Raw genomic sequence first — 273,623 nt, 5'->3', positions numbered from 1 at the left:
CAGCGCAGAGCCACAGGCTCACAGGGAGAAGGGTGCCTTTGCAGCCACCCTCCATGACTCAGAGCCGCAGCCCTCAGGCGGAGAAAGGGCCATTCGGGGACCCATCCCTCTTCCTGCGTCCCCACACTCTCCTCCTTTACCCTCCTCCCCCTCCTGCGTCCACACCTGCCCTCACGTCTGCACCCATCCACTCTCCCTGCAGCCGGGCCCTCGCCCACCCACCCCTCCCTCTATCGGTACCCCCATCCGTCTGTCTGTCCGCTCACCCATCCGCCCATCTATTCATCCGTCCATCTGCCATCCACACATCACGATCTTGTAACATCTTGGTTTGATAATTGGAAATTTGCTACCAAAAGGAACTGCTTGAATAAATTCCTCAGCCAAGAAAACAAAAATGCTCCTTCATTTCAGGGGCTTGTAGATTTTGAATCATCACGGCTGACACCAGGGCCAGGACACGGGACTGTCCCGTCGAGGCTTTCCATCTTCCACGATGCAGATGCCAGAAACACTCGTGGGACACCCAGGAGGCTGGGGTCCCCGTGGGGAGGGTCTCTCCTGGCTCCACGTGACCTTGGGAAAGCATGTCACTCCCTGGTCTCAACCTGCCCCTCTGTACAATGGGTCGTGGAGGTCGTTGTGAAGGTCAGTGGGGAGCGGGCATCTGTCGGATTCAGCATTTCCTGCTCCTTGTCGCCAGCTTCCGTGGCCGGTACCCCCAGCCTCTACTTGGTGGCCCCAGGCATCAGAAGGACATCTGCCCTGCAGCCCAAGGCCTATTGCCGCCGCCGCCCCCCCCCCCCCCCACCAAACCTAGACTCTGGAGCTCAGCAGAGCCCGCAGGGCGAGCAGCTGTCCCAGGGCCATGACTTGGCCTGTGGGTGGGGGGGAGGTGGAGGGGAGCCAGGCAGGTGGGACCTGCTGTGCCACGGGACTCACTGTCCTGAGGGGCCTGGGAGATGAGCCTGGGGCCCCTCCCTCCGGGCGCTGGGCGGGCTTCCTGTCTGGCCGCCCCCAGCAGACGGTGACATCAGCAGGCCACCTTGGCTCGGGGAGGGCTGTTCTCCAATCAGGAAGACAAGTTTGTAGGCGCTGGGTGGGGTGGGCTGCTTGGGTCCCTTGGCTCCGGGTCAGGACAGAGCTGCCATGAGAGCACGGGACCTGGAGCCCGGCACACAGCAGGTGCCCGATAAGTGTGTGGATGAGTCATTGCAGCCTGACCAAATTCAGCGGGTCCTGATTTACGGAGAAGCAGGACGCTTTAGAGGCTGGGATGGGCAAGAAGGGAATCTGGGGTCTGGGCCTCTCTGCCGAGGGCAGGCTGGTGACACCCCAGGACACCGGGGCCCGGGGAATGAGCACCCCGAGGGGGAGGCAGGCTGCCTCTCACCCCCCGTCAGGCCAGCATCGGGCAGGTGTTCCAGGTGTGGCCAGTGCCGCAGACTGTCCTGTGGCCCAGACCCTCCTGCCCCGGGGGCCCCCCCTCCCCCTTCAAGTTGCCCACCACCCACTCCGGCACTGGCTGGGAGCAGGGGCAGAGGCGAGCGGGGGCAGGCACCTGCCGGTGCTGGAGACAAGCAGGCCGTCTGGCACCAGCCTCGGGTAAGGTCGCGTGTGGTTCCGGGCCGGCGCTGCGTCCAGGTGCTGTGGTGAGGGGCGTGGCCGGCAGGTGGGAGGGCACAGGAGCAGGCCGGGGGTGCGCCCAGACGTCAGCCTGGTGCCAGAGGACAGGCCACGCCCCACGAGGGAGCCCTGTGCCAGCGGGCAGGGGCAGCGAGGGATGGTGTCATTACATTTGGCAACGAAAGCAGCCGGTATGGGAGCCATTCTGGAGGGCCAACTCCAGGCAGAGGGCAGGGCCCCCCCTGGCGGTGCCCCCAGGTGAGCGGGTGCAGAGCGGGGGCTGGGCGGGCGGGCAGAGGTTTGGCTCTGAGAAGGGTGGGCCAGGCCTAGCCGAACCGCTTCCCAGGCTCTGGGGAGCTCATAAAGAGTGGGGCTCGTCTGATACGTTAGACAGCAAACCGGGCACGGACAGCAAGGCTGGGGATACAGCAGATTGAGGCCCAGGGCTGTGGGTGGGGTGGGACAGGGGACAATGGGGAGCTGGGAGGGTGTCTGGGCTCACGGGGGTGGGGCGCTCTGGGTTCAGGTAAACCTCGTGGGATGGGAGGGGAGGGGAGGGGAGGGGTCCCTGCCACCAGCGGGGTCTGGATGTCTGGCTGGTGTGTCCACACGCCCTGCGGTCCGTCCGCCTCTGTCGTCCCCGGGCGGGAGGCTCAGATGCCCCGTCATTGACACCAGTGGTCCTGAACTGAGTTTACTTGGCCCTGCCCAAGAGATGCTCAGTCCAGAAAGGAGAAGAGACAGAGACAGGCAAGGGCCCAGGCAAACACAACCGTGCGAGGAGAGGGCAGCTGGGGGCACAGGGGAGGCGCCCCTGTCTGGGAGATGGAGAGCTTCTTGGGGGACCCCGCTGGCACATGGGGTCCTGCCCGATGTGAATGCTCACATGTCACAGGGGGGTGTGGGAGGGACAGGAGACCTAAAGGAGGTGACCGTGAGGTGAGCAGGGACCCTCCCCAGCTTGGCTGGTAAGGCACCCACTGGGGCGGGGTGGGGGGTGGGACGTCCCAGGCCCCGAGCCTTCTGCCCCAGGCTTTGGCACTGAGCTGTTCTAAGCACTCTCGTCTGATGGTTGATTAATTCCCAACGTGAGCGTCCGGCCGTGCAGGGGCCTCCCCACTTCCCAGACGGGGAGCAGCCTTCCCAGGGACCCCCATCCCCCACCGTGGTCTGGCTGGGCCTGCTTCCTGACCCTCCACCCTGAGGCTGTGTAGGAGGCAGGCTTACCTGGGAGAAGGTGGCATTTAGGCTGAGCCGGGGAGGGGGCTGATGGTGGTGCCCCGGAAGGACCAGGACAGGGGCTTCCGAGGGGGGAGGGTGGCGGTGGAGAACCCGGGGGCAGAGCAGCCGAGCCCCGAGTGAGATTCGGCTCTGGATGAGCCGGGGGGCCAGCTGAAGGTGTGCGGCAGGTGAGGGGGGAGTTCACGTCTGCGGGTCTTGGCGGCTTCCGGGAGGAGACCTGATTGGAAGGGCGGGGCATGTCCACATGAGGGTCAGATCCGCTCCAGGAGGACGAGGGGCCGGCTAAGCTCTGGGGACCCGGGCGGGGGTGGAACTGGGCATTGGGCAGGGGGTGGGGGGGGCAGGCAGCAGGCGGGGCAGGGGCAGGGCCCGTGCAAGGGGGCGGTCACTCAACAGGAAGACATAAGAGGGGCCCTGTGCTCTCACTGAGGACAAGCCCCTTTGGCCAACCACGGAGACCCGTGTGAATCCACGTGTGGCCTTGCCACGGGTGTGTGACGTGGGCCGGGCTTGCGGGGCAGGCGTATCCCACCGGCATTGCCCCCTTCCTTCGCTGGCGAATGACTCTCTAGGCATCCAGATGTTTCATGGGGCTGCCCAGGCTGGCCTGCCCCACATCTGGGCCCTGGGCCCGTGGAGGCAGTGGACAGGGCTGTGGCCACTGTCCGGGGCTTTGGAACGTGTCTGGATCTTGTGGTTGCTTCCTGAGCTGCCTGAGCAGAGTGGGGGAGGCTCGGGCTGTCTGGAGGGCTTGGCCGAGCTGGCTGCGGGGCCAGAAGAGCAGGAAGCCACAGGGCCAAGGGGAGGGAAGGGGTGTCTGGCCGGGGCATGCGCGTAAGATCCGGCGGGGGCCGCTGGGCTGTGGCCTGGAGCCAGCCTCGGGCAGCAGCTTCACACAACAGCTCGGACCCCCGGCCACTTGCTCACATGGCTCAGCCCCGTGGGGTCACAGCTGGGTGCAGCCACACACAGGCACAGGCGAGGGCAGAGCCGTCTGCCCCGTGGGTGCCTCCCGCTCAGCCGGCGGGGCCCGGCCCAGTGCTCTGCTCTCCGATAGCCGAGTCTACCCTGAGGGCTAATTCCTCCTCAGCATCGAGCGCAAGCCACCTCCACTCTCCAGAAGCCAGGACAGGGCGGCATAGGAGCCAGCAGGGCAGGGCTCGGCGGGCCAGTCGCTGGTGCAGGCACGGGGCTGGGCTGTCCTCCATGCTGAGGTGAACTGGAGCCCGAGAGGGGACCGACAGCCCACCGCTCGCCAGCTGAGGGGGGCCACTCCGGCCAGCACTCGAACGTAGCAGGATCCCGTACCTGGCTGGCAGGATGGAGAACTTGGGGACGGGGGGGTCTCTCTTGGGAAAGCTAATGCCCCTGTGTACTCCAGGGAGGCGTGAGTACCCCCCAAGTGTCCCTGAGCCTTCGGGGCCCGGACCAGACACCTGCCCCTCTCCACCCAGCCTTGAGCCTTTGGCGTGTGGTTTCTTTCCACCACGGCTGGCTGGGCGTGACCGCGGTGGGCAGGACCGATGCCAGCTGGCTGGCCTGCCCTGTGCACCCACGGCCAGCACGATCCTGTCTCTGTCGCTGTCCTGCTGTGAACACAGCAGGGACCCCTCCCATCAGCTCAGCGCTGGTCCTTCCCCGCCGGCCCTGAGCACCTCTTGGGGCTATGACGGGCAAGGCCAGGGCCGTGCCGAACCCAGGCCTAGAGCCGTGCACGTTCCCCAATGACGGTACCTGCGTCCACACTAAGACCCCAAGGACTCGATGCCCGCAGCGTGGGGAGGGCACCTCTCTGGCGTCCACAGCAGGTCTGTGCTGGCCGAGCAGATGGTGTGAGTGGTCTCTGCCCCGGGGCTCACAGTTTAGGGGAGAAGAGGGACCTGAGAGGGGCAGCGCCTGGCGGTGGGGACATGGGGAAGCCCCCGAGGCCAGCTGTCAGCAGGGAGGGGTCACGATGGGCACAGTTCTTCAGAGAGCTGGTGCTGCTGGACGTGGGGAGGGGTCTCGGGGAGCATGGGAGGTAGGCTCCTGAATGAGGGTGTGGGGCAGGGGGGGAGAGCAGGGTGTGGCCAGACGGGGGTGGGGTGGGGGTGGGGGCTGGGGGGGAAACAGGGGCGTGGCCCGAACCGGCAGGCGGCTGGGCATCTCCAGCTGCAGACCTTCGGGAGTGAATTGTCCTCTCCGCGCCTTGGCGTCCCCACCTGCATGGCGGCATCCCCCCGTCTGTCCTTCTCAGGCTGCCGCAAGCATGTGGAACACGGACCCCAAGGCCCTGGGAACGTTGTGCCCGAGGAGGCAGCCAGGGGCTGGGTGGGAAGGGCGTGCGTGAAGGCGGGAACCGCGTGCGTGCAGGCACGGGGGACAGGCAGGGGGCACGGAGGGGTCCGGTGCCAGGACGGCGGGAGAGAAGACGAGGGCCGAGGTCTTGCTCTGAGCGGTCCTGGCAGCCCCAGCAGGTGGTGTGAGGTTATCCCATTTTACAGATGAGCAGCTGACTGGGGCCCTGCCAGAGGCGGAGGCGGGCGCTCTGATGGCGGCCGCTGGGGGCAGAAGGGAGGCCGCGCTGCCCTTCCCTCGGTGCGTCTCCCCTTTATCCGCACTGCCCTTTGGCTCAGGGCCCCCTTCGGGGCCCTGCCTCGAACCTCTGCCCCATCAGCACCCACGCCCCGGCTCCTGGGCCGGTTCAGGGCCCGCCTGGGCCGGGCCGGGGCGAGAGCGGGTACCCCGGACGCCGGGTACCGCTGGCTCGCCCTGGCCGGCCGTGCGCCTCCAGCGGGGCTGGCCTGTCCCTGCAGCGGCCGCCCCATCCCCCAGGCTCCGTACGGGCACATTCCTGAGCCTGCGGGTCAGCGGCCCCCCTTGGTGGGGCATTAATGAAGAAATAGTCTGGGGTTGTGTAATGGTGACAGCTCTGAGCAGGCGGGTGGCTCCGGTGGGGGCCGGGCCCTGGAGGGCGGGGTGGGCCGAGGCCCTGCCCTCGGCCCCCGCCCGACCCCCAGCTCGTGGTCTGTGACCGTGGCGGGCCCGAGCCCTCCCACCCGCCCTGGCTAGGCAGAGGCTGAGCCTGGGCTCAATTTGTCCCAAGTGAGTGTGTGTGTGTGTGTGTGTGTGTGTGTGTGTGTTTATTCTTCGTCACCAAAGCCCGTGCGTAGTGAATTAATTTCCTGATGTAGAAACATTTCGGAAGGCCAAGATCCTCTCCTTCCTGTCTCAGTGCCAGCAAAACCCCAGGACCGGCCTGTCTTGGGCCGAGCCACGCTGCTCATCCTTCCCGAGGTGCGGCCTCAGGCCTGAGACCCTCTGTCGGCCCCCAAAGTCTCCCCCGTACCGCAACCCCCCACCTGGTGCTGCTTCCTTTGGGCTGAGTGGTACCATAGTCCAGGGGGCAGGAGGACTCCCAGGATGCCCCTCGGAGCACGGACTTGTGGGGGCTGGTTGTCCGGCCTGCAGGGCAGTGACCGGGGACGTTGTGGGGCAGGAAGGCCCGGGTTAGAGTACCAGCTTTAAACCTGTGCGTCCTCCCCCAAAGGAACTGGACGTCTCTGGGGAGGCCCCTGGCTATTGAGGCCGGTGGGACCAGCTAACTGTGGCAGGATGGGGAAGCTCCTGGGGGCAGCTGGGGCCTTCTCAGTGATGCACGCTCTGACGCTGTAGCCTGAAAGGGGGTGCAGCCTGTGGGGGGTACAGACTCAGGGGGTGCAGCCTGTGGGGGGTACAGGCTCAGGGGGTGCAGCCTGTGGGGGGTACAGACTCAGGGGGTGCAGCCTGTGGGGGGTACAGGCTCAGGGGGTGCAGCCTGTGGGGGGGTACAGACTCAGGGGGTGCAGCCTGTGGGGGGTACAGGCTCAGGGGGTGCAGCCTGTGGGGGGTACAGACTCAGGGGGTGCAGCCTGTGGGGGGTACAGGCTCAGGGGGTGCAGCCTGTGGGGGGTACAGGCTCAGGGGGTGCAGCCTGGGGATGCAGCCCATACGACTCTAAAGGCAGGCTGTGTGGCCAGTCCTTGGAGTCGTCCCCCACCGCCATCCCCTCCCAACACTGTGAGTCCCAGCGGCTGGGTGGGACTCCATCAGGGTGGGACTGCTGTGGCCGAGGGGTGCCCACCTTACCCTGGAGCGGCCCCGGAGCCTCGGCTGTCAGCAACCCTGGGGGACAAATATCACGTGGCTGTACCTGCTGAGTTGCAGAGCCTGCCATGCCTGGCCCCCTGGATTCTGCAAAGGACCTTGGAAGGTGTGGGGGGAGGTGAAGCGGAAACTGAGGCACAGGGGACGAAGGACTGCTGGCAGGGACGGTGGGGGTGGACTGGACCCAGCAGACCCAGCAGACTGACCATCACCCCAAGGTACTTGGCAGCCAAGACTGCCTGGGGTACGGGTGACCCTGCAGCGGTGGGTGTGTTCGCATGTGTGTGCTGTGCGTGCCTGGGCGTGCGTGTGTGTGCATGTGCTCACTTGTGTGCTGTGCGGGCGTGTGTGCACGTTGTGTCTGTGTGCACGTTTGCTTATCTGTGGGTGTGAGTGGGTGTGCACGCAGGCCTGCTTATGTGTGTGCACGTGTGGGGGCACGGGTGCGAGTGCACACGTGCGCGTGTGTGCAGGCGTGCCTGTCTGTGTGCACATGTGCTCGCGGGTGCACGTGCTGGTTTGTGTGCACGTGTGTGTGTGCGTGGGCACCCCCAGCGCTGCCTGCAGTCCTATCTGTGTTCTTGCACATGTTTGGCATTTTTTGCTGCTGAGTTGGGGGGCAGTGGTTTGGGGGGAGGCTGGGCAGTGGGGGAGGGGTTGTTTATGCCAGTCGTCCACCCAGGCTACACATTCTTGTGGTTGTGTCTTTAGCTTGGTAAAAATTTGGGAAATTTCTAAATAAAACAAGACAAAGGGAAAACACGTCCGAAAGGCTTGCAAAATTGGGGCTGCCACTGCCCCCGGTAACTGGGCCCGTGGGGCTTGGGAGACGCCCCTGAGGGGCAGGCAGCGGCCCCCCCTGAGGAGCACTTTCTAACAATCGATAAGAGTCATGCTGTGAAGGAATGAGCTTCCCATCAGGAGGAGAACACCAGCTGTCCTGAGACCCCAGCCTTCTCTGGCAGGAGTGTGAAATGCAGGACTTGGGGGGGTGGGGCTGGAAGTCTCCGAGGATGGTCGCCAGGCGCGGGGGGGGTCCCGGACCCCGGTCCCTCCGAGGCCAGGCCGGTGGGGGCAGCTGGGCGTGGGGCCCCTCGGGGAGATCGGCTGTGGGTCAGGGCAGCTGAGAGGGGAGACTAGGGGACGAGAGAGGGGGGCCGTCGGTGGAGCGAGGTCCCCAGGGGCGGACGTGTGCTCAGCAAGGACGGCAGCCGAAGGGGGGTCTTTGCTGACTGGGGAGGTACAGGGAGGTGTTGGGTGTGGCCCAGGGACATGGGGCCCCTGGCTTCCCTCTGGTGGGTCCAAGGTCAGGAGAAGTGGCTGGGGCCGGGGGCTGAGGCTGTCTCCAGGGGGGCGGCAGGGACAGCCACTCAGAACCAAGAAAAGCAGCAGCCTCGGGGCTCCATCGAGCAGCCGGGCCGGCTCAGCGCACAGTAAGGCCCCCACAGACGGCAGCCAGCTGGAAGCTTGGTGGATGCGTGGCGGCCGGGGGGCTGGGGAGCCGAAGGCAGAGTTTGGGGGCTGCAGAGGGGACTGGGGGCAGCGGGAAGGCAGGTCGGTGAGGCCAGTCGCGGTCTTGCAGTGTAACAGTCGTGGGGTTCAGACGAGGGACTCCTGTAGGACCCGAAATCTTGGGCTGGGGGAAAGGAGGTGGTCAAGGAAGTTGGGGGGCCTCCCGGGGGTGACGGCACCCACGCTGGAGAACACTGCTCAGTGACGTGCTCTGCGGACATCCCCACGGTCCCAGGACGGGCTGGCTGGGCAGGGCTGGGGACCATGTCCCTTTAGGGACGTCCGTCCACACCAGGGACCACAGGAAGCAGGTGGACCTCCTGGCCGTGTGGACCACCTGTTTGCAGAGACAGCATCTACAACCGGGCTGGAATCTGTACCTGATCTCTACCTCCTGCACCCGGGCCCTGCCCTTGGCCGACCCTCGCCCTGGGCCAGTCCTGCTGTTCCCTGAAGCGGTCGGGGGTCCCCCCAGAGTTTTGGCTTCCCATTTCACAATCAATCACACCCCCTACTTTGTTTACCGGTGGAGTTTTTAGCTCATGGCCGGCTCCCGGCCTCCCTCCGGGAGCAATGAGCAGGTGCTTGGTGAGGACCTGGCAACCCTGAGACCCCCACCCCGCACCCCGCTCTGGTCCAGCTGGCAGCTCAGAGGCTGGGATCCGAGGCCGCCCCCGGGCCGCCTGTCTGGGAGCCGTGTGGGCCGGAAGCCACGAGAACCCCACGGGCCTGCGGCCAGCCGCGTCGGGCCGTCCCCACTGTTCTGGACATCCAGGGCCCAGCCAAGTTTGACGGCTCCGCCCCATCCTGAGTACACACCCTGCCCGTTCCTGTCTCTGCCCTTCGCAGGGGCAGTGCCCCCTCCCCCGCCGCGCACCCACCCTCCGGCCGGCTCCCCCCTCTTCTCCAGCTGCGGGCCAGCCCACGGGCTCTGTCACTCCAGGAAGGCGATTCCCATGCTGTGGTCCCCAGGAGCTCCTGAGACGAGGCGCCTTGTCCCGCCCCACGGGGGGGATCCCAGTGGGTGCTTGCCGATTGCTGGTTCGAGGCCAGGCAGGTTCTGCCCTCTCTGTGGCTCCCCAGCACCGTGGGCTGTAGTCCAAGCCCCTGGCCTCCTGCTCTGGGCACTCACAGCTGCTCCCCTCTGCCGTCCACACACCCCAGACTCCCGTCACCTGGGCCCCTGCCTGGCCCGGACCTTCTGTGGAACGCCCAGCTCCTTTCCTTCCTGGTGCTCCCACGTGCTTTCCATCCCTAGTTCAAGTGTCCGCCCCCCGCCCGCCCTCCGGGACCAGGGACTGGGTTTTCCTTCCTCCGTGGCAACAGCCTGTCCGCAGCACCCCCCACCACGGGCCTGGTTCAGCAGCCACCATGGGATGCTTCTCCCACTGTGGGAGGGACTGTCGTCCGCAGAGGTTAAGGGACCCAGGAAGGGACCTGGAACGGGGCTCACTGTGGAGGGGCCAGGAGGGACCATAACCAAACACCCCTCCCTCTCGTCTTGGGAGGGCGCCAGCCTGGAAGCGGAGGAAGTATCTGGAGCGGGCACTTGGCCGGACGGGGCTGCTCCAGGCACCTCCTGTCCAGCCTCCCGGGGCGGCCTCCTCCCGGGGCCCAGGCACCTGCCCACCTGCCCCGGGGAGGCCCCAGTGCACCCTTCCCAACCGGCCCTGGGAGGAGCTGCTCAGGACCCACGTCGAGCAGCCACCCCTCCCTCCAGACCCACCAGAAGGTTCCCTGGCTCATGCATCGGTAGATGTGGACCCTGTGCTTGCCTGGTGCTACGCGTCTACACAGAGGATGTCCACAGGCAGGACAGACTCAGCCCAGACCCCTAGGAGCTCCGTGCAGTGGGGGAGGGCCCATGGGAACTGAGGGGGGGTGCACGGCTCAGGCGAGGAGCACGTGAGGGGCCGGGGGAGCTGAAGGAGAGGCCCCCGGGGCTGGGCCACATTGTCTCCTTCCAGCAGCCTGGCCACTGCCCTCCCACCTCCTCTCCAGGAGCTCCCCAGGCAGGAGCAGAGCCCCAAGGGACTGAGCATCTTTGGGACAGGGCCGCTGGACTGGCCGGGACCTTGAGGCCCCTCAGCAAGCTAGGAGGGGGCAGCTGGGTGGGCACTGGGCGTGGCTGCTTCCTGTTTGTCACTTCACTGCCCCCATACTTTTCTCCCTAAGTCAATTGTTTCGGGCTGGTGGCCTCAGGGCCTTCACACTGACTTTATGAGCCAAGTAAGGCTCCATTTCCAGGTCACCCCTAGCAGCGCCATCTGGGGGAACTGGGGCAGAAGTGTGGCACGGCCGGGACAGCAGGCCAGCTGGTCAGCCGGCGGAGGGGCTTGGGACAGGCAGCTGCCGGCTTCCAGGGCCCTATCGCCCCTGTCCTGGCAGGCAGGAGGCCCGAGGCCCAGCGCACATGCACTGACTCAGTCACCCAGGCGGCAGCACCCTTGGGACCCTGCAGTCACTCCTGCTTGGATCCGAGTCCCAGATGTAGGGGACCTGAGCTGTCAGCTGGGAAAATGCGGGTCATAATAGTGCCTGGCTCCAGAAATGCCAGAGACTTCGGTAAAGGCAGGCAGGACACAGCCCAGCAGCTGGCCAGAGCGAGAGCCGGGAGCGTTCCTTCCACCACTCTGGCCACCGTCGCGCCCTTCCTCGTGATGGTCACGGCTGTCCTGGCCCCCACGCCCAGCCTGGGCTCCCGGTCCCTGCCATCAGCTTAGACGCCGGTCTCTCCACCGCGCTGGCCGGCTGAAGCTGCCCTCTGTCCCCTCGACTGACTGTCCTATAGCCGTCGGTGCCTTGGGCTCCCGGCCCGGGCTGTGGTCTGGTCTGTGGTCTGGGCTGTGGCCGGCCGATGTCCGGGTGGGCGTGTGGGCTGACTGTCCTGGGGGTGCCGGTGGCTTGGCGCCCAGTCTGGGAGGCGGCTGTCCCGCAAGGGCAGGAGGCAGGGGAGCCCAGCTCATGGTCCCGCAGTCCGCTGGCCCCAGCGCGTGCAGCCCTCCCGGTCCTGAGGCTGAGAATCCTGACTCGTACCAGTGGTGCTGGCCAGGCAGGCGAGGCTGCTCCGGGGGCTGTGGCCCCAACGCCCTAAACCTCTTTCCAGGCTTTTGCCAGCTGCGGGGGGCTCTGGGGAGAGGGGCTCCCGGGAAGGTAGCCAAGTGGAGCCTTGGATGATGCAAGCTCGGGGGTGGCGGGGGCAGTGAACTGGGGGGACGTGGTGGCCGGACGGTCGTTGGGACCGGGGCACGTTGGCACCACTTTGTGCTGTGATGCATCCGGCAACTCAGGTGCATCGTCTGGGTCCCTCACCCAGGGGGCCTCTGCTGCCCCCGCTCAGTGCTGGCGGCGGGGGGTGGGGGGTGGGGGGTGCGCACGATGGCTGGAGTCTGCAACCGTGCCCCCGTCTCCTGCAGGCCCATCCGGGAGCGTAGGGGATTTCCTCCTCTTGCTACCCCCCGGACAGCGCTTGGGCACAGAGCAGATGCAGAAAAACACCGTGGGAGGGACGACCGTGCCCGTCGTCTCTGTCACTAGCTTTGGCCACTCTGAAAACGGCGCTTAGGAAAGCCATCTGGCTGAACCCTATCCCACTGCAGCCCACGCTGCCGGGGGGCCTGCCTCGGCCGCCCAGCGTCCAGAAAGGACGGCACAGGACCAGTAGGGGGTGGGGGTCTGAGAGCCGGGAGCTGGCGGGCGAGGGGCTCAGGCTGCAGCCGCTACAACGTGCACGGATGGCCCTCGCCCACCTCTGCCTGCACGCACCCTGGCTGCCCGAGAGAGGCACCCAGGACGGGATCACAGGACACAGAAGGGGGTGAGCTCCAGATGCCGTGTGCTGTTAGCAGAAGGAGATCCCCACACATAGGTGCCGATATCAGGTACGGAGGGGCAGGTGGGGCTCTCACGCTGGACGTGGGTGGGCGTGCCCAGGACTTCTCCGGGTTTCAAAGTAAAGTTTCCGGTATTCTTTAAAAAAAAAAAAAAGTCCTTTTAATTTGCTTCAAAATAGCGCAGGGTGGGGGTGGGGAGGCCTGAGGACACGCGTGCGATCGAGCGTCCCAGTGTCCGGGGGGCTCACTGTTCTTGTCTCTGTTGGTTCACGTTTAACATTTTCCACCAAAAATTTTGGGGAAAAGCCCAATATTCAAATATCTCTCTACAGACTGAAAAATGTACGTTTGCTTATCAACAAGCCTGGGAGAGTGGGGGGTGCACAGGGCACCTGCCGAGCGACAGGGACAAGGGGACATGGTCTCTGGGCACGGGGGCCGCCTCGAACCCTGCTCTGTGCGCTGCGGAGGCCCCGCTGTGGAGGACGCTGGGGCGGGCGGGCCCTGACCACCGCACGCGAGCGAACCGTCTGGTTCCCGACGGCCCCAGCCAGACAGCATTTCCCCAGCGGGCCGGGAAGCTGATTAGATCTTGCCTGGCCTAAAATTAGTCCTAATTCAATTTCTCCCCCAAATAACCGAGCCGTTTGTCCCCGGAGAGCGGGACTCCGGTGCCACATCCGGACGGGCCGCTCGGCCCTCGGGGCACGTAGGCTCTCAGAACAGACCCACACACGCTTTTCTGAATTAAATGCCCTCTGTGTTGTCAGCAACAGACCAGCCACGGCCGTGAGGACAGGAGCGGTCCAGCCTGCGGCCACGCCAGAGGACCCCCCTTCCCGAGGGGCAGGGACCGAGCCGGGAGCCGGTGGACTTCCTCGCCCTGCCCTACCGGCTCTCCCTCACTTCCCAGCCACCCTGCCGCTCGGGGCCTTGAGTCCCAAGGCAGTCCCCGTTGTTGGGGTCAGGGTTGGGGGCACGTGGGGGCTGCCTGATGCACGGGCCGATGGCCCAAACCTCGTTCCCAAGCAAGATGGGGGCCTGGGGCACTGCCTCCCCGCTGCTGAGGCCGCCAGCGTGGGAAGGATCTCTTCCTCGCTCGGCTGGGGCGACACCCGAGGTGCCATCAGAGGGAGGGTCCCCAGCCACGGGCCTTCCGGCTGCAGCAGAAAAGGGGCTCCTTGTTCGGGCAGTGGGGGAGCCTGGCCTGGGCCTCAGGAGGGAGACTGACTGCTCCTGGCGGTGGGAGGGTCCCTGCAGGGGGAGCTGTGTGACGGGGGTCCCCACTCCTTCTCCTCGCCGTCCTCCAGGGGAGGGGGCCCTGTGGCCCACGTGATGCCACCACCTTGACTGACCTATGTCAGAGGCTCCAGGACAGTCAGTCCCTACAGACAGCGGGTTCCTGCTCCCTGGGATTCCGGTACCTTCCACCGGGCCCTGAAGCCGGGGAGACCCCAAGTTCTCCCTTGCAGACCGTGGAGCCTCCTGGGCAAGGGAGTGTACATAGCACAGGACACCCCCAGCAGATGCCACAAAGCCGGTGATAGGCTGGGGTGTCCTGACCCCCCCCTCCCCCCCCGCACCGTGTTCTGATGTTCCTTGTGGGCATTGCCCTTGGCCGCGGGAGGGACCAGGCAGACAGCACCCCGGGGACCACTCGCCCAAGGCCACCTCCCAGAGCCTGTGCAGCCTTGTCCCACTCGTCCCAAACCTCCTCTGCCCTGAAACGCTGACTGGGCCCACAGACAGGGGTCTGGTCTGGAGGCAGAGGGGCCGCAGCAGGGTTGGGGCACTCCAGGGAAGGCCCCTGCCCACCTCCCTCCTGTCCCATGGATCAGGCCCTTCTCTCACCTCTGCCCTCCTGCCTCTAGCTCCTGGACCCTGGGGATGGAGGTCAAAGCCCAGGTGTGGTGGCCTGATGGCAGGGGGCCCCGGAGGCCATACGGCGCCCCAGGCCTAGAACCCAGGGGCCCCCGCAGCCTGGGGGACCGGGGCCACGGAGAGGGGGGTGGTGGGGAAGGGTACAAGGGGGATGCAGACAGCCGTGGGGGAAGAGAAGGGAGATGACCTTTTGGGTCCAAGGTCGTCACGGGCTGTCCCAGGAGCCCAGGACCCTGGTCCCAGCCCCCACCTCCCCCGCCCACCCGCCCTTGGTGGAAGGAGGTGCCCGCAAGGCTCCGAGCTCTCGGGTCCCGTGCCTCATGGCTGCAGAGGACCATGGAGCCCGGCGATACCGGGCTCCGGTATCGGATCAGCAACTCCATCTGGGAACCGTCGGCACTCAAGGAAGCTCTTCCGGGGTCAGGATGTGGCCGGATTTCAGGGTCAGCTGCTGTCTGACAGCAGCCATGCAGCTCCCAGGCAACCAGGACCGAGGATATCCCTTCCCCAGCACCCCGGATGGTGTTTGTCTCGCTTCCCAGCGCGGCCGAGGGTGTCCCCATGGCACTCTTGGCTGGCCTTTGCTTGATTGCTCCCAGCCACGGGCAGCTTACTACTCCTGCTCTCAGTGCATGTTCCTGCATGGAGTAGCCATCTCTCTTGGCCCATCTTTCCCCCCGCGGAGCTGAAATCTTCGCTCACCCAGCCTGCCCAGGCCCCTGCCATCATGGGTCTTTCATCCGGACAGCTCCACCGCCTCACCTTTCTCTGGGCACCCCCCTAGTGGCTGGGTGGGCCCGGCTCCTCAGGCCCTGTCCCTGCCCCAGGCTCCAGGTGTAGACCAGGCCAGCGGAGTGCTGGACCTCCCTGTGCTTCGGAGAGTGGCCAGAGTCCCCGAGGGAGGGTCCCGGTGGTGACCCCTCGCAGAGCCTTTGTCTCCCTCCTCACCTCTGTCCTGGGGGCTGCTTTTCCCCCTGGCCTGGAAGTGGTGGTTGGGGACTGGGAGGCCTGATGGCAGGGCCTGGCCCCTTTCTCCGCCCCCCACATCACCCCTTCCCAGGGTCTGGCCCGGGGCAGCAAGGACAGGTGGCTGTCCTGCGCATTGGCCAAGGACATGGAGGGCCCCAAGCCACAGAGAGAGGCCCCACGGTGGACCGGTGGCTTGGCCGTGGCCACCTGGGACTCGGCACCCGCCGCACCCCGCAGATGGCACTGGGCCGACAGCAAGAGCCGGGCCCGGGGCTCCGGGACCACGTTCTCCATCTGGACCCGAGCACCAGCCGACCCCTGCGGACAGAAACCCGGGCCGGATGTGAATGCGGGTGTGCGGGTACGAGAGGCCTCCGGCCACCTTGCGTCCCTCCGTGGGGGCTGGCCGCCGGCCACAGTCAATGTGGTGCCTCCCAAAGGAACCACGCCAACCCACGAAGTCACGGGCAGCACAGAGATGCACGCCCACGTGTCTCAGATCGAGGTCAGCACAATATTTGCTCTGCGTCCAAACCTTTGAGACCCCGCTGGCCGCGTCCTCCTGCTGCTGCACACGGAGCAGGATGGGGTGGTCCCCAGAGCACCCCTCCTTCCCCTTTGTGCACACAAGCTCGCACGAAGAGCCTGCCCCTGGACCCTCTGTGTGCACCCGGCACAGACAGGACCCTGGACCCAGAAGCCCTTGAACGTGAAAAGGAAGCCGGCCCCTCTGGGGCCCAGGGGGACCCCCGAGACCTGTGGCCATCTGGGCACAAAGAGGAAGCAATGGCTCCACGCTGGAAGGTCCCAGCCCCTGCCTCAGTGCCTGCTGTCCCCAGGAGAGCCACCCCAAGAGGAGGCGGGTCTGGCCGCAAGCAGCCCCCTGACTTGCGGGGATCTGGGCAGAGGGAGTTTCGGCACGATGGGCTGTGTTGCTTTCCTCCTGCTCCGAGCCACACGGGTCCAGCCCCTGCTGGGTCTGACCTCAGAGGGCCTCACCGGGCCCGAAGCAAAGGAAGGTTCTGGATCTTTGTGGGGGTCAGAGAGCCCTGGGGGAGGCTGGCTCACTCCAGCTGCTCAGACATGGGAGACCCCTGCAGCTGCCCCGGGACCACCCTCTCACTGCACTCCACGAGCCTCTGCTCCCCGGCAGGGCCAGAAGGGACAGAGAAGGCCCCCGATCCGCTGAGCTCAACTGCCGCTTGTGGGAAGGAGTGTCCGGTGGGTCGGCACGTGTCTCAACGCCGAGTCCTCAAGTGCTCCAGGCAGGGCCCCGTGGCCCCGTCAGGAAGAGAGAGCCCAGGGGCCCAGAGGAACGTGCTGTGCTCGCCAGACCCTGTCCCCTTCTCCGGGGCCCGTCCTCACAGGGAGACGTGCTCTCCCGGCGGCGGCCTTGACAGCCCTGGGCTCTGCCTGACGAGCAAGCAGCCCGGGGCTGTCCCCGGCATGTGTCAGAAAGGGCTGCTGAGCCCAGGTGGGTGTGTTCGGACCCAGCTCTGTCACCTGGGGCCGCTGGGTGAGGGCGAGGCCCAACCCAGAGCGTGTCTGTGAGGCCGATGGGCCGGGAGGGCTCGGCCTGAGCAAGGGTGCTGAGTCAAGCACCCAGGTGGGGAAACTGGCAACAGCCGGGTGGTCGGGCCCGCGGTGACACGCCAGAGTCCTGGCACCGCAGCAAGGAGTTGGTGCTCAGGACAGACTTGGGCAGTGGTGTGGGAGACCACACCCCACACCCTCCACTCTGGTCACTGGCAGAAACAGGGAGGGCTGGCCAACCAAGCAGCACACAGGCTCGCTCGTCTCCTCGCTCATCCCTCCCTCCCTCCCTCCCTCCCTCCCTCCCTCTCTCCCTCCCTCCCTCCCTCCATCCCTCCATCCATCCCTCCCTTGCTCCCTCCATCCCTCCCTCCATCCCTCCCTCCATCCCTCCCTCCCTCCCTCCATCCTTCCATCCACCATCCCTCCCTCCCTCCCTCCCTCCCTCCATCCCTCCCTCCCTCCCTCCCTTGCTCCCTCCATCCCTCCATCCATCCCTCCCTTGCTCCCTCCCTCCATCCCTCCATCCCTCCCTCCCTCCCTCCCTCCATCCCTCCCTCCCTCCCTCCCTCCATCCCTCCCTCCCTCCCTCCCTCGCTCCCTCCATCCCTCCATCCATCCCTCCCTTGCTCCCTCCCTCCTTCCCTCCCTCCATCCCTCCCTCCCTCCCTCCATCCCTCCCTCCCTCCCTCCCTCCCTCCCTCCATCCCTCCATCCATCCCTCCCTTGCTCCCTCCCTCCCTCCCTCCCTCCATCCCTCCCTCCCTCCCTCCCTTGCTCCCTCCCTCCCTCCATCCCTCCCTCCCTCCCTCCCTCCATCCCTCCCTCCCTCCCTCCATCCCTCCATCCCTCCCTCCCTCCCTCCATCCCTCCCTCCCTCCATCCCTCCATCCATCCCTCCCTTGCTCCCTCCCTCCCTCCCTCCATCCCTCCCTCCCTCCCTCCATCCCTCCCTCCCTCCCTCCATCCCTCCCTCCCTCCCTCCCTCCATCCCTCCATCCATCCCTCCCTCTCTCCCTCCCTCCCTCCCTCCATCACTCCCTTGCTCCCTCTATCCATCCACCATTCATTCATTCATTCAGTCATCCATTCATTCATTCATTCATCCATTCACTCACTCATCCACTCATTCTCATCCATTCACTCATTCACTTACTCATTCATGCCTTTACCCACCGTTTACCTAGTCTATGCAGGTGCCAGGCACTGTTCTAGATACTGAGATACAGCTGTGATCAAAACAAATCCCTCCTGCAAGGAGCTAGTGTTCCAGGAACAGGACGCTGGGACGCCCACCCACCCACCCGCAGGGCACTTGGGTTGCACTTTGGGGCTGGTCTTCCCCCCACCCAGTGAGGGCAGCTCTCTCCCCGGCTTCACCCAGGGAGCAGAGAGCGATGGTCCTCACAGGGGAGACTCCAGAATAATGGGAAGACACTGGCATTTTGTGCTGCTCAGGGCCTCACTGGCTTGCCCTGGGCCCCTGGCCTCTAGGGCCTCTGTTGAAGATGAAGCACTGAGCTGCCTCCAGTGACCCTCTGCTTCCCCGCCTCGGCCCCGACCATGTGGCCCAGCCCCACCTGGAGAAGGGGTGGCAAAGCCAGGCCTCCAGCCCCTGCCCAGCAGCTCTGCTCTGCTCTGTCTGGGGCCAGGGGAGGACAGGGTGACCTCTGGGGGCCCCAGCCTCAGGCTCCAGCAACAACCCCCCCCCCCCCTCAGGGCAGGCATGCACAGGAAGAAGGAGACAGACTCAGGATGAATGGAGCGGATCAAAGGGACAGATAAGGCCACACCGGGCAGGATCTGGAAGCGTTTAGTACCTGGAGGAGGAGAGCTCCATCATCTGGGCCGGCCCTCTGCTGACCGCCTCAGCCCCCGGGGACCACGACACATGAGGCTGTGCCGGGGTCTGTGCAGCTGTCCTCAGGGTGTGGGGTTCGGGGCCAGACATCTAGCTCGGGGCCAAATCCAACTCTCCAAGACCCGAGGAAACCCCTTCCCCCTCAGCCTCAGTTTCCGAAACTGTGCCACCCCTTGGCCCGCTGCTGGGGCTCTAGCAGGAACCGTGAAAGAGCCAGTAAGAGGGGTGTGCGAATGTGTCTGTGTGTGTGGGGGTGGGGCTGTGCATGTGTTGGGAGCGTGGGGCACAGGGTTACCAACATCCCTGGCTCAGTCCCCTGGGCACCTGCGGGCGCTGCTGTGGTCCCCATCCCCCGTGCCCACTTCTCCTGTAGGTGTCCATTCAGGCCGAGCCCTGCCCCCGCATTACAGACTCAGCTGTGCTCTCGCTCGGCGTGCAAGCCACTGCCACTGCCAGGTTCCCTCCCCAGGACCCATCCAGGGGTCTCCCCGCATGAGGGAAAGTGGGGCCGCTCCTCATGCCTCTCTCTCCCCAGCGCCCCGTGTCAAATCCCCCTCCCTCTCTACACCTGTCACCCTGTCCAGCTGCCTCCCCCTTCTCCTTTCTTTCTGGAACATACTCCTAAACACCCTCTCATGGTCTCCATGGGCCTGGTGGCCCAAGCCCGTTGCATGCCCCAGTCTGTCTCTCACGGTCTATCTCCCCCAGCCCTCAAACGTTGTGTCTTCTTCTGTATCTGGACCTGGGTCCTCCTCCCATCCTCTCTGGGTGGGCATTATGAACCCTCAGACCGCTGGGCCTCTCTGATGGTCTCGCCCGGCCAATCCCCGGCCTTGAACACAGCCCAGGGCACCACCGAAGCACGTCCCTTGGGACAGCCCACAAGCACCTCAAATCCCAGCCGTCAGAGTAAGACGGGAGGATGGTGCCTGGGAGGGTGGCAGAGCGGTGAGGGGGAAACTGGGTCTCTGAGTCACCACGTGAAGGGCCCCTGTGCACACCCACCCTGAGCTGTTCGGTGAGCTGGGCATGAAGCGTGGTGCTGTGCAGTGTGGCAGCCGGCTATCCCAGCCGGTTGCTGCCCCCCCAGAACCGGCGCCTGGCAGCCCAGCGGGGTGTTGGCACGGATGCCGAGGGCCCCAGTGGGCCCGGGCGTGCTGAGCCACAGATACTCCGTCTGGTGCTGGCAGTTTGGCAGCCCCTTGGGTCTGGGAGGCCTCACATTGTCACCAGTACATAGTATTGATACTTGTTCTTTCTTACGTGACTTTTCCCTGTGTTTTTTAAGTAGAGATTTTTCTTCCCCAGATTATACAAAGAACACACTACCTTCGGGGAATGAAGCCTGGACGGAGGAGAAGGAAGTCACAGGAAGAGCGAATGTCCCTTCGCATCATGTAACCTTGACAGGCCCTACACCTCCTTCCAGTCTCTTCTTTGTTGGTGGGGATGCCCTGTACAGAGCCACGATCCCAACGTCTGAAACGTCGAGAGGCAGAACCTGGCACGATGGCATGAATGTTACAGAATTCCTCGGTCTTAACTAAGTCACTCTGTGAAAAGATATGGAAGGACATGAATGCCATTAATAAACTATTGAGCCCTGAGTGTGAGAACCCGTCTCTCGCAGCTCATAAATAAGCCTCTATCCCAGACAGTGATTGAGCAGACCGAGAGGAAGAAAAGCCCCACTATGAGAGTCAGAGTGTCTGAAATTTGGCTGTTAGGCCAGAGTTGTGGCCCTGGTTGAGGGGATGGCTGGATGTCAACTTCCAGACAACTCTGATCTTTCAAAGCCTGCAGACATGCCCCGCCCCCCTCCACCCCCCTCCACGAGGAGCCATGGCTTCCAGGCCAAAAACAAACATGAGTCAGCATAACCGAACCAGGAACATGGAGAGCCTTACAAAGGAGGAGGGAGACAGAGAGACAGAGAGACACAAGCTCAGGTATCAGAAATGGGAGAGGTGACATCACTACAGAGTCTACAGATATTGAAAAGATAGTAAAGGAATATTATAAACGATTGCAAGCCAGTAGCTCCCACAACATAGATGAAATGGATAAATATTTAGGACAAACAAGCAGAAACTGAAACAGGAAATAACATTTACAATAGCATCAAGAATATGAAAAAATTAGGGATAAACCCAACAAGAGATACAAAAGACCTATTCACTGAAAATTCCAATATATTTCCAAGAGGAATGAGGGACTTAAATAAGGGGAGAGACCGACTTTTCTCACGGGTCAGAAGACCCAGCAATGTTGAGATGCCAGTTCTCCTCAAGTTGGCCCACGGGCTCAAGGTGGACCCAACCCTGCGGCCCTGGGCTCCACCACAGAAACAGACAAGTTGATTCCAAGGTCCGTGAGGAAATGCAACGTTGTAAAAAAAGATTCTAACAACTCTGAAAAAGAAGAAACAAACTGAAGGACCCATACTCCCCCATAGTGAGGGTCTTTACAGTGTGCTATCAACATGAGGGTGGACAAAGAGGTCAATGGAACAGAATGGTGGATCCAGGAACAAATCCGCACATACACGTACCTTTTGTTTACTCTTTATTTTTTTACTTTTCGAAGATGCAGACCTCTTAATTTTTTTTTAAGTGAGGCATAATTGACATAAAATTTTATTATGCACCATTTAGGTTTTTTTTTAATTTTTAAATCTTTTTATTTATTTTTGAGAGATAGAGACAGGGAGGGGGGGACAAAGATAGAGGCAGACACAGAATCCAAAGCAGGCTCCAGGCTCCAAGCTGTCAGCACAGAGCCCGATGCGGGGCTTGAACCCACAAACTGTGAGATCGTGACCTGAGCCGAAGTCAGATGCTTAACCGACAGAACCACCCAGGTGCCCCTCATTTAGTTCTGACCTAAGTACAAAGGCAATGCAATGAAAAAAGGGTAGACTTTTCAACAACAAATGTTCCTGGAACAACTGCATACTGTATACAAAAAAATAAATATCAAACCCTACCTCACACCGTACACAAAACCAAACTTAAAAAAAAAAACACAAAAAACAAAACAAGCAAACAAACAAACCCAAAGGAAAACCTAACTCAAAATGGATCAAAGATCTAAATGTAAAACTTAAAAGTTAAAGTTTCCAGAAGGAAATATAAGAGAACGTCTTGTGACCTTGTGTTAGGCAGATTCTTGGATATGATAACAAAATTTATGATCCATAAAGACATTAATGGCTACATTGGCTTTTATCAAAATTAAAAACTTTTGCTTTACACAAGATACTGTTCAGAGACTGAACAGACAGCCACATGCAAAAGAATGAAACTGAACCTCTGTCTCACATCGCACACAAAAATCAACTCAAAATGGGTTAAAGATGCGAATGTGGAATCTGAAACCATGAACCTTCTAGAACAAAACATAGGGGGTAAGTTCCCTGACATTGGTCTTGGTGATGATTTTTTGGATTTTACACCCAATGCAGAGGCAGCAAAACCAAGCGGGACCACATCAAACCAGAAAGCTTCTGCAGTCCAAGGAAACCACTGACAAATGAAAAGGCAACCTACTGAATGGGAGAAAAGACTTGCAAATCATATATCTGATCAGGGGTTAATACCCAAAATGTGTAAAGAACTCATAAAACACAATGGCAAGAAAATGAACAATCTCATTGAAGACTGGGCAGAAGATCTGAAAAAGACATTTTCCCAAAAAACATACACAATGGCCAACAGACATGAAAAGATGCTCACCATCACTCATCATCAAGGAAACATCAATCAAAGCCACAGTGAGACGTCACCTCAAACCTGTCAGAATGACTACTGTCAGAAAGACAAGACACAACAGGTGTTGGCGAGGACGTGGAGGAAAAGGAACCCTCTTGCACTGTTGGTGGGGATGCAAACTGGTGCAGCCGCTCGGGACAACAGCGTGGAGGTTCCTCAAAAAGTTAAAAATAGACCTACCCTGTGACTCAGCGATTGCACTTCTGGGTATTTATCTGAAAGAAAAAATATCGATTCGGAAAGGTATCCGACACCCCAGTGCTCAGTGCAGCATTATTTAAACTTAATGTCTCATGTTAAGTGAAATAAGTCAGATGGAGAAAAACAGATACTATATGATCTCACTTATATGGAGAATCTTTTAAAAAGTCTGCAAGCCGGGGCGCCTGGGTGGCTCGGTCGGTTAAGCGTCCGACTTCGGCTCAGGTCATGATCTCGCGGTCCGTGAGTTCGAGCCCCGCGTCGGGCTCTGTGCTGACAGCTCAGAGCCTGGAGCCTGTTTCAGATTCTGTGTCTCCCTCTCTCTCTGCTCCTCCCCTGTTCATGCTCTGTCTCTCTCTGTCTCAAAAATAAATAAACGTTAAAAAAAAAAAAAAAAGTCCGCAAGCCAAACTCACGGATGCAGAGAACAGAGGGGGTCCTAGAGGTGTGGGGGAGGGGTCGGCAGAATGTGCCAAGGGTGTCAATTTGTATAAACTTTCAGTTATAAATAACTCCTGGGGCTCTACCGTGTGGCGCGGTGAGTATGGTTAACGATACTGTATAGTGTATTTGAAAGTTGCTAAGAGAGTGGGTCTTAAAAGTTCACCTAAGAAGAAAGAATTGTGACTGTGTAAGCTGATGGATGTCAGCTGGCCATAGCGCGGTGATCCGTCCACGATACACGCAAATAACGAGTCGTTGGGTTGTGCGCCTGGAGCTCACGTAGCATTATAGGTCCATTAGACCTCAACTTTTAAAAAGAGAGAAACTGAGCAGTCAGGACACAGACTGAAAGAAAATCCTTGCCAGCCGTGCCCGGTAAAGGATTTGTACCCAGAAGATATAAGGAACTCCCCAAGGCTCAACAAGAAAACGAATGATTGCATACAAAAACGAGTAAAGGATTTGAACACTTCACCGAAGAAGGCATACGAATGGGAAATAATGGGAGTCAAGAAGGCTGTCCATACCCCGTGCAGGGGGGGAGGTGGTGTGGCCGCTCTGGAAAACAGCGGACCGCGTTCTCAAGGAGTCCCGCATACACCTAGCGTGTGACCCAGCAGTCCACACCCAGGCGCCTACCCAAGAGGAAAAGAACGTGCACGGAACGACTTGCAGGTGGAGGTTCAGAGTACCTTTTATTGGTGACAACCCCAAACTGCAAACGACCTAAATGTCCACCAACAAACGAGCAGATACAAATAAACGGGAAGCGGGGCGTCTGGGTGGCTCAGTCAGTTAAGCGTCGGACTTCAGCTCGGGTCATGATTTCACGGTTCATGAGTTTGAGCCCCATGTTGGGCTCTGTGCTGACAGCTCAGAGCCTGGAACCTTCTTTGGATTCAGTGTCTCCCTGCATCCCTGCCCCTCCCCCGCTTGCGCTCTGTCTCTCTCTCTCTCTCTCTCAAATATAAATAAACATTTAAAAAATTAAAAAAGAAATAAATAAAGAGGAGGTCTTATGGGGCCAAGAAATAAACGGGGTCCTGGCCAAACCCCAGCTTACAGTGGGCCTGCCAGTTTCATGGACACACCCAGTGGTCATCTTTGTGGGTCCCTGAATGTATCGTTGGCATTGGGATACTTGGCAGTTATGATAATCCCAACAATTGAGTCCCGTGGGGTAAAAACTATCATAGGTCGGGCGGGAAGATTGAAGCGGGAGTCCCCCAAGCTTCCCTCGGTCAAGATAGTAAATCCAAGGCATATGGCGCCCTGGCAGGAAGGCAGAGCTCAGCACCACCAACAACACCAAGACCCATGGCAATGCCCACCACACCTCCGCTCTGTTCACTGGTCCAGCCCCTTTGGGAAACTGGGTGGGTCCCGGATAACGCCTCGACTCGGTCCCGCGTCTCTGGGCCCAGTTGACGCGCCAGGCGTGGCATGATCGCGTGTGGCTCCGACGTGTGGGGCGAGCGTGGATTTGGTGAAGGCCTTCGTGTCAGGACGGATCCGAGCGGGACGCGGCCATACCTCATGTTCCCATGGGGTGGACAGGATACACTCTGTTTTGTGTCAGCGTTTCTGGGGTATCTTCTGCCACCTGCTGAAAGGCAGTCAGGAGGAAAGAGAACGCGCTGGGAGAGAATATTTTCCAACCACCCGTCTGGTAAGGTGCGACTATCCAAAGCATGTAAAGATCTCCTACGGTTCAACAACAACCCTCCCCCACCTGGGCCTTCCCCCCTACCTGAGCCTCTCCCCAACCTGAGCCTCTCCCTTACCTGGGCCTCTCCCCCACCTGGGCCTCTCCCCAACCTGGGCCTCTCCCCCCCACCTGGGCCCTCCCCCCTACCTGAGCCTCTCCCTTACCTAGGCCTCTCCCCCACCTGGGCCTCTCCCCCCCACCTGGGCCCTCCCCCCTACCTGAGCCTCTCCCTTACCTAGGCCTCTCCCCCACCTGGGCCTCTCCCCCCCACCTGAGCCTCTCCCTTACCTGGGCCTCTCCCCCACCTGGGCCTCTCCCCCACATGGACCTTCCCCCCACCTGAGGCTCTCCCTTACCTAGGCCTTCCCCGACCTGGGGTTCTCCCCCACCTGGGCCTCTCCCCGACCTGGGCCTCTCCCCCACCTGGGCCTCTCCCCCACCTGGGCCTTCCCCCCTACCTGAGCCTCTCCCTTACCTGGGCCTCTCCCCCACCTGAGCCTCTTCCCCACCTGGTCCTCTCCCCCACCTGGGCATCTCCCTATCTGGGTCTCTGTCCCCTACCTGGGCCTCTCCCCCACCTGGGCCTCTCCCCCTACCTGGGCCTCTCCCCAACCTGGGCCTTCCCCCCTACCTGGGCCTCTCCCCAACCTGAGCCTCTCCCCCACCTGGGCCTCTCCCCCACCTGGGCGTTCCCCCCTACCTGAGTCTCTCCCTTACCTGGGCCTCTCCCCAACCTAGGCCTCTCCCCCACCTGGGCCTCTCCCCCACCTGGGCCTTCCCCCCTACCTGAGCCTCTCCCTTACCTGGGCCTCTCCCCCACCTGAGCCTCTTCCCCACCTGGTCCTCTCCCCCACCTGGGCCTCTCCCCCTACGTGGGCCTCTCCCCCCCCCGGGCCTCTCCCCCACCTGGGCCTCCCCATATCTGGCTTCCGGAGCCTCTGGGCCACTTCCACAAGCCAAATCCTGTCTAGAAGGATGAAGATCTGCTGATTTAGGAAGAGTCAGGAGCTCCTGTGTTAGCAAACAAATGGAGGGCCCTCACCAGCCCCTCCTAAAACCGCCCCAAACACGCTCAGACTTGTGCCTCCACCTGCCTGTGCCCTCGGGGTGTGCCTCCCCCCCCCCCCCCCCCAACAAACCATAGAGATCCATCAGAAGGCCCAGCCACCAGCCCGGGCTGGGGAGGCAAGCTGACTGACGAGCAAGTGGCCCCTGGCCTCTCTCCCCCGGACCCCCAGGGGCTCGGAGCGCCCCTCAAGCTGCCAGGGCCGGCCCGGTGCCAGGGGGCTCCAGGAGCGGTCACTCCACGCAGAGGTGAAGGCCGCGGAGAGGGGCGCGTTGCATAAGCAAGGAAGCAAAGGTTAGAGAAAAAACAAATGTGATAAGGCAGCTTTTGATCCCTTTTCCACGAAAAGGCCCTCCTGGTCCCCACCGCGTGGCCAGCAGGGAAGCCTGCCAAGGCTGCTCGCCCTCACCCAGCGGCAGCCCTGTCCTGCAGGGAAGGGGACGGGACCCCACCGGGACTTCCTGTCTTTGCTGTTGAGCGGCCGGGCTGGCTTTGCTCTCAGAGCTGGGTGGCAGTGTGGGGCGGGGTGCCCCCAGGGCCCCCGTGTCAGGGGCAGGCTCTTGTCCCCATCCCAGGGCCCTCTGCCCAGGGCCACCCTCCCGGGGGCTTCTCAGTTCCCTGAGTCCCTTTGGCCACAGGGAGCTGAAAGCAAATGGGGAAAGCAGCCTGGGTGAGGAAGGGTGGGGAGCGGTGGGAAGAGGCCCGTGGTCTGCAGATCCAAGTGGGGGCCCTCCAGGCCTCAGCTTCCCTCTCGGGTGGTGGAGAGCTGGCGGTGGGCAGCGTGATTCCCCTCTGCCCAGGTCTGTAGAGTTTGGCTGGGACCACTGGGTACATCTGCTCCGGGACTGACCTTGGAGGGGTGGGGGTGGGAGGGTGAGCCCTCCAACGGACCCTGAAGTTCCTCCAGCCAGCCTCCTGGTCTCTGGTCTGGCCCTGCCCACACTGTATAGCCCTCTATGGCTGCCCAGTACCTAGAGGAGAACGGTCTGCTTGTGTCCCTGCTCTCGTACCTGTCAGCCACAGACCCTAGAGAGTGCGTGTCTCCCGCATTCCCGGCTGCTCTGGCCTCCCTGGCGTCCCTATTTTCAGCTGTTCCTGGACACCCCCCTTTTGCCTCCTCTGAAGGGCCCTGCGCTGGACGGCCCTGCTGACACCCCCCTCCGCTGCCCCAGGACTCCTGCCCTTCCCTCCCCATTCCACCTCCTAAACATCCTTGGGATCCCTTCCCCCACCTGGCTCCAGGGCGGCCACCTTCCCTGTCCCTGCCCCATTTGCCCCTGGATTCTGCCACCACCGGCCTTCCGTCCCATTCCCCACCCTGGGCCTCCGCCCAGCTCTGGGGCCCAGCTTGCCCAGCCTCACCCCTGCAGCCTCTCCCAGGCCCCTGGCAGCAGCCACACCCCCTCCCTCCCAGGCCTATCCCAGAGCTGCCCGGTCTCCTCCTTCTGGCCTCCCAAACTCCACCCCAGGCACCCCCTCCCTAAAAGGTCTCAGTCCCCAGCTGGGCCCAGGGTGGGGCTCCCAGCTTCCTTCTCCCCAGGGGCCGGCCAGGGGAGGGGGGGTTGGCGGGGGGGGGGGGTGCGGAGAGCTCAGAGGCAAGCTCCTGCAGGGTCAGGTGGGGAGATACTTACCAGGAAGACACAGTTTTGGGGAGCAGGTGGGGGTGGGCACGGTTCCCATCTTGGGGACAGAGCTGGGGGACCATCATAAGCCAGCTCAGCCCTGGAGGTTCCAGACACAAATGGCCTTCCCTGGGATCTGCTGAAATTTTGTTGTCTCCTGCGCCCCCGTGAGGTCAGTGGCCATCATGACATCCTCTGTGGCCACTGAGGTGGGGCTTTTGGGGGGTACCGGCCGCAAGCACCCCCAGCCCCCTCCCCCCACGAAGCTGGGCCCTTCCTCTGGTCCCTCCACTGGGCTGCGTCTGGGCCAGGAGAGACCCTGCCTCCTTTGTCTACCCTGAGACCAGGACCCTCATCACACAGAGGCCCCTCGGTTCCTGGGCCCAGCGGACCTGCCGTCAGGCCCAAAGGGAGCCCCAGACCTGGCCTCGGCAGAACCGAACTCCAGCCCGGGCTGAACCCCAGCAGCCCCCAGCCCTGCCTGTGGTTCTCACATTTGCTAAAGGTTTCAGGGGACACAGCGCTACTCCAGGCAGCGCTGGAGGCAGGGCCCTTGGGGCAGGCCCAAGGGGGGGGGGTCTCCTTAAGAGGCGGGTCCCTCCAAGGACCCCCACGCGGTAGCAGCAGCCCCCACAGGGCTGGCTGGCAGAACTGAGTCTAGAGTCAACACCGATAAGAGGAGACGTAGCCAGGAGACACAGGCCTGTCCGCCACCCACCTCCCTGCGGCCTCGCCAGCACCCCTGGCATCCAGGCCCCGACTCCCCAGGGAGGGGCTCTTAGGGTGCGGGCGGGCGGGGCTGTTCCCCGACCCCCATCTCTTCGCTCCACAGGCCCTGGAACGTGAGGTGCAGCTCAGAGGTCTGCAGGCCAGGCCCTGGTTCTTGGGGCTCACTGGGGAGGGCCATGGGGGGCATGTGTCCCAGACTCTGACAAGCTGCTGGAAGCAGCCTGTGAGCTCAGGGGACAGACACGCTGCGGGCCACAGGGCCAGGGGGCTTCTGAGAAGCCAGAGGCCAGAGGTGGCCTCACAGGATAGCTGACGGCTCTCTGTGAGGCGGGAAGGGGGGCTGGCTAGGGTGCTGGTCATGGACGTCCCGCTCACCCCCAGGCAGGACGTCAGCGAATACGCAGTCTACCCTTGGCTGAGGGGTAGGAGGTCCTGGGAGCCCGGAGGAGCCCTGCACGCCCCTTGCCCGCTTGGGCTCTGGCCTCGCTCACCAGAAGACCAAGGGGTAGATGTCCCTCCCATCGAGCCCCCTTCTAGCTCACACTGTGCTGTTGGAGGTGACGACGGTTGATGGATTCTGGGAAGGAGTGTGAGTCCCCCAGAGGACAGGAGGTGGGGGGCCCCCACCTCCCCAGCCGGCCCTCCCACCACAGTGGCTTTCCTCTCCGTCCCCAGGCCTGGTTGCAGGACAGACTGCTCAGATCTGGGACTAGGGCAGGGACAGAGGAGGGGCCGCGGAGAGATCTGGCTGGGACAGCAGATCGGCCTGGGGTCTCTCCTTTCCCTCGTCTGCCCACTTCAGGGGTTGGCACTGGCTGGCTGGGGAGGCCTCGGTGCGCCTGTGTCTGTAGCCGGAGGACGCCCAAAGACTCGAGGGCTCGGGCTGGGGCTTGTGAGGGCAGGGCGGGGTCAGGAGGGGGCACCGATGAAGGAGAGGAGGCTGGCAGTGACTCCGAGCCGTGGGGTCCCCATGGAGGCGGAGGGCTACGGGCTGTGCAGGTGTTCGAAGGTACGGGTGCTGGCTTCCAGATGCTTCTGGCAGGAAGGGGGCCTAGGAGACCCGGGCCCTCTGCCCTCAGTGTCAAGTGGGAACAGCAGACCAGCCACACAGGCCAAGACCCCACCTGCCGCCCAGCGGGCAGAGGGACACTCGGGCCTGGGGACGCTCGGGCGGAGGGACACTTGGGCCTGGGGACGCTCGGGCGGAGGGACACTTGGGCCTGGGGACACTCGGGCGGAGGGACACTTGGGCCTGGGGACACTCGGGCAGAGGGACACTCGGGCCTGGGGACACTCGGGCAGAGGGACACTCGGGCCTGGGGACGCTCGGGCGGAGGGACACTCGGGCCTGGGGACGCTCGGGCAGAGGGATACTCGGGCCTGGGGACGCTCGGGTGGAGGGACACTCGGGCCATTGCCCCAGGACGTGCAGGGAGACCATCATTGCCAAGTGCAGCCATGAAGGGACCAGAGTCTGCTCACCGCCCCCTCCTTGGCTCCGTGAGACCCTGGGGCCGTGCACAGCAAAGCCCAAAGCCCATCCGGCTGGTGCCACTGCCCCTCCAGGAACCGCAGGGGAACCGCACGTCCCCATCTGTGAGCGAGCTGGGCTCCCCACATGGTGCGCTGTCCCCCGTGGGCCCGGCCCTGAGTGCTTTGGGCCTCGGCCGCCCCGTGGGCCAGGGAGTGGGAATGCGTGCCCGCTGACCATAGGGGTTTGGAAAGGCTTTGGACAAATGGCTGGTCTCCCGCCCTCTGGTGCGTGCAGGAGGGCAGGGAGCGGGGGTCGCCTTTACCAGCAGGGTCCAGGCGGCTCACCCGGCCGCGGGGCCAAGTCCTGGTGTTCATTTCTGGGGCCGCAGCGTCTTGCTCCCTGACCCTCCTGCTTCCCCCTCGCTGGACGTCTGGGAGGAAGGGGGGCTGGGAGGTGGGACCGTGGCCCCGCAGGTGTGAGGACGGCCCCGCTCAGGACAGATGGGGCGGAGGGTGGGGGGTCTGGAAATGTAGTCTTCACCGGGGAGAGGGTCCCAGCACCTCTCCCCGTCTCCCCGTTGTAGCCCACCCTCTGCTGCCCGCCTCCCGCTCCTGGCCCAGCTCGGCTCGGTCACCCAGCCGTGGCCCCTGGGCAAGGCCAGGGCAGGCTGTGGACTCCGTGTGCCTTCCTCTTGGCCTCTCCCCACCCTCCAGGATGGTGGGCGTGGCCCGCTCTGCGTGGGTGGCCTCCCGTGTCCTCCTAAACCTCCCTCCCCATCTCGGCCAGGGTCCCTGGGAAGGCCCCCTGATGCAGGGCCAGCGAAGCTCTCTGCCTGCCGGTCCCCCTGGCAGGACAGGGAGGAAGGCCAGAGCCGGTCTCTCTAGCACCGGCCCGCCCGCGATGGCCGGATCTTGGCGGTGGCACCCTGGGTGGTCAGTTACGGCCCCCTTCACCGGCAGGGAGGCATCCAAGACCCTTGCTGTGGAATCCTGAGTGGCCTGCCGGAGGACTCCGACTTTCCTGGGCAGCCGAGGCCAGACGTGGCAGGCGAGGCTGCCTCCCGGTCGGCACAACCGGGCTCCCAACAGGCAGAGGCCGTGGACACTCCGGTGGCCCCGGGGGCCCGGGGTCCGGCCTCTGCCCCTTACCTCCAGGGCCTGGCCGTGGCCCGTCCCCCAGACACTCAGGATCCACTCCCAGGTCTGGGTGCCTGTGTCCAGCCAAGCCTGGGGGCAGGGCTGTCCCCCTCCGATGCCCAGACTCTCTCTCTCTCTCGGCAGAGTCCCCGGGGAGGAGCAGTGGCCTCAGGAGGACACGCCCCTCCAGCCCAGGTTCCAGGCATCCCCCAGCGGGTGAGCTCCAAATCGCCCGATGGTGAAAGGGCCCAGCTCGGGCGCTCAGCACCCCAGCCCCTCCGGTCACCTTCAGGGCGGCCTGCCTTACACTTGTCTGTGGCTCTTGGAGCCGCCCGAGTGCCCTTCCCCACCAGCGCTGGGCCTCCTCTGGGCGCACAGGGTCTGTGCCCTGCTCTGGACATCAGGACCAGGAAGGAGCAGCGTGCCTGCCCACCTGGGTCACATCTCCAGGGTCACATCTGGGGACTTGCTCAGCTCGCTCAGGCCCAGAGCTGGCCTGGGCTCACAGGGCTGCGGCCACAGCCTCAGGCCTTATCTGGACCTCCAGGCCTCCCTCCGGAACCCTAGCGCCCCGGGGCTGCTTCCCTGCCAGACCTGCGTTTCCACGCCAAGGCCAAAGCTAATTTGGGCTTCAACTGCACAATAAGCTGTTATCTGACTGAGGGCCCCAGCGGCCCGGCCCTCTGGCTCTGCGTGAGGAACCCCCAGGGGCTGCGGGCTGGCAGTGACCACCCACAGCCCTGAGCTTGAACCCTGGTGAGGAAGGGCCCCACCTGGTGTCTGCCCAGCCCCTCTCGGTCAGCATTTCAGGTCCCTCACACTCCTTGACCTACCCCTTTGGTGACCCTAGAATCCTTGGAGCAGGGACCCCCAGGGCTCTGAGGGGAGAGCGGGGGCCTCTGGGCAGCATTTGGAGGGAGGCCCTGAGGGGGACCCTGGACTGGACCCCTGATTAGGGTGCGTGAGAACCCCCAGGGTCCCTGCTTCATGCGCATCCGGCAGGGGTTCTGCAGCCCAAAGGCCGTGGGGTCGGAGCAGGCCCCTGGGGCCTCAGGAGTAACTCAGAGCAGAGTCCCTGATGTGCAGGCTCGGGCGCCCGGCCTGGGACCCCCAGCAACACTGCACCCACCGAGGCCGGAGCCCCGGCACTCGGCTGACCACCCACCTGCTCGGCGCGTTGTCGGGGCCCGCGGGCTCTGGCAAGGGCCTGGCCCCCTCCCTGCCTTGCCCTACAGGGCCTCTGCCCCTCCCCTGCCACCCCAGCCTGGCAGGGGTCTCCTCGGCGGGGGTCTGCCCGCTGTCCTGCCCTGTCCACGTCCCCTTGTTGCAGGCTCCGGGCCTGTTGGTGGCTTCGGGTCCCTCCTGTCCCACCAGCCCCTCCCCGAGATCCCCGATGGCCCCCCGAGGAAGTGGGCCCGCTCCACTGTGGCCCCCGACCCTGCGGGACCCTCCCTCCCTCGGCTTGAGGCAGCTTCCTTCTCAGCGCAGCGGGATAAACACAGGAAACAGGATTAGTGAGGAAGGGGAAGCTGGGCCCCCTGAGAAGGTCGGAAATACCTGTCCCTGAGAAAGCTTGTGGCCGGACCCGTGACACCCTGGCCTGGGACGGCACCGACGGGAGGGAGCGGGGCGCAGGGAGGTGGGGCCTGGCGGGGCAGAGTGGAGCCCCCTTGGAAGCCGGACCCAACCTAAGCCTGGGGAGTACACACCCCAGCCGGGGCCAAGGCCGCACAGGAGTCAGAGAAGGGCAAGGTCCCACAGCAGGACAGATGGCCACCCCTGGGGTGCAGAGAGCACTGGGGGAGACCTGCGGCTGGGGTTTGGGAAGGAGGGAGCCCCCCTCCCCAGGGGGAGTCTCCAAAGGTGGCCAAGTCCTCTTGTGGCCCTTCTGCCCCCACCCAGCTCCCACCGGGGACAGCACCCGGGGCTGTGAGCGTCCACCCCCATGGCCCCAGTCCCCAAGGATTGGGGCCCTTCGTGTGGCTGGGCACACTAGGCCACCCTCCTTCTGTGGGGCGGATGGGGGCCCTCTGCCTCCGGTGGCAGCCACGCTTTTTTGCCTGGGGCCACAGGCCTGGGAGCCCCTTGCCTGGCTCTCCCATCTGGGGCATGGTGCTGGTCGCCCCGCTGGCCTGCTGAGAGGGTATTTGCTGAAGCCCTCACGCTCTCCGAGAGGACAGCTGGTCTCCAATGCAGAGACCTTGGTGGCCCTTAGCAGGAGGAGGCGGGGGCCGTTTAGGGGGACCCCGATTGGGTTAGGGAAGGTGGAGGCCAAGCGTACTGACTGGCAATAGGGCTTGGAGAAAGCAGCCGGGCCAGGGCCAGTGGGCCGGGTGGGGGCCAATAGGGCGGGAGGGTTCTCCACTTAGCCAGCAGGAGGCCGAGCCCAGGCGTGGGGGCCCAGGCCGGGGGCACCGATGCAGCCCCAGGATTGGGGAGTGGGTGGGGTACCGCTCAGATATCTGGGGCTCTCAGAGCATCCACCCCAGCCCTTCCTGCCCTGGTTTCCCTGGGGTCTGGTCCTGGCGCTCCGGGCTGCACGGGCCGAGCCCAAGTGGGGTGGGGTGGGGGTGCTTCTGCTCAGACCCGCTCACCGTTTCCACCCGTCCTATGGGCCGGCCCGAGGCTGAGGGGCAGACACTTACGTGTAGGCACGGGGGGCAGGCTTGGCCTTAGGGCTGCCCAGCCAGGGAAGGGGCAGCAGGGTGGGGGTGGGGAGGACGGCGTAGTGTAGGGGTGCCCCGGTGAGGGGCAGACCGGGGCCTGGAGCCTGAGTGTGGCGTCCGGGAAAGTCATTTCTGGGTCTGGCTCGGAGCTGAACAATCCTACCTCCCTCCGAGCCACCTGCTTCTACCGAAGGCCCACTCCTCCCTGGCCTTTTCTCCCCGAAAAAGATTTTGAGGGATTTCTTAGAAAGCAATTAGAGAGAGCCGCAGGCCCATGAGGGCCAGGAGACTCCGAGGCCAGCCCAGCCTGCTTCCTCCCCGCCAGGAACGCGGGGTCCCAGGGAGCCAAGGACGCAGGAGGCCAGCCTACCCAAACTCCAGCCGTCGCCCAGGAGAAAGGAGCCTTTCCTCTCCAGCTTCACGGGCCCCGCGCGGGGGGACCCACGGACCCCTCCGATGGTCCAGACCGCGAGGCCCTGGTATACTAGCGAGCCCAGACTAAAGGGGGCTTCACGGCGGCCCACACCCCATGGCCCCAGGTCTTCAGGTCCCCATGTGGCTTTGGGCCCAGACAGCCGACCAGGGGGTGGGTCCTCCTTGGGACAGGCCACCGTGAGCTGCTGACTTCGGCAGTGGCAACCAAGGCCACCTATCTCGGGGCTTCTCCTGGGTGGCAGAGGGACCAGGGGGGCTTCCTGGAGGAGGGACAACAGGTACACAGAGAAGCCCCCTGAGAGCTCGTGTGGGTGCAAATTCTCTAAGCGCGGCAGGGTGGGCCGTGAAGGGAGGACTGGGGGTGAGGCCAGTGAGCTTGTGGGGACCGGGGCCACTCCCCGAAAGCTTCCCAGGTATAGGTTCTCTTGGGGTGGTGGGGGGTGGGCAGGAAGCACCCGGGGGTCACCACACTGCTGCTCTGTATGCTGCAGGGTCTGCAGCCTGACGAGGTCGGGCCGCCCGCTTGTACCCAAGTCCGTGGGCACCAAGAGCCCCTGCCCGCTGCCGAGTTCACGGGGCAGTGAACACTGAGCCGGCACAGACACAGCCCCTCTGAGCGCAGGACCCACGGGGCACAGGACCCCCAGGGCCTCCTACCCGAGGCCGGCAGAGCCCCCGGGACATCCCGGGTCCCCCTCAATGCCAGCCCCGCTCGTCCAGTCCCCACCTGAAGCACCACCTCGTAAATCGCGGCCGTGTCCACAAAGCTGCCCTGTGCAACAAGACTGAATTCAGAGGCCCCGGGGAAATGCTACCAGACCCGCCTGGCTCCCGGGGAAGCCACTTACAACTCCGGGGCTGCAGTGCTGCTGTCGGTGGCCCCGCGGCCACGGCCACGGCCCCTGTCATCATCCACCCTCCGTGCTTTCTGCACCCCCCTCCCCCGCCTAGCTGCGCGCTGAGCCCCAAGAGGTGAGGTGGCCACTTTAAGAAAACCTGGCGGGTGGCGCCCGTGCCCGCAGCACGCAGGGCACTCGGATGGGTTCCCTCACAGACGGGACCCCGGGCCTCGGCACGGCCCCCCTGCCTCTGGGGCGTTTCCAGTGTGGACACCAGGCAGGGTGCCCTGTGTTTGGGTACAGCTGCTGACACAGAGGGCCGTTTCAGCCACCAGACACCCCGGCCCAGGCACCTTTGGCCAGGCGGCCACTTCCCGGGGGGGACGTGTCCGGGCACCACGCAATCCGGGACTTCTGGGGCCGGAGGGCGTTCCAGCAGCCAGGTGGCCCTGCTGAGACGTCAGACTCCAGGCAGGGTGCTGGGGAGAGACCCCCATCCTAACACCCCCACCCACCTCTCTGGGCCTTCTGTGCCCACCGTGGGCGGCCAAGGGTTCACCTTCTGCCCCTACAGACTGAGGAGTGGAGACCCAGAAGAGCTGGCCCAGCCTGACATCTCCCGGGGACCCTCTCTGGGGCAGAGACCCAGGAGTAGGGCTCCTAGGGAGGGATCCGTCTTTGCCCAGCTCTGCCCCAAAGCCATCTCCTGGGGCCCAGCCACCCCCCAACCCCCGCCCACCGCCTGCCCCATATGCAGCCTGGGTCTCACCTGCTGTGTCCTGTGCCCCTTCCCCGCTTAAGCCTCATGGGGTGCTTCACCCCTCCTTGCACCCCACTGGCCCCTCGATGGGCCCAGCATCTGCCCCCGCTGGGCCTGGAATATGGGCAGAGGAAGGGGAAGGGCAGAGGGAAGGGCAGAGGGCGCCTCGGGGGCTGAAGGGGCCCCTGGGAGGTTTGGAAAAGCGAGGGGTAAACCCAAGCCTCCAGCTTGTCCTGGAGAAGAGGGTGGAGGCCAGGAAGCTCTGTAACCCCAGCCTTAGAGAATTTGCCCTTGTGCTGGGGCCAGGCCCGGGATCTGCAGGCTCAGAGACCCCCGGCCTGCTGTCCCCGCTTCATCTGAGGGAAGTGTGGTCACCCGAAGGCCCCAGCCTGGAGGCAGCGCTGGCCCCCAGACCCAGGCAAGAAGGCCACACTTCCTGTCTGCCGGCACCGGGCTGCTTGCTCGGTTGTCCGTGTCCCAGAGGCCTGGCGTCTCCCAGAGAGGCCGCAAGCTCCCTGCGGGCAGAGCTACCCCTGGTCCTGAATGGGAGACTCCCCGAAGCCTGCTGGGGCTCCTGCCCGGCTTCGGCTGTCAGCTCCAAGGGCCCTCGAAGCCTCTCGAAACCAACCTCCCAAGCCTACTGCCCGGGCTAAAGGTCCCCCAAGAGCTGCTGGTGGGTGGGGAAGCTTCTTGCCCCCAGCTCCAAGGCATGTAGTCAGATAGAAAGTGCCAGACCCTGTGGGCTGAGCCGAAACTTAGCTCTGCTGTGCTGGGCACCCCCACAGCCCCCACCCCTCCCCCCCACGCAGCTCTTGGAGGGCCACTGGTCCCCGGTCCCCATCACCTAAGGTGGGGAAGCGGCAGGTAGGCATGGCCAGGAAGGGCCGTGGGCTGGGGCAGCTCCTCCCGGACGTGGCCTGGTGACCCCAGATCTGTTTTTGGGGGGCTCGAGCTAGGGCCTGGGTAGCCTCCTCTGGAGCATTCGCGCTCCCTGCTGCCTGATGCCCTGGGGCAGGAGTGGGTTGGCTCCCTCTGCAAACCTTATGCCCACACTTCCCTGGAAGGAGAGCGGGCCGCCTGCAAGCATGTTCTCGGGCATTTCCAGCCCCAGGAAGTACTGTGCGGGGAGTGTCCCCGGAGGACAGGGACGGTCAGGGGAAGGTGGCCAAGTGGCTATTATCATTCTGCTCTCCCCTGGCCTTCCACACATCACTTCCCCCACAGCCGCCACCCCTGCCCTCTGGGGTGATGTGCTCACTGCTGCCCTCCTCGGCCAGGGGCACCTGCTCCCTGACGGGAGCCAGGGGCATGCCGGCCGCCCAGCCACGTGCGGATGGCCAAGCTCCCCGGGGACTGGCCTAGGGCTGGCTGGAGGCCCTTGTGGCCGGCCTGCTCGGGCTGGCTCCGGTTCCCCGGGCGCAGAGGGCAAGTAAAGAGGGCAGAGGGCGGCGTGTCTATCGTCTGTCAGCCCCTTGGGAAGGCTGCCCTGCTCTCAGGACAGAGGTAGCCTGGTGAGCCCAGCCCCTCCCTAGGACGCTGCATAGCTCCCATATCCTAGGACTGGCGGCTGCCGCAGTAGTGGGGTCCTGAGACGCGGTGACCCAGCCCTAAAGCTGGACCATGACAGGGCACCTGGAGCCCGGTGGGCTGCCGGGTCTGGGGAGCACGAGGGCAGTGTCAGAGGGCCCAGGTCTACTGGGCACCCCCAGCCCTGTGGCAGGGAGAAGGTGCAACCTCCTTGAGAGAGGCCGACCCCCAAACCCTCCCAGAACGTGAGTTTAGGGAGGCAGTGACGCTGGGACCTTGAAACCGCCGGGGCTGAAGCCTGTGAGCTCGAGTGGAAAGGATGGCCGGGTGGCCCGAGCTGGCCTCTCCGCCCTGGCCCCACTGCCCTTTTCGGGTCTCAGAGCACACGGCTGGTGCCAGCAGGCAGGGCGTCCACATTCCCTTCCCTTTTGGGGAGAGGTGGGGGAGGCCAACGGCAGGCCTGAAATAGTGGCTAGCCCGTGGCCCTCTTGTCCGCGAGGATGGCCATGAGGACAGGCCTCCCTTCGGTGGCTCCAGCGCCCGAGGGCCCTGCACGAGCAGGAGAAGCAGTGCCTGGTGGCGGGTGGGGGCCAGGCCGGCCGCGGCAGCTGGGGCTGCCACTCACAGTCGGTGGGGATGGGAGGGGACAGCTGGCAAGAAGGGTCTGTCAGGACGTCCCCGGGTGCGGGCGGGACTCGGGGTGGGGAGGGGACTGCCAGGTCCAGACTGGAACCCCAGGGCGCGCCGGGACCCACACGCCCTCTGTGAACAGCGCACCCCTCCTCTGAGCCCCGGCCCAGGGGCCCCCGTGGAAACCCGAGCAGGCCGCTGCCCCTAATTTCCACTTGTCACCTCAGCAGCGCATGCCCTTTTTGGGGCCTCGGGGCGCCTGACGGTCTCAACTGTCCCCAGTGCCCACATTCCCTGCCTCTTTGGGAAGAGGAGAAGTGAGCGTGAGGCCGGAAATAGCCGTGCCCTGAGGTGGCCCTCGAGGACACCTGTGCCATCGGGAGCTGGCTGTCCCCACCACAGGCTCAGCTGGGCACTCCGATATCCCATCCACCACCCCCCCCCCACCCCGACCTGGGGGTCTGCAGCCTAGGCCAGTGTGGACCTTGGGACCAGGGAGCCGGTGCCCGGTTCCGTGGGCGACGTGTTTCTCCCTGAGGCTGTGGCCTCGCAAGATCTCGACGCTCACTTTTAACTGCTTTCTGCTCCCGTGTCTGCTGTCCTCTCCCGGGGGCAGTGCTCTGCAGCTTGGCTTCTCAGAGAAGCACTTCCTGGGACGCTTGGCATTGTCCCGCCTGGCCTCTCCCGCCCCCACGCTCGCCCCCACTGGGCAGCAGCCGGGGGGGCCCTCGGGGACCGACCGACCACCGTACCAGCCCTTTGCCCAGAGACCCGTGTCAAGAGAAACAAAAGCAGACAACCCCCCCTTCCCTGGGGGGGAAGCAGAGACAGGTGGCTTCGCTGGGGGGATTTTTCTGGGTGCTGTTCACTAGCTCTGTAGCCCCAGCAGACCCAGCGCCTCTCTGGCCTCAGTTTCCCCATCTGTCATTTGGGCCTCTAGAGTGCAGGTGCAGGGACCGGCCACCCCTCCTCTTCCCTCCAGCCCCTGCACATGGGGACCCGACTCCACACCATCAGCTCGTCCCCACCCCCGTAGCTGGTGGCCCTCCCGACCTGTGCGTGCACACCAGCACCCACCTCTGCCCCATTCTCTTTCACTGGCACCCTCAGGGCACCCCCTGGGGCAGGTACACAGCAGATATTCCGCAGGGACCTGGGCCACAATCGGCCGACCTCCCCCTGCCCACAGGCACTGAGCAGACAGGCATCTAGCCCTCGGCTGGAGACCTGGGCCAGGGCGTGGCTTTCCCATTGGAGCCCCAGCTCGTGCTCCCCAGGGCAGCTGTCCCCAGGAGAGGGCAGGGGCCCTGTCAGCCAGCAGCATGTGGGGATAGGAAGTGGTCCTGAAGAAGCCAGGGATCAGGGCATCGGAGTGGGAGGGGGAGGGAGCTTTAGAGGCCTCTCACGGGGCCCCCATGGGGCATTTGTGCCCATCGGGTGGGACAGGAGGCAGAGGCTGGGTGGTGCCCACTCTGGAACATCGGTCCATCCCAGGGCTTCCCACAGTGGGAGAGCTGGCGCCCTCTCACCGACTCTGGGTAGCAAGTAGGTGGAGACCAGGTAGGGGTGGAACTTGGTGAGATCTCAGGACAGCAGCACAGATGCACAGACTTGGTGGGTGGGGAGGGTGGGCCCAGGCTACCCCCACCCCCCGTCTGGACGGCTTGTCCATGGGGACACCCAGGTTTCGTGGCCTCTGCTGCTGTCCTCTTGAGCCTCTGTCCCGGAGGCTCCTGGGCTCCCCCCTCAGGGTCTGCAGGGCCCCCAGAAACATGCCCGTTGGCTGAAGAGGGGAGTCTGGGGAGATTGGGCCCCCTGGGGTTCAGGGGGCCACCAACAGCCTGCACAGGTACCGACCCCACGTGCGGCCGGTGCCCAGGAAGAGCCGGTGCCGGATGATGGGGCCCCCACGCGAGCCCCCTGTGCACTTGGTCACGCTGGCCTTGTCGGCCGGGAGGGGCCTTCTAGGTCTGCGCAGGCACAGCTCACGGGGCCTTCACCACCCTTGTGCCGCTTGCCAGGAGGCTCCAGCTCTGAGGCAGCTGAAGGTGGGGACAGCCTGGGGAGTGGGGGGCCAGGAAGGCAGAGGGGGTGTCCAGGGGCTCCTTGTCCACGTGCCCCAGGCGCAGGCTCCTGCACGTGGCCTCCCCGGACGTCGGGAGCGGGTTTTGGGGAGCAGCTTCAAGGCACGGCCTCGTAGGGAACGCGGGACAGAGCGGGGTGGGTGGAGGGCAGGAGGCCTGGTCCGCCTGCCAGTTGCTGGGGGCCGCGGCCCTGGGAGGGTCCCTGTCTGGGAGGCACATAAGGAAAAATGGAGCCTGGAATTTTCTCTTTGAAAAAAAATGAAAAAGAAAACTTGTTTTAAAAGGAGAAAGATTGATGTCCTCCCTGCTTTCCTCCACTTGGTCTGGGGCCAACGAGGTGGTTTCAGAAGAAACTTCCCTCTCCTTCTATTCAGTGTAACCAAACACGATCCGATCCACTTTGGCAAATCACACCGGGACCTTCAGACGGCAGAGTCGGGAGCCCCCCACCGCCCGCACCCCGCCGCCCCCCCCCCCCCCCCCACCGCCAGGCCAGAACAGACGGGCCTCTCACCCTCTGGCCAGGGGTTGGGGGCCGTGCCGGGGGCTGGGCGGCGGGCCCTCCAGGGCCCAAGTGTTAGGAGGATCTGACTAACACTAACGAGGGCCCCGCAGGACCTCAAGGGGAGGATGGCAACCGGGCAGCCCGGTGGGGTCAGCCGGCCTTGACATCGTGGGCCATGGCGGCCTGTCTCGGGGCCCCTCAGCACCCTGAGTTCTCGAGCTGCCCACCAGCTCGGGACAGCTGAGAAGCCAGAATGGGAGGCATGGTTCTGGGGCCCTTGTGGAGTCCCCCCCTGTCCCCAGGCCAGGTGGGAAAGCCCCGGCTGTCTCTTGGCCTCTGCCTGGCCCCGGGCTAGCGCCCCGCCCCCTGCGAGCACCACCATCTTCCAATGTCCCAGCACCCTAGCACCCCTGCTTCCTGGGAGGTGACGGGAGAGGCCATCGCGTCCCGCCGGGGAGCCAAGGCCCGTCCCTCGTGCTCTTCCCACGGCTCAGAGCGGTGGCACCTGGGGACAAGGATCCTGCTTGCTGGAGGGGTGGCTCCGTCCTGCCCTGTCCACTGAGCCCCCGGGTGCTGCCTGCTGGTCGCACATGAATGCACACACACGTGCACACAGACACACAGTGTGTGCACAAGCACATTTGCACACGAATGTGCACACAGGCACACTTGTGCGCGCGCACACATTTGCACACGGACGCACACATGCATGCACACAGGCACTCTTACGTGCACACGCGCATTTGCACACACGAATGCATAGGGCACACTTGTACGCACTCGCATGCACAAGGCACACTTGTGTGCACACACAGTTGCACGCGGATGCACACACGAATGCATACAGGCACACTTGTGTGTACACACGCACCCACGTTTGCACACGGATGCCCACCGGCACACGTGTGTGCACACATGCACGTTTGCACACAGATGCACACAGGCGCCCTTGTGTGCACGCACGCACATTTGCACACGGACGCACACATATACAGAGGCTGGCTCTTCTTTCCAGATGTGTGGCCCTCGCAAACAGTCAGGAAGGATACATCTTCCAGGCTTATGACCCCCCTGAACCTCTTCTCTCCACTGCTCTGCACACCCCTGAGGGCTCTTGGATAAATGGAGGGGAGAGGGTGGGGGGAGCCTCGGACAGAGTGCAGAGAGGGGACAGCGTCCTCCCAGGACGCACAACAGACCCATCAGGGGAGAGAGGACGGAACCTGGATCTGCCAAGAAGGGGCTTGCCAGAGCTGGGCCGCGGGGCTGCAGCCGCACGGCCGCAAGGCCGGCTGCTCCAGCCCCTCGGGAGGGCTTGCAGGGTTGGGCTGCTCTGCATATGCCAGCCCACCCCAGGAGGGACATTCTTGGAGGCCGGGGGCCGGGACCCCTGAGCAGGCCTGCCCTGTGGCCTCCTGACGTGGACGCCTCAGGTGCCTGCTCCTGCCTTGAGACGGCCGCCCGGACACCGGCCAGTCACACGGGGCCCGACGGGGAGGGCGGAAACCAAGGTGGAGATGGGGTGCCCGGGGGGACACGGGCCAAGCAGGCAGCAGGGTTCCCCCGTTACTTGTGGGGAAATGCAGGGTGCGAGCGGGAGGCCCGGGCCCCAGACCCTGCCACGCGTGCCCGCGGTGCAGCCAGCAGAGGCCACATGAGGCGACGCGGGCCTGAGCTGCCGGGCTCTGGATCCCTGGAGCCCACCCCACGGTGCCGCCCCGGGGAAGGGTGGGCACAGCAGAGGATGTTGGGAGTGTCGACTCCCAGGGCGATTGCCTTCGGTGCTCTGGTTCATTCATTCCATCCGATTCCTGTCCGCCTCCTGGGGGAGCAGGGCCCTCGGAGCAGACCCACTCGGCAAGGGGGTCCGGGTGGGAGAGGGAGGCAGAGAACAAACCCAGGGCGCTCTGGGCGTGGGGAGGGGAGCAGGCGAGTGACAGGGGACAAATACTGCCCCCGGAGAATTGAGGCCCCGAGAGGCCCCACTGAGAACTTTCTCCACTTTCGGGTTCACCGGTGTAGGGGTGCCGGCCACCTGTGGCCCCTGGTGGCTGGGTCTCTCCCCTTCTCTGCGTTCAGCGTGGTCTGCGGGTGGCTTGAAAACCTGGCGTGGGGGCACTATGCACAGGGCAGGCTGCAAATCCGGGCCTCGCTCCCTCTGGGGAGCCCGCGCCCGCACTCAGAGCCACATTCCCGTGGCCCTGCCCGGTTCCGCCGAGTGGCTCAGGACCACGTCCGTGACAGGTGATGTTCCTGAAAACCAGAAACTGGCAGATCTTCCCGAGAACTTTACGAAGGGGAGAATATTCACTTCTGGTTAAACCAGGACAGGAGACCTGACCCTCGAGAGGCCATCTGTCCCCTCGGCTGACACAGGAGGAGCCGGAACACTCCAGAAAAGTGGCTCAGGGTTCCCAACCCCAGGGCGTCCCTGGGACCTGCCACTCTCCGGCAGGCGCCTGCTGGCCCGCTGGATGGGATTAGGCAACAGCGCATTCCATCAGACATTCTCTCCACAGAGGAATCTTAATAGGAAATTCACCTTAAAAGGTGATCCACGTCCTCCCGGGGCCACCTTCAGCGAGACGGAGCAGGTCGGAGCAGGGAAAACAAGGTTTAATCCCCAGAGCTTTCCTGTGGGGCTTTGTGGAGGAGACTGCACGGCTCGTGACCCAGCCCCAGCCCGGGCCTCCTGCCTCCCACGCCTTCCCCCTCCCCTGCCCCAGCACGTCTGCCCTGGGGGCGCTCGGGGCCACGGCCCCCCCCCACGCTGGGGGCCAGGTGGAGGCCAAGGGCACAGGCTGGAGCGCAGGGGTCCCCTCTGGCACCCACAGGCCTGACATCCTTGCCCACGATCACACAGGGAAACTGAGGCTTGAAGTTAGGGCACGTGCCGTGCAGAGGGGAGAGGCGAGAGATCGCCCGTCCCACCGCCCCTCTGCTCAGGAAGGTGGCCACAGGAGCTGCGGGGAAGCCAGAGGGAGGCCCTGTTCTCTCCTCTCCCCCTGCCCCACCTGGGTCCCTGGCCCGGGGCGCATGGGGTGCAGTCCCCGCCGGTCCCTGAGAGTCGTGCTGGCGGGGGGTGGGGTGCTGTGCCTGACCGTCTGTCCCTGGGTGTCTGGGCAGCCCCCTCCCCTGGCCGCTCCCGCCACGGTGGGGACGACACCGCTGCAAATGTCATTACCAGGAGCCATTTATAGGGTGCACTTTGTACACATACAGGGTTTACAACCCCTTTTATTAGCCATAAAAAGGCAAGGGGAGAAGGCTGCAGCTCTGTGGGAAGAGTCGCGGCCGCCTCCTCCCCCTCCACACGACCCCCTGGCCCCAGGGTCCCGCGCGCTCACCCGGGGCGCTGCTCCTGGGGGCCGGGGGGGGGGGGAGGGGGAGCTTGTACCTGCGTGGAGGGGGGCAAGGGGCTGAGGAGAGCCCCACGTGCTTCAGTGTTCCGGGAGAGACTGGGACCCAGAGGCTGGGTTTTGCCCCGAGGAGTCCCCCCTTTCTGATCCTCCTGCCCAGCACCCGGGGCTCCGTGCTGCCCAGGCCCCCATGTCACCGTCTCCCCTCCCTGCGCCTGCCCCTGACGGCACCCCTGTCCCCAGGGAGAACCCCAAAAGAGAGGCACAACCAGCGCTGTCTGCAGCCAGTTCTCGGCCTGGCCCCCCGGCTCCTGGTCTGCTGTGCCCTGAGTCTGCACCCCAGATGGAAGCAGAGGAAGGAACGTGCCTCCCCAGCCCCTCCCCCGATGCTGTGTGTAGCCCCCAACCTCTGCAGAGGCTGACTTGGAAACCAGAGCTGGAGTCAGATCCCTGGGGTTTCTTGTGTTCTGTCCTTGTCGTAGAAGGAACGCGGCTTTCCCCCTCCTGAGTCCTGGCCCAGCCTGGAGGGGCCCTAGGAGGGCAGGTCTGGGCTGGTGGAGGCGGCACGCCGCAGGCACCCGCAGGGGGACTCGGGTAGAGGGCAACGGCCTCTGTGGCCAGAGGCCGTCCAGGCCCCAGGCCCCTGGCTTATTTGGGCTCAAGAGGCCATGGGGAGGCTGGGGGGCACAGGGGTCCCAAGGGGGTTGGAGGCTGGGGGACACCCAGGTGACCTCTCCTGGGCGTGGAAGGGACAGGAGCCCCATCTTGGTAGCTGGCTGAGGCCTTGATGTCCCACAGGTGGCTGGTGGCCCCTGGTGGGGACTCCTCGGGGGTCCGTGATCCAGGGGGGACCCGCGGTTAGCACTACCTTGAACAGTTGCCTGGCTTTTCACTGGAGGAGAAGAGGGGTGGCTGGTAGGGCTCTGGGGAGCTTCGGGCAGGCACAGGCCTCCTGCCCACACAAAGCGGAGATCACAGGTCACAAAGCCGGTGTGAAAATGGCTGGTGCAGGGAAGGCTGGAGGGGTTTCTGGTCTAGCCCAAGCCCCTCACCCACAGGGGCGCTGAGCAGACGCCTCCGGGGCTCCAGGACTGCTCCTGGGGGTCTTCACAGGCCCCCCATGTAGAGGATAGAAGAGCCCTCCCAGACCCAGCCCCGCCGGCCTCCTGCATGGCTCTAGCCACAGGTCACAGACGCATGGCCGCCTTTCCTGCACATGCCTGCTGAGTCTCAAGGCTCAGCGGCCTGCTCTGGCCTCAGCTCAGGTCTCCCAGGCCTCCTCTCGCAGACTGGGACCTTTTCTCAGCAGGGGGATGCCTCCCCCATCAGACTAGGCCCTCCCTGGGAAAGAGACTGCTTCTTCCCTCAGATTGGGGCATCTCCTAGGGTGGAGGCCGCCTCCTTGGGGTGAGCGTTTCCTCTCTCCTCAGACTGGGGCCTCTCTGGGGCAGGGGCAAGGAGGGAGGAGCCAAGACTCCAGCGTCTGCCCAGAGGCGCCCGGCGGGCGGCCCCCCCGCCCCAGACCAGAGATTCCAGGGGCCCAGGCGCTGCCGTCCCCGGCACCGTGGAAAGTTGGCCTAATCAATACGGCCGCACGCTAAATAAATCACTCGAGGGGCTTAGTGCAGTGTTTTTGCAGCGGCTGTAATAATAATGTTAATAACAATGCCCCTCAGAAAACTGGCAGAGGCTGGACTTACGGGGGCGAGGAGGGGGGGCCGCGATGGCGCCCCTGCCCCCAGCCTCTGCCCACCCACCAGGCCCCGAGGCCACCCAGAGCCTCCTGCGGGGCTTCTACCCAGCCCAAGGAGATACCCTGGCCAGAGGGGGCCGGAGGGGCCAGGAGGCAGCAGGAGGGGGGAGGGGAGGGGAGGGGAGGGCGTGGGGAAGAGTGGGGATGGGAGCCAGGGAAAATCAGTGTTTGTCCAGGTACAGCCCCTCACTCCTGGGACCTGGGACCCACGTCCCCCACTCCAGTCCCGGCCCCCCAGCTGACTCAGGGGAGGAACCTGTCACACCCAGGGCCAGGGAGAGGGCCTTCCTTCCTCGGCCTTTGGAGCGCCAGGAGGGCTGAGCGTGACCCCCTTTCCGGGTAGTGGGGGGTGGGGAGGGGCGGAGAGGCCAGCTAGCCCTGGGGGCGCACGGACGGCTCCAGGCCCGTGGCAGGGCTGAGGTGCGGAGGTGGGCTCTATCCCCTTTGCGGGGGCTCGAGGATAGGACACTCGGTCTCAGCTGGCCCCTCTCTCCCTGGGGCCCCTTCCTCTCGGCAGCCGCCCCTTCCCAGCGGGGGTCTCTGCCCTCTTTCTCCCCGTCTCCTCACCTGGCCTCTGTCCACCATCACTCTCTTTTTAAGGACATGACTCCTCTGCAGACCGATTCCCAGGCCACTCACCCGCCGCTGGGGTCCCCCCCACAACGAGGGGGTCCCGCCCATACTCAGATCTTGAGGCCCCAGAGTCAGGCCATGTTTGGGGTCCCCGGGGAGGGAGCGGGGTTCTCCAACCACGACACTCTCCCAGACCCCACGAGCCGGCTGGGTCCAACCCTCGTTGCCAGGCAGGCAGAGCAAGGCCTGCTGGGTGGGGTGCAGGGGAAAACGTGCCCTGGACAGCCCGGTGGTGGGGACGGGGGCAGGGGGTGGGGACGGGCTCCCGAGGGCTGGGGGGGTGGTCCTTGTTGCCACGCTGTCCGGAGCGTCCTCAGAAAGGATGTGCCATCTTCCTAGGCCTTCGAGGAGGGAGGAGGGACCTCTGTGTTGGGCATTGGAGCAAAGGACAGAGGAGACAGGGGTCCTGGTGTCTCTCACGACCGGCCCAGGATGGCCCAGAGGGTGTCTCACGGGGGCCTCCAGGGGCAGGTAGGAGCCAGGTCCTCAGCTTGAGCCCTGCCTGGTGGCCGGCTCTGCTCCCTGGAGCTGCTGACGATGAGGCCGGGGGCTGGTCCACGCCTGAAGGCGCAGACTGGCCCTGGCGGCTTCTTGGCCTTTGGGGTCTCCCGGGGGAGCCCCTCGGCCCACTCAGCACCTGAGAGAGCCCTATGGCTTCTGGCCACGGGGGGCAGCACGGGGCACCTGCCACGTTGACCATCGGGCTAAAGGGCAGAGGAAGACTGGATGGTGGGCTGAGGTCACTGGGGGGCCAGGTGTGGGCAGGAGGGACAATGTGCAGGGGGCCTGGGGGGCAGGGAGGAGGACTGGCCGACTGAGCCAGATGGTCCCTCGCTTGGCTTTATTCATGAGGCCGATTTCTGGGGGCGTGAGGGGTCCCCAAAGGGCGACTGCTGAGGACCCGCTCCCGGGGGGAGGGGTGTCTGCCCAGAGCGCTGTTTTGGGAGAGGGTGACGGGTAGCTGGGGTTGCCGGTTAAGACTTCAAAGCGTCTCCTGAGTTCAAAGATGTCACAGAGTAAAGTTCGTGGGCCCCGTTGCCCTCTGCTTCACCTCAGCCCCCAAAAGGGAAAAGGGGGGTGAAGGAGGGAAATAAGGCCCCCCACCCTCTGTCTTCCGAGTGGGGGGAGGGAGAGGTCCCCGCGGGGCCTCTCTACGTGGGGTCTTTGCACCAACTCTGCCCCCTCCCTCTTGTGCGACAGCGACAGAAGACACACAACACCCCCAGATAAACAGCAGACGTGGGTCCACGTGAAAACGAAATTCCTCGCTTTATGATGAGAGGGAGGGAGGTGGGGGGTGGGCAGAGAAGGGGTGGATGGAGGGGGCGGGGAGGGGGTCTGGGAGAGGGGAGAGAAGAGCGTATGTTATCATTCTCCCTTCCCTGCCTGGGCAAAGCCGCCCCCCCCACCGGCCCCAGTCTGCATGCCCACCCTGGGCCTGGGGCCCAGCCAGGCAGGAAGGAGGGGGTGGGGGGGAGGGGCAAGGGGTGAGTATAAACTGGCTGCGGGCCCAACCAGCAGTCAAAGGTTAGAGTGGAGGAAATCCATAAGGAGAACCAGGGCTGGGGGGCGGGCGGCCGGGGTCCGAGCTGTCCTGTGGGGAAGGGGCCACCCCGTTCCGGGGGGCATATGGAGCCAGAGAGCAGGGGGAGGTATGGGGTCTCCTGGCTGGAGCAGAGCAGACAGTACCACGCCCTAAAACGGACCCCCAAAGGGAGCCGGGGGCGGGGGGTGACCAGCTGTGGCCAGCTTGGGCAAGGAGCTCCAGGCCCGAAGACCTTCCTTTCTCGGTACAAGGGCCACAGACGGGCCCGGTGGGTGGGCAGGAAGGCCGTCTGAGGCGGAGCTGCTCCCCACAGACCCTCACCCCGTGCGTGTCTCCGGCCCTGAGGAGCCAGGCAGGACCCGAGTGCCCCCCCACAGATGCCCCACAAGGGGGTCCACGCCAGAGCCTTCACCCAGCACCCTGGAGCCCTAGGCCACGTGGGCCCCCAGAGCTGCGCCCGCACAGACCCGGCTGCTGCCCGCTGGCCTTCGGTCCAGGCCTGAGCAGGGGCCTGGCCGGCCCTCCCAGGCCAGAGCCCGCAGCCCGCCTGCGGTGCCCAGGGGCTCCCTGCATCTGGGGAGACTTCCCAGACAGCGCTGGGCCTCACGTTGCAGCCAAACTCTGGCCAAGCTGCTTGCACCCAGGGCCGGGCTCCCCAGGGCACAAGCAGGTCGTGCCGCTCAAGGCCCCAGGCCCTTCCTTCTGGCCTGGCCGCTCCTAGCCGAGAAGATGCGTCCGCAGTGTGTGCTCAGAGCGGGGTGGGCGGTGCTGCCCGAGTGCTCACGGAGGCGGCCTGGCTCCAGACCCGGGAAGGAGCCGTGCGCCCTCCAGCACAGCCCCGCCTCGCCTGGGACAGAGGTGCGCCGGTTGAGAAGGCCCTCGAGGGCCGCTGCCCTGTGGGCATGGCTGGAACAGCCCAGACCGGGAGGGTGTCCTGAGGAGAGGTGGGCTCCACGCTGGGAGGGCTGACTTTCATCTCCACCTCTTCAGAGGGTGCGGGGCCCCACGGGGGGTTTCTGGTGCCTTGAAGACATAAGGAGGGCGCCCCCAGGGCCTGGCCTGGTTCCCGTGAGCCCTGAGAAGGGTGCAGCCTCTGCCACACCCTGAAGCAGGTGTGGAGTGAGTCGGGCACAAGGGTGGGTGGTGGAGGGGAGCCGGCACCCCTGGGCTCCCCGTACATTCATCGGCTTGTCAGCACAGGGTGGGGACCCCGGCCCTCCGGCCCCCCGGCGGCCGGCCCCTCTGCTGGAAGGAGAGAGAAGGCGGCAGACAGGGCAGAGCACAGGCGTGGGCAGAGGGGCCTCCCGGGGCCAGAGCCCAGCTCCCTCCTCTGCCAGGAGCCCCCAGGCCCGTTTGGCCAGCGGATGCCCTCCAGGACCTCCCGGGGATTCAGTCGGCCCTGCGGGGTGCACGATCTTGCAAGCTGAGAGCCAAGAGGTTCTCCCGGAGAGCAAGCTTCTCTCAGAAAACAGCTCCGCGCTCTGGGCCTGGCCGCCATGGTGCCCTTGAGGGTGGGAGGCTGGGGCCCCGGGGTGGCAGGAGGTGTCGGTGGGAGGCACGGGGAGGAACTCCCTGGGGCCCAGCTGAGTGAGGCAGGCCCAGGGCACTGGGAGGGCAAACCTGGTTCAAAAACACACCACACGGTGGTGGGTGGGTGCCCATGACCCGGACCCGGGACAACAGTCTCCTGAGCCCCATCACAGTCTCAGGCACTGGACCCCTCAGTGCCCCTGCAAAGCAGCCCCAGGCTTGGCCCTGCTCGGGCCTCCCCGAAGAGACGGCCCAGGTTCTGGAAGAACCGTGGGCCCAGGTCTCCCTGTTGGAGCCTGGCCACAGGCCAGAGGGGGGTGAGGGGGCAAGAGGCCTCACTCTTCCCACTGACCCCTTCCGCCAGCAAGGTTTACTGGGTGGCTGCCACTGCAGGGCCCACGGAGGTGCCCCGGGGCGGGGGGGCATTGGGGTGAGGGCAGCCTGGCTTCCCTCTGACAGAGCCACGGGAAAGGACTGGAGGGCCGGTCTGGGGCCCCGGAGGACAGGGTGGGAGAGGCTGTGGGGAGGGGGGCCCACGGTGCCTCACGGGGCTCAAGGAAGCAGAGCCAAAGCTGGGGAGCCCTCAACCCGCCAGTCGTGCAGGGGCTGTGGCGCCTTGACTGAAGCCCGGTGTGGATCCAGGGCTCGCTGTGTGCACGGGCACGGGGACCGGGGCCCCAGACCCCATCCGCTCCGCCCCCTCTGCCCGGGCACCTGTGCTCCGGGCTGTGTCTGGGGAGGAGCCCCACATGGAACCCGTGTGGCCAGCTCCTTGGGTGCTCATGGGAAACTGAGGCCGGAGGGGAGGGGGCCAGGGGGCAGTGACCAGACCCCAGGAATGGCGGGCAGGGCTTGGGGAGACACATCCCGAGGAGGACGCGCTGTCCCCGCTGCGAGGCAGCAAAGCTGACGCCTGGGCTCGGTGCTGATTGCGGCCTGGCCCCAGCAGTCAGGTCCAGGGGACGGCCGAGGGCAGGACACGTGCTCGCTCGGTGGCCCCAAAGGCCACGTCCATCCAGGTCCAGCAGGCCACACGACAGGGTGCCCGATGACGTGGCCCCGAGGCGCCTGGCTTCCCAGAGCAGGGGGAGCGTGGCCGGCAGGCCTGCGGGTGCCGCCTGGACGGTCTGCAGAGGTGAGTCCTGCAAAGGGGGCCTTTTCAACTTGCTGGGAAGGAGGCCAAGAGACGGTAGGGAAACTGAGGCAGGGAAGGCATGTTGCCATGTCGGTCAGCTCAGGCCTCCATAACAGATGACACAGACCAGGCAATGTCAACCAGAAATTTATCCTCCCCCAGTCCCGGAGGCCGCAGCCCGAGGTCCAGGCGTGGGCGGGGTCGTCCCTCCGTGCCTGTCCGTGTCCTGATCCCCTTTTCTTACAAGGACCCCGTCTCACGGGATCAAGGCCCAGCCCGGTGACCCTATGTTACCTTAATCACCTCTGTAAAGGCCCCGTCTCCAGATACGGTCACGTTCTGGGGTGCTGGGGGTCAGGACTCCGGCATAGGAATCTGGGGGACACAATCCAGGCCCTGACAGTCACCGTTCCAAGGAGAGTCACCATAAAAGTCAGGCGAGGCTGCTGCTGGGAAGGGGAAGGGAGGCAGACACATTTGCTTTGGGAAGTGGGGGGCTCGGAAGTACCGTGAAGAGAGAGGGGGTGAGCCATCTGCCTCGGGGCCGGGGGAAGGCGGCTTCCCGGAGCCAGGTCACTGGCCACACTGGCCCAGGTGTTCAGGCCATGGGGGGCCGGGTGGACGGGCAGCGGGTGAGGGCTCCATCCTGCCCAGGGGCTCACGTGGAGGCAATCAAGCCAGAGAGAGGCTCCCGGATGGGGGTGGAGGGCCCTGGGGCCTGGGGGGGGAGGTGACAAGGAGCATTTCCTCAGACAGGGTGACGGATGAGAGGGGGAGCGCGCGGTTGGAAGCACTGTGTGGGAAGCGGCTTAGCCAGAGCCGGATGTGTGAGAGTCGGGGAGGACGCTGCACGTGCAGGGATGGGGCCCCATCCCCCGCCCCCGCCCCCACCCCCGCCGACCCCGGACTCACAATCACGCAGGCGGGGCCCACCCAGGGTCGGGGCAGGACGGAGCTCGTGCCCAAGCCCAGCGTCCCCCCGGCGGTCCCCATGCTGGCCGTCTCTCTGCCTCCCCTAATGGTCCCCGTGCGAGCTCGGACAAGGGAAGTGAGTGAAGGCAGAAGTTCTCTCCAAAATAGCTCATCAACAAAGCCCAGATGGAAAATTCTGCCTCCATGGAGCGCCTTGGAATTGGAAATTATTTCTTTCTGGAAATATGCAGTGTGAGGGGTGAGATAAAGGACAGACCCTGCATGTTCCTTAAGACAGAAACTATTGAGCCCACATGCCACCACCAGCCCCCTCCTCCTCGGGACCCCCACCTACGTACCTGCCTCCCCCGCCCCTCCGCCTGGCGGCCCTAACTCGGGGGCACGGGACAGGGGGTCTGAGCCCCGTCAAGGTCTCAGGTGGGCCGCCCCAGATCAACAGAGATGCAGGGGCCAGTGACCTCCGACGGCTGCCTTCCGGAGTGCCCCACGCACCCCCCGCCCACTCTGCCCAGATGCTGCGCACACACCCCTGCTGTGTCACCGCTCGGAGGTGGCGCAGGGGGGGAGCTCGACTCCAGGTGGCTGCGGGGCCCGGGTTCCCGCCATCTTGTGGCTCTGCACTCCAGAGCATGCCCACTCCGTGGCTGGGTCCTTATGGAAACTCACAAGGGTCAGACCAGAAGGGGCATGTGTCCTGGTCCCCTCCGTCCTGTGACTGAATCTGCTCGGGGGCTGGAAGACGTGTCCCCGGGCCTGGCCCTCGCTGGCCCCGTCGGCAGCACCCCCCCCCTTCCACCCGCGAGCCCTCGTCCCTCTGCACCCCCGCCAGCCCCTCTCCCCCGCCCGCCAGGTAGCTGCCCGGCCTGTGGGTGGGAACTCGGGAACATACTTGCCCCGCTGCGGTGGGGGCCTCCACAGGCTTCGAGCTCCAGACGGGGAGCCCTCCGTCCTTGAGTCTGAGGGCAGACCGCTAGGTGCCCAGGGCAGCCCAGCCCCAGGACCTGGGAGAGGGAAGAGGTAACCCCCAGCTCAGGAGGCCACTTTGAAGGGGCCCTGTGCGTGGTAGGCACTGGGCAGAGAGGGACCTTGCTTGGGTTAAGGCCAGAGCAGGCAGGCCTGGTATGGATTTCGGGAAGGGAACCAGGGTGAGGGCCCCATCTCCTGGGTCAGCCTCGGGGGGCTAGGAAGAGGCGGGGGCGGGAGGGACAGAAGCGACTCTCGGCCACGAGATGACCGTGGACCTTCCCTGGCCTTCCCAGCTCTGAACCCCCGACACGCAGCCTCAGCCTTCAGGAATGTCCTGTCCGTGGCGGGAGCTGCCAAGGAGGATGGACAAGGGCCCAGGAGCGGGGGCCCAGGCAGGTGGCCGGCTGCTCTGACACTTTCCTGGCTGAGGTCTGCGTCCCCCATGGACGTGGCTGTGAGGCTTTGGTGGGCTTGCATCTGGGGGCGCGGGAGAGCATCCAGGCCCCTGGCCCGTGCGCTCAGGCTCCCACTCGGAGGGCCTGCGCTGAGGTGTCTGAAATATTTGTTTTCTAAGGGATTAGCTTCCAGATGACTCTCCAAAAGGCCAGGAGCCATCACTGTGGCTGCAGCAGGAGGGCCCCTCTTCCCTCTTGGACGCTGACCCAGGGAGACGTCATCTGTTCCCTGAAAACCTCAGGCCACGTCCCTTTCCTTCCCTTGCAAGTTGGCCCGTCCATCCATCGATCTGTCCATCCACCACTCATGCATTCATTCACTCGTTCATTCACTCAGCAAGCACCTCTACCATGACCAGACCCATGGCCAAGGGCTCAAGACCCCCTCTGGTCGTCAAGCACTCCTTCCTCCCCAAGCCAACGGCAAGGCGGCCACCTTCCCGGGGTTCTGTGTCCTCGGCCCTGGCCTTCAGGGCTCTCTCCTCATCCTGCAACCTCTCTCACATACCCCCCTGCCTCCAGTACCGGTCCCGATGAAAGTGTCAGCCCCAGACTGGGGCGGGGCCATTCCCCCCACCTGCCCTCTCTTCCCATTGCCCCTTAGGAGTCCAGTGAGGAGGGAGTGGGGCCACCTGTTTCTCCCACCTGGGTGGAGTAGCTTGGGGCGGGTTCTCTGTCCTTCCTTGGTCTGTCCCCCTGGATGCTGTTGTCCCTCCCTGAGATTCAAGATGGCGGTGGTCCCTGTGGGTGGAGGGTGGGTGTCACGGAGAGAGCTGCCCGAGCCCGGCAGGTCTGCGGGGGGAGGTCCTGAGAAGGGCTTGTGTTGGGCCAGGTCCGGCCGTGGAGGACTATGCACATTTGCAGTGAGCCGTCTGGGGCCCAGGGGTCCCCAAGTCCCCAACTTGCAGGCGGGAATGGTGGCTGTGGGGCACCCCGACAGACACCCCACAAACCCAGCTTCGCCGGGTTCCCAAGGCGAAGGTCCAGGGCTCGTGGCAGATGTTGACTGTCCTCGGCCCGGGAGCAACGGTTGAAGCCACAGGCCGTGGACCCACTTTGCACGGGGGTGCCAGAGCCGGGTGGACTGTGGGATGTGGCCTGCAGAAGGGCCCAGGGGTCAGGAGTCAGAGGGGCAGTCGGGGGTCAGTGCAGGCTGGGCAGAGGGGCCACAGGGTACAGACTGGTTGTGCACCATCAGGACGAGGTAGATGTGGAGCATGGATGTCCTCAAAGGGGCTGGCAGCAGGAGGGACTTCACGAGCCTCCCAGGGCCTCAGACACACTCCTCGCCCCGCAAGGCCAGCACCCGGGCCTGGGGACGCAGGTGGGCGAAGCCCTGGGTCAGCTGGCTCCTCGGGGAGCCCCGCTGGGCTGGCCACACGGGCCCTGCTTGCACTGCTCTGTTCTCCTCCTTCTGAGCTCTGAACCCCCAGGTGTGCTTACGCTCACAGCTTGGGCCACATGAGCCGTCTCATGGCCACCAGGGGCCCCGGCCGTCTCCCACCGGCTGCCCCACGCCCAGCCCAGCACCATGACCGCCAATGGCAGAGGGCCCCCGCTTCTGTTCTCTAGGCCATTTCCAGTAGGGTCTGCTGGCTTTCCTCTTCTCCGCATCGCGGAAGAGTGGGGCCCAAAGACGAGACCGGGAAGCTTCCTGGGAGCAGAGCCGGTGAGCGGCCTGGCTCGGAGGCCCAGCGTGGCCTGAGTGTTCCCGGGGACGGTGCCCGTGAGCCACCTCGTCCACGCGCCAGGGAGCTGGCCTCGGGGCCACCGCCGATTCCCTCTCCCGGCTCGGCTTCTGCTCTGCGGCCGAGGGGGTGAGCCGATGCGTCAGGACCCCCATCATCCCCGTGAGGAACCCGGGAGAGCCACACCTGTCAGACCCCTGCCCCTGAGGCTCGGCGGGACTGGCCCTCCCCCGTATCTGCTGGGCATCAGGCGCCAACCCCGCGAGCAGGTCTGGTTAGTGCGTTACTGCCGCCTCGACTGCTGTGCCCTGCAGGAATCGAAGAGCACCTCCTGGAGGAGGAGGCCGCCTCGGGGAGGCGGACAGACGGTGCTCGCCCCGGGGCCTCTCTTCCCCACCGCAGGAGGGTGAGGCTTTCCTCATGATGGCTGAGGGCCACTTCCCAACACCCTGCCTTGGAGGTCTCAGGGCCGCAAGCTGGCACACCTTCCCGGTCACAGCACCCCCAGACTGGAGGGCAGGGCTGGCGAGGGCACAGAGACCAGGGGGCCGCGCACAGCAGAGGTGGGGGCTGCCGGGAAGTCCGCGCGCCACGGAGGAATGGTGCGAGGGAGTCACGTGGAAAACCGCCAGTCCGGCGACACGCAAGGCAGCCTGTCCACGCCGTCCGCTCGTGGGACTGAGTGTGTGGTCTGATCTCTGTTTTCTAACCATGAGATGACGTAAGGATCCGGTCAGAAAACAGAACCACCCAACAGACAAGAGGGTTCTAAGGGGTCAGACCCTGTGCTGCAATGGGGCTCTTGTGGCCACCTCTGCTCTGGGGCTGGGCTGGGGCCGGCGGGGCAGACGCTCAGGGAAGCAGACAAACAGGAAGCGAGAGGGGACAAGAGACACCAGGGCGCCACCAAGACACATGGGGCCCGATTGGACATCTGGAGCCTCCCTGCCTCCTGCCGTATTGAATGGGTTAGAGCCCAAACACACTCACATCCACCCAGAACCTGTGAACCTGGCTTGTTTCAGACAAAGGGCTCTTGCCTGCGGGGCCACGCGGGAGGAGGGCGGCCCTGGTGCAATGACTGTGTCCTTATAGGGGACACGGAAGGGTCCTTCCTGCCTCTTCCAGCTCCTGGGGGCTCCAGGCGTCCCTGGGCTTATAGCCGCGTCCCTCCAGCCTCTGTCTCTGTGGTCACGTGGCCTTGGCCTCTCTCTTATAAGGACGCCTGTCATAGAGTTAGGGTCCACCTACGAAACCCTTGATCTCGTCTCGGGATCCTTAACTTAGACTCACCGCTGTGAGGCCCTTTATCCCAACAAGGTCACGCTCACAGCTTCGGGGCACTGGCACACGGACAGGTCTTTTGGGGGCGACCGTCGGCTCACTGCAGATGCTACCCACAGGGGTTGGAAGCCTGGATCTGTTCACGGCTGTTCTGCCAGGGCCGCGCGAGAGACAGCCTTCTGTAAACGAGGGCGAATGAGCATCGGGCACAGAACCGCAGAGAGGCATCTAGGGGACACAACTCTGGGCTCCAGCCTGTTTGTGAAGCCAATTGGAGCTGAGTCCCGCTCCATGGATCTCGGAGTCGGTCACAGAGGGAGGAAGGGAAGGACCCGGAGCCGCCTGGCTGCCCGGAGAGGGTCCCCGAGCGACTGCCCAACGCCTGAGCAGACCACCCCATCCGCAGGACAGATGTCCATCAGCTGAGCCGGCCGGCCTAGTTTAGCTGGGGTGTCGTCCTCCCAAGCATTAGCACAAGTGGCTTTTTCTGTCCACGAAGTGCCAGCCTGCTAGATGGACCAGCCTCAGTCCAACAAGGGGAGCGGATTCCAGATAGCTGGCCTACCCTGCAGCTCCCAGGCCTCGGGGAGCCCCACCAGGCACCAAGTCGCTCCTTCCAGTCCCTATCTGGACACGCTGTCCTAGGCCCCTCTGGGCAGCTGCCCCCAGGTTCTGTCCCTCTTATCCCGCAGCCAAGGTCCCAGCCACCACTGGGCACCCCCGGTGCCTGGTCTGGAGCAGCACTGAGTTCAGACCAAAGTGCAGACCCCGCCATGGGAAGCCCTGAGCTGGGCCTCGGACAGGCTGGGTTGACTCCTCCCAGCTGTCGAGTCGTGAGCAGCACAGGCCTGGACTCCCGTCTCGCGGCCCCGCACCCCCACGCAGTTTCCATCCTGGGGTCTGTCATGGGCTGAATCGTGCCTCCCTCCCCAGATTCCTACACTGGAGTCCCAACCCCCAGTACCTCAGAATGGGACTTTATTTGGAGACAGGGCCATGAGAGATCACTGATGAGGTCCTGGTGGAGGAGAGACGGTCCTCATCCAGCGTGACCGCGTCCTTACAAGCGGGGGAGGTGCACGGACAGAAAACCCAGATGCACGGGAGGAACATCACGGGAAGACAGGGCAGAGACGGAGGGGTGCATCTGCAGGCTCAGGAATGCCACGGACTGTCACCACCGCCAGCTGCCGGGACGGAGCCGTGGGACAGATGCCTCCGGCAGCGCCTCCAGGAGGAAGCAGTCCCGGGACACCCTGATACCTGGCTTGTGGCCTCCAGAACTGTGAGGGCACCGCCCAGTCTGTGGGGCTTCCTTACGGCAGCCCTAGGACACTAACACGGGGCCCGGACGGGCTGCCCCAGCCCAGCATCATGTGCGCCCCCCCCCAACCCCGCCAGGGGCGAGAGGAAGCAGAGGTGTTCTCCTCTGCACACACACAGCGCCTGTGTTCACGTCCCCTGGGTCAGAAATCAGTCACGTGGCCTCACCTAGCTGCAAGGGAGGCTGATAAATGTAGCACTATACCAATATAGCATCCAGAAGCTTCTAGGCGGGACGGTTGGCAGTCTGTGGCATAGAGGCTACAACAAACGTCTTGGGGTCCCCCCAAACAACCACCCGCCCCTCATCCCCGCTGCCTGTCACTCGGCACCGATGCCCTAGGAAGGCAGCAGGGCTGTGGCTCTGGGGGCACCTGCCCCCTCCCCCTGGGGAAGGCAGAGGACCGAGCTGAGGGTTCTGGGCACCGGGTTTTGAGCGTCAGGCAAGAAAGTTTGGGTTTCCCCGAAGGAAGCTCTTGCGTTTCCATGTGAAGTGTGCGGGCTCCAGGAGGCACGCAGAAAGCTGAGTTAGGGGTACGGCCAGGATGCAGGGGGAGTGACTGAGGCGGCTGTACGGGCACCAGGGAGCAGGGAGTGTCCGGGCGGCAGCTGAGGCCAAGGAGGGAAGGGTTACAAGCAGGAGCAGCAGGAGGCAAGAAGAAGCCGGGAGAAGGCACGCAGCGTCCCGGGGGCCCCGAGGCCCAGGCGGGCAGGGGTGTGTGCCCTTAGCGGACGGACTCTGCTTTGCGCCACTGCGTTGGCCCCTTCCTCCTGCCCGCTGCGGCATTCGGTGTGGCTTCCTCAGGGGTCTCCTGGGGGAAGAAGCTCGGACTGGCATCACACGGCCACGCAGGGGCCGACGTGAACAGCTGTGCTGTTCAGGGGCTGTTTAGGTGCTGGGGTGGGGGGGTCTCCCTAGGGAAATCGGGGTCTGAGCGGGATGGGACTGGAGGAGGCACAGTCAGGCCTCCTCAATGGGGGAGGCCACAGTGGCCAGGGGCAGATCCGGGAGCCTCGGCCAACCACAGTGAGAGGGAGGGACATATTTATGGAAACGTGTATGTATCTGGGAGGTTAGTACCTCAAGGGGGGTTAGCACCCAGGAGGGAGGCTGGCACCCAGGAGGGAGGTTGGCACCCAGGAGGGAAGCTAGTACCTGGGATGGAGGCTAGCACCCAGTTGGGAAGCTGGTACCCAGGAGGGAGGCTAGTACCCAGGAGGGAAGCTCATATCCAGGAAGGAAGCTAGTACCCAGGAGGGAGGCTGGCACCCAGATGGGAAGCTGGTACCCAGGAGGGAGGCTGGCACCCAGGTGGGAGGGTGGCACCCAAGAGGGAGGCTGGCACCCAGGAGGGAAGCTAGTACCCAGGAGGGAAGCTCGTATCCAGGAGGGAAGCTGGTACCCAGGAGGGAAGCTAGCACCCAGGAGGGAAGCTAGTACCCAGGAGGGAAGCTGGTACCCAGGAGGGAAGCTTGTATCCAGGAAGGAAGCTAGTACCCAGGAGGGATGTTGGCACCCAAGAGGGAGGCTGGCACCCCGGAGGGAAGCTAGTACCCAGGAGGGAGGCTGGCACCCAGGAGGGAAGCTCGCATCCAGGAGGGAAGCTAGTACCCAGGAGGGAGGCTGGCACCCAGGAGGGAGGCTGGCACCCAGATGGGAAGCTGGTACCCAGGAGGGAGGCTCGTATCCAGGAGGGAGGCTGGCACCCAGATGGGAAGCTGGTACCCAGATGGGAAGCTGGTACCCAGGAGGGAGGCTGGCACCCAGGTGGGAGGGTTCCTAGGGATAGGCTCTCACTGAGTCCTGCTAATGGATGTGGCCCTGGGGTTGGCAGGATGGAGGGAGAGGGTAAGAAGATGGCCCAGCTCATGGAGGTAAAGTGATTGCTTCGCTACTGACAGAATTTGGGAGGTGAAGGAGTGTAAGTGTCAGGGTGATGAGGCTAGAATATTTTAATATTTTAATATTAATTTAAAATATTTAATATTAATTTTAAATATTTTAATATTTTACCTTCTAAGTAATTTCTACACCCAACGTGGGGCTCGAACTCACAACCTCAAGATCAAGAGTCACATGTTCTGCCAACTGAGCCACCCGGGCGCCTGAGGAGACGCTTTTCTAAGAAAGGAACTCGGAGGGAAGCCAGGTGGGCGGAAATGACTGCTGGGTTTGGGGCCCTGGAGCCACAGATGCAGGGGACCCTGCCAGCCCACTCGCCGGGGGTCCGTTAGTCCTTTGGCGAGAGTGTCCGAGGGTCTCCTGGGGTGGGAGTGGGGGACACAGGCGCTGGGAGCGGCCGAGCGCGGGCAGAGGAGCGCGATTTAGGCTGTGCCCCTGCCCCCCGGGGTCCCGCACCCTCCACGGGCCTGCAGCCTGTGCCAGGCGCCACGGCCTCGGACGTCCCACGGCACATGACGCGAGTTCATGGCCCCCTCTTGCAACTGCCATTCCTCTGCACACACACTGTGCCACACCTGCCTCTCCTGGAGGACACACGCTTTCACCTCCCCTCCTGGCTCGGGTGATGCTCCTTAAGCTGTTACCCTGACTTATGCCAGCCCCGGGGCAGGGCTTTCTACGTGTTTCCTTCCGGGCAGGGTGGCACATCTCCGACCCTTCCGTGGCCCAGGGTACCCTGCGGGATCATGGCCTTATTTCCTACTGAGCCTAAATGCAACCCTAAGCCCCTCACCCAGAGCCCCCGGAGCCATTCCCAGCTTATCAGGAAGTCTGCAACATGAGCCACATTGCCAGCCCTGTACCTGCCAAGCCTCGTCAAATGTGTCCCCTGTGAGCTCTGCTCGCCCCCAGACCCCCGCATCCAACACCCCATCCAATCACTGGCTCATAACCCACCCCTAAGCCTCTAGGCCCCCAATGTCACCAGCTAGCACTTCCCGCATGGGCTCCAGTGAGCACGGGCCTGGAAGGTGAACTTGCTCTGTGCAGGAGGATCCCTGGGGCTCTCCATCTTGCTCCCAGGGAGGCAGCGGTGAAGCAGACAGAGGCAGCCATGAGGTACCTACCGGTCAAGCCTAGGAGGGTGGAGATGCCCACAGTGCGGGGGGCAAGGGGGTCGGGGGTGGGACGAGGTCTGTCCGCGGCAATCTGCCTCCTGGCCCAGCCACGTCTGCGGACTCTGGGCACCTGAGAGGGGACTCCAGGCCGTCCCGGTCCTGTTCCATGCGTGGGTCACAGCACCCAGCGACCCGTTGTCACTCTGGCCAGCAGGGATCAGATTGGCCCCAGGGTCCCCAAAGCTCAGCCCACAAAACTGAATGAATCCTGGTGGTTCCTCCACTAGGAGATCCTCTCTGGCTGGTGAGACCAGAGGCTGGTGTCAGGCTTCCCTCCCAACATTCTATTGATTTGCAAATGCACCATTGGCATGCAAATGGCCTGAGGTCATCAGCAAAGCTCCAAGTCCTCCCTGGGGAGCCAGTGAACAAAAGAGGTGCCTATAGACCCCAAGAAAGCGCAGTCGGTACCTGAAGGGCCTCCAGACCCTGGAACCATGGCAAGTGGCCAGAGGAGCGGTCACGACGGCAGGACCCTGGGTCTGTCCGAGAGCCCATGTGCTGCTGGGACCCGGTTCCCGAGTCACCTGGGCCAAAGGGAAGGTGACAGCAAATGCTTGGAGGCACAGGGCCCCTGCCCTTGGGGAGGACATGGCTGGGAGCCCAGGAGACGGAAGTCCAGGGATAGGAGCCCAGGCCAGAAGGGTAACGCCTCTCTGGGAGCCTCCAGACACGCAGAGGTCCTGGGGGCTGCCTTGCTGAACACAGGATTTCTGGGTCTTCCTCCTGGGTCTTGGGCTGACCCCTGTAGCCCCATCACATGCCGATGGGTGTTGAGTTGGTTGTGGGTGACAGAAGCGGCCGCGAGGTGGCAGTGCTGACTCACACTTCACCGCCCGAGGCGCCTGAGGCTGGGGTCCGCCCTCGCCACGTCCCGGGTCCCGGGTCCGCAGTGGTCCACGGGGGTCATCAAGGAGACGGGCACATGTCTGAGCCACGCCCGGCCACATCATCTGAGTTGCCCAAGGCCGAAAAGAAATTGGGGCGACAAGAAGGAGTACTTGGGGGCAGTGAGGGATCCCCATGCCTGGGATGCCGCGGTGTCGGCTTCAGAAGGTGACCCTTCCTCCAGGTGCCTCCGGCAACACGGGGCCCTGGGGGCTGCCTTGCCAGGAACAGGTGGATTTTAGGGTTCTCCCCCTTGCATCGGGTGCCACCCCCAAGCTGATCGCATGCCCTGAACGGTGCCCAGCCCGCTTGTGGGTGTTGGAGTCAGCGGTGACCGCGAGGTGGCGGCACCAACGCGCACATTACAGCAGTCGCGGCAGAGGCTGTGGTCCACCCGCGATATGTCCCGGGTCCGCCCAGGCTGGATTCCGCAGGGGTCCATGAGGGTCATCAGGGAGATGGGGTGCTTGTCTGGGCTACCCCAGGTCAGGCCACGTCCGCGGTCCCCTAGCCACGGGTCCCCTCGAAGCCACCAGTGCCGTGGAGTGGGACTCACATCACATCTCCCAGACACGGTGGCGACAGCACCTGCCGCCACCTTTGGCGCACCGGACCCCGCACACCGACGCCACCAAAGACAGCCCCCCACCCCCTGGCTTTTTAATTGAGCTGGCTTCCGAGGAAACTCTCCCAGTCCGTCAGACCCCAGGCAACCAGGCATTAACATCCATTCAATTCCGGTGTTCAGATGCTAATGATCTGGGCTCGAGGCTGCCTCCCACCCGCTGGGGAGGTCCTCCTGCGGAAGGTCCTGCTTCGGGAGGTCCTACCAGTCTCCCGAGCACAGCCACCAAAGTGGGGTGCGGCAGACACCCCAGTGTCCCGGAGGGGGTCGTTAAAAGGTGGGGATACTGACGTGGCGACCGCGCTCTGGGGCCAGGGTGCAGGTCCCCACAAATGCGCCCTGGGATCGCGGCGGGTGCGGGGAGGCGCGTGTCCCGACCAGAGCGCACTTGGTCTGTCCTAGAGCCCACGTGCTGCTGAGAGCGGAATCCGAACCGCACCCTAGGACCTGGTCCCGTATCAGCAAAGAGGGGATACTTGGGAATCAAAGGGTCCCTGCCCTCGGGTGACAAGGACTTGACGGGAAGCCCAAACTCTAGAGGGAAATGTACCACCCTAGACCCGAGGCGGCACGGGATCCTGGGGCCCGAACGCAGGGGGATTTGGGGATCCCTCCTCGCACGGGGTGCCGACCTCCAGGCTGGGTGCACTCTCTGGGTGGCCCTGAGCCCGTGGGGGCATGGAAACAGCAGTGACCGCGAGGGTGGCGGCACAGACTCACATATCACTGCCCGCAGCGAGGCTGGGGTCCGCCCGCAGGGCGTCCCGGGTCCGCTCAGGCCTGATGCCGCGGCGGTCCACGAGGGTCATCAGGAAGACGGAGTGCTCGGCTGAGCCACTCCATCTGTCACCCCCACCCGCGTGGCTGAATCTGGGGAGACGGGAGAGAATACGTGGGGGCCGTGAGGGATCGCCTCACCCGGGATGCCGTGGAGTCCATCTCAGAGAGAGAGAGAGACCCTTCCCACCGGTGCCGCGGGCAGCAGGGGGTCCTGGGGGCTGGCTGCCTCGCGGAGTGCAGGAGGATTTCGGGGCCCTCTCGCCTTGTCTTGAGCCAAGCCCCACCGTCCCATCGCTCGCCCCTGCACCCCTGCACCCCTGCACGGCGCGGAGTCGGTTGTGGGTGTGGATACCGCAATGGCCGCGAGGTGGCGGTGAGGACTCACATCTCCGCCCGGAGGCTGCCGAGGCTGGGGTCTGCTCGTGGCGAAATGTGGGGGTCTGCCCCATCCTAACTTGGGCGTCCATCCACGGCTAAGCCTGGCTTTCTCCCCCACAGAAAAGCTGGGGGTTCGCTCATGACAAAGGCCCGGGTGTCAGGTTTGGAGGCGAGCATCCAGCGCTTTACGGCGGCTCTGCCAGAGGACCGCCCTGAAGTGCGTGGACTCCAGCTTCTTTGCCTACGTGTGCTGCATCCCCGGCGCCAACCCCGTAGACTTGGCGGGCGGACCCGGTGCGCCGCGGGGCCCCGGTACCCCCGGCAAGGCCAGAGTGGTCACCCCAGGGACAGGACGGACAAGGGTGTCGAGGGATCTTAAAGCTCTCAGGTCTTTGTTCGGTCCGCACCCGCAGTGCCGCAGGCGGGCGGTGGTGCGCAGGGTGCCGGGGCAGGACTAGGAGGCTACCCAGCTGGTCACCAGAGCGCGCCTGTGAGCCACAAGACGGGAACGCGGGGCACCCCGACCGCAAAGGGAAGCCTTCCTTGCGGGAGACGCTATCCCCCCAGTGTCAGATGGTACTGGGGCTGGGAATCGGCCACCCACCCTGGCCACTGAGACCCCCGGGGTGAGCCCCTGTCCCCCCCCCCACCCGCCCCCCCGCGACACACACACACACGCCTCATGTGACTGCTCCCCGTGGACTCCCAGGACCCCAGGGGGAGCGTGCGGTCTCAGCCATGGTGGCGACTGAGGGTGACTCAGTCCTGCCCCAGCCTCCCCGAGCCCCCAGCCGGAGCCCCCGTCGGGAGCAGAGTGCGAGCCCAGCGGTGGCTGGGCGGGAGCAGCGTGCTTGGTCTGCCCCGAGGGGACCCGAGTGCTCCGACCCAAGGGGAGGGGGACGTTTGGGGACAATGCCAGTCCCTGTGTAGGCGCTGCCAACAGAGGGGTGCGGAGAATGCCCTCTTTGGAGAATTCCGGGACGGGTGTGCTGGACCGGTCTGGGGCGGAGGCGGGCCTTGCGGCGGCCCCGAACACGGTCGCTGCTCCCATTGGCTGGCGGGGCAGGGGCGGGAATTCGGGGCGGGGCCACCCCAGTTAGAAAAAGCCCGGGCTAGGGCCGGCGAGCAGGGTGCGGGAGGGGGTGGTGGGTGGGGTGGGATGGGGGGGTTCGGGGGAAACTGGGGAAGCGGGGGAGCCGAGGGGTAACCAGGGAAGCGTGGGGTACTGGGGGCAACCAGGGGAAGATGGGGACGGGGTACAGGGAGGCTTGAGTGGGCCAAGGATCACCTTGGAAATCTGGGGTCTGGCAGGAGCGGCAGAAGGTTGGGGGGCTGGCTTGGGCAGGGCTGGAGGGCACCTGGCGGGAGTGTGGCGTGGGGTCCCAGGTGTCTTGGAGTACGGGTGACATCGGCATGGGATGGGCCCAAGCTGGGGGTGTAGAGGAAAGAGGGGGGAGCCAGACATTCATCCCGGTCAGTTTTGGTTTCAGGACGTGGCGGCTGGTGGACGAGGGGAGCTGGAGAGAGATTCGCCCGGGACCCGGGGCAGTGGGGCTGTATAGCTGGCAGCCGTGGGTAAGTGAGGACAGCGGTCTGTCGGCCAGGTGAGTCCCCTCCCCTCCCTGGGCCTTGCTCTGCTGGCCTTCTGCAAGAAGGGGGCTTCGGGGAGCAAGGGCCAGCGAGGAGAAGCGGCTGACCTCCCGGCAGAGCGGCAGGACGAAGGAGAGCGGTCAGCACAGGTGACATTGTCTCGGGGGGAGCTGAGACCGTGCGGGCTGGGGGGGCCGCGTGCCCTTCCCAGGTAGAAAGAGCATTTCGAGAGAGCAGGCAGGAGATGAGGCAGGGCTGCCGGCAGGAGAGGTGACAGGTGGCTGTGGGGATCCAGCACGTGCGGGGTCGGGGGGGGCACCAGGCCCGGGTCGGACAGGATGAGGTGGGGACTCAGGACGCAGCAGGGGTCCCCAGCCGCCACCACATCTCACCCACTGAAATTCATTTAGTAGCAGGTACAGGAGCGGCTCTGGCCAGGCCAGAGCTTCGAGGGCTGGGGAGCGGGAAAGAAGGAGCAGTGCGCGGGGTGTCCCGCAACAGGACGTCACCGGAGGGAGCGGCGGCCGCAGGTACCGGCTCCGGAGAGATTTCTGCAGCGAGGAGGCTGCTGCGGGCCCAGCCTGCGGACGCGCCGTTCCCACGTGGCACTGCGGCCCAGGGTCTGGCGCGGAGAGGGCCCACAGCGTACTTGGTGACACTGTATGCCTTCACCGCTCAGCCCCTGGGTCTGGCATGACAGACAGGACAGCACCAGGGGAGTCAAGGGCACTGGCGAGACCCGACTAGGCGAGGCGGGTGGGGTGGAGTGAATGAGAACTCTGGTGGGGGGCCGGGGCGCAGGCAGGGGTGAAGGGCGGGAGCCTGGCGGCGAGTCCGCCGGGGCACTGGCCTCCAGAGCCCGTGGCCAAGGTGGGCCTCTGCGGGCGACGACGGAGCAGGGATCGGTGCCTCTGGACTCGGGACTGGAGACGAGGGTGAGTGCCCGCTGGCGTGCCCGACACCCCACCGTCCCCCCGCCCGCCCGCCGCCTCTGCCCGCGGCTCAGCTGGCACCCCCTCCCCTCGCCCACAGCCAGGTCTCCAGATCGGGTGATGTGCTGCTAGCCTCCGAAGGCCGGGCGCGAGGCTGCGCTCAGAGAGGCATGACATGGTCCGGTGTGACGGCGAGGACAGATGTGACGCCGTCCGGCCTTCCTGGTGAGCGCGGCTGTGAGGCTTGGCCCCCGCAGGCCGACCCACCCGCAGGGCGTCCCCCCTGAGCGCTCTTGCTTCCCTAGACCATTCTAGGCTGGCGCCGCGGGGACCCGGAACACCCAAGGGCTCGTTCCTCTGCGCTCCTGAAGGAGCCGACACATGACTGCTGCTCTCTGGACCCCTAGAACCCTCAAAACGACAAGGTGAGGAGTCCCCGGCCAGCCGCGGGCAGCGGGCACGGGCCAAGGAGCAGGGAACTCACCGTGTCCTGCCCCGCAGAAATGGTGCTACCCAGCTCACGCCTGGGCCTTGGAACTGGGACTTCTTCAAGTCCCCTCTAGCTCTGACTCAAGAATATGCTGCATTCTGGAACCACTACACTCCTTGACTCAGGAATCGGCTCTGGAAGGTGAGTGCGGGCACCCTTCCGGAAGCTTCCGGGGCCGCCCTGCCCGGTCCCCGCTCACACGTCCTGTCGCTCTCTGCAGGTCAAGCTACAGGAACGAGACCAGCCCGACAGCGAGACCGTCGGAAGCGAGCAGCACCCGCGGCGGCCGCCACCCCGCCTGGCGCCTCCATCTCCGTGGCCACCCTGCCGTGGACAGGCGACCACCAACCAGCCTCCACGCCCCCACGCCCCTCACCCTCCTTCTCTTCTTCCTTTCCTCTGTGCTTTCATTTCCTTTCTTTCCTTTCCCCTTTGCTCGGGACTCAAAGCCACCGTGACTCCGTTTCCCCGTCCCTCCCGAATTCAATTTGCACTAAGTCGTTTGCACTGGTTTGGAGTTCTGGGTCTGGCCTCGAGTCCCCGAGCGCGTGTGCAAGCAAGCTGCTGAATGCCCGCACCGTGCCCAGCGCCCACCTGCCGTCCATCTCTGCCTGGGGGTGCCTGGGTGCGGCCGAGTGTGTGGGGCCCCACCCTCCCCTTGCCTAGTCTGGGAGCTCCAAACACCGAGCAAACCTTGAAGCATTCCTTTGCAGAGCAGCTCGCTCTGTGCCCCTCCCCGCCAGGGTTTCACCAGAAGCCCTGGACTCATCAATAAACTCAGTTACAGCAATTTGTCTCAGGGACTCTGGAATCCGAGCTGTTTGCCTGGGTGGGGGTGGGGGTGGCTCCGGCTGGGGGAGGTGGGCACGGAGAGGGTGGGGCACAGGATGGGGGGCATGAAAAAGCCATGGAGGGGGGCACAAGGAATGGGAAGGTCACACATGAGCAGGGGCACAGGGAGGGGGGTGTCACAGGGCAGGAGGGGCCACCGGGACGGGGGGGGGGGCATCACAGGGCAGGAAGGGACACAGGGATGGGGTGAGGCACACAGAAGGGGGGGCATAAGGGAGGCACACGGCCAGGAAGCAGTTATGGCCCAGGAGGAATGGGGGGGGGGTGGATGAGGAGGGAGGGCAGGGAAGGGCATAGGACACAGGGAGGGGCCTGTGGGATGGGGTGACAGGGAATGGAGACGTGGGGTGGGGCCCAGAGGGGAGAGGTGGGGGGGCAAGGGAGCCCTCAGCACGAGGGACAGGACGGCACAGAATCTCCCTAAGCCCCTGTCCCGCCACACAAACTGCCTGAGGGACGACACCCCTGGGCCTCCCTGGGCCCCTCTCCCCCCAACCATCCGAGGAGAGCAGGCCTGACACGTGGGAGGGCAGAACTGGGGCCAGGCAGCTGCCCCAGGGAGGGAGGGCGGGGGAGCTGAGGCAGCCGAAAGGGGGAGAGGCAGAGGGGAGGTGACAGGTGAGGGACGAGACTGGGGACGTGTCCCACCGGGATCCATGGATCTGTGCCCTATTTGCAAGTGCAGCCCCCATGAGCTTGTGGCTGGCGTCCCTGCCCAAGACAGCCACTGGGTCGGGGACCCCCGGGCTGATACCCCTCTGCAGATGCTGGGAGCATGGGGGCGCAGCTGTGGGAAATGAGGCTGGGGTCCTCGGCCCCTTCCCCCTGCCCTCTCCAGCTGGCAGACCAGAGGCCAGAAGCCCCAGAACCCCGCCCGGGCGCCTGGGCCCTTCCCCACGGGCTCACCTCGCAGCTTCCCCATTGTCCTCACGTGTGTGTGTCCCCCTCTGGGGCCCCCGCCCCTCCCACCACACCAGTACTGGGGACGAAGAGCCGGGCCCTTGGGACTCCCAGGCAGGTGGTCGCCAGGGAGCAAGGGTGACCTAGGGCCTCACACGGGGCCCCTTGGGTGTCCCCTGTCATTCCCCAGGGCCGCGGGCAGCGGCAGCGACAGACCGTCTGTCTCAGGCCCCCGGGCCGGTGAGATGAAGGAATCTTAGGTGTCAAGGGTTAGGTCTAAAACTGGCCTTTATTATCAGCGTGTTTCTCAGCTAGTGCTTCGAGAACCGGGGCCAGCTTCCTGGGGTGCTGGCCGGAGGGGCCCTGGAGATGGGAGAGGGCAGGGGTGCTCTGGAGAACACAGGGATCGTGGGTCCCAGCAAAGGGTAGGCAATCCTCTGGTCCCCCAAGTTGGTGGGGCCGGTGGCCTCAGCCTGTCACTCGGGGCGGTGAGTCACAGCCACACTCTCACCCTGAGGCCTGCTTGGGAAATGGAGAGCATCTGGTCCGGAATGCGGGAGGGTGGGGTGGCCCCTTTCCACACCCTTCTGGGGGCCCCTAGTGCACAGACCTGACTCTGTCCCCCCAGGCCTGCCCCGCGGTGTGCCCGTGCCCCTGTGCCCTCTGAACCCACGGGGCAGGGGCGACCCCAGGGCCGAGCAACCGGGAGGAGACCTGAGCGCGGGGAGGGCCGGGGGTCGGCAAGCACGGGAAAGGTGAGGGGCAGCCGGTCCCCCGAGGACTGGACGGAGGCCGCTGGGGCAGAAGCCACAGGCCAAGGCTCTGCAAACAGGTCATGAGCCCCAGCCTCGCCCAGGGACTGGGAAAACAGAGGTGGCCTCCCCCGCCCTGACAGAGCCCCTCCAGGGAACAGGGACGGCCAGGTTGGAATGTGTTTACCTTCGGCCCAACCCGATTTCCTGCTTTTTAGAGAAGGGGCTCACAGAGGCTGTCAGACAGGCTCCTGGCGCCCCCCACCACCCAGAGGCGCTTTCAAAATGCCCCCGCGCCCCGAGTTAAGTGAGTTAAGTGTCTCGCAGCAAACAGGGGCTTGAATTTCACTCCCAAGCCCGGCTCAGGGTGGGGGGCGGTGGGGGTGGGGGCCAGCCGGCTGCAGAGTTCCGGGAGGGGTCTCCGGGAAGACTGAGGCCCGTCTCTCGGGCCGGTCCCCACCCCCGCCGGGCACCCAGCTCAAAGCAGCCGGGGGTCTTTACCCTGGACCCTCCCCCAGCTGCCCTCTGTGGAGGGGTCTAGGCTAGCGAATCATCCGGCCTGGGGGAGATGGGACTTAACAAGAGTGTGTCCCCACATGTCCCTGCGTACCACGTCCCCGTGTCCACGCGTGTGGGTCTGTGTGTCTACGTCTCTCGTGTCCCGTGTGGCCCTGCGTGCACCCAGTCCGGCGTCAAGCTGTGAGCTCTCGGGGTAGGCAGCCCGAAACGCCTCCCTGTCCTGGGCCGTGAACGAGAGCCCCTGCGTGGGGCGCTGAAGGTAGGCCTGTCCTACTTGGGGCGCTCTGTGGGGTCTGCCGGCCTCTGTGTGGCCTAGCCCCGTGTGGGGGCCAGCGTCCCTGGAGGGTGGACATCTGAGCCCGGCTGTGTGTGTCCTGTGCCTTTGTGTGAGTTTGCGTCTCGGCCTGGATTTAATGACCCAAGAGCCCACTTTCAGGCGGGGATTACGGACAGCTGGGGGGCGGGGTGGAGTCAGGACACTTGTTAGACCACTGAATGGGGACAGAAAAAATTCCAACAATACAAAGGAAATGAACTCCCTTGAACAGGCCTAACACGACACTTGGGGTCTCACTACAATACACCCTGGGAAGTCAAAAAAAAAAAAACCCCACACACAGAGTTGGGCCCCGTGGAGGCTGCTCCCTTGCCCTCACCCCAGGCTCCAGGGAAGACAAGTGTTTTCCCTGTCCCCAGGGCTGGGTGGTGTCTAAGCACAGGGGCAGGGGGCTTCGGCCCCGGCAGGAGACCCCACGCGGCCTGGCCGACAAAGGGGCCAGGGGCCTCCTCAGACACCGGTCATCGCAGAGACCCCGACTGGAGCGGTGTCCTCCTGCCTGCTCTCTACCCCCTCCTGTTTTCAGGGTGTGTGTGTGTGTGTGTGTGCGCGTGCGGGCGTGTACCTGAGACCTGCAAGGTTGGGGTGGAAGGTTCTGGAAGGAGCACGGCCCGTCCGGCCTCCCCCGAGGCTTCGGTCTCCACACGGCCAGCGCCGTCCCCGCCTCTCCTCCTCTCCCTCGCTTGCTCCTTCCCTCCCTTCTCTGCACCTGGTGACGCCGTTGGCCCCTTTCCAGGGGTGAGGGGAACGAGCGGGGGCCCCTTCCTGGAAGTCCACCTGCATGCAGGCCGGCCTGCTGGGAAGGGGCCTGCTCCTCGGCGGCCCCCGCCGCCCCGGAGCCATTTCCTGGAAGCGGTCACTGTGGATATTCTGTTCCTTGTCAGCACTGTGCTAGCATAAAGCAGACAGCGAGCTCCTTGTCCTCCGGGAGCCCGTGCTCCCTCACCGAACACCTGGCCGGACACAGGCGGGCAGCCGGGTCCTTGGGGGGCGGCGCGGGCCTGGGGCCGGACCAGTAAACAAACATGGGCGCCAGGCGCGGGGGGGCCCCTCGTCCCTGCCCCTGGCCAGAGCTCGCACACGCCAGCTCGTGCCAAGGCCCGTCGGGTGCCCGTCCTGCGGGGCCGGGAGGCAGCTGAGAAGGGCTGGGGGGCACGTGCAGACCCTCAGGTGGCCCACGCTCTGCAGAGACCCATCCACTGGGGTGGGAGTCTCAGCGGGAGAGGCCGAGGGGCAGGCGCCCCACGGGGAGATGGGGAGGGCCCGGGGGATGGGGGAATAAGGGGGACGGGGCATTTGCCTTGAGCCGGGTGGGAAGACAGGCTCCCAGGGGCTTTGAGGGTGGGGGTGACAGGTGGGCAGCAGTGTCTGGAGCCCGTGGGTCTGGTCTGCAGCCCAGGGGGCGGGGAGGAGGAAGGCAGGGACTTTCTGAAGTCAGGGATGGGAGAGATAAGGACAGACCGCCTTCTGCACTGACGGAGCCCTGACGCGGGGGCACGGGGACCAGCCCGGGCCCCGGGGATCTGTGCACAGGGCAGGGCCGCAGCTCCGATGCTCCCAGGAGCTGGCCCAGGGCCTGGCCTTGGGGAACCATGGCCGCTAGGGGCCGCGGAGGAGGAAGGCATGGCTCTGGAGTAAAGGGGGGGGGGGGCGGGACTTTGGGGGCCACATGTCCGGGGGGAGAGCACAGCCCAGGCACGAGGCCTCCTTCCACCCCTGCCCTCCTCTCCCTGTCCCTGCCTTTCACGTGCAGGCAGTGGTTTGGGTGGGACGTGCAGTAGGGGCCCAGGGGGAAGGCAGGGGCCCCTTGGGTTTATTCAGGTGGCTTTCAGATCACGCCCCGTGCGTGGCGGGGCCCACGGCACGCAGAGCAGCACACACAGGGCCCCCCCCCCACCAGGGGCTCCCCATTGGTCGGCAGTGACATCACCCCTGTGTCAACAGCGTCCGGCCTTTGGGGTTTATGGAGCAGGACCGACCTGCTGGGCCTCCGCCCTGCGCCCCACCCCCGGCCCACACACTGGCCCACTGTTCTGGGGTCTGGGGGGGGGGGGGAGGTCGGGCCACAGCGTCCTGGCACGGTTTGCTCCTCCACCCGCCCTGGAGTCTCCGCGTCCCCCCCAGAAAGCGTGGGGGGCCATGGGCCTGGCCTCCACCTCCTGGTCCCTCCGGGAGAGGTCTGGAGGCCCTGGGGTGCAGGCGTGTGGCTTTGAGGGGCACAGCACAGCCTCTGTGGAGCCTCTCAGGCTGAGCGCTGTGGAGGGGCCGCTAGTGGGGCCAGCCCCCAAGACCTCGGCAAAGGCAGAGGGGCTCCCCGTACTGCCCCTAAGCTCGGGCTGACTGCCATCCCGGGACCGCGGGGCAGGACGGGAAGAGCCCCCTGGAGCAGGGCCGCCCTTGCCAGGTCTCCTGTGTCCTGCTCCCGGAGCAGACCCCCACAAACCTCCATCTCCAGGAGGGCGGTGGGAGGTCCCAGACGAGGCCAGGGCAGGGCTTCGGGATAAACAGCGTGGGCTCCCCTCCACACCCCTGCTGCCACACCGCCACGGGGCCTGTTGCCACCCTGAGGTCACTGCCTCTTTCCAAGAGGTTTCTGGGGCCCAGTTGGGGGATGTGTCAGCCTAGAACAGCAAAGGAAGCCCGGCAGGAGTGTCTGGGGGCAGGGGGTGTCCCCAGGGGGGAATGGAGACCCTCCGAGGGGCCTGGCAGCCCTCAGGGCGTCTGGAGAGGCCTCAGTCCTGGAGCTCTGGTGGGTGGGAAGATAGAGGGTGGGGAGGGGAGAAGGAAGAAGGGGGAGGGGTCCACTGCCCTTTGCCCTGTTTTCCATTGCTAGCTTCCTGTTCATCGAGCTCTGTTACCAAGGAAGGGGGGGGGCGGTGACAGAGGAGGGTCCCTGTTGGCTGTCCCCTTAGCTGCTTGTATCCTGCCCCCTCCCCACGGCCCTTTGGGGGCTGACCCCTTGCTCAGGCCTTGCACCCCAGCCCCTGCCGGTCTGTTCATCCCATCACCGGCCCCCACGGGTGGTCTCGCTGGTCCGAGCTGCAGCCTAGGTCTGCCCCCGCCCCCGGAGGGTGAAGTTTCCTTCCTGGAGCCACAGGCCTGGAGCCTCCAGTCCCCATTGCCCCCCATCCGAGGGTGAATGACCTCACCCTAGGACGTGGGGCAGAGGGCATGTGTGCCAAGAGTGGCCCCCAAGGGACACGTGGCTATTTGCAGTTCGGGAGGCGGCAGAGATAAAGCCACTGTTTTCCCAGCGGGCACAGAGCCAGAGGGGGCCGAGGGGCAGCCTGGGGTCAAGGTCAGGCTGCTGCCTCGGGCCCCCCTCCCAGGCTATTGTCTGCCCCCCATCCCCTCTGCGTGGAGCACGGGAGGAAGGGCGGAGATGGTTGCACGGCGGCCCCCACCCCCACGGACCCTGTGCTGCGGAGGCACGGGCTCAGCAGCCCCCTCCCTGAGAGGGTCCCACATGTGCGATCCCGCCATAAGACAACCTAATTAAGGCCAAATTTCACGGGCCCTGTGAGTTGGGTGGGCATGGCCCCCTCGGAGGGGCTGCCAGCTGAAGACAGTGCGCGGATGTCAGTGACAGGCGGAAGGAGGGTGGCAGGCGCTGGAACAATGGGCTTAAGGGCTCACATTATACGCATGTCACGGGCAAGTGCTTGCGGGGACTGTGGGGGCTGGGTGGGAAGGGAAGGACATCTGGACGGGATCCGGAGGAAATGGAGCTCAGACGTCCCACGCCTGCCCACCCCGAGCCACCGTGGGCACGGCGGGGGCGGCCCAAGGGGCCCCCAGACTTCCTGTTCTGAGCTGGGTGCCGAGCCCCACGTCCAGCCCGGGCTGGGTCTTCCCTGGGGTCAGATAGGAAGAGGCTGGCTGGAGAGCCATGGCCGCCCAGCTCAGAGTGATCCCACGGGTCAGCACGGGGCCCCAGACATCCCCGCTCCCCCGCCATCCTTCATGAAGCTGTCACCCAAGAACGCGCTCCAGACGTGCACTCCTTCTGGCTCAGGCCCCAAGCAGGCTCCAGGCTCCCCCTGCCCCCAACGCCCCTTGTGCACACCCTCGGCCCATCTGCAAAGGCTGGCCCGGGGTCCCCAATTCCTTCTGCCCACACCACCCTGCTGTGTCCTCCTCTCTGGCCCGGGGCCGTGGCCGCACCCTAAGGAGGCACGCAGGCGTGCGCGCGACCGTCCTGACCTTTCCCCAAACACCCAGGCAGCCCCCCTCCGTGCGCCCAGGGCGTCTCGGAAAGGGTGCCCCACAGATCCGGCCAGCCAGCCCTCTCTGGGTTCTGCTATCCGTGCTCCAGAGAAGGCGGCCCGATCCGTCATGGCCGACAGCAAATGGCCCATCACTTCCAAGGTGACAGCAGGGTCTCCACGGATGGCCAGGGCTCCCACGACTCTGGGGGCAGGCATGCATCTCAAAAGGGCCTGGAAGCCCTACCTCCCCACAAAGAGCAGTGGAGCGGGGCTGGCCAGCCTGGCCGCCTCCCCAAGAACGCTTCGCGCAAAGAGAAAACGGGGAGGGGGCTGAAGGAAGGAGACGCCTTCAGGGGCCAAGCGGAAGGTCCTGGAAAGAGTGATTCCCCCGGAAAGGCCTTGCAGCTGACCCCGGCCCCGTGGGCCCAGCTCCTGGAAGACCGAAGCTGACCGCCTGCTGGCCAGTCTGGGTGCAAGTGCTGATGTGGCCTGTCATCCTCCCCGCCACGGCTCCCCTGTCATTCCCCGCCCCCCACCACTCCCCTGGCCCCCAGCCCCTGTGACCCACCACACGCAGATCCCCGCTGGGGTTCGTTTGGACACTAGGCTGACCACCGTCCCAGGGAGCAGGAGTGGCCAGCCTGCCCCTGGGGGGAGCGACTATCTGGCCCAGTCCGGAGCCTCTAGTCCTCCTGGCTTCTGGTCATTCCAGACTGGAGGAGCCCCAGGAGACACTGCCAAGCGGCCCTGGACGTGAGAGGGCGTGAGCGGGGTGCTCTGGCCTCCAGGTGCCGGGAGCGGGGTGTGTTGTGCCCTCGGGGTCCCCTCCACCAGAACTACCGGGGCTGTGACAGCAGGGAGGACTCAGAGAGACATGTCTCTAATACAATTGATGTTTTGGTGACAACCGTGGTCCTCTCAGCCACCCGCTTGCTTGGGGGCTCCAGGCACCTGGCCCGAATGGGTCCTTTGTCCTCATGATGACGCACGAGGGGGGTGCCCTCAACACATGCATTCTGCAGATGAGGGGACCGAGGCAGATAGGTGGCGGGGTATCCCTGAGCTCCTGTAGCCGCTAACGGGCCACTCCAGGATGCTGGCTCCCACCCCACGTGACACCCTCTGTGTGTGCTCGCGCATAAGGCCACACAACCCACCCGCCACAGGGGGGTCGTGCACCGGTGAGAAGACAGCCCTAGAGTGTGAGGGTCAGGCTGTGGGGCAGGCACAAAACAGCAGAAGGAACTTTCTGGAAGGCGAAAGGCTTCTCCAGCTGAACCTGCCGAGGAGGGCAGGCCTAGCTGTCTAATCCCACCTCCCGCCACCCCACTCCCCAGCCCAGGCAGAGAGGGGCCTCGTGTGTGGGCTCTGGGCTGCACCCCTTGGGCAAAGTCCTGGGACACTGACCTCGGAGCTCAAACAAGGCCGGTGGGGCTGGGCCCCCCTGAGGGCCCGGGGGTCAGGGTCAGCGAACACTGAGTGGGGAAAAGGGCACTGTGCCTGCCCCGGGGGTGAGTCCTTCGTGCCGTGTCTGGCCGCAAGGGTCCCCTTGGTTGGGGAGAGGGCCCCTCCTACTGTCTGCTCCCCACAGCACCTACCAGTCTTTACAATGTGGTGGCGTAGACGTCCTGTGTGGGGACAGGGGTCCTCTGTCCCGTGCCACACACCCCCAGGGAGACTCTTTCTCTCTGAAGGGGACCCAGCCCTTGAAGGCATCTCAGGGATGTGGATAAGCAGGCTGTGCGTGCAAGCCCTTCCTTCTAAGCGGGGTGGGGGGGCGTGCTCCCAGGTTCCTGTCCCCCACAGGGGTGGGGGTTCCCGCGAGGCCTCAGGTGGAGGGCAGGCCGAGGCAGGACACAAAGTGTCAGGTATTCTGTCTCCACGTGGCCCCCCGGGGCCGCGGACTCCACCATGAAAAATGCCGCTGTGGGCGCCTCCCCAGGGTGGAGTCTGGCGGCAGGGAAGAGCCTCAAAGCCAGCTGCGGCCAGGTCAAGAGAAGGGGTGTGTGGGGCCGGTGGGACAACCTCATCCCGGGTTCTGAACGCTTCTCAGGGCCACCACCGGAGCGCTAAGCCTCTGGTCCCTGCCTGCGGCTCGCCTGCGAGCAGGGCTCCGTGTGCAGGCGGGACCGAGCTCCTCTCTGTCCACATCGTCGCCCCCGCAGTGGCCATGGGCATGGATGCCCCGTGGGAAGGATGCGGCTGCGTTTTGTTCCAAGAGGAGACAGAGGCCTCAGCCCAAGGGCTGTAGGGGTGCGAGGCCCTGAAGCCCAGTTCCAGGCCTCCAGCAGGGCCAGGGAGGGGGTTGCCCCCGTCCCCTTCATTGCAAAGAGCAGAGGTGGGAGGAGGAGGGGCCTTGGCCCCCGCAGAGCCCCAGGCGCGCAGGAGAAATACCAGGGAGAGGTGGGACCAGGAACCCCCAGACACCCCCAGACATCCCTGGGGGGTGAGGCCCCTCTGGACCTGGTGCTGCGCTGGGGACAGGGCCACCTGCTGAAGGAAGGCCACCTCTCAGACCTCAAGCCACCCAGGCTGCAATTTGCCCGGCTCGGCGTGGCAAGGGGGCTGCCGGGCCTCCAGAGCTGAGTGGCCGGGTGGCTGCGCTGAGCCTGCTCGGGGAGGTCAGAGGCCGCTGGGGCTGTGAGACCCCGGGCGCTGCCTGCCCACCGCTCCCTGGGGATCCAGGGCAATCAGAAAAGCGCCAGCAACAGTGTTTATGTTCAAATGACATTTTTTAAGAAAAACAGCCTCCCCCAAATGCTTGACCCTGAGTCTGGAATGTGGAGCTGCAAACAGCTGTCCCCTCCCCAGACCCTGCACAGCTCCCTGGTTGTGGGTAGGGGGCTGGGGGGTGGATCCTGGGGGACACTGGCCATTCGCGCTCAGGGCACGGAACCTGGATCTGGGCTCTGTTCCTGGTCTCGCCGTGTCCCCCGCGGGACGCTGACACCCCCTCGCAGCAGGCGGGACCTGTCACCCCAGGCTTGGGGTCCTCGGACATTTGCTCCCGTGTGGCTCCTGCGTGGCTCCTGCGTGGCAGCCCCGTGCTTCTGCTCCCACTGGGGTCCCAGCCTGTGTCCCCCCTCGGCCTGCAGCCTGCCCATACGTCTCCACCCTCCTCGGAGCCCCCACCTCCGGGAAGCCCTCCAAGGAGCTCAGCAGGGTCTCCTCCTGCAGGGTGGCGGGCAAGCCCCCACCCCCACCCTGCCCACAGTGAGGGGCCGTGCCTTCTTGCCCACAGGCAGAGGCTGGATCGGTGGGTGGTGTCACTGGAGAGTCCCTGGGGGAACTCTGGGGCCCCCGCCCCAGATGATTTCCGGAGCCTGTCCCCTGCCACGTGCCCATTGGCCCTTGATCCTCCCCTGTGGCCCCTGCCCACAGCTGGGTGGCTGGTCAGAAGGCTGACTGGGCCGCAGGGAGTCCGCAAGACGACCTGGGGCCGACCCGGCCCAGGAGCCTGCTTTCCAAATGTCACCTCAACTTTCCTCTCCTGCCCCTGGGGTGTCCCTGCCCTTCCTGGAGGAGGCTCTCGTGTGCCCACCGCCAGGGGAGGTGCAGGGACCCCCTACTCAGGCCCTCTCGCCCGCCTGTCAGCCCCTCGCTGCCGTGCACCTGGTGCCTGGTGCAGAAGAGCTTCCCCTTCCCCCTCCCTCTGAGGGGACAGGCCTGGGGTCCCTGACGGCCTGCTGCAGAGGGGAGGAGGCGCCACGGCTCTGCCCCCGAAACCCTGTGGCTTCCTGTTTCGCAGCCCACAAAGCACTAAAGGCCGGCAGGTCCTGGGACATCAAAGGCCCGGGGAAGCTCATTGTATTGAATTAAGTGTAAATGAACCAGAGGCATGTGGCTTACATTTCCCACAATTAGGCCTGTTCTGGGAGGGTTCCCAAGATGAGGATAGGCAGGAAGGGAACGGCCCCCACCTCTGCCCCTTGCCCCTGAGGGGCCAGCGGAAAGCCCAGGTTGGGGCCTAAAGAAGTCCCTGGAAGAGGACCCCACTTGGATCCCCAAAGAGAGCGGACCAAGGGCCAGAACTTGGGTTGGGCCGGCGCTGCCCACACTCTGGGCCCCTCTGCCTGCCAGGCGGGCAGCCCTAAATGCTCGCCGGGCCCAGTGCCCTTGGGGTCCGGGGTGGCCTCCAGGACCCTCTCGTGTTGAGTTTCGCTACCCTGCGTCGAAGGGCAGTGGCCGTGCCGAAGGGCACCCAGCCTCCCGTGCGCCCAGCACCCGCGGACCGCCCCGGGCACGTCTGGGGACAAAGCCAGGAGCCCCAGCCTCCTGGGCCCTCAGCCCCCAAAGAGTCTTGTTAGGTGGGAGTGGGGGGCGGGGTGTAAGGCACCTACAAACAGACCCTCTGCCCGCCATCCCCCGCCCCCGCCCGTGGGTGCCGACTGCTTCTCGGTGGTGGGAGTGCCGGGTGTCACCACATCCCCAGGCCCCACTGAGGAGGCTCCAGGATGGAGTGAGCCCGGGGGTGGGGGGGAGGTGGGGGAGAGTGAGGAGGCCCAGAAGTCAATGACCCAGGGGATTATCTTCTTGGGTCTCTGCACACAGTGTCTCATCTGCAAAGTTGGCTGAGCAGACGCCAGGACCCAAGGGTCGAGGAGATGTGATAGGCGCCCCCCCCGCCCCCCCACGGCCCCCTGGCTCCCCATGTCTGCCAAGCCTTGCTTTCCAGGTCAAAATCCAGCTCTTTGGGGCCCGATGTCCAGGGGGCCTCGTGGTCCCTGCACCCTGCCCACGCCCCCCCCGAGCACCCTAGCTCGGCCGAGGGCCGCTCCCTGTCCCCCCGGGGACAGCTCCCCTCACAGTGTCCCTGAGTCCTGGGGACACCTCTCTCCCCTTGGATCAGAGCCCCCCTGTGTGGGCAAAAGGATTTTCTGCTTCTTTCTGCTGAGGATCAGCCTGGTCCTGGTGGGGACAGCTGTAATCTCGTCATCCTGAAGTTACGCCTCGGCTGGGCCGGGCATGACTTGGTCTACCTTAGGTCACCAAAGCCCTGGGAGCCTTGCTCGGTCCACTTGGGGGAGGGACGCCTCCCTCGGGAAGGCCCTGAGACACCAGAGAGGGGGCGGGGAGGGGGGTTGGGGCCGGAAGGCGAAGCCGTGCAGGGCAGGCTGGGGTGGGAGGGAGGGGCGGCGTAGGGGAGGAGGCGCCCCGAGCCCCCCTCGGCCCCTCCGAGCAGCTGCTCGGCTTATCCGGGCCCATTCCCCCTGGTGTGAGTGTCCACCATAATCAATCATGGAGGGCTTAGCCCAGGGGGCCGGGGCAGACCTGTCAACCAGCTCCAAGCGGCAGGGACAGCTGCTGTTCCAGAGGGTTCCCAGGGGCCAGACCCACCAGACAGCAGCCTCGGCCCCCTCCTCCAAGGGGCGCCCCCTCAGAGGACCCAGACTGCAGGGACAGAGGGATGAGGCCCCGGTGCCCCGGGTGAGACGGGAGACGGGGGCCGTGTAAAGAGGCCGCGGGCTCCTGCCTTGGGCTCCAGAGGGGCCGCCAACCGATGAGCTCGGTACATCGTGGACCCCCAGCCTCCTGCCTGGTGCAGCGAGGGCTGGAGCCTGGACCCCCAGCAGCCTGGGGTCGAAGGTCTTTGCCTACGTGTGGAAGGAGGGTGGGCTGACTGATGGGGACAGCTGCCGGCCGGCCTCTCCACCGGACAGGGCTCCCTTGTCACGCTGGGCCCCCGGCGGCCCCATCCGTCACGGCCCACCCAGGCCCCCAAGTCCATCCTGCTATTCCGCTAATCCTCCCGCCGGCTTCTTCCCAACACTCGGGGCGGTTGGATGCATTTTCCAAATTCCCGGGCACCGCTCCTTCCTCCTCAAATTCCTCACCCCTCGCCCCATCCCCGCCATGGGAAAAGGCCGCCACAGCCCGGACACAGGCTCTGTCTTGGGCCGCACGGGGGAGGAGCAGCTGGCCGGCCGGCAGCTGTGAGGTGTGGGGGTGCCAAGGAGAAGAGCCCAGATTAGGGGGGCGTCATGGGAAAGCTGCAAGGGAATGCTACCCAGAGCCCCTCCCGCTGGCAGCCCCATTCCGCCCCCTCTGTGGAGAGAGGCAGATGGGGCTCCCAGCCGGGGCCACTGCATCCCGCTAGCCGCGGGCTCTGCCCGGAACGTGCACCTGCCTGGGCTGTGTACCTGGCTCCAAGCACGGGTACCAGCTCACCCAGCCCTGGCACCTGCTCACTGGGACGGGGGACAGGCCGGGCCAATCCCCAGACCCTGGCCGGCGGGCTCCACAGAGGGGGAGGGGCTTCCCGCAGGGCACGGCTTCCTGCTGGAAGGGGCCCGAGGGTGGGCTGCCGGCGGGAGAGGGGCTGGGTGGCGCCAGCCAGGTGTGCACAGGGCAGGCGCCTGTCAGTGCAATCTGGGATCCCCGGGTCCTTGACGTGCCCAGGAGGCTCAGAGGACGGATTGTCCCCGGGCTCGGCCGGGGTGTAGCCACACGGCCACAGGGTGACGGGCCCTGCAGACAAAGGGCAGGTTTCCTGTGGGGGATACTGACTGTCCACCCTGGGCCTCCTCTTGAATATCCCTGGGGCTCCTCTGGTCTCTGTCTGTTCAGAATGGTACAAGCAGCCCTTTGTCGCTGGACGGCAGCCGGCGTGGGCTGCACCGATGCTCACATGGTCGGGGGGTGGGGGCTGTGGGCCCCCTGCGGGTCTTGAGCTGGGCCTCCCCGAGGCTGGCGGGCCTGCCCTTGTGTGGTGCCGGCCCTTCCTTCTCCTGTCCACTGGACATTCTTCAGCAGGCAAGTTCTCTTCCAATTTTTCCATCCCCTTTTCATGATAAAAATCAGAATTCTTTCTCTTGTCGGCTGAGATGGAATCCCAATGCGCTGAGGCCCCAGGCGTCCACCTGAGTTGATTGAAGCTGGCCGCGGCCTCCTTCCTGGGCCTCGTTGCCCTGAGCGTCCATCTCATGCTTGCCAGGCTGTCTCCAGGCTGTGTGCACAGAGGGCCTTCTCCCCCTGCCCTGATTCCTTCTGTGGGCCACCCACCCCCCAGGCCGGCCCGGCCAGTTCTGGTGCTTCCCCGTGACACGTGCCCCGAGGCTCACCCACAGCCACAGCCCGGGCCAAAGCTCACCGGGACAAAGCAGAGTGGAGCGGGGCAGCACTGGAGGGCATGGGCTGGGACAGCGAGGGGTCAGGGTGGGAGGACAGGAGGGATGGGGCTGGGCAGGCAGCTGAGGGACCACAGGCAGGTGCTGAGGTTCTGGAACCCAGCCGGCAGGACACCGTCCCAACTGGGGATGCTGCCTGGGGGTGTGAGTGGAAGATTGGACACCCCATCCCTATGACTGCTGGTGCTCCCATCCCCATGACTGTAGGTGTTCCCCATCCCTGTGACTGCTGGTGCTCCCATCCCCGTGACTGCTGGTTCTCCCATCCCTGTGACTGTAGGTGCTCCTCATCCCGTGACTGCAGCTCCTCCTCATCCCGTGACTGCTGGTGCTCCCCATCTCATGACTGTAGATGCTCCCCATCCCCGTGACTGCTGGTGCTCCCATCCCCGTGACTGCAGCTGCTCCCCATCCCTGTGACCATAGGTGCTCCCCAGTCAACCCCTTCCTAGAGCACCTGGTTTATTGTAAAATTTCACGTGGCAGAATCAGCCACGCTCACTGCTATAAGGGGGCAGTGCCGTGGCACCCAGCACATTCACGTGGCTGGGCGGCGCCTCCCGCCTCCCCAGAGCCCTTTGTCTTCCCAAGCGGAAGCTCCTAGGACACGCCTGGCCTGCTCAACCCTCACCCCGGGGGGCAGACAAGCAAGGAGGCAGTTCCGTGTCATAGAGGAGCCATCCGAGACACAGAGATGTCGGCCAGTCTCCCCGAGGTCCCACAGAAAGTGGGTGGCAGAAGGGCACCCGCTGCGTGGACAGACGGGGGACACGGCAGACCACCAAGCCGACCGTCGGCTGGACGAGGCCCTGGCCCGGCCACCTCCCTGCCGGCCAGAGGGTTGGCCGAGCAGCCCTGACAGCAAAGGGGGGCTCACCTTCCAGCCTCCGGTTGTCGTTAGCTGCTCCTGGGTGCGAGGGGGCCCTGCCCCCAGCAAGGGTCCGGGCTAGACCGGGGCACCTGGGCCTCATTATCCTCAAGCTGGGGTCTGAGCACCGTGCAGGGGGGCAAAGGGCTGCCCGCCCCCCACCCCCCCAAGCCAGCACTTTGGGGCCTTTGCCGGAGTGGAGCTGAGCCAGGCTCCCCCCCGAGCCCGAAGGGGCATTTGTGGGAGGCTCGGCCCGACAGGAGGGTAGGCTGCAAGGATGGGGGTGGAGGCCACGTCCGGGTCCTGTCTCGACACTGTGGGGTCTCTCTGTCCTCCCCTGCTGTGACCTGGCCACCGTCAGTGCCCTGTTGCTGACAGGTGGGAGAGATCAGACCACCTTTCCCACCGGCCCCATCCTGGGAAGGACCCTCCTGGCTGCCTCCCCCCACCATCTCCCCGAACCCCAGGAAGCCTCCAGCACGCGATGGAGCCGGCAGGTTGCCGAGGGGACCCTGGAGAAGGCAGCCATGGCCTGGCATCCCCAAGGTGCCCCAGATCCCAGCTCTGCAGCAGCAGGAGGCTCGGGGGTCCCCAGGGACCCCCTCAAAGTGCATTCCAGCAAACACCTTCAGGTTACAGGGGGCCCACTGGGCCAGTGCAGGAAGGGGTCACCATCTGGGGTTGGGCCCCTAGCATGGGCCAGAGCGAGCCTCGGGGCTCCTGCCGCACATGGAGCAGAGGTCTTGAGGGAGGATGCTCAGCGCTGGGCTTGGGGACAGAAGCCGGGGGCCCTGGACCGGCTCGAGCGCCAGTGCAGAGGGCTACCCGTGCACCCCCATCCACTAGTCCTGGAGCTGGGGAAGGATCCCAGTCCCTCCTGGGCGACCACAGGAATGTGCAAGATGGCTGCTGGGCGGGGCGGGCGGGTGGGGCGGCCTCCGCGGCTGACCTGAGTGATGGGAGCACATCCCGACCTCGGCGTCGTCACCTCCGTGTTTATACCCACTGAGCAAATATACACTAAATGAGGCACAAATGAGCACGGCCAAAGGAACGGCCGATTCTGTCCTTTCTTCTTAATCCCTTTGGCTTAGGGTTTCCCCGGCCTGGACAGCTTGTCCGAGGGGAACGCTGCCCAAGGGCACACGGGCATCCGTCCGGGGACATTCAGGCAGTGACCAATCCCTGGCCGCCCTGGCGTGCACCCTGCACCGTGGGCCTTTTCCCAGCCGGCCGGTGTGGAAGCAGCCACTGTGGGCCCTCGAGTTTTGGTGAGGTGGTCAGGGATGGGCTGTGATGGAGACCGGTGCACGGCCACGTCCGTGGGTGAAGGAAGAGCCCGGGCCAGGACGGAAGACATCTTTGCTGTCCCCTCGGCCACAAAAGCAACTCTCTCCCCCAAAATCCCAGCACCAACCAACCTGGAGACCACCCTGGGCCGGAGCCCAGCACGGCCGCCGTCGCGCCTTGGCCGTCCAGCTCAGGACAGGTCAGTTCCCGGATGTCTGAGGCTGGGCCTCAGGGTCCAGCCGGGGCGCAGGAGGGCCAGGTGAGGGCCCTCTGTGTGCTCGGAGAAGGCCACCCGGGCCGGCTGGGGCACCTCCCCTCGGCAACCGTCACCAGTGGAGAGTTCCAGACCCCAGCTCCGGGCTGCAGGGTACCCCAGCCCTGCCTGGACACGGCTGCCCTGCCCTCCAGCCCCTGCAGGCTCTGGAGCCCCGGCCCGGGAAGGAGCTCACCCCCGACCTTAAGCAGGAAATGGCCCGTTTCTTCCCATCCTGGCTTCCCAGGAGGCAGAGAGCAGGGCCCTGCCCCTCCTGGAGGCTCCCGGAGTCCCAGAAGGGTGCCCTCCGAGCAGACGAGCGCGCAAACCCCCAGCCCCCACTGGACGAGGAAGTTTGTGGGTCCCGCTCACAGCCTGGCCAGCCTTGGGAAAAGCAGACCTCATCGGGAAAGAGCCCTCGTGCCCCTCACCCTAATCCCTGGCCCCGAGCCCCATTGGGCTGCAAGCTTTGACTTGAGCAAACAATCAGCATGGGTTGACTAGCTGGGAAACCTGGTCCCCACCTCTCCACCATGTCCTGCCCCCCAACCGGGTCCTGAACTCCATGATGCATTTTCCCGGGGGGCTTTCTCCAGACGCCATCGCGCTCCAACCCAGGGGAAGGGTGACAGGGCTGCTGTCCCCTCCCATAAGAGGGCAGAAGCCCAGAGAGGAGAGGGGCCAGCGGGTTGGGGTCCACGCTGGCCTGGATGGGGTCCTGCTCTCCTCACCCCGAAGGGAGTGATGGGCAACACCACCGTCAAGTGGAGGGTCCTGGGGATGGAGCCGGTCCCGGTCTGGTTTTCACGAAGGTGCTTCCATATGTCTTCTGGTTGAGTGTCAATGCCACTTAGCCTGGCTGGGCTGCCCCTCGGCCAAGTGAAATGAGGGCCCCTGCACTGGGGCACCCACCTCTGGCCACGAGCAGAGTACCTGACCTGTCCCCAACTCCAGGGAGGAGGGCACTCAGCCCGTCCTGGGGACAACCGTCTGTGCAGACCCCTTCCCCTCCCTCCTCCCCGTATGGCCTGAAGACGCCCCAGCCTTGTGGTGGGGACAGCCACAACACTGCTTGCCCTCCCATCCCACCAACCTCCGAAATACGGACATTTGTGCGTTCAAGGTCCACATCTGCTACTGGAGGGAACCCCTGCCTGCCCCCCTGCCCGCCGCATGGCCCACGCCTGCTCCGGGCTGCGGGGTTCCGGAGTGTGCCCACTGGCACACGTGGGGGTTACAAAATGGCGGTCCGTCTTGCTTCCCTTGGCAAGAAAGACACGCCGTTTGGCCAAACGGATGCCGCTCGACCTGTCTGCAGCCCCCTGCCCAGCTTCCGTGGCTCTCTCCCCCAGAGACTGGCCCCCGACCTCCTTCCTGGGCCCTCGCTCCCGGCCCCCCGCCACGGGGACACGCTGGTGATACAGCCACCCCCCAGGACCAATCGTCTGTCCTCCGTGCTCACCCCCGTACCCTCCTCTTTTTCCAAATGTACACGTGGCCCCCCTGAGGGCCTTCCCTCCTTCCCCAGCTCTCCCACCTGCCCTGCCCGCCTCATCCAACCGACAGCTTCTCTCTGTCCCGTGCGTGTTCTCCATTCTGGGAACCCTGTGTCTCCTTCCTGGTCCCATCTCCCACCGCAGCCAGAGGGTTGGCGGGTGAGATCAGGCTCGGATGAATGTTGGGCCACGCAGGTCGTGGCCTGGGGACCTTGCTGACCAGTTCCCGAAGAGGTCCCAGGAGGGGGTGGCCGTGCAGGTAGGTGGGTGGGTCGGGCTGGGGGGCCAGGGGAGGAGGGTGTTTCTCTGTGGAAACGGTGGCAGGAAGGCCCGCACCCGGGGGCTGCCAGAGCCCGCCCTGGGCCCTGGGGGGGCCGTCTCCTTTGGAACCGGGCAGGGCTCTGTCTGGCCGGGGCAAGGAAGCGGCTGCCCCATCTGGGCGTCAGCTTCCTGCTGTGACACAGAACAGCTGAGCGCCATAGGCCCCACGTCGCGGTGCCGGGCACGTGTCCATCGTTCCCCTGTTACGGTATCACCGTGGGGTCCCCGCTGTGGCCTGAGGACCGCCCTGGAGCCTCATCCCAGGCCTCAAGGAAGCCCAATGGGACTGGACCCGGGGGCCCAGAGAAATGTGGGGGGACTGGGGATCCAGAAACAACCCGACACGAGCCAGGATGGCCAAGGCCTTACTTGAACAGGGCTTCCCATCCCAAGAGACATGCTGGCCAGTCGTCCGGATCCAGCCCCGGGGGCCCGCGGCCGCCCAGCGGTTTCCAGGTGGCTCTGGGACGCCCCTCTCCTGGGGGGCCCTCTCTCTGTAGCGGGACCAGGGCTGGGCGGCCATGTGGGGAGGCTACCTTGGCGACTTTGCTTCCCTGCTGGAAGGCGGGAGGATCTCGAGGAGGGTAGGAAGGGCCGGCAGGGGGGAAAGGTCCGAGAGGAGGGTTCTCAAGAGGGCAGGCGGTGTGGCGGAGCACGAGCGCGAGGGAAAATGGCCGTGCCCCTGGCACGCGGTGGGTCCCGGCCCGTGGTCGCTCCGGAGGCGTGCCCCACACCGTGGCCTTGCCAGGCTGCTGCGTGTGGAGTCTGGAGAAAGTGCTGACCCGCCGAGCCCAGAGGCCAGGCTCAGAGGGGACAGGAAGGAGCTTGCTGCCCACATGGGCCTTGCACTTCCAGGGCTCCTGGGGACGGGCTTGCCCGGTCACTCAGGCCGGGCTGACGGCCGTCACCGGAGAGAGGGTTGAACGTCACCCTAGTCTGGTCTCCCCGTCCCGATCCCTCCCGCCGCCTCCCCGTCGCCTCCTCCGAAACCCTGCCCAGCGGCAGCACCCCTCCCTTGGGACCAGGGGGAGGTAGAAAGCACAGAAGACCCCCCTGACCCACCGGCCCCCGGGGCACCTTCCCAGACACCCCCACCCACCCTGCATTGCCTCTGCCCCCCGGTTTCCAGGGCCCCACTCCTAAGGGAGGAAGGCTTGACCTCAGGGCTCACGAGCTCCCGCCAGCCCCCCGGACAACAAGGGTCACGCTGGGCAGTCCTGGGTGGCGCAAGGCTACAGGGAGGGGTCTCCGAGGGGCCAGGAGAGCGGTCCAGAAGCAAACCGCACAGATAACGTCCAGGAAGAGGGGGTTGGTGGGCGGCAGGCAGAGCTCGGAGTGCCCCTGCTGCCCTCTCTGGCCCCGCCCCCGGCCGGTCCCTCTCTGGGGGTCACAGGCAAGTGAGTGGGCAGCAGGGATGTGAGGTGAAGGGCCACAGGGCCAGGCCGGAGGGTGTGCTGGGGCTCCTGAGAGAGGAGAGGGGAAGGGCTTGGGAGGGGTCATGGGCCAGAGGCGGGCTGGGTCGTCCCAGGATTCGGCGTGAGGCGGAGAGCTGGACCTTGGGGTACTGCGTCGTCGTGTGGGCCTGGAGGGGGGGACCCAAGCCTAATGATCCCCCAAGGGAAGTGGGATGGGAGTCCGAGAGCCCTAGAAGGACAGGGCTGTGGAGGAGGAGGACACGGGCGCACAGAGGTGCCGACCAGGGTCCCGCTCCTTCCTGCCAGGATGGGGACAGACCAAGAGGGGGCAGAGTCACGCGGGGCTGGGGGGTGGAGTGGAGCTGGGGGGCTGTGCGCGCAGGTGGTGGGACGTACGGTGGGGGTGGCCACCATGCGTGGGGGGCGCGTCCAGCGTGGGTGAGGACACATAGCCTGGCTGGCGTTGAGGAACAGAGCCAGTAGGACCCTGAGCCCGACTGGCTTTGGGGTGTAGGGTCCCTGCCCGAGCAGCTCTCCTGGTGTGGGTGCGGCCAGGGTGAGTTGAGCCTGCCGTAGGCAGCCCCCCGGGCTAGCCGCCCCACCCCCACCTCCGGCCCGCCGCCCGCCCGCTTGGGGCCTTCTGGATTGCATCAGATGTCACAGCAGTCTGGCTGTGACATAATGAGGCAGGCCGGGGTCAGCGGGGTCACCTCTCGTGGCCCCGATGTTTGGAAGTCCCCAAATCAAAATGACCCAACAGACGAGCTCGAGACTGGATTTTCCAAGCGGGCTCCTTCAATTACCCGGAGACAGGAGTAGGAGTGGCCAGGCCCCCAGGCCCTTTCCATTCCTGCTTCCCCCAGATGGCCAGGCTGCGGGACCCCGGGACCACCTGGGGTCCAGAGTGGGGGTGGGGGGCCCAGCCCGAGGCTCCCTGAGGCTCACCTCTCCTCGGGCGGGGCCCACCTCACTGCAGTGGATGTGAGCGGGGCCTCCTGGAGCCGGCCTTGCACACGAGACAAAGAACACTAGGCACAGCATGAGCCCGTGCCAGCCCTGGGCACCCGCCACGCGGTCAAGGGGCCGGGGCAGCTCAAGGAAGCTGTTGGGAAGGCATTCACGGCACCGTGGGGAGGGGGTGCGGGTCGCACAGCTGGCCCCCCGGCCCTCATTCAGCCTTGCGTGAGTAGGACCTGACGGCCGTCCCGAACCATCCCTCCAGGTGCTGCTTGGGGGAAAAAAAAAATACTTTTCAAACCACGCGCTGAAGACTTCAGCATGAAAATTTAATGTCAGAAACCCGTAATCTCTTTCCCAGAGATAAGACACAGCCCCGAGAGGAGGGGCAGACCAGATCCCTCTAACCCAGAGAGCAGACGCTGGCCGCTGGCGGGGGAGGGGCAGGCTGACAGTGGGCTCAGCAAGGCTTGGCCTTGACTAAGGGGCCGGGCGGGGGTGCTCCAGCAGAGGTGTCCACACGATGGGCATCCTAGAACTTTCTGGAAGTGCTTGTCTCCTACCCGCCCTTGGGGTGGACTGGCCTCTCCGACGCTGGGACCGGACATTTCTGCAGCCGTGGAGGCTCAGGTGTCCCGGTGATGCCCGTGGCTTCCCCGCTCGGGCTCTAACTTAGGCCTCGAGGCTCCCGGCCTACGTGCACGGCTCAGGTTGCCGACAGCTGATCCGGGAGGGACAGCTTGGCCATCACCACACACACGACCTCTGCAAAGCAGCGTCCGCCTCCCTCCGGGCCAACAGCGCCGCCCTTGGGGAGCCCACGCACGCACATTTGTGCTTCCAGCCACGTCCTTGAGGGACATGGTCTCCTGCTGGAGGGAGACCCTGCTGCGGGTTCCATATCAGCTCTCAGCCCCCCGGGGGCCAAACCGGGCCTCGGGGTCTCTGAAGTGCCAGCCTCAGCAGGGGAGACGTGGAGGAGCAGAGGGCCCAATCCAGGCTGGCCTGGCTTCCCCAGTGGTGCAGATAACACACTTCTAGGTGGTCCCCAGCAATCCCCACCAGGAATACAGCCTCCGCCTCAGCCCTTCGAGAACGCCCAGGCCCTGGGTCCCGGGCCTCCCCTGACCCGGTCACTGAACGGGCTGCGCAGGCAACCCTGGAAGGTGGGTGCCCCTTGGGTGCGTGGGTGCCAGACCCCGAGCTCTGGGCCGCATTCCAGGGGAGGGAGTGGTGGGAGGAGCCGCCTGGTGTGGGGGCAGGGGCTCCCTGGGCGGCAGAGCGCCACCGGCCGCCTTCGGTCACAGTGTGTGACACGACTGCCCTCGCCAGGCAGCTGCCCCTGGGACTCTGTCCTAGTGAGCCTCCACAGCCCTTTTCTGCGTGACATCCGAAGGCGGGGCGGGGGGGGGTAGCTGTGACAGGGTCTCTGGGTCCTCCTCTTAACGGAAGGAGACCTGGACGGGGGCGTCATCTGTCCTGTGAACCTATGGCCCCAGAGCCTCCAGAACTTGGGTTTCCAGTGGCCCAAGCCCCACTCTTGACAAACTCTCACATCCCGGGGCACCTTGACCCCTGGGGGTACGTGGCCACCTCGCCCCAGCTCCCAGCTCCCACCCCCCGCCCCCCCCCCCCCACCCCCGGGGCACGTGCCCCTGCGAGGCGCCCTGGCAGGGACAGGACAGGGGCACACATGTCCCAAGGTGGGGCTGGGGCAAAGCCAGCCTGAGAGCTTCTTCTCCCAAACTTGGCGGTGTCTCGGAGGCTGCCCCCCTCCCACCCCGAGGGGACGACCAGGAGTCCGGGGGCCACTCTGTTGTGGGCTGTTTGCCGGCCCCTCCCGGCGTTGCCGTGGCGACGACACGGGGCGCGGCCAGGAGCCATACCTCAGAGGTGACTAAATGTGCCATGCCGCCCGCCCGTTATAGCGCCCGGCGCCCTCCCGGGCCTCTCACACCTCGGCCCCCGGCCCCCGGCCCCCAGCAAGAATGTTCCATGAGCCCCGTGGGCAAGCATGTGGCCCGGCATGCCAGGCCAAGCGCGCCGGGCCGGCGCCTGCACCCCTCCCGCCCGGGCGTCACCCGCCCGGCCCGGAGCCTGCCGTCTGTGCTGTCTTCCTCACTGCTGTCAGGCCCCAGCTTCCTGGGGTGAGAGGCTTCCTGTGTTTCCTGCGTTTCTATCTGGTCTGTACAACCGGACCCTCTTCCTGCCCTGCACCCCAGCAGCCCCGCACTGCACCCCACACTCCGTGGGCCACGCTATGGGCTCTGCTCAGGGGGCAGGGGGCGTGACTGACTGCGGGCGTCCACCCGGGACCCACACTCCGCACGCCAGCCCGCGGGGGTCCCCAGGGCAGGGAGGAGAGTGCAGGAGAAAGTAGCCTATGTCAGGAACCGGGGCTGGCTCGCGTGCAGCCAGGGTCTTTGAGTGACCACAGTGTCCCCTTCCTGCCCGCCCCCTCCCAGGGACTCTAGGGGCCTGGCAGCCTCCCCAGCCTGGGGTCTGGAGAGCCCCGCTCAGCAGTCCCTGGGGAAGCCCGAGGTCAGGGGGCTCAGAAACGGCCATTTCGGCAGGACCCATCTTGACCGATGTGGACAGCTGCGCCCACCCCCCCCCCCCCCCAAAGCTATTCCGGTCTTAGCAGGAGTCAGGGAGGGCCGGCATCCAGGCGGGCAATACGATCTTTCCAGATAAAGGGCATTCCTGGCGCCCTTCATCACTCTCCTCGGGCAGCTGTCGGCTCTGCTAACCCCCTAAGCCCCACAGGAGACTCGGAGCACAGTTTTCCCATTTCGGACCAGCCAAGGGGCCAAGGCGGATTTAGGAGGGGGTGAGGCGGGGGGGACAGGGCAGGCAGGGGATGTTCTGGGAGGTGAAGACAGGCAGGACCGGAACAGCAGCTGGTCCTAATCCCACGGGGGCCTCCTTCAGGACCGGCCCCACAGGGCCCCTTGCCTGTTTTTTTTATTTTTTATTTTTAGGAGGTACCTTCTAGAACTCGTGGTGCCCAGTCCCAGTCCTGGGGGCACACGGGAGCAAGCTTAGCACGGTCACGTGCCAGGTCGTTCAGGGTTGCAGGGGAGACCTGGTTGTGTGTGCGTGTGTGTGTGTGGGGGGGGTCCCAGGTCCTGGTGTCAGAGCCCTGGGGACACGGGACCCGGAACCTCAGTGCTGCAGTTCTGTGTACGTGTGTCCACAAGACACAGCCGTGCCTGCACCCTGGCTGGGGCCGGGGTCCCTTCCCTGCTGGGCAAGGTGGCTGGGCTGCCCCTTCCTTCACACACCTCTCGGTGGGGGCTCCAGGAGCACGAAAGGGTGGGAGGGGGAGGTTCACCGGCTGAGACAAGGGACGTGCCCCCTCTGGGGGCTGAGGGGGGCACGGAAAGGAATCAGGTAACTGCGGCTTGTTTTCCTTAAATGGAAGAAAACCCAGCAGCGGCATCAAGCCCTCATTTGGTCCGTCGGCCTCTTGAAATCGGGCAGGGGGTCGGGGTGGTCCCCCAAAGCCGGGGAGCGGAGCAGGGAGGGGGCGCCGCGGATGCCAGGGCCCGGCCAGGAGACAGGAGGCAGCACTGGGGGCGGGGGCACGGGGACCGTCCTTAAGGGTGAGATTGCTCAAGGCCCGAGCCAGACCCTGACGCCCTGCGAGCCCGGAATCATTGGAATTCTTCGTGAACCGGCTGGCTCCGGAGTCACAAGCAGCTCGGGGCGGGTCGACCTCAGGGCCTCCTGTGCTCCCCCAGGGTCAGGGGCCAGCACGAAGGGAGGTTTCTGTCCTCGGCCAGCAGGACCAATGGCATTTGCAAGGACATGGCGTGATTTGGGGCCTCACGGGGCAGTGACTGCGGGTTCGCTGTAGGGTACGTGGCGCCCGCTTCTGGCACCGCCTCCTGAGCCTGGACAATCTCACGCGGGGTTAGACACCCCACGAGCCTGCCCACAATATGACCGTTGGTGAGCCCCAGCCTTGTGAGCTCTGCCACACCGTGGCCGTGCGAGGGAGCTCACCCCCCCCACCGCACGCCATGCCCAGCAGGGACACGGGATGTGGCAAGCCACCCCGGTGGGCGGGGCATAGAGACCGACAGCCATGGGGACAGAGCCCCGGGCTGGCACTCCAGGCCAGGGCACACCCGGGTGGAGAGGAGGGCCTGACGCCAGGGGCCAGGGGTCCTGGGAGCAGAGCCCTCTGGCCCCTTCGTGGTCCGTGTTTCAGACAAAGAGAGAGGAGGCCACGGCCAAAGGCCTCACAGGCTCGAGGTGGAGACCAGGAGCCCGGCCCCAGCAGCCCTGCAGCAGGCGTCCCTCCTGCAAGCCCCCAAGCCTGCTCTGGGTCCCGGCATGCTGTCCATGTGCCTGGGAGTGGCTGTTGTCTGTCTGCCCGCCGTCAGGAGCTAGGTGGCAACAACAGGAACCCCTCACCCCCGGGGCCGCCCCACGTGACCCCCTGACCACGATGGGCCCCTCGCACCCAAGGTCTCCATCGCCTGCCGTCAGTCGGTGCTGTGGCCTCGGAAGCAGGGTGCTCTTGGAAGGCCACAAGGGCAGGAACGTTCCCAGCTGCCCTGCCACCTGGGCCACCACCCCCGGGGCCCCATGGGGCCTTTACGGCAGACCCCAGCACACCTCTTGCCCCTGCCCTGGCTGGCTTCCCTAGCCAGCCGGCATGTGTTCTGGGGGCCTTCGATCTGGCCTTTAATGACCACCCCCCACAGCGGTCCCCCCTCGTGCCCTGTGGGGGCCTCATCACCCAGACTCCCGCACCGGTGGTCCTGAGCTGGGTGCTTCTTTCCGAGCTCTCACTCCACTCAGGGGACAAGAGGACGTTCTTGGTGGTACTCTGGGCCCAGGGTCACCTGGGACCTCCCAGGCCTGATGGGAGAGAGGAAGCCCGGTCATCATCACTCAGGGTTGGTTCCAGGTTGAGAGAAGCCCAGGATGTGGCCCCAACTTTAAGGGCCGGGGGCTACACCTGACCTTGCCGGCTCGGCCCGGGGAGCGGGATGCTCTCTGAGCATGGCTGGGGGCTGCGTGCTCCTCCGGGCACCCTTGCCTTCTCTGAACCGGCCAGCAGCTCCTGGCCACCTAGCGTCCAGGCCCACTCCCCAAGGCTGTCCAGCGGGAAGGGGCCGGCCTCTGTCTGGCCAGGATGTCTGGCCACACCAGCCATAGCTGCGGTGAATAAGGCAGGCACCTCCACCCGGCACGCCCTGGGGCTCAGGGGAGCCCGGGAGCGAGGCAGGAGCCCCAGGAGCTTGGGGCCCTCCCCCAGGGCTCCCCTCACTCACTCACACAGGCGTGCATGCACGTGCACACACACACACACACACACACACACGTGCACACACGTGCACACGCACTGGCTGAAAACAAGGTCTCTGCAGCGCCGGGCTCACACGGCCCCCCCTCTGGCAGCAGACGTGGGGTTTTATTAGTGCTACAAATCAGATATCACACAGTTTGGGGCTGACATGGTTTTTATAAGAATTATTTAGGGCCCTGGCCGCCGGTGAAGTCCCAGGGAGAGCCTGGGAGGGACATCCAGCTGTTCGGGCCGCCGGAACCCCCGACACTTCGTAAAGGGAAGGTATGAAAGGCCGGCACCTTGTTCTGTTTAAGGGGGCGCGTCACCCCTGCCCCGGGCCCGCCGCAAAGGCTTCTGGGAGGCACCTCCCCCACGGCAGGGAGTGGAGGCCTGCAGCGGCCAGGGGAGGGGGCCGGGGGGCCCCGGGAACACCCACCCAGGGGCACTGAGGCTCAGCCCCTCTCGGCGGTCTCCCCAGCTCCCTCTGGAGGGTTTCCGGGGTTCCCCTCCCCGCTGCCCCGGGCCTGTCGCCAGCCAGAGCATCACCCAGGCCCAGGTCGCCGGCTTGGGGGCTGCCCCAGCATCGTAGGGAACATCACCTCGGGGACGCTCGCAGGGGCTGAGATGGCACTCTGTGGAGGGAAGATCTGCCTGGATGGGGGGGGGGGGGTGTCCTGCTGGAAGCCGTGGGCAACCATCTCCCAGCCTCAAGTTGCCCTGAGGAGTGAGGGTGGCTTGGCCCCACCTCTGACCTGTAGGCCCCTGTGCTGGCCGGGGGCGGGCAGACAGGGGCCCCTCCTGGCTGGGCCTCCTCTGAGTTTCATCTGAGTTTCCCGCAGAAGGGCCCCCGGGGGCCTTGGGGATCTTGCCTGTCTTGTGTCCCTCAAGGAGGGAAGGATGCTCACTTGGTCCCTGGGGTGTGAGAGACACCAAGGCCTGTGCCAGGGACCCTGTGCAGGGAGGGTGAGCATCTAGCCATGGTGGGGGGGAGGCGGACCCCACTCGGAGAGGGCACAGCCAGGCCCAGGCAGGGAGAGGCCTGGGGTCTCCCGCCCACCCCTCCCCCGACTGGCCTTGAGCGGGGAAGGGAAGCAGGCCGGCCTCTCCTCCCTCATGGTAACGTCAGGGCTCCAGCATCCTTCCGAGGAGGCCGGGGCCAATCAAAGCCAGATGTGGGGCAACAAAACGATGCTGATGATTTCGACTAGGAAAAGCCCTATTTACCAAGAAATAATGAAGTGATTCGGGGCGTTGGTGCTGAGGTGACCTCAGCCGGGAAGGAGTAAACGCAGATGCCGAACGGGTCTCCCAGGGCCACGCGGGGAGCAGTTCTGGTGTCCCCACCGGCAGTGGCGACGGGGTTGCCGTGGAGGGGGCCCAGGCTCGGCTCAGGGGCGGTGGGGAGGTGTGCAGGGGAGGGTTCGCTCTCTGCCCCGAAGGGACACAGTCAGTTGCAAAGGTGGGACAGGCACACGCACGCACGACGAGCGGGGCTCGGCCCGGGGCCCCCGGATGTGGAAGGAGCAGCCCACACTCCGCGGCAGCCACACCTGGACAGACACGGATTCCTGAGGGTGAGGCCTGGGAGGGGTGTGAGGGGAGGGAGGCCCCGGGCGTGGCCTTGAGGGGAGGAGTAAGGCAAGGGCTGGGGTCCCCGGGGCTGCAACCCCCTCCCGCTGCCGGCCTGCTGGAGCCCCGGGAGCCCCCGGCCCCGGCCGTCCAGGCCTCAGCGGTGTGGACACTGGAGTCTGCAGCCGCCACAGACCTTCGGGGGCAGAGAAACACCCTCATCCCCGCCTCCCGTGAAACACCCCAGGAGAAGTCCCCAGTCCTGCCCGGAGCCACGCAAACGTGTGCACACAACCATGGGCCCAGAGGCATGAGCGGCCCGGGGCAGACATCGCGGTGCCCGCACGCAGAATGGCACCCAGACCCCCGCGGGAGTCCCCGGCCCTCGTCACAGCACGGATGGGCCCGGAGGGCGGTGCCCAGGCCTCCCTCCCGTGACATGCCCACCACAGGCAAACCCACGGACACGGAGGGTGGGCTTGGGGTTGGCGGGGGCGACGGCACAGGAAGGAGTTAAACCTGGTGACAAGAGATAGATGCACAGCTCCACACTGGGACACCTCACGACGTGCTTGTGACGGGCGGGTTGTAGGGTATGTGAACTATGTCTCAATGAAGCTGTTTGAAGATACAGAACGTGGTGCCCGGCTCGTCCTGCCCCGAGTGCCGGGAGGGAGGCCCCGGGAAAGTGGGAACGGTGACCCCGGGGCACGCAGCTCAGCATCCGCACCTCACCCGCCAGGACCCACCCAGGCCTAACCCAGCTCTGAACTCCAACGGCCGGACGCAGGGCCGGCACGTCTGGCTCGGGGGACTCTCTGGGTTTGGCGGTTCCCCAGTTACACTCGTGTACCCGCGTCCGCACGCACAGACTAGCAGAATTTGGGGTCACACGAAAGCCAGGAGGTGGGAGGGGAATGCTAAGATCACAGTCACTCCAGAGGAACCTTCCAGGAGGCCTGGGGGGTGGGGGACGAGAGGCAGTGCTGTGTCCCTGGGCCTGGGTCCCCTGCGAGGGGCTGGGGGCTCCCGGGGAGGGGGCGCACACACAGGCCGGGAAGCAGGGAGCCCACGTGACCTGGGGCCCCAGGCTGCAGGAGGGCTGTGTGGGTGCCTTCTCGGCACCGGGGTCTGGCCGGGCAGGTGGGTGAGGAGGGGGTCCGCGCTGTCATCTGCAGTCAGTTACTCAAGCCCTGTCTTCGTGATGCAGCCCCAGGGGGGGCTCGGCCGGCCCTCGAAGAGGAAAACCAGCCGCTGCCGGAGAGACCGTGGCCAGATGGGTTTCTGCTCCTTCCCGGCAGCCCTGGGTGGCTGGGCCTCACCTGGAACTTCTGGGGCGGAGGGGGGGGGGGGAGGGGGAGGGGGAGGGGGTTCCTGAGATGTGTCCCTGTGGGCCTGGGGCCCGCCTGCTGCGGGCTGTGGGAATTAAGCAGAGCCCCCGCTCGGTCCCAAGGGCCCTTCCCGGCCCCCTCAGCCCTTCCCCGGCGGCCTGGGCCTGCCGTAACCTGGCGTCACGGGGATCTCTCATAGCTTCTCACAAAGTAAACAGACCTCCCACATGGCGACAAATGGACATCTCAGGAGCCTGGAGACTTGGGTGCGGGGGGGGGGGGTGGTGGTTACTGGGGGCTGTCACTCTCTCCCTCTGTCCATTTACTTCCCCCGGGAGCTGGCGCCCTGGGTGCTCCCAGAAGGACCGTCCACAGGGGAAGGGACACCCAGGCCCTTTGGGTCGGCTTCCCAGCCCCACGTGAGGTGTCCAGTCAAGGCTGGGGGGCCCACTGGGGTCGTTCCCCGTGTGGGAGACCCTCCTCTGGTCCCCACGCGGAAACCTGGACCGTGTCTCCCAGCCGTGCAGGGACAAAGGACGCTGCGTCGCGGCGAAGACGACCGTGGGGCGGTTATCTTGGGGGCAGAGACGACCGTGCAAGGGCTCTCCCTCCCCAGCCCCCAGCCGGGAGCCGCAGAGCGGAAGGGGTGTCCAGCCAGCTCCTCAAGCCCGCCTAGGGGTGGGGGTGGAGCAGTCCCCCCTCGAGCAGCCCCTCCCAAGCTGCAGGCCCCGCTTCCTGGATTCCTGAGGCTCTGAAGGCAGCCCCCACTGCTGCCCGCCCCCCCCATCCAGCCTTCCCTCCTCCCTCCTCCCTAGGCAGGGAGCAGGCTCTGCCGGCCCCAGGGGTGCCGGGGAGACCGGGGACGGGATGCTGCTGCTCTGCTCGCCAGCCCCTTCCTCCTCCCTGCAGAAAGACGCGCAGGCTGCAGGGGGGGTAGGGGACACTGGGGTCTCGGCGAGGCCGAAGAGCGGGGCGGTGACGGGGGGCCGTGCCGGGTTATGCAGGGCGGCCGGCGCTGGACCTGCTTGGATGAAGGATGGGATTCCTCTCCCAGCCTTGAGTTGGGGTCCTCAGGGCCATGGGGCCCCATGAATTATTTCTCTAAGGAGAATACCGTTGACTCTGCTCTCCGGTCGCCTTCCGGACCTTCCCCATCACTTTAAATCAATGCTGAAGGGCGGCGTTTGCCCGGACCTTCACCCTCCAAGTGGAGGGAGCTGCGAGGCCCACGTGATGCAGCCGTCCCCCGTCTGGGTGTCCCTCTGGGCAGGGGGGGTTGCTGAGCCAGTCCTCACTTCCACCTGCCCTGCGAGGCCCCCAGAAGAGGGGAGCGCAGGAGGGCAGCACTCGAGGACGGGGACCCAGGGGGTGATGTGGCCCCCCAATGATTTCTGGCTTGCTCCCAAATCCCCAGGCCCAACCTGTCTGCGCGAAACCCACGCAGACACGCTCGTGCCGATGGCCCCAGCTGGGTTCGCCCGGGACCCTCAGCAGGAGGGCTCCCCGCCCCCACCCCCCGGCTGCAATGGGGTTCCCCCCCCTTAACTCGGGGGACCAGAATGGGTCACGCCATCACCCAGGCCCTGCTCCATCCGTGCAGCCAGGCGCCCGTGTGTGCCCGTGGGGTGCAGCCCTGCACGGGGACACCGGGTACAGAGAACGGAGTCGGGGGTCTTTACTCCACACGCAGGACTTTATTGGGGCCGTCACAGGCCGAACCAGCCGGGGACACCACCACGCCGCGGGTCCCGGCTCTGCCTCCGCCGCTGCTCATCCAGGAGCCTGTCCTGGATGTCTTCGTCGCTAGGGCTGCCGTCAGGGCTCTGCTTTTTCTCGGGAAACAGATCGGGGAACGTGAAGGTCTGTCCGTGCGCCTACGGAGAAAAGGCAAGGCCTCCAGCACCGTGCCGAGGACAGGGACACTGGGCCCTCCTGCGCGGAGCCGACACGCGGCCAGCGTCTCGGGGGCGAAGGTCCTCGCCTGGAAAATAAACATCTCGGCCTGCTGCTGGCTTTTATCTAACAGCGGGAAGCCATTACCCCGGACAATGCCCCTTTTCATCGACATTATCTCTCCGAGGCCTGGTGTCTGCATTGGCTGGGACCTCATTAAAAGCAGCCCAGCAAAGCGCCCATTCACCGGGCGCGGGGGCAGCCCGGCCGGACTGGGGGGCAGGAGCGAGGGGCAGGAAAACCCGGCACAAACAGCGTCTGGTGCCACACTGAAACTTTTTCCATCCAAAATACCTAAAGGCCTTTACCCACATTAAAGACTACCCCTCCTCCCGGCTCGGAGCTTGGCAAATAAGACGCGTGTAACGTACAAAGAAATGTACATATGCAGCAGTCTATAAATCAAGACCGGCTTTGCAAATTAACTGGTTTTACGTCTTTCACTAAAAGTTCAGAATGTGCCAGTGTCGGCCAAGCCCCAACCCAGACCCCCAAGCATGTGTGCGGGGGCACCGGCCGGGCCCGCTGGTGCGGAGGCGGGCGCTCTGCCCGCTCCCCGGGGACCCGGGCAACCGTGAGGTGCTGTTTCAATTTGCTAAATACCCCGGAGCAGCTCCCCGGATCGGGGGCGCGGGAGGGGACGCGCCAGGGCAGCGCCGTCTGCTTCCAGACGGGCGAAGAAGGATGCAGGGCGGCCTCCGTATCTGGAAAATTTTAATAAGTAAAATCAGTCAAGTGCGCTGGTTCTTGGAGACCCTTGTTTTGTAAAGAAACTTGGCTTTGGGCAGGCGGCCAAGTATGATATGAAACAGCCCACCCCCACCCCGAGAAGAGGAGGTTTATAAATTCGGATCACACGGCGTGGGGCGCAGGCCCCAGCAAGAAAGCAGGGCTGTGTGCACGCGGTAGCCAGCCTGCTGCAGGATTAGCTTACACAGCTCAAAACTGCTTTTTTTTCTTTTTTAAAATACCAAAGGGCAATAGTTTACATGCAGGGCTGACTGCCCAGAACGGGGGTTTATGTGTAATATATCGAGGTGATTTTGCTAGCTTTCTGAGGTGGGGGAAAACCCAAAATGACATTTTAAAATATAAATACAAAGATGGCAATTTGCAACAGCTCAGGAAAAAACGGAGGGAGCTGCCGCGAGAAATTCTCCCTCTCTTATCCGAGACAACGGCCACTTGTGGGTGCCGACTGGGCCCCCCGGGGCGCCCCTCTGGAGGGAAATTCGCCTTGTACTTCCAAAAGTAAGCCCTCGCTTACTGCCTGCGAAGGGGAGAGTGTGAGCTGCTCGGTGGCAGAAAGGACCGGGACAGGAGACTGTCAGTCCCAAGCGCCCCTCGGGCCATCGGCCGTCCCCCACGGGCTCCCGCCGGCCAGCGACCGCGGTGGGAACGGCAGGCTTCCGCGCGCAGGGTGACGTTCCCCTGGCTGCGTGGGCCACAGGGCCACAGAGATGTTTATCAGGGCGTCGGGGGAAACGTGGGGCCCCCACCCCGCCGGACGGGCTTTTCCGCAGCAGTCAACTCAAAATAGATTCGGAAACTTAATTTGTGTTCGTGATTGACCCTCGTGCGCTTTACAATTCGCTCTGTTTTTGAAAGCCCCAGAGCGGGGCCCACGGGGACACACGGGGAGGGAGAGGTCGGGCTCGGCACGGGGGTGGGGGCAGAGAAGGGACCCTTTCGGAGGGGAAGGGCCCGAGCTTCCTGCCGGTTTCCAGGCTGGGGGGCGGGGGTCCGTCACAAATGCCACTCTGGGCCGGCAGGAACCATGCCCAGCAGGGACTCTGTCCCCAGTTGTGCTGCCCGATTTCACAGAGGAAGAAAGGCACGTCGAGCGGCAGCTGCACGCACCAGATCTAAGCAGGCTCCGCTGAGTGAGGTGGGGCCCGGGGAAGAATGTGGGGGCTCGGGTGACTCAGGAGCCGCTTGTAACCGTAGCTGGCCTGCTGGAGCCCTGGTGGCGAATGCCGGCACGCGGGTGTGGGCCCGCACGCCGTGACAGAGACAGATGGCCCGATTTCACACACAGGACACAGGCGCCTTTATAAGGCCAACGGCCGCTCGCTCCACCTGGATAGGCTGGTTTTGTGCACGGCAAATATTAGGCCAAATAATTACGGGGGCCCCTGTTTAAAACAGCAACTGCAGTCAGAAACGCTGCCGTGCTCACCCGGTCCTGCAAGCAACGGCCTCCTAGCGCCTAAAACGGGGCCGTGGGCCCAGGGGGTTTGCAATAGCGCTACTGCCATCTAGTGGCCACGGCCGGCCGCCTCCCACCGTGAGCTCCTGACACGGAGGAGGCCCCTGCCCCCAGCTCCCCGCCGCGTGTTTCCAACAGCGGGGGGTGGGGGGCAGCCAACGGACCCTGCAAGGAGGGCCCTCGCTGGCAGGTCCTCACGGAGACCAAGGGGAGGCCCTGCTGGGGGTCCTGGAGGGCTCGTCCGAGGAGGCTCCAGCGGGGTCACCTCACGCTGGACAGGAGGGCCTGAGCAGGGGGCTGGGAAGCCGGCTTTCACTCGCCACGGCTCTGGTCTCTGGCCGGCAAAAGCTCTGATGGGGTCCTGGACCCTCTTCCCGAGCCCCTGGCCAGGCAGCACACAATCCAGAGGACGGGGCAGAAAGTGCCGGTGCCCCACAACCCAGTCCAGAGGGGAGGGGGCTCAGCCAGGGCCCCGGGGCGCGGCGAACCCACCCAGGCTCGGAGGCGGCTGCCCCCCACCCCCCGCCCAGGGCAGTAACTGCCTCCCAGCCTGAGGCCTGTCGGAGGCCAGGCCAGGCCGTCCATCCGCGGCAGGAGCCCCTTCGGTGCTCGGAGAGCCCTGGTTTCTGCCTGAGCCCAAACCCCCTGGACCTGAGTGGACCCGCCTGTGGTCACAGCACGTTCAAAGTCCAAGGGCGCGACACAGCTGGCCCCTGAGAAGTTCCGAAATGCCCTGCGCGGTCCCCTCCCATCAGCTGAATGTGCTCGGAACGCCAGCTCAGCCTGGGGATTCGCCGGGGGTTAGAACTAAGCGCAGGCTCTGCCCCGCGCGCCGCGGGCCTGGAAATCCTGCCTCGCAGGGCCCCAGGCGGGGGCTGCTGCACAAACACGTCCCCCGCACCAAGGTCACGGTCGTGATAAGTCACGCCCATGACTTGGGACTCTGCCCGAAGCCCACTCACCAGCTGCACATAGGCCACCTTGTAGTCTGGTTTCTTCATCCTGACGTTTCTGTAATCCCTCTTCCTGTTGGAACCTGTCGGGGGGGGAGGGGGGAACACTTTACTCCAAGCACGAGATTTCCAGTGCAACTAATCCAGGAACCCACTTTCTAGAAAGAGGCAAACGTGGAAGAGTCGGTTGGTCTCCCACAGATTACAGCAGGTCACGCCCGAAATGTGACCGGTTCACATTTACCAAGTGTGCTCGGGGCGGTGAGCACCGCCAGGCTCTGCTGTTGAAAACGCAAACGTGTCTGAGCAACTCGAGAAACCCATATTTCCCGCGTGTCAGCACCGCGACCCCCGTGGGCTGCCTCCCCTCACGCAGGAGGCTGCCGGGTGGGGGGACAGAGGTTAAGGGAACAAAGAGGAAAGCACTTTGCTGACCGGCTCCCGAGGCAGAGGGGACGCGGGCTGCGCGGCGTGGTGCGGCGTGGGCAGGGTGGGAGCGGGAGCGGGGCCAGCCCGCCCGGGTTCCGTCCCAGCTCTGCCCTGTGGGCAGCGAGGGCCCGGGAGGCTGCTTCACCCTGAGTGCCTCAGTTCCCTCACGTGCCAGGAAGCAGACCCCCGGAGCGGCTGCGATGAGGGGAGCCCACCCCCCGGCAGGGCGGCAGGGGCCCGGGACGCACCGTGCTGCACCCTCGTCCGCACGGCGGCCACGGGCACGTTGTAGATGCGCTCGAGGTAATTCCTGACGTCCACCCTGGTCATCCTGGGCAGAGAAGAAAAGCGAGACTCAGCCGGGCCGAGATAAACGGCAGCTGGCCAGTGGGGCAGGAGCCACAGGCGATGCGGCCACCAGCCCCGCTGGCGCTCTCCTGCCCTCCATACGTCGGCAGGGGGACACGGGGGGACTGGTCAGCTGCAGCCACCATTTGCGCTCACTAGGGGCCAGACCCCCAAGCAGAGCTCTCCCGAGGGAAGGGCCGATCTGGGGGCACCCCTGGGCGGCCAGGAGCCTGGCCCACCATGGCCAGTCCCTTGCACAGCTGCCTCCCCACTGCAAGGTCCTTTCCTGGAAACGGCAGCCAAGGCGTCGGTAGCTTAGGCCCCCAACCTTTGCACCTGACGCGGCATCATAAACCTCATCCTTGGCCACACCTGGCCTCTAAGAGCTGACGCTCAGGCCAAGCCCAGGCCCATGCGCGGGGACAGTCACGTCCTGAGACTCCAGAGAGTGCCCTGCAGCTTGGGTGACAGGACGCTGCGTCCCTCCAGTGGCCAGGGCCTCTGTGAAGGAACCACCTTGAGAACTAGGTTTTGGGAAGCCATGGTAAGGAGCTCCAAGAGGATGGGCCCGCCTGCTGGGAAAAGCACTGAGCTCAATGCAGGAAAAGAAGTGTCAGGCCCTCAACTAGGCTTCCCTGTGGGGGGGCAGCCCGGCCTCGCCCCAGGCTCTGCAAACAGCAGGAAGGCTCTGCAAACACCAGGACCTGGGCCACATTTGCAGAGCAGCTCGGAGAGAGCAAGGGGAAGCCACACCTATGAGCCGGGCTCTGTGACACCAGCAGGTCGGCCAGCCCCTCGGGGGCGCTCCCCAGCCCGAACTCGGGGGCTTACTCCATGGGGATCCGGAACTGCACGGTGTCCTCGGGCTGGGCCGTGCCGGGCCGCACCAGCCGAATGAAGAAGTTTGTTCGGAAGACACGGAGCTGGGGGTTGCCCAGCTGGTACAGAGGGTACCTGAGAGGGAGACATTCGTCTGCATCAAACACTCAGAATGCGCGACCTCAGGGCTGCCCCGGCACACCCCCATCTGTTCACCCATAGCCACAGGAGTGGGAAGCAAAGGGGGGGCAGCTCTCCATAGGCCGGCACCCCACGGCCCCCTGTGCTGATGGCATGGCTCTGCCCGGTGTGGGCCCCGAGACCCCTGGTGCCCATCCACTCAGAGTAGCGGGGGCTGCAGACCCTCAGGGCCGGCCCCTGGAAAGGGCCCATGGGAGACTCAAGGAACCGGCCAGCAGAGAGCACGCCCACCGTGGCCCCCCCCACACGCTGGTGGCCGGGCTTGGAGACACGCTTGTTCAAGGTGACGGTCCCACCAGCACGCAGCCCAGCGTGGCGGTGCTCCCTACGAACCCTGGCTTTCCCCGCAGCAGGGGCGTGGGCACCCGCACACCGTATGGGTGGGAGAGCATCACAGTCCCCACCCTGAGGACTCCCAAAGCAGGTGGGCACAGCTGGACAGGCGATGCCACCACCCACAGCCCCGGCCCACTGACACTGCCAACCCCACATGTGCTCTGGGCCTGCACACGGCAGCGCAGCCGGGTGAGGAGGGTGTCTGAGGTCCAGTCTGCAGGGAGGCCAGAGGCCAGGCCTGGGGGAGGGTGGGCACACAGGGACACGGGGTGCCATCAAGGGTCTCACTGGGACCCCCGGTGACCAAGCTGCGGCGCTGCACACGGCCCCCGATCTTGTAGTGTGAAAGGAGGCTGGTCGAGGCCAATCCTATACCGGGCAGAATGAGGACAGCCAGGGGTTCGGAGGCCCTGGTGAGCCCCAGAGCTGAGAGCCATCTACCTGAGAGCTGCCGGTGACCAAGTCATCATGGCAGCTGCCCGGCAGAACCTCCGTGGTGAGAGAGGGGTAAGGGCAGTTTCTGGAGGCTGCAAGGCCTCAGGGAACAAGAGGCTTGCCTTGTTTTACCCTCCACTGGAGTTTGGGCCAATGGCTGGCTACCCAAGGGGCTCACTTATTCCCCCTGGTGACCAACGGCGGCACTGCAGGGGGGCAAAGTCAGGCCCTCTGGGTAACTGTCAACAGACCCTCCACCTCTCCGGGTCCCTGGGTTTGGGGGTGGGGGGAGGCCCAGTGTGAGGGTCGGAGGTTAGAGGCCTGAGCCGGGCAGGGAGCGAGTCTCCCCCGGGCGGGCATGGCCTCAGAACCCCCCTGTCCTCCCCGACGCTGAGCGTCAGGATGAGTCCCAAGGGCCTGCCTGACGCTGGAACCTTCCAGCCCCGGAACAACCAGCACTGCTGAACACCCTCCCTCGGGGCTCGAGAACGGGGCTCTCCCGGCCTGGTGGGAGGGGCCGGCACCCCTGCGCTCCCGCCCCGCCCCCTGCCCGGCCCTCCCGCGGATCCCACAAGCGCGGATCCCACAAGCACGTCTCCAGCGGAACTCCCAACTTCTGCTCCCAGCACAGCGCTCTGGCTCGCTGCCACCTGCCCTACCTCCCTGTGGCCCCGAGGGTGACTCACCCGTGACCCCACCCTCCCCGCAGGTCCCGCCGGCTCTCCTCCCGACCCGCGGCCCTGGCTGCTCCCCACGTCCGCGCCGGCCCCTCGGCCCCGCTGCACCTGCCGGGGCGCCCCGGCCCCGCCACAGGCCTGCAGGTCCACGCGGGGCGGCCGCGCGCGAGTGCGTGCGCCACCCGTTCATCCCGGGGCCGGCGCCGCTCGCAGGGGACACGGGGCGTCAGCCTCCAGCGTGGGGGGCGGGCCGCGGGGGTCCCGGCGGACACCCGCACAGTGTCCTCGCCCCGGCGGCGCGGGCGGCGGTGACCCTCCCGGGCGGGCGCCCGTGGTCCGCGCCGCGTCCGCAGCCCCCTGTCCTGCACCCCGCCCCCCACCCCGCCAAGGCCCGCGCCCCGGGCCCCCGGCCCCCGGCCGCTCACAGCACATTCCGCGCCATCGCCGGCTTCCGGGCCGCGGGCGGAAGGAGGAGCACGCACCGCCCGCGTGGGCCCGCCACAGCGCCCCCTGGCTTCCGGGAGGGCGCGCGGCGCCCCGCCCCTCGCCCCGCCCCCGCCCCGCCCCGCCCCACCCACCTGCCCGCCGCCCCGCCCCCCGAGCACACCCCGCCCACAACCACTGGCCCGCCCCCCCGACGGTCCCGCCCACCGCCCCGCCCCTCACACCTGCCCCCAACACCCCGCCCCGTACACCTGTCGCCCATCCCCATTCCCCTGCCCCATCGCTCCGCCCACTGTCTCACCACGCCCACTGTCCTGCCCACTGTCTGGCCCACCGCCCCTCACCTGTACTCCTAGCCTACCGCATCCGCACCACTCATGGCACCTGACTCCCTCTGCCCCAGCTTCCTGTCTCACCAGCCCGGACCCACGTCCCTACCCCACTGCTCCTGACCCATTCACCTGGACCCTACCCAGCCTGAACTCCTTGTCCTGCACACCCTGTAAGAGCCCAGAATCCCTCATGTCCCTGGGTCCCTCCCAAGTCCCGCGCACCCTCCAAGTATCCAGAACGCATCTTGCCCCAATCCTCTCTCACCCTACCCATGGCCTACAGCACGCCCTTAGTCCCACGTGTCCCCCCCTCCACACCCCTCTGCACCCCGCACTACCCCACATGCAACTGTAGGCCATGGCCAGCCAGCTAAGGTCGGAGATGGGGGAAGGGGCGGGTGAGTGGCCCTTGTCTAAGGCCCCTATCTCCATCTGGCTGCGGTGGCTTTGTCCCCTCCCAGATCTCAAGCTCCAAGGCCCCTCACAGCCCTTCTGGCCAGCACCAGGCTGCTCTCCCCATCTCCTGTGACCCCTTCCCCCTTACAGCTTCCCACACAGCCCTCATCCAGGGGATCCCCGACTCCGTAGGGCACATGCGGGACCCACTGCCCCCTCCCCACCAACAGCATGCAGACCTATGTGGGGGGACCAGGCTGCAGCCTCCCTCCTCCAGCCCCCAGGCCCCGCTCTTCCCCGGTTTCCTATGCCCCACGGCTTTTGGCCATTCGTCAATCCCTTTAGCTGCCTCTCCCCCACCTGAGTGGCCTGTTCTCTTTGCACCAACAGCAACTTCAATCCTCCTCAGAGCCTCAGAGCCGGGAGGGCAAGAGGGAAGTGCCAGCAATCTGTGGGGGAGAGAAGGGACCCCCAGGAAGTAGCAGAAGAGCCTTGCCTCCAGGGTGACCACGGTTCAGGCAGCAAGGAGGCTGGCCCTGCCGGCTGTCCCAGGCTTCGGAGAGGAGGGCCTGGGTCACGGAGAGCGGCTGGGGCGCCCTCCTTGTCCGTGTGTTTGGCATAAGTGGGTTCGCCTAGGACGAAGCTACTGAAGGTGAGTGGCCGCTAGGGACATTAGCCGAGACAGTCCTGCCTTCTGGGGAGGCGCAGAGAAGGACAGGGCTCCAGGCCCTCTGTAGGAAGAAGTCAGTGGGGAGGGGGCATGCTGGGTGGCAGGGAGGGGCATGGAGCTGGAGAATGGGGATCTCGGGGCCAGGAGACTTCTGGTCAGCGCCGCCTCAGGACGTGTTTGAACTTCAAGGCATGATGTTGGGTGTGACGCGCCCTCAGAGATGTGGCTGGAAGGCAGGCCCACGGTGTGTGTGGCTGACGGGGGAAGGCAGTTGGCCGACTCTGATGGGTTGGAGGGGGCCACCTGCTGCTCCAAGGAGAGGGATCACATCTGAGCAGGTCGCTGAGGGTCGTGGAGGAGGGTGAGGGCAGGGATGCGGTCTCCATGGTGCAGAGCCCTCAACACTCCGTCCCATCTCTCTGATTATCTGCCAGTGGGATTCCTCCCCATCAGGCCTGGGATTTCTGGGTGCAGAGGCTGGTCTTGCAGCCTGGGGCACCTGCGTGCACCTTCCCCCTTCCTCCCTCCCTGGTGTCATCAGACCTACCCCATCACTGGCCACATGCCTTCCCTGGGGTGGGACTGCCACATAAAATGGAAGATGCCCAGTTAAATTTGAAACGCTGATAACTTTGTCTCGTTTTGTTTTTAATAGACACTATTTTTTAGAGCAATTTCAGGTTTGCAGAAAATACCCAGAAATTCTAGTATGTGCCCCTCCGCTCCCCCATGGATTGCCCCTTTTTTTAACACGCTGCATGAGCTGGGACACTTGTTACAAGTGACGGAGCCATACTGACACCTTGCTATTAACTGAAGTCCACCATTGCCATTAGGATTCCTTCCTGATGTTGTACATTCTGTGGGTTTAGACGAATGTATAAGGACAAGCATCCACCAGGACAGGGTCATATACGGAGTAGTTTCATGGCCCGAATTCTCTGTGCTTTGCAACCCCCTGGCAACCACTGATCTTTTTTTACACTTTCCAGCGTTTTGCCTTTTTCAGAGTGTCACGGTGTTGGAGTCCTACAGCATGCTGTCCTTTCGGATTGGCCGCTTGCCCTTAAGATCCATTTAAGGGTCCTCTCTGTCTTTTCATGGCCCCATAACCATGAAGAGAAACCACAGCCTGGCTTCCAGGGCGGCCGCCCCGTCCTCCTGCATTTCCCAGCGGCAGCGAGAGGGTTCCTGCCACTCCGCATCTCGGGCGACATTTAGTGCTGTCGGTATTCCGGACTTGGGCCATTCTGACCGGTGTGTGGGAACATGCTTCTTCTAGTCTCACACGTGTGTCCACTCACGTGCTGAGTTTTCCAGGCTGGGCTGGGGCGATGGGGCTTTTTTCAGAGAGCCGTGGACACCCTGGGCTACGGGGGAAGGATGGGGTGAGCTTGGAGTGACTTCCGGCTGGGTAGGAGGCAGGAGAGAGGCCGTGTGTGCACTCACTCACTCACGCACTCTCACTCGTTCGTTCCACCCATATTTGCCGGGAACGACCGTGCGTCCAGCATCTTTCCAGGGGTTGAGGACACAGACAAAAGCACTAAACCGACAAATCCTTTGCCTCCGTGGTTATTGTCCCCCAAGTCAACAAGTGACGAACATCAGATGCTCTTGGAGACGCATGTGGGGAGGTAACAGGAGGTGGGAGGGGACTGCAGTTTGGAAGGAGGGGTCAGAGAGCCTCCCTGAGAGGCATTTCAAGTGAAAAGGTCTGGTGGTGGCGTGGCTAAGCCGCTGGCCCTCAGAAGCCCCTCATCACCTGCATGAAGGGAGCCTGACCCTCTGTCACCCCACCTGCACAGAAGGGCTCCCCCAAGGGCAGGAGCGGTGGGGGTGGGGGATGGGGTTCAGAAGGCTTCTGGCGGGAGGAGGGGACCGGCTCTCACCCTGGGTCCCCAGAAGCAGGGTTCTGGGCAGAGAGATACCCATGAACCAGCCCTAGGTGACCCTGGGGAGCAAGAGAGCCAGGTGGGGAAGGACAGAGTTGAGAAGAGGGTGTAGAGGGGCTGGTTGGGGGCACTGAGATGCCATCGACCTTTCGACTTTTTCTTTATTTATATTCTGTTGCTTTTGAGCTGCTTTGTAGAAGCAGGCACAGCGGTCACCCCACTACCTGGTTTGGCTCTAACCTGCGCTGGCCTCCAAAGCCCAGAACTACGAGCCGTGTGCCTACCACCTACCGCGGACACGCCCTGTACGCAGGCCCGAGGTGGCACAGTGACACCGGAGGAGGCTTGCTTGCTTGCTTGCTTGCTTGCAAGCCTGCCTCCTCCCCTGAAGCCCATGAGGAACCATAGGAAATGGAGAACGTTCCGGAAGGGGACAGGGCGTTTCTTGGCCCACATAAGGGCCAAGATCATCAAATTCCCAGGCGTGTGTCAGTCTCGGGCACCAGCTGGGTGTCCTATGACTCAATGCAAATCCCGCCCTGTCCACCTGGAGTCGGCCCGCTCCCAGAAGACCCCCCCCCCTTCAGCGGCCAGTCTCCCAACCAGGTTATCACCTGTGCCTCTGACCGATGGGCTATAAACTGGAGGCTCCCACGCCCCCCTCCTTGGGGATCCATCGCTGGATCGTCAGTTAATTATAAAAGAATATAATCGGGAATGGCCAGGCGGAAGAGGTGCGCAGGGTCCGGCGTGGGGGCGCGGCGTGGAGCCTCCACACTCTCTGAGGGTCCCCCCCCTGCCCAAATCTCCACGTGTTCGCCGGCCCGGAGGCTCTCGGAACCCCTCCTCTTAACGGAGGCTTCATTGCAGAAGGCTGACTGATGAAATCATCGGCCTTTGGCGATTGAGCCCATCTCCAGCCCCCTCCCCTCCCCGGAGGTCAGGGGGCAGGACTGAACCTTCCAACGGTCCTCCTGGGCACCCAGCCCCCACCCTTAGGGCCTTTCTGGAGCCTCCCTCTAGCGCGTCACCCCGCTGCTACACAGAACCAGACACCCTCTTCACCCTTGTGGGACCGAAGACAGGGACCAGCTCCCGTAACAAAAGAAGCTTCTGTTGTTCTTGGGCGCCCCAAGGGTTCGGGAGCTGCGAGCCAGGCACCGTGGACAAAGACCAAGTATCTGTGAGGATTAGCCTTTGGTCATCTCAACGACCCAACGTCGATTTGCCGTCAATCACCATATCGCAGCCCGGCTCCGTGCCGGGGGAGGCACCAACTGTGTCCTCCCGGCAGGTCCCTCTGTCCCGCTCCTGGCTGGGGCCTCCCTGCTCGCATGGGCCCCCAGGCCTCACCGCTTCTCCAGGCTGGTGCCCCCCTCCCCTGTTTGAAGCCCACAGCCCCAGCGTCTCCTCCTGACTACACCGCCCGGCGGCCTCCAGCGGCCCTATGCCTCTCACCGCCTCCGTCGGGCGTGCCCTCCTTATGGGGGCCCCCTGGGTTTCCGGTCCCCGGGGGTCTCAGGCAGCCAGCCATCCAGCAGGGCCCAGCGTCCCTGAGCTTCGCCAGGAGCAGTCCTGCCTCGGGGCCTCCCGTGTGGTTGAGAGGGTTCCCTTCTGGTTTGAAGGCTCCATAAGTATGAGGCGGCCCTGCTGGCTGATGGTCAGGCCGGTCAGGCTGGTACCCGCACAGGCAGGACAGCCCAGGCCGGGGCCGCAGGGTCTTCTGGACCCTCCCCTGCACCTCACCGGGCATCAGTCCTGGCTTTGGGGCCCCAAGCAGGCCGCACTCCCCGGAGCCGAGGTCACCCGGCCAGCACAGTGGGTCAGGATGGCTGGTCACACGATGGCACCGTGTGGCATGCCTGCCTTCACGGCCGGGCTCCGAGACTCTGCCCCGTGAGCACCGAGGTTCCCTCCACAGGAGTCCCTGGCACCTGTGCCGAACCTGTGTCTGCCTTTCCCTCTGCCCTTGTTCCTGGAGGCGCGTCTCTGCCAGGGCCTGGCGTATAATAGGAAACGGAAGCCTTTGCAAACCTGGGCATCAGGACGGCGTGTCACATGTCTGTCTTCACCAGTATCTGCCTCTCCTGTGCATTGGCCACTCATTGGTCATTCGTATTCCTGAGTCTGTGACTTGTCTGTTTATGTCTTTTGCTCATTTTTGCCATGAAGGTGTGCTATGGGCCGAATCCCGTCCCTCCCAAGGCCGTGTGTTGGAGTTCTGACCCCCAGCACCCCAGGATGTGACCATATCTGGAGACGGGGACTGTACAGAGGTGATTAAGGTAACATGGGGTCACCAGGGTGGGTCCTGATTCCGTGTGTCCAGTGTCCTGGTAAGAAGAGGGATCAGGACCCAGACGGGCACAGAGGGACGGCCCCTTGAGGACATAGGGAGAGGATGGCCGTCCACACACAAGGAGGACCCAGCCCATCGCCCCCAAAAGCATCTTTGGACTGTGGCAATCTCTTCTTTCCTCCCTTCCTGTGCCCCTCCCCATCCCCATCAAGCAGCCAATGACCTGGTTAGCTTGCATTTTCTGGAGTTTTCTATAAATGGAAGCATATAGTTTCTCCTCTTCTCTGTCTGGTTTCTTTCTCCCAGCATAACTATTTTGGGATTCATCCATGCTGCCTCGATCCTACATTCCTCCAGATTGCCATGGTATGGACAGACCAAAATTTGTTTATGCTTTCGTCTGTTGATGGACATTTGGGTTGTTTCCAGTTTTTTTGACGATTAAAAATAAAGCTGCTATTTACATTCATGTGAAAGTCTTTGTGAGAACAAACATTTAATTTTCTCATGGGGAAATGCCTGGACATAAGGACCACATCACATGGCAGGTGTACGTTTAACTTCTCGAGAAAAAGGATACTGCCGAACCGTATCATTTCACATTCCCACCAGCGACCTGAGGTTCCCCTGCATCCTGCCCAGTGTTTGGTATGGCTGGGCTTCTCAATATTAGCCACTCTTATCGGTGGTTCCTGTGATTTGACGTGGCGTCTCGCCGATGACCGTGGCTTACTTGCTATTCCGAGATCTTGTTTACTGAGGTGCCTGTTCTTCAGCCCATTTTAAAAAATTGGGTGGTTTGCTTTCTTGTTACCGAGTTGTAAGAGTTATTTCTATATTCTGGGTCAGCCCCTCACGAAATACATGTTTTGCAAAGGTTTTCTCCCAGCTGGCATCTTATGTTTTCATTCTCTTTACAATGAAACATTGAAATTTGAAGAGCAAATTTTGAAGATTTTGGATGCATTTCAATTCACCAATATTTTTGTTTTTCAGGGATTGTGCTTTTGGTATTATATCTAGGAAATCTTTGGTGATCCATATTCACAACCATTTTCCCCTATGTTTTTTTTTTTTTAAATTTTTTTTTAACGTTTATTTATTTTTGAGACAGAGAGAGACAGAGCGTGAACGGGGGAGCGGCAGAGAGAGAGGGAGACACAGAATCGGAAGCGGGCTCCAGGCTCTGAGCTGTCAGCACAGAGCCCGACGCGGGGCTCGAACTCACGGACCGCGAGATCGTGACCTGAGCTGAAGTCGGCCGCTTAACCGACTGAGCCACCCAGGCGCCCCTTCCCCTATGTTTTTATATTCCTGGTTTTACATTTAGTCTATGATCCATTTTGAGTTAATTTTGTATATAGTATGATATGTGAATTCAAATAATCCTCCTTCCTCCTCCTCCTTCTCTATCTTTTTGTCTTGTGTGTGGATATCCACTTGCTTCAACATGATTTATTAGGAAAGCTATCATTTCTGCATATGTGTGGGTTTATTTCTAGAATACTTTGCTCTGTTGATCTATTGGAATATCTTTATACCAATATCGCCCTGTTTTGGTTACCCTAGACTTATCCTAATTCTCAGAATGTTAGCCTGACTTTATTCTTTTTCAGGGTTGTTTTGGCTACTCTTGGTCCTTTGCATTTCCATATGAATAGGCTTGTGAATTTCTACATTAAGAAAATGCTGGGATTTTCACTGGGACTGCATTAAATGCATAGGCCAAACTGGGGGAGAGCCGGCATCTTAACAGTGTTGAGTAAGCCTTCCAATCCATGAATACTGTACAGCTCTCTGTTATCCAAGTCTTTGACTTCTCTTGGCAGTGTTTCATATTTTCAACATGTAACTCTTGCACGCCCTTTTTCAGATGTATCCCTATTTTTTGATACTATTAGGAAGTGGTGTTTTTAAGTGTTAATATCTGATAGTTCATTGCTATTTGACAGAAGTACAACTGACTTTGTATGGCGGCCTTGTGTCCGGAAACCTGGGTAAACTCCCTTGTCAGTTCTTGTGGCTTTTCCTATAGATTCCATTGGATTAGAGGATCCGGTTGTCTGTGAGGAAAGCAGCGTTCCTTTTCCCCCTACAATTAGTGTGACTCTGTCTGGCATAATTGCACCGGCAAGAAATTCCAGTACGATGCGACTGCAAGTGGTGAGCAGACATCCTTGTCTCGTTCCTGTCTCTGACGAGAAACCTTTGTCTTTCACCATTAGACGCCCATCATTAGGTTGAGGGAGTCCCCTCTATTCCTGGTTTGCCGGGAACTTTTCTTTCTTTTTAAGTCAGAAATAGATGTTGAATTTTGTCAAAATGCTTTTTCTGCTTCTATTGAGATGATCCTATGGCTCTTCTTTCTTAGTTGGTTAAAATGGTGAAGTACTCTGATTGAGTTTTGAATGTTACACAAACCCATGTTGCTGGGATAAACCACACTTGGCCATGACATGTAATCCACTGTTGAATTCTACCTGCTAAAATTTTACTTAGAATTTTTGCATCAATGTTTATGCGGGATAGTGGTCTATAATTTTCTTGTATTGTCTTTGGTTTTGGTATCAGGAGAATGCTGGCCTCATAAAATGAGTTAGAAAGTATTCCATCCTTTTCAATTTCTTTTTTTTTTTTAGAAGAATTTGTATGTATGGGGCACCTGGGTGGCTCAGTCAATTAAGCATCTGACGCTTGATTTCAGTTCAGGTCATGATTTCAGCAAGGTTGGTGGGGTCGAGCCCCAAGTCAGGCTTGGCACAGGGGCTGCTTGGGATTCTTTTTCTCCCTCTTTCTCTGCCCCTCTCCCACCCCCCCCCCCCACCCCCAAATAAATAAACTTTAAAAGAATTTGTATGTTATTGCTATTATTTCTTCCTTTGAATGTTTGGTAGATCCAATAGTAGATCCCAGAGTTGGGACCCAGATAGGCCTAGAGCTTCCTTTGTGGGAAAGGCTTTAACTACACTTTGAGTCATTTAATCAATGTAAGATTGCTTGTGTTGTCTGTTTCTTCTTGAGTGAGTTCTGATTTCAAGAAATGTGTCCATTTTCATCTAGCCTGTCAAATTTGTGGGCATGAGGTTGTTCATAAGTTTCCTTATTATTCTTTTATCTTTTGACATCTGTACAGTCTGTAGTGATGTCACCTTCCTCAGTCCTGATTTTGGTAATTCCTGCTGTTTTTTTTTCTCCTGATTAAATTGACTAGAGTTTTGTCAATTTTTATCGATGTTCTCAAAAAACAAGTTTTTATTTTATTTTTATTTATTTATTTTTTAACGTTTGTTTATCTATTTGAGAGAGAGCAAGCAGGGGAGGGCCAAAAAGAGAGGGAGAGAGAATCCCAAGCAGGGGCTTGAACTCATGAACTGAGAGATCATGACCTGAGCCAAAACCAAGAGTGGCCGCTTAACCAATTGAGACACCCAGGTGCCACTCATTTGATTTAAAAATTTTTTTTTCTGTTATTTTTCTGTTTTCTATTTCATTGACTTCCACTTGATCTCTATTAGTTCCTTTCTTGTGCTTACTTGGGTTTAATTTGCATTTATTTTTAGATTTTCCTTAAGGTGGGAGCTGAGGTTATTGACTTGAGACCTTTCTTATTTTCTACGGTGGATATTTGGTGGTGTAAATTTCGCCCTCAGGACCACGTTAGTGGCATTCCACAAGTTCCCTTGTGCTGTGCTTTCATTTTCATTCAGTTGACGATGCTTCCTAAGCATCAATTGCCTTTTTGATTTTTCTTTGACTCATGAATTATTTAGAAGTGTGTTATTTAGATTCCAAACATTTGAGAATTTTCCAAGGATCTTTCTGTCATTAATTTCTAGCTTAATTTCACTATGGTCAAAGAATATAATTTATGTGACTTGAATCCTTCTCAACTTATTGAGTTTTTCTTATGGCCCAGAACATAGTCTGTATGGGTAAATGATGTATATTTGAGTGGAGTATTCTATACCTGCCAAGCAAGTCAAGTTGGTTGGCAGTATTGTTCAAGTCTCCTATGTCCTTGCTGATTTTGTGCCCACTTGTTGGATTAATTGTTGAGAGAAGGTGTTGAAATCTTTGACCAGGACCATGGATTTGTCTGTCTCCTTTCAGTTCTATCGGTTGTTGCTTCATGTAACTGTAATTCCTTTTAACCAGTTGGTGTGTTTGTTAAAATGTGTTTCTTGGGGTGCGTTGGTGGTTCAGTTGGTTAAGCGTCCGACTTTAGCTCAGATCATGATCTCATGGTTTGTGGGTTCGAGCCCCACATCGGAATCTGTGCTGACAGCTCTGAGCCTGGAGCCTGCTTCGGATTCTGTGTCTCCCTCTCTCTCTGACCCTCCCCCACTCGCACTCTGTTTTTCTCTCTGTCTCTCAAAAGTCAATCAAACATTTAAAAAAATTTAAAAATATGTGTTTCTTGTAGGCAGCATATAATGAAGTCTTGCTTTTTAAACCCAATATGACCAGCTCAGCCTCTTAATTGGGGTGTTTAGACCATTTACATTTAATGTGATTATCGGTGTGGCTGAGTGTGAGTTAATCATCTTGTTACTTGCTTTCTATTCATCTCACCTGTTCTTTCTACTCATTTCCCCCTTCTTCTGCCTTCTTTTGAATTCTCAAGGGTCTTATTTATTCCCTTTTATCTCCTCTGTTGGCATTTTAGCTGTGGCCCAACCTTGGCTGGTTTTTTGTTTACAGTGTTAACTTATCACAGTTGGTTTTGATTGGTTTTTCTCCTCCTTATGGGTCACATTCTCCTATTTCTTTGCCTGTCTGATCAGTTTTTATGAGATGCCAGACATCATGAATTTCCTGTCAGTGGGTGCGGGATATTTTTATATTTCTATATATATTCCAGAGCTTTGTTCTGAGGTGTAGTTAAGTTATCTGGACACATTTTGATCCTTTCCAGGCTTTTTCTGATTTGCAAGGCAGGTTTGGAGCAATGCTCCATTATTTATCCAGGGTTAATTATTCCCGCTACCGAGGCAAGACATTTCTGATACCCAATGCCCCATGAATTATCCACTTTTCTGGTCTGGTTGCTGGGAGCAGACCCTCTTCCCGGCCTTGTGTGAACATCAGGCACTGGTCTCTCCAATCCTTTCCAGTGGCTCTCTTTCCAGCCTTGGACAGTTTCTGTCCAGTGTAAATGCTGGAGGGGCCTCTCTGCAGGCCTCCAGGGTTCTATTCCTGGGCACTCTCTCCTTTGTGGTCCTCAGTCCTATGCCTAAGTCTCCCCAGACCCTCAGCTCTATATTGTCCACTCAGAGTTCCTCTTGGACCTCTCTGCAGATCCCCCTTCCTTCCCTGAGGCCTGGAAACTCTCTCAAAAAAAGCAAACTAGGCAATTGTGGGACTCAACCTGACTGTTTCCCATCTCCTTGGGACCTCAGGTGTTCACTGCCTGATGCCCACTCTCTTGAAACCATTGTTTTGTGTATTTCTGTTCGGTTCCTCCCCCCGCCCCCACTGCTTTAGGTTGTTTCAGGCAGGAGGATAAATCTGACCCCTCTTGCTCTGTCTTGGCTGGAAAAGAAGTCTGCCTTTTGATGAACATCTTTGATATAGAAACATAAAATGTCCAAGTAATGAAATCCACTGAGCTTTACCTTTCTTCCCTGATGCTTCCACTGCTTGTGAGCTTAGAAATTTCTCCCCAGCATGAAAGCAGACAGACACGTACCTACATTTCTCTCTAGGTTTAGTTTTAACAATTTTTTTTTCATGCTGAACTCTCTAATTCTCCCGGCATATATTTTGGTATTTGGCATGCAGTGAAAATCTCCTTGCCTTTTCTTCTCCACATGCACGTCTGATTTTCCCAACCTCTTTTATTAAACATCTCACCACCTCCCTTTCATTGACTGAGAGGCTTCCAGATGCTCATGTATATGTGATATCGTGCTGATAAGTACTGTAGAATTGGGCGAAATTTTACAACCTTAGAGGGCAGAGGGCGTGAAGTCGTAATCCATGGTCTACGGTTAAGTCCACTGTTTAGGGGCTATGTGACCTCAGGACCTGGCGTCACCCATTCTGAGCGTCAGTTTGCTCTTCTGGAAAACACAAATGATGGGAATATTTGCCTCTTTGGTCTACTGCGAACATTGCATGAGGAAACTAAGAGGAACTTTGCTGGACCCAGGGTCTGCAGGGAGTACTCAACACATATCAGCTATAATACCTTCACTTTGGAAATCTGCTCTTAATTTCAAACATTTCTTAGCTATCCCTGCATATTTTTCCTTCTCTATGAATCTGAGATTCATCTTGCCAACCACCTCCCCACCCTGGCTCACCCTCTTCCCCAAATAAATCCTATTTGAATTTTGGTTGAAGATCTGGCAAACCTATACATTAATTTGGTAAGAACTGATTTTTTTTGGTAAACTTCCCACTCAAGAACAAGTTATGTTTTTTCTTTCTCTCTCTCTCTCTCTCACTCTCTCTTTTTTCAAAGTTCATTTTTATGTTTCTCATTAAACTTTGTCCTTCTCTTCCTACAGACCCTGAACATTCCTAAGAGGGTTATTGCTAAGTATTTTACGCTCTTTGTTTTGTTTTGTTTTGTTTGAGAATAATATTTTTATTCCACTTTATCTTCTCTCTGGTCGTTGCTAGAAAATAATAAAAAATGTTGATTTAAAATATGTATTTTGCATCTGGCCACTTTCCTGAGTTCTCTCATTTATCCTGAAGGTTCTTCCGCTGACTCTCTCGGGGCTCCTAGGAATGTGGTAGTTGGTTTCCTCCTTTCCAGAAGTTATACATCTTATTTCCGTTTAACATCTTTCTCATTGTCTTCAGTTTCCAGTCCAGGGCCGAAGAGTAATGGTAAAAGCAGGCGTTCTCGTTTGGTTCCTGTCTTGGACTGAAACACTTCGTGTTCCACCACCGAATGTAGATAAAGGAAGTGCTTATTTATAGTTTTCTATAGTTTCTTGAGCCTTTGTTTTGTTCTCAGAAATAAGGATTGATTTTTGGCAAGTGCCCTCCCCCCGATGTTTAACAATTAGGAACTATTTCAGATACACCAGGAGGTAGAAATAAAAATAGGAAGGACCTGCATCTATGCACCCACCACTTGGCTTAAGAAATAAAACATGATGAACCCTGTCTTGGTGCTCTGGGTCGCCCCTTCACAATAAAATCCCCTGGAGGGAACTGTTCATCTGAGATGTGTGTTCCTCACATCTAGGCATATATAATTTGTTTTCATATTTTTTAAAGCTTATCCATTGAGAGAGAGAGAGAGAGAGACAGACAGACAGACAGAGAGACAGACAGACAGCACAGAGCCCAACGCGGGGCTCGAACTCCCAAACCATGAGATCATGACCTGAGCCAAAATCAAGAGTCGGACGCTTAATGGACTGAGCCACCCAGGCGCCCCTTGTTTTCATATTTTTAAAAATGTTATGTAAGTAATTTTTTCCTTTTGCAACTGACTCATCGCCCCCAATGTTGTGTTTTCACGATTTGCCAGTGGTTGCATTTAACTGCAGGTCCTGTGTTTTAACTGCACAGTCCATTTGTGAATCTCCCACAGTTTACCTGTCTGCTGTCCCCTGGATGAAGGTTCCAGCGTTCTGGAATTGCCAACAGTAATCTGTGCCAGGAGAGGAACCAGAACTGGCAGGCTTCCTGGAGTTGACCAGGCGTCCCGGTATCTGCTCCCTAGCACAGCGCCCAGTTGTCTCTGCGCCTGCACCTGAGCACAGGTGTGCACCACTGTGCTAGAGCTTTCCATCTGCAGACTCGATTTTGCTACATCTGGTCCCTACCTCTCTCCCTTCCTGAGCCGTGAAGGACACTCCCAGACAAGTCTCGGAGCAAGGACCTCCTCCTCCATGACCACATCTCCACTACCGCCCCGTTGATACAAGTGTCACAAACGTTCTCTGTCACTTTGGGTTTGGATGTGGCATGTAGTCAAGGCTGCTGCGTCTCCTAACGCGCCCCGAAGCTCCTTCTGTATATTGAACACTGGCCTTCATCGGGGATGTGCTCCTAAGACGTGGCTGGTGGCTCCCCTCGGCTGATGGCGTCATTTGGTGCAAATGTGAGAAAAGAGACGGCAGGACCCACGCGGAGTCCCTTGTCCGGAGCCCACGTCACCAAAATGAGCTTTCATGGTGACCCTCTGCCTGTCCCTGGAGCTCGGGAGGGCGGGGCGAAGGGAGCAGGACAGAGGCCCGTGTCCTCCCGGGAAGCCCCTCTGCCTGCCGGACCGCACCCTGGCTCCGTGGCCCTGCCTGAGTCCAGGGCCCCTGAACCCACCAAGGCCTTGAGAGCTGGCTCACCTGCGCTCTGCTTCCTAACCTGGAGAGGTTCACCTTCTTAAGACTTTCTTTATGCCTCTGGACTTCACTGAACTCCCGTTTCACGGTGCGGAGGTTTTACGCCTGGTTCAAGAAATTCCCTTAGTGGGAGCTATGCTCTCCTATAGCTGCTTCCTGAAACTTGGAATGTTTTCCTTCTCAGATTTAGGTCTTCACTTGGCAGGGGGGCTGATTTTCGGTGGTCGGTGTGAAGAGGCGGGCGCACTGTTTTACTACTCGCGGTGTTGGTCCGTCCCGGGCCCCCCACGCCCCCCACGGCCCCGACACCAGGCGCGCCCATGGCCCCGCACATGTGCCTGTCCTCCGTGTCTGTGCCTGTGTCTGTGCTTGTGACCGTGACTGCGTCGTTCTCTGTGTCTGTTCCCACGTTCACATCCCTGTCCGTGTCTGTGTCCATACTTACGTCTGTGTCCACATGTCCGTGTCTGTGTCCGTCTGGGAGCCGGCGCTGCCCCTCACGTGGTCTGGTCTGTCCACAGTCCCCTTTCCTTCTGCACACATTTAGACTCAGCATGAATTTACGTGGATCCCTGCGGGAACATGGTTGAGTTGCCCTGAACTCGTGGATTAATTTAGAGAGAGCAAATAGTTTTGATACATTACTCCTCGTCTTAGGGAACATATAATAGCCTGTAGGTATTCATGCTGTTTAGATACTTTTCAATAATGCGATTTTATCATCTGTCTGCTTGTCTTGCACATGTTTTCCTAGATTTGTACTTACTATTGTATGTTTTCACATTCCTGTTGTAAATGGTATTTTTAAACACTGTCGCCTAACTCTCGATCTTTCTATCTTACGCTCGCGCACACCTATACAGAACTCTTCGTTCTGATTTAGAGTTGCAGATTTTATTTTCTTGGGGGTTTTTTTGGTAGACAACTATTTGGTTGTGAATGGTGGCAGCTTCTTTTAAGATTTTCTTCTTAAGGACTCTCTATACCCAGCGTGGGGCTCGAACTCACAACCTGACCAAGAGTCACACATTCCATTGACCGAGCCAGTCGGGCGCCCCAAATGCTGGCAAGTTTTTAAGGCACAAGTAGGTAGGACAAGATACAATTTTTCTCGGCCTCTTGACCCCCTTTTCTGGCAGTTTATTTTTCTCGCCCCGAAGCTCTGGCTGAGACACCCAGACTGTGAGGAGGCAGGTGACATTCCTGCCTGAGTCTTGAAACATTTCCTCGTTGAGGGCGATGTTTGCTGTAGGCGTTTGGAAGATGCTTTCCTCGCTCCAAGGAAACCGTCTTCGACTCTTAATTGGCTGAGAATCGCCTTCACTGACTGTGTTCTGTTTCCCCCAGGTTTCCCCCAAGCCTCCGCTCGGTGAATGTCTCAAGAATCCCCCGGAAGGCTTGCTTGCCAATATAAAACTACCTTCGCATCAGAGGGGACCCCCTCGGTCGTGACGTCATTTAAAAAAGTTCTTAGTATTTTTGGTGATTCAAGTAGGACCACTTCACTAGTTCTTTTGCAAAACCAATCTTTGGCTCTTCTGATTTCTTTCTTTCTTTTTTTTTAAACTTTTTAAATGTTTATTTATTTTTGAGAGAGAGACAGAGCGTGAACGGGGGAGGGGCAGAGAGAGAGGGAGACCCAGAATCCGAAGCAGGTCCAGACCCCGAGCTGTCAGCACAGAGCCCGGCGCGGGGCTCGAACCCACAGACTGCGAGATCGTGACCTGAGCCGAAGTCGGTCGCTCAACCGACTGAGCCACCCAGGCGCCCCATCTTCTGATTTCTTGAATTAGATGTTTAACACGAGCGGTTGGGGGGGGGTCTCTCCCCTGCTTTTCCAGCCTGGCCCGCTGCTCGGCAGAGCCCGGCCTCCAGGCTCGGCCCCAGATGTGTTGACATTTCTAAACACACGCTAATAAGTTCCCTGCCTGGGTCCACTTGGCCGCAGGGGGCTGACTGCTGGCTCCAAGCGCTGGTCCCAGGCAGCTTCTAAAATGCTTCACGTGTACTCTGGTTTAGAGAAACAACCTTCTTCTTTTTCTTTTTTTTTTTTTTTTTTAGATTTTCAAGTTTATTTATTTTGGGAGAGAGTGAGAGAGAGAGAGAGAGGAGGGGAGAAGCAGAGAGAAGGGAGAGAGAGAGAATCCTAAGTGGGCTCCGAGCTGTCGGTGCAGAGCCCGACGTGGGGCTTGAGCTCAAGATTCGTGAGATCATGCCCTGAGCGGAAACCAAGAGGCAGATGCTTAACCGGCTGAGCCCCCCCGGGTGCCCCGGTGGAGGAACAGGCTTCTGCCAATGCCCGTCTTCCACGCCTGACTGTCTGGTTCAAGTCTGTCCCCCGCTACTCTGATCCTCCTGACCCGTGGGCGACTTGGGATGTGCTTTCAAACCTCCCGCTCAGATCCCGGACCTGTCCGTGTTGCCCGTGGTAGCCCGCGTTCTGGTCAGCTCCCGGCAGCCCGTGTCTGCACAACTCGGGGTGAGCCGACCCTCCTGGCCCCGGGCTGACCGTCTCCCCAGGCAGCTGTCGCCTCTCGGAAGAAAGCCGTGCGGTGGGACGGCGGCGTGGGCTGGGCGGATCCTGCCGTCTGTGCGGCGAAGGCCTTCACCTTGGAGTCTCTGCAGTAGGCTCAGGGGCCACGCTTGGTGTATCTCACCTGCTCCCACGGGTGTGCCGGGGGCTGGGGCGCGGGGGTGGGGGGGGCCCGCGCGTGCCTGTGTATCTGTGAGCGTGTGCAGGGGGGGGGGGCGCCCACACGCGCCACGGGCGTCCGTCTGGGGCGCGGCCCTGTGTCTGGGGTGAGCACGTGCCGCCTGGGGGTTCGACCTTGCCCCGGGGTCCCGCCGCCCCGCGGGTCTCTGGAAGGCGTGCTTCTCGGGTTCTTCGGCTCCGCGCAGCCCTCCCGAGGGGCGGCTCCGGGCTCTGAAGCCGCCTCCGTGAATGCTTCGCTGTGCGAGGCTCTACGTCTCCGTCCAATTTTCGTGATTTATATTTTCCATAATTCTGTTTGGTCAGGATTTTCAAATTTATTACACAGTTGTGCACTGTGCCGTCTGATAATATAGAAAGAACGGTCTGTGTGTGCTGTGTCTGCCCTCGCTGAAATGTGTTTTCCTGCTCCTTTCCTCCGCGGGCGAGAGGCCCCTCAGGCTGAGTGCACCCCCTTGTTCTGGACCCTGCGTCTGCCCCCCACGTTTCCGGGGGACGCCTGTGAGCTCTCCCAGTGTGCTCCGGCCCCCCTCCTCCCACACCCTCCCAAAGCCAAGCTCTCCCACCCCAACCTGGCTTCAGAGCCGACCCAGGCGGCGGGGGACCGCTCACGGCGGGGGCTGGGGGCAAAGACCCCAGCTGAGGCGGGGAACCGAGGGGCATGTGGGCCGCAGGGTGGGGGACAGATGTGGAAGCCGCCGGCAGAGCCGGGGTGGGGCGCCCCAGACCTGGGCCCAGGGCCCGGTCGTCTCCCGGGCCGACCCCGAAGTTGAGCGCCCAGTGTCTCGCGGGCCCCCGGCCCGCGGGGTGACCACCCCCACGCTCCTGTCCTCCCAAGCCACCCCCTGGCCCCCTCCTCCAGGCCCCCCAGGGCCCCCCGCCCCGTCCAGGAGTCAGCACACACTTAGTGGAGGGGAGCCTGCTAGCTTTATTCATAGGCCCCAGGAGGTGGGGGCAGCAAGGACAGAGACGTGGGGGGTGCCCGGGGGTGGGTCTGGGGGCCGGGCGCTGCTGCGTGGGCTGCACGGGCCGAGGGTCTCTGCCTCCGGAAGCTTCCCTGGCTGCTTCACTTCCAGCGCCCGCCGACCTTGCCCTTGGGCTGGGCTCCGGCCTTCTTGCTACTGCAAACGGAAGCAAGCTGGTCTTGAGCGGCTGGGTAGGGGGGGTTGGGGTCCTGGCCCAGATCCTCCTCAGCGCCCCCCGCCCTGCCCCCGGCAGCCCCCCGGCCCCGACAGCTCAGCCCACCCACCCAAGCCCCGGGCACACATTTCAAGCAGTGCTGACTCACCTGCACTTGGCCCGGCTGGGCCTGGGCGCCTTGTGCCAGGACGGTTAGTGTGGTTAGTGGAGGGAACGGCGAGCCCAGGGCACCCCCCAACCCCTGCCAGGGGCTCGGGCTCCGGGGGGCCACCCTCGGGCAGACCGGAGCCTGCCAGGGAAGCTGTCTGGACAGATGGCTCTCACTGTCCCAGCTACTTTGGCCTGGAAAGAGCCTGTGCCGTGCGTCCCAGATCACAGCCTTCCTGAGGCGGGACAGGCTGAGGACAGTCCCTTGTTCCCTGACCCCGGGCCAGCAGGCCAGGCCTCGTGGACTCGGGGCCTGGAAGGTCAGCGCCCTGCCGGATGGCGGTCCTTAGGAGCCTGCCCTGTCTGACTGACTTTGCACACCAGGCAGCCAGCAGGGAGCTGGGTGCCGGGTCAAGGTGCCGTGTGGGTCCCAGAAGCTGACACTCTGGGGACAACTCCTGGCTGTGGCTTCAGGGGAGACCCTGGTGCTGGTGGCCATGCCCGTGGCCCGCGTCCTGCAGGGGCCAGCCTGAGAACCCTCACGCACATGCACGCACACACACAGGCACACACAGAAGGGCTCTCACGAGGCCTGCCACAACCCCCATGACAGAGCCCAGGGAGGAGGGTGTCCCCTTGGTCAGTCCCCTGGGGCGGAGGAGCCCAGCCCCGGGAGCAGCAAGGAGTCAGGGGCCAGTGGAGGAGGGAGAGAAACCCAACGGCCAGCGGTCCTGGGGACACCGCACTCCGTGGGGGTGTGAACGGGCTCAGTGATCAGACTGGGAGGCAAAACCCCAGCACAGGGGGCACTGGAGCGCCCACCCTGGGGGCGGCGGGCTCCTCCAGGCCTTTCCTGGCGTCTGTGGTCGTGGGTCCCATGGACCTCGGGTGATTTTGCAGACAGAGGGCTCACCGTCTGAAGAAACGGGGGCCAGGGAGGCCCGCAGCCAAGCAGGTCGCCTCCAGAGCAACGCTCGGCTGGGGAGTCGGGGTGGTGGCCCAGGACGGCCCAAATCCCCAGGCGGCCTCCTCCCGGGGCTCTGGGGTGAGGAGGGGCCAGAGGAGGCTGCAGGCCGGGGGGTGCGGGGCCCAGACACGCGGGCGCCAGTGGCCCACCAGTTAGTGTTGTTACCGTCGAGGGCGGCGGCCCCTGGGACCGGCTGAAAGTGCCGGGCCCCGGTCAGGGGGGCGGCAGCCGGCCAGCCCCCTGGCACCGTGTGCCCGGCACAGAGCGACGGGCAGGGGGGGTTACTCACTGCTTCTGGGCCTGATCGATGCGGCTCCTGAGGTTGGTGATCTGTGAAGAATACGGGTGGCTTACCTGGCAGTTCGAGCAGGGCCGGGCCGGTGGCCCTCTTCGCCTGAGGCCTTGCTGCCTTACTGCGCCCTGGCTCCTCTGCTCGGAAGGCAGCGGCCCCTCGGCCCCGGGGCTCGTGCCTCTGACTTACTTTGGGCGGCCTGCGCTGGAGACCTGGGCCGACACACGCAGCCGCTCTGGAGCCGGCCACTTACCTGCGGGCCTGCGGCAGGACGCGTGGCGGGGGCGTGGGGAGGGAGGCGAGCCGCGCGGAGCCCCTGACTCCGGTCGGAGCCGGCCCTCTCGCTCCCTCCTCCTGACCGCCCGGAGAGGCTTGGTTGGGGCGGGCAAGGCCCTTCCCCGCCTGCCGGCAAGGACAGCAGGGCGACCTCGGAAGCCTCGGGCTGCAGGTGGTGGGGAGGAGGCGGGGTCGGGAGGCCGGCCTCCGTCCCCGTGCCCTCCGCTGCCATCCTCCACGAACCTGGTTTGCCATGCGAGAGGCTCACCGTGCATTGCACACCACGAGCCCGGTCCAGGGTGGACCCTGGCTACTCACAACTTGGCCAGCATCTCCACTCTGGCCCGCATGTTCATGATCTAGAAAGACCGAGATGGTTAGCGGGCTGGGTGGGTGGCTGAGGCTTCGGGGCCCTGCCGCGTGCTGGGCTAGCCCAGGCGGGGGCCCTCGTGGCTCTTCCAGCCCCCGGGGACCCACTGCCGGTCGCTCACAGCTGTGTCGGGAGGCACTGGGTGCCCGACTCGACTCCCTGGACCCCGAGGGGGGCCGCGTGCGGGTGAAGCCCCCTCCTTCACGCCGGGCCTCCCAGAGGAACGTCAGGAGAGGGCGGCGGTGTCCCTGACCCCGGGCGCGGAAGGGACACGCGTGCTCCGGGGGCGGCCCCGGTGCCCCTCCTCCTTCCAGGAGAGGTGAGGAAACAGACGGACCAGGCGAATTGCCCTCCGTCGCGGCTCCCGAGAAGGAGCCGCATTCTCCAGTCACCCGACGCCCGCTTTCCTGGCGGCCTGTGCCGACAGCCGTGGGAGATGCCCCTGGGGTGTGCGCCATCTCCCGCCAGGGACCCTGGAGGACAGCGGATGGCGGGGACCATGCCCCTGATGGTGAAGCTGGCGGGGCGGGGTCGCGTGTGCACAGGGCAGGTTAGCTCCCAGCCACCAGGGCGGCGCCCCCTCCCCAGGACTGGAGGGGCGTCAGGGAGACAGAATCTGCACAGGGCCACTGTTCCGAGTTGTGAACCCCTCCCGGGCGGCTCTAGGCAGCCACCCTGCCGGGGACTCAGTCCCAGACCCCTTTCCCAGCTGCTGGAGGGGGGTGCGTGCCCTCCTGCCTGCACTGACCCGAGGAGGTGACAGCTTGGGGACCTGAGCCTGGGCCTCCCCAGGGGATCCAAGGAGGCCACCCTGGTGCTAGAGGAAATTGTGCTATACTGGGGCGAGCTGTCCACCGGCTCCGGGCGATTCGGAGCCTGGACCCCGAGGCCCCTCTGCCCTCCGCTCCTCTTGTGGCCCTCAGAGCGAGGCCGACCTCTTGGGACACGGAGGCGGCCCCAGAGGGTGCCTGCGGCCAGGCCCCGTGAGGACGGCCCTCGTGGGCGTCCCGGGCGCCGAGGCCGTGCGGGTGCAGGGAGGTGGCCGCCCCGGGACCCGAGGGCCAAGGTGTCCGCACTCACGTCATATTTCTGGCGCTTCAGCTTCTCGCCAAACTCGAACTTGTCGATCTCCAGTTGGTAGAGGGTGTCCCAGAGTTCCTTGGCCTTGTCCCTGGGAAGGCGGCAAAGGCCGGCGAGGCCGGTAAGCGCCGGAAGGCGGGACGCAGGCCACCCGCTGTCCCTCTCTGGTGGCCACGGAGAGCCAGCGCCCCGCCCCCTCCCGGCCCCACCTCAGCTTATCTTCGCTGAGATGGTCGATGTTGAGCGGCTTGCGCCTCTCTGCCAGAACCTTCTTCTTCATCTCCCGGGCCGTCTGCTTCTTGCCTCTCTTCTGGTCGGCCTGAGGGGACATGGCAGAGGGGCCCGGCCTCAGGAGGGGCGCGCCGCACCCCGACAGGGGGCCGGTCGGCGCCGCGGCTCCGAGGGCCCGCGCTCACCTTGGCCAGGTAGCTGCTGTAGTTGGCGCCCATGGAGGACAGGGCCTTCTTCTTCTTCAGGTCGTCCTCCGCTCTCCTCTTGGCGTCCTCCTCCTCCCTCCGGGCTTTCTCTTCCTGCAGAGACCCCGTCCCCGAGGCCTCAGTGCCGGGCTTCGGGGACCCGCCCGGGGCAGCCGCGCAGGACAGGGGGAGCCAGGCCGGTGGCCCCGGTCACCGGCGGGCGCGGGGTCTGGGGCGGGGAAGGGGCCCCCGGCTCACCGCCAGCCGGTTCTGGCGCTCCCGCTCCTTCTCTGCCCGGATTCTCTGCTGCTCGGCTCGCTCCGCACGCCGCTTCTCCTGTGGGGGGAGGAGCAGGTCAACCTCGCCTCGCCAGCCCCAGCGCCCCCTCCCGGGGCGACCGCCCGCCCCTGCCTCCCCCCAAAAGGGCCCCAACTCACGATTCTCTCCTTGAGAGCGATCAGCTCCTCCTCCTCCTTCTTCCGAGCCTCAAAGTGGCTGTCGATGAGAGCCTGCAGCTCCATGAGGTCCTTGTTCTGGCGCTTCTTCTGGATGTCCTGTGGGTGGAAGAGGCCCCTCGTCTCCAGCTCCTCCCGCCTGACCCCCCAGCGCGGCAGGCGGCCCCTTCCCGTGCTCCGGCAGGGGCGCCCTGTCTCCTCTGGCCAACACGAGGGTGGCCAGGGACGTTTTGCCCTCACCATGTTCCCATGATCATTGCCCTCCTGAGGCCCAAAGGCGACCTGATCCCTTAGCCCCAGGGTAGGAATTTTGCCCTCCCTGTGGGTAAATCGGGGCCCCGCCAAGCCCTGAGGTCATCAGCACTCCTGGGATGGACTGGCTCTGACTTGGCCCCGCTATCATCCTCAGAGATGTTCCACATGGGCCAGACAGAGAGGAAACTGGTGAGTGAGGTAGTTTATTGAATAGACAGATGGATGGGTGGGTGAAAGGATGGATGGGTGGATGGATGGGTGGATGGATGAGTGAATGAATGGTTGGATGGGTAGATGGATGGTGGACAGATGAGTGGTTGGATGGGTGGATGGATGAGTGAATGGATGGATGATGGGTGAATATATAGTTGGATGGATGGGTAGATGGATGATGGACAGATGGTTGGATGGATGGGTGGATGGATGAGTGAATGGACGAATGATGGGTGAATGTATGGTTGGATTGGATGGGTGGATGGATGAGTGAATGGATGGATAGATGGGTAGGTGGATGGTGGACAGATGGATGGACAGATGGGTGGATGGATGGGTGGGTGGATGGGAGAGGAGGGAAGAGAGATGCCTGACACTGTGGGAGTTTCCTTTGGTCCAGAAATAAATTAAGGCAGAGTTTCCTGGAACCAGGAGGTTCTGGCTCTGGCTGATTGAGAGCAGATGACCTTCCCAGGCCTTGTCTGTAGGCTGAAGGCTGGGGGTCTGAGAATGGAGGCCATGTTGATCCGGGTCCCATAAACTTACATCGAAGTCTACTTTCTCCCCTTCCGGGATCTTAGGAGCAGTGAGTCTGAAGAAGAGAGAGGCTTGTGAGCAGGGGTAGGTAGAGACCTACCAGGGGTCTGGCCCTCCCACCCTTCCCCCTGGGCACCCAGCTGAGGACAAGTGTGTGTGTCCTGGTCAGGCGTGTAACCCACTGTCCCCAGAGCAGCCTGACCCCTTTGAGAAGAGTTCAGCCTCTTTGCGTCCCTCTGTATTGCCAACATCTGGACATCGAAAGGGCTGTTTCACCCCCGTCTGTCCAGGAAGGGCACTCTCTCCTTCTGTCTCAAACAAAGAAAGAAGCGCAGGCAGGCCAGACCAGACACAGGCTGGCCACTGCAGACCCCTGAGGGGCATTGGCCTCTGTGGTCGGGAACGGCCATCCTGACCCTTTTTGTGTCTCCAGCCCCTCTTTAAACTGTCTTCCTGGGGACCCAAAGAAAGGGGGCTGGACAGAAAGCAGTTTGAGGAAGAAACGAGGCCCCCGGATCCCGGGCCCTGCCCCCAGTGCATTCCAGATGGAGCAAAGAGTTACGACAACAACAGTTGTTTGAAACAAGCCACAGAAGAAAGTGGGTCTGAATATGGACCCAAATGCTGGAACAGGAGAGGGTTTTTCTAAGCTCGGCAGCACCAGAAGGTCCCGCTAAGGGAAAGATGGCCAGACGACTCCATGCAAATGAAAAACTTATGTATGTGAAAAAAAAGCAAAAATTGGAAGGGGGGGGGGAGCCCAACCCAGACTAGAAAAATATTTTCAGCGAGTACAGAGAAGACTTATATCCTTGTGCAGACCGATGGCTGAGAAATCGTGCAGACGCCTTTGCCGTTAGATAAATGGGCAGAAGGTGCACGATGCCAGGTCTCGGTAAGAAAGACGGCCAGTGAGGCAGTGCGCGGGAGAGGCTCTCCCGGAGTAATCGGAGGCATGGGAGCAGAAGCGGCCCCGAGAGGCCCTCCTCATCCATCAGTGTCCCCGGGCGCGGCAGCGTGGGGCACAGACCCGCTCACGTCCACGTCGGAGCCCGCGCTGGCACGGCCCCCGTGGAAAGCAATTTGGCAACGGACGTCAAAAGCCTGAAAGACGTTCATACTCTTTGACCCAGTAATTCCAGTTCTGGGAATGTGGCCTAGGGAAATAACCCGAAAGACAGAAAACGCTTTCCACCCAGCGTTATTTATGATAGTAAAATATTGGGGGAAGCCTTAATGTCCCGCAGAAGGCGAACGGTTCCAGAAATTATGGTTTGTCCAATTGATGGAATATTATGTGGCCATTCAAAATATTTAAGAAGGCTATGTAAAAACATGGAAAAATACTTATGAATAGTGCTAAAATTTAAAACAGCAGAATTGAAGGTTGTATAGACAGTACGATGTTTGAAAAACGGCTCAGAGTTTAAATCTTTTTTTCCGAGCCCTATGCATGGAAAGAGTAGGAAGAAGTAAGGCTTTTATTCTTTTCTGCCTTTTCCCGCAGTCTGGCTGGCGGGCGGGGAGAGTTATAGATGATTTTCTTTCTTCATTGGACTTTTACGTATTTTCCAAATTTTCTTTAATGAGGTGTTTTATTTTCATAATGAAAACACAAACATTTTTTTAAAGCTAGAAAATATCTTGTGACCCGGCAGCTTTATTTAAAATAGCAGAAAAATAAAGTGCAGTGGGTGGAAATATGCTGGCTGTACCCGGAGCGCGCCGCAGCCCCCCGGACCCCGGAGCGCTCCTCAGGTGGGCGCGAACCCCGGGCACGTGCTGGTGAAGACTTGGGTTAAAAAAACAAATCCCTGAAATACTCACAAGCAGGTCAAAGGAGGGAAAGACCATCCAGACCAGGACGATGGCTCCCCAGAGGCCCCAGTGGGGGCGGTGGGTCCACTCACGGTTTTCTTCTGAAGGGGCCACAGGGCAAGACCCTCCCTCCAGCCCCTCTCAAGGGTGCTTCACGTCTAGGGCCGGGAGAACCCCACCGCAGGCCGCGCGCAGTGGGGGCCGGGGAGCAGGAGGGGAGCTCCGCTGTGCCTCCCTCTCTCTGCCCTGTCTCCCCCGACCCCCTGTTCCCCGTCCTCCCTTGGCCCCCCAGCCTCCTCTTACAGAAAGCCTTCCTTGCCCACACTGGACGAATGGGTGGGGACGCCCCACCGTACCCCCAGCGATCGTCTCTGCTCCCCGCCTGGGGGGAAGGCACCAAATAACCCCATTTTCATCAAGGACCTTCACCAGATGTCTAGAGCTTTAAACACCCAACCAGGGAGCAAAGAAGCAGCCACCTTCTCCAAGGGGTTTGGGGTTTCGTCCCCCACAGAGCCCAAAGGCGTTGTCTTCCACGGGACCCCAGTTTCCCAGGTGCCCCCTGCCTCCGGCCCACCCTGGTGTCCAGCCCTGCCCGGGCCCCACACTCACCTGGGTCTCGGTTTCTCCTCTGGACACCGCGGCGCCGGCATGGGGAGAGGGGAGAGAGACCGGATGAGCCTGGTGGCCTGCTCCTGCCCACAGGCCCCTTGGGGCCACCCGGCTGGGGGCTGGGGGCTCCTGCCTGGACGCCCGCCTGCCTCTCCCCCTCCAGCCGAGCCTACCACCCATATGCCTGCCCGCCAGCAGCAAGAGAAAGTCCCTGTGGGGTCCCAGGAGGAGAGCTCGGGCGTGTGGACCAGGATGTGGCACGGGAGGGGGAACGAGGGAGGAAGGAGGGAACGGACTCCAGGGGCACGGCGTCCTCGGGGGATCGAGGAGGAAGAGAGGAGGCACCCCCTGTCCAGGCACCTGGTCCCCTCTGACCACCCCACCTCTGTGCCGGGCAGAAATAGGAACTGGACAGTGTGTGCGAGGCCTGGGCAGCTGTGCCCCACGGTGGACGCCATGCGAGCAGCCGGCCTGGCGATCGGGAGGAAGACAGACAGGCGGGCGAGGGAGAGGGGTACAGACCCAGTGTGTCCTCTCTAAGGGTCCAGCCAGGGGCCCTTGCCTCCTTCACCCTCCCTCTGCTCCTCTGGGGAGGCGGGGGCCGAGGGTACAGGGGCCATGGGGGCCGACGCCAGCCAGGGACAGCACCAGGACCCCACCAATGCCCTGGCTGTCTGGGGACCGGACGCAGGAGCTGAGGGCGGCCGTGATGGGGAGGCCTGGTGGTGAGTGGACGTCCCTGGCAGGCTGGGCCCCTGGCTTCTCTGAGTCTGTCCACCGGGGCTGGCAGAGCCCATCTGGGAAAGCTGAGACCCTCCCTAACTTGGGAGCCTTGCAGCTGAGGGTGGGTGCTTCGGGGGGCCTGCCGTGGGGCCATCCACGCTGAGATCTCCAGTCCCCACGCTACCCCCCTCCCCGACCTGCCTGCCTGGGCCTGGCTGCCCTCCTGCGGGGGCTGCTTCCTTTGACCACCCCATCCCCCGCCTCCGGCCTTGGGGAGGTCCTGGCTGGTGGGGACACAGCCTGGGGTCTGCAGATGTCTAACAGTTGCCTGACCCTTGTGCCTCGCTGTCCGCTCTGGGCCCTTCAGAGAGATGAAGGGTCCACCGTACTGCCTTCAGCCTACATGACCCAGAGAGGCCGGGCTGAGAGCTTGCCTTTGACCACCTGCTCCCCTGCCTGTGCCCTTGGCCGACCAGGGGTGGGGTGGGGGGGGGGGGTCCGGCTGCACGTGTACTTGGCGTGCCTCCACGTGTCCCCCTCGGCTTGGGCTCACCCGGGGTACTTAGGAGCCTGCCACACACCCACAAACAGCACCCTGGCGGGGGGCTGAGAGCGTGGGGGAAACTGGGTGGGAGGAGGGGGTGCTTTGGGAGCAGGAAACTGACCAAGGGGCAGAAGGAAGGGGAAGGGGCGCCTCTGAGCTGTCTGCCTTCTCTGGGGGCCCAGCTGGAGAGGTCCCGGGGCTGCCCCCGAGAGCTAGGGGGGCTGTGCTGCAAAGCTCCCCCAGGTGGAGCCCCCCCCACCCCACTCCCACTTGCCTGTTTGACTCTCTGTCTCAAGGTGGGTCCCAGGGTGACCTGGTGACCTCTAGCCCCTGCAGGACTGCTCCCCAGACCCCTGTACCCAGGCAGCCCAGCATCTGCCCACCAAGCCCGGGGTCAGCACCCCTCACCGCCCCCCACCCCGGGCAGCCTCTCTGAGGCCGGAGAAGGGAAGACGCGCTCAGGGTTGTGCTCAGGGTTCAGGCCCAGCCAGGAGGCCCCCGCAGCCCCGCCGAGGGGAGGGACTGCAGACAGCTCGGGCCCCTGACTCGAACCCGCGTCTCCCTGGCCTCCACCCCGGCACGGCCCGCCCGGGGGCCCCCTCCCACCAAGGGTGTGTCTGGCCCCGACCCATGTGCTGGGTGGGATGTGGGACCTGATTGCCCCTTTGCACGCGAGGCCCCCGGCTGTTCCAGGTCACCGCCATCCTGCCTGGGGCCCCAGCCTGACTTTCCGCTTCACCCCATGTGGCCGCCCACCCTCCCCTCGACCTCACCCCTCCTGACGCCCCCTCTCTGATGTGCTTTCTGGGGCAGGGCGAGGCGCTGTCCTGTCTCTCCCCCTCTGCTCTTCTCCACCAGAACCTGTCGGGTCCAGAGGGTCCTAGTGGACCTCGGCATCCTCTTCTGGGGGCCAGCGCCCTGCCGTGGGCTCTGCCCTCAGGCTCCGGCTGGCCACCCCCACCTGCCTGCCGGGGGCCCAGGAAGGGCCTCATCCCCGCAACCCCGGAATGCTGTCTGCCAGGGGGCCAGGAGGAAGCCTGTAGGCCACCAGTCAGTCTTACCGGAGCCAGCACCCAGGACCTAACCTTTCCCACCTCGTCCTCAGCCCACGGGAAGGAGGCGGGAGTCAGGCCGCAAGTGGGGGAGGGCGGGGATGGGGGGGGCAGGGGCAGGGCATACCTTCTTGGACTTCTTCTGGGTGAGCAGCAGAACGGCACCGTGGGGGTGGGGGAGAGAGAAAATCAGCTGTGAGCCTCGGCAAAGACTGAGGGGGACAGGGGTGAGGGGTGGCGGGGCCCAGCAGAACCACACTGTGAGTAGGTTACTCGGCCCCTGGGTGCCTGCCCACACCCGCACGTGGTCACGCGTGTGCACAGGCACCCACACGGGACTGAAGTCATGGCACATACCTGGTTCATGAACTTCTAGGTTAGGGAGGGCCACGGAACAAGAGGCAACACCACGCGTGGGTCAGAGGTCAAAGGAGGAAGGATCCCAGGTTAATGGAAACACCAGTCGCCACTCGGGGGGCGGGGGATCAGCGGCCGAGGCCAAGGGGCGGGGAGCGTGCGGGAAGCCAGCAAGGCACCGTCAGCGTTCATGGGCACTGCCGCCCCCCACCTCCCCGATCCTGTCCCTGCCTCGCTGATCTGCCGGGAGCAGGGCTCAGGGTGGAGTGGCAGACCCCTGCTTGTGGGGGACACTGGGGTCCCCGCCTCTCCTCTGCCCCCCGGGAAGGGCTGACGGGGGCTGGCAGCCTCTGGCTGCGGCCTGGTAAGGTAGCGGCGTGAGTCCTGAGGGCAGGGCCTATAGCCCAGGGGTCACCCCTCCCGACGGCCCCAGAGCAGGGCACCCACCGCCCTGTTGTCTAGCCTCCGAGGGACACGCTCGGCTGCTCAGCCCGCCCATCCGGGCACAGGATCCCCTACCCTGCCGCTGTGCGCCCGGCTCCTGAAGAGGGGCCCGCGGGGCATGGTGGAGGGGTGGCCAGGGAGTGACAGTGTCACCCGCCCTCTGGCTCGGGCCCCGACCCGGTCGAGGGGTCACATTCGGCCGTGGGCTCTCGGTTACCCACCCTCAGGGGAGGGATGTTTCCAGGACGGTGAGGCCAGGCCTCCACTGACCCGGTCTCCCCGTGCCGGGGCCTGAGGCCCATCCGCGGCCCCGCCTCTCACAGGGTGCGTGGCCCCGGGGACCCCCCCTCTCTGGTTAAGCGTTGGCCGAGGTTAGTGGGTGATGTTAGGGCCACATGTGGGAGTCCTTTGCTGGCTGGCACCTCGCTGCCTCCCCGCCCTCTCCCCCGCCCTGCGTGGGCTCCAGCCAGGCCCGGGCCCCACATGGGGACCAGAAGTCCTGTGTCTTCATACCTTCTTTATGGACTTCTGCGGGTGGAGGGGCGCCGGGCGTGCGGGTGGCGGGAGGAGAGAGGAGAGGTTAGGCCAAGAGCACACGGCACGTCTTTAGGGGGTGGGGACACGCGGGGGGCAGAAGGGCTGAGGGTGTCGTGGGGGCCGGGCTCCTGGACCCCACTTACCTTCCTCCTGGGCCTCTTCTGAGGTGGGAGCCGCGGGACAGGAGGGAGAGAGGAAACAAGGACAGTCATTAGGGGGGAGCATGCGCAGTGGCGGGAGGGGGCCTTCGGGGAGAAGGGGCAGTGGGTGCTCCGGGCTGGAGGTGGTGAGCCCGGGAGAACGGGGCCTGGACGCTGCCTCTGTCCCGTGAGCACCCTCGGGCCCTTTGCCGCCTCCTTGGGGTCGTGGGACCGCGGCCACCCGCCTGCCCTGACACGGGGGTGTCTGTGTGGGAGGGTTTCGGCGGAAATGGGGGCAGGGGAGCCTTCGCTGGGGAAGGGGCAGTTCCCCAGGACCACGCGTCCCACTCAGAGAGGAGTCTTTCCACCTTTTGACACAAAAAGAAACGTTTTGCTTACGTTGTCGGGGTAGCAAAGTGTTTTCAAAACATGTTCAAAACCCAGAACATAGCACCCAGAGCGCCTCACGGCCCAGCCTGGTGAGGGTGCGGGGACGCCTCCCGCACGGTTCCCGGGGTGCCGCGGCACCCCTTTGTTCCGGACCCGCCCAGGCACGACCGCGGGCCTCCCCCCCAGACGCCAGCCCAAGCGAGGGAGGGGGCTCCAGATCGGCCCGAAGCTTATGCCCCAAGGCGGGGATGCCGAGAGAGACAGGGACACAGAGACAGAGAGAGAGACAGAGACAGACAGAGGGAGAGACAGAGACAGACAGAGAGAAAGAGTCAGACGGAGAGAGCAAGAGACAGAGACGGAGACACGGGGACAGAGACGGAGACAGAGAGAGGGACAAGCAGGGTCCACACCACCCGGCCCTTGATGTCGGTGAGGGGGAGCCTTAACCGGCACGTGTCAGCTCAGTCCCTGCAGCACCACGGGGATGTGCAGGAACGAAGGATTTTCTATTAGTGGATTAAGAGACGGGAGGTCAGCAGGGACGTCGGAGAGTAGTTAATGATGAGACACACAGTTAACCGACGGACGGGCTCCGGGAGCCGAAGTCCAGTGGCCGAGCCGCAAGCGGAGGTTTTGAGCTAAGGGGCGGCGGGGTCGCTGGGTCGGGGTGGGGGGCGTGCGGGGCTCCCAGAGTTACCTTCTTCCTCGTACTGCTCTGCAAGGGGATAGAACACAGGGACCGTGTCAGCGGGGGGTTGGGGGCCCGGAGCCAGCTGCCCCAGCCCCGGAACCCTGAGGATGGGGACCGGGGGTCCCTGGGCCCCGAGGAGGCCGCCAGCTCCAGGGGAGAAAAGCCCGCAGGGCTGGGGGGGTCTGGTGCTGGGGCACCCAGGTCCTGCTGGGTGAGCTTGAAGGGGCGGCCAGGGCCCGGGACCCCCTCCCGGACGCCGCCCCGGAGAGCCAGCGGGACAGGCTGGGCATACGGGGCAGGGTTTTCATGTGACCACATCTCGGGGACATGTCCTTGGAGAAAGAGGGGGTCCCAGCCGCAGGGGCGGGAGTGGGGAGCCCATGTTCAGAGGGGGTCGGTCTAGCGCCCACCGCGGACCGTGGCGCTTCTTGGGGTTCCCCGCCAGGGGTCCCCAAGGACAGCCACGTTGTCAACAGTTGGACGGGCCTGCCTCAAGTGTGAGCTTTCCGTCTGGGGTGGGCGCAGAGAGGAGATGGTTTGACACTTACCCTCCACCTGCTCACTGCTGGGGGTAGAGGGTGAGAAAGAGAGAAGGGGAGGGGGGGGGAGAGAGAGAGAGAACGGGTGAGGTGGGCTTTCACTCAGCGGCTCGTAACAAACACCAGCAGGTCCTCTGGCCTCTGAACACAGCTCAGGTCCAGGGGCCCACACGGGGTGGGCAGCTACTCAGACTGGTACTCACACTTCCTCGTCCGACATGGTGGGAGGGTTGTTTCTGTGGGGGGGGGGGGGACCAAGATGACAGTCAGGAAGGCCTTGGTCTAGGAGTGCTGGCGTGGGCGAGCGCTGGGCTCTTAGGGCTGGGGGTGTGAGGAGGGGACGTCCAAGGACAGGGTGGAGGCCAAGTGTCCGGCCTTGGGCCGGCCTCCTCCCCAGGCCCCCACGGCCCTCCTCGCCGGACTCTGCTCCCACCCTGCCCCCCTTCCTGCCCCGGCTCCAGCCTGGAGCTTGGAATCGCAGAGTTGGACGGGATGCTGGAAGGTCGTGGCGTCCACCCCCACCCAGGGCCCACATCCTCTGTATAGCACTCCCCGAGGAGGGGCGTCTAGGCTGCTTTGGACAGCAGGGAAACCCTGCTGACGCGGACTCAAAACCCGCTTCGTGGTGGGCTGTGCCTTTGGGCCGAGGTCGGGGGGCTCCCCAGGAGCCCCTAGATTACAGAGCCCAGCTCCCCCAGTGCGTGTGCCCGGCCCCCGCCATCCCTGTGACAGCCTCTCCCGGTGTGAGCTCCAAGCTCCCTTCCCCTGCTGATGCTTTCCTGCAGACACCCCACGTCTTCCTTCTGGGGTGCCCTGGGCATCCCCCAGGGCCCTGTGCAGCCCCCTCTCTCCAAATCACAAGAACGTACGAGCCGTTCCGTCTCCTCATCTCCCCCCCCTCCCCCCGGGCTCACGGGGACGGGATCTGGCCGCGGCCGCGTGCCCCCAGCCCGGGGCCCAAGCGCGAACGGAGTGGACGGCCCCATCTGGCTGGCCCTCCCCGGCCTGCTTTCCCAGGCCCCTCGGACGCTCTTGAATTTGTCAATGTCTGCAGGGAAGCTCACGTGTGCAGGTGCGGCCCGCGCCAGGCCAGTGCGCTCAGGGACCCTCTTTCCGTGAGCTGGCCGCCGCACACGCCTGAGGCGGCCCGGGGCCTGGGAACGCTCTGAGCAGCTGTATCACACTGTTGGCCCGGGGTTTTAAAACACAAAGTTCATGACAACATATCACAGCTTAGTGGAAGACAATAGCCGTGCCCCCCCAGGGAGCTGCGTATAAGAAAACACAAGCTCATCATCCGAGGAGGCCTGAGCATCACAGCGCTAAGGTGGGAACAGTTTTCCGAAGCCTCTGTCAAGAATGTTAATTTTCCCAGAGCAATTTAAGCTCCGTGCAGAATTAACCCACAGCTCGCTGCTCCCCCCACCCCAGCCCGGGGAAGCGCGTGGCTCTTCCCTGGAAGAGGGCTCGGCCGCCCCCTCTGGTTACAGCCTCCCGCCTCGTGTACAGCTGGGGTCTCCCCCTGTTCCCGGGCCCCGTCTCTCCCCGTGGGCCCTGTGCCCAGCACCCCAGCCCGCCGGGGGCCACTCTCTAGGATGGGAGGCTCCATGGGAGCCCGGGGCCTCGCCCTGCTGGCCCCCCCTCGACCCGGCCAGGGCCCTACACCTGTCGGCAGCCTCAAGTGGGGGCTGGTGTGGCCTGAGCCCAGGGGCTGGTTATTTTTAAGGAGCCAGTGGCAGCTGAGGTGTCCAGAAATAGGCACCCAAATTAGCCAAGACACCTCTGCCCAGAAACCCAAGACGCTGGGAGGGGGGCTGAGAGGGCAGCCACGGAGCTCAGGTCTCCTCCTGGCCAGCTCCCCGCCAGCCCCCGCAGGTGTCCCAGGCCTGCCTGACCTCCTGCATCTTGCCTTCCTGCCTTCTGGGCTGGTGTCCAAGGGGGTGCCCAGGAGGACCCCCATATCCCCGGGCAGGGTGCCCGCAAGCCCCTGGCAAAGTCTCACTTCTCCTGCATCCTGCCCCTCTGGCCAGGGGAGCCCTGAAGGACACATCACAGGGCTGCTCTGTCCCCTCATCTCACTGTCTGTCGGGGAGGGGCCAAGGTGGGGGGTGCCAGAGGGCAGGGACGGCATTTCGACAGCTGGGAAGGAAGCCCATCCCTCAGCGGGGGCGACAGTGAAAATAGCCCCTGAGGTCAGACCTCCTTGGAGACACATACCCCCTTCCCTCCTTCCCAGGTGACGAGATGGGGTGGGAAAGGTGGGAGGCCCTGTCCTCACTGGCTGTGAGCCCCCGGCCGCGTCACCACTCCCCGGCTGGGCCCCCACTGTATCCTGCAGTGGCTCCTGGCCCGGCTTCCCCCGGTGGCTGAGGACACCAGCAGGTGCGGGCGCCCGGTCTGGGCGAAGTCAGGAGGGCAGCTGAGCCCACGGCATGGGGCAGGGGGAGGCGGGAGGGCAAGGAGCAGGGGCGGGGCCCTGGGGAGCATGCCCTCCACCCTGCGAGGACACAGGCCCAGGTCCCCACTGCGCCCCCTGCCTGGGCCCGTCCGGCCCTGTCCTTGACCTCTGGGAGGTGCCCCTGGGGCTGCGAGGGTCCCGGCCTCCCCTCCTCACGGAGCTGCCCCTGGGGATGAATTACACAAGCCGCCCGACGTGTTCGTCTCTACAAATGCCAGGATTGGAGGCAATGACTGCTTGAGGCCAAGAACCCCCAGCTTGTGCGAGGGGCTGGCCTTGGTGCCCTCAGCTTATTGGAGTCCCCGGGGAAAGGCCCAGATGGGCCGGGGCTGGGGGGGCGGGCAGGACACGGCGCCCGGGGGCCCTCGGGGCTGTGGGCAGCGCCCTTCCTGGGCACCTCTGTCCAGCCCTCTGCCCCGTTCCTTCCAGGGAGCCCCCACCTTCCTCCTCGGGCCACCCCAGCTGTCGCGTTCCCGTTCAGAGTGGCTTCCCCCACGTCCAGAGAGCATCGCCCTCTGCGCCAGCACCCTTGGGACCCTGGGCTGTCTTCGTGGGCTCTCCGGGCCGCCACGCTCGGAGCTGAGACATGTGCGAACACGACGGCCTGGCCCCTCTCAGCACCCCGGGACCCAAGACGTGCCTCAGATGCCGGGCCGGCCCCGCCCAGCCCTGGGCCATACCGACCTGTGGCTGAGTCTGGAGAGAAGGGTTAGAGCTCCCTGTGGACAGGACCGGCTCAGGCACTGCCCGCTCAGCTCACGCCCTCATGTTATAGTGACATTTGATCTTTCCCAGCAGCCCATTGGCCAGGGGCTGGGTGGCCGGGCATGTGGGGCAGGCGGGAAGGGGCCGTGCCCACGCAGGCCCCTTACCAAGTATAGGAACGGCAGAGGAGGAGGCCTGAGGAGGCGCGGATGTGGGGGACGTGTCTGGAGACGGAGGCAAGGTCCACCCTCCTCCCCGGGAAGTGTCAGCTTCTATTTTTACTCCCCCGACAGCGGGCACATTCTTGATGGGCTGAGGAGGGGTGACGGGAGGGACGGAGTGGCCCCAGGGATGCAGCCAAGGCTCTCTCTGGGCCAGGCTGCTGTGGGGTCCCAGACGGGGGCCCCGACTCCCCCAGTCCAGCTGCCCCCCGCCCCCCACGGTGTCTGGGGCGTGGGCACATTGCCCCAGGCCCACCTGCGTCCTCCATCAGAGCACGCGGCCTGGCGTCCCAGAGACCGCCGTGGAGAGCAGGGCTCTGGGCGTCCTCAGCCAGGCCTCTGTCCTGTCTGCGCCCCACTTAGTGACCAGGCCTGGCTCTTGCGTGGGTGCTGTTGGGGCACAGGACAGACGGGTGGGAGAAGAAACAGCCCAAACGGGATCTCGACTGCTGGCGGTCCTGCTGGGTCTCCCCCAGCGACCGGGGCCGTACCCCTTCCTTCAGCCTGGGAGCCGCCGTCTGGGGGTCCAGACCCTGAGGTCCTCTCTCCCCGAGGCCAGACTCAGCGTGCTGCTCAGGGCGGGCTCCGCCACGTGCCTGTGGAGCCTGGCCGTTCTGTCCACAGAACTCCAGATGGCACCATCCGCCCGGCAGACACCTTTCCCGGGCCTCTGATGGTCCCCTCGCTAGCTGGCAAGGCCATGAGCTCCGACGGGCCTGACCCTCGGATTAGGGAAACCGAGACACGAAGAGGGGTCAGAGCAGGCCGGCACCTCCTTCCAGACCCGAGGGCTCCAGGCAAGGGAGGAGCACCGACGGTGGGGTCTGCTCAGTGCGCAGGACCGGGGTGAGCCCCGGGGAGACACGGAGGAGGCTTCCGGTCAAGGACGTCGGGGGGCTTGCACGCCCCAGCCCCAGCTCCACCCAGCTCTCTGCCTGCTCTGGGGCCTCAGAAGCTTCCAGAAGGCTTCTGCTGGCACCTCATTCAATCCCTGCAAGTCGGAGATAAGGCCACAGGACCCACGACAGGAGAGGCATGCCCACTGTCACACAGCAGGGGGAGGCAGGGACCCTCTCCCTCCTGCCTCGCGGAGGCTGGAGTTACTGGGGACACCCCTGCCCCCTGCCCCCCGTTCCCGTCTGAACTTGTTCCTCCCGTCTGATGCTGTCTCCCAAGCTGCCCAGATCCTCGGATGGGCCAGGGTTTCGGGGAGCCACATACAGCTGACCCTTGGCCAACTCTGCCCAGCGGGACCACCTCAAGACTCACTTCTAGGGAGGGCCCCACGAGGCTCCCGGGGGCCGCCGTGGCCTCTTTCCTGTGGTAAGGTTTCCCTTCTCAGGCTGGCTCCTCTGGGTCCTCACCACCCCCTGCCCCCCCAGACGTGGGCACACTCGTGGGGACAGCACGTTCGGGACCATTCGGCCTTGTCTGTAGGCTGTGCTGGGGCTTGGTCAAGGAAACCCCGTGCACACCCAGCCACGCTCAGACCACCTTGCTCCCGGGAGCCGCCCGCTGCCCCTGCTGCTCTTAGGAACGGCACCTGCCGACGGGCACCCCCAGGCCCTGCAGTGGCCCTCCTCGGCCAGCAGAGGAGGGTGGCCGCCCGCTCAGTGGCCTCGGCCCCTGGCAGGTGCTCTCCCGTGAACGGGCCGAGCCAGAGAACGGGCGCTGAGGTCAGAGGAGGAACAGCACAGGTTTTATTTTGGGTATCCGTGACCTCCCCCTCAGGGCACCAGGCCCGTGGTGCGGCCGGACAGCATTGAGCAGGCTCTGCTGGACAGGCCGCAGGCCTCCGAGAACCTTCGACAGGTAATCCACACCCCGGTCCACCTGGCCTGGCCGGGCAGGGGTGGGAGGAGAGGGGTAGGGCAGGGGCCTCCCCGGAGGGCTGGAGGGGGTCTGGGGGCCCGGGGTGGGGGCAAGGGATAAGGGTGGCCCAGTCCTGGTCGGGGTGCAGGATGGATCTCAACCCCAGAGAGGGTTTGAGAACTGACCACGCAGGCCCTGGGCCCAGGGATGGTGGGGGGCGGCTTCCAAAGCCGGAGGTGCTGAGCAAGGCCACAGAGCAGGGAGGAAGCCGGGACAGGGAGAGGCGGCCCCAGAGCAGTTTGGCTCCGGCTACCTTCAGGGGGGACCCTAGGGTGGCAGGGGAGAGCGGGGCCCCTCAGTCTGGTCCGGGCCCCGGTTTGCACGGGTGGGGTGGCGGGGCCCGAGGGACCTTGAACAGGTCCTGGGCACCCACACTGGTGCCAGCCCCACGGGCTTGGGCTCTGCCAGGCCCCAGATAGAAGCGGCTGACACAGCACTTCAGAGACGGTCCTGCCACAGCCCCGTGCGTCTGCGGCCCCACTAGCCTGGGTGCCTCTTTACCGTGTGTAGGTCACTGGTCTGTTCCGCCTCCCGCACGCGGGGCTGGAGTTCTGCGCTGGGGTGGGGCTCTCGGGCAGGCGGGACCGATGGCAGGGGGGCAGTGCCTGGGTATCCCGGTCCAGGTACCCCTCGGGCAGGGGCCCTTCTGAACCTCTGGACCCTTCTGGCGCGCAGGCCCCGACCCGCAGGCTCTGAGAGGCAGGGTCTTACGTCATGGCGGAGGCGGGCTTGGAGATACTCAGAGGAGACAAGCCCTGGGTCCCCGTCCCCGAGGCTGGGCTGGGGTGCGAGGCTCCTGAGAGGGCCGGGGTGGGTCAGGGCAGCGTGGCCGTCTGGCTTCCTGGCACCGTCCCCCCCCCCCCCCCCCCCCGCTGCCTCTCATCCCGTGGCGTCCTCCGCTCTGATCCCGGCTCACTGTGCCGCCATGGGCTTTGTGGCCGTCTCTGCTGCTCCCCTAGGCTGATGTGCCTTCCGCTGGGTGGGGAGGGAGAACGTGGTGTGCCCGCTGGGAGATGCGCCCCGGCTGGCAGAGGACGGCCCTGGATGCAGTCTCCAAGGTGGGCCGTGGTAAGAAAAGATGGCTGTGGCTTGGTGGAGCGTTAATGCTCCTGACTGGTCCGTATTTACTCCATCCTCCAGGAGGCAGGCCGATTTTAATCACAGAGACTTCTGAAAATGGAGGTTCCCAGCAGAGCCGGACCTAGAACGCCAAAGGTCCAGTGGTCCTGCTCTTCAGTGGGTTCCCCCGACGACAAGGGCAGCAGAGCCCAATGTCAGATCTGGGTGCGGGCCCAGGGCTGGGGAGCACTCCCTCCGCCCTATCTCCGCCTTCACACGCTGGTCCGTTCACCCACCCACCTGCTTGTTCCCATCCGTTCTCACATTCACTACCTTCTTTCCTCCCTTCCACTGTCCATCCAACCATCATCCATCTGCCCACCAACACACCCAGCCAGCCAGCCACCTACTACCCATGCAGCACACATTGATCTGACTGCCCCTCCATCGCTTCTTCCATCTACTGTCCATACAATGGTTTTTCTGTCCAACTACCTTCTGTACATCCACCCATGTACCCGTCTATCTATTCTCTATCAATCCATCTATCCATTAGCCAAGATTCATCCACCCATCTTGCTATTTATACATCAGTCCACCCACCTATCCATCCCTCCACTCCTTCACCCATCATCCATCATCCATATCTGTCCACCCACCCTTCCATCTATCATCCCTCCACCGGCCCATTCGTCCATCTATCCATCCATCCATCCATCCATCCATCCACCCATCTGTCCATCCATTCGTCCATCCATCCACTCATCCATCCATCCCTCCACCCATCCATCCATCCATCCTTCCACCCATCCATTCGTCCATCCATCCATCCATCCATCCATCCATCCCTCCACCCATCCATTCGTCCATCCATCCAACCATCTATCCATCCACACATCCATCCATCCATCCCTCCACCCACCCATTCGTCCATCCATCCATCCATCCATCCATCCATCCATCCCTCCACCCATCCATTCGTCCATCCATCCATCCATCCATCCATCTATCCATCCACTCATCCATCCATCCATTTGTCCATCCATCCACTCATCCATCCATCCATCCATCCATCCGTCCGTCCACCATCCACATCTGTCCACCCACCAAATCCTCACTGAGCACCTCCCAGGTGCTGGAATGGGGGATGACCCCAAGGTGGGTGTTGTTTTCAGGGAGTTCGCAGTCTAGGGGTACAGATCAGAAATGCACACTGTTTCGGGTGCAGTAAAATTTAATCTGGCCAGTCAAGGAGGGAAGCATCATAGATGTTCTGGAAGAGGAAGACTGAACCCCCCCATCATATGCGCCCCAACTTAAGCCACCACACACCTCAGATCTCGGAGTCTAATACTGCAGAAGACCATGAAACAGGACAGAGTGTCTGATTCTGGATCCTACCACTGTCCAGGGGCTGGGGAGGACTTCCCACCGGGCTGGCCCTCTTCTTTGTCGCTCCCCCCAGTTATGGACACAGAGCCAGCACTTGGAACACACAAGGAGCTTTATTGCACACGGAGGACAAGGCTGCAAGCCGGGAGCAGGGAGGGGGCAGGGCCTGAGAATGCGGTGGTGCAGGCGCTGGTGTCTCTTGACCTGGAGGTCCCCCAGCACGTGTCCTCTCTCTGCCCAGGCTGGGCCTTCCTCGGGGACTCTTGGTCTCTGCGGGGGCGGCCCCTTTGGTCAATCACCAGTGAGAGTCCCTCTCCTGCCCCTGCTGTGCGAGGTAGAGTGGGGGTCAGAGAGCGGGAGGGGAGAGCGGTCGGGGGGTCGAGGAGTGGAGAGACGGCGACGGTGGTGGGTGTTGGCCGGGCGCGGGCAGGCCAGGCAGGCAACGGCAGCGGCTCCCGTGGCAGGGCCGGGGTGGGCGTCTGGCTGGACTCGCCCCTGCGAGGGCGGAGGGTGCTGCCCGAGCTGTCTGCGGTCTCAGGAAAGCTGGAACACCGGCATGGGTGGGGGTGTCAGGCTCCGGTCCGGGGAGGGGGCTACCCCCTGCCCTCCGCGTCTCCAGCCCGTCTCTGGTGGCCACGCGGGCCCTGCCTACGGCACCCCCTCCCCCGGGAGCAGCCGCCCTGCTCCAGCCACCGGAACCCCACGTCCGCTTCCACCTTGGAAGCTTGCTTCCTGACACCGGGGGCCCCCCCGGGGCCGCGGGCCTACTTGGGATCCAAGGTGAAGGGAGCTGTGCCCGTCGCCTGCTCTCCCGCTAGCCTGGCTGCCCCAGAGCTCCCGCGGTCCCTGGGGTCCTGGGCCCCCCCGAAGCAGGCACAGCCGAGCGGGAACCCCGGGCAGACCCCTGAGGCCCCTCCCCAGGCAGACCCGCTCCCGCCTGACAGAGCCGGCCCCCACAGGCCGGCAGCTCCGGGCCTCCTTCCTCCCACAAACCGGCCGGCCTCCGGCTTGGCCCAGACGCCATTTGTCAACGTCCTTGCGAGCACGTGGCGCCCAGAAACCAGGGCGGGCGGCTTGGCCAGGACCACCCCAGCCAGGATGTCTGCGGGAATATCCCATTTAGCGTAGCTCAGCGAAAATTGCTCCCACCTCCCGGCCAATCGACCTCTGATGATGCAGCCTCAGCTTTCCTGAGCCTCTGGCCGCCACCCTCACCGCTGGCTCACAGTGGACGAGCCTGTGGTCAGACTGGCGACGGTGTGGCGCCCCTCACGCGTCTGCGGGCGGGCGCTCTTCCTGCCCCGGCGGGCGGCCGGCCCAGCACGTGCCTCCCCCTTGGAGCCCGTCCACGGGTCTCACGGTCTAGGCTGTGCCCCCGGGCGGCGCCCTCGGCCGTCACCCACCGAGTCACTCGGGCCTCCGTGGGCTCCTCTCTGAAGCGGCTGGAGGCAGAGCCGCCCCGCAGAGCTGCGGACGTGGACAGACTTGCTAGGGACACACCCGGCAGGTGCCGGGCGCTTGGGAAGCAGAGATTCTGATGGTCAGGGTCGGGCCGTGACCCCTCTGGGCCTCAGGAGCTCCTACCTCACCACGGGGTGGGGGGGGGGCGGGGCACCGGCAGAGAGGACGGCCGGCCTGTGACGGCTGTCCCTCTCCACCCCAGGGTGCGACGATGCTCATCGTGGCTGGCCTGTGCCCCCCGGGGCCCTCGGGACCCCCGCCACCCCTGCTGCCCAAGCCAGGCAAGGACAACCTTCGTCTGCAGAAACTTCTGAGGAAGGCTGCCCGGAAGAAGATGACCGGGGGCGGGGCCCCCGTGCCACTGGGGGCTTTCCGCACTTCCCTGTCCCCCGTGAGTGAGGCCAGCCACGACCAGGAGCCAACGGCCCCGCGCCCCGCGGAGGGCCCACGCTCCGTGCCCGCCCTGCCCCGCTCCCCCCACCCCTCCGTCATCCAGCACGTGGCATCGCCCCTGCAGACGTCCACAGCCCCCTTCAGCTTCACTCAGCACAGGAGCCTGGCTGCCCACTTCAAGGCCACGGGGCTCCGGCTCACGACGCCGGCCCTGCACCCCACCCGGTCCCCCAGCGGCTTCACGCAGGTCTCGGCCCCCACGGCAGGGGCCACCCACGTCAGCCAGGTACACATCCGGCTCGTGCCGTCCCCACGGGCCAGGACCCCGGAGCCCTGCCAGACGGCCCCAGATGGGGGGCCTGGTGGGCAGGACCGGGACACGGTCCCGTACCCTCCTGGGGCCCAGCCCCCGGCCCCCGCGGCCCACATCCGCCCTCTGCCCACAGAGGCCCAGACTGCCGGTCCTTGCCCTGAGGCTCCCCCTCCTCAGTGCCCTGGCCCTGAGGCCTTGGTGCCCAGAGAGGGCGGCACTCGGCTTGTGGTGCCCATAGTCCCCACCTACCGCTCACCGGGACCCTCGCCTCACAGGCCGGCCTCAGCTGAGCCCGTGGAGAAGCCCCCTGTGGCTGGCCCTGCCGCTGAGGCCGAGCAGGTCTCCAGTCCCCGGGCGGCCTCGTCCCCGTCCCCAGCCCTCAGGCCCGCACCCATACCCTGTCCCCAAATTTGCACCGAGGCCCCGGCTCAGCGGCTGGACGCGCCTGAAGAAGCAGCTGATGGAGGAGGCGGAAACATCCCCATGCCCGGGGCCAGAGCAGAGCCCAGAGGGCGGGGGGCAAGAGGTGACAGCCCCCGCCCTCCCAGCGTCCCGGCCCCCAGCCTCCCGGGCCTCCAGGATGTGGGACGCGGTGCTGTATCGCATGTCAGTGGCCAAGTCCCAAGGCAGCCCGGCTGGGCCCAGGGATGGGGCTTGTACCCTGGCCGGCCTGGGCCGCCTGCCCTTCCTGTGCAGGCCGCGATTCAACGCCCGGAAGCTGCAGGAGGCAGCCGCCCGGCCGCCCCCTATAGTCCACTCCGTCGTGGACCTAAACCCCAAGCCCAAGAACTTCAACCGGACGGCAGCTGGCTGGAAGCTCCAGTGACCGGTCAGGGCGGCACCGGGGCCTAGGACCGTGGTGTGGACAGAAGAGGGACAGCGGGTCCAGCTGGGGAGCCACGGCCACTGCAGAGGGCGCCAGGGCCGGACGGACACCGGGCAGCCGGGAGGTGCGGGACGGACAGGCTGCAGCAGGAAGGACTGTGGCGGGGTGCGGCAGGGGCAGTTGGGGTCGGGGAGGAGGCCGGTCTCCATGGCATGGACTGGGGCAGAGAAGGGGTCTGCACTGGGTTAGAATATATATGGGGCTAACGGGGTAAAACCACGCACAAGAAGGAAGGAACACGGCTCAGTGATGAGGCAGCGGGTAGATGAGTCGGCCCCGCACAGCAGGGCCCATGGCTCGGGACTCGGGGCAAGGAGGTGCAGGGGGGTGCCTGGGCTCCTGAGGGGCTGCTGGCCGGCAGGGCAGGGAGGATGCTGGGGCTGGGTTCTGTGGTCCCCCCGCCCCTCCGAGAAAGATGGGGGACAGATTTCTGTTTGCTGTGCAGAGCAGGGCTGGCTGGCCAGGGCGACTCAGTTGTGCGTGGGCACCAGTGGCTGCATCAGCGGTTTGACTGTCATTCCTGACACATGTGGGGGGTGGGGGGAGGCCAGACCCCAGGCTCAGCTCCTTTTGTTGCCCGCCTCTGATCCCCCCGCCTGGGGGGCAAGGTGTGAGGGGGGCTCGCTGGCGGGAGATGGGGGCGGGGCCCAGCTTCGATGGCTGGGTAAGGACGGGTGTCCTTGGTCCCGGGGCAGGGGAGGCAGCAGAGGGGACCCCAGGCCTCATGCGGCTTTGGGGCCCCCGCGTCTGCAGTCCCCGCTGACTCGAGACAGGGGCCAGGGCTCTGATGGGGTCAGCAGTGATGGCAGAGGGACACGGAGGTGCCTGGGTGCAGGACTCAGGAGGGGAAGAGGCAGCCAGTAGGCGGCCAGCTGCATCACGCAGGGCATAACGGGTGCTGTAAATGGATCCTGGGACCCAGGCCACTAATAAAGTGTGTCTAACCACGGCAGTGGACCATGTTTCTTCACCAGGTGATGGGCGGGGTGGTGGACCCTGGAGGGGCCCCCAGCTGGTATAGGAGAGCGAGCCAAGTGTGGGTTCCGACCAGCTCCGAGGCCGGGCATTCAGTCCCCACAGGCCGCCCTTGCAGCTGTAACAAAGCGGGCCTTGTCCATGGCTCCACATTCCCAGAAGGACCCGTTCCACACACACGACACCTCACGCTCGGGCTGCTGCCCTGGACTCACCAAGAAGGGCAGCCTAGGGCACCGAGCCCTCGTCCACAAGCACCTTCTCATACTTCCCATGTCCGGTGGCCACAAACTTGTACCTCTTTCCAGATGGAGTGCTCTGCTGGGAGAGGTGACCAAGAGCAAAGCTGAGAGCGGCAGAACGGAGATGGTGCTGCCTCTGGGAAGCCCTCCCGGATACACTGAGGATAGCCCCTCTTTGCTTTCAACTGCTAGACCTGCCCTCCCTACATCAGCCACATTTAGACCCTACCTTAATTGTCGATGACGTCTTGGAGCCTCCTTTTTGCTCCCAGAGGCTTTTCTTGCTCATGTCTCCAGCTACGATATCCTATGTTCAGAGGAAGGACATGTCACAGGTGCAGACCCTCGACCAGGGAACTCAAAGCCGTGGTCCTTTCTCTCCTGTCCAGCCTTGCCCGGCTGGGTCCCAGGCCTGCCCACCCACTCCCTTGTACGAGAGCCCAGGGGAGGAAGTAAGAAAGGGAAAGTGGCACCACCTACATGCACTGGGCCACCAGTTCCCCCACATGGCCTTCCACTCTGGGGGCCAGCCTGGTGAGCACCCCCCAAACATCCCAGTGCTCTGTCTACCCACACTGCAGCCTAGACAGCCTCATACTTGCCTCACCAAGGGGACCCCACCTCACCCTGGGATGGGTGTTACCTTGCAAGAGGGGGTCTTGGCAGTGGACTGAGCCTGCACTTCTCCTGTCTCCCACCGGCTCTTGGTGCTCGCCACAGCCATGCTGGGCAGCTCAATGGAGGGCTGGCGGGTCAGCTTGGGGGTCCGGCCAGCAGTCTGCAGAGGAGGAAAAACCCAGGACCACTTTAGTGGACAGCCACATGGGACATGTCAGAGAAGCCAGGGTGAGGGTCTCCAATACATGACTTCTTCTACATCTTTGTATTTCCAGAGGAGTGCTTTCCCAGTAAGGGGCTAGGGCAGGGCACTCTGAAAAAAAAAAGGCATGTGCCTCCATTTGGTGTACTTGTGAAACACCTTCTTGATCTGAGGAGCACAGGTGATATGGTGGGGTAAGAGACAGATGTGGTGCTATCATGCTGCTCAGAACATAGGGCTGGAGGAGCACGGATTGAATGGGGGGGTTGTTGGAGAGAGGGGCATTGGTAGGACAGAGAGGTGTAGGTCTGAATGAGCGGTGGTTGGATGGAGGGGTGTTCGCTGAATGGAGGAGTGTTGTTTGTATGGAAAGACATTGGTTGGATGAAGGAGCATCGGTTGGATAGGAAGGTATTGGTTGGATGGAGGGGAGTTGGTTTGATGGAGTGGTCTTTGTTGCATGGAGAGATATTGTTTGGATGGAGTGGTCTTGGTTGGATGGAGGGGTCTTAGTTGGATGGAAGGGTATTGGTTGGATAGAGTGGTCTTGGTTGCATAGAAGGGTATTGGTTGGATGGAGGGGAGTTGGTTTGAAGGAGTGGTCTTTGTTGCATGGAGAGATATTGTTTGGATGGAGAGGTATTGGTTGGATGGAGGGATCTTGGTTGGATGGAAAGGTATTTGTTGGATGGAGTGGTCTTAGTTGGATGGAAGGGTATTGGTTGGATAGAGTGGTCTTGGTTGGATGGAGGGGTATTGGTTGCATAGAAGGGTCTTGGTTGGATGGAGGGGTGTGGTTGGGATGAGACAATGGGTATGTGAATGGAGGAGGGACCCAGCAGAAGAAGGGAGGCCTGAGCATACCTCAATGGCCTGTGTGTACTGCTCCAGTCGCTCATCAATCTTGGAGATGGGCAAGGCTGGTTGGGACTTCTTCACGCTGTTACTGGAGGGTAGGAGAAGGGTCACGCCCCATTCTCCCTCACTGGGCTTCCACACCCACCCTGGCCCCTACCAGAGCTCCCTCGGGGCTCTGCATCTCTAGCCCCCAGGCCCCTCTCTTCGACACCGTCTTGGGGAACCCCAAGTCCTAGTCTGGAAAGCAGCAGGTTCACCTCTTCCTGATGGAGCGGTTCAGGGACTCGGTTCTGTCGATGAGCTGCGGAAGGCAAGCAGAGATGTGGGTCTCCAACCAGAGCCCCCCCACCCCCCCATTGCCCCAGTGACTCCCATCCACCAATCGAGCCATCCGCTGATTCATTTCTCAGGGATGTGCTGAGTGCCAGGCTGGGGGGATGGCAGAGAAAGAGCAGGGTGTACTCGTGTTCCTGGCACTGCCGTGTGGCTTCCTCTCTGGGGCTGTCGTGGGGTTGGTGCTGTGATTCTGGGAAAGAGGAAAAGGCAGCAGGCTCTGGGGCTCGACCTACTTTGGTGCTGGGGCTCAGGGGAGGTGAGCCCTGTTCGGTAGCACCCTCCAAGACCAGGGGGCTGGGCGTCCTGGGCTGCTGGCGTTTCTGGTGCTAGGAATAGAACATCAGAGTTTATATGATGAGCACCCCTTGCACCCCTCCTGCCCCATTCGGGACTTGTTGGAGCAAACATCTTCCCCTCCCTGGGCCTCAGGCCCTTTCCAGCCCTGACATGCTCTGTTTCTCGAATTCTCTGCAGTGGGGACTGGTGAGTCCAGAGGAAAGTCGCTTGATCCCAGGGTCACGAAGACCCTCCTCCCTCTGGGAATGCGGGTGCCACAGAGTCTGGGGTGGGGGGGGGGCGTCTCCCTCTAGGGCAGCCTGCTGAGCAGACGGTCAGCAGACACAGACCCAGCCCGAGGGGCGGGGTGCACCCGGACCCCAAAGGGAGCCACCATCACCTGCTCGTCTGCCTCTTCGGCTTCTGCTGGCCCCAGGCTGCCCTGGACGGTCCCCTCTGGGCTCTTGGGCTCTGTCTCCTCTGTTCCCGGCCCGTCCTGGAGCTCTGAGCTGGGGCTCAGATGCAACTCCTCCAGGCTGAATCTGGCTGGACTCTGCTCATCACCACCCTGGCTCCCGCAGGCATGCTGATGGGGCCTGGGGGGCAGGGGAGGGATGCAATCCCGGTGAAGATCGTTCAGTTGCTGGGTTTGAGTCCCTCTGGGTTTCCAAACCTCAGCTTCTCCGTCCGGAAGGTGGGGGCGGTCTGACCAGTTGAGTGCCAAGGAATCCTGAGACCCCAGCCTCATCGGGGGAAGTGGGCCCAAGGACCTCGGAGGCAGCCCTCCAGCCCTGGGGCGCCTTTGTAGACAGGGCCCGCTGCCTCAGCCCCCTCTCGCCTCACACTGGGAGGCCGGACCCGGTCTCCAGACTCTCTGGATGGGCCCCAGCCCCCGGCCCATGCTTGTCTGTGTCCACCCTGCTGGCCTAGGCCCTCCCCCCCTCCGCCTGCTTCTGCCCTGCTCCATGAGGGAGGCAGGTGGGCCTGAGGAAGAAGGGTTTCGCATAGGAGCAGGGCAGGATCTGTGGGTGGTTTGGGGGACGATCAGCTAAGGGACAAGGCAAGGGCCGAGGTCACAGCTAGGACGGCACCCTTGAGAAGAGGGGCTGCCTGCACTGGCTATGCCCGCCGGCAGCCAGCAGGGCTCTGCATTTGAGCAGGACTGAACCAGCAAGAAATTCTCGCATTTTCCATGATTTCACGCCCCTTGGTGTTGGTGCCAGCCCAGACCCAGACCCACCGCCCAAGGTGGGTCAGTGCGAGCCGGCCGGGCACACAGAGGGCCCATTCAGCTCCAGCGGGTCCCGGGGCCAGGCAGGTGTGGGGCGGGGAGGAGGCTTGCTTGTGAGCAGAGCAGGAGGGTTCAACAGAAGAGCCAAAGTGCCCCCTGCTGTTGGGAACAGCTGTGGCCTGAGGCCGGCGGGAAAGAGGAGGCAGCCGGCAGGGCTGCGGCCACCCGACACCAGGGGACAGGCCATCCTTGCAGACCCCAGACCCACCTCAGAAGGGTAGGGTGTGCACTGAGCCTCAAAGGCAGATGGGGGAAAATGAGGCCTGCAGGGGCACCGGTGACCAGGGGGTGGCCAGGACCAGGGCCCCAGCCAGGCAGCTGGCTCCTGGGGTGCAGGAGCCTGCTGGTAGGGTGGTTGGAAGACTGGAGACGGGGACGGTCCTAGCTAGAGATGGAGACTAGAGTGGCCTTAAAGGGCCGGGAGGTGGTGTCCCCCAAGCTCGAAGCTCCTGGGTAGAGCTTGGACCCTGCCCACGGTGGGGGGCCCTTGAGCACGCCTGCAGGGTGCCTCAGACCCCAGAACTGGGGTGGGGGTAAAGCTCCCGGAGCAGCCCCCCATCCCTGGGCCCCCACCCCCTCCTGCCCTGTTCAGCCCAGCAAACACGTCTGCACATCTGGAAAGCTTGTCCCTCCAGGCCAACTCACAGGCCCACACATCTGGAAATACCTGCTCCCCTCCGTGGGAATGGAGATCAGCCAGCCCCGAGGGAGGAAGGGGCGGGCGGGCGGCAGGGGCGCAGAGCCTCCATTACGTAAGTGGGCTGCAGATGTGTGCTGATGTGGCAACACCCTGGCCGGGCCGCAGCTGGTCTGGATGGGGCCCAGGGGCCCTGGGGAGCCCAGGAATGAGATTTCCTCCCCACCCCTCCCCGCAGCCCCTCGGCCCGCCGCCCCGCCGCCGTCTAGCTCTCTTCCTCCCTTCCCCCTGCTCCCAGCCCGGGGGGCATTTTGCGGGGCCGGTGGCCTTTGCTCAGGCACGGGCTGGGGGCTTGGAGAGCGCCCCTGCCTGGTAACCCTGCCTCCGGCCTCTGACCCCCACTTGCCTGTTCTCCTCCTGCTGCCCCTCCGGACTCTCGCTCCGAGGGGGCTCCCCGCTGTTGGAGGCCCCCCCGGCCTCCCAGGGCTGCCGCTGTGGCTCTGGCTTCTGGGACCAGTCGCTGAAACCCTCGTCCTCATCCAGTTCAGGGGCCTCCGAGGGCTTCAGGCTGAGGCTAAAAGAGAAGCACCGGGTGCTCAGAGCCGGACGGGGCCATGAGGGGCAGGGGGCACGCTATACACACTGGCCACCTCTCCTTCCTTCCTCAGACCCTGGGCTCCAGGGGTGGGAGACCCTGTCTGCCAGGGGCAGCACGCATGACTGGGCTGAGCCTCCCCGCTGTTAGAGAATCCCTGAGGGCAGGACTGTGTCTCCTCCGTAGTCTGGAGCTGCCTGAGGCCGAGGTTGTGTCTGACCCTATTAAGCTAGGGCTCCCCAAGAACAGGGCTATGTCTCCCTCATGAGACTAAGGTTCCCACAGAGCTAGGCTGTGCTTCCTCCATCAGTGTAGGGCCTGCTAAGACCTGGGCTGTGCCTCCGCCATCAGTCTAGGGTCCCCTGAGAACTGGGCTGTGCCTCTCTCACTAGTCTAGGGCCTCCTGAGAGCCGAGCTATGCTTCCTCCATCAGTCTAGCCTCCCCTGAAAGCAGGGCGATGCCTTCCCCATCAGTCTAGGGTCCCTTGAGAGCTGGGTTGTGCCTCCCCCTTCAGTCTAGGGTTCCCCAGGAGCTGGGCTATGCCTCCTTCATCAGTCTAGGGTCCCTTGAGAGCTGAGCTATGCTTCTTCCATCAGTCTAGGCTCCCCTGAAAGCAGGGCTATGCCTCCCCCATCAGTCTATCCCTTGAGAGCTGGGTTATGCCTCCCCCATCAGTCTAGGGTTCCCCAGGAGCTGGGCTGTGCCTTTTCCATCAGTCTTGGTACCCTGAGAGCTGGGCTATGCCTCCTTCATCAGTCTAGGGCTCTCTAAGAGCTGGGATGCGCCTCCCCCATCACTCTAGGACCTCTTGAGATCTGGGCTATGCCTCCCTCATCAGTCTAGAGCCTCCTGAGAATTAAGCTCTGCCCCTCCCATTAGTCTAGAGTCCCCTGAGAGCTGGGCTATGCCTCCTTCATCAGTCTAGAGTCCCATGAGAGCTGGGCTGTGACTCCCCCATCAGTCTAGGACCTCTTGAGATCTGAGCTATGCCTCCTTCATCAGTCTAGGGCTCTCTAAGAGCTGGGCTGTGCCTCCATCACTCTAGGACCTCTTGAGATCTGGGCTATGCCTCTCCCATCAGTCTAGGGCCTCCTGAGAGCTGGGCTATGTCTCCCCATCAATCTAGAGCCTCCTGAGAATTAAGCTCTGTCCCTCCCATTAGTCTAGAGTCCCCTGAGAGCTGGGCTATGCCTCCCCCATAAGTTCAGAGCTCCCTAAGAGCTGGGTTGTGCTTCCCCATCAGTCTAGGATATCTTGAGAGCTAGGTTAGGCCTCCCGTTATCAGTCTAGGGCCCCCTGAGAATTGGGCTATGCCTCCCCTATCAGTCTAGGGCCTCCTGAGAGCTGGGATGTGCTCCCCCATCAGTCTAGGGCCTCCTGAGAATTGGACTGTGCTTCCTCCCTTGGTCTCGAGTCCCCTGAGAGCTGGGCTATGCCTCCCCCATCAGTTCAGTGCTCCCAAAGAGTTGGGCTGTGCCCCCCATCGGTCTAGGGCCTCTGAGAGCTGAACTATGCCTCCCTCATCAGTCCAAGGCTCCCCAAGAGCTGGGCTGTGCCTCCTCCACTCGTCTAGGGCCCCCTGACTGCTGGGCTGTGCCTCCCCTGTCACCCTGGGGTCCCCGTGTGTGGGTGACATGTCTCCCTCCAGGGCTCTGGTGACTGCTCCCTCCGCGGGCAGCAGGGTGAGACCCTGTCCCCCGCCCCCCACCCCCGTCAGGGCAGGACTGGGATCTGGTGCTGGTGGGCTCCCCATGTGCCCCCTGCCCCTGCTATCTAAACTGAGGACCTGGCCTGAGGGGCCGTGACCGCTGCAGCACCCCACCCCGCCCAGAGCTGCTGACTCGGAGAAAATGGAACAAAACAGGGGCGGGAGGAAGGGGGGCATTATTGTAAAAACAGCCCAGCCCGGCCGCGGAGGCCTCCTGGGCCCAGGGAGGAAACGAGCCGGCCTGCGGCCCCGCCAAGTTGGACGTGGCCTCCATGAGTCACCGGCAGCAGGGAGCTTGGGCGGGGGGCTCCGGGGCCAGGGCCACGCAGCTGGGGTCAGTGTCGGTCCAAGCAGGGGCCAGGGCCGCGCAGGGCGGCCAGAGCCTGAGTCAGCGCTCTGGGAGGCTGGCTGGGAGGGGTGGCCGCACGTGAGTCCCTCCGGCCGGCCGGCCGCCTCCATTGACGCCTCAGGCTTCAGGGACCCTCACCCTAAGCTATCTCCGCACCCACGCTGAGCCCCTCCCTCACTCTCCTCCTCCGGGAGCCCTAGCCCAGGGCCCCACCACCAGCCTCCCCTCTGCCCGGGGGAGCGGGGCCAGGCGGACTGCTGGGGGATGGCTTACAGGCTCTCCCGCTCCGGCGGCTCGGGGGACTGGCCGCCGTCCTCGTCCCGGGCCCGAAGCTCCCTGTCCCTTGCCCGGCGGCGACGCTCGCGGGCGGCCTCCTCCTCATCTTCCGCGCTCCGCTGAGTCGTGAGCCTGGGGGACACGGAGCGTCAGTCGGGCCTCAGCCTGCGCCCCCCGCTGCTCCTGTCCTCCCGGTGGTGGAGGGGGCTCCGGTGTCCCAGGCAGGACTGAGACCCTCTGTCCTCCCCCCCCCCCCCAGCCCAGCAGCCAGGCCTCCTGGACCTAATCAGAGCCGGGACACACGGGCGGGCCTGGCTCTGTGGCCCCCCGAGGCCCTGGGAAGCGGCTGCTGCAGGTACCAGACAGGTGCCACGTGTCCCCACTGGAATCCGGTGGCAGCAGCCTCGCCGATCAGGCACTGTCAGGCCAGGGGCAGCCCCAGCCGGGCAGCCACCTCCCTGCCCCGGGTACCCCGGCTGGGGCCCTCCCTCCTGCCCCCCCAAGGGCCCCAAGAAGAGGCTGCCTGCACCCTGAACCTGACCTCTCTGGCCCGTTCACAGAGGACGGACCCGAGGCCACCGCAGAGCCAGAGAGCTTGCTCCCTCGGTGCACCGCTGACCCCCGTGGCTTCTCGGGGTCCTTCACTAAGGGCGACACAAGGTCAGCCTGGGACGAGGGGTTCACAGCCTGGTCCCCCTGGCCCTGGCCTAGCAGATCTCACACTGTCAGCATCCGGGGGCACCCCGGGCCTGGGTCGCCGACACGGCCCCTGCCTCCCCCACCACCCAGGCTCCACTGGACCCAGAGAGGGGAGTCCTGGTCTCTGCCTCTGCAGGGCTCACTGCCCTAGCCTGGGGTCTCGGTCCCTTCCCGCTGCTGCCCGCCGCCTGACCCCGCGGCCCGCTCCTTCTGGGACTCCGTCCCTTGGCCGGGACGGCCGGCTCCATGGTCTCAGCAGCCCTGCCAGCCATGATCTAATCTGTCCCAGGTCTTCCCAGAGCCTCCCAGACAAAAGCCAGGCCCTCCTCAGCCCCGGGCTCCAGGCCCGCTCCCCCGCCACCGCCCCCCGCCATGGCCACCTGGGACTCCAGACCTGCTCAGCCCCGCAGCACCCCTGGTCTCCCACCCTCGATGCTCAGAAGTGCCTTCGGCTCCCACCCCCCGGGGGCCTAGGGAGCCCTTCCTTCCCCACGCCTGCTCCCATCCTGCCCTGGGCCTTCGGCTCGGAGGCTGCAGGGCCACGTTATCTGGGGAAGTGTTGCCCCCGGGGCCCAGGGTCGTGGTTCCCGCTCCCCAGACCCTTGCCCCGAGATCTGAGTGCAGAGCCCGCAAGTTGCCTGTCACCCCCACACACAGACATGAACAGATCCTCTGGGGTCCACCTGTCGGGCGGTATGTCCAGGCCACAAGAGCCCCACGCGGGCCCGGCCCCCCCTTGCACGCCCAGGTGCACACGAGGCAATAATGCGCGTGCACACACACACACACACACACGTCCTCCGTGAGCTCGACACCCAGGCCCGCGTGGCACGCTCACCCACCCTCCACCCACGGTTCCAAACACCCCACAGCAACGCACACGGATTCACAGAGCGGGAACAAGGCGGGGGCCAAAATGGCAGGTCCGGGGTCCCCGCTCCACACCCCCGTTTTCTGCTGTCCTTGCCATCGCCCCGACAGCGGCCCTGTGAGCCGGCCCCTCCGAGGGCCACCCTCTGCGACCCGCCATCTGCACGTGGCCCCGGGAGCCCTGACAGGCAGGGGCCAGGGAGTGGGGTGGGAGGGGGGGGGCAGGCAGACAAGGGATACAGGGTAGGGGTCTCCTGGCGTCTCCCCAAAGCCCTGGGCCGGGAGCCCCAGAGGCCCAAGGACAAGGGGCCCTCCCCCTCGCCTCCCCCCTCCCACCAGCCCCAGGATGTGAGTAATTGCGGCCCCTCTGGCCCCTCCCGTGACCTCACCCCTCACTGTTCCACAGCTGGGCTCCGTTCTGGGAACTGAGAGGGGGCGGCTCTCCTGGGGTGGGGTGGGGGCCTCTGGCCTGGGAAAGGCGCCCCCCTTCCCCGGCCAGCAGCCCAGACCCCTTGGCAGGCTCCACGGAGCTGTCAGGACACCGGCGATGGGGGCGCGCCCCCACCCGTGGCCCCTGGCTCAGCCCGCGTGCAGCTGTAAGGATTTGGTGTTCCTTAGCGAACGCAATTAGGCTATTTCCTGTGTCTGCTCTGGCTCTTTGCAGCCCGGGGCTCAGCCCCGGGGGCTGCCGAGTGGGGCTCTGCTCCCCCAGCATCGGGCTCCGCCGCGGGGCCCTCGCCCCCACCCAGGTGCACGGGGCGCGCGCACCCCAGCGGGCCCCGGGCCGCCTCCCAGCTCCCCGTTCCGAGTGGGGGTCCCCGCGTTCGGGGGCTGCCCCGTTGGCCACGTCCACCGCCTACCGGCCCCGACTCGGGGCGCCGGCCCCCCACTCCTCCCTCTGCGGCCCCCCGGTCCCCCCACCAGGGTCCCGTGATAGGCTCCTGAGCCGGCCCGGCCCTCGCAGCTGCCCCCACCTCCTTCCTCCCCTGTCTGCCTGCGTGGGTTTGGTCCCAGCTTGACTCTGCCCCCTGCAGGCCGCTTGTCCGGCGCCTAAAGGCCTAAAGGCCACCCGTCTCTGATGCCTAAAGGTCGAGGGGGAGAGCTCGGGCGCCGGGCTCGGGGGCAGGGGCCCAAAGGGAGGACAGCCAGGCAGGGCCAGGCCTGTCGTCGGAGAACCCTTTCTTCAGGTCTGCGGGGGACCCTCTGGGCACAGGTGTCCCCGACACGGCCAGAGGGAAGCTGCCAGAGAGGCCGGGGGAGCAGCCCTGGTCAGCCCCACCGCGGACCGACCACCCCCCGGGGTCTCTGGTCCCCCTCCGCGCCCCGCCTCGCCAGGGGGTTCTACGCTGTCAACCGGGGTGGACACTTGCAGAGCCACTGGTCCCTCCGGCGGGCCGTAGAGCCCGTGAGTGAAGTGGGAGCCAGCCCGGGGGAGAGGCCTCCTCCTCCTCCTCCTTGGCTTCCGGGGACAGCAGGACGGCAAGCGTCCCCCGACTCCCAGAGAGCGAGCCCCCAAGGGCAGAGGTCGGGGACCCCGTCAGGGAGCTCAGGGGAGGGCAGCCCCACGCCCCACAACTCCGAGGGTGCCCCTCACTGGTTATGCGAGGCGGGCGGGGGGCTGCCCCAGGCAGCAGGAGGAGGGGTCTGTGGGCACCGCCAGGGCCCCGGAGGTCACTCGTCCCTGCAGAGAGGCGGCAGCGGGGGTGAGTGGGGAGCTCGAAGGCGGGCCCCAAAATGAGCAGGTGGGTGGGGGTTGGGGCGGCGGGAGGGGCACGCTGGCTGCCCGGGGCCAGGGGTGGGCACAAGGAGATGCAGCTGGGGGGATCCGGCTCCCCCCCACACCCCACCCGAGGGCCCTGGCGCGGGTCCAGACCGCCCTCCCAGCCGTGCCCCCTCCGGCAGCAGGTCCTCCGGGCGTATCTCCGGGCTTCCTCAAAGTCACTGCCCCAGGTGGACAACCCCCACCACCCACCACCCCCCGCAACGAGCCCAGTCCCCGCTGCCCAGGGGAGCCCAGGAGACGACCTTGAACTTGGGTCGGAAAGATGAACCGGAGTGTGTGGGCCAGGGAGAGGGTACAAGAGCCAAGCCAAGGCCAGCGGCCAGAGCGCTCAGGTGGCCCCCGGAGGGGCGGCTGCGGGGAGGCGGACGGGAGAGTCTCTGAGCCCCCCGTGAGGCGGCCCCGGGAAGCCCTGTGCCAGCCTTCAGGTCCTTTCTGGAAGGAGGCCCAGTGGGCGTGGAGGAGGGGAGATGCAGTTAGACTGGCAGGGAGGGCTCCGGGCCGGGAGGGGACAGGAGCCTCCAGATCTCCAGAGTCCCTGGGGAGACAGAGGGACTACGGGTGAGGCGAGACCCCGCTGACCCAGGGAGAGTAACCAGGCTAACTGGGGACGCGGTGGCTCAGGGAGCCCGGGACAGCAGTGGGGTAGCAGGGTCTCACGTGACCAGGGAGCAGAGGCCTGGGGCACAGGGAGAGGCCTGGAGCACCGAGGCCTTAGGCCTCCTTCCTGCCGGCCTCCCTTCTCCTCCTCCTCTTCCTCCCTACCTCCCCTCCTCCTCCTCCCCTCCTCCCTCCTCCTCCTCCTCTTCTCTCCTCTTCTCCTCCTCCCCTCCTCCCTACTTCTCCTCCTCCCCCTTCTCTTCTCCTCCCCTCCTCCTCCTCCTCCTCTTCTCTCCTCTTCTCCTCCCCCCCTCCTCCTCTTCCCCCTCCCTCCCCCTCCTCCCCCCTCCCCTCCTCCTTTCCTCCTCCTCTTCCTCCCTACCTCCCCTCCTCCTCTCCCCTCTTCCCCTCCCCTCCTCCTCCTCCCCCTCCCTCCCGCCTCCTCCTGTCCTCCCCTCTTCTGCTCCTCTTCTCTCCTCCTCCTCTCCTCCTCCCCTCCTCCCTACTTCTCCTCTTCTCCTCCTCCTCTCCTCCCCTCCTCATCCTCCCCCTCCCTCACTCCTCCTCCCCCCCTCCCCTCTTCCTCCTCTTCCTCTCCTCTTCCTCTCCTCCTCCCCTCCATCCCTACTTCTCCTCCTCCTCTCCTCCCCTCCTCCTCCTCCCCTCCTCCTCTCCTCCTCCTCCTCTTCTCTCCTCCTCCTCTCCTCCTCCCCTCCTCCCTACTTCTCCTCCTCCCCTCCTCCTCCTCCCCCCTTCCTCCCCTCTTCCCCCTCCTCCTCCTCTTCTCTCCTCCTCCTCTCCTCCTCCCCTCCTCCCCTCCTCCCTACTTCTCCTCCTCCCATCCTCCTCCTCTCCTCTTCTCTCCTCCTCCTTTCCTCCTCCTCCTCTTCCCCCTCCCCTCCTTCTCCTCTCCTCCCCTCCCCTCTTCCTCCTCCCCCTCCCTCTCTCCTTCTCCTCTCCTCCTCTCCCCTCCCCTCCTCCTCCTCCCCTCCCTCTCTCCTTCTCCTCTCCTCCTCTCCCCTCCCCTCCTCCTCCTCCTTCTCCCTTCCTCCTCCTCCTCCCCTCCTCCCCTCCTCCTCCTCCTCTTCTCTCCTCCTCCTCTCCTCCTCCTCTTCCTCCCTACCTCCCCTCCTCCCCCTCCCTTCCTCCTCCTCCCCTCCCTCCCTACTCCTCCCCTCCTCCTCCTCCTCCTCTTCTCTCCTCCTCCTCTCCTCCTCCTCTTCCTCCCTACCCTCCCCTCCTCCCCCTCCCCTCCCTCCTCCTCCTCCCCTCCCTCCCTCCTTCTCCTCTCCTCCTCTCCCCTCCCCTCCTCCTCCTCCTCCTCCCTCCCTCCTCCTCCCTCCCTCCTCCTCCCTCCCTCCTCCTCCCTCCCTCCTTCTCCTCTCCTCCTCTCCCCCTCCACTCCTCCTCTTCACCTCCCCTCCTCCTCTTTCCCCCTTCTCCTCCCCTCCTCCTCCCCTTCCTCCCCCCTCCTCCTTTTCCTCCCTACCTCCCCACCTCCTCCTCCCCTCCTCCCCTCCTCCCCTCCTCCTCTTCCTCTCCTCCTCCTCCCCCGTTTTTCCCCCTCACAGGCTGGCACCTCACGCAGCTCTGCCCAGCTGTGCAGGAGTTCGATCCTTCTTGCCCCTCCCCTTTGTGGTTGCTCCAGAGGGGGCAGCATTAACAAGGCAGGGCCCAGGGGCCTGAGGGTCCTGTTAGGTCTCGGAAGACCCAAGGCAGAGCAGCTAGGGACTCTGGGGGTCCCAGGAGGTTCTGAGCAGGGAGGAGCTCCGTGGAAGGCAGCTTGCAGGGGACACAGGTCGGGGGGAAGGCTGTTGACCTTGCTGGGGTGATGGGGTGAAGGCTGAAGGGGTGAGGGGGGGATGGGGTGAAGGCCAAAGGGAGGCAACCACACAGCCCGCCAGCCCAGGTGGAGGGGCTGGGACCAGGGCAGGGGCTGTGGCTTTGGTCTCTCTGACCCCCTGCCCAGGATGAGACCCCAGGCCCAGCCTCAGCTCTCCAGCTGTAAAAAAGGGTGCACACCCGTGTGAACCAAGACCCCTCCCCAGGCCACCCCAGCTCCCGCTTCCCCTTGGATTGGCACCGTCGGCCGACCTGGCCTGCCCCACACCACCTCCCTCTTGGTCCTGGTGGGCAGGTCCCATCTAGGAAGTCTCCCCAGAGGAGGGGACACGGACATGCTCACAGAGAGAAAGGCACAGGCTGGGGGCACAAGCTACCCTGGCAAGTGGGGAGGGACAGAGGCCCCCGGACACCAGGACACCGGCCTAGTGCTGGGGGATGTGGGGCACAGCCGCGGCCTCTGGGGGCCCTGCTCCACCTGCCCCGGGGCCTAGGCCAGGGCTGAGAGGAGGGACCTTCGCTCCTTCCCAGCCACCGGCCGGCCCGGCTGGGGGGCTCTGGGCCTTTGGAGCCCTGCCCGGGGCAGGCAGGGAGGGGAGGGAGTCCAGAGCGGCTTCTCCACCGGGATCCTTTACACCCTCATCAGCCCCGAGCCCCTAGCCGGGCCCACGTTCTGCCTGGGCATCCCCTTCTCGCCATCGAGGCCAGCACCCCCTTAACCACCGTGTCACCTCCGCAGGGCCCTCGCTGGGCCTCCTTGCCCTCATCTTCCCCCAGTGGGGTGGCACTTGGTGGGGCTCTTGTTTGGGGAAACCCCCTAGCTGCCCCACAGAGCCCCCAAAGCCAAGGAATCCCCTTTCTGCCCATCTTTCTTTGCCAGCCCCGGGGGCAGATCAGGGAGGGTCGTCTCTGCCCTGGCCCTCAGGTCACCGGGGTCCCCTGAGGAGCACCAGCTCCAGACCCTGGCTGGCCCGGGATGCCCCCCACCTCAGGCCTCAAGATGCCACCCGGTTCTCACCCCACTTAGGGGGCACGGCCACCCCAGTTCACAGCTGAAGGGGGGGGCTGAGAGGTCTCCTCCTGGGAAAAGGAGACAAGAGACCGCAGCCACTGCCACCCGCTGTCCCCATCCCCCTCCCCTGCTCGTAGGTCTGGAGTGGCCTGTCCCCTATTCGTCCCCACCCCCCTCTTCAACCAGCTCTCTATCCCGTCAGGTGACAGGGCCCACAGTGAGGTCCCTGCACCCATGGACCTTAGAGCTTCCAAGAAAGCCAGCGCTGCGCCCAAGTTGTGGCTCAGGGACCACAGGCGAGGGCCCCTATTCCAAGCCATCGGGGACTGGCCGGCAGGAAGTCCTCTCGGGACAGGGTCCCTGGTGCCCACGCCCAGTGATGGTTGACATGGGTGAGCAGAGGGCCCGTCGGAGAGGAAGGGGCAGCAAAACAGTGTGCAGGCCGCCCTCCTTTCTGCTCCCATCCCCCCAGTCCGGACATAGAGCCACGCCCCTCCTGGGTGACCCCCCCAGTCCCAGCACATCCCGCTCGGGCGCCCCCTCCGGGAGAAAGTGGTGTAGGGAGAGAACCGTTCCTTGGGGTTCCCTTCCTCCCTCCCTGCTCACAACGCACCCCCCACTAAGCTGCTCTCCTGGTCCCCTGCCTTGCCCACTGCCGCCCTCCAGCACGTGGCCGCCCAGGCTCCCTGGGGCGGGCGGGCCTCTCCCCCGACAGCCCCGTGCAGGGCCGGCTTCGCCCCAGACCCCCCAATGCCAGTCAGGGTGACCCAGCCCAGGGCAGCCCATCCCACCAGCGGTCCCCAGGGCATCCGGGCCAGCTGGGTGGACCCTCATCATGTGCCCAAACGGCCTGACCGGAAGGCGGCTGTGCCGGGGAGTCTCTGTCGCCCAGGCGCCTGCTCGCTGGCAGAGGGTTCCGGCTCGAGGGAGACAGAGTCTGTGTCCCGGAAACCTTCCTCGTGGGGGCTTTGCCTCCAAGTCCTTCTCTCCCAGGTTTCCCTCGGTTCCCAGAGTCTGGATCGGGGACTGTCCCCTTCTGCCCACAGTAAGGTCCAGAACCCAGCTTGATGTCCCTCTGGCTGGCCGTCACCTCCCTCTTGCTGGGTACCCTACCTCCTGTGATGTGCTCCACCGTCAGCCTCCTTGCCCCGGCACCGCGGCTCTTCCGCATCTCTGCCCCCGTCTGCTCTGGCTGGCCTGCCCCTCCGGGCCTGGGGTCAGAGAGCGAGGCCTCCCCCTCCCCCCGGCTCGCCCTGCCTGTGGGATGCTGGCGTGGCAGAGACGGGCACTGGCCCCGGACTCACCGTCCCTCCGTCTGCCCAGCACGCTGCACGTGCTGTGACTCTTCTCCGAGTCACTGACCACAGTGCTGCCGGGTCCGGGCCAAGTGTCCAGGAGACACCCAGGCACCCCCCCCCCCTCCCCGCCCCTCTGCATCCTTTGCGTCAGCGAGTTGCCCCTGCCCACGCCTCCGGGCCGTGTGTGGGACTGACCCCACGGTCCCCCACACCCCCCCCCCCCGGCTGCCTGGTGGCCCCGGCCTCACCTCCAGTCCCGGCCCCGGCTCCTCCTGGCACTGGACGGCCCTCCAGGGAAGCCAGGCGCTCCTGAGCCGGGCTGGGACCGCCTGGCACAGGGCTCAGAGCGCTCACGAGGCTGGGCTTTGGCACGTTCCATGACACGCGACTGGTGGCTGGCACCGGCTGGGGCCTCTGCCGCCCTGTCCCCATCCCCCTGCCGGGTCGTACCCCGGTCTTCCGCACACCCCGAGGGCCCCGCGCCCGGCTCTGCCCAGTCAGTGCCCAAATGGCTGTCATCCCGGGGTCTCAAAGCCCGGCTGCCCGCCCCCGTCCCCGGACGCAGCCTGGCTCAGCCGCCTGCCATCGGCTCCCGGCCCTGCCTCCCCGAAGAGCCCCCAAGTGCACGGAGCGGCCTGACCCCGTGCTGGACACTGCCAGGGCCATTTCTGCCACCTGCCCCTGCCCCCAGCCCCTCCTCTGAGGTGCTCCAACCCCTGGGACTGAGTATCCTGGGGACCCAGGGGGGCATGGCAGAACAGGAGCCGGGGCTGTACCCCTGGACTGGCCCCCATTCAGTCTTGCCGTGACAGCTCCTGGCCGTGTGCCCCTTAATCCTGCAGACCCTCGCTGCCTGCCCACCGGGCCTCGAACCCTCCCCGAGCCTCAGCTTCCTTATCCACACGGAGGGGCACGCGGGGCCGGGCTTGGGGTGGCCCGCTGGCTGAGTCGGGCGAGACCTGTCCTGGTGTCTGTCCCTGAGGACACGGGCGGGATCTGGGGGCTGTTGCAGGAGGGGAAACTGAGGCTGATCAGTGTGGCGTCTGACTTGGGGCTCCAAGCGCACAGGTGCTGCCGGCTGGTGCAGGGCACCCGGAGGGTCGAGAGGGAGTCTGCCCCGCTCAGAGGAGACGCGGCCCCACCCGCAGCCCCTCTCCTCTCCTGTCCCCCTCTCTCGGCCTCACTGGCCTTCCCTCCTTCCTTCTTGCCCGTTCCGGCCCCTCCCATCTCCCCGGTGAACAGCCGCAGGCGCTACACTGGCCGCCCCAGACCTCCTCCCAGACCTTCTGGCCCTTGGGGCCTCCTGCCCTCTGCCGCTTCATGAGGACGGCATGGGAGGGGACGGCATGGGAGGGGACGGCATGGGAGGGGACGGCAGGTGGGGGACAGCCTGGTAAGGGATAGCATGAGGTGGACAGTGTGGGAGGGGACATAGGGGAGGGAACAGCATGGGGCAGACAGCATGGGAGGAGATAGCATGGGAGAGACAATGTGAGAGGGGACAGTGTGGGAGGGGACAGCGTGGGAGGGGACAGCGTGGGGAGAGCAGTGTGGGGCAGACAGTGGGGGTGGACAGCATGGGACAGACAGCATGGGAGGGGACGGTATGAGAGAGACAATGTGAGAGAGGACAGTGTGGAGGGGACAGCATGGGGCAGACAGCATGGAAAGGGACAATAGAGGAGAGACAGTGTGGGAGGAGACAGGGTGGGACAGTGTGGGTGGATAGTGTTGGAGGGGACAGTGTGGAGAGGGTGGAACAGACAGCATGGGACAATGTGGGGCAGATAGCGGGGGTGCACAGCATGGGAGGGGACACATGGGAGGAGCAGCGCAGGAGGGGACACGTGGGAAGGGACACGTAGGAGAGACAATGTGGGAGGAGACACATAGGAGGAGACACTTGGGAGGGGACACATGGGAGGGGCTGATGAGCCTCCACGACGCCTTCACCCCATCCCCTGCCTCGTTCATCCTTTCCCTCTTTTTTGCTTTCATTCGACCTCGCCCTCCTCTTGCCCACCATCCTGTCCCCATCCCGTCCCCTGTCCCATCCTGTCCTGTCCTTACTCTGTCCTGTCTCTGTCCTCTCTTGTCCTGTCCCCCTCTATCCCTCTCCTATGCCTGTCCTGTCCCATCCTGTCCTCTTTGCTTCCCTATCCTGTCCCTTCCTGTCCCCATCCTGTCCCCATCCCCATCCTGTCCCCATCCCCATCACGTCTCCATCCCTGCACGCCCTCTTTATGCCTTCGTGGAGACCTCCTGCTCCTCGCCCCCTCCTCCTTATCCCCTTCCCTGTCTCTCACCTCCTTTCTCTTTCCATGGCCTTGTCCCCACGCCTGCAGGGACACTCTCTAGAAGAGCCTCACAGCCCACGGGCACACGACGCCCCGGCCCCAGCCTCGTGTCAAACCCGCGTCCGGACCTCTCCCTTCCTGGGTGGGCAATGCCCCTCACAGCCACGCTCTCACCTTCCAGGGTGGGCCACCGCCAGATCCCACACTCTCCCTGCCCCCAGGGGCCCCCCAGGGCTACCCCCCCACCAGCTCCCACTTGCCCCTGGACACCTGTGTGCGTCGGCCCCCGGCCACCAACCTGTGCGGAGCCAGTCCGAGCTAGACGAGGCGCTCCTGGGAGCCGTGGCCTCTCCAGCCACCCCTCGGGGCCCACGAGCCACGGGGTGCCCTCTCGATGCTGCAGCAGGGGCGTGGGGGGGTGGCGAGCCCACAGGTGCCCGAGGCACCCAGGCTGCTGCTTGCTCACCGCCCTGTCCCGCTCTGGTTCGAGGGACGGGACTGGAGCCTGGCCCGAACCTCAGTGCTCTGGGTTCTGGCCCTGACGTCCTGCCCAGGGGGCTGGGCCGCTCAGTCCCCACACCCCCCGCGATGCCAGCTCGCTGGGGTTCCTGGGGCGGCTCTGGCCGACAGACCGCTTGGTCCCAGGGCAGCACCACCCACCAGACACCGGGGCTCTGCCAGGGCAAGGGCAGCCCCCTCCCATCTGGGGCCCTGGGTGGGCCTGAGGCAGCCACGCCTCTTTGGAACCTGGTTTGGAGGCCTGGCCTCCCCCCACCCATCGCCTCCTTGGGCCAGCCCCATCCCTTGCCCTGCTGGCCACACAGGGGTCCCCAGAGGCCTCCCGGGCCTGGCGTCCCCGGGGCGGGGGCCAGGCCTGAAGGCTGTCGGGGGTGGGGGGGAGGCGTGGGCACAGGGACTTGTGCCAGGCTCCTCCAGCCCGAGAGCCTCCCCTGGGAGACTGGGAGCCCAAACGCCGATAAGGACGCCAGCAGGGTGACCCAGCCAGCCCCGTTGGGCTGTGCCAGCCAGGCCGCTGCCTCAGAAAGCCAGGCTCCCAAAGACTGTTAACCCGGGAAAGCAGCCCAGAATTCAGGAGGCCTGTGGAAGTGAGGGCGCCCAGGGTCCCCTTGCTGCCCCCCGGTCATCGCTAATGCGGGCCTGGCCCAAGGTGGGCCCGGGCAGAGCTTTAGATCCCCCCGTCACCCCGGGGGCAACAGGAGGGAGCCACCTGCAAGGGGGGTAGAGCTGGGCTGGGGGCTGCAGGAGGAGGGAGTGGTCCCCGGCTGGCCCTGCCCCCCTGAAGCTTTGACAGCTGAGGAGGGCCCCCAGGGCCGCAAGGACGGTGCCAAGCCGTGCCAAGGGTACGGGAGGGGCACGGGGACGAGTCCCCCTCCCCGGGCCCGTTTTTAGCCTGCTTAAACTGGATTCAATTTACACCCACCCCAGCCGGCTCCCCGCCTGCGCCTCTGGAGCTTGTCACCGCGAGGGGCACCGCCTCCGACGCCCCCCTTCCCACCCCGCACCCAGGAGGTCCGTGGCGAAGGATTTTGGTGAAGCGCGGGGCCCGGGGGGGCAGGCTCCCCCACGCCCCGGGTGGCCTGGGGGGAGTCACTAGCCTCTCTGCGCCTGGTTTTCTGTCGGTCAAACGAGGACAACGGTCGTCTGCCCAGGCTTCGGGGAGTCACAGCCGAGACGCAGGAGACACTAATCTCAGTGAGGGCAGCGGGGATGCCACCGGCTGCCCGGCCTCTCGGGTCCACGCGTGGGGGTGTAAGCCCGGCCGTGGCTGGGCCTGGAAGCCGTGCGGTCCGTGTGCCTCCGTGAGCGTCCCCGTGTGCGGTGTGCGACTGGCTCGCCGGGGTGCGACAGACGCCCCCAGGTTATTCTTTGGGAGACGCTCTCGCCTGCTCTCCACCCCGCCCCCCACGCCCCCCACGAGGGGGCCCAAAGGGCCGCTTCCTTCTGTCTCTGCCCCACTGGCCTCTGCAGGCCCACCTTCCCCGGTCCAGGTCCTCTGGGGGCTCCGGGCCCGCGCACCGGCCTGGCCCCCACTCTCGGCTGAGCTGTGCCACACCTGCCGTGCCCCATCGGTGCCTCCAGGGTGTCCCCTGCTCACCCAGGACAGCAGCTTGACACTGGGTTTCAGAACGGAGCCACGGTTACCACCGGACAGGTGTTTGTGGCCCACGTCCTCCTGCGACGAGGGACGTGTGCCCAGCCCGCATCGGGGCTCCTTCTGTCATCCCCAATGTACGGTACAACTGCCCTCTTGGGCCTCAGTTTCCCCACTTGTTAAGCAGCGCTGGTGAGCCCCGGGGCTTGACCCCCGGTGCCCCTTGGTCCTCTGGCCACAGAAGTTTCTGGATGGGGACAGCAGCAGTGACCCCTGGGCGGCCACATCCCAGCTGGGCAGGGAGGAGGAGGCCCACCTGAGACGCATGGTCCTGCATGAGGGTCCCCTGGTCAGCCGCTCAGGGGGGGGCCTGGCAGAGCCAGAAAAGAACACACGTGAAGCCCGGCAGCTGACTCGTGGGGTCCACCTTATGAGTGGGAGGGGGGGGCGGGTGGCTGCAAGGGAGCGTGTCCTGACCCTGGAGCAGGGGGCCCTGGAGCCATGCCTGCGTGGGGCCGGGAGAGAGCCATCACTCAGGGTCTGAGGGACCTGACTGTCCCGAGCCGGAGGGGTGCCGGCTGCTCTCAGCCGACCCGCACCCCTTGTCCCTCCTCCTTCCCGGAGTCAGGGCTTGGGTGGAGCTGGGAGTGTTGAGATGCCTGTCTCTCCCTCCAGGAGCTTGCAGTCTGCCCAGCGCGCCCCATGCCGTCAAAGGAGAAGCCAAGGCAGGCTGCATGGAGGAGGCAGCATTTCAGCTAGGCCTTAGACGCCTGGAAGGGTAGAGGAGGAGGAAGGACATTGCAGGTGGCTCAGAGTGAGGCCACGAGAGGCCCGTGGCATGGAGCAGGGGCTCTGAGCCCACCTCTGGCCCTTTGCCTCTGCTCTCTCTCTCGTCCTCTTCGGGGTAGGTACCAGCAGACCACTACTTTACAAAGGGGGAAACTGAGGTCCAGGGAGGACAGGGTCCCGGACCAAAGCCCTACGATGCAGGAGCCAGGATTTCAGCTGGGGAAAATCTGCCTCTGAGGCCCAAGCACTCACCGCGGCCCTGTGGCACCTCCCACGCAGGGCTGGTGCGCTACAGGGGGTGGTGAGTGTGGCCGCAAAGTCCGGCTCCCTCGTCTGTAAGGCAAGGGGTCACAGGGTGGTCCCCAGGGGCCGGCGGGAGCACATCGAGGCCTCGGAAGCGGTGCTGGAGACCCACTTCTTGCCCTGGGAGCGGCGGGCCGGGGCGGAGGCCCCAGGGCCAGGAGAAGGTCTCTGGGGAGACCGCGGCCCGGCCGAGGCCAGGCGGGTGTGCAGGTGGGAGAGAAGGAGGGCGCGCGGCCGGCGGAGCCGAACTAACAGCGGCCGGCGCACGTGCGCACGGCCCACAGCCTGCCCACGGCGCCCCGGTCCTGCCCGCCCTGCCCCAGCCCGGGCCGGAGGGCACCTACCTCACGAGGTTCTCCAGGCCCCTTTTGCTGGAACTTCTCCTCAGGAGGGCAGAGCCACTCATGCCTCCGGCCCGGCGACCTGGCCTGACCCCAGCCCTGGGGACGCGGCTGCTCCTTCTTCAAAGGCTGCCGGCCTCTGTCTGCTGCCCTCCCCCTGCTCCTCCTCCTCCACCGGGACCCCTCTCCCCCCTTCCTCTCTTCTTTCTCTCTCCCGTCCCCTCCTTTGCTCCCTCGTCCCCTGTCCCTGTCCCTGGATCGGAGCTGTCGCTCCCTCTGTCTGGCTGTCTGGTCTCTCTGCCTCTGACGCCCCCTCCCACGTCTGCTCTCCCCCTCTGCCTGTCTGTGACCTGTGTCTCTCCACCGGGGGGGGGGGGGGGGGGGTCTCCGGGGCTGGCTCCCTGCTGGCTGTCCCCGGGGGGCCGGGTGCCCCTGTCCCCCCCCTCCCCCCCCCCCAGTCTGTGCGGCCTCACGCGCTCTGTGGGTCTCCCCTTCAGGACGCCTAGCAGCCGTTTCCCTTTTGTTCCCCCCAGCCCCCTTCTCCCCCCTCGGCCTCCTCCCCCTCCCCCTCCCCCTCCTTCCGAGACTAGTAAAAATGTCAGAGAGAAAACCCTCCAGCCCAGCAGCTCCGGGGCTTAGCGGGACCTCAGCGGCCTGTGATGGGCATCCTGTCCCCTCAGTCACCTTGGCGGCCGCCGCCCTCACTCAACTCTCCAGCCCCCTGCAGCTCATCCCTGCTACCCTCAGGGTATCTCCCCCCTCCCCCCTCCCCCCCCCCCCACATCTGCCTCTCCATCCCTCCCTGCCTCTCTCCTCGTCCTGGGCCTGGCCTGGCCAGCCCACTGGTCCTCTCCTTTATGGACGTCTTGGATCAAGCCCCCCTGGCCTGCCCCAGCTGGCCTGGGCTCTCGGCTCCTTCCTCGCCAGCCCCCCCCCCCCCAATCCCTCCCTGCTCCCACACTCAGCCCCTGTCTCCTCTCCTCTCCCTCTGTGGCTCTCTCTGCCCCTATCTCTGTTTCTCTCCCTCCCCCTCCCTCCCTCCCCCTCCCTTCCTCTCCCCTCCCTTCCTCTTCTCCCTCTCTCCCCTCCCTCCCTCCCCCTCCCTCCCTCCCCTCCCTCCTGGTTCTCCAGTTTTCCCCTTGTTTATGCCCAGCTCTCTGCTCCACTTATCACCTCGAGGGGGGAATCCTCTCAGCTCCCCAAATGGGGAGCCCCTGCCCGCCCCGGCCCCTGCCCGACTACCCCGGGAGCTCAGAGCAGGGAGACCCCAGAGGCAGAGACAAACACGGCCAGCCCCGTGCGATACCAGAGAGCACGCCCCCAGGGTGGCCAGTGGGCACAAGGTCAGTGCGGTGCCCTGGCCAGCAGGCCCCCTGCCCCCGTGCGCTGGCCAAGGCCCGGGAGGTGCAGCCCAGCCCACTGTTCCTCTGGTTGGGCTTAGTCGCCGTGACTCACTAGAGAATGCTCGCGGGCGAGTGACCGGACAAGGCGGGAACTGGACTCATGTCGGCGGGGCGTCGCTGAGCCCAGCTCAGTGCCCAGCGGTCTTACATCCAGCGGCTCGCCCGGCTCACCAGCCCTCACGGCCGCTCTGGGAGGCAGACGCCAACGCACCCAGGTCCCGCGTGGGGAAACCGAGGCACAGACCGGTGTTCGAGGTCTCCGAACTGGGACCGGAGAGCCAGAACCACGACCCGGTCTGCTGACCGCCTGTCCCTGCCGCCCTCTGTCCCCGCAGCACAGTGGCACGGCCCCTCTCACCTCCCCAGCTAGCCTGACCTCGTGCCGGCCCGGGTCCCCAGCTAGCCTGACCTCGTGCCGGCGCGGGTGGCCAGGACTGAGACCACCCGGGGGATGTGTGACCGGACAGAGGCGAGGCTACGATCAGATGGGCGAGCGGCGCACACGCGAGCGAGTCACCGTGAGGGCAGTGAGTGTTGGAGGGGCAGCCCCGTGGGCCCACAGCTCAGGTCCGCAGTGACTCAGGGGCTGGCTGGCCAGCGCAGACTTCGTGGGGGTCACGAAGTCTGGCTCCTTCCGCCCTCCACAGGCTAGTCCCGTGGCCAGTCCTGGAGGGGCACCCGCAGCTCTCCCCTCCCACAACCCGGGGGAAGCCAGAGAACGCGGGTGTTGTGCCCATGACCCATCCCCAGCATCCTGCCAGAGCTGTCCACACCTCAAGCTTCTAGCAGAGCACGGAAAAGGGATGGGGAGCAAGGCCGCAGGGTCGGTCCTCAGGCTGAGCCAGATCACCCAGGGAGAGTGAGCCCGAGCCTCTTTTCCATCTCAACCTGCGCATTCCCCCACCTCCCACCCCCGCCTCCTGTTCTCGGTTCTGGAATCCCAGTCACAGACAGCCAGGAAGGGAATGTGCCAAGGGTTAGTTTGGTTCAAAAGAAGGAAAAATATTCCCATGGGGAGAAGGCTGCCTCGGATGTCAGGAGTTCTCTGTCACTAAGAACTTAAAATAGAATTACGTGATTATCTGTCAGAAATGCCGGTGGGTGGGAGGTGGCAAAAAATAGCTCTTTAAATGCAGCAGCCGGCATTCGTAGCTTTATAACTGGAGCATGTCCTAATAGGAACAACAGGGCAGAGTATTTGACGTCAACTTTCCTGTGGTTTCCCCATGCATCCAGTCATCCACCACTCATCTGTCGTCCACCCACCCACCCACCCACCCTCCATTCATCCATTCGCCCATTCATCATCTATCCATCCTCCTTCCATTCATTTACCCATCTATCAATCATCCATCTATCATCCATCCACCCACCTACCCATCCATCCATCCACCATCCATCCTGCATGCATTATCCATCCATCTACCTTCTATCCGTCCATTCACCCATCCATTCATCATTCGTTACCCATCCATTCACCCACCTACCCATCCATCCCACCATCCATCCTGCATCCATTCACTCATTCACCCATCCATCCATCATCCATTATCCATCCATCTACCTTCTATCCGTCCATTCACCCATCCATTCATCATTCGTTATCCATCCATTCACCCACCTACCCATCCATCCCACCATCCATCCTGCATCCATTCACTCATTCACCCATCCATCCATCATCCATTATCCATCCATCCATCCATCCATCCATCTATCCATCCACCCATCCATCCTCCATCCATTCACCCACCCACCCATCCATCCCACCATCCATCCTGCATCCATTCACTCATTCACCCATCCATCCATCATCCATTATCCATCCATCCATCCATCCATCCATCCATCCATCTATCCATCCACCCATCCATCCTCCATCCATTCACCCACCCACCCATCCATCCCACCATCCATCCTCCAACCATTATCCATCCATCTTCCACCCTCCATCTGTCCATCCACCCATCCACTCATCTACCCACCACTCATCCATCCATCCATCCACTCATCCATTCATCCATCCATCTATTTACCCTCCATCCATCCACTATTCATCCATCCATCATCCACCCATCCTCTCTATATAGTTATTTTTTCCCCATAGATCATTATTAGCACATCAACTTCTCAGGATATCTATATATTCATTTACCCATATAAGAACAAGATATCCTTCCATCAATCCATTCAATCATTTATCAATACATATATATCTGTGTCTATTCATCTTTCTTTACATGTCTCCATTGAGCGAGTATCTATCCATCTAACCATCCACCCACTCATCCACCCCTCCATTCATCCATCCACTCCCTCTACACACACACACATCCATCCATCTATTTATCTAAATGTCATAATACATATAAAACACTTAGAAGAAGCATCCATCCACTTGGAGCATGATAACCACTCATATAGATAGTTACCTATGTGTTCAACTGTCAATTTTATATCTATTTGCCTAGCTACCCAACCAGTGAACTATCTGTTCATTCTTTAATATATCCTCTATCTCTCCAGATATTTTTCTGTCCTCACTTTCATTCATATCTCCAAAGTATTTACTATTAATCAATCTCATTCATACACTCACTCATATATATGTCCATCCATCTTCCCATATAGCAGGTCATGTATATGTGCGTAAACACATATCTGTTTATCTTTCCATATATGTGTTTGCCAATTACTTTGACCATTAAGCCATCCAAATGAGTTAATACTTAAAATAGTTGCTGCAACCTGGTAAACCTCCAAAAAAAGTTACTATTACTTTCATCCGTACTATCACTCATCCATATTTCATCTAAGCCACCATCCATGTATTCATACCTCCAATTATCCTCAAAGATTTGTTCAATCTAGTCATATAATTTTCAACACTTACTGTATTCACTTTTTAGGTACTGGGGATTTAGCATTAACAAAGTCCCTGTTCTCACAGGATGACATTTTAGCTAGAACAACAACGAAAACAAACAAGTATATATTGTAATATATCAAATGATGGTAAATGCTATAGAAAATATAATTCAGGGTGGGAGGATATGGCGTTCTGGAGGATATATGATAGTCAAAGAAAACCCCTTAGGAAGGAATAAGCTTTTCCTTATTTGAAAAGAGACTTGAGAAATATTAGCGTCAGCTATATACATTGGTGGGAGAAAGTGTCCTAGAAAGAGAGAACAGTGAGTGAAAACCTCCTGATTCAGGTGCATCTGTTCATCAGTCTATCTCTTCAATAGTTTATCTAGCTTATCCACCCAACCACATGTCTATTTACTCACTGTCTGTCTTTCCATTCATCTACTATTTCCTAGTTTTGCCAATCTGTCCATTGGATTGATTCTACTTATTTTTTTAATTAGAATGTTTTTGAATGTTTCTTTGTTTTTGAGAGAGAGAGAAAGACAGGGCACGAGTGCAAGAGGGACAGAGAGAGGGAGATACAGAATTTGAAGGAGGCTCCAGGCTCTGAGCTGTCAGCACAGAGCCCAATGCAGGGCTTGAACCCAAAAACCGTGAGATCATGACCTAAGCCAAAGTCGGATGCTCAACCAACTGAGCCACCCAGGCGCCCCTCCGTTAGATTGATTTTAGATCAATGGATCAATTTTGTCCATTGATTTTAGATCTGTCCATCTAAAACTCTATCCATTATCCATCCATATGTCTTTTATTATTTTTTTTATCATTATTATTTTATTATTGATGTTTTAGTTAATATACAATGCAATATTGATTTTAGAAGTAGAATTCAGTAATTCATCATTTATATACAATTCCGAGTGCTCATCGCAACAAGTTCCCTCTTTTTTTAAAAATTTTTAAAAATCTTTATTTTTGAGAGAGAGAGACAGCATGTGAGGGGAGGAGGAGCAGAGAGAGAGGGAGACACAGAATCCGAAGCAGGCTCCAGGCTCTGAGCTGTCAGCACAGAGCCTGACGCGGGGCTCGAACTCATGAACTGTGAGATCATGACCTGAGCCGAAGTTGGACACTCAACCGACTGAGCCATCCAGGCGCCCCACAAGTTCCTTCTTAATACACATTATCCCTCTAACCTACCTCCCACCCACCTGCCTCCATCAGTCCTCAGTTTGTTCTCTATCATTAAAAGTCTTCTGTGGTTGGTTTCCCTTTCATCCATATGTCTTCATAACCTTCTATTAGTCTACCAATGAGCTATCTGTCAACATGCCATCCAATTACCCACGAGCTTATCCATACTTCCATTCCATGTGTCCATTCACCAATCCATCCATCCATCCATCCATTTACCCACCCACCCACCCACCTATCCATCCATCCATCTTCCATACCTACATACATCTATCCACACATCCATCTACCCATCCATCATCTATCCACTCATCCATCATCCATTCACACAGCTATCCCTCTGTCCATTCATCCATCATTCATCACCCACCCACCCACCCACCCATCCATTATTCATCATCCATCCACCCGCCCATCATCTACCTACACATCCATCCATCTGTCCATCCATCCATCTGTCCATCTATCCACCCATCCATAATCTGTCTACACAAACATCTATCTGTCCATCCATCCATTCATCATCCATCAATTCATTATCCACCCATCGACTCACCCACCCATCCATCTATCCACCCACCATCCATCCATCCCTTATCCATCTATCCATCATTCATCTATCCATTCATCCTCCCACCATCTATCCGTCCACCCATCCATCTACCCCTTCATCCATCCATTCCTCCATTATCCATCATCCATCCATCCATTCAACTGTTCCTAATTCCTACCTTTCTTCACCCACTTTTCCTTTCATTCAGACTTTTCTCCATCATTAAGTCTTTTAGTTTCTTTTTTTCTTTTTTCTGTGACTAAGACATGGCTCATAAGCTTGTAGTCCAAGAAGATAAAAGAGAAGACTCTCATGGCCCGGTAGGCTGAGTGCCAAAATAGAGCTTAAATAAGGACCAGAGAAGTAGGAATGTGTCCTCAACACACACATGCTCACAGAGTGGTATACCAATGAAAGATGCAATAGGCACCCAGGTGGGGGTGGGGAGAAGGGGTAAGAGGGTGACCCCATGGCTCCTAGTGGCCCTGGATAGAGAAATGTCTCTGGTTTACATTGGAGGCAGCCTCCAAATGCCCTGAGCCCTCATCTGTCTTATGTGGGCCTCAGCCCAGCAGAGAGAGAAGAGCCAGGGAGGTGGGTGTAGTAAGAAAGCTGGGACTGGGTTGGGAGTGAGACCAAGGGAAAGACTGAAGGTTTCTTTCTAGGTTCCTCCAGAAACAACTGGCTAGATCCATCTGTCCTGAGTCCCACTTCTCTCCTGAGAGGTGGTACCTGGGGGAGGATGAGAAGGCAGCCTTGGGTTACCTTGGCAGCAAAACTATAAAAATAACGAGTTATGCCCAGGAAGGGGGACAGACGCCTATGGAGTGCGGGGCTGTGCTCCTCCCTGGGAGCAGGAAGGAGCAGCATCTGAGGTCCCATCTGCCAAGCACAAAGCAGGGCAGTGACTGTCCCCCTCTCCTCCCACACAGTCCATGTGGCAGCTGAGGAAGCTGAGGCTCTGGGGGGTGGGGGAACTGGTGCAGAACTTGCCACCCCCCTCCCCCCACACACTGCTACTGTTACACCCCACCTCTGCTGGCTGTCCCTGCTGCCTTCTGAACAACAATACAGCTGCCCCTGTGGCAGGCTCCAAGGTCCGAGTCCCTCCTACTCTTGCCGGGGGGAGGTGGGTGCCTCGGAGGGGGTTATAGGCAGGCTCTGGGTTCCCAGACAGTCCCTCCCTGCCAGCCAGTAGGACTAGACAGTGGTCCCTCCACCACCCCACCAGCTCCCAACTTGGCAGCTTGGAGGCAGTTAGCTGATGGAGTTTGGACAGGGCTGCCCCCCCCCAGGAAAGGGTGAGGGGCTTTCCTCCCCACCTCCTGCCCCCCACTTCTTAATGGCCTGTGTCCGGCACCACAAGGCTCTGCTGGCCAACAGGGTTAGGAGGCCTGATTTCCAATATTCCCTCAGCTCCTATCCGCCCCACACCCCACATAGACCCCCAGCCCCCCTGTCCAGGCTCATGGGGTGGGGGCAGGGGCGGGACGGGGCTGGCCTGTGGCTATGTACTCCTACCCCTAGGAAGGTTTGAGAACTCCCTTTGCTGGTTGCCCTGGATCCCCAATATCCGAGAAGATGTTAGGAGCCCCTGGAAAGAGGCTTCCCTGAGATGAACTGGCTGTGGGCCCTGGGAGCGACGCCTCTCGAAAAAATCAGCTTGTTCTGATAGGGCCAAGTCCCATTTCTGCCTTTGGGGAGGTCTCTGGAGGTGACTTTTCAGCTATGCCTTATTCTGGATGGGCCTCAGGGAGCACCGGCCTCACCCCTACGGGAACCCGCTGGGAGCAGAGCCATCAGGCAGCCCTGTGTGGGGTTATTGAGCACCTATGAGAGGCAGCCCAGATACCCTGGGCCCCCGGGCCTGCACCCCAACCTTGAGCCAGAGCGGGTCCCAGAGCAGGTTGTTAGGACACACACCTCCAAGCTGGGGTCAGCCAGTGTCCTTCCAGGTTTGGGACAGTGTCTTTTGGCAGTTCATTCGGCCCTTAAAGCCTTGGTTTCTCCCCGTCAAGTGCCTCACTGGCTAACGGGAACCTCTGTTTGAAGAGCTTGGTGAAGGCTGGAACATGGGGAAACTGAGGCCTCAGGGGTGGGGCTTACTTGTTCCAGAAAGAGCCATACCTCTGGGACCCTGTGCCCCTCCTCCTGCTCCTCCCCCTGCACTGGGGGCTCAGACCCCAGGAGAACAAAGCTCAAGCCCTCAGCCTCACTGCTGGGACCCTCATCTTCCCGAGGGCCCACCCACCACTCTGGCAACCTCTGAGGGAGACTGAGGCAGAGGCGAGCTAGTGGGGTCGTGCAGGCCAGCCACCGCACGGAACTACAGTGTCACCCTGTCTGGGGCCTGCCTTATTCTGGTCCCTGAGACCCTTCTGGTGCTGCCCCTGTGTGCCTCCAGCATTGTTTGTATGAGGAGGCAGATGGGGACCAGGGAGGGGGCCAGGATGCAGGAGAGGATTTCCGACTTCCTGAATCAGCAGCGGGGGGGGGGGGGGCTGCAACGTCCCCAAGTATGGTGTGGTGTCCTCTCCCTGTCCCCCACCTAGGGAAAGAATGTGACAGGGCCCAGAGGGAAGGCAAGAGGAAGCCAGTGACCTCCGCCAGCCCAGGCACGGGAGAAGGCATCCATCATCTGGGCTGAGCTCAGCCTCCCCCTCCCTGGGAAATTTCCGGGCGCCGGAGACCCCTGACCCGGAGGGAGGAGGAGAGGGGGCCCACCTGGGAGTCTAAGGCCTGACCCAGCTCTGACTGCAGTCCTCAGGTCTGGAGCCTGGGCAGGGCTGGGAAGGAGCCCTGGGGAGCCACACCCAGGGCACCCACCCGCAGCCCACCGCCAAGGCCAGCACCTGCTTCCACTCTCCCTCCTTCACGGCCTGGGGCGCTGCCTGCTGCCCCAGAGCCGTGCGCCCCGGCTCTGCCAGGTGGTGTCCAGCCCTGCTGGGAGGGCGAGGGGTGAAGGACCACCAGGGGCTCTGGCTGTGTGTGGGGGTCCTGACCCATGGGGTGCTGCCCCTCCAGGGCCACAGACCCCTCCCACCCTGGCTCCCTTAGGGAGTCAGGAGGATGAAGTCCAGGGTGTCCACAGCCCCCAGGCTAGCTCAGCTCCCTCCTTCAGATGCCAGCCACCCATAGCCCGAGGGGACTTGTGGCCTCTTTCCTGAAGACCCTGGGGTCCAAAGAGCAAGGCCAAGGGCTTCTGCAGGGACAGATAGCCCAGAAGGGGACTCTGCCCAGGGTGGCCCCGAAGGTGGTCCCTGCCCTCTCTTAGGTCTCTGCCCTGCCTCTTAGCTCCACACATGGAGAAGTACTGGGGCAGCATCCCTGAATCACCAGGAGCCATGCCCTGCCTGCGGGGCAGCGGGGGTCAGGAGCCCAGGGGGCAGGGAAACAGCGGCTTACCCAAACCTGGCCCCCAACAGGGTCCTCAGGGCCAGAGCTGCCCAATCAGTCGGGGGCGGGGGTTGGTGCTTAGGACCAGGGCTCCCAGTCAGGACTAGGGCCCCAGGACGGGACCAGGGTCCCAGGATGGGACCAGGGCTCCCAAAATAGGACCAGGATCCAGGATAGGACCAGGGCTCCAGGATAGAACCAGGCTTTCCAGGATACGATCATGGCTCCCAGGACAGGACCAGGGCTCCAGGACAGGACCAGGGTTCCCAAGGTAGGATCAGGGCTCCCAGGACAGAAATGGGCTTCCAGGATAGGACCAGGACTCCAGGACTGACCAGGGCTCCAGGACAGGAGCAGGGCTCAAGGACAGGACCAAGGCTCCAGGACAGGACCAGGGCTCCAGGACAGGACCAAGGCTCTAGGACAGGACCAGGGCTCCAGGACAGGACCAGGGTTCCCAAGGTAGGATCAGGGCTCCCAGGACAGAAACAGGCCTCCAGGACAGGACCAAGGCTCCCAAGACAAGACCAGGGCTCCAGGACAGGACCAGAGCTCCAGGACAGGACCAAGGCTCCCAGGACAGAACCAGGGCTCTAGGACAGGACCAGGACTCCAAGACAGGACCAGGGATCCTGGACAGGACCAGGTCTCCAGGACAGGACCAGGGTTCCCAAGGTAGGATCAGGACTCCCAGGACAGAAATAGGCCTCCAGGACAGGACCAAGGCTCCCAAGACAAGACCAGGGCTCCAGGACAGGACCAGGGCCCCAGGACAGGACCAAGACTCCAGGACAGGTCCAGGGCTCCAGGACAGGACCAGGACTCCAAGACAGGACCAGGGATCCTGGACAGGACCAGGTCTCCAGGACAGGACCAGGGTTCCCAAGGTAGGATCAGGGCTCCCAGGACAGAAATAGGCCTCCAGGATAGGACCAGGACTCCAGGACAGGACCAAGGTTCCCAGGACAGAATCAGGGCTCCAGGACAGGACCAGGGTTCCCAAGGTAGGATCAGGGCTCCCAGGACAGAAACAGGCCTCCAGGACAGGACCAAGGCTCCCAAGACAAGACCAGGGCTCCAAGACAGGACCAGGGCTCCAGGACAGGACCAAGGTTCCCAGGACAGAACGAGGGCTCCAGGACAGGACCAGGGCTCCAGGACAGGACCAAGGTTCCCAGGACAGGACCAGGGCTCCACGATAGGACCAGGGCTCCAGGACAGGACCAGGGCTCCAGGACAGGACCAAGGTTCCCAGGACAGAATCAGGGCTCCAGGACAGGACCAGGGCTCCAGGACAGGACCAGGGCTCCAGGACAGGACCAAGGTTCCCAGGACAGAACCAGGGCTCCAGGACAGGACCAAGGCTCCCAGGACAGGACCAGGGCCCCAGGACAGGACCAAGACTCCCAAGACAAGACCAGAGCTCCAGGACAGGACCAGGACTCCAGGACAGGGCCAGGGCCCCAGGACAGGACCAGGGTTCCCAAGGTAGGATCACGGCTCCCAGGACAGAAACAGGCCTCCAGGATAGGACCAGGACTCCAGGACTGATCAGGACTCCAGGACAAGACCAGGGATCCCAGGACAGGACCAGGGCTCCAGGACAGGACCAAGGCTCCCAAGACAAGACCAGAGCTCCAGGACAGGACCAGGACTCCAGGACAGGTCCAGGGCCCCAGGACAAGACTAGGGCCCCAGGACGGGACCAGGGTCCCAGGATAGGACCAGGGCTCCCAGAATAGGACCAGGCCTCAGGATAGGACCAGGGCTCCAGGATAGAACCAGGCTTTCCAGGATAGGATCATGGTTCCCAGGACAGGACCAGGGCTCTAGGACAGGACCAGGGTTCCCAAGGTAGGATCAGGGCTCCCAGGACAGAAATAGGCCTCCAGGATAGGACCAGGACTCCAGGACAGGACCAAGGTTCCCAGGACAGAACCAGGGCTCCAGGACAGGACCAGGGCTCCAGGACAGGACCAAGGCTCCAGGACAGGAGCAGGGCTCCAGGACAGGACCAAGGTTCCCAGGACAGAACCAGGGCTCCAGGACAGGACCAAGGTTCCCAGGACAGAATCAGGGCTCCAGGACAGGACCAGGGCTCCAGGACAGGACCAAGACTCCCAAGACAAGACCAGAGCTCCAGGACAGGACCAGGACTCCAGGACAGGGCCAGGGCCCCAGGACAGGACCAGGGTTCCCAAGGTAGGATCACGGCTCCCAGGACAGAAACAGGCCTCCAGGATAGGACCAGGACTCCAGGACTGACCAGGGATCCCAGGACAAGACCAGGGATCCCAGGACAGGACCAGGGCCCCAGGACAGGACCAGGACTCCAGGACAGGACCAGGGGTCCAGGACAGGACCAAGGCTCCCAAGAAAAGACCGGGGCTCCAGGATAGGATCAGGGATCCCAGGACAGGACTAGGGCTCCCAGGCTGGGGCTTGACCACAGGCAGTGGCAGATGCAAAGGAAGCCGAGGGCAGTGGTCACTGCAGGTGGGCCTGATGGGCCTTTGGAAACCTGGCAATGGGGCAGGACAGCCAGGCAGGGCTTGGAAGGAAAGTCTGCAGTGACTCTGGCACCTGTCAGAACTCGGAGGTGCTTTTAGCAAATCTTGGAGGGGAAGTGAGGTCTGAGGACCCAGGGCCGGCCTGCAGGGGCCTCCGGAGGTATGGCTTTTGCTGCCCCGTGGTGAATGGTTCCACATGTGGGGTCCAGTGGCCTCGTGGAGAAAGAGCATGCTGGGGACAGGGGTACAGAGACCCCCGGGAGAGGGCATCCTTGCCAAGCTGGGGATCAGGCCGGGCCGGGGCAGGGGCGAGGCCCGTCTGCAGTGTGGGGCAGCTCTCCTGTCACGTGGACATGGGGAGGGCCCAGCACAGCCTGGTCTGGCCCTGCTGAAGTTCGGGGTGCACGCTGGGGGTGCACATGGGGCCTCCAAGGGGTTGGGATTCAGGGATCCAGACCTGCCAAGCCCAGGACCCTGGGACCTCTTGAGACTCCCTTCCATGCACTGTGTGGAGGCCCTGTCCCCGCTCTCCTCAGGGTCTCAGGTCCATGGTTCCCCACAGGGAGGGGTGCAGGGCCACACCTCAGCTCCACCAGGGGGCCCCACAGAGACCCGTGGTCCTGGCCAGCCCTGTGGGACCCCACAGCTGGGCAGCCAGAGCAAGGAGAGGGTATCTTGACCTGGCCCACAAGTGGGACAGAGGAGGGGCAAACACCCTGCCCAGGGCACGTTGTTGGGGTACGCCCCAGTCCTAGGCCCTAATGTGAGGTTCTGAGAGGAGAGGCCCCATCCTGGGGCTGTCTGAGGGAGGTGGTCCCATCCCATAGCAGTCTGAGGGGCGTTGGCCCCGTCCTGAGGCAGTCTGAGAGGGGAAGCCTCATCCTGGGGGCAGTCTGAGGGAGGTGGCCCAATCCTGGGGCAGTCTGAGGAGGATGGCCCATCCTGGGGCAGTCTGAGAGGGAAAGCCCCCTCCTGGGGTAGTCTGAGGAAGTGGCCCCATCCTGGGGCAGTCTGAGCAGGGTGGCCCCATCCCAGGGCAGTCTGAGGGGGGTGACCCAATCCTGGGGCAGTCTGAGAGGGAAAGCCCCCTCCTGGGGTAGTCTGAGGAAGTGGCCCCATCCTGGGGCAGTCTGAGCAGGGTGGCCCCATCCCAGGGCAGTCTGAGGGAGGTGGGCCCATGCTAGGGCAGTCTGAGAGGGAAGGCCTCATCCTGTAGCAGTCTGAGGGGGATGGTCCCATCCTGAGGCAGTCTGAGAGGGGAGGCCTCATCCTGGGGGCAGTCTGAGGGGGATGGCCCCATCCTGAGGCAGTCTGAGGGGAGTGGCCCCATCTGGGGTCATTCTGAAGGAGGCATGGTCCCATCCCAGGGCAGTCTGAGGGGAGTGGCCCCATCCTGAGGCAGTCTGAGAGGGGAAGCCTCATCCTGGGGGCAGTCTGAGGGAGGTGGCCGAATCCTGGGGCAGTCTGAGGAGGATGGCCCATCCTGGGGCAGTCTGAGAGGGAAAGCCCCCTCCTGGGGTAGTCTGAGGAAGTGGCCCCATCCTGGGGCAGTCTGAGCAGGGTGGCCCCATCCCAGGGCAGTCTGAGGGGGGTGACCCCATCCTGGGGCAGTCTGAGGGAGGTGGCCCCATCTTAGGGCAGTCTGGCAAGGGTTAGTCTGAGGGGGGTGGCCCCATCTTGGAAGAGTCTGAGGGGACAGTCTGAGGGGATAGCCCATCGCCCAGTTGCAGGGGGGAGGCCTGACCTGGCTGGATAGGAGGGGCGATGTCTTGGATGCAGGCAATAGAGGGGGTCTGGGGGCAGGTCTTATCTGGAATGCTCCAGCCCCAACCTGCCCAGCCTTGGCCCTCCTGGGGTCTCCCATGGGGGCTTCCCAGGCCACACATCCCCATCCTGGGCAACGGGACTTCTCACCCACTCTGGACAGGAAAATCCCAGTTCCCTTAGTCACCTTGTGAAATGAGAACCGTGCCTCACCCTGGGTCTCAGTTTCGTTCTGACACCACATTGGGGGGGGAGGGGAGGGGTGCTTGGGCGGGGGTCCCAGGCCCTAAGGGGCCAGGGGCATTCAGCCAGCTCTCAGGCCGAGCTCCTGACCGAGCAGGCACAGGTGCCTCCCCGCCTGCCTGGGCCTCGGCCGCGGTCCACACCGTCCTCTGTGTCCTCCGCCCGCGGGACAGCTGGGGTGGGGGGGTCAAGGAGGGAGGCGGGGATGCCCCGGCCAGGCTGCTCAAGCCGTGCCCTTCTATGGGCACACGGTGGCTGGAGGAACACGAGACAGGCTGATGGGAGGAGACATTCCTGAGTGGGGCACAGCTGTCTGCCGGTCGCCCCCTCCCCCCAGCGCTCGGGCCCCTGAACCCCCGAAGCAGGGCGCCCTGTGGGCCTGGGCGAGGGGAAGGCACCCTTCCACCTGCCTCACGCACACATATGCACACTCATGGCAGAGACTTCCAGATCGGTTCCCTCGTTACGAATAAAGACGTCGCCACAGGATCAGGGAGGCGACACCGACCTCAGTGGTTAGAACCCACTGAACAAGTCAGCCCTGAGGCTGTGGGGACCTGGCCTGCGGCTCCGCCCTGCCCAGCAGGTGCTGCGGGGGGCGGGGGTGGGGGAGCAGACGGAGCTGACCAGCAGCGCCCTCCTCTCCATGCTGGTGGCTCTGGCTGTCCTGTCCCTGCACAGGCTGGCACCCAGCGGCTCCGCGGGGCTCCCTGCCCAGCTCCGGGTGTGTGGCACTCCCCTTCTGCCCGCGTCCGCCTCCCGCGCCATCTCTAAGCAACAGCGGCTGCAGCACTGGGAGCAGGCAGCGGCCAGCATCGTCACCTCCGTCACCTGGGCGGGGGCGGGGGGGGCACCCGGCCCGGCCTCCCGCAAGGGCTTCGAGGGTCCTGGGGCCAAGCAGCCCCTCCCGGCGGGGCCCTCCCACCCCCACCTCCTGCCGGGGTAAGGCCCTGAGTCCCTGCCTCGGGGGTCCGGGCCTCCGTGTCCTGGGTCAGCATCCCAGTGGCTGGGGCGCGAAGCCGGCCTCTCCCGCTGAAGCCCGGCTACAGAGGCCGACTGGAGAGACACGCACCCACCGCGGGGTGAGACGGGGACCCCGGGAAGAACCCTGCAGCCGCCTGCTGCCCCAAGTCCCGGCGGCCCCATCCACCCCCAGATTAAGCGCCACCCGCTGTAAATGCGAACTCTCCCGCGCGCTCAGAACGGACTCTTACCCGGCGTCTTTGTCCGCCAGGAGCGCCTCCTGCTCCTCGGAGCCAGGGTGGCTCGGAGCCTCTGCCATCGGGCCGGGGTCCGGGCCGCTTGGGACTGTGCGTGTGCCTGTGACTCCGGCTGCTCCCTCGGGCGGCTGGTCCCAGCGTCCCCCTCCCCCAGCTGGGTTTCACTTCCCCCTTCCGGCTGCAGGTTGAGGTTTGAAGGGCACTGGGGCTGGGGTTGGGGTGTTGTTTTTTAATCTGTTGATGCAAGAGAAGAGAAAAAAAAAAAACCCAACCAGTCATCAGGAAGTGTTAAGCAAGTTGCAAGGGCCAGCGGTGACAGAGAGGGGCCCCGGGAAGGCAGCGGTGCGTGCACGGGCCAGACGGTGTCGGGACGCCTGTCGGGGAGGCCCCGTGGGCTCCTGAATCCCCCACAGTCCTGGATGGAAGTCTGGGCGCGGCAGGCCGTGCATAAGCACCAGGACACGGGTCCGGCCCCCAAGCCTCCACGATAAGCATCATCTCTCTGGACGGAAGCCTCCCGGGAGCGGAGCACAGATGCACCTGTTCTCCGAGCCTCTCGAGGCCACACCTCGGGCCCCCCGACTGGTCTGAGCTCTTCAGGCCACTGACCGCTGGGGCCCTGCAGAAATGCCCCGTGCCGCACACCCCTGCTTCCTTTACTTTCCTGAGCTGCTGGGTTCCCCGGTCTCCTGCTGCCCCTCCCGGGCTCCTCGCCCCCACACTCACGGAGCTTGGAGCTGACTTGGCACCGTCAGCATCACCAGGCCCTGGAGGTGGGGGCGTAGGGGCTCCCCAGGGAGGCGGGGAGGGCAGTAGCGCGCCCAGAGTGTTCATGCTTCAGGGTGGGGCCTGGCCAAGGGACAAGCCGACTGGGAGGCGGTGAGGCGCCCTCGTCCCCACCCGCACGCACCGAGGAGCCTCCCCATTCAACACTGTGAAGGGGGTCCCGCGCCAGGACTGCGCAGGGCCACCGGGAGCTCTCAGCCTGCTGCCTCCCCCGTCCCCTCTGTGGTTCCCAGGGTCACTCTCGCTGTCCTGCCACGGACCAGGATGCAGTGGCTGGACGTCCGTCCGAGTGGGGGCTGGGCCTCAGCATCGCGGCCAGCATCCCCAGGGACACGGGCCACCCCGGATCGGCCCGCCATTTGGTCCTTCCTCTGCCCCTACGGTGAGGTCGGCCCCAACATCACAGCTGGGAAATTTAGGGGCCTTGCCAGGAATGGTGAGGGCAGATAGAGGCCGGGTGCCCCTCCCAAGACATGTCTTCCGGCCGCCGCCACTGTCCCCTGATTCACGGGCCTGGTGCGGCGTGAAAAGGCGGGGCCTCTGGGTCAAACGCTATTAAGAATGTCAAAAGGGAGACCGTGGAGCTTGAAAGCAGCCCCGAGGGGGGCGCCGCCCTGACCTGCCGGACCCGCCCGTTCACCCCCTCTCGGGCCCTGGCCCTTGTGACCCTCTGGACGCTCGCCCAGACCCCAGGGCCCTCGCGGGCTGCTGGCCTCCCCTGCCCACGCCCGTCCTCAAAGGCCCAGAGGCAACTGCTCCCTCCTGCGGGGGGGGAAACTGTGTCCCCCCCCCCACTCCGGACCTCACAGTGGGACCTGATTTGGAGAAAGGGTCCTTGCAGATGTAATGAGTGAGGATGAGGTCGTCAGGGTGGGCCCCTCGTCCCATGAGACTGTGTTCTTATAAAAAGAGGAAATTTGAGGGAGACTCGCACGCAGGGCGAGGCCACGTGAGGACGCGGAGGCAGAGGTGGGGGTGCGTCTACCAGCCGGGGAGCTTCAAACAAGGCAGGAAACCGCAGGATGTGGGGGGGGGGGGGGGGGAGACGGACCCGGAACAGACTCTCCCTCACCGCCTCGGAGGGAACCCACCTGCCCACGCCTGGAGCGGGGACTGGGGGACACCAGTTCCTGCTGTGTAAGCCGCCCTGGCTGCGGGTCTTTGTGCCAGCCGTCCGCCCCCTGCCGTCGAGCCCCGATGGGCCCGGAGGCTGGGAGGCAGACGCATCCTCCAGGGGCGGGGGGGGGGGGGGGGGGGGCGGGGGTGCTGCGGGCCGCAGGGTGCTGAAGGAGCCCAGATGCGGTCGCCCCTCCCAGGGTCACCCCAGGCCTCCCTCCTCGTCGCCCCACACTCGAAGGAAGACGCAGAAGCCAGCACAGGCGGGACTCTCATCTGGAACCACCTGCAGTCCTGAGCTCTGGCCCCTGCTCAGCCCCCCTGCTCAGCCCCCTGCTCTGCCCCCCTGCTCAGCCCCCTGCTCTGCCCCCTGCTCTGCCCCCTCCTCTGCCCCCTGCTCAGCCCCCTACTCTGCCCCCTGCTCTGCCCCCTGCTCAGCCCCCTCCTCTGCTCCCTGCTCTGCCCCCCTGCTCTGCCCCCTGCTCTGCCCCCCTGCTCTGCCCCCTCCTCTGCCCCCTGCTCTGCCCCCTGCTCTGCCCCCTGCTCAGCCCCCTGCTCAGCCCCCCTGCTCAGCCCCCTGCTCTGCCCCCCTGCTCTGCCCCCCTGCTCAGCCCCCTGCTCTGCCCCCCTGCTCAGCCCCCCTGCTCAGCCCCCTGCTCTGCCTCCCTGCTCTGCCCCCCTGCTCAGCCCCCCTGCTCAGCCCCCCTGCTCAGCCCCTTGCTCAGCCCCCCTGCTCAGCCCCCTGCTCAGCCCCCCGGCTCTGCCCCCTGCTCTGGCCCCCTGCTCAGCCCCCTGCTCTGCCCCCCTCTGCCCCCTTCTCTTCCCCCCTGCTCAGCCCCCTCCTCTGCTCCCTGCTCTGCCCCCTGCTCTGCCCCCTGCTCAGCCCCCTGCTCTGCCCCCCTGTTCTGCCCCCTCCTCTGCCCCCTGCTCTGCCCCCTGCTCAGCCCCCTGCTCAGCCCCCTGCTCTGCCCCCCTGCTCTGCCCCCTCCTCTGCCCCCTGCTCTGCCCCCTGCTCAGCCCCCTCCTCTGCTCCCTGCTCTGCCCCCCTGCTCTGCCCCCTCCTCTGCCCCCTGCTCAGCCCCCTCCTCTGCCCCCTGCTCTGCCCCCTGCTCTGCCCCCTGCTCAGCCCCCTGCTCTGCCCCCCTGCTCAGCCCCCTGCTCTGCCCCCTGCTCTGCCCCCTGCTCAGCCCCCTGCTCTGCCCCCCTGCTCTGCCCCCTCCTCTGCCCCCTGCTCAGCCCCCTCCTCTGCTCCCTGCTCTGCCCCCCTGTTCTGCCCCCTCCTCTGCCCCCTGCTCTGCCCCCTGCTCAGCCCCCTCCTCTGCCCCCCTGCTCAGCCCCCCTGCTCAGCCCCCTGCTCTGCCCCCCTGCTCAGCCCCCCTGCTCAGCCCCCCTGCTCAGCCCCCTGCTCAGCCCCCCTGCTCAGCCCCCTGCTCTGCCCCCCTGCTCTGCCCCCCTGCTCAGCCCCCTGCTCTGCCCCCCTGCTCTGCCCCCTCCTCTGCCCCCTGCTCAGCCCCCCTGCTCAGCCCCCTGCTATGCCCCCCTGCTCTGCCCCCTGCTCTGCCCCCTGCTCTGCCCCCCTGCTCAGCCCCCTCCTCTGCCCCCTGCTCTGCCCCCCCTCTGCCCCCTTCTCTTTCCCCCTGCTCAGTCCCCCTGCTCTGTCCCCTTCTCAGCCCCCCTGTTCTGCACCCCTCCTCTGCCCCCTGCTCTGCCCCCCTCCTCTGCCCTCTCTTTTGCCCCCCACTCTGCCCCCCTGTTCAGCCCCCTCCTCTGCCCCCTTCCTCTGCCCCCTTCTCTGCCCCCCTGCTCTGCCCCCTGTTCAGCCCCCTGCTCTGCCCCTGCTCTGCACCCCTGCTCTGCACCCCTCCTCTGCCCCCTCCTTTGCCTCCCACTCTGTCCCCCTGCTCTGCCTCCCTGCTCTGCCCCCTCCTCTGCTCCCCTGCTCAGTCCCTTCTTCTGCCCCCCGCTGAGCCCCCCTGCTCTGTCCCAACCCTGCCCCTTAGCTCCTCTGCCAGAACCTCGGGTCAGACTCCCTCCCGGGCCAGCACCCTTCTATGTGCTCGCACCCAAACCTCTCCAGGCTTTAAACAGATAAAGCTGAAAATGCCCTGGACCGTCGAGCCCTGGCCGCTGGGGCTCCCACACCTCCCTTCACCGGCGGCTCCTCGAGGGGCCCTCCTCGCCGTTCGGCGGGGACAGGGGGGCGAGAATGGGGCGAGGCCTCCCGGGGACCCTCAGTGCCGCCCGCGCTCTGCTCTGACGAGAGGGGTCTGCTGAGAAACGGATGCTCCCTCTTTGGGTCCCTTGCTGTCATTCGGCAATGGAACTTGAGAGGTGGACACCTTGCCTCGTCCATCCTGGCGCCTGCAGACATGTGCACGGGCCAGTGGCAGAGCGGGTGGTCGAGTGAGGCCGTAAGCCGACCCAAGGCTGGGCCTGAGTGAGCGCTGCTGGCGGGCGGTGGGCTCCAAGCGGGCTCCTGGCTCGGGCACTGAGCCGAGCAGCACACAGAGCCCTGAGGCCGGGGCCAGGGGGAGGTCTGTGCAGGGCGGGCAGTGCAGAGGGACACAGTGGGGGGGGGGGGGCGGTGCACTGACTCCGCGGGGTCTGCGGGCCACCCGGGCAAACTGTCCAGGGGCAGCTGGGGCCGCGGGCAAAGTGACCTCAAAGGCCCAGGTGGGACGGGTTCCCCAGGGAAGACAGTGTCAGGACCACACGCTTAAGTGACATTGAGTGACAGGATGCTGGAGAGGGGCTGGGAGGACGGACGGAGTGAGTGAGCAGGAGAGGTCAGGAATGGAGAAGCCGTCTACACGCAGGGCAGGGCAGGCCAGAAAGGACAGCTGGTTGGTCAGAATCGGGGAGCTGGTGGAGCGCAGGGGTGTGTGAGGAGGCCCGCGGAGGCCTGAGCTCAGGGGGAGGGAGTGCCAGCACGTGCCAGCGCCCAGGGCCGGAGCAGTGTGGGCAGAGGATTGGGGGCGAGCCGTGTGGGGCAGTGGGAAGGGTGCTCTCAGGTTCAGGAGGGGACACTGAGCATGAGAGGACAGGATGGGCTGGAGAGGGTCGTGGGCTCAGCCGTGTCCCTATGAGCTCGGGCCTGGGAGCAGGGCCGCACAGGAGACGGGGCCTTGTAGGTGATCAAGGTAACACGGGGCCACCGGGGTGGGCCCTGGTCCCGTGTGACCAGGGTCCTTGTAAGAAGAGGGGATCGGGACACAGACACGCACGGAGGGACGACCCCGTGAGGACACAGGGGGAGGACGGCCGGCCACACACAAGGAGAGGGGCTTGGAGGGACCCAGCCCCGCCCACGCCTGGACCTCGGGTTCCGGCCGCCAGGATGGGGGACGGTGACCGTCTGCGGTGTGAGCCCCGTGTGTGGGCCTTCCTCGTGCGGCCCCAGGACACTGACTCAGGGACCTGTTGCTCAGGAAAGCGGAGCAGTTGCTGTACCAAACAGCCCTGGGGGCTCCGCCCTCACTCCGCCCAACTCTGGGGCCGAGGTGTTGGGGAGGGGTCTCCGCAGCTGTCCCAGGACCCCAGGCTTCTCCTCCCTGAGGGCCTCAGAGTCCCCGGCTGGCGCTCCATGCCCAGCGGCAGGGGAGGGGCCTGGAGACCGTGAGGAGGGCTGGGGGGCCAGGGGCCCGGCTGGATGCACACGCGCCACCGAGAGCTCAGCGTCAGGGCGTCACCGGTCCTCAAGCTGCGCGCCCGGGAGGGAGAGGCAGCAGTGTCCTCGGCAGCCGGCAGGTCCTGCGTCAGCCCCCTACGAGCCCCGGGGTGAGACAGTGAGACGCTGGGGTGCCCAGGATGCACTGGGGGTCCAGATGGTGCGGTCAACATCTGGGCGGGAGGGGACAGGGAGTCTGAAAGGCAGCCGGGGGCGGACAGGCTGGAGGGACCCCAGGGGCAGATGGGTAGACAGGCAGGTGAGGAGGGGCCACTGGCCATCTGGGGGTTCCCTTATTCCATTTTATAGTCGGGAAAGGCCCCGGGGAGGAAGGTGAGAGCCTGGTGCTGGGGCCTCTGGTTTGGGTGACATGGGCCCAGGTCACTGGGGGTCCTGGAAGGGCCTGGTGGGGCGGCTGGGAGGTGGGCCGGTACCGGTCTGCACCTGGAGTTGCCAGCAATCCCCTCCAGAGTGAGGGGGTGGTGCGGGGCAGAAGGGCCCCCTCCCCGAGGCCGGCCTGGAGGGGCTCAGAGGTGGAGGGTCCCTGGGGACCGAGGTGGGCACTGGGGGGAGAAGCTGTCTGGATGGAGGGTCTCCCGTGGGCCGGGCCCCCTCCCAGCAAGGACGTTGGTGATGGGCGTGGCTAGGAGATGGGGGGGCAGGGGGCGCCCAAAGTCCCGTCCCTACCCGACGGCCTCCCTCCCCTCTAGTGATGGCCGTCTAGGCCCAGACGTGCTGGGCCCTGGGGCCTGACGGATCATGGAGCTCTTCCTGGAAGAAGTGACTTGAGGGAAACTGAAGGTTGGGGGGTTGGGGGGGCGGGCAGCCGAGGAACAGCCCAGACATGCTTCCAGGCCCAGTACTGAGGCAGGTGTGACATGTGTGAAGCTGGGGACACGCGCTGGTCCCTCCCCATCTGGCCATCCTGTGAGGTGGGCGTTCTCTTCTCCCATTATAGTCGGGGAAACTGAGTCCCAGCAGCCGGCCAGGAGGTGTCAGGGAGGCAGAAACAGAACAGCAGAGGACCCGGAGGCCTCACAAGGGACAAAGGCAGGTCTGGACCCAGAGAGCTGGTGCTCAGGGACCAAAGAGGGGACAGGTCACAGGGGCAAGGCTGGCCGGGGAGAGGGGTGGGCCTCAGCAGGGGCTGCTTGCTCACAGAGGAACTCTGGGCCCAGGGCCCCACTCGGGCTTCCCCTTGGCCGGCAGGGCAGGGGTGGAGGGGAGGTCCCTCTGAGTCTGGGCCAGTCCCATCAACTGGGAAGCCCCTGGACCATGCCCGTCCCCAGCTCCACCCACTGCCAGGTTCCCCAACGTGGCACTGCCCACTCTTCCCTGCCTCCTCGGGCCAAGGCGGCTTGCCCTCACGCACCCTCCCACCACCTCATACTGGGGTGGGGGGGGGCAGTGTCCCCCCAGGCCCGCCCTGTGGTCCCTGCCCGGCCCCAGGAGGGGTGCGGGGTCCCCCAGGCCCACCCTGCGGTCCCTGCCCGGCCCCGGGAGGGGCGTGGGGGTCCCCCGGGCCCGCCCTGCAGGTCCCTGCCCGGCCCCGGGAGGGGTGCGGGGTCCCCCAGGCCCGCCCTGTGGTCCCTGCCCGGCCCCGGGAGGGGTGCGGGGGTCCCCCGGGCCCGCCCTGCAGGTCCCTGCCCGGCCCCGGGAGGGGTGCGGGGTCCCCGGGGCCCGCCCTGTGGTCCCTGCCCAACCCCAGCAGGGGTACCGGGGTCCCCCGGGCCCGCCCTGTGGTCCCTGCCCAGCCCCAGCAGGGGTGCCGGGGTCCCCCAGGCCCGCCCTGTGCCCCCAGTGCTCGCCCGGCCTGTCCACGCCCATGTCTCCACATCCAACACCTGGTCCACGCATCTTGGTCGATTCCACCTCATCCGTTTTCATGGTTGCTCGGGAATTTTATTGTTTCGATGGTCAAGGAAAAGTTTAACTTTGGAGAAATTATTTCAAACTTACAGAAAAGTTTCAAGGGTGACGATACACAGAACACGGGCACATCCGCCCCCCCTCAGCTCCTCGGCCCCGAAAGACCAAGGGGGCCTGCTTCCTGGGGACGCCCCCCCCACACACACACACACCTGCCGGTCTGCATCCTTGCGACCTGCTCCCTCAGTTCTGTTGCTGTATGTGGATTTGTTTGGCCCACCTCTCTGCTTCCCGGCTCATCTGTGGGGCTGCTCCCCCAGCCCTGGCTCAGCGCCTCCTCCAGGAAGCCCTCTGTGGAGGATGGTGTCGAGGACAGGGAAAGAGCTGAGGGCACGAACCTGCCTCACGCAGGCGCACACGAGCCCACCTGGACGCGCACCAGCCTTGCCCCCGCCCCACACCCTCCTGCCCTTGACCTCCTGGGCTGCCTGCCATGCTCCCCCTCCTCACCTCTCCAGGCTGAGGTCCCCTGGGGCTTCCTGCGGCTGCGCCCCGACCTCCAGCATCACCGACACGGCAGGCCACGGCCGCCGTACCTTTGGCGCCCTGCTCCTCGCTTCCGGGGTCCTTCCTGGGCAGCATCCGGCCCAGGCCTCCCGGAGCAGCGTTCTCTTCCCCTCCCCCGCCTGCCCATTGTTGGGGATCCCCCAACACTCATTTCTGAGGATGCCCGGACCCCCATCTCCAGCCCAGACCCCTGCGTCCAGCAAACCCACAGCTGAGAGCCGGCCCCTCATTTGCTCAGAGCCCCCTCCCTGGGGAGCAGCCCCACCCCCACCCCCCGCCTCTTCCCATCCCCCTCGGGGACTCTGTCTCTTAAGTATCTCCCACCCCTCTCCCCTCCCTCCCTCCCGGGAGATGGCTGTGGTTCCTGTGCCCTCCCCCACTCCAGCGTCACTCCTGGACTGCCTGTTCTCCACCCGTGGAGATCTTTCTAGAATGCAGAGCCCCCTCTGTGTGCCGGGTGCTGGGCCGGCCACAGGCTTCACGGACATCCCCGCCCGAGGCTGTGTGTCTTTTGGGGGACACCAGGACAGCCCGGCCGCGTGCAGAGAGGGCATGTGGGGCTAGCTGTGATGTTTGCTCCTTGTCCCGTTTGCCTGTTGTTACGAACACCCGCGAATCTTCTTCCCAGCCCTAGTCACGGCATCTGTCCCTGTGTGGTCCCTCCCATCACCTTCCCACCCAGGGGGTCACTACCTGGGACTGTGTGTTTGACATTTCCTTGACTAAAAAAAACCCAAAAACCCCATCATTTCTCCACATGGTGAGTCTTCCCAAACCAGGATGTTGAGTCTCGGGGGAGCCAGGTGTCCCTGCCTCCCGAGGACCCTCCTGGTAGGCAGGGCCCCTGGACCTGCCCAGGTCACTCTGTCGGGTCTGCGGTGGGGTGCTGCCCCTATCACTCTATCCGGCCACCGAAACTGTTCGTTGAATTCACTGCCTGCCTTGCCCACTCTCAGCTCTGCGTGGGGAGTGCCTTGGCCCCCAACATCCTGCCAGAGCTGGAGCTGGGGGCCGTGCACGGGTGTCCGAGCTGGGAGGGCCTTCGGGGAGCTCCCCCAAGGGCAGGGTGGGTGGCCTGGCCTCCCCGGGCATCTCTCCTGGGTACCCCTCCAAATATTCGGGTGTTCAGACCTTGGCGGGTCACCGTGTCACTCCCCACAGAGGAGGTGGGACAGTCGTGGCCTTGCCGTGACCGTCCTCTTCAGGGCCTGTCAGGGATGGCCTCCTTTGACGTTGTGAGGTGGGCCAAGGCCTTGGCGGGGGGGGGGGGGGGGGGGGGGGGCGCAGACGCAGCGTGAGCCCTGTCGCCAGGCCTGCCGTGGGGCCAGGTGGGCCTGCCATCAGCCCCCAGGCGGGAGCGTGGACCCCAGCCCCGGTGCGTCCCTGCTGGATGGGCATGAGCCACCCCGGGAGGGCTGTCTGAGCCGGGACTGTGCCCACGAGCCCCCCGTGGGAGGGATGGGGGGCCACCCATGTCGCATGGAATCACGCCACACAGAGGGTCTCTGGGCCTGGCAGGCCCCCTGATGATGCCATGCACACGGACAAATGACCTCTTCTCCGCCACCGTGGCTCCGACGCGGCCCAGGCCATCTGCCCCCAAGCCCTCCCGGGGCGGGCGAGTCCAGGGCAGGTCTTGGGAAACAGCGGGGACAGACCGCTCACCACTGACCACACCAACCCACCCTGGGCCAGCACCCCCCGCACACAACAGTCCGCTGGGCGCCCGAGGCAGTCGGTGGGCAGTGAGGCTGCGCAGGACCAGACCAGACCAGCCATGGGGATTGGAATCCTTTATTGAGCACTTAGACGAGCCCCATCCTCCCTCACTGCGCCGGGAGCTCCGGGCCCTGGTGGGGCACGGGCGGCCTAGGACTCGGACTCGAACATCTTCTTCCTGCCCTCCATGCCAGACTTCTCCTCGATGTTCTTCCGCCAGTCGCCCACGTCGCGCAGGTCCCGCTCCTGGGGACGGGCCAGGACAGGGCTCAGGAGGAGGCTGCGGGTCACCCCTTAGCCTCCCTGTCGCCCCCCCCCCCCGCCCCCGAGGCGGGCAGCGCGGTCGAGCCCCCCCGCAGACACCCCGGGAGCCTGGGGCCGGGCCGCAGCGTACCTTCTCGGTGTCCTCCTTCTTGACCTGCTTCAGGTTGGCCCGAAGGTCCATGCACACCTTGTGCTTGGAGCCCAGCAGCGCCTTGAGCATGGCGTCAGCCGACATGCGCACCCGTCTCAGCGGGGGCCTCTTGAACTTGCCTCTCAGGTCGAACAGCTTCTGGTTCATGTCCTCCAGCTGCCGGCGGGGAAGGGCTGGGTGGGAGCCCGCGCTGGCCAGGCCCCCCGCCCCCTCCCGGCCAGGGCGCCCCTCGCCCTGTCCCGGCCCCCCCCCCCCCCCACCGGCCGCTCACCTCCTTGCTGCTCTTCTGGACCCTTATTTCCATGTCATACTTCTCCTCCTCGGCCGCGTCGATCTTGGCGTGCAGCTGCTTGCAGAGCTCCTGGGGGTGGGGGCAGCGGGTGGGCGGGCCGCTGCCCACCCGACCTCCACCTGCCCTGCCCCCTCTCTTGACCGGTGGGGAGACCGAGGCAGCAGGCCGGGGCGCCGCCAGGGGAGGGTACCTGCACTTCAGACATGGAGCCGGGGACGTGCAGTGGGGGGCAGTGCTCAGACAGGTAGTTCTGCTTCTCAGTCTCACGGCGACTCTCCTCCTTCTCCAGCTCGGTGGCCGCGATCTGGAGCATCACACTCTGCAGGGGGCGGGGTGGGGGGCAGGCCAGTGAGGGGCTGTGGGGGCCACGCCCCGCGCAGACCCCGGGACGGCCCTCTCGGGGCCAGCGCCTACCTTCAGGTGCTGTCTCCGGGCCGTGATGGCCCTGTTGCGTTTCTGTGGGGCAAGGGGGAGGGGGCAGAGTCAGGGCCAGCCCAGTCCCCAGCACCGCCATATCCCCTCCCGCTCAGCCCGCCCCAGGCCGGTGGGCCCTGTCTAGGAGGCAGCTGGACACCGGGGTTCCGGAGGCCCCGGTGGGGGGGCTGGGCCCAGGACACCTGTACCCAGGTGGCAGGTGGGGTTCAAAGGTTAAGGGGAGGGGAGAAGTGGGAGGTGCAGGGCATCCCTACAGAGCCAAGGCTGTGGTGGGGGGGGGGGGGGGTCGGGGGGGTGGCAATCGGGAATAAGAAGCGATTCTGGTGACCTGGCCACAGCCTCACTTCCCCTGCCCCACGAGGCATTGGCAGCCACTTCCTGTTTTCGCCCCTGTCCTGGTGGCTGGGTGGGGCTCGTTCGTGGGGGGAGGGCTGGGCAGCTTCCCTCGAGCTTTGACCTTTGACCTATCCCAAGTAGGGGGTCCCATCCCCTCTGTGTCTCATGCCCCCCCCCCAAGTAGGTACTCACCTCCTCACTGTCCCGAGAGTGCAGGTGGGATGGGGGGAGAGAAGACAGAGGTCAGGGCGTGGATGAGGCAGCGTGGGGGCAGGTGGGAGTGGGACGGGGCCAGGGCGGGGGCTGGGGCGCTGTGGAGACCCCCCAACCCCGGGGTGGGGGAGGGCAGGGGTGGCAGGGGCCCTGGGCTTGGATGGAACTTACTCCCCCATCCTGAAGTCCTGGGCTTAGAGCCTGTGGGAGAGAAAAGGCCGAGGTGTGAGGGCGGTGGCTCCTGTCCTGCCGTGGACACCGGCTGCCCAGGTTGGGGGTGGGGGTGGGGGTGGGGGCAGGCCTTGCACCAAGCCTGCCTGTTGCCCTGCCCCCACTCCGACCTCCTTGAGGCTCTGTCTTGGAATTGCCAGGGTGAGAAGAGGAGAAAGTGTTCCCAGAATGTCCCAGGCAGGGCCCGGAGTGGCCACAGCTGTCCCTGAGGGAGGGGTGGGACGGGCCAGCGCAGGTGGCCACCAGAGCCATCCAGCTAATTTTAGCTCTGCTCCTTCGGCTTTGGGCCCAAGTGCATGTGAGAAACCACTCCCCGCTTTGGCCTGGGGTCCCCCGACCCGTCAGATCTCCTCCTGGTGTCCCACCCAAGAGTGAGGCCTGCTGATCGGGGGGGGGGGGGGGGCCGTCCTCGACCCCTGCCGCCCCAGGCCGTCCCCCGACGCATCTCCGGCTCACGCCCCACACCATGCAAGCCCCCGAGAGAGGGCTGCTGGAGGTGGCCCCCAGCCCCCAGCCCCCCACCCAGGGAGCTCATCCTGCAAACAAGCTCCAGAAGCGCCTGTCCTGGCCTCTGCCGGCCGGGCTGGCCTCACCTAGTGTCTGAGCAGCAGCGTGAGGAGCGAGGTCAGGCCGCAGCGGCAAGTTGGGCTGGTGGGCCCAGGGGGAGGGGTATAAATGGCCTCCCCCAGGCTGGGCCCCTGCTCAGAAAGGGCATGGAGCCCTCCTCAGACCAATGGGGGCACAGGGGCCTCCCCACCTGCCCAGGCCGCCTGGCCCGGCCCAGCCGCGTGCTGTCATCCAGTCCAAGAAGTCTTGGCGGTGGTGGGGGGGCCGGGGGGGGTGTACACCGAGGTTGGGTTGCTCTATTTAGAGCTCAGTGACGAGTTCGAGAAGCCTCCCTTGTTCTTGCAAGGAGCCTGTGGTCAGATGTACTTGGCCTCGCCGGGCCACCTCGGGGCACACGGCTCGAGATCAGCTGAGGGGTCACTCTGGTCCTAAGTCAGGGTCCACACTGCGGTTTCCCCACAGTTTCCCCTGGGCGGGCAGGCTTCCTGGAGGGAGCAGTGCCCTGCATCTCACTGCTGCCTCCCAGCCGGGCCGGGCATCTCAGGCACGAGCTGGCCACATCCCTTCCTTTCCCCAAGGCCCAGACCCCCAAACACGGCCTTGCGGCAGTGGCCAGGGCCCTCTGGGTGGGGGCTGCCCTCCCCTAGGTGGGATCCCACCCTCCCTCCTGGGAGAAGAAGGGAGGGCGCCTGGACGTGCAGCCGGCCGGAAACACCCTGCCCTGGGGTGGTTCCTGGCTCATTCGAACGCGTCCTTCAACCCGAGGATGGTGACACCACCGCCTGGGAACCTCTCCCTGACCTGAGGGGGCCTGGGGCCCGCCCGGCTGCCCGGGACTGAGCCCCCTCCCCCCCACACACACACTGCCCGGGCCCCCCACCCAGCAGAGACATCCGGAGGAGCATGACTTGGCATCCTCTGAGCTGGGGGTGCGTGGCCCCAGGCCTGCCGGCCTCACGGGCCACAGGGAGGGTCAGGGGAGCTAAAGCCATCCAGATGTGTGGGGGTTATTGCTGCACTCCTGGCCGGGGCTGAGCCCCCGAAGGCCGGAGGAGGCTTCCGAAGGTGTCTACTGCCCCCTGCCGTCTGGAAGAGGTGGCCCTACAGCGGCCTTTGGAAGGTTTGGGGCCCTGTGCGGTGGCGGGGGGGGGGGGGGGGTGCGAAGCGGGCCCCCCCCAGGTTGGAGTCCTTTCCTTTCCCTCCACCATCACCACCCCCCAAATGCCTCCTCATCACCCACACTGTCCCCACGGGGCCGGCTCCAGCCTACCTCCCAGCACACTGTCCCTGCAGCCCCACGGACAGAGAGGGCTCCCTACCTCTTCACACCGTCCCCGTGGGGCCTGGAGGGGACCCCTTCACCCCCCGAGGCCTCGGGTCCTTTCCCCACAGCGGTGACGGCGGAACCCCTGCCCCGACCGTGTCCCCGAGGCTCAGGAAAGACACAGCACGGCAACGGGAGGAGGCGTTTATTAGTGGTCCCGTGGGGCGGCTTGGACAGGCGCCCACACCGCAGCCTGGGAGGCCGAGGCCCGAGGGCGCTTTCAGGAGCCAGGCAAGGGCAGGTGCAGGCGGGGCTTCAGGGCCAGGGCGCCGTCCACCTCCCCGGCGGGCCGCAGGCGGTGCCACTGGGCAACAGGCCGCCGGGCGTGGGCCAGCATGTCGGCCCAGTGCTGCAGGGCCTGACCCGAGGCCCGCACGCCCAGCAGCACCTTGCCCACGGGCTCGGCCCGGAACTGCGGGCCCCGGGCCCAGACGGCCAGCACCAGATCCACGCTCTGGGCAGAGGCGGGCAGAAGGGCAGGGAGGGAGAGAAAGACAGGGGTCAGCTTGGCCCCAAGAGTGGGCCCGCCCCGCCCCGCCCCGCCCCTCCCACCCCTTTCTCCAGGCAGCCCACCTGGACCTGGCTGAAAGGCACGAGGAAGGTGAAGGCCTCGTTGAAGTAGGGGGCGGCCGTGCCCTTCCGAGTCGAGGTCTTTCTCTTCCTCCACTTCCTCTGGTTCAGCATGAGCTGGACCTTCACGTAGGGGTCTGGGCAGGCAGAAGGGGTCAGAAGGCATCCCAGGTCCCAGGGCCAAGCACAGGGCTCCCTCTCTCTCCATGTGGAAGGGGCAGGGAGGGCTCTCACCTGCCAGTCCCGGGCTCAGGCCTCGGGCCTCCAGCACGACGACGGTCAGCCGGCCCGAGCCGGGCACATACCGGAGCGAGAGGCACAGCTCACCGGAGGGCTCGGGCTGCGGGCAGCGAGATGGGGGGGCCTCGGTCTCCACCGCCCCCCGACCCCCGGGGCACCCCGGGCAGGGCCAGGCCGGAGTCCGGCCGTCCCTGGGCTCACCTCGGTGGTGCCCGGCGGGCCCAGCTGGTACCACTGCTCTAGGACGTGCTGCGGGTCCACGGTGCCCAGCGGCAGGCTGAGCTCAGCCAGCGGCTTGTGGGCAGAGAACCGCCTGAAGCTCAGCACCTGCACCCGCAGGGCGGTCCGAGCCAGCTCGCGCTGCGGCACCTGCAGGAGAGCGTGTGAGCGGGTCCCCTCACCCCGGCCCCGGCCCCCCGCACCCCCCCCCCCAGCCCAGACGCACGTGGAAGCAGCAGGTCTCGTGGAACGTGGGGCACAGCGTGCCACGATGCACCCTGGTCTCGTGCGTGTGCCCCGCCCCCGTGGAGAGGCTGACGCGGGCGTAGGGGTCTGCCGTGCCGCCCTGGCCCCCGGCCCTCAGGTCTGCGGCCTGCTTGAGGCCCACCTGGATCTGGGAGCCAGGGGCTGCTCAGCCGGGGGCCGTCCCCGGGCGGCCCCGCGCCCAGCGCCCGCCCGGCACCCGTCTCCCCTGCACACGCCCCGCGGACCCTCTGGGCCTGCAAAGGCGGCCCCTCACCTCCTGGCTTCCAAAGTCATACCCCAGGGAGAGCAGCAGGCGTCCCCAGTGCTGGGGGGCCCCCGGGGGCAGACTCCGAGCTCTCCACGTCCGGTTGCACCTGGGGCGGGTGGGGACAGGAGGCGGGGGCTGCTGGGACCGGGCCCCCGTGGCAGCCCTGGGCCTCCCGGGCCCCAGCCCCAGGTCTGCGGTCCAAGCACCTACCTCCAGACCAGGCCACAGAAGGGCTCATATCCTCAGTTCTGTGGCACAGGCCTTAACTGATGTGCCTCCCCCACATCCGTTCTTGCAGCACTGCCCTCCTCAAGGACCTTCCGTGGCTCCCCATGGCCCGACCCCTGGGGCTGGCGCTCGGGGCCTCCTCCTCCTACACTGCCTTCCTCTCGCCTCTGCTCATCACTTCCCCCGGCCGGGAGGGTCCTCCCTGCCTGGGCCTCGAGCTGCCCTCTGGGACTGAGCAGCCCGCAGCTGGTGCTCCTCACCAGGTGGATGCTGGTGGTGCCCTGAGGGCCGCCCAGGCCCACAGCCTCCTGGCCCCTGGGCTTCTTCCTGCAGCCCTGTCTGCGGAGATGGCAGCAGCAGCAACAGGCGACACAGAGGAGGCAGGACACGGCGAGGACGCCGGCAGCCACAGCGATGGCCGTGAGCGCCCAGCTGGGCCCTGGGGGAGGGCACAGAAAGGGGCCTGAGGTGCATCCGTGGACAGCAGCTGCCCCCACCGGGCCCGCCATCCCCACACCCCTGCTGGGCATCCCGCAGCTCACAGGGGAGCCTGGCGATGAGGTCCGGAATGAGCCCGGGTACAGTTGTGGTGCCCGCCGGGGCCAGGGTGCTGTGGGCGTCTGGGGGGCGCCCCATCTCCCCTTCCTGCTGGCCTGGAGCAGAGCGCCCGGGTGGCCGGGTCACGCCCGGGGACGGCCCCGCGGCCCCCAGCCCCACTGCCCCATCTGCCCAGCAGCATCAGCCCAGGGTTTGCCTGGGCAAGGAGGCAGCCTGGGGTGGCTGGGGGCAAGGGCTGTGAGTAGAGCCAAGGGAGGAAGGCCCCGGCCAGACGGCCGGCTCAGCAGACACAGGCCCAGCCTCCTGGCCGCCTCCCCAGCCCCCAGCCCCCAGCCCAGCAGGCCAGGCCTTCCTCATTGCAGAGCCCCCTCCCTCCAGGCCTCTCTCCCCTGGGCCCTGGGATCTGCCTGGGGGCTGTCGCTGGGGTCCCGGTTCACCCCCGCCCTGACCTCAGGCCTGCCATGGTTCTCCGTCACACAGGTGGAGCCTGTTCACGCTTGCGGGGCGGCGGGGGGGGGGGCCTCTGGCCCGGGAAGTAACCTGGGAGCGTGGGGGTGGGGGCTCTGAGGGACCGGGGCTCTGTTGAGGTCATGGGGGCAAGCAGGGGGAGCGGTGGGGGTCGACTGCTGGGGGGAGCTGGTCCGAGCAAGCCCGGGCTGGAGATGCGTTCCTGGCCTGGGCGCCACGCCAGCCACGCCTGGGGAGAAGGGTGAGGTGGGGGCAGGCAGGGACAGGGTGAAGCTGGGAGAGGCCAGAACATTCCTTGCAAACTGACTCAGCAGCCGCTGCCCGGACCTGCCCACCTGCCGACCTGCCACCCTTCTTGCTGGTGGGAGGGGAGTGGGCCTGGTGTAGCCTCCCTGCCAGGGGCCTGGGGTGGGAGCACACCCACGTCAGGGACGTGGGGCTCTGAGCTGGGGGCCGGTGCCACGACGGGCCATCCTGGGACCCCAGACCCGCGGAAGTCTCTCTCTGGCTCAGCTCCTCCTCCTCCCTCCCCCCCCCCCCCCCCGGGGAGCACTGGTGGCCAAAGTCACGGTTCTGGCCACCAGGGGCTCCTCCTGTTTGTCCACAAAGGCCAGGCCGGGCCACCCCCTCCAGGAATCACCAGGCACCCGGCCTGGATCCCCTCGCTCCTGCACGGCGCCCAGGCCTCACTCCCAGAACCACCCCAGCCCTTCCGTGTGCTGTGGATGGAGCCTCTGCTTAAAGAGGCGGGGAAGCGCCCAGACCCCAGGTGGCCCGGCCCCCAGGCCCGGCTCTGTCACCCCTGCAGGGGCTGTGTGCATGCTGTCCCCACGAGGCCTCTCACAGACCAGTAGACGAAGGGACAGGAGCAGAGGCCCAGGCCCGTGGAGCCACAGCACCGAGAAGGGACGTGGAGGCAGGTCCCGCACGCAGAGGGAAGGGCCCCGGGCCTGGTCCAACGCCCGCCCTCGCGCTCTGGAAATTGTAACCATTTTGAACAAGGGCTGCAAGTTTTCTGCACGGGCCCCACCAAGTATGGAGACGGGTGTGGCCGGGGGCCCCTCGGGTGAGCCCCTGCCGTGGAAGCTCACAGGTCTCCGGGCCCCATGTCCCCTGAAGGACACTCCCAGGTCTGCTCGATGGCCTGAGGGCTTCCGGGGGGTCGGAGCCCCCAGCTCCCCGGGAGCCAACCTTCCGGAAACGCCAGGGCCTGTGTGTGTTCTGGGATTGGAACAGCTCCACTGGAGGTTTTCATGGTGGAGAATTCCAGATAGGTTGTCGGCTGGAGAATCCCGGTGCGTGCGTGCCTGTGTGTGCGCACACGCCTGTGGGTGTGCGCACACCTGCGGGTGTAGGTGTGTGCGTGTGCCCCTCCCACGGCCCCTGCACGGGGGCGGGGGCGGGGCCGGGCACGGACGCACGAGTACTGCTCGCCTGGCAGGATTCCTGGGCCGGCCTGGGGAAGGTTGACCCCAGGACCGCAGGAGATGCCTGGAAGCTGGCCCTAGAGGGTCCCAGGACCCTGGGCAGGCTGGCCACAAGGGCTGCAGGACCCCAAGGCCTGGGAGAGGCACAGGGTCCCTCAGGACCGCCAGGCCCCCATGGTGGTGCAGGTTCAGGCAGGCGCGCCGCCACCAGGTGGCGCCGGCCGCTCCGCTGGACCCAGCCAGCAGGTCCGGCTTCTGGGAAAGTGCCCGGGAACCCCGGGGGTGGGGGGGGGGGGCAGATACCCAAGGGCGACTCTTGGGGGCCATGGAGGGCTGTCCGGCTCTCCTACCCCAGCGCCCCCCGCCGCCCTCCAGGCCTGGAGCCACCTCCGGGAGGGGCCTTCCGGCCTACAGCCCAGGAGGCCGGAGGTCCCTCCAGGGTTCCACCCCTGCTCCCTCTTCTGTGACCCGGCGGGGAAAAGCCCCTCTAGTGCTAAGGCTCTTTTTCCCCAGGAAGGGGGCTGGGCATCCTTCCTAAGTGGAGTCCCTGTCCCCGCCACCCGCTGTGGGACACACCCTCCCGCCGCTGTGCGGATCCGGCCTCAAGGCTCCTTGTGGAGCAGGACGGCCTCGTGGCCACCTGTGTGCACGGACCCAGCTTGGTTCCCACTGCTCTGTGCTGACGCTCGATGTTCCTTCCATGCCACCCCACCCTACTCGCCCTTCAAGGCCTGTGTGAGCCCCACCTCCTCCAGGAAGCCCTCCCCGTGACTCCCCACCCTCCGACCACCTGACCTGCCAGGCCGTTTGTGCTGGGTCCACCCTGCCTCTCCCACTCGGGAGCCCCGACTCCGCCAGGTGGAGGGATCCACGTCAGCCTGGGGCCGGGCACCCACGGAAGTCAAGCCAACCGCTGCCCCCCATCAACAGCCCAGCTGGCATTGTTTGTACTGTGGGAGGGAGCAAGTCTCCCCCTCGGGAAGAGCAGGGCTCCCCCAGATGTTGTCGGGGTGACAGTCACCACTCCCTCCCCCGCCCCGGTGTAGAAAATTCTCACCTGCTGCCTGAACTTCCTGCGGCCGGCCTGGCCTCCAGGCCTCCTCTCTACCTAGCACACGCAAGGAGCCGTGGCCGGGCCTCCAGTGAATGAGAGAGTCTGCTGGGTGGGGGAGGGATGTGAGAGGCAGGGCTTCGGGGAGCCCCACCTCAAGGCCGGAACTGCTGGCCCTCAGGAATCAGGGAACTCCCTTGGGAGGAGGGTCCCCCCTGAGACCCAGGTACCAGGCGTCCAGGCTCCGGGCCACCTCCAGGGGTCCCTCCAGGGGACACGGGGGCATTTCTGGTCCTCCGGAGGCCTGGCAATAAGGGGGTTGACCGCCCACCTGGGCTGAACACCGGGAAGCGGGAGGGAGGGACGGCCGGACCCGGTCTGAGAAGGTTCTGCACCCCGAGGAGGGTGTCCTGAGCCCCAGGGACGTCTGGGTCTGGAGGAGTGCAGCTTTCTGGTGCTGCCCGAAAAGGCACAAGGCCACAGCCCGGCCAGAACCGCGCGGCTCGTGCTGGGCAGGGCTGGCCCGGACGCACTGTCACGTGGGCAAGCCGTCACCAGGCGACTATCTGGGTCTGCCTTGCCCTGCTGACGCCTGGGCTTCTGGACGTCACTCCATCCATGCCTGTGCCCCTGGCGAGGCTGGCCTGTCCCCAGAGCTCTGGGTTTCTGTTGGACCAGCCCCCCACCCCCGCCGCCACCCCCCAGCTCCTGCTTTGACAGGGCCAGCGGGGCCTGTGACCTCAGCGCCCTCTCTGCTCTGGCCAGCTCAGGTCCCTCCCCGGGCCCGGCCCTGAGTGACCCTTCCAGGCCAGGGTGACTCTCTGAACCCACTCCTGCCCGCGGCCAGACGTAGAGCTGGTTAATGCTTAACAGGAGAGCCGGTGGCACGGGGGCCGCCGGCAGGACTGGTCAGGCCGGACTTCCGGGAGGCTCGGCCCCCGGCTCCGAGGTCGCTCGGGAGACGTTGCAGGTGGGGGGCGGGCTTGCGTGTGCGTGCGTGGACCTGCCGGTCACGCGCGGCTCTGGGAACGCGTCCCCCCCCTCCCCGTCCAGGGGCTCGGTGCTTTCTCCTGGTCCTACCCGGCGATGGGGATTTGGGAGAAGCGGCTGACACCTCGGGGCCACGGGGCCACGGGAGCAGGCCGTTGGGGGGCAGGCAGGCGCCCGTGCTCTGGGGGGAAGAAGCAAGGCCGGCCGCACGTGCCGCGGGGCCCTGGTGTGGCGTGAGCACATGTGCCCCGTGCGCGGCTCCCCCCCAGCCCCACTGTAGGGCCTTTGTGCCTGTCCCAGGACACGGGCGCCTCCACGGCGAGACGGGCGTCTGAGCGTCCAGGGCAGGAAGGGGAAAACCAAACAGAGCTGGCAGCCCCCGGCCAGCCCTGCGGCCCCCGAGACGGCGGCTTGGCAGCCGACAGCCGCACGGAGACCCTGGCGGGGCTCCTGGACGGGGGTGCTTCCTTTGAGGTTGCCTGGGGAATGTTTGAGGTTGGAACTCAGGGCGAACGCTGGCTCGGGGTGGCCGGGAGCTGCTGGCACAGAAGCGTGAGACGTGCCAGGACAGCACGCGTGCACCCTGCCCCGCGCTGACCCCGGCCGCCGCCCCCCCGTTCCCGCGGGCCCCGCGCGCTCACCTTGCCCCAGCCCTGTGACCCACGCCGCCTCTGCCCCCTTCCTCTGGGAGTCTGTGGGCTGCCCGGATTTCTGGGGGGTGTGATTCCCACTCTGTGGACGGTCTGGGTGCATATTCCCCGTTCACCTCGACGCTCAGGGGACACCCGCTTCCGCGGCTGACTGCGAGCGCAGCTTGTAATCCAGCTCCCAGGTCCGAAAACCGGGATTCTCCGTGACCGGGCCCTGGGGGGCCCCTCCTGGGACCGTGGCGGCCAAGGTCCGGTGGGCCCCCTTCTCCTGCTCACCGGTTGGCCCCGTGGGCACCTGAGTCCCGCACTGACATGTCTCCCGTAGGCCTGAGTGCTGGGCCAGGCCCCCCCCGGTGGCCTCGTTCCTGTGGCTCGGACGCCCCGTGCCCGGTCCACCCCTACCCGCGCGTATCACCCTCGTCTGTGGCCGTGTGCGCCATTCATCTGTGTGCTGGGCCCGCCCAGGTGTCTGGGACACCCGTCCTAGGCCTCCCGCGAGCTCAGAATGATGGGGTCACGCCTGGGGTCTTGAACCCCATGACAGAGCGTGTGGAAGCTGAACCCCATCGTTCTGAGTGTCTGGGTTCTGAGCCCCGTTTCACTGCAGTGTACAGGTCCTGTACCCCATGAGCTGAGTGGGTCCGGAACCCGGTCGGTCGGAGCGCCTGGGCTCCGTACCCTCCTCTGCCCGAGAGCCCAACGGCCCACCCCACGTCCACAGCCTGGTGGCCGGGTCACGGAAAACTCGTGGATTCTGCTCTGGAGGCTCCGCGGACCGTACCCCGTTCCCTGGGGCCTCGGGGTGACTCCTATACCAGCCCGCCCTCTGGGCCTCTCTGTAGCCCGAGGGGGTACACCCCTCAGCCCGGAAAACTAAGGACCCGGAGCCCCCCTCGTGCCTCACCTGGGCGCCTCGGGCCCCAGGCCCGTAGCACCTGCTCTCGAGAGCCGGGTCCCGGGAGGTGGCGGCCTCCTGCTCCTGCCTGCGAGTCTGACGGCCCCGTCTGGGTCCCGCTTCTGCGTGGCTTCTGGGCGACTGGCCTGGCCTGCCGTCAGCTCACCTGAGGGCTGAGAGATCCTCCCTCGTTCACCTGAACGGATGGGGGCCGGGGTCCTACCACCCCGAATCTCCGGATTCCACCACCCTCCTCTGAATTAGGGTCCGGCCCTCTATTCCCCCTTCTTCCTAGCGTGGCCACACCGTTCACGTGAAGGCTCGGGCCCCGGGGACCCGCGGCTCTGAGACTCTGAGTGTCCGCACAGCCTGTGCCCCAGTCCCCCAAACATCTCAGTGACCTGCCAGTGACCTGAAAGTACTGTGCCCCCAGTTTCCAGGCCCCTGGGCCGCCCACCCCCAGCCCTGGGCATCGGCGAGCCGGCTCCCGCACGGCACGACTGAAGTCGTCAGGATCTCGGGCGGCCTAGCCCCCCAGCGCCCGCCGCTCACGCAGGCCCGAGGTGTCTCTGGACGTCTGGTGCCCGGTCAGGGGCGTCTGGCCCGGGGGAGCCCGTCCAGCCCTGTCCCGGCGTCTCTGTGCTGGGCTGGTGGGCGGTCCACACGGGCTGCTCCCTGCCATCTAAACGCCGGGGGGCTCAGTGCCCCGCCCTTGGGGGTCCGAAGCCCCCACACTGCCCGGAACGTCTGAGGGATGTGACCCCGCATCACGGAGGGTCTGGGACCTGCACCCCGTGACGCTGCACAGACACATCCAGGAGCCTGGAGACGCCCTGATGGTGAACGCGGGCTTGCTCACCGGGGTGTGCTGACTGCAGGTTCGCACCCCCCTCCCGAGGGCCCGCACCCCACGCGCTCTTGCTCCGGTCCCCTTTCGCCAGGGCTGTTAGCAGCGTGTGCTCTCAGCGGCGGCACCCCACTCCTCCCAGAGGCCCTGCCAGCCGGTTCCAAGTTCCACCGCGTCTTTGGACGCCTGGGGCCCATTCACGGGTGTCCGGCCTGTGTGAGCCCATTCATCTTGTCCCAGAGCCTGTGTGCTCTATTCATGCGTGGCTCTGGGCAGACTGCACCCCGTCCGCCCACGTCTCAAAGACAGTCTGTGCTTTGTCGCCTCTGTTCCAGGAACAGCTGTCCCGCAGCCAGCAGGCACATTCCGGGCTTTGGCCGGACGCCAATGCAAACCCTGGCATCGCTGGCCGGGCGGCGAGCGGGGGCAGGGGTGGGGAGTGACCGTGCGGAGGGGAGAGCGGGGACCCCGCGGTTGGGGAGCACGCGATCAAAGCCTTCCGTACACGGCGCATGTCCTGGACAGGCTGCCAGCAGGAGTGGCTGGGCACACGTTCTAGACCCCTCCACCGCGTCTGCCGTTTCCCGCCGGGAAGGGGGCGGGGGGCAGCCGGTCTGCAGGGACTTGTTCGCCTCGGCCTGGGGCAGCGTCCGGGGTCGCAGGCCAGGGGGAGGGGCGGAGGCTGCTCGGGGGACACCGTCTCCGGGGGCCGCAGACCCCTGTCCCCTGGGTGCCGTGGGGCCCACGGGAAGATGGGCCCTTTGCTCACACCCCCTCCCCATCGGCCCCTTTTGGGGCTGGCCTCGCTCTGCCCCCCATTGTCTCCCTGCCTGTGTCAGGAGTATGAGGGGGTTGTGCATGTGACCCGTCTTGCCCGGGGGGTTCCTGGGGGTCACAAAGCTGTCCCAGCTTCCCAGGGGTTCCCCGGTGAGCCAGGACCCAGACGTGCCCCCAAGGGTTCCCACGTGCGGGAAGCCTGTTCCGGGGCACGCAGGCTCCCTGGGTGTCAGCGAGGGCCAGAGGGGGTCTGTCCAGACGTTCTGGTCTGGGTTCCCGGGGTGGGAGGGAGCCTGGCTTGTATTCTCCGGGGTATCTCTGGGTGGGCCTGCCCAGTGGGGTCCCCTCTCTCAGCACCCCACAGGCCCAGTACTCCCCCCACCCAGGTTGGAGTGTCCCCGCCTTGCTGTCCTCGCCTGCCTCGTTCAGTCTCTGGGGCCCTGGAATCGCCTGGACCCTGGGCCTGCCCCTTCCCAAGCTGCCTTGGAGCGCGCGAGGCCTGACCACCGGCCCTGCTCCCACGCCACTGCGGCCCCCTAGCCTCCCCCAGGTGTGTGGCAGGCCGACCCGGGTCTCTGGCAAGATGCACAGGAGACCACTCTCAAACAGGCGTGGGAGGTGGCAGGGGGACCTCGGGCCCTGCTGCCCCGAGCGAGGGTGGGGGGCCCCGGGAGGGTGTGTGGCCAGGTCCTGGCCACCTCTCGGGGTCCGGACACGTGTCGGGTGGGGACAACGTGTGGGCACGCGGAGCCTGTAGCGACCACACACCCGCAGAAAGTCCACCAGGTGCAGACCCCGGGCGAGGGTTGTGATGCCTCATAACAGACTCAGGAGCGGGCGGGGCCGCCCGCAGGTCCCCACCCCCGCCGTGGTCCCTGCGCAGCCCCGGCCGACGCTCAGGTTGGGGCGCCCGTGAGGCGTGTCCGGGGCTCCCTGGCCTCCCTGGCGGCATGCAGCTGGCGGTCTGCAGGTGGCCGCCAGAAGTGCTGGCCGGCCCGGGACCCTCCCCGCAGGTACCCTCTCCTGGGCCTTTGCCAGCCTCCCAGCTGTCACCCCCAGGGCGGCCGGGGGGCCCCTGGATAACGCAGGCCCCCTCAGCGTGCCCTGCCTGGGAGGTCGGGCCAGGGCCGAGGTGGCAGGGTGGCCGGGGCAGGGCCGGATCAGTCAGGTTCCAAGCTCCCCCTGCTGTCCGCTGGCCGCTCCTGGAGGCGGCCTGACCTCCGGCTCCCGCCCGACCCTCCCTGCCCGCCCAGCCTGGCTCCGCCTGCCGCCCGGCCCGGGCCCAGCCGCCCTGGCAGGCGTTTGGGCGCCCCCTTCCGTGCACACGCCTCTCGCTGGCCCCTGCAGCACAGGCCGCTGCCTGACCCTCCCAGAGGCCCGTCCTGGGGCCCCTCCCCACGGAATCGCCGTTCGGGGACCCTCTTCCTGGATCGCAGCCCCGTCCTGGGGTCCGGTCTGACCAGAGGCCTGCCCAACCGGCCTTCACCCTGCGACCCCTCCTGCCCCCAGACGAGCTCGAGGCAGGACACGGGAAAGCTGGGTCATCTCGAAATGGGGTTTGATTTCCTGACCTCAGGCCTTCTGCCCAGCACCCCCCCTTCCCGCCCCAGCCAGAGGGCCACCTGAAGTCCTGGATATGGAGGCGTCAAAGGCCACGGATAGAGTCGCTGTATGGTTGGCAGAGAAAGAGCAAGGAAACAGGGAGACACAGGGACCTCGCCCGGCACCCAGGCCCTGGGGCAGGCCAGGCCAGGCCATCAGCTCACAGACAGAGGAGCGGCTCCTGGGGGGGGGTGCGGGGTGGGGTGGGGGCAGGTGGGGCCCGGAGGTGGCAGAGGACAGCGGTGAGGTGGCCAGAGGGGACAGGGCAGGGGCGGGCCGCCTGGGGAGGGCCATGCCAGCGCCGCGGCATCCCCACAGAAGGCTCGTCTCCCTGCCCTCGCGCTGTCCCGGCACATGAGCCTGCTCTGGGGGTGGGGGGATGGAGTCCCGGTCCCACAAAGCCCACCAGCTCCTGCCCGCTGGACAGTCACACACGGACCTCCGCAGGTGCTGCCCTGGCCCGGGAGCAGACGGCTCTCCCGCCGGGGTGCGATCGGGCACGGGCCGGGCTGCCTCCACAGCACGTGGGGTCTCACGTGGCCAGCGGCCAACTCCACATGTCCGAGCCACATCTACAGGCCCGGAGCCTTCGCTGGTCCGGGGTGGGGGGCGCTTCTAGCTCCTAAGCTGGCCTCCCGGCCCCACCCCCGGCCTCTAGCAGCCCCTCGGGCCTCTCTGTCCTCTCTGCCCTCCCCTGAACTGGACCCAGCCAGGAGCAAGAGACCGCCACGCCGGCCCTCACCCTGACCTTGGGGAAAGGGACTCCCCAGGCCCAAGCAGGCCCACCCCCCAGTGCAGCTTGTCAACTCCCAGAGCTGGGGCTCAGGGGCACCGAACCAGGCCCACACGACGGCAGATCAGGGGCTCAGGGCACCCGTGCACACCCAGGAGGGCTACGTCTGCTGTGGGGGTGGTGCTGGGGGCGGGGGCGGGGTTCCACCCGCGCAGCCCCTTCCCCACCGGGGGCCGGTTCCTGCGGAGGCCGTGCGTCCCAGGACGGGGACCTCAGAGAATGGGCACCGGCCTCGAGGGGCTGACCTCAGACCCCACCTGCTGCGGCCCCCTCCACTTGCTTCCCCACTCTGGCCCCCCTCCGCCCTCAACCCCGTGTCTGACTCCCTGCGGCCCGACTCCTGAGGTCAGAGAAGTCTTGGAGACATGAGGCCCGGAGGACCAGCCAGGGTAGACATGCCCGAGGCCAGCTCGGGGGGTGGCGTGTGGGTGCCGGTCCGGGAGCTCCGTGGTCCACGGCCCAGCAGTTCTCCCGGGAGACTTTGGCCACAGGGAGTGGGGGTCCCTGAAGCCCCCGCTCCCCCACGGCCTTACTGGGTGGCAGGACCTTGTGTGCTGAAGGGACCGGACACCGGGGCCCCCTCAGGCCAGCCCGGCTGCAGGGCAGAATGGGGTGTGGACCCGAGGGCCAGGCAGGTGACCCGGGAGCACCACTGACCAGCCAGAGACTCTGGGCCGCCCGGCGAGAGACAAAGCAGAAGAAGTATGAAGCCTGGGGGACACTCGGGGATGGGGCCATGGAACCTGGTGCCCAGGGGCCACAGCAGCTCCACCCACAGGCCAGGCTGTAACCTGCACATCTGGTGACCCTGGTGGGATGTGACAAGACCCCACAAGGGTCCAGGCCAGTCCCTGGAAGAGCAGAGGACGCCGGAGGCCAGAGCCCCGGGGCTGAGCCTGCTTCTGCCCCCGGCGCCGGACGGAGCAGCGCCTGCCCCAGGAGCCTGGGGGGCCAACCACACGGGCCCCCAGTGATGGTCACGGACACGCCCCCGCTGGTGGGTCTGCTGTTGCCGTTGTGGGACCCGCTCCCACCTCTTGCTCTGGGGCCCCGTGTCCAGGGTGTCCGCGGTGAGCTCCAGGACCCCGTGGGCATCCCTGGGGATGGGAGCAGTGTCCTCTGGGGCCATGTGGAGAGAAGGGCCCCTGAGGCACACACTGGCTCCCACTCACAAACACTTGGTGGTCCGAGGGAGCTCGCGGCCGTCCTGTCCAGGCGTGGCCCCCCTCGTGAGGCCCTGTTTCCCTGGGTCCTCTAACGGATGGGCCAGACTCCCCACATACTCCCAGAGCCTCCACCAGTCCCCCGCCGCCGGCCCGTTGGGAACCTTATGCTGCAGTCGGAACGTGGGTATTCGCTATCCCTGTGCTGGGGGGATCTCACACACGGACCACAGCACAGAGAACGCTAGGATTCTCACCCACATCCAGCCGCCATCACCAAGTGGCCAGTCTGGTCCCAGCCATGCCCCTCCACTCACTGTCCAGACGACTCTCGGGCAAGCCCCGGACACGCACCCCCGCAGACAGGTCACTCTCCGTTGCCCTCCTACCATCACCCCGTCCGGAAAGTGCACAGGCAATGCTTGTATATCGTCACATTTTCCCGACCGCCTCACGGATGGGTTTGGGGTGGTTTCTTTGCATCCAGACCCCCACAGAACTCACACGGCCCTGCGGGCTACATCCCCGAAGCTCCCCGTTCATCAGGAAGCACCCCCCTGGAATTAGTTGCAAGAACAAGTTTCCCACATTCCGGATTTTATGGATCATGCCGTATCCTATCTTCTACACTCTATCCCTCGTTGGACCTGATTGGTTTGAGGTCAAGTTTGTCGGCAAGACTGCTTCAGAGGTGAAGGCACCTGAGCGCTGATGGGTCCCCTCCAAGAGACTGGCCGGTGGGCAGCGGCTGGGGCACGGCCAGCTAGAGCCACCTGCCGTCAGGCTCCCCATCTTCAGTCGTCATGGTTTTCGCAGCTGCCGGTGACACTTCCTGGAATGGGGTCAGCAAACCACAGCAGCCACGGGCCAAATCCTGCTCACCACTGTTTTTGCAAATAAAGTTTTATTAGAACACGGCCCCCTGCATTTCTTCCCACACCATCTGTGGCTTCTTTCGTGGTACAGTGGCAGCAGTGGGCTGGGTTCTCAGATCTCCCCCCACCCCCTGCCGCCCCACTGCCCAGATTTCCTGCCCTAATTCCCAGGACGGTGCGTAAATACCCAACGATATCGCTCCTGTGTCTGTGTTCTGTTTCTCGGCAAGAGGATTTTGTAGACCGTCGGTTTGACTTTAAAATAGATTCCCCGGGTGGGCTCAACCTAATCGCACAAGGTCTTCCAAAGCGGCTGGTGTCAGAAGAGGACGTCAGAGCAGTTCACGGTGACAGACTTCACATGGGTGGGGGGGCTTCTCCGGGGCCGAGCGAGGCCGTCACTCACAGCCAGCCGGCAGGCGGCACCCTCGGTCCTGCACCTACAAGGGGCTGAATGCCACCGACAGCCCGGCGGGGCCCAGCGGGGGTTCTCACCGGATTCTGCAGGGAGCGGCCCACCTTGTTTCCAGCCTGTGAGGCCCCGAAGCAGAGACCCCTGCAGAACCACCCAGACGTCCGTCCGTCTGAATGGGGCTGGTATTCACTACGCAGGCAGGGGAAATGATTACAGTGCTGGCACTGGGCGGCCAGGGCCTGCGGATCCGAAAATATTTACTCTCTGGCTCTTTATAGAGCAAACATGCCGGAGATCGGGGTTCCTCGACCTTGGCTTTACTGGCACTTCCTGTGCGGTGTGAGGCTTTATCACAGACCCGGTGACTGGAGACAGCACCCTCCCATGGCCTGTGTGGGTGGGCAGTCTGGGCACACCTCGCTGGCTTCTCCGCAGGCGGGCGGCCGGTCGGGGCTGCGTTCTCATCTGAAGGCCCCACTGGGCGAGGACCCCGTGTGGCTGTGGGTGGAGCTCCTGGCCATGCTGTAGAACTCAGGGCAGACCTGCGTCCTGCAAGTGAGCCCGCGGCAGAGAGAGAGAGAGAGAGAGAGAGAGACTCCCCCAGAGAGGCCCCCCGCCTCTGGACCCTGTGTTCAAGGGCTCCCCCAATGGGCTCAAGTCCAGCAGGAAGACCTCCCTGATTACCTCAAAGGCACTGGTCAGGGGCTTTAACTCCCTCTGTAGAATCCCTCATCTTTGCCCCAGCCCGCTGACTGGACCGCACCCAGGCGAGGGCGTGGAGCATGACCGCATGACTCGTGGGGACAGGGGCCGCAGGACGTGTCCCAGCTTTGGATCAATGTCCCAACACATTTGAAAGAGACTACAGGACACCTAAGTCTCCTCATGAGCTAAGGCAGGAAAAGATTTCTTAAACCATAGTTGAACGGAAAATAGAATCGATGTATTTTACTACATTTAGGTCTAGTTAACTAAGTTCTGTTCATCAAAAGACACCGTAAAAAAGGTTCAAGGAAAAGTCACAAATTGGAGGATGTGTTTGGAACGTGCGTAAAAAGCAAAGCTTTAAGTGTACAGAATAAACGGCCAAGTCCCGCAGGTCAGTAAAAGGATGGAACAGGTAACAATTGGGGCGCCTGGGTGGCTCAGTCAGCTGAGCATCCGACTTCGGCTCAGGTCATGGTCTCTCGGTTTGTGAGTTCGAGCCCCGCGTCGGGCTCTGTGCTGACGGCTCAGAGCCTGGAGCCTGCTTCGGATTCTGTGTCTCCCTCTCTCTCTGCCCCTCCCCTGCTCTGTCTCTCTCTCTGTCTCAAAAATAAATAAAAAACATTTTAAAAAAATTAAAAAGAACAGGTAACAATAGAAAGTGGGCAAACTATTCAAACAGCCATTCTGCAATCGTGAGATGGAAATGGCGGTAAATGCTCAAAGCAGATCATCTCCCTGACGTGTAATCAGGGAGCGCAGATTAAACCAGCACCGATCGGTAGACTTTTCTCCACAGAAGACACACACGTGGCCAACAAGCACGTGGAAAGACGGTCAACAGAAACCCATCGCACCTGCCGGGATGGTACGTTCCGGAAGGAAGGCAGTAGCGAACAGTGCTGGCGAGAGTGTGCGGGCACCGCGGCGCCCTGGGAAACGGTCTCGCGGTTCTGCAAAAAGCCAAACGTCGAGTTACCGTGTGACCTGGCCATTCCAGTCCTGGGTATCCGCCCAACTGAAATGAAAACGTACCTCCACGCAAAAACGTGCACGCGAACGTTCAAAACCACGGAGAGGAGACAACCGCGTGCCCGCCAACTGGTGGAAGGGAAACGAGATGTCTGGGATCCCTGTGACGGCCTGTCATGTGGCCGCCAAAGGAGACAAAGCCCTGACGCGCCCCACAATGTGGAGGAACCTTGAACACGTGCTCCGTGAGAGAAGCCGGCCGCAGAAGACCTCGCGTGGTAGGATTCCGCTCCCTGTTGTACGCAGCACCCAGAATAGGCCAGTACGTAGACGCTGAAAGGAGCTGAGCGGTTGCAGGGGCTGCGGGGATACCGGGGGTGGCAGCTAAGAGGAACGGTCTCTACGGGGGTCCAGAGATGTCCGCGGCTGCACAGCCCCGTGGATGTACCAAAAGCCCCGAATTGTGCGTCGCGTGCAGATGGTATCTCAACACGGCTGGGTAAAAAAATCACACCGATTACCATTGCAGCATCCAGATGGGCTAACGGTTAAGTGCCCGACGGAGCCAAGCTCTGCGGACGATGCCGGCGATCAGGAGGTCTGCCACCAAAAGGGGACCGGGTGCGGCCCTTTACCCGGGCCACTGGGCATTACCCGGGAAAGGTGAAAGCATGTAAATGTCACGACACACGCGTCCGCGAACGGTCACCGCGGCCCCAGATTCGCCGTGGAGCAAATGCCCACCCGAGAGGGACGGCAAAGCCACGTGGACACACAATGGCTAATTTCCAGGAGGGTGCGCTCGCCCTGAAGAACGTGGACCATTTGCGCGGCTGAAGAAGGTAGGAAAAGGGTGTGCGTGCAGTGTGGCCCCGTTCGTGCAGCCCTGAGAAACCGGGGGGGGGGGGGCGGGGGGCGCTACGGTTTAGGAACCCGTCCTAAGGGGTCACGATAAGGGAAGGCAAGAGAGCTCTTTGCTCAAAACGTAGGGGGTGTCGGGTGTCTGACCGGGAGACTGCTCCACAGGAAGCAGGTCTCTTGGCAGAAACAGAAGGCTCGAGAAACTTCGCGCCTGGAAAGGGCCCAGCACGGGACTGTCTGCCGACTTTGTGCTTAGCAATGTCGACCTGGGGAGCAAACGCTCAGGTAAAACCAAGCAAAAATTAACCGAAAACAATAAAGTGAGTAAATTTTAGGGATAAAAAGCAGTAGAAACTAAATATTAGCCGGTAGCAGGTACAGGGGGAGAAAGACTGGGGGTGAAGGCGACACAGAGATTAACAATAAACACAGTGAATAATGCCTGTCTTACCTCTAATGCACATTTAATCGGACGTACGGCAAACTTCCCGTCTCGATGTACGGTCCTGTGAGTGCCCCACACGCCACACCCGTGTCCTCCCAGCGCTCGGGGTGCAGGAAAGGGAACCCCAAAGTGGCCCCATCCCCCCCGCTTCTGTGAGTGTTTATTTTTGTCGAATTTTGCCCTCCTCTCTGGCTGACACAGTCTCAAAAGTGCGGTGGGTCTGCGCCCCCCCCCGTGGTGCACCCCCAGTTTAGGGAACCCCCATATTGTATAAGGGCCCCTTGCAAACCCACCGCCTTGCACCCGGAGGGAGACATTACCCACGTGGTTCTGGACACCTGCTCTCAGTTTTACTCGTTCTACTAACATTGGCTGGATGGAAATTTAGATCACTCATTTTAAACCTCTGTTCTTTACTAAGATGACCATGTTAAACTATTCACTTCCTTCTCAGCAATAACTGTGTCCCACGATGGTGTGTTTTTCTTTTCATTTTTATTTGGCTCAAATGCTCGAATTTCCCTTGGAATTCCTTTTTTTGGGGGGAGGGTGGGGAGGAGAATATCAAATATTTCGGGACTTTTCTAGGTATCTTTATTTTTTTTTAACTTTTTTTAAAAACGTTTATTCATTTTTGAGAGACAGAGACAGAGCATGAGCGGGGAAGGGACAGAGAGAGGGAGACACAGAATCGGAAGCAGGATCCAGGCTCCAAGCTGTCAGCACAGAGCCCGCCGCGGGGCTCGAACTCACGGACCGGGAGATCGTGACCTGAGCCGAAGTCGGACGCTCAACCGACTGAGCCACCCAGGCGCCCCTCTAGATATCTTTAAAGAAATTTTTTTCTAATTGCCATTGGGTTCAGGTAAACTATTCCATGAGACTTAAATCTTTTGAAAGTTAAAAAAAATTGTTTTTAATGTTTATTTATTTTTGAGAGACACAGAGTGCAAGAGGGGCAGGGGCAGAGAGAGCCAGAGACACAGAGGCCGAAGCAGGCTCCAGGCTCTGAGCTGTCAGCACAGAGCCTGACTCGGGGCTCGGACTCACGAGCAGTGAGATCATGACCTGAGCCTGAGTCGGACGCTCAACCGACTGAGCCACCAGGCGCCCCTCTCAGGAGCCTCTAAATGGCACGTTCAGTTTCTCTAGGTGGTTGAGGGCCATTCAGATGACCTGTTTTGTCTCAGTTGAATACAAGTAGTCTGTGAGTTTTTAGGGACTTCTCCGCTTCTGCCAATCTGTCAGACTGGCCCAGCGCAGAGCCGCTCTAGTGTTCCAGCGTTTTTTTGTCGCTGCAGACCGCTTACCTCCTCCCCAGGCACGCGGAGCTTGCAAAGACCTCGTCTCTCCCCTGGTGAGAACAGCCGTCTTGTCCCCAGGCTTACTGTTGGGGCACGGTGCGCTCCGAGGCCGTGGCCCTCCTGGGGTTTGGACGGATCCCCTAGGTGTGTACCAGGTTCCCCGCTTTGCTGCTGTCGCCTTGCCGAGCACTCTGAAACTCTGAGCTCTTTCAGTGCCCCCGCTGCCGCCTTCAGCCAGGCCCCTGGATCTCCCCCTGCACGTGCTTGGTTCAGGGGTCGGGGGCCCTGGATTTGGAGGGAGTTACGTGCAAATGGAGGGTCCCCTCTCTGTGGCTCCCTCTTACCTGGGGTGTCCTCTGTCACCCCAGGCCCTGCCCTCTGACCTCCGAGTTCACCAAGGTTGAGACTGCTGCTCGTGCCGGGGCCGCCCTGCTGCGCGGGCCGGAGACCCTCGGGACCAGAGCCCCCGGGGCTCGCCCTCACGTCGAAGCTCATCAAGCTTCTGCCAAGTCCTTTTAAGGAGTCAAGAATGTGTATATTTTGTCTGCGGAGGCTAGTCTGACACAAGCTGCCTGCAATTTCTGGAACGCAGCATGCACAGAGGATTTAACCGCACGGTAACAAGCCCCATCTAGCAGGACCCATGCAGTTCTCTGTCCCCGACAGAGTCACCGTTCTCCTCAGGCTCACATTTGCGCTAACCGATGACCTAAGCCCACCGCCTTAGTCTCGTGTACTTTCGTGAATGTGCCCCATACTGACCCCCCATCTCTGATCATACAAGAGAGTTAGGAAAACAAAATAACAAGAACCTGTAAAATGCATCCTGAGCCTGAAAAAAAAAAAAAAAAAAGACGTTCTAAACTAGCCGGAGGGCAAAGAATAACTCATAATGGGGGTCAGATAGAGCTTGGCACAAGGCGATGATGAAAACAGGAAATACTGTGGAGCAGAGTCTCGGGAATGCGGCTGACGCCGTGCTTGGGAAAACCGGAAGCTCTCCGCTGGAAAGGAAGCCGGGCTGAGGTCAGCGGGGCGGTCACCTTGCGTATGAAGGAGAAGACAGGGCAAATAACCGCCCTCCAGAATTTGAGGGAAACACGTTTTTAAAATGCAGTAGGAATTGATGACATTGAAAACAAAGACGTATCACAAGTGCTCCCAAGACCCAAGGGGGTGTGGGGGGAAACCACCCACAACACCAACGGCGAAAAGGAGACAAACGCAGATGCATCCGAAACTTTGCACAATAACGAGAGAATGCTATAAACAGCTTTATACAAAGCAATTTGAATTGTTTTTGGGATAAACGAGCTCACAGAAAAAGATAACATTGAACCGACTCAAGAACAATAAAACCCAAAGGTATCTGCCCCTTGGAAGACACGAAATCAGAGGTCGAACATCCACAAGGAGGAAAGAAAATCAAAGCACAGGAGTTCCGATCTCACACAGGTGCTCTGCTGAATATAAACATAAGTGGGTTTTACCATCCCTTTTACGAGGCTGGTATGACTTCACTACCAGAAGCAGACAAGAACAGTCAAGAAAGAAGAGGTCCAAGGTGATCTTATTTTAAATGCAAAAATCCTAAACGAAATGTCAGCAGGTCATGTCCGGAAGCGTGTAACAAACCCTCCCAAACCAATGTGGGTTTGTTCCAGGAGCGTAAAATGGCTTAACGTTGAAAACTGCATTCATGTAAGGCCACGTCTGAGGGGGAGTTCAGGACGATGCCTCATTCGGGGTGACGGGAGCATCTTTTGGCCGACCGGTCAGAGGCCCCCGGAATCAGCAGCGAGCAAAGCCAGGGAGCTTCCATTCCGGGGCAGGGCGGGGGCGGGGGGGGGGGGGGAAACAACAGGAATGGAATGAGCAAGGACAAAGACACCTGCTTTGAGTACAAGTAAAACGCACTACACTGTTACACGGCCCCTACCTTTGCCAGGGCCCTTGCGTCTTAACAGCCACTGTTTCAGAGTGATGCTTGCTAGTGATGGGACGGAAGCCTGTTCTCTCTCTGTCTCTGTCTCTCTGTCTCTCTTCCTCTCTTTCCAGTTACTAAATACAAGGACATTCTTGACAACACTGCTCTTTTATATTAATTTTAGAATCAGCTTGTCTAGTCCCCTGGGAAACTCTGTCCTGTCTGTTTGTCTCTCCATTAATTTAGTTTCCTTTTAATCCTTTGACACGTTGTTTGTAATTCTCTGTCTCCACAAAGGTCATAAACATGTTTGTTAGTTACCTTTTTTGTTACTGTTGTAATTGATACATGTAATTCTGAAGCGTATTGTCTGTTGCTCCTAGTTTGGAGAAAGGCATTTCATTTTTGTGGTTGTTGTATATTAATCTTTTATCCAGGAGCCTTGCTACATTCTCGTATCAAGTTTTTTCTGGAGATTCTCTAGGTTTTCGCAGTGACATCGCCTGAGAATGCTAAGAACTTTCTTCCTTTCATATCCCGGTCCTTTTTCTCCCTCCCCTATCGATCTGGTTGGTCTGTAGACTGGCGAGGCTTCCTGCCAATGTCTAAGAAAAAATGGTGACAGTAGGCATTCTTGTTATATTCTTGATCCGGGACGGATGCTTTTAATATTTTACCATCCAATATAGTATTTGCCATAGATTTCTGGTAGCTAACTGTTATCAAGCTAAAGAACTTCCCTTCGGTTTCTAATTGGTTATGATACTCATTATAAAAAAAATAATGAATAGATGTTGAATTTCACGAGGAAAATTTCCACAGCTTATAAGACGAACATACGGTTTTTCTTCTTTTTTCTCTTAATGGATTTTCTCAAAACATGTTTAGAATTCAATTTATTGTTGGGGTGCCTGGGTGGCTCAGTCGGTTGAGTGTCCAACTTCGGCTCAGGTCACGATCTCTCGGTTGATGAGTTGGAGCCCCGCATCAGGCTCTGTGCCGACTGCTCGGAGCCTGGAACCTGCTTCGGATTCTGTGTCTCCCTCCCTCTCTCTGGCCCTACCTCGCTTGCTCTCTGTCTCTCTCTCTCTCAAAAATAAACATCCAAAACAACTTAGAATTCGATTTATTGTTTTTGACTAATATGTTCACATGGCTCTGAAAGAAAAGGGGTGTGCAGTCAAAGCTCTCGATGGATGGTTTTCCCTCTCCACCCCCCACCCCCCTTCCTCCCAGAAGACTCCTGGGTCCCCAGGTTCATTTGTGTCCATCCTGAGATATCCTGTAGAAAAAAGGGAGATTAAAATACATTATTTGAATTCCTCTTTCCTGTGTATATCATACTAATTATTCTGGGCCATGTTTTTTTCTTTTGTTTTTGTTTTGGCTTAACAAATGTCTCCGAGATCATTCCCCGGAGTGTGTACAGGGACCCTCCTTATTCTCATTTCTAGCGTAGCCCTCCAGTGCTCCATTGTACCTAGCATTCCACATGTACCTAGCCAGCCCTCTCGGGACGGACATCTAGGTCTGGCGGACCCCCGCTAGCGTGCGCGGGGCTGTGGTGACGGCACCGCACACGTTCTGTCCGCACACGCACGAGGGTGTCTGCACGACAAATCCCGGAATGAGAACTGGTGGGTCAAAGGTTACGTACACTTGAAACTCAATGCATTTTATCAAATTCCCTTTCCCAGAAGTTGGTCTGATTTATATTTCCTCCAGCAAAGCACGCGAGACTTGTTGCCCCATTCTCTTGTTTCACAAACCTGTGTGCATGTTAAAGGCTTTGTTTTGTTCTGTTTTTCTCATCTGATGAGAAACTGATGGTATCTCTGTTCTCATCCACATTTCTTTTATTATGAGGGGCTTTGAACACGTCTTCATATAGTTAGGCCGATTATACTTCCTTTCCTCTGAATGCTTGCTTATCTCGGTTGTCAGTGTTTCCACTGGTCCTCGTTAAGAAGATTATTTACAGGAGCTCCCCATATATTAGGGAAACGCAACCCCTTCTGTGATTGCCATTCATTCCGAGTTGGTCAGTGGCCTTTTGACCTGGCCTACTTAGGGTTTTACCTAATTAAATCCTTAAAAAATTTTCAACTTAACCAAACATAAAAGAAAAAAGTGTATGTAACCAAATTCGTCAGTCTTTCAGGTGTTTGGCCTCTGGGTTCAGTGTCACACTTGGAAAGGCCGTCCCGGCTCTGAGGCACTAAAGCGACGCAAGTAAAAACCAGAAGAAAGACCACTAACGAAGATGATGAGGGCTAACTCACGTCTAGCGGGTCATCTGGGCCAGGCCGTTTGGTCCAAGAGGGAACTCCGCCATGATTACACCGTACAGATGACGAATGAGAGGCACGGGGGCTGGTGACCTTCACAAGCTCACAGGGGTCACGCCTGGCCCCGTCGGGATTGGAATCCAGACCCGCCACCTCCAGAGAGTCTTGTCATCTCCGCTCCACCGCTGCCCGTTGCTTGCTGCGTTCCTTCGACAGTTCCACCTTTTACTGTTAGATCATCTGTACACCTGGGACTGGTTTCCACGGAGCGGGAGGCATGTCCTCCCGGCCGTGAAATAACGATCGCATCACCACCTTTTCCAACCCTCCATCTTCCTCCCGTTTGAAATGCCTCATGACCTCAGCCTCCGCCCTGTCACTGCTTTGGGTGTGCCCCGTCCCCAGGGAGCTCGGTCAGTGATGCCTGTGGCCTTCAACTCCACATATCCACTGACCCTCAGCCCAGACCTCTTGCCTGAACTCGACTCCAGAATCCGACCCATGGCTGCACCGCAAGTATGTCCCCTCCAAGCCTTCTCCTTCCTCTGATGTCCCCAGCTCTGCAAAGGGAGGCTCTCTTCCCTCAGGCCGTGCAGCCTCCTTCTCTCATACCCCACTCCACATCTATCAGCCAAGTTCTGGCTCAAAACACACAAAATACATCGAAACAGCTATTGGGAGCTGTGCGTTCTGTTATTTCCCTCCAGACCACTCAGCGGGGTCTAGGTAGACATTGGGGTCACCAGCTCATGGCAGGTCACGTTGGTGCCCTTGTTCCATTTTGTCTGTAAGCCTAGTGTCCATACATAATGACATTCCAGAGACAGGAGGGTCACTGTGATGAGGTTAGGTCTGCTCAGTCGGTTGAGCGTCCCACATCAGCTCAGGTCATGATCTCACGGTTCATGAGTCTGAGCCCTACATCGGGCTCACTGCTGTTATCACAGAGCCTGCCTCAGATCCTCTGTCGCCCTCTCTGCCCCTGTCACGCTCACACTCTCTTCTCTCTCCAAAATAAATAAATATTTTTAAAAGGCATATGATAAAAATAAAAATAAACATGAAGACACAAAACACCAATAGGTTAAAAGTAAATAGACAGAAATAGATACACCACGGTGACCCTCATCATCAGAGAAGAGAGTGGCATATATTAACTTCAGACTCTTACGGAACCAGGCTGGATCACTGGCGGAAAAACCAAGCAGCACTCAGAGATCTTGGTGGATCGGAGTTTTATTTTACACCGGTGGGCTCAGAGGAGATCCTTCTCCAGATGTCTGAGTCTTGCGCACAAGCAAGGGGGACAATTTCTCATAATGCGTTACTTCTGCGTCCCGCGCTGGTACTAATCTGGCTCACACGGCAAGCAGGGCAGGAAGAAGAACCTGGAAGGAGTTTCTAAGCTAGGAACTAGAATTATGTTAGTCCCATCAGCCATCTTACGGTGCAGAACTTTACTTATTTTCCCAACAAGACAAAGTACGTTTTGTGCAAAGAATATTATCAGGCATAAAAAAGTCATTTCATAGTGGTAAGTGGGTCCATTCATCAAGAGGTGTAACAATCCTACACGTTAACGCACCTGATAACAGTGCTTTAAAATACATAAGGCAAAAGTTAATGGTGTTGAAAGGAGAAGTAGACAAACCCACAACGACAGTAGGAGAGTTCAACAACTCTGTCAATAATCGCGGCAACAAGTAAGCAGAAAGTCAGGAAGGAAGTGAACGCGATCCCCGCTGCCAACCCAATGGACATAATTGACATTCATAAAACACTCCACCCTGAAAACAGCAGAATTCACATTCTTTTCAGGTACCCATGAAACATTTACCAAGGTAAACCATACTTCGGGCCGTAAAACAATTCTTAAATAAGCTTAAAAGGATTCAAATCAGACCAAGTGCGGCTACCGTAGAATCGAACTCTAAATGTAAAAGAGGGCAGTATGTGGGAAACCCCCAAATCCCCGGGGGGTGGGGGGTGGTGTGAGTGGGGTGGGCAGAATTCTAAGGTGGACTTGTGACCTGTGCCCTCTGGTGTTGGTGTTACTCCTGTGAATTTTCTGTTAAACAAAGGGATTTTTGCATACGTAATTAAGGTACTATTCAGTTGACTTTAAGACGGGGAGATTGTCTGGATGGGCCCAACCTAGTCAGAGAGTTCTAAGTCCGAGATCTGAAGCTTGAGGGAGAAGAGGTTCATTGTCACTTCGGTCGGTGGAGGGGCATGAGGAGGACCTGAGAGGGGCCTCTGGGAGCTGCGAACGGCAGTCAGGTGGCCACCAGGAGGCCCGGACTTCAGTCCTCCGACGGCAAGGGCCTGAGTTCTGCCAGGCGGGTGTCCGTGCAGGAGAGGACCCACGCTGTCCCGCCACATCCTGGCCTCCGGGACAGGGTGAAAATAAGGGGGTGTTGTTTGAAGCCTCTATTTGCATAACCGGTCATTCAGCGGCAGGAAACTGATACAATATAGAAAGCAAACAACAACACTCGGGTATAACACATGCGTCAAAGAAGGAAAACCAGAAAGCATTTCAAACAGAATGAAAACGGAAACACGATGTCACCATTGATTGGACGTAACATGGATGGACCTCGAGGGGACAGGGCTGGGTGGGAGGAGTTGGAAAGGCAAAAACACCATGTGATTTCACTCGCACGCATGTGGAGTTTAAGAAACAAAACAAAGGAGCAGAGAAAAAGAGACAAAGGATCAGACTCTGAACTTCAGAGGGCACGCGTGTCCGGTGGCGGAGGAGGCCGGGGCGGTGACAGGGGCGGGGACTCGGGCGTGTGCTCCTGGCAGGCACCGAGGAGGACCGAGCAGGACTGCTGAGTCACCATACCGCGCACCTGAACCTAATACAACGCGTCCGTTAGCCACACTGGGACTTAAGAAGTAAATTAGTTTTTAACAAGTTCATTGGATCTGGCTTAAGTCACATGAGAAAAGAGGAGAGGTCTCAAATCTATGACCTCAGCCTCCGCTTGAAGAGATCGGAGAAGGAAAACAGATGAAATCTGAGGTCGGCAGAAGAAAAGAAGCGATGGACGTGAGGGCAGAAATCTATGAAATTGGAAACGGAAAATCAATGAAACCAAAGCTGGTTTTTTTTTCAGATTAAACAACTTAATCAACATTTTACGCGTCGGATTGATGCAGACAATGAGAGCAGACACGGATTGTCGGTATCAGGAGAGAGACCCTGGTGGTTATCACAGATGCAGCAGAAGCGTGAAGGAGAGGAAGGGACTGTGACAAGCACCCTTCTTCCAGTTCATCCACGGAGGCGAACTGACCACACGCCCCGGCTTTGCCGAAGGAGGCGCGCGAGCCAGATGACCTCAAACCGACCAAGAAATTGAAATTGTGCTTTAAAGCCTTAGAGACGTCCAGGACAGGACGTCTTCATGACGGATCCTACCCAACACCCAAGAAGGAAATAACGCTCATTCTACGTGAACTATTCCAGAAATTTGAAGGGAAGGAAACAGTTCCCGGGGCTCCTCCGAGGCCGGCGTTGCTCTGCGCCCGTAACCAGGCACAGGTGTGAGTTATCAGAAACAAAACTACAGGCCGTGAACAGAAATGCAAACATTCTTAACAAAATCTTAACATGACACAGATAATACGCAACCAAGTGGGGCTTCTTCCCGGCATGCCGGGTGGTTGTGACATTTGAAAACTGATGAATTTTAGTTCATCGTATAAACAAACAGACTAAAAGAAGCGAAAGTGTGTGATCATCTTCAAATGTGCAGAAGACGCATTTTATAAAACCTACCCTCCATTCCTGAGAGAAGGTCCCAGAAAACGGAATAAAAGGGAAATCCCACAACCTGATGACAGGCGTCTATAACACCACCAGGGCGGACATGGCCTTTCCTGGTGCAGGACAGAGCACTCTCTCCGCCGACAGGAGAGAGGGAGGGTGCCTGCCGTCACCCCTCCGGTCCGATGACGTGCTCGAGGTCTTGCCAGTACAAGCAGGGAAGGAAAGCAAAGCATCCAGAGCAGAAAGAAAATAAAACTGACTCTATTTGAGGAAGACACAATCATCTTCTTAGAGACCCTACAAAATCTGTGAGTTGCTAGAATCAACCCGGGAGCTCAGCGGGTTTGTAGGATAGAAGGTCAGCACACAAAATCCGTTGTGTTTCTTTCTTTCTTTCTTTTTAATGTTTATTTATTTTTGAGAGAGAGAGAGATAGAGGGAGAGAGAGAGAGTATGAGCAGGGGAGGAGCAGAGAGAGAAGGAGACACAGAATCTGAAGCAGCTCCAGGCTCCGAGCTGTCAGCACAGAGCCCGATGCGGGGCTTGAACTCATGAACCACAAGATCATGACCTGAGCCGAAGTCGGACGCTCAACCGACTGAGCCACCCAGGCGCCCCTATTATTGTATTTCTTACACTAGAAACGAACATTTGGAAATCGAGGTTTCAAAATGCCATTTTAAAAAGAATAAAAAAATAGAAAATATTTGTAGGTAAATCTTACAAAAGGCATCTAAGACTCGCACTCTGAAAACTAAGATGCTCCGAGAGAAGGTAGGAAGCTGAAGTAATTAATGGACAGAGGCAGGGTTCACGGACAGGAAAAAATTCCATGTGACTGGGGTGCCTGCTGTTCCCAAGCTGCTGTATAGATTCAACCCAGTGTGAATCAAACCCCGGGAGTTTTTTTTTTTCTTTGTTTCTTTCTTTTTTTTTTTTTTTTTTGTTTTTTTACAAATTAACAAGCTCATTCCAGACTATGTAAAAATGCAAGGATGTAAGGGAGGTGAACTCACTTTGATGCAGAGGAACAGTGAATGACTCAGTGACCTGACCCGGAGACTCCGGTCGGAGCAGCGTCCATGCGTGAGGTCGCCCAGTTTTCAGCCAGGTTGCCGAGGCAATCCCGTGGAGAAAGGATTGCCTTTGCAAGAATTAATTGAAAAGGGAGGGTATGCCTCATGTCGGAGATCAGACTGTGTAGCTTGTGGAAGAAAGCAGGGATGAAAATCTTACTGACCTTGAGCTCGGCAGAGATTTATTAAACACGATACTTGACATGGGGCGCCTGGGTCGCTCAGTCGGTTAAGCGTCCGACTTCAGCTCAGGTCACGATCTCACGTTCTGTGAGTTCGAGCCCCGCGTCGGGGTCTGGGCTGACGTGACGGCTCAGAGCCTGGAGCCTGCTTCTGGTTCTGTGTCTCCCTCTCTCTCTGCCCCTCCCCCGTTCATGCTCTGTCTCTCTCTGTCTCAAAATAAATAAACGTTAAAAAAAAATTAAAAAAAAAACCAAACACGATACTTGACAGAAAAAGCAGTATAAAAGAAAACAATCAATAAATTTGAATGCACCAAAAAAATTTTTGAACTTCTCTTCGAAAGACACTGTCAAAAGGATGCGAGAAGAAACCACCAGCTAGGAGAGAATATTTGCAAAACACGTATATTTTGCAAAATGACAAAGGACGTGTAGCTGGCATATATAAAGAACTTTCCCCACCAACGATAAGACGGGTGGACCGATAAAGAAATGGGGAAGGGTCTGCAGGCACACTCCACGAAGATTCACAAGTGGCCAATGAGCGCCTGAAAAGATGCCCAAATTCCTAAGTCATTCGGGACGCGCCAAAGAAACCCACGGCGAGAGGCCACGAAACACCTAGTAGAGCGGCTAAGATGGGAAGTAGGGACCCTACCAAGTGCCGGTGAGGGCACTGGAGCCGCTGGGGCCCCCACGCGGCGCTGGAGCGAGGGGAGAGCCACACAGGCACTTTGCAGAGGCCGTTTGGACAGGCCTTTGAACATCCCGCACGCCCCTCCCCACAAGGCAGCAATCTGTTCCACGGGACAGTCAGGCATACACCCCCCGCGAAGACGGGTACGTGAATGTTCTAGCAGCTTTGTTTGGAACAGCCAGAAACCGGAAGCCGCCCAAATGTGCGCCCGCGCTGAAAAGGAGGGACAGGTTGCGACACGTGCATGTTCTAGAACACTATTCATCGATGAAAAGTAATGTGACATCGATCGTGGCAGGCAGAAAAACGTCCCGGAAGACGGGCGTGCCCCGACCCTCGAACGGCGGGTGGCACCGGAGGAGAGGTTGCAGACGGCGTTAGGATTGCTAGGCAGCTGACCTTGAAAGAGGGAGATCATCCCGGATTAGCTGAGGGAGCCCTGTCATCACAGGGGGGCTTAAGGTGGGAGAGGGGCGTGTGGCTTCCCGGAAGGAGGGCCGGAGGGAGGCCACGGGGGACTGGCCGCCGTGGCTGCGTCTGGAGATGGAAGGCGGCCACAAGCCGAGGAGTGTGGGGCCTCGAGCGGCCAGAAAGGACAAGGAGCCGGGGTGTCCTTGGAGCCTCTGAGGGAGCACGGCCCAGAGACACCTGGGATTTGGCCCAGTGAACCCCATTCAGGTTTCTGACGTCCGGGATCGTAAAATGATATATTCGTGTTGTTTTGAGGCACTGAGAGAATGGTCATGTGTTACTGGGCAACGGTAAAGCAACATTGATAAAGGCAGTGACAAGGACACATCTCGGAATGATTACGCTGAGGGGCAAGAGACCAGAGGAAGGGGCGCCCGGGTGGCTCAGTCTGTTGGGCGTCTGACTTCGGCTCAGGTCGTGATCTCATGGTCTGTGGGTCCGAGCCCCCCGTCGGGCTCTGTGCCGTCAGTGCGGAGCCTGCTTCGGATCCTCTGCCTCCCTCTTTCTCCGTCTCAAAAATAAATAAATAAACATTGAGAGAGAGAGAGAGAGAGAGAGAGAGAGATACTACTGCTACCTGACTACGACCACACCAAAGTCCAGACTGCGCAAACTCCGGCAGGTGCTGCTGGGTGGGTTGGGGGCAGGGAGGGGCCGGGAGGGCGGATGTCGGTGAGCGGGTCACAGGGCACCAGGGAGCCCCCCAGTGTGCTCACCGCCCTCAACCGCAGAGCCCCGTTCCTTGGGACAGCCGTATGTCAAGACTGGTTAGACTAACTTTAAGGACGGGTTCACACCACAGGTCGCCGGGACAGCAAACGCAGCGGGAAGACAGGTGCTGCAGCATCTGAATACCCGAGCAGGTGCAGTGAAAATGGTGCCAGGTGGTTCAGATTTGGGCTGGGGAGCCCCCTGTCGGGGCCCTGGGGGGGGCAGGACCTCAGGACAGGAGGGGATGGGGGCCCAGAGCAGGCAGGCACCGGGGACGGCACTGTCGAGGCTGCTCGGGAAAGGTCTGCGGGGCGAGTCGGCAGCCGGGCTGAGCAGGGGTGAAGTGCACGAGGCGTGGGGGCCTGGGGAGAACCACGTGGACCTGTGTCCTGTGTCCAAGTGCCCCGGGAACCATCGGCAAGTGTTCAGAGGAGCGGAAAGGGAGCTGTGGGGGGGGGGGGCCAAAGGAGTCTGCGGGCCCCAGGGTGCAGAGAACAGAGGAGTGTGGGCCCGGGTGGGCCGGCGGAGGGGGTCGTGGGGACCCGGGGCCTGACCGGGGAGAGCCCCGTCTCTGTAGCGCACAGCGGGAGGTCAGCAGACAGCCGTTCCGGGCTGCGACTTGGAAATACGGAGGTGCGTGTGTGCACAGGAAGGATGTGCGTGTGCAGGGGTGAGGACGTGGAAGAGGCAGGGGTGCTGCCGTGACGGCTGAGTTGTGCCCCCAGATCCGTGCTGGAGTTCTGGCCCCAGGACTTTAGGATGTGACCACACACGGGGATGGCATCTGTGAATGTTTAAGGTGACACGGGGTCACCGGGGTGGGCCCTGGTCCCGTGTGGCCGGGGTCCTTGTAAGAAGAGGGGATCGGGACCCAGACACGCACGGAGGGACGACCCCGTGAGGACACAGGGAGAGGACGGCCGTCCACATGCAGGAGAGGGGCCTCGGGGGGACCCTCCCCACCCACGCCTGGACCTCGGGCTCCGGCCTCCAGGGCGGGGGCCGGTGACCGTCTGCGGTGTGAGCCGCCCCGTGTGTGTGTGTGGGGGGGTGAACGCGGTGTGAGCCCCGTGTGTGTGTGTGTGGGGGGGGGTGTGAACGCAACTCTAAACACGTGTGTGCACTGCTTTTCTGAATACACCTCTTGGAGCTAATTGCCTGCACCGCCGAGAGCGTAAAAGTGACCAACAGAAACAACGCTCCTTGGGAGTGAGGGGCGGGAAGGCCCCTGATCCTGTGGGGCCACTCCCAGGGCGGTACAGGAGGTGACAGGGCCTTGTCCTCTGTCCCCGGCCCACAGGGGAGCAGGGAGGGCAGGAGGAGGGCCGAGCAGACTCTTGTCACCGCCCTGCCGGGGTGCGCCTGCCGCTGGTGGTGACTGGGGGCTCCCTTTCCCCGCCAGACCCAGCTCCTGGCACCCACTCCCGGAGGGCTCCTGGGTCTCAGCGGGGGGCTGTGCTTGGTGACCCAGCAAGGTCAACGAGAGGTGAAGCACAGGGGCCCAGGAAGGGGCGGGGGCCGGGAAAGCACCCCTGCTCCGGGGGCGCAGTCTGGAGGGGAGACTCCTCCCTGTGCCCCTGGGGGTGGTGGCAGGGCTCAGGCCCTCCTGGAGAGCTGCTTGAGCAGCCTGTTCCATCCCTCCCCTGGCTCTGAGGAGTCGGCACGTGGACAATGTCGCCCCCCCTTGGCAAGTCAGGGACTCACACGTGAGGGGGACCAGGAGCCTGACCCAATCCCCCCAGGCCGGCTGGAGGCCTGTGTCCCCTTCCCACAGCCAACATCAAGGCTCAAAGCCACACCCACCACCACCTGATGGTCTGGGAGCTGCTGGGAGTCCAACATGGGTGTCACTGGGCTCAAGTCCAGGGGTCCCCCGGGGCTGGCTCCTTCCGGAGTCTCCACGGCAAATCCGTTCCTGGCCTTTTCTAGCTTCTGGGGATCCCGGTCCGTGGCCCCGTCCCCCAACCACATGGGCAGCGGCTGGTGTCTTCCAGACTCTCCTTGTCTCTGGCCCTCCTGCCTCCCTGTCATCGGGACGCTTGTGATTGCCTTTAGGGCCCACCCAAACCACCCAGGGCAATCCCCCCAGCTCAGGGTGGTCCACTCAAGTCCATCTGCAAAGTCCCTTTGCTGTGTGAGGTCATGTGCTCACAGGTTCTCGGGATTAGGATGCTGTGTTAGTCAGGGTTCTCCAGAGAGCGGACAGGATGTCTGTCTGTCTGTCTGTCTGTCTATCTGTCTATCATCTGTCAATCATCTATCATCAATCAATCTGCGTATCTATCCACCTGTCTATTTTATAAGGAATCGGGTCACATGATTACGGAGGCTGGCAAGTCCCGAGATCTCCAGGTGGCAAGCTGCAGCCCCAGGAGAGCCGACGTTCCAGTTCTAGTCCAAAAGGCAGGAAAAAGCCAACATCCCAGGCTAAAAGCCATCAGGCAGGAAGAGCTCCCTCTCACTCAGGGGAGGGTCAGCCTTTTGTTCTAGTCACACCTTCAACTGATTGGACGAGGCCCACCCACCCTGTGGAAAACCAACTTCACTCAGTCCACCGATTCACATGTTAGTCTCATCCAGAAACACGTGCATAGACACACTCAGAATCAACTTCCACCAAATGTCAGCCCTCCCCCCCCCCCCCACCTGCCATGGCCCAGCCCAGTTGACACATCAAATTGACCCTTACAGGTATGCCTATCTCTTGTTGGGAGGGGGCGCTATTCAACCCAGCACCAGGACAAGGGGACCGGTTGGCAGGAAGGGACAGAGCAGGGTGAGCGGACTGAGGGTCAGGGACGGGGAGAAGTGGCATTCGTGCTCTGTTCCCCACGGGGGCATGGGGCCTGGACCCCACTCGCCGCCGGGCAGGTCCTGAGATCTTCCATGGTCAGGGGGCAGGGGGAAGGACAGGCAGGGCCACCCAGATGGCAGAAACCAGCAGGGCCAATGGACTGTGGCCGCTCTGAAGGGGCTTCGAGAGCCTCTGTCCCCGCTCCAGGCACAGACGGCTGTGGGCAGAGACCGGCCGAGGCTGAGCAGAGGGGCCGCCTCCCCCAGGGGGTGCTGCAAGGCAGAGGATGGCCCAGGGCGCAGCCCAGCCTCCCACGACCGCCCCCACCTGCAGCGCGCAGAGGCCGCTTCGGGAAAGGGAAGGAAGTGGCCGGCCAGGCCCTGCTGACCATAAGAAGGCCTCTCATCATGTGCTCAGAGGTCAGCAGGGCCTGGGGCCTCCCCGCTGTCCTGTGCCAGGCGGGACCCCGCAGTCATCTTGGCGACCCGCCTCCTTCTCCCTGTCTCCCCTGGGGGGCTCTCCCTGGGGAGGCTTGTCCCCAGCTGTCCCTCTGGCCGCATTGGCCACGTCCCTCGGGGCCGGTCCTGCCCCTGGCCTGCCACGCTCCCCGGGGTTAGCGACAGGCACCAGCCACTCCAGCACCTCTGAGGGCGGCTCCCGGGCTCAGCGGTTTGGGGTCCCCGGCGCCTTCCTGTTGGCCGACCCCACCTCCCGTGCTCACTTTGGGGCCTTCCCACTTGCTGCCCCGTCCCTTGGCCGGGACGCTTGCCCCAGTAGTCAGGAGGCTCGCTTTCCCCCCAGGTCATCACCCTGACCTCCCATGTAAGTTGTGATGTGCCCCCAGCCAGTGCCCTGTGCCTGCTCCCTCGACGGTTCCTGAAGTTGCCATCCCCCCCAACTTGCCCAGGCCCCCAGCTCCCAGAGGGCAGGGTTTGCGTGGGTTCTGCCCATCATGCGTCCCCAGGGCCCCCACGGGTGCCGCACGGATGTCCCCCTGCTGTGGCCGCTCCTCCCGAGGCCACCCCTGCAGGCACTCTGTGGTACCAGGTTTTCCCGAACATACTCCTGAGGGGAGGCCTGCACAGCCCCAGGTGCCCTCCGGGGGCCCTGCGAGACCCCACCCCCTGCCCAGGGCCTGGGCCTCTCCCTGCCCTCCTTTGCCAGCATCCAGGGTAGGGGCCCCGTCCTGCAAACTCGCGGCAGAGCAGTGAGTGGGGGGTCCTCCTCGGGTCCCCCCTTCAGCATGTGGCCAGAGGGGGCAAAGTTCAGAGAGTCACGTGGCCGGGGCGCGGGGGGGCAAGGACACCTGGCTCAGGGGTCCCGAACAGACCGGGTTCGGCCGCTCGCCGCTCACAACATCCAAAGGCAGAGGCCGGGTGGTGGTGGTGACACAGAGGCTGTTTCAGCGAGGCGAGCTCTGGGAGGACGGCGGGCCTGCGTCTCAAGAACGGTCTCCACAGTGCTGAGACTGGCTGGTTTCTGTAGGGAGATGGGGCGAGTGGGTGGGCATGTGCCGGTGGGCGGCGAGGGTCAGGTGGGTGCCATCTGCCATCTCGGGGCGGTCAGGGAGTCTCGCTGGCTCCCGGCAGGCTTGTGCTGGAGACATAGTTTCCGTCCCCATCAGGGGATGCTGCCCCGGGGGCTTCTGCCCGATGAGAGGCCAGCTGGAAAGAACTTCACCAGTTAGAAGGTACAGACGAGGTCAGAACAGAGGTGGCCAAAGTCCTCGTTCAGACAGAGGGGGGTGGGCTATGCCTCGGGCACCGGGCACTGCGCCCTCCCTGCAGGAGAGGCTCTGTATCACAGTCCCATTTTACAGACAAGAGGCCAAGTCTCCAGGAGCAGCCTCTGAGGGCCTGCCTGGGGTCTCGCAGCAGGGGACCCGCGTGTCTCCAGAGCCACGCTTCCCCAGAGTGAGTGTGGGAAGTGCAAGGGACAGCCCTGGGTCACCTGCAGGGCAGGGGACTGGCACCCACGGTCTGGGTCCCTCCAGACTGAAAGTGGAGGCCTCCAGGGGGCGGGGCCCAGGCCCATCGTCCCTGTCCCTCTGCTCACTGACTGTCTGAGCCAGAGTCGCAGGAACACTTGGGGTCACGGAGGAAGAATCGGGGCATTGTGCACGGGACAACGGGGCCACTGCCCCCACCCACCCTCCCTGCCTTTCTGAGTCACTGCTCCCAAGAGAGGGGGCGTTACAGCCCCAGACCCGTTTGTCCGGCTGCCTGGGAGGGGCTGGGTGCCACAGAGGAGCTGGCATTCCCCAGAGCAGGTGGGTACTGACCGCTGGCCACCGGCCCAGCCCTGGGAACAAGCCTGGCAGCCCTTCGGGCCGTGGGCAGAGGGCGGAGGGCTGCAGGAGAGATAACATCTGTTCCGGTCACACTGAGGCCAAGCAGGTTCTCCCAGGAGTGGAGATGATCTGGGATCTGGCCCGCACCCACCTGTGCACCCATTGATGTGAGGCTGTGCTGGGCTCGCATGGCCCTGCCCCTGCAGGGCACTAAGGCAGACACCCCCTTCCCCTGCAAGGACACTTCTGGTGGACTGAGGCAAGATGGCCCCAGGCCCCTTTCCAGGGGCAAAGCCGGGTCCCCTTAGAATGGGATGCTTCTGGGGAAAGGTCAGCTGCAGCCAGCTGCCGGGAAGGTGGTCACTGGCACATCTGGGTGGAGCCCGATGCAGGTGTTTGGGCAGCACCCCTCCCTGGCATCAGCCTCCACCTGCCGGGAGCGACACAAGTCACACCTTCTTCTGTGGGGCACTTGGAGTACTTGGGGGAAGCCACAGGCATTGCCCAGCTCTTCCTGACACAGAGCAGGACTGACAAACAACCCACCCAATCCAGCCCAGCAGACTTGGGACAGACAGTCTAACCACCACTGCCACCCCAGTTGAACCAACCTTCCCTTCCCACCCAACCCGGCCCCCATGACCCAATTCACCCACCCAACCCAGCCCCCATGACCCAGCCCCCAGGGCCCACTCCATCCAACCCAACCGAGACCCCATGACCCATTCTATCCAACCGAACCCAGCCCCCACGACCCCAGCCCCCATGACCTATTCCATCCAACTCAACCCAGCCCCCATGACCCATTCTATACAACCCAACGCAGCGCCCATGACCCATTCTATCCAACAGAACCCAGCCCCCACGACCCCAACCTAGCCCCCAGGGCCCATTCCATCCAACCCAGCCCTCATGACCAATCCCATCCAATCCAACCCAGCCCCCAGGGCTCCATCCCACCCACCCAACTCAGCCCCCAAGACCTACACCATCCAACCCAGTCCAGCCCCCATGACCCACACCATCCAACCCAGCCCCTAGGACCCCATCCTACCGAGTCCATCCCCCGTGGCCTATCTTCTCACAGTCCAGTCAGCTTTCTCAAGTCCAGCCACCCACCCATCCCATCTCCAGCCCCTCAACTCAGCCTCCCTCAGGTTATGTATGCACTTGCCCCAGGCCCCATTATGGGCCACTCAGATGCCCTTCTTTTCTTTACCTGTCCCTTTGCTCTAGTTTTCCTGTATGTGCCCCCTGGCACCCCCCGGCAGCCTGCTCCCACAACTGTCCCTCCCCTGGCCTCGCTCTGACTTCGCCCCTCATGTCCAAGTACCAGTGAGGCCAGAGGGTCAGAGTGGAGAGGGAGGATGCTAGGTGGCTGGCAGTGAGGATGAGGCAAGAGACCCTGAGCTAAGGACTGCAGGCGCCTCCCCAGAGCCTCCAGAAGGAACCAGACCTGTGACATGTCTGTTTTAACCCAGTGAGGCTGGTTTCCGACTTCTGGCCTCCAGAACTGGGAGAATACTTGGTATTATTTCAAGCCACCGATAGATGATCCCTAACACAGTGGGCTTGGCCCGGACCCGTCCCCTCCCCGCCCCCCAGGGCCCTCCCCGCCCCCCACCCTGCCACAAGGCAGGCTGGCCACGTCACTCATCCTGCGTCGTTGGTACTCTAACCGGGCGCTTGCCCAGAGCCTGCAGACCAGACCCCGTCACCTCCCACCCTGCGGGGCCCGGTCACCACCATTGATTGGCGTGGTGCGCAACCCACCTCGGGGGCACCCTCCCCAGGAAGGTTTTCCTGAACCCGGTGCCCCAGAGAAACTAAAACCAAGAGGGTGTGAATATCACACAGAGAGAAACTCCTTTCAAGGAATTGGCTCATCGTCAGGGGGGCTGCAGGCTGGACACCAGGGAAGGGAGAATGTTGCTCTGGCCTCAAGGCCCATCTGCGGACAGAATTTCCTCCCTCTGACCCCCCCCTCGTGCATGCTCCCCACCTCTCCCAGCCCCGGGAGCCTTCTCTCCACCCCTGGAAGCCACCAGACTCAGTTCCGGCTTAGGGTCTCTGTAGTTTTCTTCCCAAGCCTGAGAGCCTCTCCCTACCTTCCCGCCCCCCAGCCCCCCAGCCCCGCACCGTTCCCAGGCCAGCCCCTGTTCATCACCTCGCCGTTGTCCTGAAGACAAGCTCCCTCCTCACCTTTCTTTTCATGTTTAATTTTTATCGTTTTAAATATACATCCAAGCTAGTTACCGTATAGTGTAATAATGATTTCATGGATAGAATTTAATGATTCATCACTTACTCATAACACCCGGTGCTCATCCCAACAAGTGCCCTCCTAATGCCTGTCACCCATTTAGCCCATCTCCCCACCCAAAGCCCCTCCAGCAACCCTCAGTGTGTTCCCTGTATTTAAGAGTCTCTTAGGGTTTGTCTCCCTCCCTGTGTTTATATTATGTTTTGCTTCTCTTCCCTTATGTTCATCTGTTCTGTATCTTAAATTCCTCGTATGAGTCATATGATATTTGTCTTTCTCTGACTAATTTCACTTAGCATAATACCCTCCAGTTCCATCCACATAGTTGCAATTGGCAAGATTTCATTCTTTTCGGTTGCCGAGTAATACTCCACTGTATGTATATACCACATCTTCTTGATCCATTCATCCTTCGATGGACATTTGGGCTCTTTCCATCCTTTGGCTATTGTCGATAGGGCTGCTATAAACATGGGGGTGCCTGTGTCCCTTCGAAACAGCATACTTGTATCCCGTGGATAAATACCTAGTAGCGAAATTGCCGGGTCTAGGGTAGTTCTATTTTCGTTTTTGGAGGAACCTCCATACTGTTTTCCAGAGTGGCTGCACCAGTTTGCCAAAGGGTTCCCCTTTCCCCGCATCCTCGCCAACATCTGTTGTTGCCTGAGTTGTTAATGTCAGCCGTTCTGACGGGTGCCAGGTGGTATCTCATTGTGGTTTTGATGTGTATTTTCCTGATGATGAGTGATGTGGAGCATCTTTTCATGTGTCTGTTGGCCATCTGGATGTCTTCTGACCATTTCTTACTCTCTTTTGCTTATTTCTTCCCTTGATTATTTGTTTTTTGGGTGTTGAGTGTGACAAGTTCTTGATGGATTTTGTATATCCTTTATCCAATATTGCATTTGGAAATATCTTCTCCCATTCTGCTGGTTGCCTTTGAGTTTTGCAGATTGTTTCTTTCGCTGTACAGTAGCTTTTTATCTTGATGAGGTCCCAATAACTCATTAAAAAATTTTTTTAATGTTTTTTTTATTTTGGAGAGAGAGAGAATAGACAGAGTGTGAGCGGGGGAGGGGCAGAGAGAGAAAGAGAGAGAGGGAAGGAGGGAGAGAGGGAGGGAAGGAGGGAGGGAGGGAGGCACAGAATCCGAAGCAGGCCCCAGGCTCTGAGCTGTCAGCACAGAGCCTGATGTGGGGCTCACACCCACGAACCGTGAGATCATGACCTGAGCTGAAGTCAGACGCTTGACCGACTGAGCCACCCAGGTGCCCCCCAATAGTTCATTTTTGCTTTTGTTTCTTTTGCCTCCGGAAACGTGTTGAGTAAGAAGTTGCTGCGGCCGAGATCAAAGAGGTTTTTGCCTGCTTTCTCCTCGAGGATTCTGATGGCTTCTTGTCTTACATTGAGGTCTTTCACCCATTTTGAGTTTATTTTTGTGTCTGGTGTGAGAAAGCGGTCCAGGTTCATTCTTCTGCATGTCGCTGTCCAGTTTTCCCAGCACCCCTTGCTGAAGACACTGCCTTCATTCCATCGGATATTCTTTCCTGCTTTGTCAAAGATCAGTTGGCCATTCGTCTGTGGGTCCATTTCTGGGTTCTGTATTCTGTTCCATTATCTGGGTGTCTGTTCTTGGGCCAGGGCCATACTGTCTTGATGATGACAGCTTTGTGATACAGCTTGAAGTCCGGGATTGTGATGCCTCCTGCTTTGGTTTTCTTTTTCAAGATTGCTTTGGCTATTCGGGGTCTCTTCTGGGTCCATGCAAATTTTAGGATTGTTTGTTCTAGCTGTGTGAAGAATGCTGGTGTTATTTTCACAGGGATTGCATTGCATATGCAGATTACGTTGGGTAGTATCGGCATTTAAACAATATTTGTTCTTCCTATGGAGCATGGAATCTTTTCCCATTTTTTGGGTCTTCTTCAGCTTCTTTCATCAGCTTTCTGTAGTTTTCACTGTACAGACCTTTAACCTTTTTGGTTGGGTTTATTCCTGCATATTTTATGGGTTTTGGTGCCCCGCCCTCATCTTTAGAGCGGCAGCCTCAGCTGTCCCTCGGCCCAGGCCACAGCCCATACTAGGCCATTTATTGGCTGAGGACTTGGTCCGGGTCTAGCCGCCCCAGGAAGGCAGGTCTGCAGCTGCCTTGCTCACCCCAGTGTGTATGTCGCACAGTGGCCAGCACCCTCCAGTACGGTGGGTTTTGACAAAGAGTAAAAACAGGGGTCCCCAACCAAGTTCCAGGACCAGAGAGTCTGCACGCAGTGATTCCAGGTTTGGGGTTGCTGCTGAGGCAGGTCCCTGACCCCTGGGCCGCTGGGGACCCCTAAAGGTCCCATGTGGCCGCCAGCCCCTCACCCCACCTCCCCAGGGCAGCCATGATGGAGGAGGACCACGGCTCGGGGCTCAACCCTTGGGGCTGGGAGGGTCTACTCCAGAGGACTTGTGAGCCACTGGGACCCTAACTGTGCCACAGGTGAAGAAGTCGGGGTGGGGTGCCAGGCACCCTCCTCCTTCCACCTGTGCCTGGGCACCCCACCCCCACTTCTTCACCTGTGCCTGGGCACCCCCTCCCCCACCCTAACTGTGTCAGCCACTCCCACCCTCCCCCACAAGCTGTCCAAGGTCAGCTGATCTGAAGCTAATTCCCTCACACGGCCTCCCACACAGCCCTTCCAGAACTAAGAGCACGGGCTTGTGGCTGGGGCCCCGGGGCGCTGCACCCTCACCTTCCTCCCAAGGGCCAGTGTAGCCGGCTCTGAGGGCTGAGCGTGGGCTGACTCAGGCCCAGGAGGAGGGCAGGGCAGGGCATGGAGGACGGGAAGACAGCAGAGTAGGCATGACTCAGCATCTCAGTGGCTCACTTGTAGCCCCGTGGGAGGAGGGACCTAATGAAAACCATTATCCCCTCCCCGGGGTTCTGCCCCTTGGCAAGTCCCCCAGCTCCAGGGCTGAGCTCAGGACCCGCAGACCCTCCTTTTACGTCGGGGCCAGGGTGGGGGGGGTGGTCCAGGAAGCCGCAAGTGCAAGCCCAGAACTCTAGTGGGAGGGAGGGCCTGGCAGTTTCCAGCTTGCTTTGCACGGGGAGCCGCTGGGGGGGGTCTCAGAGCCTCCCCGAGAGACCCTGGCCTGGGGCAGGGAGACCAAGGCAGAGAAGAGCCAGCGGGGAGTCCCCACTCTCCTCCTTTTTTTTTTAAACTTTTTAATTATTTATTTTTGAGAAAGAGAGAGAAACCGAGCACAAGCAGGGGAGGGGCAGAGAGAAAGCGAGACAGAATCTGAAGCTCCGAGCTGTCAGCACAGAGCCCGACGTGGGGCTCGAACTCACAAACTGTGAGATCATGACCTGAGCTGAAGTCAGACACTCAACCGACTGAGCCTCCCGGGCGCCCCACCCTCCTCCTCCTTTAACTGAGGGGTGGGGGGCGAGGGAGAGAAGGGCCACGGGTGCAGTGGGGTTTGAGGGGTTCCTCGCGGTGCACGTGATGCTAATTCGTTCATCCTCAAGGACCTGAGCCCCCATCGTGTGACTTTGTCACGAATCGTTCGTCCCTTCCACAGCCTTGGGGACAAGCTTCTCCAGGCTTTGGCGTCCTCGTCCCCGACTTGGTGGCTGGGTGCATTTCGGTTGGATGTGGCCTGAAGAGATGCCACCGACCTAGGACGACTTCTTATTGTCTTGGTTTTGCCTTTTCCAGAACGTCATAGCGTGGGGTTCACACAGTCTGGGGCACCCGATTGGTTTCTTGCACGGAGTAAGGTGCATTTAAGACGCCTCCTTGTCTTTTCACGGTTCGTGGCTCATTCTGTTTCCACGCTGAACGGACCACGGTTTATTCACCACCTACTTGGACATCGTGGTTGCTTCCAAGTTGTGGCAATTAAGAACACAGCTTCTATAAACATCCACATGCAGGTTTTCATGTGGACATACCTCTTCAATTCCTTTGGGTAAATCGATGCCAAGGAGCGTGATGGCTGACGGAACGTCGGCGTAAGTTCGGTTTTGTGCTGTCGCTGGCTGGGGTTTGGCCATCCTAACAAGTGTGGGGTCGGATCTCGTCGTTTTGATGTGCATTTCCCCCCTGACGTGAGCATCTTTTCATGGGTTTATCTGCACTCTTGTTTCTTCCGCGAGGTCCCTGTTCGGGTCTTTGCCCATTGTTTAACGGGTTGTTCATTTTCTTGTTGTTGAGTTTTAAACGGTCTGGGGTGCCTGGAGCGGGGGCTCGGTCGGTTGAGTGTCCGGCTTCGGCTCAGGTCCCGATCTCATGCTTTGCGACTTTGGGCCCCACGTCTGGCTCTTGGCTGCCAGTGCAGAGCCCCACTTGGGATCCTCTGTCCCCCTCTCTCTGCCCTTCCCTCCCTGCCCCCCCCCTCCAAGAAATACATATCAAGAAAAAAGGAGTTCTTCACACATTTTGGACATCAGTCCGTTACCAGGGGCGTATTTTACAAACGTGTGCAGTTTGTCGTCTTATCTCGATAACGTCTCTTGCAGGTTTGGCCTCATTTTTTGTATTTCCTACTTAAACAACCAATCTCGGTCGGTGAAACCCGTGATTCCAAGATCACGAAGATGTTCTTCTCCGCCTTCTTCCCCCTCAGGGATTTCCCCTTGACTGTTTATGTCTCTAAATCCCCCTGGAATGGATGGCTGTGCATGCTGTGAGGGGGAGACCCACATCCTCCCATCCACCTGCCCATTTACGGAGACGTTCGTCCCTCTCAGTGTGTGGGACCCTGCTGTCCCCGCCGTCTACTTGGCTTCTCTGTGTCAACACCCCTCTGTCTTCACCACTGGATCTTTACAACTACACCCCAGCCCCTCCCCGAAACTGCTCTCCTCAAGGTCAGATTGCCAAATCCAGTGGTCGGCGTGCAATCTCAACCTGCACCTGGTCTGCGGTGGGGCTGACACGGCCGGCCGCCACCTCCTCTGGCTGGTCTTCGTCCGGCTTCCAGGCTGTCCCTTCTTGGTCTCTCCCGTCTCCGGCCGCTCCTGCCCAGTCTCCTTTGCTGTCGTTCCCTCTCGATCTCCTCACCTCTCAGAGTCGAGGGGCTCGTAGTCTCTGTCTACATTCAGCCCTGGCTGCCTCCAACCTCCGCCCCCAGCTCCGGCAGCTGCTGCCCCTCAACCGTGCTCCCTGCAGCTCAGCCTCCTTCAGAGACAAACAAGGTCCTCCCGGTGGCCGCACAGCAGAGTGACCCAGCCGGACAGCCCCTCTCTGGCCCCGGGACCGTCGCTTGCTCTCGGTCCCCACCCGCTGTGCTCAGCCTGCTCCTGCCCAGTGTGTTGACCCATCACCTCCTTAGTCTGCTCTCAGGAGCTCCTCCCTTCGCTCCTCCTCATTTCTGCTGAGTCCTCCCTGTGTCCCGAGTCCCCTGTGCTGTCCCCTACATTTCCTCAGCACCCAGAGCAGTGCCTGGCCTGTGGCAGGTGCTGGACAGCTGTGCAGGGGACAGACAGACAGGTGCCTAAGGTCCCAGAGGGGCTGACCCGGGAGGCCTGGGAGAGGAGGTCAAGGGGAGGGGCTTCTGGGATACCTGGTGGCTCAGTCGGTTGAGTGTCAGCCATCAGCTCAGGTCATGATCTCACAGTTGGCGGGTTGGAGCCCCACATCGGGCTCTGTGCTGACAGCTCAGAGCCTGTGCGGGATTCTCTGTCACCCCCTCTCTCTGCCCCTCCCTCACTCACGCGTGTGTGTGTGTGTGTGTGTGTGTGTGTGTGTGTTCTCTCTCTCTTAAATATAAACATTTAAAAAAACTTTTTTTTTAAGTTTAAAAAAAAAGAAGGGAAGTGGCTTCCAACCGCTCTCACCCTCTGAGTCACCCAGGCCCACCCAACCCATCGGGGCTTTGGTTCTCCCTGCTAGAGTCCAGGGTCGGGCTGGACAGTCTCCAGACCGTGGCCCCACCCACTAGGAGCCAGAGACACCAGAACCACGCGCGGGACTCTTCACTGGGTTCAGCTTTCTGGGACACACACACCCGCTGGACTGACTTGGGAGACCTGTTCCCACCAGGTTTGCCTTGGGCCCCCCGTCAGTGGGCACCAAAATGCCTCTAGGCCTGTAGTTCTGTGCTGGGCCCACTGCCTTTGGTCCAACAGGGGAGTGCCTCTCCCAGCCTTTGGCAGGGGCAGGGAACGGGGCCCTCTTCGGGACCCTTGCACCTGGCTGAGGCTACACAGGGTTTTAGGGAACATAGGGCCCTGGGCCAGGGCAGCTGCGTAAGGTGGGGACACAGCTCCGTCTGGTGCCGGCCGTGGATCCCAGCCCAGCCCGGATCCCAGCCCAGCCCAGGTCCCAGCCCACGCGGTCCTGTGGCACCGCCCACCGGGGGATGGAGCCCCGCACTGCCCTCTGGGGAGCAGCCGCAGGGCCTGGGGGCAGCCTCTTCCGCTCCCTTTCCACCCTCCCTTTCCACCCCGAGCCTCTCCAGGGTGCTGGAGAGGTAGGGAGGCAGGGTATTGCGGAGAGCTTTGTGGGGGAGGGGCACAGAAACCAGCCAGGAGCCAGCCAGCACCACTCAGGGCCAACGCCTGTTGGTGGGCACATGCCAGGCCCTGCTCTGGGTGCTGGGGGATCGTGGGAACAAGCACCACAGACACAACGTCCTCGTGGCCTACGGAACGGATGGACACGCGGTCTCTCCGCCCAGGGCCACCGGCGGCTCCCCACTGTCCTCAGGGGAAAGCCAAGGGTCTCGGGCCGGCACAACTGACTACTGGTCCCGCCCTGATGTCTCTGACCAGCCACTCTGCCTCTCCTGTCCACACCGGCTGCTGGCCTCACCGACCTTGTAAATGCTTCTGTAAATGTTCCTTGTAAATGTGGGTAAAGCAGATGGGACCCTGCGAAGGTGTCTTTTCTCACACATCTGTGTCTGAGCATCATGGGACACACATGGTCTTGTCCGCTAGTGGGCACTGGGACCCAGGGGGACACCAGCTGGGACCACCTTCAAGCGATTGTGGCGGCATCCAGCCCATCCAGAGGCCAGCTGACCTCCCAAGACAGCCGTCTGCTGGGCGGGGGGAGGGTGGAGAGGGAGGTGATAGTGACCAGTGCAAGGGTCCCGCTTGGGCCTGCATGGGGCAAGGCCTGGACCCACGCGTCTTGGTCAGACTCTGAGGGCAGCATGTTTGCCTGCTTCGGTCCTGGCTTGAGTCCCCATATCCGGCACCGCACCAGACGATGAGCCCAGGTCAACTGTGTATAACTGCTGAGTATGGAGGCAGGGCAGTGGGCACTCATCTGCGGCCATCAGGCCAAGCCGGGTGGGAGGGTGTTGGCTGGGGTCAGGGTCCTGATTTATTCAGGGGTCACAGAACCTGTTTGCCCCCTGTGAGTGGGGCACTCAAGAAAGAGTGCCCTAGGGGAGTCCCTTTGTGAAAGTTCCTCATTGTTCCCATCCTGCTCAAATATCACCATCCCAGAGAGGCCTGCTCTCAACAATGGTCACTTTCTAGCGCTTTCCTCTGATTTATTTCCTTCTTGCCACGGACCCTCTCTGACATGACCCATCCAAGCTCCTTTTCTCCTTCATGCCTGGTCCTCCTTCTGGCTGGGAGTGAGGGCGAGAAGCGGGATGTGGCCCTGCCCTCCGACAGCAAGCTGGGCATGACTGGGTGATTTGGCGGGGCCCTGGAGGTCAGCGGGCCACTGCGGCCCCAGCGAGGGACTCACTCTCTCAGCCCTCCGAGGCTGGCGAAAACCACCTGAGCTGCTCAAGGTGGGAGACCTGTTCCTCATCTGATCCCACTGGGCGGTGTCCTTTGAGATGGGGCCTGGAAAGGGCCAGTGGGCCCCCCAGAGGAAGCAGGATGCAGGGTGGCCCCGGTAGGACAGGTGGACACTTGCGAGGCGATGAGGCCCGGACGACCCCAGGGTTGAGAGAAGAGTGAGAGCGGTAGAAGCTTGGGCGAACGGTGGGAGGGAGGGGAGGAGGGCGGTGCAGCGGGTGCAGTGCGGGGGCGGGAAGGTGGAGCAGGGGCCTCGGAAAGGCTGCGAGGCCCCACGCGGCGCACAGCCCGCGTGTCTACGGCGGCGACGGAGCCCCAGGGTCCGGAGGCTCCCCGGCCACCGGCGCCCAGAACCCCAGCGCCGGGTCCCCACGGCTGGGGCTCGCAGCCACCTTCCCGCCCCGCGCGCGCGCGCGTCCCCCAGCGCCGGCAGGCCTGCGTGCGCGTCCCCGAGCGCCGTGCGCGGGCCCGGCGGGAACGCGGCCGGGGCCGCCCCGCCCAGACCCCGCCCCGCGCACGCCGGCCGAGGCCCGCGTGACCGGTCCGGGTGCAAACAGTCCGGTCAGCTGACTTTGCCAAGTGCGCCGTCATCCAGGCTATAAGCGCTCGACCTCTGGGCGCTCGGGTCCGACCCGGCCGCCGCCACCATGCAGCCCCCCAGCGTGCTGCTGCTCGTTCTCGGCCTGCTGGCCGCGTCCACCGCCGCGCTCATCAGGTGAGGCCCTGCGACCCCGTGCACCCTGCGACCCCTCCGTGTACCCCCTCTTCCGTGTACCCCTCCCTCGTGCACCCTCCCGTGCACCCCGCGCCCCCGGTGCCCTCCGTACGCCCTGCCCTCTGGAATGCGGGCTGTGCCGGCCCGCGCGGCCTCCTGCAGGGCCTCACCCGGGGTCCCCCGCCAGCCCGGGGACCCCTCTTCTCTACCACCGTGGAGTCTGCCTTGGGGTGGGGGGCAGGAGGCGGCGGGAGGGAGGATGGCGGAGACCCAGGCCGACGAGCCTCCCCAGGACAGGTGGGGCTGCGGCACCTGTACTCAAGGCCCACCTGTGTGGAAGTCTGGACACCCAGGTGTATCTGGGCAAGTCATTTTCCCGCTTCTCCCCCTGCCCTTTGCCAGCTGTGGATTGGGCATGGTCGCCTTTGGTTTGGGTCTTGGGCTCTTACTCGGGAGACCTTCTGGGCGCTGGGGGCCCCCGGGGGTCTCAGATACAGTAGGGAGCTAGCCTAGGGAGAGGGTCCGGGTGAGGGGCGCAGCTGGCACGGGGCTGCGGGGTTCTCCACCTGTGCCCTCTGCTCTAGTGAGGACCACACCTTCCTCAGGTCTCTAGGGCCTGCCCCCCCTGTACCAGGAGAGGCCACCAACCCCAGGCCTTGTGGGCCAGCCAGGCCGAGGAGGGTGCTTCCATCCCCCACTCCCACTCTCGCAAGGCAGCCTGAGTCCCCCCCCCCCCCCCGCTTGGGGAGGGGTGTGGTGGGCCAGCCCCTCTGGTCCTGCACCCACCCTTGCCCCCCTTCCCCCTGCCCCAGGGCCTGGGAAGGCATCCTTCCAACTCCAAGGCGGGCCTTTTGCCCAGGGGCAGGTGGGTGAAGTCATAGGGCTGTGGGAGCTGGGGGGGGGGGGGGCAGTGGGACTCAGCCTTGCCAAGGGGCTGCACCATGGGCTGTGGCCTGGGGGCATGTGGCCCCGAATGGACCCTCCCCTGACTCCACCCACAGGCCTCCTCTCCAGGGATGCATGGCTGTTGGGGACTGAACCTGGGTCGCTTGGGGCTGGGCAGCTGAACCAGAGCCCCTCACACCTCCTCCCCGTCCTCTGGGACTGCCTGGCACCTGTTTCCTGGGTTACTGGAGGGCGTGCCCCTCTCCCCCCAAGCAAGAACCTTGGGCTTTTACGGCCTACCCGGTCTTAGGCAAGAGCCCCATCTTCTGAAGCAGCCCTTGGCTTGCTGGGAAGGGCCAGCCGTGACCTTGAACTCCCAAATCCCCTGGGCTGGGAGGACCTGTCATCCAGGTGTGTGAGTTTTCTCAGGTCTGCTCTCCTGCCCCACCCCTGCACCATGGAAGCAGGGGTGCAAGCTTAAGGCCTGGAGGAGCCAAGGGTCCGGGTGGGGGAGGGACCTCAGGCACAGGAACCGGGACACCTGACCTCAACCCCGTGCTCTTTCTGCCCAGGCAGACTGCCAAGGCTGGGAGGCAGGGGCTGCCCGTGGGGGTACCCTGGGGCATCTCCGAGGAAGGCAGACCCGGGAGCACGGACCCCTAGCCTTCCAGTGCAGTCCTTGCCCCTCCTGGGGTCTGTACCGTGGTGGGGACAGAGCACAGACCAGCAGTAAATAAATTCACTACAGCATTGGAGAGTGCCCCAGAGGGAAACGGGGTCACGTGAGGGATGGCCAAGGAGGGCTTCTCCGAGGTGGCAGTCTTGAGTCCCATCTGGTGGCCGGGAGACGGCCAACCAGAGGCCACACAGGGGAAGTGGGGACCTCTCTGCATGGCGTCTGTGGAGAACAGATTGAGAGGGCCAGGCGGATGGGTCACCTGTGACGCCGATGTCCTCACAGACCCCCATGGGCCGCTGTCCCAGAAGAGACCAGAGCAGACACAGAGCGGGGGACGGGGATGGGGCGGGCGCTCTCGGAGCCCCTGGCGGCTGAGGGTGCGGAGGGGGAGGCGAGCCCTGACGGGCCCCCTCCTCTTGACAGAATCCCGCTGTACAAGTTCACGTCTGTGCGCCGAACCATGTCGGAGTCGGGGGGCCCCGTGGAAGATCTGATTGCCAAGGGCCCCATTTCGAAATACGCCCAAGGAGTGCCCACTGTGACTGGGGGGCCCATTCCCGAGATACTGAAGAACTACCTGGACGTGAGTATGGGGGCCTCCACTTGGGGCGGGGGCCCGGTTAGTGGCAAACACTGATTGGACGGGAACTGATAAGCCAGCACGAGATACTCTTTAGCAAGCAGCGCTTTTGCTGAACCCCCCTGCTCGGTGCGGGGGCGGGGGGGGGGCTTCTGCTCAGCCACATCCTCCCCTGCGGTGCCCCTCCTGTCACCCCTGCCAGGTGGAGGACTCGCACGGTGTCCTTCTGGGGGGTCTGCACGGCTCCCCTGCAGGGCCTGCTTGTGTAGGGTGAGGGTGGGTTGGGGTGCCCTCGGCCCCTCCATGACCTCTCCCCCTGCGTCCCGCTGACCATCACCGACCTCAGAAGCCACCTTGTTCTTTTCTTATTTTTAATTTTTTTTTAACGTTTATTTATTTTTGAGAGAGAGACAGAGTGCGAGCAGGGGAGGGGCAGAGAGAGGGAGGCACGGAATCCGAAGCAGGCTCCAGGCTCCGAGCTGTCAGCCCAGAGCCCAACACGGGGCTTGAACTCACGAACTGTGAGATCATGACCCGAGCCGAAGTCGGACGCTCGACCGACTGAGCCACCCAGGCCCCCCAGAAGCCACCTTGTTCTCGAGGCCGGTCTGTGGGATTGTGGGACAGGGCCACCCTCTGCAAATCACCGGGCTGGGCCCAGGGCCATCCGCTGGGCACGGAGGAGCCTGCGTCAGGCCCCGAGAGGCTGTGGGGTCCTCGTGGGTCATGTGGGCCAGCCCGCCCAGGCGTAACTAACTGCCCTGGAGCTTCTGTGGGGGTGCCTGTCCCGCCGGGAGGCCTGGCGCCACCCGCGACCCAGTTCCGCCTCCTTACCTCTTTCCTCTGGCCAGCAGCCAGCCCTGCACCTGCCCCGTGCTCCTTGAGGGATGTTTTATAAGCTACATAGCACCCCAGAGCTGGCCCGGCCTGGTCCCGCCTCTGGGGTCAGGTTCTGGGGCTGCCCGGGTGGGCGTCCTTCTGTCTCTCCTGCCCCTGAGTCTTGGGGACCTCGCTCCTTGCTGCCATCCAGCCTCTGGCCCACCTGTGGCTGGGACAGGTGGCTGCAGCCTTTGTCCTCTCTTGCCAGAGCCCCAGCAGTGCCAGGAAGCTGTGGCCTCACAGGCATGTGACTGGACTCGGCGGGGGGGGGGAGGGGGTGCTGACTGACCGGTTCCTGGTCCCCCAATTCAGGCGCACACACACACACACACACACACACACACACACACACACACATTTGCTGAGTCATCCCCCAGCCCCCCATATCTGGACACTTCTGCTTGGTCATGAGGCAGCAGCTGTGGGTTTTCCCTGGAGCCAAGTGGCAGCAGAGAGGCTCCCACAGGGACCAGAGCCGGAATCCCGTGGTGACCTGTGGTCTAGGCCGCCTCTCAGGGGACGGGGGCGCCCAGGCCGGCAGGACCCGGGGGGCCTCAAGCTCGTATCTCACATCCAAGCCCCCGTGTCCTCTGACCTGTGAGAGCATCGACGACGAGGTTTGAGGCTCAGGGGGCGTGTGCCCCCTTCATGGTCACCTGAGCCTTGAGCCAAGTACCCTGGGTTTCCCAGGCTGCCCTCCTCCGCTGTGTACAGATGGGGAAACTGAGGCTCAGAGCAGGGAAGGCAGGGAGTCTAGGCAGTGAGGGACTCTGAGCCAACACTGTCGGTCTCCAGGGTGCACCTCCTCCCTTTGGCCGTTCGCATGCCTCCACCTAGAAGTCCTCCAGGCTTGGCCCTGTGGGGCAAGGGCAGGGTGGGAACTGAGGTCCCAGAGGCGAGTTGTGACTTGGCTCCCATCCTGGGGAAGAAGTCTCCCCTTCTGGGCCTGGATCTGTGAGGCAGAGGGGTCTTCCAGGGTACGGGGACCAGCGGCTGGGGGGGAGGGGGCGTGAGGGGGTAGGCTCCCGTGTCTCCTCAGACTTGGGCCTTCCAGAGTCTGACTCCCAAGGCAACCAGTGGTCCCTCTGTGGCCCAGCGGGAACGCGGGATGCCCCCCGCCACGCCGCGGCCCTGAGGCACGCCCCTCCCCTGCCCAGGCCCAGTACTACGGGGAGATCGGCATTGGGACGCCCCCACAGTGCTTCACGGTCGTCTTCGACACCGGTTCCGCCAACCTGTGGGTCCCCTCGATCCACTGCAAGCTGCTGGACATCGCCTGCTGTGAGTCACAGCTCCGCCTCGTGCGGCCGAAGGGAGCAGGCAGGGAGGGGAGGGCCCCAGGGTGTGGGTACGCGGCCTGGCCGCCACCTCACACGCATGCAACACCCCCCCCCGCCGGCCGCACACTCTCCCCCGGGCTCCGGGCCCTGCCGCCCTACCTCGGGTGCAGCCCCGTGCGCGGGGGCCAGCAGGCCAGGCCTTGGGCCTTCGGTGGCCCTGCCTCAGCCCCTCTTGGGCGACGTGCGGCTTCCAGCTCTCAGCCCCACCAGACGCACTTGGCCCCTCTGCCCTCCCCGGGCACCCCGCTTTCCAGGTGTCTGGGCGGGGCCCCGGGGTGGCCAAGGATGGAGGAGGCCAGGCCAGAGCATGGCTGGCCGAGGCCCAGGCTGGCGGGGGGGGGGGGGCTCCGTGGCAGGCGCCCAGGGCCTGGCGGGGGCAGCGGGCTGACGGTGGCTCTGCCCGCAGGGCTCCACAACAAGTATAACAGCGGCAAGTCCAGCACGTACGTCAAGAATGGCACGTCCTTCGACATCCACTATGGCTCCGGCAGCCTCTCCGGGTACCTGAGCCAGGACACCGTGTCGGTGAGTCTGTGGCGAGGCCGCTCCTGGGCCCTGGGATGCTCCCCGTGACCCCGGCCCCACCGCAGGGCCGGGCCGCTTAGTGTTGAAGGGGGGAGAGCGGGCCAGCCAGGGTCTCGACGCCCGTGGAGCCGCCGGGGCGCGGGTGTGGAACCGGGACCCGGCAGGCGAGCGAGTGATTGGCGGTGCGGCCTCCTCCCAGCCTCGCGGCCGGCGGCCAGGCAGGGGAGCCGGTCGGGGGGGCTGAGGTGTGCCAGAGCCCCTGTGGAGGATGCCAGGAGGGCCGTCTGGGCACCCGAAGCCCCAGCCGGACCAGGAGGCCGCAGGGCACGCCAGGGCCTGCTTGTCTGGACGGTCTGTTAGGGTCCCCTCCTCCTGGATTCTGTGGGTCCACAACAGGATGTCGCCCGCCACGCTCCCCCGTTCCCGGTGTCGCAGGGTGTCAACCCCAAACAGACGTTTCTTCCCACATCCTGCTCTGCCTCTCTGTCAGCTGCCTGTCCCGCGGTGGGGGAGGGGCGGTGTGGCCTCAAGTCTGCTGAGTTGGGTCATGGGGTTGGGTCATGGGGTTCCAGCAGGCCAAGGGCAGGAGCAGGCCTGGGCCGGCAGGGGGAGGGGGCCAGGAGGCCAGAGCCGAGCACGGAGCCCAGCCCTCTGAGCTGACTCCAACTCAGTCGGTGCCCCGACCAGCACAGACCCCACGTCCCTGTCCCACCAGTGCCGCCAGCCTTTCTCCCGGGCCCTCTGCCCGTCTCAGGTCCTGGGTGCGCAGTGGCGGGCGGGGGCCGAGCACCGTCGCTCCGTGGGGACGGAGCGGGTGTTGGAGCTGTGGCCGTGAGCACACGCGCGGGACCTGGGGTCGGGCCCCGCAGGCCCCTGCGGCCCGCTGACCACCCCCCTCCGGCCTGCAGGTACCCTGCCAGACTCCGACCGTGGCTGGCGTCAAGGTGGAGAGGCAGATCTTCGGTGAGGCCATCAAGCAGCCGGGCATCACCTTCATCGCAGCCAAGTTCGACGGCATTCTTGGCATGGCCTACCCCCGTATCTCCGTTGACGACGTGCTCCCCGTCTTTGATAACCTGATGAAGCAGAAGTTGGTGGAGAAGAACATCTTCTCCTTCTACCTGAACAGGTGGGGTGGGAGGGCCGGCCCCCTCTCTTCCCCAGTCCTCACCCCGCTTCCCAGCTCAGTGTGGCCGACTGCAGGGGGCTCGGGCCACCACCTCCCTGGCCACCCTCCAGGCGCCGGGCTGCAGCTTCTGACCTCTGACCGGAGGCGGGACTGGCCACCCTCTTGCAGACCCCCGGGTAGCCGCACAGCCCGGGCTTCCCACCGGGAGCGGCTCGGGCTGTGGGTCCAGCATCTTGCTCAGCGGGCCGCCTGGGGAGAACCGGACCCTGGTCGGGAGTCACCACAACTCCTCCTGGGTCCGTCAGCCCGGCTTTCCCTGGGCCTGATGAGAGGAAGACGTGGCCCCTGGGTCACTGATGGCCTAGAGGGGACAAAGCCCTGGGCCCCAACCTGAAGCAGGGCCTCTGGAGACGAGGATTCTGGGGGCTTTCCACGGGAGGTGACCCCAGTTGGGCCTTGAGTGCCAGATGCTGCTAGAGGCGGCCATGGGCCAAGGTTGGTGTGGAGCGCGGCCTCCGTCATGCCATCTGGAAGCAGCCCCCAGTGTGTCTGTGCCTGCCGCAGAGAAGGCCCCCACCCCGGTGGCCCTTGCCCCACACGGAGGGTGGGGTCACCTACGTGCAGGGGCCTCGTCTCTCCCCTCAGGGCGGTGCCAGAGGCCCTGATGGGGGTGTGCCAGGCCTGGACGTGTGGGCAGCGTGTGAGCGGGCAACCCTGCCGACCACCAGTGGTCACCGTGCCACCCCCCCTCCCCAGAGCCCTCACCCTCCAGAGCCTGCCCACTTGCCCTTCTGGCTGAATGCCAGCTCGAACCCTGCCCTCAGCCTGGCCCCTGCCTGGGTGCTGCGCTCTGTCCCTTGATCAGAGCTTGGTCGGTGTAAATACCCAGCAGCCGGGCCGGGCAGAGCCACCCCTGGAGGCTGGTCTTTTCCTGTGAAGCCTCGGGCCCAGGGTGGGTGGACAGGGGGAGGGGACCCAGGAGGTTGGCCAGTCCCAGGCCCAGGGACGGACAGTGCGGTGCTGTGGCTCCCCTGGGTGGGCAGAGAGGGGCAGGGAGGTAGGGCAGGGCTGCGGGTGGGGAGCAGGCAGGAGGCCGTGGTCTGGGATTTCGGAGGTGATAGGAGGTGAAGGCCAAGGGGGAGGGCTGGAGGCCACAGGTAGTAGAGGGAGGGCCGCGTTTGGCCTGGTGCTTTCTGGGTGTGGGGACCGGCCAGGAAGAAGACCGTGAGCTCAAACACTAAGTCTGGAGAAGGGTCTGGAGGTGGGAGGGTGCTCAGCACAGGCTGAGCGGAGATGTGGGGGTGGGGGGCAGTTGGGTGAGGATGTGGACAGAGAGCGTCCCTGGGAACAGCAGGTGCACGGGCCCCAGGGCAGGAGTGAGCTGACTTCGCTGCCGCCTCCTGCAAGCCCTCCCTGGTTTGTGTCGTTTTCACGCAGAGGAGGGTCCCCTCCTTGGGCTCCTAGCTTTCACTTCCCTGTCTGCCCGCTGCCTTGACCCTGGCCCATTTCCGCTGGCAGACCAGGAGCGCCTGAGGTCTGGGCGGCATCTCGTGGCCTGCAGGCTACACGGGGTGTGGGATTGGAGCCCCTCCCCTTGGGGAGAAGGAAGTCCCCTCCCTTCCGGGTCCTTCCATCCTTGTGGGTCTTCGGAGAGCACCCACCCCCCCCACCCTCCACCCTTCACCCTTTGCTTCTGACTTGGCTCCAGCTGGTGCTGGTGGCACCCGACGCTCAGGCCGGAGGCTTGGTGTGGGGGCTGGCAGGGGTCCCCCGTGCTCAAGGGGCAAGGGCGGCCGACTTCCTCTTTTCTCTCTTCCCAGGGACCCTAACGCGCAGCCCGGGGGCGAGCTGATGCTGGGTGGCACGGACTCCAAGTACTACCAGGGCTCCCTGTCCTACCTGAACGTCACCCGCAAGGCATACTGGCAGGTTCACATGGACCAGTGAGTGTGGGGCCCCTCCCAGCCCCCCCGCAGCAGGCCTCTGGGCAGCTCCAGCTCTCGGGGCTGGGAGGCTGCGGTGGGGGTGCTGGGCCCTGGACCCCCCTGGCCCTGGGTGCCTGTCCCACCTCCTGGCACCCAGCTGAGCCCCTGGCCCCTGGGCTCGGGCCCTGCCCTGCTCGTGATGTCAAAGGCGGCTGGCTGTTAACGTGCTCTTGGCCTTTTGGGCCCCAGCTCGCCTCCACCCGCAGCCGAAGAGAGGGTCCTGAAAAGGCGGGGGTCCCAGGCGGCCCTGGCGGTAGGACTGACCACCCCCCCGGCCCCACCCCGAGCCCAGCCAGGGGCCTCATACCTCCTCCCCCTCAGGGTGGACGTGGGCACCAGCCTGACTCTGTGCAAGGGGGGCTGTGAGGCCATCCTGGACACGGGCACCTCCCTCATGGTGGGCCCCGTGGACGAGGTGCGCGAGCTGCAGAAGGCCATTGGGGCTGTGCCGCTGATCCAGGGCGAGGTGAGTGGGCCCGGCTGTGTGGGCAGGATGCCGCCCCCCCCACCCCCCCACCCCCCGCCGGCCACACCTAAACTCTCTTCCCTCCCTCAGTACATGATCCCCTGCGAGAAGGTGTCCACCCTGCCCGAGGTCACTCTGAAGCTGGGGGGCAAAGGGTACAAGCTGTCCTCGAAGGACTACACGCTCAAGGTCAGTAGGGGCAGGTGGGCGGGGCGCTGACCACCAGGGCACAGGGCACAAGCTGTCCTCGAAGGCCTACACGCTCGAGGTCAGCGGGGGCTGGGGGGCAGGGCAGGGGCAGGTGGGCGGGGCGCTGACCACCAGGGCCGTCCCAGGTGTCGCAGGGCGGGAGGACCATATGCCTGAGCGGCTTCATGGGTATGGACATCCCCCCGCCCGGTGGGCCACTCTGGATCCTGGGTGACGTCTTCATCGGCCGCTACTACACCGTGTTCGACCGGGACGAGAACCGGGTGGGCCTGGCCGAGGCCACCAGGCTGTAGCCGCCGTGCCCGCCGCGGAGGAGGGAGTCCAGGAGGAGGAGGCCGGCCGCCCCCGCCCTCCTGGCCGCCCCACCACACACTTTCACACTCACACCCCGGCTCTGGCCCGCTGATTTCTTCTGCGGTTTTCCCCAGCCCTGGTTGTGGAAGTCCCGCCCACACACCCGTCCCTCTGTCTGTCTGTCTGTCTGTCTGTCTGATGGAGGGCCGGGTGCGGGCAGCAGCCGTGGGCTGATCAGCACGGAGCCACTGCACTAACTCGGAAGACCGGGTCCCGCTTTGTGGCCGGCCCCTTTGTATCCCAGGACCCGTCCCCCGGGTCGTCCCCCGCCTCCCCAGCCCTGGGGGCCTGGCTGCCCAGGCAGGGCCTCTGGACTGAGCCCACACCCTGTGCCAGGCTGCTCTCTGGGTTCCTCCTCTGCCTGGCCTGGAGTCCCGGCCCCACCCGTGCTTCTGCGTGGGCCCGTCGAGGAAGGGCCAGCCGAGGCCCGAGGACAAGCAGGAAGGGGTTGGAAGGGTAGGGGCTCAGAGACCAAAGCCAGCCTTGTGACACGTGTGGGTCATCCTGCGGCTTGACCTCGTCCAGGAGGGCGCTCATGGGTCCAGGGTTGGGGAAAAAGGGGAAGGGGGCTGGTGCCACCGTCTCTGGTGGCTGGGAGCCAATGTTGATGTGAAAATACAGTTGTTTGGGCCTCTTTTTTGTGTGTTGGCATGTGTCGTGTTTGGTGGGAGGGAGGTTCTGAATGCGGACGTGGGAAGGAGCTGGTGTGGCCAGTGTGAGGCTGTTTCAGAGGCCTGACTCACAGCTGGGCTGGGGCGGGGTCGGAGCGGGGGCCTTTGGGGGTGCCCTGGCTCCCAGACCCCAGCCCCCTTGCCCTGCACAAGGGACCCTGGAGGCTTTGGTTTGCCGCCCAGCCTCGAGGCTGAGATGCCACTGGCAGGGAGCGGGCTGGTAGTGAGGCCCGGGGCTGTGACCAGCCGGATGTGGCCTTGGCGGGAGGCCGCAGGACGGGGCTTTCAGAGTGGTCCAGGTGAGCACCTGCCGCGCTTTCTGCCAGAAGCGGGGCCCTGGACTTCCCTGGTCCCCCTGCACACCCGTTAGAATCTAGGACAGGCGCCTGCGTGGGGCTGATGGCAAGGGCACCCCGCCTCCCCCTGGGGCTCCCAGCCAGCACCTGAACGCAGCCTCTGTGCGAAGCCGGCACCAGAGCAGGCCAGCCTGGGGTCCTGAGACCTCGGCTCGGGGGTCCCAGTTAGGAATCCCTCAGGTGGCGTGACCTTCCTGGTGGTCCAGCCTGTTGGGCGTTCCCTGAGGGGCCCTCGGGAGTATCTACCCAGATGCAGCTGCACGGCCAGGAGGTTTTAAGGGATGAACGGGAGTCTGTGAGCAGCTGGGATCAGTGGCTCCGGACCCTTGCCGGACGCCCACCCCCTGCAGGTGTGAAGAAACGGCAAACGTTTCCCGCGGCACCGTCCCGGTACCCCCTCAGCCTTCAGGGGCGTGGCTGTCGAGGGGAGTCAGGGGGCCGCACCCCAGAACTGAGCCCTCACTGGCACCTTTAAGAGACATTCAGCTAGAATCGCAGGGAGGCTGGTAACACGCGCCTGAAACATGAGTGGGGAGCCTGGAGTCGCAGAGCCGCAGGGCCTGGCAAGGCTGCCGGGGAGGCCGCCTCATCCGAGCCCTCGTGCACCGAGAGGCCTGGCGTCAGGGCGGGCCGGGAGGGAGGCCGCACTCTGCACCACTGCCCGGCTCCTGCCGGCTGCCCTGGGCTCTGTCTCCCACCACCCGCCGTGCCGCTTGCCACACAGCTCTGGCCCTGGGCCGGGACGCCACCCGCATCCCCTCTCTGGGACTTGGGGACCAGCGCAGCTCGATGCCCCCGGCCCTTCCCCCGACGCTACGGCGATGAGCGCAGGCTGGGCCTCCAGCCCCTACCGGCCGTTGGGGTGCTGACGCGCCTGCCCAGAGCCAGGACCGTATGGCTGGCTGGCTCGGGCTGCTGGTCGGCGTCCTCCGGACTCCGGAGTCTGACTCCGGGCTCAGGTCCAGCCTCTACGGTCCAACCAACCTTAAGCCTCTGGTCTGTCTTTAGAAGATGGGTGATAACAGGGCACTCCTCGCCAGGGGCCTGGCGGAGACCCACGGGGTGCCCAGCTCAGCGCCTGGCACTCTTCCTGGCGGGCTTGCTGGGCTCTGCATCAGCACCGCAGGCTCCAGTGGGCATTTCCTGCCTCTTGCCCTTGCCTGGAGGACACCCCACCCAAATCGAGCCCCTTCCTTCGCCCACTGGGTGGAGGCCCGTGGGGGCTGGAGCCCCCTTCCCCCAACCGCCCTGGGTTCTGGGGTCCTCAGAAGGAGGCAGCCTCAAGGCAGTCTGGAGCAGGCCCCCGGGGGCCAGGAGGACTCCTGTGCAGACCAGCTCTGTTGGCCGCTGCCTGCAGCCTGCCTGCCTAGAGCAGCGTGGGGCGGGGCCTGGGGCAGGTGAGGCAGTGCTGGGCCCCCGGGGACCCGGTAGTGTGGCTGCACACCTTAGGTCAGGCGCCCCCTGAGGCCTGGGGGTCCAGGTGCCCCCAAGCGAGGGCCCTTGGCAAGGGGGCAGTGGGTGTCGCGTGAAGGAGAACTGAATCCTGGTCCCCCCACAGTCCCCGTCACCTTCATGCCCGGGGGCTCTTGGTCTGGGTCCAGCTGTGCCCAGGGCGTGGGCCAGGATGGAGGGTGGCCCTGGTGCTTGGGACCCCTCCCACTCACAGAGGGTTTTGTCAGCCTCCTGGAGGTTCTGGGGGTTCCTGAGGCCATGGATGAGGCTGGGCCCTGGAGGCCAGGGGGCGGGGCTGGAAAAGGGAGGGCTGCGGAGGGGGTGGGGCCTGTCCAGGGTTCAGAGAGGGCCTAGGGCTCATAGCACACAGAGGTTCGGGGAGAGCAGGGGGTTGGCAGAGGACTGGGCCAGAGGCGGGCAAGGACTCCAGGAGAGAAGGGGCCCCTGGGAAGGCCCAGGCTCAGAGGAGAGAGGGTCGTGGAGACGGCGGATTGACCAGATTGAGCTGGTCGAAGGAAAAGGGGGCTTTAGGACTGGAGAGGCTCTGGGTGCAGTCAGGGCCTCAGAGGACAGGGACTTGGAGGGAGCTGGGGAAGGAAACCTGGGGCCCCGGTGCATAGACACAACTTCTGGGGGGCTTTGGAGGCTTTGGATTCTGTGGAGGCTGGTGGGTTGGTAAAGAGAACCCAACTCGGAGGGCACTTGCATGGTGAGGTGAGGGGCTCCGGGAGAGGCAAAGAGGGCCGCGGCTTCTCCCTTGCAGACGGACCCCCTGGGACTTCTGCAGGAAGGGGAGGTCAGCTGGGGACAAGTGTGAGAGGGAATGAGAGGGCGTGGCATGAATGGAGGCTCCCAGAAGGGGCTGGGCTGGGTGGGCCGGTGTTGATTAGGGGAAGGCGCATCTGCAGGGGAAGGGGCCCAGGTGGGTCAGGCAGGGCTGGCAGAGAGGCATGGGCAGCTGAGTGGACTTGTCTCCAAGGAGATAAGTGTCATTAGGGGCTTGGACAAGGACATCTGGCCCCATGGGCAGAGGGGACACCCAGGTGAGAGGTCACGGCCTTGGAGACTGGACTGTATGAGGAATGCAGGTTCGGGGGGGGGTGCTCGGGGCTCTGGGCTGGGCTGTGTGGGTCAGACCTGGGGAAAGGGGGTCTGGAGCTTCCACGAGGGTGGGCCCAGAAAGGACAGGGCCACATGGGGGCCAGCCAGCACGGCTCAGGGAAGGCCTGGACTTGGTGGCCTCTGGGGCTGGGGACCTGGTTAGTGGCAGGATTGTGCAGAGGTGGGTAACGGGATGGGGGCTCAGTGAGGTGCACCCTGCTCAGGCAGGTGCTACAGCTGGGGACCTGGGGCCTTCGAGGGGCTTGGTTTTGGCGAGGGGTGCACGAGAACAGGAGAGCAGATGGGGGCTGGGCTGGGTGAGGGGCACGGGCCAGAGTACCGGGGGCTCTGCGTGGGCTGGGTGCTTGGTGAGGCCAGGACTCCAGGAGGGGCAAGGATGGGCATGTGGGGAGGGGAGGGACACAGCAGTCAGAGAGGGGGCAGCGGAGGGGAAGGGCTCAGACAGCCATGCCGGTGGCCACGGTGGGGCAGAGGGGGACAGCAGGAGGATGAAGGGGCTCCCTCCTGGAGAGACAGACAGGGGTGGGCCTGGGGGCTCGGCAAGAGGGAGGGACAGGGAGGGAGGCGAGGGAGACACAGCAGGAGAGGACACCGGGTGGCCCTGTGGGAGGACCCGCCCCGAAGCCCCCCACAACCCTCACCCCGCCGGCTCTGCGCCCCCTCCCCAGGGTCCGGCTTCCGGCCGGTGCCTGAGGCCCCCACCCTGCGGGCGGGAGGAGGCGGGGAGGTGGCTGCGGCCGCCGGCGCCGTGAGTCAGGCTGGGGCTGCAGCCGCGCGGCCGGCCTGGCGCTGCGGAGGGAGCTCAGGAGCGGGGACAGCGGCGCCGCCAGCCCCGCGTGCTCCCCCCGCCGAGGCTGGGCCGCCGGGACGCGGAGCGGCCGGGCAGACAGCGAGCCGCGGGCCGGCGGAAGGACGCGCGGACCGCGGTGCAGGGATCCGTCTGCCCGCCCAGGAGTCGCCAGCAGGTGAGGGCGCGCCGTCCGCGCGGCCGTTCAGACCCCGGCGGCCCCGGGCGGCGGGGCGATGGCCACAGACCCCTGCGGGGGTTGGGGGGGGGGCGCAGGGCGCGAGCGTCTCGGTGCCTGGCCGGAGGGGTGCTCGTCTGGCAGAGTGTCCTTGCGCGTCTGTTTGTGGCGCGGGCTGGGTGGCTCCCTGGGAGCGTGTGCTGGGGTCCCCGGGGCCGCTCTGGGCCGGGCCGGGGGTTGGGGGCGGGGATGGCGTGCGCGAGTTCGGAGCCCCTGCAGTCGCCCCGCTGCCATCCCTGGGCGATTGCGTCGGATCCTGTGTGGCTGTGTGTGTACAAGCTGTGTGTCACAGGGCAGGGCTTTTCCCTGGCATCTCGGCGCACAGCGTGCCCAGGGTCTGGGGAGCCTTTGGTGTCCGATGTGTTAGGGGCGTCAGCGTGCAGGTGCCCCAGAGGGCTCTGCTCATTCTGCCAGATGGTGGCCGAGACACCGTCATTGTGGGTCTGTGTGCCCTGTGCGTGTACCGGGGTGTTTGGGACGCTGGCGTGCTGTGTTTATTGCAACAGCGTGTTGGTTGGGGCGTTGCTGGGTACGGGGGGGGGGGGTGCTGTTGTGTGTCAGTGGGTGAATGTTTGTGCGCAGATGGCAAAGTGATGAAAAGCCCCCGATGTTCCTGCCAAGGCGGCTGTGAAGGGCTGTGGCACCGGGGTGCCCGGGGCGGGTGGGGGAGGCAGGTGGCAGGCTGGCAGCCTCGGTGGGGATTTCCAGCTCCTCTGGGGCTGCTCGCGAGTCTGCAGGGGAGATGCTGCAGGACATCGGGGCGAGCCCTGCAGGGCGGGCGGGACCCAGCTCCCTCCTCCTCTCCCCCTGCCTCCAGGCCCAGGGCCCAGGCCAGTGCCCAGCCCCGCTGGGAGCCCCGGCCAGCACCACGGACGGCGCCCAGGAAGCCCGAGTCCCCCTGGACGGGGCCTTCTGGATTCCGAGGCCCCCGGCAGGCTCCCCGAAGGGTTGCTTTGCCTGCGTGTCCAAGCCCCCGGCCCTGCAGGCTCCAGCGGCCCCGGCCCCTGAGCCCTCGGCATCGCCCCCCATGGCGCCCACCCTGTTCCCCATGGAATCCAAGAGCAGCAAGACGGACAGCATGCGGGCTTCGGGCGCCCCCCAGGCCTGCAAACACCTGGCCGAGAAGAAGACCATGACGAACCCCACGACGGTCATCGAGGTCTACCCGGACACCACCGAGGTCAACGACTACTACCTGTGGTCCATCTTCAACTTCGTCTACCTCAACTTCTGCTGCCTGGGCTTCATTGCGCTGGCCTACTCCCTCAAAGTGAGCCGGGCAGGGGCGCGGGGGGCAGAGGAGCGGGTCCCGGCAGGTGGGGGCCGCCTCGCGGGATCCGGAGACACGTGGATGCTGGCCGGCTCTGAGCCCGCAGGGGGGGGCTGCCCTCCCCATCCTGGGCTGCGGAAGCTTCCAGGGCGTCTTGACAGGGCTCGGGGGCCGCAGGACTGGGTTCTCTACACAGCCAGCTTAGTCCTCAAGGTGCAGACTCGGGGCTCGGTCTGTCCTCTGGGCCGTGGGAATTACACTCAGATGTACCTGCCCCTGGGCACTCGGGGGGTGGGGGGAGCCAGCGCACAGATACAGACCCTCAGCACCCTTCCCGTGTCATGGCTCGGGCCCCTCACAGGGGGACCTGAAACCAGGCAGACCTTCAGAAGGAGGCCACGGTAGCCGGGGTCTCCGACCACGGTGGACAAGGTCACTGCTTTCTGCCTTCCTTCTCCCACACTCTTTCTAGACGTCTGTCCTGGTGGCCGGGGAGGGGGGGTGTCCAGGGGGAGAGAGGCATGACCCCAAACCCTGAGTGAGTACAACTTTGGGAAGCCCCTGACTGCTGGGAGAGGAGCCGGCTGGGAGCAGAGCAGGGTGCCAGGCAGACAGGACCCCACGTCCCTGGGGCAGAGGGGAAAGAAATGGGCCCAGATTGCAGGAAGGGGCCTGTGACCCACTCACATCTGAGGTGAGGAGCCCCGTGCAAGTGTGTAAGAACTAAAGAGCCAGGGCTGTTGGAACCCAAGCAGCAGGACCCGCCTCCCTGTCACTCCGGACGGGTTTGGCTCCTGTAGAGTCAGAGGTCACTGTCCCTGGATTCGCGTGTCCGAGGCCAGGTGCACATCACCGACTGCAGCCGCCCGGTGAGGTGGGGGCAGGGGGGTGGGCAGCGGTGGGATGGGGGGCTGCAGGGAGAGGAGGGTCTGGGCCAGGGAGGCTGCAGGGGGGAAGGACAGCAGCCTGAACACAGCTCTGCCGCTGCGCATCTTCGAGCCCCACCCCTGCCCCTGGCATCACATGCCCCAGCCGCCTGGCTCTCCCGACCTCCTGACTCTTCGTCAGCGTCCCCCACCGCCAGGCACACCTTCGCCTCCAGGCTGGTGCACGGAGCCCTGGGCCTCTGCCATGTGGGGCCTGTGTGGTGTGAGTGAGTGTGTGTGAGTATGCGTGGATGCACGAGCGTGTGTGCCCATGTAGGTGTGAATGCGCGTGTGCACAGGTGTGTAGGTGTGGATGTGTAAGTGTAATTGTATGTGTGCATGAGTGTGTGGCTGTGAATGCGTGTGTATATTTGTGCACGTGAGTGTGTTATGTGTGGACTCGCGTGTGTGCATGTATACAAGTGAGTGTGCGTGTGTATGGGTGTGCATATGTGTGCGAGTGTATACAGGTGTGGGTGTGTGTGTAATTAATTGCATCACGTGTGCGTGCGTGAGTGTGCATATATTTGTGACTGTGTGGGTGAGTGGTACGTGACTTTGTGCGCATGTGTGCGTGCGTGTGCCTGTGTGTGCTGTGAGAGCACACCGGGAAAGGCCCCTGGGGATTAGGGGTGAAGGCCCCCAGGCCAACCCCAGCTCTGGCCCCAACGGAACAGTGCCAGGCAGAGGGCACCGTGGTGGGGGCAGCTGGTGACGCTCTGCTTCCCCTGGGGCCCTCTTGCCGTGCCCTGACGATGGCCTGTGGACACGGGTCTGGCCGCGTGGGCTCCTGTCCGGAAGCTGTCCCCCCCCTTCCCCTTGGCTCGGCTGTGGGCGCTGGCTGGCACAGGGCAGGCCCATCTGGTGCAGGTTGTAGGTAGGTCACAGATTTCTGAATGGTGCAGGATTTGTGCTCTGACGGGGTGGGCAGGAATTGGTCCTTCTGAGGGGCGGTAAAGGAGATCACGCTGCCTCCACCCGGGGGCTGCTCCCCCACATCCTTCCTGGGGGACAGCCAGGGCAGAAAGGCCCGGGGCTTCTGGGGAAGGAGTGTGCAAGGTGAGCTGTCTCTGGCCTGGGCAGAGGGGGTGCAGGAGCGGCGGGCTCGGGCTCCTGCACCTGGGAGCTTGTCCATCTGTCCATCCAGCTGTCTCCTGGCCTGCTGCACCCGACGCTATTTGCAGCCAGTCATGGGCACTTCCAAGGGCACCTAACGGACTTGGGGTCAGAAGGCCTTGGCTGAAGTCCCAGCTTGGTCCCTGAAGAGGGGTGAGCTCTTCACAAACCACCTTCCTCTGAGCTGGTTCCTGTGTCTGCTCACAAAACAAACAGAAATGAAAACAACACCCAAGTCAGCACGCGTGAGCGGGGCAGAGGCTGGCATTCAGTGGGTGTGAAGCAGACATTGTGTCCCTGTCACAGGCGCCTGTCCGTCCGCTGTCTCCACCCACGTGGGCCCGTTCACTTTGATGCCAGCTGGGTCTGCGACACTCCCCTGCCCCAGGCATGGTTGCCCACCCAAACAGACCCAACCCTCCATCTTGCTGTCACTGGTGCCGAGGCAGGGCCGGCCACTGTAGGGGTCAGACAGGGCTGTACGAGGGGGTAGGTGGACAGAGGGCACCTTCAAGGTGGAATAAGTGTCATGGTGTTTCAGAAAAAGAATATTTCATTCCTGGTTTGGGGTGAGTTTGGAGTCCAAAGTGGGAGACTTCCGGGAGGAAGCATCATCTTCACTGGGCTCTGAAGGGCAGGTGAGGTGACAGGTGTTCCAGATATAAACTAGGACATGAGGGTGGGGCGATCTGGGGGGAACTGCAAGGCCCCCATATTCTCTGGGGGCAAGACAACAGTCCTGGAAAGCCAGACTGAGGCAATGCAGTGAAGGATTTGGAAAAATATGTGAGGGGTTTGGATGTCATCATGTGGAAGACCCAGAAGGGAAGATATGACCAGAGCTATGAAATCTGCAGCCGGTTTGAAGGAAGAGGATGAGAGAACCCCCAGGGCAGAGAAAAGCTAGGGTCCCAGTGTGGTGTCCAGGAAAGGGGGCACATGGCCTGAACCAGGGCAGGGATGGTGGGCAGGAGACGAGGAGCAGATATAATGATATGGTGGTTGTTCCATGTGGGCCCAGGAGGTTGTGGACTTCCCAGTGACAGGGAAGTCAAAAAAATTGATTGGGGGGAGCGGGTATTGTGTCAGTTTTTGTATATACATATTTGCCCACTACCTGCTTTCTGAATGTCAACAGCATCCACCCATCCACCCACCCGTCCATCCATCCACCATCCATCCATCCACCCACCCATCTATCCATCCATCCAACCATCCATCTGTTCATCCATCCGTCTATCCACCACCCATCCATCCATCCACCACCGACCCATCCATCCATCCACCATCCATCCATCCACCATCCAGCCAGCCAGCCATCCATCCACCCATCTGTCCATCCATCCACCCACTAATCCATCCACCCACCCATCCATCATCCATCCATCCATCCATCTACCATCCATCTATCCACACACACATCCATCCACCCATCCATCTATCCATCCATCCAACCAACCATCCATCTGTCCACCATCCATCCACCCATCCATCCACCCATCCATCCATCCAACCAACCATCAATCTGCCCATCCATCCGTCTATCCACCATCCGTCCACCCATCCAACCAACCATCCATCTACCATCCATCTATCCACGCACACATCCATCCATCCATCCACCCATCCATCCATCCATCCATCCAACCAACTATCCATCTGTCCACCGTCCCATATACATTGATCCCTGCTCCTTTATTCCCTTCAACCCATTCAAATAGTCACCCACTCCTCTATTCATCTGTGTTTATACATGTTCATTTTGCTTCCTTCTCCCTTCGTACTCTGCCCCATCCCATCCCCATGTATTTTGTACATCAGTTCACTTAACTATTCATCTAACCTTACTTCCCCCCAGTAACTTTCACTGCTTTACTTACCACCTCTACATGTCAGCCATCCATCCATCCTCTGACCCAGCACACCAATAAATCCACTCATCCTTCAAGCTGACAGCATCCCTTCTTTCCACTGCTCCTCTAGCTGAGCCACGTGCATCCATTCATCATGTACCTGTCTTCACACTCACCCTTGCTCACTCTCACCTTGTTATCCCTTATGTCATCTCATCCATCCATATGACCCATGCACTATCATTTTTTTCTATTTTCCCTCCCTTCTCATCCATCCACGAATCCAACTATGCTTCTTTGGACTTTGTGGAGGGAGAACGTGCTGAAGAGAGGGAAATCCTAGGATTTACCCTGCGTGAGGGTCGCTTCCTCCTTGGGAACACCTCTTCACAACCAGAGAATCTTGGAAATGGGTCCAACTCTGCCCACTGTCTTCCCTGTATCTTAACATCCCTTCCCAGAGACCATGGGGCCCGCTGCCTGTTCTGTCTAGTGCCTATTCTTAGGTAACCCCTGTGAATTTTAGATTAAGGAGCCGCTCAGACTAGGGCACACTTACAACCTCCATTGGCTGATCATATAACTCTCTGAGACCAAGTTTCTCCTTTATCTTGTGAATTCATTTGTCGATCCCAGCTTTATTGAGCTACAGTTGACCTACAACATTGGAGAAGTCCAACGTGCACAACGTTGCAATTCGATACACGTACATCCTGCCAGATGATCGTAACAAGAGGGTTCGTTAGCACATCTGCCAGCTCACATAATTATTGTTTTTGTGGTTGGTGGGGTTTTTGGTGGTAGGAACACTTACAATCTGCTCTCGCCAACTTTCTTTTTTTTAATGTTTATTTATTTATTTTATATGTGTGTGTGTGTGTGTGTGTGAGAGAGAGAGAGAGAGAGAGTTCAAGCAGGGGAAGGACAGAGAGAGACGGAGAGAGAATCCCAGGCTGCTGCGCTGACAGTGCAGAGCCCGATTCGGGGCTCGAACCCATGAACTGTGAGATCATGACCTGAGCCGAAATCCAGAGTCGGATGCTTAATTGACCGAATCACCCAGGTGTCACCCCCCCCCCCGCCCCGCCTCCTTGATTCAGTAACTTTCAATCGAATAGTACAGTATTGTTAAACAGTCCTGTTTTATTTTAAATAATTTCAGACGTGGAAAAGTTGCAAAAAGAACTACAAAGAATTCCCGGGTGCCCTCCGCGCAGAGGTGCCCCATACCCGTATTTGCCTTTCCCTGGCCTCTGGCCTCGGGCCTCACCTCCCCCCTCTGGCTGCAGGTTCGAGACAAGAAGCTTCTCAATGACCTGAATGGAGCAGTGGAAGACGCCAAGACCGCCCGGCTGTTCAACATCACCAGCTCTGCCCTGGCGGCCTCTTGTATCATCCTTGTCTTCATTTTCCTGCGGTACCCGCTCACCGACTACTAGGACCCCGCGGGCGCCGCCGGCCGTGGAGACGAAGCCCCGAGACACGTCCGTTGTCATGACTGACGCGATACGGGATGCGGTGTGGTTGGGGCGGAGCAGGGCGCGGGCCCTGGGACCCCCCCGAAGCTGTGAAGCGGGCAGCGAGGCCGCCAGAAGGTCCGCACAGTAAGGGGGCAGTGAGCTTCGGGCCAGCCCACCCTCTCTGCCTCTGCCCGTTCCCGGGGTCTGGGTTTCTCCCTGTGTTGCCGCACCCTGGCTTCCAGCGGCTGCCCCCCGCCCCGCCCTCCTGTGCCCCACCCAGGCTTCTGGGGCCCCTCTGGCCCGACACCCAGCAAGAAGGGCTTCTGTGGGAGCTCCCCAGCTTGGGGGGGCTGCCAGCATCTGGGGACTCACTCTCTCCTCTCCGACCCCACCTCCTCCAAGCTGTGACCCTGCTCAGAGCTCTTGTATCTGTGAACTTTCAATAAAATACCTGTCTGGCTCCAGCCCAGCCTCTGTCCCAGGGCCGAGCAGGGCATGGGGGTGGGTGGATTTGGCAGCTTTGGGGGCCCCACTCAGGCGCTGCCTGGCGGTCCAGGCACCCCCCCCCCCCAGTGCCAACACCGCCGGGGAGGGTTTGCTCCGTGACCTGGAGGTCTTCTGCCCATGGTGCAAGGGGACCGAGGGGGACTTTGGCAGAAGGTGCCCCAAACACGAGTCCTCTCGAGGATTAGGCAGCACGAACAGAGCTGTCTGCCCAGCTGTAAGTTAGAGCGGAGAAAACCACTGTGTTCCCGGGGAGGGAGCAGAACCCTCGTGGCACGGGGTCGCGGCTCGTCTGGGAAACCAGAGGACGTCTGGGCAGCTCAGGTGCAGAGAGCGAAGGAGGAAGGCCTGCTGACCTCACCCCCAGGCCCAGGGGTGGCTTCGCAGGGGAGGGACTGGGCTTGCTTTGTGGGCTTCGAGGACTGTGGGGGGGAGGCGGGGGACAAGGCTGTCACAGAAGTGGGAACCGTGCAGGCTGGGGCTGGGGCGGATGAAAGAATTTGGTGACAGACTGGATGTGCTGTGAGGCGGGCGGGAGGAGCCGGGGGTCCCTGCGTGTCCGACTTGGCCGGGGCTAAGCCCTCACATGGGGACCTGGGGAGGAGCCCTGTGGAAGCAGAGGGGCCCGGCAGTGACAGCCAACATGGACCCCAAGGAACACCACCTCTCTCCGGAAGGCTGGCAGGAAGAGGGGGTGTCCCAGCACCCAGAGTGTCGGGGGCAGAGGAGGGAGAAGCCAGAGGCGCCCATCGGGTTTCTGGGAATGTGATGGAGGAAGGAAGGAGGTAAGGAAGGGGCGGAAAGGTGTGCTTGGCGGGGCGGGGAGGTGGCGGCCAAGGGAGAAGAGTCCCGGGGATGTCATCAGAGCAGGGTGCCAAGCCCGGGGCTCAGGGTCGGCAGTGACAGACAGCCACAGGGAGGAGGCCAGGTGACCGAGGGGTCACCAAGGCATGGGTGTCAGAGAAGGGCGGAGAGCACAGACGGAGCCCTGTATGGGCAGCGTCCAGACAGCAGGAGAGAGACTCCTCTCTCACGCAGGACAGAGGCACAAGTGCTGACGATGGGGTGGGTGTGTGGACGTGGGGCCGAGGACTGGGGTTCCCCTGCGACCTCCCTGGGAGGGGGACACGCGGGGGGGCAGGGCTCAGGGCAGGGGTGAGGTGTTTGGGGTCTTTCCTGGGCAAGTGGACCGGTGTGGCTGTGGTCAGCTGGGGGCACGCGCTGGGGGCTCCGCGACAGAAGCATGGAGGGGACTTGGGAGCAGGACGCTGGGGGTGGGGCAGCGTTGCCGTGAGAGGGTCAGGGCTTCCGAGAGCAGCGGGTCAGGTCTGGAGAGGTGTTTCCCAGGTGAGTGTGCTAAGAGGCTGGGGGTGGGGGCTTCAAGCAAAAGGGGGCCGGGGTGGGTGGCAAAAGGCACACTAGTGAGGGGGCCAGACTCCAGCCCCCGGCCCCACCCAGAAGCCCAGGGGAGGGGCTGGAACACCATGGCATGACCCCTGACCCCAGGCAGTGGCAGGACGGCAGGGGGGCTGGCACCCCTGCAGGGTTGCACGGAGTTATGTTGTGGCCACCCATGGAGGGGAGCTGGGAGCCTTCCGGGTGGCCCCCAGGAGGGCGGTTGGAGGGGCTGGAGGGCCGCGAGCTCAGTCCTGGATCCTTCCGGAGCTTCCAGATCAGGCCCAGGTGGGTTCCCACCACTGCCCATCGGCTTCCCGGAGGAGTCAGGGCCAGGATGGTCACGGGGAGGGCATCTGGGGAGACAGGGACCGGAGGTCATGAGCTCAGGCCCTACCCTGGGGTCCAGGTGGCTTCATTACCCCTGACGGGGCCAGGAAAGTGGAGGCAAAATGTTTTCTTCTCTCCTTTTCCTTAAGCCTTTGCTGCCAGCAGCCGCTGACCTCCTGGGACGCCACCCGGGGGAACCGCATCCTCAGGAAGGAGGCCTCGGCCTGGCCTCTCCCTGGAACCTGTCCCTCCCGGCTGAGGCTTTCGGGCTCCGGTCGCAAACAAGTTACGACCGCCTTGCGGGCACCGAAGGCACTCTTAGCCCACAGACGTTTGTGTCCATTCCTGGGGAGCGGGGGCCACACTGCGGAGGCTCTGCCTCCCCCCCAGCCACCCCTCCCGCCACCCCCCCCACCCCACCCCCAGCCACCCCCCCACCACCACCTAGGGCTCAGGAGAGGGTGCTGGCACCTGCCGGGAGGGGTGTCTGCGGCCGCGTAGCCCAGACCCCAGCAGGCGGGCGGGCGGGCACGGGGTCCTGCCTTGGTCTTGGTCTCTGGCTTCCAGGTCTGCGTCTTTGCCTCTCTGGGCCCCGCCCTGACCTTCCGACCCTCCCCGCCCCACCCCCTCCCCGCACCCCCTCCCTCTGTTTTTATTTGGTTTGCACAGTGTCTGCCAGGAAAATGCCGCTCAGTAGGTACCCGCACGAATGAGCCGGCCGCCTCGGCTTGCTCTCTTCCTGCCCTTCTCTGCGTGCCCCTGGCTTCACGCATCTTTGCGGGGGGGACTCTCCCCGCCCTCCCCTCCCCCACGCTGCCCCGATTGGCCCTGGCCACCGCCCTTGTGACCTCCAGCTCCCAGACCAGTTTAAAAGGACCAAGGATGGAGAGAGTGTCTGGAGGCTGGCGCTGGCCGTGTGCACCTGTGCGATGAGGGGCTGCTGGGCGGTTAGTCCCCAGCTTCTCCTGCCTTGGCCACAGTGGCCCCAGGTGTTCCAGGTCCCCATCATCCGCTTGCCAAAAACGCTGCCCCCGCTCCAGCCTGACCCTGTCCACACACTGGAAAGGCGCAGAATATTCCTTCTTCATCGCGTGCCCTCGGCTTCCCTCCTGGGTGTGGAGATACCCCCGGAGGCCCCCTGCTCCCACAGAATAGCGACCCCCGACCGCCGGCTCAGACAGGGGGCACGCAGACGAACAGGTCCCTGGCCCCGTCGGGCCGCAGGGCCCCCCTGAGATCTGCTCCGTCCCACTTCACGGGGGTGGGTCTGGGAGGCGGCGGCCATAGGAAGAGCCACCATGCCTTCCCCCACCTGCCCCCCACCCCGAGGCACCTGCTGGGCTGCAGAGGCCAAGACTCAGTGGCTCAGGGGTGGTTTGAAGGACACAAGAGGCTCCTGGAGCCCGGCCAGCAGGGCTGAAGGGCGGCGCGGCAGGGGCAGCGGTTGAGAAATTTCGCCTCCGGTGCCCGGCTCCCTTCCTTTCGGCCACGGCGTGGGGGAGGGGGGGAGGGGGGAAGGTGGGGGGCTCCCTGTGGCTGCAGTTTATGCCCCCCTCACACTCCTGACGCATCTGACTCATACGCGGACTGCCGTTTGGATGCCCTCTTGCTGAACGCCTGTCTTATTACCTAGAGCACATCCTTCCTACTGGGCTGTGGGTTTCTTAGTGGCACCCGGGTGTCTCCGCCCACGTCCCCCCTCCGTCCCTGACAGCCCTGCCCCGCTCGGAGGCCCTCACTGCCCTCTCTCCCTGGCCTGTTCTAATAAACACAAGTGTCCGATTTCAATACGGTCACAACTACCACCGTCTTCATCAGTTGAGGCTTTTCGCCCAGGACACGGAAAGGAGTGCATGGAGAGAAAAACACCAACACGTTTGCCAAATCAGGGCACACGTGGGTGACATCAGGCACTGATCAAGTTCTACTTCTGGACTCCAGTGGTGGTTACGTGAGTGTCTGTTTTATAAAAGTCATAGGGGCGCCTGGGTGGCTCAGTCGGTTAAGCGTCCGACTTCGGCTCAGGTCACGATCTCACGGTCCGTGAGTTCAAGCCCCGTGTTGGGCTCTGGGCTGACAGCTCGGAGCCTGGAGCCTGCTTCGGATTCTGTGTCTCCCTCTGTCTGCCCCTCCCCTGCTCACACTGTCTCTCTCTCAAAAATAAACATTAAAAAAAATTTTAAAAAGTCGTTATGTTGTATAGTCATGCCTTATGGTAGCCCTCTGCATGACACCCGTGCATTTACACAAATATGTTCACAGACGCCACGGATGGGAAATAACTCATGTGCGTTAACGTCTATTTTCACATACAGACGAAAACCAGTTGATAAATGCACAGCTTTGTTTATAATGTCCCTGGGAACTTAGCCTTTTATTTATTCAAAATAAGCATGACGCATAGGACAGAATGTCTCTGGAAGAAACCACACGGACAAGAGTAAGATGGGCCCCAGGTGCCGGTGGCCGCACCCCAGAGAGGGGAACCGCTGGGGGACTGGAGCCAACAAGGTTTATGGGGAGAAGGCAGGTGCATGGGGTGGGGTCAGTAAAGACAACGGGAGGCCAGATACGCACAGGATTTGGCCAAATAATTACATATATATATATATTTTAATGTTTATTAGTTTTTGAGAGAGACAGAGTGTGACTGGGGGAGGGGTAGAGAGAGAGGGAGACACAGAGTCCGAAGCAGGCTCCAGGCTCCGAGCTGTCAGCACAGAGCCCGACGTGGGGCTGGAGCCCACGAACCGCGAGATCATGACCCGAGCTGAAGTCGGACGCCCAACCGACTGAGCCACCCAGGTGCCTCCCCTCCCCCCGCCCCCAGCCAATAATTACATATATTAAGGCTGATGGGAGTCTGTGACAAAAGTGGGGTGGGACAGAGAGGAGCCAAGGTGGGATTAGGGGAACCTGTGCACCCCCAGCTCTCCCCACTGGCAGGGTCTGCGAGACCCCCAACAGCCCCAAAACAACAAGCTCACTGGCACCCAGATGTTGGCTCTTAAGGTCACTGCCCCCCTGCAGGGACCGGGCCCCCTGGGGACGGCTGGTTGCAGGCAGTGCCTGGGGGGGCTTGGACTCTGATGTACAAGACGACCTGAGGCACCTGGGACCAGGAAGCAAAGACCTGATGAGGTAGGTCCGAATCAGGCCACTCCGAATTTGGCCACTCCGGCCAAATCAGGGACAACTGAGCCTCAGGGTAAATCCACTGAATGAAAGAGGAAACCATGAGTCCACACGGAGACTCATAAATAAACTGGAGGCTCAGTGAGCAAGGGGGTCTCTAGTCTGAGAGGCCAGCCTGGAGGACAGTCATGACTGCAGAGGGAGACGGAGACCCAGCGGGCGGTACCCCAGAGGTGCCCACCCCCCCTCCTGGGCGTCCCCCCATTTTCTAGGGCGGTTCACAGGACCCCGGAGAACCGCGCACTCGCACTCGTCAGTGTGTGCGAGGGAGGGGTGCCTGGGGGTTGCAGACGAACGGGCAGGGGGAGGCGTGCGGGAAGGGCGTGGGGCTCCCGTGCCCTCGCCCCAAACCTGCGTGTGTTCCCCAGCCCGGAAGCCGGCCGGACCCCACGTCTCCGGGCTGTTCCTGGAGGCTCCTCCCCGCGTAGGCTTGACTGACCATCAACTCCACGACGTGCTGGAGGTTCTCATGAGGTCTCGGTCTTTCTGGTGGGCGCCCCCACCCGGGCCCCCCACCCCCACCCCACAGTCACCTCGGGAGAACAAAGGATGCTCCCGTCACCCAGGAAATTCCAAGGGCTTTAGGAGGTCAGTGTCGGGAGCCCGGCCAGGGACCCACAGAGATGTTCCCTGCGATCTCACGCGGCCCGAGCTCACTAACACACCGCCAGAGATACGTAAGCAAGCGGCAGACAAGCCCCTTGCGAGGGATAACCAAATAGAAGGGTCCTGCCCTCTGCAGAAGGCTCGCGGCCACGGGAGCCACAGGAAGAGGGGGACCGCTCCGGTCAGAGCTGGTCACCACAGACAGGATCCGCACCTGCGCGGTCGTTCCCTAAACCCACGCGATTGTGTGTCATCAAGTCTCATTCATAAGCTTCCTCTCGCATGATTAATGTTTTTGCTGATAGGATTCACGTCGCCCGGACGCCTCTCACGCTGTCGGTTGCTTCCTCTAATCTAAGGTTTGGACAGCTGCCCTCGGTTGATTGCTCGGCGTGGACATCTCTGCAGTGCAGGAAGTGTCCGCTCCTGTAGGGATTGTCTGACCTTGACGTGGTACCACATAATCAGAACCACTGTGGCTTTACGGCGAGCCCAGACATCTCGAGGCCCCCCTCACCGGTCGTCTTCAGGAGTTTCTTGGCCATTCCACTTACGGCATTCATTTAATTGGAGAACTTACCAAGCAGGGGGGGAAAAGACGACTAGGATTGTGATTCAATCCACAGAGATACATTTGGGAGGAATTTACATTTTTATAAGACTGAGTTTTTCAAATCTGTAAGCGCGCCATAGGCTTTGATTTACTTCAGTCTCTTTAAAGCGCTCCCCAAACACGCTATAGTTTCCCGCGTCGAGATCTCGCACAGGACGCGTGAGATTTACTTGCAGATATTTGATTTTGGTGCTATTGTAAATGTTACAGTGTGAAATGTTTTCTTTCCTGAGTGTCTGTTGCGTTTGACTTCTGAGGAGCCGTCCTGCACTCGGCATCTCGCTAAGAGGATTTTTATTTTCATGATATTTTTCGTAACGTCTGGATTTTCCACGTGTTCGGTCGCAGCGCATGTCGACGTGCAAAGTCAGAGTTTCCTTTCTCCCTTTCTGACCCACGTACCTTATGCTTGTTTTTCTCAATGCATTTGCTAGAACTTCAATCACACTGGGAAACAGAGGTCGTGGCAGCAGGGTTTTCTTTTGTAACCCTTATCTCCAAGATAAATCTTTCCAGGCTGCATGATGTCGGATGATATTTGCTCTAGGTATTTGGAGACCTCCGCGATTAGCTTAAGGCACTTCCCTGTTAGTCATAATATGCTAATATTGACATTTTTGCTGTAGCGCCACAGATACGAGAAGCTTAGCATCCTGCAAAGGCACAGACTGCGAACGAAAGAGCCAACGGGAAAAGACGCGGGGGCAGCCTGCGCGAGACCCGGGGACCTTTGCGACCCAGCAAATAGCAGCAGCGGCTCAAAGCGGCCCGACTGGGCTTGCAGCCAGCGCCCCAGGCAACCCACACGCTCTGCCGGCTGCAGCCACTTGCCACCCTTAATTTCCACGAGGTCCTTAAGGGCGCTCACTCCAGGTCTCAGCCGACTTCATCGTCCGACCCAGAGCATAGGCATGTCCCGCCCTTCTTTCCCACGAGGGGGGTGTCTTTCCAGTGTCCTGATCGGTGCCCGGGCCTCTCTGGATCCACTAACCCACGTGGGACTGCTGCAGCCCGCCCGGGGCTCCGGGGCTTTCCCCAGGGTCCGTGAGATTCTCTTGAACTGTGCACACGCCCACCTCAGTTACGTAAAGCCATTGACACGCTGGGGGAAGTGTGTCCGCACGGGCCTAGTTCGCGTGCCGTGCCCATAGCTCCGTATTTACACATCGCTTTTGAGCCGATTTGTGAACACGCATCGTGGCAGAGATGGTTCGGTCTTATTAAATTAATGCGGAACACCACGGAATCGTTGTCTGCCTCTCCTGGTTTGGTTATGTAATTTTCCTCTTAAAAATTTTTTTGTGATGTTTAATTTTGAGACACAGAGCGTGCACAGGGGAGGGGCAGAGAGAGAGGGAGACCCAGAATCGGAAGCAGGTTCCAGTCTCTGAGCTGTCAGCACAGAGCCCGATGCGGGGCTCGAACCCACGAACCGCGAGATCATGACCTGAGCTGAAGTCGGACGCTTAACTGACTGAGCCACCCAGGCGCCCCTAAATGTATACGTAGATTACAAAAAAAATTTTTGAACGTTTATTCAGTTTTGAGAGACAGAGCACAAGCAGAGGTGGGGCAGAGGCAGGGGGAGACACAGAATCCGAAGCAGGCTCCGGGCTCTGAAATGTCAGCACAGAGCCCGACGTGGGGCTCGGACCCGTGAACCGCGAGGTCGTGACCTGAGCTGAAGTCGGACACTGAACCGACTGAGCCCCCCAGATGCCCCCTGCCATTACATTTTAGGCACAAACTACAGTCATTTCCAACTGTTTTCATTGTTTGATGGAACCAAGCGTCTGTTTGTTTGTTAAAGCAGTTTTTGGTATTTTGGGTTGTGACAAAACACATCGTAATTTGTCACATGAAAATGAAGGGAAATATTATTTTGGCCTCCGGTTTCTCACAAGTGGCAGGGTTTTCAGAGAAAAAATAAAATCATCATGGGATCAGAAAGGCTCTAATTTAAGCCATGCCTTTTTTTCTCTCTCTCTCGTTCATTAAAGTCATTCTCCCAGCTTTGACGTGCCGTGTTTTCATGACATTTGATGCAACCATTTGAAATGGCTACTTTCAGGGATGCCTGGGGGCTCAGTCGGTTCAGCGTCCGGCTTCAGCTCAGGTCGTGATCTCAGAGCTCGTGAGTTCCAGCCCCGCGTCGGGCTCTGTGCTGACAGCTCGGAGCCTGGAGCCTCCTTCAGATTCTGTGTCCCTCTCCCCGCCCCTCTACTCTCTCTCTCTCTCTCTCTCAAAAATAAACATTTTAAATAATTTCTAAAAAATGAAATGGCTGCTTTCACAGGTAAAAAGAGTCAAGTGTTAACAATTGCATCCAGTCGGCCTGAGAGGGTGTAACATTATTAGTTGCTGCTAAAAACATTTCGCCCATCACATTATATTTTCATCAACCCCAGCACGTCCATAAGGACGGCTCTCAATATCCAAACGTGAATGTTCTAGTTCAGTTTCTCCACAGACTTGTAGCACAAGTGCATTGTGGGCAGAGAATACGTTCTGTAAGATTTCGACCTTTTGAAATGTTTCGAAACTTATTTTAGGGTCAATCTGTGTCCAAATGTCCCTCAAGAAAGTACTTATGTTACAGCGTTGGAGTCGGGCTTTTTGTGGGGCCTCCAGGTAAAATGCATTCCTTGTGGTGTTCAGTCTTCTGTAGGCCTGGTGGCTTTGCAAAGTGGGGAGCGGTCGACCAGGGCCCCTGGGGCTGTGCCCCGAGACCTCACATGTCGCTCACACCGAAGTCACCCCTTCCCGGGCCGCCCTCCTCTGTCAGAGCCTGAGGCCTCGGCACCTGGAGGCCTTGCTTCTGAGGCCTTGCCAGGCCCTTCTGAGTGTGCACCCCAGTCCCACAGGCTTCCTGCCCCCGCGCCCCCTCCAACCTTGAGTCGGGGTCAGGTGCGCATCTGGCCTCACACCGTCTCTGGGCCACGGCTCCTTCCCACCTTCTCTCTCACAGCCTTTCCTCAGTGAAGTCCTCTGCTCGGGTCCTGTCTTGGTGTCCATTCCCTAGAAGACCCTAACCCTCAGGAGCACCACCGAGAGGGTCCGAGAGGACGGCAGGGGGAGGGGGTGCTGGGGGCTGAGGCACCTGATCTGGTTGTCGGACGGGACACGGATGGCACCTAGAACACCCTGGAGGCCCCGTTGTTTCGTTAAAGATTTCACCCCAGCCGATGAGGAGAAGTCCCTCCCGGGGCAGGAGCGCCCTGGGGCGGGTGTGACCATGTAGGTGTTTGGGGGACACACAGGGACGGGGCCCAGAGAGACAGCAGAGACGGTGGTTAGGGCAGAGTTGTAGCGATGCCCATCCAGGGACAAAGAAACACCGATGGCTGTGACAGGAGGTAAGGGACCCTGAGGACAGAGATGGGGACACCCAGCCGGACTCTGAGCTGACAGAGGTGGTCCCCCTCCCGTGACGGAGCTGTCGCTTCCCGGACGGACAGACGGGCGAGGCTGCAGACGAAGCCCCTCCAGAGTCACGGAACAAGCGGGCACAGTGGCAGGAGCCAGCGACGTGTTCCTGGGATTGGACTTCTGTCTCCGTGAAAAAAAGTAGTGTTTAATTGACACGCAGTGAAATCCACAGTTCTTCGGACAAATACATGGTCGCATAACCTCCACCAAAACCAAGAAACGGAAGAGTTCCACGTCACCAAAACACTCCCCTGTGCCATTCTGTGGTCAAGGCCCCTCCCCGCCCCAGGCCCCGGCAACCATGGGTGTCTCTTCTGTCCCTAAGACGTCGCTTTTTCCGGAAGGCCATCAAAATGGCACCACACAGCATCCACCCTATCAAGCTCTCTGCTCCGTCCTGAGACCGAGCCTGAGCCTCTCCCACCGTGGCGGGTGCCGCGGTCGTTCACTCTGCACGCCAAGAGGTGGCGCCCCACGTGGCTGCCCTGTGTGTCCACCCCCAGGGGGAGGGACAGGCCACACCGCCTCTCCTGGCAGGGATCACAGATCAACGTGTGCACACAGGCTTTCTCCTCCTTCCCTTCAGTCGGCGTCTGTCAGCAGGACTGAGTCATACGATGTGCGTGTGCTTAATTCTGGAAAGACCCGCCAAGTGCAGCCCGCACGGGGCTGTCTCACCGTGGCTTCCTTTGGGTCACGCCATGGGCTGTTCTGAGTGCCTCTTGGGGGAGGGGTCCCTACGTCTTTGACCCGTGGCTCGATATTGCGCCGTTTTCTTTTTCTTGGTGGTTGAGAATTGCTCACCACGATGACGCTTGTTTCCAAATGCCCTCTTCCTACCCTTCTCTTCCCGGTGCCTCCCGAACGCAAAATCTCTCCGTTTTGGTGAGGTCCAATGTATCTCGTTTTTTTTCCTTTCATGTCTATTCGGCTGAACCCCAGAGTCACCAAGATTTTCTCCCAGACTCTGCATTTCGATCTGGGACCCATCGGAAGTGATTTTTGCGTGTGGTCTGAACTACGACTCCAAGCGCATTGTTCACGCAGAATTCCAATTGTTCCGGCGCCTTCTGCCGAGAGGACCGTCAGCCGTCCGTGTGAGCGTGTCTGTCTCCAGACCCTCTACTGGTTTCTTCATGAGCCGCGTGGCGTCTGGGCCTCGGCTCTGCTGACCCTTGGTGCCAGGCGGCTCTCCACGGTGTGGCCACCCGTGCCTTGCAGCAGCCCAGCCCCGGCCGGATGCCTGGACACCCCCACCGCCAGGCGTAACAGTCAGAAATGTCTGCAGACACCGCTGGGGTCACCTGCCACGGCCGCTGTGACGAGGGTTCGCACATGAGGCAGCTGACACCGGAGAGACTCATTGTCCCCCCGTCCTGGGGGCCGGAGCCCAAGGTCCAGGCGTGGGCAGGGCCGGGCCTCCCAAGCCCCTCTCCTTGCGTGTGGACGGCCGTCCTCTCCCTGTGTCCTCGCGGGGTCATCCCTCTGTGCGTGTCTGTGTCCCGATCCCCTCTTCTTACAAGGACCCCGGTCAC

At 63.1% G+C, this 273,623-nt stretch overlaps 9 protein-coding genes and 1 long non-coding RNA gene across 18 annotated transcripts; 4 read left to right on the top strand and 6 right to left on the bottom strand.

Annotated features, from left to right (window-relative positions):
• The first annotated feature begins 63,724 nt into the window (after positions 1-63,724).
• Positions 63,725-66,337, top strand: LOC128776127 (uncharacterized). Of its 2 annotated transcripts, none has more exons than XR_008421065.1 (5): positions 63,725-65,060; positions 65,162-65,282; positions 65,363-65,482; positions 65,559-65,688; positions 65,768-66,337. It is a non-coding gene; the product is annotated as an uncharacterized LOC128776127 (long non-coding RNA). The 2 variants fall into 2 exon arrangements; XR_008421066.1 differs by having other exon boundaries at positions 65,158-65,282.
• Positions 66,338-82,442: 16,105 nt separating this feature from the next.
• Positions 82,443-146,166, top strand: PRR33 (proline rich 33). The gene is given in 3 exon segments (XM_053899314.1): positions 82,443-82,599; positions 143,828-144,706; positions 144,708-146,166. Coding segments are annotated over 2 exon segments (1,320 nt in total). The 5' UTR covers positions 82,443-82,599; positions 143,828-143,836; the 3' UTR covers positions 145,158-146,166.
• MRPL23 (mitochondrial ribosomal protein L23) lies at positions 96,722-103,934 on the bottom strand. 2 transcript variants are annotated; one of them, XM_053899315.1, is made up of 5 exons: positions 103,833-103,934; positions 101,771-101,893; positions 100,840-100,922; positions 100,172-100,245; positions 96,722-96,921 (listed from the first exon to the last, which is right to left on the bottom strand). In XM_053899315.1, exons 1-5 carry the CDS (start codon positions 103,847-103,849, stop codon positions 96,754-96,756), a joined length of 465 nt encoding a protein of 154 aa, XP_053755290.1. In that variant the 5' UTR covers positions 103,850-103,934; the 3' UTR covers positions 96,722-96,753. The 2 variants fall into 2 exon arrangements, with proteins under 2 accessions (XP_053755290.1, XP_053755291.1); XM_053899316.1 differs by lacking the exon at positions 101,771-101,893 and having other exon boundaries at positions 103,833-103,870.
• On the bottom strand, positions 121,368-129,115 carry TNNT3 (troponin T3, fast skeletal type). 2 transcript variants are annotated; one of them, XM_053899313.1, is made up of 9 exons: positions 129,038-129,115; positions 126,617-126,662; positions 125,585-125,701; positions 125,406-125,483; positions 125,148-125,261; positions 124,941-125,050; positions 124,732-124,822; positions 123,600-123,640; positions 121,368-121,580 (listed from the first exon to the last, which is right to left on the bottom strand). In XM_053899313.1, exons 1-9 carry the CDS (start codon positions 129,076-129,078, stop codon positions 121,526-121,528), a joined length of 693 nt encoding a protein of 230 aa, XP_053755288.1. In that variant the 5' UTR covers positions 129,079-129,115; the 3' UTR covers positions 121,368-121,525. The 2 variants fall into 2 exon arrangements, with proteins under 2 accessions (XP_053755288.1, XP_053755287.1); XM_053899312.1 differs by lacking the exon at positions 123,600-123,640 and adding an exon at positions 123,003-123,043 and having other exon boundaries at positions 129,038-129,114.
• Positions 133,845-140,640, bottom strand: LOC128776195 (uncharacterized). Its single transcript, XM_053900222.1, has 6 exons — positions 140,630-140,640; positions 140,425-140,509; positions 139,578-139,743; positions 137,356-137,611; positions 134,661-134,693; positions 133,845-134,480 (listed from the first exon to the last, which is right to left on the bottom strand). Exons 1-6 carry the CDS (start codon positions 140,638-140,640, stop codon positions 134,318-134,320), a joined length of 714 nt encoding a protein of 237 aa, XP_053756197.1. The 3' UTR covers positions 133,845-134,317.
• Positions 142,259-182,846, bottom strand: LSP1 (lymphocyte specific protein 1). Of its 6 annotated transcripts, none has more exons than XM_053899310.1 (11): positions 182,677-182,846; positions 153,579-153,713; positions 151,059-151,226; positions 149,125-149,320; positions 148,682-148,774; positions 148,370-148,413; positions 148,119-148,200; positions 147,078-147,212; positions 146,664-146,741; positions 146,408-146,513; positions 142,259-142,707 (listed from the first exon to the last, which is right to left on the bottom strand). In XM_053899310.1, the coding sequence occupies exons 1-10, from the start codon at positions 182,742-182,744 to the stop codon at positions 146,421-146,423; spliced, it is 1,092 nt and encodes a 363-aa protein (XP_053755285.1). In that variant the 5' UTR covers positions 182,745-182,846; the 3' UTR covers positions 142,259-142,707; positions 146,408-146,420. The 6 variants fall into 6 exon arrangements, with proteins under 6 accessions (XP_053755285.1, XP_053755286.1, XP_053755284.1 ...); XM_053899311.1 differs by lacking the exon at positions 182,677-182,846 and adding an exon at positions 167,529-167,978; XM_053899309.1 differs by lacking the exon at positions 182,677-182,846 and adding an exon at positions 161,931-162,076.
• Positions 182,847-192,465: 9,619 nt separating this feature from the next.
• On the bottom strand, positions 192,466-193,627 carry TNNI2 (troponin I2, fast skeletal type). The gene is made up of 6 exons (XM_053900190.1): positions 193,622-193,627; positions 193,528-193,569; positions 193,304-193,432; positions 193,093-193,182; positions 192,801-192,977; positions 192,466-192,652 (listed from the first exon to the last, which is right to left on the bottom strand). Exons 1-6 carry the CDS (start codon positions 193,625-193,627, stop codon positions 192,557-192,559), a joined length of 540 nt encoding a protein of 179 aa, XP_053756165.1. The 3' UTR covers positions 192,466-192,556.
• A 2,720-nt stretch (positions 193,628-196,347) lies between these two features.
• On the bottom strand, positions 196,348-202,081 carry SYT8 (synaptotagmin 8). The gene is given in 11 exon segments (XM_019437049.2): positions 196,348-196,673; positions 196,793-196,926; positions 197,024-197,129; positions 197,231-197,398; positions 197,475-197,642; positions 197,769-197,825; positions 197,827-197,868; positions 198,251-198,429; positions 198,533-198,643; positions 201,501-201,599; positions 201,826-202,081. Coding segments are annotated over 9 exon segments (1,182 nt in total). The 5' UTR covers positions 198,627-198,643; positions 201,501-201,599; positions 201,826-202,081; the 3' UTR covers positions 196,348-196,439.
• Positions 202,082-241,558: 39,477 nt separating this feature from the next.
• CTSD (cathepsin D) lies at positions 241,559-251,402 on the top strand. Its single transcript, XM_053899305.1, has 9 exons — positions 241,559-241,733; positions 243,721-243,880; positions 245,914-246,037; positions 246,503-246,621; positions 247,530-247,750; positions 249,571-249,693; positions 250,057-250,201; positions 250,292-250,390; positions 250,537-251,402. Exons 1-9 carry the CDS (start codon positions 241,666-241,668, stop codon positions 250,702-250,704), a joined length of 1,227 nt encoding a protein of 408 aa, XP_053755280.1. The 5' UTR covers positions 241,559-241,665; the 3' UTR covers positions 250,705-251,402.
• Positions 251,403-254,538: 3,136 nt separating this feature from the next.
• On the top strand, positions 254,539-262,480 carry IFITM10 (interferon induced transmembrane protein 10). The gene is made up of 4 exons (XM_053900179.1): positions 254,539-254,549; positions 255,124-255,331; positions 256,209-256,661; positions 261,846-262,480. The coding sequence occupies exons 1-4, from the start codon at positions 254,539-254,541 to the stop codon at positions 261,993-261,995; spliced, it is 822 nt and encodes a 273-aa protein (XP_053756154.1). The 3' UTR covers positions 261,996-262,480.
• Positions 262,481-273,623: the final 11,143 nt, after the last annotated feature.

This window comes from Panthera pardus, unplaced genomic scaffold (genome assembly GCF_024362965.1).
Source record: "Panthera pardus isolate Hobbes unplaced genomic scaffold, ASM2436296v1 HiC_scaffold_12, whole genome shotgun sequence".
NCBI lineage: Eukaryota > Metazoa > Chordata > Mammalia > Carnivora > Felidae > Panthera > Panthera pardus.
This window is presented reverse-complemented; position numbering and strand designations above follow the sequence as displayed.

What these genes read in the sequence shown, in the direction of transcription:
- MRPL23 (XM_053899315.1), bottom strand. An exon ending in CAGTTCCGGATCCCCATGGA is followed by an intron (nt 100,923 to 101,770) that starts GTAAGCCCCCGA and finishes TTCTCTGCCCAG; the next exon opens with GATGACCAGGGTGGACGTCA. An exon ending in AGGTGGCCTATGTGCAGCTG is followed by an intron (nt 96,922 to 100,171) that starts GTGAGTGGGCTT and finishes TTTTCTCCGTAG; the next exon opens with GCGCACGGACAGACCTTCAC.
- TNNT3 (XM_053899313.1), bottom strand. Translation starts at nt 129,078, where the DNA reads ATGCCGGCGCCGCGGTGTCCAGAGGAGAAACCGAGACCCAG. An exon ending in GAGGAGAAACCGAGACCCAG is followed by an intron (nt 126,663 to 129,037) that starts GTGAGTGTGGGG and finishes TCTCTTCTTCAG; the next exon opens with ACTCACTGCTCCTAAGATCC. An exon ending in CTCAGCGAAGATAAGCTGAG is followed by an intron (nt 124,823 to 124,940) that starts GTGGGGCCGGGA and finishes CCGCCTTCCCAG; the next exon opens with GGACAAGGCCAAGGAACTCT.
- LOC128776195 (XM_053900222.1), bottom strand. An exon ending in AAGCCCGCCTCCGCCATGAC is followed by an intron (nt 139,744 to 140,424) that starts GTAAGACCCTGC and finishes CCGGGCCCCCAG; the next exon opens with ACCCCCTCCAGCCCTCCGGG. An exon ending in ACCATGTCGGACGAGGAAGT is followed by an intron (nt 134,481 to 134,660) that starts GTGAGTACCAGT and finishes TACCCCCAGCAG; the next exon opens with TGAGCAGGTGGAGGGTAAGT.
- LSP1 (XM_053899306.1), bottom strand. Translation starts at nt 155,865, where the DNA reads ATGCTGGGGGAGCAGAGCCCCACTCGGCAGCCCCCGGGGCTGAGCCCC. An exon ending in CCGCCGGAGCGGGAGAGCCT is followed by an intron (nt 151,227 to 153,578) that starts GTAAGCCATCCC and finishes CTTCTCTTTTAG; the next exon opens with CCTCAGCCTGAAGCCCTCGG. An exon ending in AACCGCTCCATCAGGAAGAG is followed by an intron (nt 148,201 to 148,369) that starts GTGAACCTGCTG and finishes CCTACCCTCCAG; the next exon opens with TAACAGCGTGAAGAAGTCCC.
- TNNI2 (XM_053900190.1), bottom strand. An exon ending in GCTCCATGTCTGAAGTGCAG is followed by an intron (nt 193,183 to 193,303) that starts GTACCCTCCCCT and finishes CCCCACCCCCAG; the next exon opens with GAGCTCTGCAAGCAGCTGCA. An exon ending in AGAAGGAGGACACCGAGAAG is followed by an intron (nt 192,653 to 192,800) that starts GTACGCTGCGGC and finishes GCCCGTCCCCAG; the next exon opens with GAGCGGGACCTGCGCGACGT.
- CTSD (XM_053899305.1), top strand. Translation starts at nt 241,666, where the DNA reads ATGCAGCCCCCCAGCGTGCTGCTGCTCGTTCTCGGCCTGCTGGCCGCG. An exon ending in TTCTCCTTCTACCTGAACAG is followed by an intron (nt 247,751 to 249,570) that starts GTGGGGTGGGAG and finishes CTCTCTTCCCAG; the next exon opens with GGACCCTAACGCGCAGCCCG. An exon ending in TGGCAGGTTCACATGGACCA is followed by an intron (nt 249,694 to 250,056) that starts GTGAGTGTGGGG and finishes CCTCCCCCTCAG; the next exon opens with GGTGGACGTGGGCACCAGCC.
- IFITM10 (XM_053900179.1), top strand. An exon ending in CGCCCAGGAGTCGCCAGCAG is followed by an intron (nt 255,332 to 256,208) that starts GTGAGGGCGCGC and finishes CCCTGCCTCCAG; the next exon opens with GCCCAGGGCCCAGGCCAGTG. An exon ending in CGCTGGCCTACTCCCTCAAA is followed by an intron (nt 256,662 to 261,845) that starts GTGAGCCGGGCA and finishes CTCTGGCTGCAG; the next exon opens with GTTCGAGACAAGAAGCTTCT.